Source organism: Leuresthes tenuis, unplaced genomic scaffold (assembly GCF_036924035.1).
Source record: "Leuresthes tenuis unplaced genomic scaffold, fLeuTen1.0.hap1 SCAF_5, whole genome shotgun sequence".
In the NCBI taxonomy this organism is placed as follows: domain Eukaryota; kingdom Metazoa; phylum Chordata; class Actinopteri; order Atheriniformes; family Atherinopsidae; genus Leuresthes; species Leuresthes tenuis.
In genome coordinates, this window is record NW_027325359.1 from 34,420,192 (window position 1) to 34,703,848 (window position 283,657).

At 42.7% G+C, this 283,657-nt stretch overlaps 14 protein-coding genes and 3 non-coding genes across 21 annotated transcripts; 10 read left to right on the forward strand and 7 right to left on the reverse strand.

The window, feature by feature from the left end:
- The first annotated feature begins 2,809 nt into the window (after positions 1-2,809).
- On the forward strand, positions 2,810-4,958 carry LOC140307727 (protein CEBPZOS-like). Its single transcript, XM_072386711.1, has 4 exons — positions 2,810-2,912; positions 3,795-3,912; positions 4,031-4,075; positions 4,870-4,958. Exons 2-4 carry the CDS (start codon positions 3,795-3,797, stop codon positions 4,950-4,952), a joined length of 246 nt encoding a protein of 81 aa, XP_072242812.1. The 5' UTR covers positions 2,810-2,912; the 3' UTR covers positions 4,953-4,958.
- On the reverse strand, positions 4,698-20,607 carry cebpz (CCAAT enhancer binding protein zeta). The gene is made up of 17 exons (XM_072386710.1): positions 20,309-20,607; positions 18,372-19,861; positions 12,811-13,042; positions 11,692-11,869; positions 11,482-11,570; positions 11,033-11,086; positions 10,833-10,935; positions 10,175-10,234; positions 10,027-10,093; positions 9,818-9,924; positions 8,971-9,031; positions 8,424-8,620; positions 8,287-8,322; positions 6,661-6,759; positions 6,481-6,548; positions 6,046-6,127; positions 4,698-5,142 (listed from the first exon to the last, which is right to left on the reverse strand). Exons 1-17 carry the CDS (start codon positions 20,507-20,509, stop codon positions 4,991-4,993), a joined length of 3,276 nt encoding a protein of 1,091 aa, XP_072242811.1. The 5' UTR covers positions 20,510-20,607; the 3' UTR covers positions 4,698-4,990.
- Positions 20,608-22,994: 2,387 nt separating this feature from the next.
- Positions 22,995-61,496, forward strand: fa2h (fatty acid 2-hydroxylase). Of its 2 annotated transcripts, none has more exons than XM_072386729.1 (7): positions 22,995-23,414; positions 53,204-53,314; positions 56,908-57,050; positions 57,734-57,834; positions 57,915-58,087; positions 59,124-59,376; positions 59,459-61,496. In XM_072386729.1, the coding sequence occupies exons 1-7, from the start codon at positions 23,121-23,123 to the stop codon at positions 59,524-59,526; spliced, it is 1,143 nt and encodes a 380-aa protein (XP_072242830.1). In that variant the 5' UTR covers positions 22,995-23,120; the 3' UTR covers positions 59,527-61,496. The 2 variants fall into 2 exon arrangements, with proteins under 2 accessions (XP_072242830.1, XP_072242831.1); XM_072386730.1 differs by having other exon boundaries at positions 22,995-23,402.
- A 1,996-nt stretch (positions 61,497-63,492) lies between these two features.
- ano10b (anoctamin 10b) lies at positions 63,493-73,882 on the forward strand. Of its 2 annotated transcripts, XM_072386713.1 has the most exons (16): positions 63,493-63,634; positions 63,736-63,797; positions 64,712-64,980; positions 67,556-67,729; positions 68,063-68,200; positions 69,171-69,287; positions 69,393-69,509; positions 70,015-70,353; positions 70,438-70,620; positions 70,770-70,825; positions 70,915-70,989; positions 71,347-71,511; positions 71,595-71,786; positions 71,863-72,000; positions 72,084-72,200; positions 72,291-73,882. In XM_072386713.1, exons 3-16 carry the CDS (start codon positions 64,719-64,721, stop codon positions 72,303-72,305), a joined length of 2,088 nt encoding a protein of 695 aa, XP_072242814.1. In that variant the 5' UTR covers positions 63,493-63,634; positions 63,736-63,797; positions 64,712-64,718; the 3' UTR covers positions 72,306-73,882. The 2 variants fall into 2 exon arrangements, with proteins under 2 accessions (XP_072242814.1, XP_072242813.1); XM_072386712.1 differs by lacking the exon at positions 63,493-63,634 and having other exon boundaries at positions 63,642-63,797.
- Positions 73,883-77,788: 3,906 nt separating this feature from the next.
- snrkb (SNF related kinase b) lies at positions 77,789-101,741 on the reverse strand. Its single transcript, XM_072386728.1, has 5 exons — positions 101,545-101,741; positions 96,366-96,662; positions 95,812-96,206; positions 84,422-84,563; positions 77,789-81,478 (listed from the first exon to the last, which is right to left on the reverse strand). The coding sequence occupies exons 2-5, from the start codon at positions 96,587-96,589 to the stop codon at positions 80,458-80,460; spliced, it is 1,782 nt and encodes a 593-aa protein (XP_072242829.1). The 5' UTR covers positions 96,590-96,662; positions 101,545-101,741; the 3' UTR covers positions 77,789-80,457.
- Positions 101,742-105,046: 3,305 nt separating this feature from the next.
- LOC140307730 (endophilin-A3-like) lies at positions 105,047-112,599 on the forward strand. 2 transcript variants are annotated; one of them, XM_072386716.1, is made up of 10 exons: positions 105,070-105,236; positions 106,031-106,099; positions 106,184-106,256; positions 107,591-107,734; positions 108,537-108,670; positions 108,857-109,015; positions 109,500-109,603; positions 109,737-109,855; positions 109,939-109,992; positions 110,832-112,599. In XM_072386716.1, exons 1-10 carry the CDS (start codon positions 105,192-105,194, stop codon positions 111,041-111,043), a joined length of 1,113 nt encoding a protein of 370 aa, XP_072242817.1. In that variant the 5' UTR covers positions 105,070-105,191; the 3' UTR covers positions 111,044-112,599. The 2 variants fall into 2 exon arrangements, with proteins under 2 accessions (XP_072242816.1, XP_072242817.1); XM_072386715.1 differs by lacking the exon at positions 107,591-107,734 and having other exon boundaries at positions 105,047-105,236.
- Positions 112,600-115,039: 2,440 nt separating this feature from the next.
- On the forward strand, positions 115,040-120,296 carry LOC140307729 (small ribosomal subunit protein eS17). Its single transcript, XM_072386714.1, has 5 exons — positions 115,040-115,100; positions 116,230-116,381; positions 116,633-116,738; positions 117,953-118,018; positions 120,170-120,296. The coding sequence occupies exons 1-5, from the start codon at positions 115,098-115,100 to the stop codon at positions 120,245-120,247; spliced, it is 405 nt and encodes a 134-aa protein (XP_072242815.1). The 5' UTR covers positions 115,040-115,097; the 3' UTR covers positions 120,248-120,296.
- LOC140307829 (small nucleolar RNA SNORA71) lies at positions 116,430-116,557 on the forward strand. Its single transcript, XR_011915859.1, has one exon. It is a non-coding gene; the product is annotated as a small nucleolar RNA SNORA71 (small nucleolar RNA).
- On the forward strand, positions 117,662-117,789 carry LOC140307827 (small nucleolar RNA SNORA71). The gene has a single exon (XR_011915856.1). It is a non-coding gene; the product is annotated as a small nucleolar RNA SNORA71 (small nucleolar RNA).
- LOC140307828 (small nucleolar RNA SNORA71) lies at positions 119,980-120,109 on the forward strand. The gene has a single exon (XR_011915857.1). It is a non-coding gene; the product is annotated as a small nucleolar RNA SNORA71 (small nucleolar RNA).
- A 1,306-nt stretch (positions 120,297-121,602) lies between the features above and the next one.
- LOC140306707 (niq CART3-like) lies at positions 121,603-125,211 on the reverse strand. The gene is made up of 3 exons (XM_072385301.1): positions 125,015-125,211; positions 124,066-124,149; positions 121,603-121,769 (listed from the first exon to the last, which is right to left on the reverse strand). Exons 1-3 carry the CDS (start codon positions 125,132-125,134, stop codon positions 121,662-121,664), a joined length of 312 nt encoding a protein of 103 aa, XP_072241402.1. The 5' UTR covers positions 125,135-125,211; the 3' UTR covers positions 121,603-121,661.
- Positions 125,212-132,165: 6,954 nt separating this feature from the next.
- On the reverse strand, positions 132,166-134,986 carry cunh15orf40 (chromosome unknown C15orf40 homolog). The gene is made up of 4 exons (XM_072386717.1): positions 134,754-134,986; positions 133,806-133,941; positions 133,597-133,724; positions 132,166-132,282 (listed from the first exon to the last, which is right to left on the reverse strand). Exons 1-4 carry the CDS (start codon positions 134,940-134,942, stop codon positions 132,193-132,195), a joined length of 543 nt encoding a protein of 180 aa, XP_072242818.1. The 5' UTR covers positions 134,943-134,986; the 3' UTR covers positions 132,166-132,192.
- A 4,081-nt stretch (positions 134,987-139,067) lies between these two features.
- Positions 139,068-188,787, forward strand: LOC140307737 (synaptic vesicle glycoprotein 2B-like). 2 transcript variants are annotated; one of them, XM_072386725.1, is made up of 15 exons: positions 139,068-139,087; positions 161,197-161,678; positions 164,017-164,243; positions 167,349-167,529; positions 168,159-168,310; positions 169,187-169,320; positions 169,406-169,495; positions 175,266-175,379; positions 176,570-176,658; positions 177,053-177,128; positions 178,821-178,909; positions 181,707-181,840; positions 184,297-184,497; positions 184,584-184,743; positions 186,785-188,787. In XM_072386725.1, exons 2-15 carry the CDS (start codon positions 161,443-161,445, stop codon positions 186,966-186,968), a joined length of 2,067 nt encoding a protein of 688 aa, XP_072242826.1. In that variant the 5' UTR covers positions 139,068-139,087; positions 161,197-161,442; the 3' UTR covers positions 186,969-188,787. The 2 variants fall into 2 exon arrangements, with proteins under 2 accessions (XP_072242826.1, XP_072242825.1); XM_072386724.1 differs by lacking the exon at positions 139,068-139,087 and adding an exon at positions 151,538-151,686.
- Positions 188,788-196,081: 7,294 nt separating this feature from the next.
- On the reverse strand, positions 196,082-219,058 carry LOC140306708 (aminopeptidase N). Its single transcript, XM_072385302.1, has 23 exons — positions 218,919-219,058; positions 216,483-216,580; positions 215,140-215,256; positions 212,422-212,608; positions 212,208-212,350; positions 210,333-210,469; positions 209,651-209,777; positions 207,775-207,929; positions 207,594-207,707; positions 207,357-207,500; positions 206,185-206,250; positions 206,009-206,074; positions 205,630-205,802; positions 204,234-204,313; positions 204,021-204,151; positions 203,863-203,918; positions 202,546-202,693; positions 202,360-202,451; positions 200,484-200,594; positions 200,177-200,344; positions 198,305-198,445; positions 196,570-196,651; positions 196,082-196,488 (listed from the first exon to the last, which is right to left on the reverse strand). Exons 1-23 carry the CDS (start codon positions 219,056-219,058, stop codon positions 196,324-196,326), a joined length of 2,841 nt encoding a protein of 946 aa, XP_072241403.1. The 3' UTR covers positions 196,082-196,323.
- Positions 219,059-222,570: 3,512 nt separating this feature from the next.
- On the reverse strand, positions 222,571-241,584 carry LOC140306709 (aminopeptidase N-like). Its single transcript, XM_072385303.1, has 21 exons — positions 241,266-241,584; positions 239,459-239,762; positions 237,485-237,627; positions 237,257-237,393; positions 236,126-236,252; positions 232,938-233,092; positions 232,135-232,248; positions 231,910-232,053; positions 231,674-231,739; positions 230,166-230,231; positions 229,686-229,858; positions 229,495-229,571; positions 228,198-228,331; positions 228,062-228,117; positions 227,048-227,195; positions 226,874-226,965; positions 225,749-225,856; positions 225,474-225,641; positions 225,247-225,387; positions 223,958-224,039; positions 222,571-223,222 (listed from the first exon to the last, which is right to left on the reverse strand). The coding sequence occupies exons 1-21, from the start codon at positions 241,564-241,566 to the stop codon at positions 223,067-223,069; spliced, it is 2,892 nt and encodes a 963-aa protein (XP_072241404.1). The 5' UTR covers positions 241,567-241,584; the 3' UTR covers positions 222,571-223,066.
- Positions 241,585-249,259: 7,675 nt separating this feature from the next.
- On the forward strand, positions 249,260-257,918 carry dnaaf4 (dynein axonemal assembly factor 4). The gene is made up of 9 exons (XM_072386732.1): positions 249,260-249,382; positions 251,172-251,319; positions 251,410-251,543; positions 251,647-251,857; positions 253,119-253,255; positions 253,329-253,438; positions 253,513-253,666; positions 256,492-256,597; positions 256,928-257,918. The coding sequence occupies exons 1-9, from the start codon at positions 249,260-249,262 to the stop codon at positions 257,062-257,064; spliced, it is 1,260 nt and encodes a 419-aa protein (XP_072242833.1). The 3' UTR covers positions 257,065-257,918.
- On the reverse strand, positions 257,652-267,178 carry LOC140307741 (homeobox protein DBX1-B-like). Its single transcript, XM_072386731.1, has 4 exons — positions 266,809-267,178; positions 266,280-266,363; positions 258,803-259,008; positions 257,652-258,145 (listed from the first exon to the last, which is right to left on the reverse strand). The coding sequence occupies exons 1-4, from the start codon at positions 267,176-267,178 to the stop codon at positions 257,864-257,866; spliced, it is 942 nt and encodes a 313-aa protein (XP_072242832.1). The 3' UTR covers positions 257,652-257,863.
- Positions 267,179-283,657: the final 16,479 nt, after the last annotated feature.

The window sequence follows — 283,657 nt, forward strand, 5'->3', positions numbered from 1 at the left end:
TACTGTATTGGGTTTCAGATGAATTCACAAAATACTTACTTTTACCATGTTGCAGATTGGAAACGCATGCTTCAAACTGGTGAATGAAGCTGCCCAAAGACATGTACGGTTTTATGATGTATTAAAACAGACAGTATGCCCTTGTAGAAGGCCCTTATTGTTTTGACTTTCTTTCTGTTTTTTTTTTTCCTTTCTCAAATAGTGTATTCTGAACAATGAAACATCACTGATGTGTAATCCAATTTTCCATTATGGATATGTATCTTTTAACAATGCAGGGAACAGATGTCCACGTTGTGGACATGTATGTTGTTCCAACATGGAAGACCGTGGACCCAATGGCTGCTCTTCCTGTAAGGGCTTTTTTCTTGTGACCTTGACACACTTTGACATACAGTTCTCCATATTCACTTGTTTAAAATTCCAGGGTGAACTCCTGTCCAAGGATTCCATAGTTATCCCCGCCTGGAGCCGACAGCAAGGAAAAGCTGATCACTATTTACTTTGTGTGAGTCTGTTTGAAATCCTATCGTCAGTCAAGGAAAATTTTACTCAGTTTATTCTGTACATTTGTCTAGTTTTAGGGTGTATGTAATTTTAGTTCTTTTGAACATGGTTCACAGGTACTGAAGCCAGCAAAGAAAGAGCTATTTTTGCTGGACTCGCTCAAACCAGACGGCTTTGGCGACAGTTGTTTCCATACCATCTTTAGGTTTAGTAATGTAATAATCGGCCCTGTTCTGTGGCTTTTTCAGTTTGGGAGTTCTGAAGAATTCATAGTATTCCAATAGTGCAGGTACACAACTCATTGGTCAAATCTGGCAAATAACAAAATATAATTTCTAACCTTTGCTTCATAACCATCAGGTCTGCTTGAGGATACTATGAATTGCAATATTTGGCTCATAAGAATGAGCCTAAAGCCTCGTTCTAAGGCTGATTTAAAGCAGAGCCTTGTTCAATGGCTATAAAGTGTTTTTGTTTGTCTTGTTCAAGCCCTGTTCTGTGACACCAAAACAATTATGAGGTTGATCATTTGTATTTCTAATGATTTTGACAGTGACCTCGCTCATCACATTGCTCCGGGCCAGTGGACAACTAAGTTTGGCAGAGACATTGAGGTACATCTCTCCAGTGTATTGGGATTGTATTTTGATGCAAATTTATGTTTTTAAAACTTAAAACTACATTTACTCTTAAACGTTTGCCCAATTCTTACAGGGTTTCTCTAACCAAACCACTGGAAACTGTTGTGGCATCTTCATACTGATGGTAAATTGTTTTTTAGTCTGTTTAAATGTTTTTTTTTATTATACAAACTGTCATAACTGAACAGAACTTTGCTTTTCACAGTATGCACTCAGCATGACCACGGGTGTCCCATTTTTGTTCACTGAGGTTAGTATTTTTTTCTTCTGACATGGAGCAAGTATAAAAGAGGATTATAACTGATATATAAATTATGTATAATTTTCACAAGGCTTACCATAAGTTAAAACTTGCTTTACCCTTTGAGTATTTCAAATAATTTGTTTTAGAGGGACATGGCACACATCCATAAATGGTGGTGCATTAGTCTGATGGAACGCTTCCAGATTGACAGGTAAGACAAAAATACTTCCACATTACTTTACTTCTTTTATTCTGCCACTGATATATCACTCCACAGCCACGGACAGAGGTTTGCCTACTGGACTAATGAGTCTAGAGCATTACTCCAAGGGTCACTGCAGCCGATATACAGGATTGCATTTTGATAACAATAAAATTTGAACTGAGATAAACATGATGATTAATTGATTTCTTAATGCTTTCAACATTTTAAAATAACTGGTGTAGTTACTATTGAATGGGTCATTTATTCATATAGGGTGGGGTTTGACAATAAATGTTCGAACTTTAGGGTAGGAGGCCACTGCCTTTTGATTAATATTTATATCAACAGGAAGATGTATTTTTAGATATAAATATAGGAGTTGATATTTGGTCTAAAACATAATCCCAGACTGCAAACCATAAATAAAATTATCTTTACACGGACGATGTGTTTTTTTGACACTGAAGTATTATTATTAACGAGGGTCCAAGTGAAAAAATAGTATTGAGTTCAAGGCGTAGGAGTTCATAAGTATTTTACTTCCTTTTCGAGCATTACAATGATCGCATTTGGTATTATATGTACTAATTCTCGTCTACTTTGTTTACGAAGGAACATTTATTATTTAGTGATTATTGTTCTTTTTTATTTTATTGATTTATTATTTTGCTGTTTTATTTATTTTGTGCTTAATTATAATAGTAATAAAATCAATATATCTCCTAGGTAAAAGGAAAGGAAATGTGAAATAAAGGTAAATATTTGCATTGATAAATAGACCCCGAGCACATCTGATTCTTATGAAATAGGGCGCAATGTAGTTCGTAATAAAGTTTGAGTTTCTATTAAATAACCTTATATTGGCAAAAAATACTTAATTCATAAAATGTAAATAGTGGGGTAAACGTAAACCCACTATTTTATGTTTTCTTTTCTTGGTGACTTTTATAGAAATGCTGACATGATTAACTCAGTTTCCAAATACATTTTGTATTGAAAAAAAAGTGGCAGACCTGGCTACCCGAGCACTGGTACCTACACCGGACCAATCACATTCCCTTACGTCATCATGCCAACGTCCAGCCAATCATAGAGTGTGACGTCATCAGCAGGCGCAGGGCCCCGAGCAGATCTGGCTACCCGAGCACATCTGGTACCTACACCGGAAGCAGATTTCTTCTTCCGGTTTAGATATGCGCATGCGCAGTATTGTTAGGCATCTTTGCTTGCGAACGTTTATTATTTAGGCGACCTCTACCGCTTGAATTTGCTTTTAAGGAGACATTCAGTTGCTTATTGTGCCACAAATTTAAAGGTGAGTCAAACTGATATCTGAGGACGTTAAGTTTCGGATAAAAAGAGCGTCACAGTTCAAACTGTTGAACTATTAAAGGTTGCAGACTGCCATGTTCGTCATGTCATGCTGCAGAACTGCCATGAAAAATGTGAAATTCAAACATCGTTTTAAGACCCGTTTTCTGTAAATTATTCTTCTAAATTAAATCATGTTTGATAGAGCTGCAGGTGAGTAATTTTCCACCAAATCTGTGGAGGTAAAATGTTCTAAAATATTTTCTCTTGTCAGGTCATTTCTGTCTATTTTTAGACCCAATAACTTTATTTTTCTCTATGTCCCTGTAGTTAACTTTACTTTTAAAGAACATTAAACTTCCCCAATCAAATTGAAGTCACAAGTTGTTTTCTGTGTATTATGAAAAATGAAAAATAAGCCATTTAGGGATAGAAAGTTGCTGTTGTATGACTGTTGTATAAAGTTGAATATAAAATAAGAGTTAAATATATCCAAAGTAACAGAATTAAGGTTATAAACCTGAATGCATTGGCAGTCTTTATCGTTGGGCAAAGGTTGGCTGTTAACTTGGGCCCCAAGCTGCCAAGGGCCCCCATAAAATGCCCATTCATCTTACTGCAGGGATTTTATTTACATTGTTCACCTGAAAACTAAACGAAAGAAAAATGCTGCCTTGAAATTCTTCTAAATTCCATTCACACTTTGCTGAACTCATCGCAGTATCCACAGCGATTAATCAGGTGAACCAAGATATTATTATTATTGAGGAAAAAGACATTTTGAGAAGATTAACCTCAATTTGGAAGCATCTGGCAGATCTTCGGCCATGTGTGGATGGAAGGAAAAGCACAGAGGTTATAATAAACAGTTTCCATGCGTCCTCAGATGGCGCCTAAACCACTGGAGCCTCTGGCCAAGAAGCTGATGAAGGGAGTGATTGCTCTGGAGCTGCTGGGCGTCTTCGGGGCGTACGCTTTGTTTCACAAGATGAACAACAGTCAAGGTATTCAATTCAGCTTTATTTAGAAAGCGCCAGATTACATCATCACAGACTGAGGAGCTGTTGGGTCTGTGTGGAGCGACTAAATGAAACCTTCATTACTCATTTTCTCCATCTGCAGACTTCAGGAATACCGTAAACAGGAGGTTCCCATCAATCCTGGAAGGTAAGCGAATTAAGAGCAGAAGTTCTGACTGCATTTAGGGTTAAAAGGTTGCTTTTATTCAAGCTACTATAAGCTGCTTTGAGCTAATTTAGTTGACTTTAAAAAATGAAAATCTCACAGATTAGCTTGTAAATGACTTTGGGATGTAGTCGGTACATCTCTCTCGCTTTAGCGGACGTTACAGTGAGCTGTGTTCACACACAAGGATTCCTGGAAGTGTTCCTGAGCCCATGCATTGATTTCCAGGACAGAATCAGGTCTGTTTTTAATGCAGAGCTGCCCGAGGCCTGAAGGTCACAGACAGTTCGACAGCTTTTTGCAGATGGCTGAACCTCTGCCCAGCTTTACTTCTGAGAGACTCGGCCTCTTTAAGGTGCTCTTTTTATACCAGATAACTGATTAGTTACATTTCCAGCCTTTTGTTGGCGCCAGACGAGCTCAAATTTTTCATGAAACGGTAAAAATGTTTGATTTGAGACTTTGTTTTCTGTTTAAATTCCCATTTTACACTGCGTCAGAGTGGATTTATATCTATCTCCTAATCCTACTGCCTACAAACACGGGTTATGGGTGTTCAAACATTTTTACTCCAGCAGGAAAACAAATAACTCAAATTCTGATGAATATGAACCATTTTATTCAGAAAGATGCTGGAATAATAAAATCAGCTGATCAATACACACGACTCCTTTTAATTAGAAAAAGAAGGCGGCCCCTTCTCAGATCAGAACAATTTCCTCTCATTGATGAGAGAAAAGTCATCTCTAAACACCAGTTTGTGCTTGTTCTCCCAGTTTACTACCAGTCCAACGAGTGGGCGGGAATCTACGGTATCCGGGAGAGGGACCATGAGGCCTGGTCGGCCAAACAGGACTGAACGTGTCCACCGGTTTAAAGTCCACCACACAGCAGGTCCTACTTCCTCTTGTTCCCGAACGTCCTGCTTCCTGTTCGGGGGCGGCTGAGTTTCTTCTTGTTGAACGTGGCCTTCTTCCTGCGCAGCGTCTTGGCGTCGCGGCCTTGGATCCAGTCGTCTCGCTGAGCCTCCCACCTCAGCTGCTTCACGCCTGAAGGAGACAGAAAGTTTAGGAAAAGACTCTAAAAGCCTCATCGATCTGCTAAAGAAACACAGGAAGTAGATTTAAAGTCATCCCTCCTCCTGCTCAGCTGCCTTTTTGACAGTTCATCTATAAAGTGAAGCCGACTGATCTTTGTGGTTTTCTCTGTTTGGAGAATAATTTAATGTGGCTGGTATCCAGCAAACTCAATAAAAACCTCTTTTTCTTTTCCATGTTGCTCAGAGCTTCGTTATTTCACTCAGATTTGCAGTCTCTGCGTTTTCTTTCACGACTTCACATCACTTTTGTCTGAATTGATTTCTACGCCACAAAAATAATCTTTTAAAGGTTCAGTTTAATTTATTAAAGGTTTGGACTGATAAACTGATGTACAAACAGGTTTTTAAATCGGTTAAAAATTAACATTTGTGTTCTATTTATTTTGAAGACGTCTCATAAGTATCTCATTAAAAGGTTTTTACGCCCCTCAAAGGTCTTTTTAAGGAGCTCTGATCAAGATTTTTGGGGCTTTTCACCACTTCCTGGAAGCAAGATCTTTCTTTTAGTTAAAAGTCTTAAGATTTTTACTGGACTTTAATGTCTTCGTTTCAAACTGAGACCAAACGTGTGAGCTCTGTCCTGCTGTAGGGTCAGAGCACCACTACCCATAATGCATTGTGACATAAACAACGAAGGTGGAATACGTGTGTAATGATTTTCTCTCATCTTCTAACAAATAAACACATCAGGTTACTCTAATAAGCCGTAAAAGTTGAGTTAAAACACGTCTCGGATGGATTAACTGATTAAATGAAACTCTTAATTTCTGTAGAATTCATCATCGTATTTCATGACAACTTAACTCAACACAGTGTTTTCTGTTCCAGCTCTGGGAGTTTAAAGGTTTCATACCTGCTTTGTCGGAGTTGGACATGGCGTTCAGCCCGATGTTGTCAAACTTGAAGTCTGCGTTTTCATCCAGCAGGGAGCCAAACTGAAAGGGAAAAGGTTGATTTCAACTTTTCCCATCTTCAAACAACATAATTTAATCTGTTATTGGTAAAACAGCTTAAATCACCTGCTGATGTCACAACTCTAAACATTTACATGTGATCAGAAAGTTTAATTCATGTGTGCAGAACTCGACCCTTTTGCCTGCAGCGCCCCCTGGTGTGTGGAGGCTGAGTTGCTCAGTAAGAAAAGCAGTATAGATGACTTAAAGCAATGTTTTTAGGTGGAATTTACAGCCCAATAATACACTAAATGATCTCTGTTAATCTCAGTCTGCAGGACCAGTTGTACCTTTATTTAAAAGAGAGCTGATGAAATGTAAGAAGCGTGTCTCACCTCTTCAGCAGAAGCAAACATGGCTGCACTTTTCTTTTCCTTCTTCCTGATCTTCCCTTTTTTAGAGCCTGAAAGAATCAAACAAACATAAAAATTCAGACTTTTTTTTATAAAGCTCTGCTCAACATTTACAACAAAACTACAAAAAGTCTGTCACACAGTAAAAAATTCACAGCTAACCTAAAGATCCAGAAAAATCAAGCTCCTCTGTGGATTTCCTTTTCTGCTTCTTGGTCCGAGGAGTGATATCAGGAATCTCCATCTCATTATCATCCGAATCTGCAGAAGATAAAACATTTGCAACAGTTTTCGTTATGTAACAACCAGATAAAAACTGTTTTCTGTATTTCTGTCCTTTTAATATTACAATATTTACTGTAACTTCTAGATTTTTCCTTTTTCAAAGCACTGGTCAGAGGTTAGTTTTGTGAGATAATAAACAGCAACTTCATCTGTCCAGCTGGAGTGAGACTGTTTGCTTTAACTCTGCTGCAGGTTACACTGACAAGAAATTCACATAATATTGTATTGTGCAAAAGTCCTGATTCAGCCCTCATTTCTTTCTATTTTCCTTCCCAGCAGCCAGACTTTCTTCCAATCTTTAAACTGGTCCTGATCAACAGTTCTGCAGCTTTCTGAAGCTCTTTCACAGTTTTTCTTTTTCCCTCATTTTCAGTCCTTGTACCTGAGCATTTTCAGAGGTTTTTTCTTTGTTCAGCCACTTAACTCTGAGCTATGAAGCATTCAGGCAGAAAAAAGGCTCCTAACTCAAGGGATGAACCAGTGTTGTGTCGACACAGAACAGACAACTTAGCAAAGAAGCCGTTTTAAACTGGATCTTTAGGCACTTTGTTACCAGCAGCCTGTCACAAAGACACATCATTTGTTCCCATTTCTTTAGCTGCATCTATGAAAAACAGCAAAGAAAACACAGTTTGACAGACAGAAAATAGGATTTCTGCAGCAACAAGGTGATTCCCAAAGAGCTATTAGCTGAAAACTTGGCATATCTCAGCATGGTGTGCAGTGTGTCCTTAAAACATTTGAGGAAACTGGACAAGTGGAGGACAAAAGAAGAAGTGTCAGGCCTAAAAAACTATCTCCAGCAGATGAACAGGATCTGAAAGTGATGTCCTTAAGAAAGAGGAAAAAATCCAGCTGTGACCTGACAGGACCTGAGAGATGCATCTGGACCTTCAGCTGATCCATCTACTGTTGGCCCAAGCCTCATCAGAAATGGTCTCCATGGAAGGGTGGCTGTCAAGAAGCCGTTCTTAAGGAAGGGAAACAGGGAGAAAAGGCTGAGCTGTGCCAAATGACACAAGAAGTGGACTGAAAATCAGTGGCAACAGGTCTTATGGAGGGATGAATCCTCCCCAGAGCCCGGACCTCAACATTATTGAAGCAGTGTGGGATCATCTGACAGAGAACGGAACAAAAGGCAGCCCACATCCAAAGAAGAGCTTTGGGATGTCCTTCAAGAAGCCTGGAGAACTATTCCTGAAGACTCCTTAAAGAAATGACAGAAAGCTTGTCTCAGAGGGTTCAGGCTGTGTTGGAGAATAAAGGAGCTCAGACCAGAGATTCACTTTAAAGCTGCTGAGAACTGATAAAAAAAACTCTGTTTCTGCCTCAGATTCTGGGTTTAAACACCTTGACAGCAGTCATCACCGTTGTTTCTTCACACCTGTATCCATTTAAGCCGTGAATCTTTCAGATTATGGTTAAAAAAAATATATATAAATCACATAAATCTCGTGGTCGTCTTTACATGCGATGGAGAGATTTACACAAACTCGTACTCACCATCGAATGCACCATCCTCATCCTCCAGCTCTGGAACTAAAAGAGAAAAAAAGTTCAATTTGACACAAGTTTGTGGACTGGAACACGTGAATAAATTAACTTTGATATAATCTGAACACATTTCTGATGTTCCTTACTCTCATCGTCTTCTTCTTCTTCTTCTCCTCCGCCTCCTTCAGGATCCACAAAGGTTCCTCCATCCTCCTCCAGTTCGTCTCCAAAGTCTTCCTCGTCCATGCTGCCCAGAGACACCTCCTCATCGTCCAGGTTGTCCACGTCCGAGTCGGAGTCGTCCGAGTCCTCGCCTTTCTTTCCTTTTTTACTCGTCACGTTACTGACAAACAACAAGAGAAGAAGTGGAGGAAGAGGAGAAGAACGAATGAGTCGGTGCAGAACAAAACTGCAGACAAGTGGAGATGATTTGGAGAGAAAGCTGCCACCATGACCCAAGTGGAGGAAACCTGGAGGATGGATTTTACATTCAAGTCCACTGTTATGATCTGAAATGACTGCCAGCGGATTTAAATCATTTCATTACAGATAAATAACATTTTTACACATACAAAGTAAGAATTTTATCATTTTTCTAAGAGGTAATGTGGAAAAAGTCGTCTATTTTGATGCATTGTCAGTAAATTTGATGTAGAATTGACCTGTGAGTGAGGGAAGTAGAAGTTTACTTACCCAGCAAAGTCCAGATCATCGTCGCCCAAGTCGGTGTAATAAGAGTCTCCTTCACAGGAATCTGCAAATAAATCAGCATTCTCAAACATCACTTCATGTTCCGTCAACTGTAAACCGTCATTTATGAACCCTTCAGGCTTTAAAGTGCTGATTTTCAGGCTCACACCCCTGAGGGTTCATTCACTCGCAAATGGACCCCACGGATGATCCAGCGAAGCGAACGGAGGAAGTGACGTCGTGCTGCTTTCCTTCCTGGTGGGCGCTCAGTTCGGGCGACAGCGGCCTCAACGAGCAGCTGTTGCATGTAGTCCGGCGGCTTCAACATGAACCGAACCAATCGGGCCGAGTCCCAGAGTGAAAGCGCCCTGAAGCAACACTGGAGAAGTTTGTGAAGCTAAAGCTAAAGCTTTGACTCCACGCTGTTCTTTCCTGAGACACCGCTTCACTTTATGGTGGCTTTGCATCTTTGTGACGACATATTCACGTGCATGGCTGTGCACGTGCAGGGCTCACACATTACATCAACTGTAGGTGGAGCTAAAGAGCAAAAACATCCTCCAGTGTTACTATAACAGCCTCCATGCAGCGCCCCCTGGTGTCTGGATGCTGCAATGAACGGTTCCAACCAGCAGCTTCTGAACAAAATGACTTCAGCTCTCAAAATGATCGATAAAGTGTCAGTGAACCTCTCGTCCTGCTGCATTCAGTTACAACATTTTCTCCAAGGAAATAATCAAATGACTAAATGATTATGAATTTAGTTTCTAGTTTCTATGAGGAGACGCCATCAAGCACATGTGCGCAAACCAGCTGTTTATCTGCTGATTTCTGCTTCGACTCAACTTACCGAGAAGTGTCTCAAACTCGTCATCGTCCACGTCCTCCACGCTCTCGTCGTCGCCGTCTCCTCGCGGTCGGCGACTCTGTTTCTCCTGTTGCCGTTTCTTGAAAAAGCTGAGAAAAAGAGCAGAGAAAAACGCAGCAGGGGATCAAAAAATGAGAGAAAAAGCAAGTGAAAAGCCCAATTTTATCTCCGTCAAAAGGCTGCTGACTCACCGATGGAAAAAGATTTCATCCACCGGAATCTGAGCTTCCTCTTTGGACAGAAACGCGGCGCAGTTCACTGACAAGAAAACAGCAACATGTAGTGAGAGCCGACCAACAGTACATCAGGAGGTGAAAGAGAACATGAGCCCAAACTCACCTGGTAAGGAGTTGATGGGTAATCTCTGTCTGGGCCTCAGTGCTGCAGCATCTGTGTTCTCTGAGGAACAAAAACAGAAACAGAAAGCAGAAACACTTTAACAGGCTAACCACGGATGTCAGTTTGTGTCCCTTTTAGTGACTTTGAGTCCTTGTCTGGTTAGTTCAAAGTGAACCCAGAGGCCTGTTCTATGAGGCTTAGTGAGCTAACTGGCCCTGTATTACAGAGAAGCAGGAGTGTAAGCGTATTGTTCTTGTTTTACAGATTGTTCGACAGCTTCTAAACCATGGCAACCATAGCTGTGCATGCGCAGGGTTCAGACAAATGAATGGTCAAACACTCCAGTGATGCTCTGGAGCCTGAGACCCATGTCCGGTCCTGGAGGGCCGCTGTCCTGCAGATTTGAGACGTTTCCCAGCTTCGACACAACTGATTGAGATGAAATGGATCTCTCACAAGCCTGCTGATGATGCATTGATCTGAATGAGGTGTGTTGAAGCAGGGAAACGTCTAAAAGCTGCAGGACAGCGGCCCTCGGGTCTCCCTGCTGTAGAGTCGTTCCGGTGATCCATCTTTACAGATACACGCTGCATATAAGGTGTTTAATACATCCAATACAAGCAGACAACAAAGGTGTGTGGACATTTGTGTTGATTACGTTTTTCCTTCAGCTGTTTGGGGTTTCTGAAGACGAAGCGATCCAAGAACCTGATGAGGGTGAAGTCCTGGAGAGGGTCACCCGAGTACTGGATCGAGTCCCCCTGTGGAACCAAAGAAAAGTGAACAAGCTGCTCCTGGACCTCTGAAGCAACAGAAACACGACATTAACAGAAGTCCTGAGCGGCTGGAGGGCTTTACCTGCAGGATGGTTTTAGCAAACAGCGACACAGACGGGTGGAAGTGCAGAGCCAGCTGCAGAGAGAAACAAAGTGTTGGATTTAAGCTCCGCCTACAGGTTAGGGTTCCAAAATCTGGTTCTAAAATGAGCTTTTCTCCTTTATTTCTGTTTGAAACACGTTGCTTATGAATTCTATTCTTAATAATGTACGAGTCTGACTGTTGCTGCTGTGTTCTGTTTGTACTGTACAGTAAGAGCTAAATCTACCCCACATCTGTCCTCCACATCTGCAGAGAGGAGCTCCTCCAAACTGAAGCTTATCAGAACAAATGGTGAGGTTTGAAATGAAGCTATCAGAGACTTTGGATAAGATTTGATGTTGTCTGGTCTGCACATTGTGCTTCTGTAAGGCCTGTTGTTGTATCTGTGGACCACAGCATCGTTCGTGTTGTTGAAACTTGTTTCTCACCCTCTGCAGCTCCCATAACGTGGTGTGGTCGGCGCCGCAGTACAACGGGTTTCTGTGCAGCGGGTCGTAGCTCTCCAAGCTCTTCCTTCCTAAAAGCAAACAAACAGGAGTCATGTGACATGTATCTGCCATTCCTGTGATGCGTCACCAGCTTTTCTATAATGTACTCTGCTGGAATGAACACAGCTCAGATCAGAGCAGCTCACAAACCTTCCAGGTTCTGGTGGTGTACCCATGATGCTTTGGGTTTAGCCTCCTGTGTCTCTGCACCGGCTCCTTCCTCTACTTTGTCTGCATCCACAAAGTGCTCCTCTCCATCTTCATCATCATCATCATCATCATCGTTTTTCTCCTCTGCAGCATCTTTGAACTCTTCCTCCTCCCCATCCTGAGAGAATAAAGCAGGAAAACCGGCTCGTTTAAAGAGGAAAATTTAAAAAAACACTTTCTTTGAGCAGATATTTGGGGTCTGAAGTCATCACCAAGTCAAAAACATCTCTTTGTTTACAGCCACATGGTCTGAAAAGGTCTCGTTCAATGAGCCGATCACCTCCCTAAAGCTCTACCAGTACGTTGTCAAAATGTTTGATGAGATCAAGAGCAGCAGAAAGATTTCACCTTTACTTTGTGATCAACTTTTCTCACTTAAAATGGAGAACTCTGGGCTGATGAACCTGACGCAACTCGGACATTTGACATTATGTTTCTGTTTATGCATTTAGCAGACGCTTTTATCCAAAGCGACTTACAGGTAGGCAGGTAGGGTAAGGGGGTCTTGCCTAAGGACCCCTACTGGAGGTAATACCTTTCATGCAGGGGATTCAAACCCAGGTCTCCCACATGGAAGGTGGCAATCATACCAATACACCATCCCAGTATTATCTTGATGTTTTACTTTGACTTTGGAAAAGCTGGATCAATAACCACAAACCTGCCATCACAAAAAACCCTTTTAAAGCAGCAATGAAACGTTCAAACACAGAGCGCTGACTGAAGGGTCCACCTCCCTCCAGCCGGCTGAAGCTGACCAACAGGTTGGTGTTCACATTTAAACGGTGGACTCTGGCTTTGGTTTTCCATCACACAGATTTTGGGTGGCTTGAGACTTCTCCACAGCTTTGTATTCAGGTCTAAATGAACGTTCTCGTGGCAGCTGAACGCTGTGAGGCACACAGAGGAGAAGAGACGGTGGAGTGGCGTTCAGGGGCTGAATCACTGGAATCAGCTGCTGTGAACGGAGCTGGACAGACGTGGCTGAGATGGATGCTTTGAGCAAACATCCCACAGACTTTGCTTTAAGATCTTAGGGGGTCGGATATATTTTCTCACCCCGTCTTCCTGCAGAAGCGTTTTGAGGCCTGGCTTCGCCTTCATGACCTCTGACACGAGGAAGAGCGCTCCGCAGGTGAAGCTGGCGCTCTGCTCGGCGCTGACCTGCAGCAGCCGCTTCACGAAGGCTTTGACCCGCCGCACCACGACGTCGGCCTTCAGAGATTTGTACAGCAGGTTGAGGAACATGTTCTGCCTGGAGGACGCCAACAGCCCGGGGTCCAGCAGCTTCCTGCAGAGATAAAACAGCTTTAAACACATTTGAATTTTTATCAATTATTCCTCACCCTAAAAGACGTCTAAATGAATATTTCAAATCACGGCCTAAAAACTGTTTTTGTCACATTTCAGCTCTAACATGTTAAGCTAAAGATCAGATAATGTGAGATGATGCAACAGTCGCTCTTCTTCTGTGGATATTTTAACTGTTGTTTAATGAATTTTAAGTTTCTTTTTAATACATCCCGGTAATTCAATTCAATTTTATTTATATGGCGCCAAATTACAACAAATCTCATCTCATCTCATGGCACTTAAATATTCAAGCCAATTGGATATTTTCAAAATAAAATAATCCAATTAATTCATATAGAGCCAATTAAAAAATAATATCCGAGCTAAGGAAACCAACAGATTGCACCGAAACTTGTCTTTAGTCCAATCTCCCGTCCTGAGCCTGAGGGACTGTGGAAAGGAACGACTCCCTTTAACAGGAAGAAACCTCTGGCAGAACCAGAACCAGGAAGAAACCTCTGGCAGAACCAGGAAGAAACCTCTGGCAGAACCAGAACCAGGAAGTCATAAGTCCTGTTGAGATATGAGCTATCCATCCAATGAGGTTTGAGGTAATTTTAAGCATCATGAATTTGACACGTTGGTCACACAGCGACTGAAAAAGCTACTTCATTAAACTGGCTTCATTAAACTGGCTTCATTAAACTGGCTTCATTAAACTGGCTTCATTAAACTGGCTTCATTAAACTTACTTCATTAAACTTGCTTCATTAAACTTGCTTCATTAAACTGGCTTCATTAAACTGGCTTCATTAAACTTACTTCATTAAACTTACTTCATTAAACTTGCTTCATTAAACTGGCTTCATTAAACTGGCTTCATTAAACTTGCTTCATTAAACTGGCTTCATTAAACTGGCTTCATTAAACTTACTTCATTAAACTTGCTTCATTAAACTGGCTTCATTAAACTGGCTTCATTAAACTGGCTTCATTAAACTTGCTTCATTAAACTGGCTTCATTAAACTGGCTTCATTAAACTGGCTTCATTAATCTAACTCCATTAAACTTACTTCATTAAACTTGCTTCATTAAACTGGCTTCATTAAACTGGCTTCATTAAACTGGCTTCATTAAACTGGCTTCATTAATCTAACTCCATTAAACTTACTTCATTAAACTTGCTTCATTAAACTTGCTTCATTAAACTGGCTTCATTAAACTTACTTCATTAAACTTGCTTCATTAAACTTGCTTCATTAAACTGGCTTCATTAAACTGGCTTCATTAAACTGGCTTCATTAAACTTGCTTCATTAAACTTGCTTCATTAAACTTCCTTCATTAAACTGGCTTCATTAAACTGGCTTCATTAAACTGGCTTCATTAAACTGGCTTCATTAAACTGGCTTCATTAAACTGGCTTCATTAATCTAACTCCATTAAACTTACTTCATTAAACTTGCTTCATTAAACTTGCTTCATTAAACTGGCTTCATTAAACTTGCTTCATTAAACTTGCTTCATTAAACTTACTTCATTAAACTTGCTTCATTAAACTGGCTTCATTAAACTTCCTTCATTAAACTGGCTTCATTAAACTTGCTTCATTAAACTTCCTTCATTAAACTGGCTTCATTAAACTGGCTTCATTAAACTTGCTTCATTAAACTTGCTTCATTAAACTGGCTTCATTAAACTGGCTTCATTAAACTGGCTTCATTAAACTGGCTTCATTAAACTTACTTCATTAAACTTACTTCATTAAACTTGCTTCATTAAACTGGCTTCATTAAACTGGCTTCATTAAACTCGCTTCATTAATCTAACTCCATTAAACTTGCTTCATTAAACTGGCTTCATTAAACTGGCTTCATTAATCTAACTCCATTAAACTTGCTTCATTAAACTGGCTTCATTAAACTGGCTTCATTAAACTGGCTTCATTAAACTGGCTTCATTAAACTGGCTTCATTAAACTGGCTTCATTAAACTGGCTTCATTAAACTTACTTCATTAAACTGGCTTCATTAAACTGGCTTCATTAAACTGGCTTCATTAAACTGGCTTCATTAAACTCGCTTCATTAATCTAACTCCATTAAACTTGCTTCATTAAACTGGCTTCATTAAACTGGCTTCATTAAACTGGCTTCATTAATCTAACTCCATTAAACTTACTTCATTAAACTTGCTTCATTAAACTGGCTTCATTAAACTGGCTTCATTAAACTGGCTTCATTAAACTGGCTTCATTAAACTGGCTTCATTAAACTTACTTCATTAAACTGGCTTCATTAAACTGGCTTCATTAAACTGGCTTCATTAAACTGGCTTCATTAAACTCGCTTCATTAATCTAACTCCATTAAACTTGCTTCATTAAACTGGCTTCATTAAACTGGCTTCATTAAACTGGCTTCATTAATCTAACTCCATTAAACTTACTTCATTAAACTTGCTTCATTAAACTGGCTTCATTAAACTGGCTTCATTAAACTGGCTTCATTAAACTGGCTTCATTAAACTGGCTTCATTAAACTGGCTTCATTAAACTTACTTCATTAAACTGGCTTCATTAAACTGGCTTCATTAAACTGGCTTCATTAAACTGGCTTCATTAAACTGGCTTCATTAAACTTACTTCATTAAACTGGCTTCATTAAACTGGCTTCATTAAACTGGCTTCATTAAACTTACTTCATTAAACTGGCTTCATTAAACTTACTTCATTAAACTTACTTCATTAAACTCGCTTCATTAATCTTACTTCATTAATCTTACTTCATTAAACTTGCTTCATTAAACTGGCTTCATTAAACTCGCTTCATTAAACTGGCTTCATTAAACTGGCTTCATTAAACTGGCTTCATTAAACTGGCTTCATTAAACTTACTTCATTAAACTGGCTTCATTAAACTTACTTCATTAAACTTACTTCATTAAACTCGCTTCATTAATCTTACTTCATTAAACTTGCTTCATTAAACTCGCTTCATTAAACTCGCTTCATTAAACTCGCTTCATTAAACTCGCTTCATTAAACTCGCTTCATTAATCTTACTTCATTAATCTTACTTCATTAAACTCGCTTCATTAATCTTACTTCATTAATCTTACTTCATTAAACTTGCTTCATTAAACTGGCTTCATTAAACTCGCTTCATTAAACTGGCTTCATTAAACTGGCTTCATTAAACTGGCTTCATTAAACTTACTTCATTAAACTGGCTTCATTAAACTGGCTTCATTAAACTTACTTCATTAAACTTACTTCATTAAACTCGCTTCATTAATCTTACTTCATTAATCTTACTTCATTAAACTTGCTTCATTAAACTGGCTTCATTAAACTGGCTTCATTAAACTGGCTTCATTAAACTTACTTCATTAAACTGGCTTCATTAAACTTACTTCATTAATCTTACTTCATTAAACTCGCTTCATTAAACTCGCTTCATTAAACTCGCTTCATTAAACTTGCTTCATTAAACTCGCTTCATTAATCTTACTTCATTAAACTGGCTTCATTAAACTGGCTTCATTAAACTGGCTTCATTAAACTGGCTTCATTAAACTGGCTTCATTAAACTGGCTTCATTAAACTGGCTTCATTAAACTGGCTTCATTAATCTAACTCCATTAAACTTACTTCATTAAACTTGCTTCATTAAACTGGCTTCATTAAACTGGCTTCATTAAACTGGCTTCATTAAACTGGCTTCATTAAACTGGCTTCATTAAACTTACTTCATTAAACTGGCTTCATTAAACTGGCTTCATTAAACTGGCTTCATTAAACTTACTTCATTAAACTGGCTTCATTAAACTTACTTCATTAAACTTACTTCATTAAACTCGCTTCATTAATCTTACTTCATTAATCTTACTTCATTAAACTTGCTTCATTAAACTGGCTTCATTAAACTCGCTTCATTAAACTGGCTTCATTAAACTGGCTTCATTAAACTGGCTTCATTAAACTGGCTTCATTAAACTGGCTTCATTAAACTGGCTTCATTAAACTTACTTCATTAAACTTACTTCATTAAACTCGCTTCATTAAACTCGCTTCATTAATCTTACTTCATTAATCTTACTTCATTAAACTTGCTTCATTAAACTGGCTTCATTAAACTGGCTTCATTAAACTGGCTTCATTAAACTTACTTCATTAAACTGGCTTCATTAAACTTACTTCATTAATCTTACTTCATTAAACTCGCTTCATTAAACTCGCTTCATTAAACTCGCTTCATTAAACTTGCTTCATTAAACTGGCTTCATTAATCTTACTTCATTAAACTGGCTTCATTAAACTGGCTTCATTAAACTGGCTTCATTAAACTGGCTTCATTAAACTGGCTTCATTAAACTGGCTTCATTAAACTGGCTTCATTAAACTGGCTTCATTAAACTGGCTTCATTAAACTGGCTTCATTAAACTGGCTTCATTAAACTTACTTCATTAAACTGGCTTCATTAAACTGGCTTCATTAAACTGGCTTCATTAAACTTACTTCATTAAACTGTCTTCATTAAACTTACTTCATTAAACTTACTTCATTAAACTGGCTTCATTAAACTTACTTCATTAAACTGGCTTCATTAATCTTACTTCATTAATCTTACTTCATTAAACTTACTTCATTAAACTGGCTTCATTAAACTTACTTCATTAAACTTACTTCATTAAACTGGCTTCATTAAACTTACTTCATTAAACTTACTTCATTAAACTTACTTCATTAAACTTACTTCATTAAACTTACTTCATTAAACTGGCTTCATTAATCTTACTTCATTAATCTTACTTCATTAAACTTGCTTCATTAAACTGGCTTCATTAAACTCGCTTCATTAAACTGGCTTCATTAAACTGGCTTCATTAAACTGGCTTCATTAAACTTACTTCATTAAACTGGCTTCATTAAACTTACTTCATTAAACTTACTTCATTAAACTCGCTTCATTAATCTTACTTCATTAATCTTACTTCATTAAACTTGCTTCATTAAACTGGCTTCATTAAACTCGCTTCATTAAACTTGCTTCATTAAACTGGCTTCATTAAACTCACTTCATTAAACTCGCTTCATTAAACTCGCTTCATTAACACCTGTGATAAACGTCACAGATTGGAACAATATTAAGAACATATGAGCTGATAAAATGTGCTCTGGGTCTCCCCCCAGCAGAGAGGTTCCTGAGGAGATGGAGCAGCCCATCCCTGGTCTGGGTGTTGCATCGTGGGGTTAAAAAAGTAAAATAGATCTAATGTTTGACATGTGAACAGGTGACCCGACCCGACAGCCGAGGAGGTTCCTACCTGTACAGGGTGGCGTAGTATCGGTCCGAGATGCTCTGCTGCGAGTCCATGACCTGGAACAGCAGCATGAGCGCCTGCACGGCCGTGTTGAACTTCACCAGGTGAACCACCTTGAACAGCGTGTCCAGCTGCTCCTTCACCTTCTCATCTCCGGCGCCGGCGTAAGGATACGCCCTGTTCACGCCCGACAGCAGCGCACTCAGCATCTTCGATTCGATGTCCTTCTTTTTCACGCAGGCGCGGAAGAAGGAGAAGTAGACGGTGATGAGTTTGGCGGCCAGCTCGGCCTCGTCGTGGCTCAGCATCACTTGGCTGAGGAAGCAGACGGCGTAGTACTGCGCCTTGGGGCTGATGTTGGGCCGGAACACGAGCCGCTCCACCTCGCAGCACACCACCGTCTTCATGTTGGGGTGTTTGTGCAGAAGCGTCTCCAGCAGGTACGACGCTTTGGCCGCCGTCTTGTACTCGGGGTCCCCCAGCTTGTTAACGACCTGGATGAGCAGCGCCCTCTCCTGCTCCGGGCGGCTGCACAGCAGCTCGTGGGCGGTTGACAGCGCCTTCGCCTTGGTGGCCGCCACCGTGTCGTGAGCCACTGAGTCCAGAGCGGTCACAAACTCGGCGATGTGGTGCTTGAGATGATGCTCGAAGTACCAAAGGATGAGGCGCCGGTCGCGGGCGTCACGGTTACCGCTGGCTTTCTCCTCCAGCTGGTCGAACGGGTGCTGGGCGAAGGGGCGGAGCTTCCTGTTCTCTGGCAGCAGGTTGGACAGCAGCAGCTCTCGCAGTGTGTCTATAGCCATCAAACCCATCCGCCGGCTGCCCTTCTTCTTCACCATGGCCACCAGGTTTTCCACGTGCTCCAGCATGTGTACGGGAGCGTCCTGGATCAGAACCGTCATGGCAGCCATCCTGTCAGCCAGAACACCGGAGGAGACGACCGTCTTCATCCAGGCCGAGTTAGCTCCTTTCTGCAGGCTCTTCTTGGTCTTGTAGAGCTCGACCTCTGCCTCAAACAGCTGCTGGGCGAGCGCCTTGTACTTTGTGACCAGCGCGGCGTCCTGCGGCTCCGACGTGCCCTCGGCTGTGTAATCCAGTTCGAACCACTTCCCCCCGGGTCTGATGAGCAGGACCTGCCGCCGCTGAAACTCGAACACATTCACGTTGTGCTTCGCCTTCTTGGCAGCGGTTACCTGAAGGCCTTCTGTCTTCTTCACCCCCTGTTTTACAGATTTTATCTGAGCGTTGGGTGCCTGTTCCTCTGCGGACGCCTTCTTAGCTTTCGCCTTCTTGCTTTCCTTCTCTGCAGCCTCAGCAGCAGAGTCGCCCGTCGGCTCGTCTGCGATGGTCTGCTGCCCCGCATACGCCCGGATGCCCAGTTTGGTGATGAAGCTCTCCAGCTCACCTTCCTCCAGGTCGTCTATCGCTCCTTTTTTCCCTCCATCAACAAGCTCGTTGGAGTCATCCAGACCAGCGAGGAAGATGTAGTCAGCCTACAGGAAGAGGAGCCCGTTTACAAAGTGTCACGCTGCCTCTTAGATTAGGTTTCGTCATGACTGGCATTTGTTTTTGATAAAAATGTAGATCTGACTATCAATTCAATCTTAAAACTTTACCTGCTTTCTTTAAATTTTGTTCTAAAATCTGTAAAATATCATTAGATTTTGGATTTGGCCATTTTTTTTTTTTACTATTTTATCATAAATATTTACACTTCTGGGTAAATCAGCCAATGACAACAAGAGATTTTCTCTTTATTGCTAAAATTAAAAACAGAGTAATGTCATACAAATTTAACTGTCACCGTTATGACAGAAAAAAACTGTTTACAGGAAAAACGTTCATTATTTTCAACAAAATAACTGAAAATTTACTTGTACACTACAAATAGTAACTTAAACAGCTGTTTACACATGCATGGTTTCATCTGGGTAACTCACCCGAGTTCCTCCAAGCCGTAAAACCTCCTCCATATCGAGTTCTTCTTCATCTCTCCTCGCTGTGCCATCATCCTCATCAGCTGCTGTATCTTCTTCTTCCTCTCCGACGCCGTTTTCTGCCTCTGGCTCGATGTCTTCAGACCCAAATGTCATCTTTTTCGTCGCTTTAGACCTTTTGCGGTTCTTGTTTTTCGCTGCCATGCTTGTTAAAGTGTGAGGAGGCAACGTGACCCGGAAGTGGAAGCAGACGTTTCCGTAGCAACGTTCTAGTTCAGCGGCAGGCTGAACGCAGGCAGGGTACGTTGCTGCCCCCCGCAGGGCATTTATGGAATTACACCAAAGGAGATAAACGAATTGTCGATAAATGTCTGATTATTTTTTGGTTATTTAAATATCTTCCAATAAGAAATTATACTGTTAATTGATGCTGGTTGGTCACTGCTTTGTGTTTGACTGATTTAACGAGACACAAACTGACAGAAATGCTAATAAACGGTTTATTACTACAACAATCCCACTTTTTATGCACGGAGCAACCCTGTTGGATTAATCAAGAATCAAGCGTCTTTGTTGTCATTATATGAGATAACGTTAAAGGTACACTTTGAGGTAAAACTGTACACAAAAGTAAAAAGCTGTACATTCATTAAAAAAAACTGTACACGTAAAATAGAATAGAATAAAATAAAATAAATAGTTCAGGGATGAAAAATGACAGGTAGCACTGAGGATTAAATGAGGATGAAATGATCTGACAAGAAACAACTGCTAAATATATTGAGGGAGTAAATCACAAACAAAGAGTGGGTGAAACAAGGAGTAACGCCAACCAGGTGTGAAAGTAAAAAAATACTACAAAACGAAACAGGAAGTGAACTAAGTAAGGAAAAATAAACTGATGACCTTAATGAAAAACTAAAATACACGAACCATGAGATCTTTCATTTTCCATTTTCCAAAGACGCTCAAATAACTTCTCAGCCCAAATTAAGGTTGTTAACTAAAGTTACTGCAGGTGAATTTACTCCTAATCCACAGACAGGTGGTCAGAAACATAATTTGGTTTAAAAAGTCTTTAAAAACACTGAAAAGCTTCAACGATCAACAACGATATTTTGCAAAAATCAGCAGCTATCTGATCATCCAAACAGAGAAGGATCATGTTTTTATTGTCAGATAAGCCTCAAAAATCCTGCCCCAGCTATTTTCTAATCAACATAAGAACATGATAAACATATCGGTACAATATTACTTGAACAAACGATTATATATATATATATCAAATCTTCATGAATAAGATAGCAACAGATCTTATTTCAGAGGAAGATTTCAGTGAAGCAGTTCAGCAGATGGAATTTATCTTCCTTGGTATTCATCTGGTTCCTTGGCATCACAATTCAATTTCTCTCAGCTAAATAAATTTAACGAATCTTCTCTCGTTTCAATCCTTCCCCATTCAATTAAATTTGATCACTGAGACCAACTTTTTAGATGGTATCAGTTGCAGAGGGAGTGTTCCTCACACGATGGCGCCCTGTTCCCAACACGTAGTTTCCCCTTGAAATAAAACAAGAACAAATATTAAAGTATAAGGTAAGGTTTTAATACTTTAATATAATTGTTTTCGGACAGAGTCTCAAAGATATAGAGAGAGGCAAAATGTTGTGTCTCACGCTGCCTTCAAACCTACATGGGATTTCTCTGATTTGATCACATTTAGTGCTAAATGTCTCTCGTTCTACATTCAAATGTGTTTTTCTCACGTCAGTGCTGCTTAATTTGCCCATAATTCTGAACACGCTAATACATAGTAGGAAGTTAACTTTTGTTGCTATTTTCGCGTAAAGTTTTTGAAGCAGTTTGAAGAAAAGTAGTAGTTCCGATTGCAAGTGAAGGCAGCTCAGCTCATCTGTTCGGTGAAGATAACATTTCATAAACTCATAAACTATAAAAATACGCCGTTTACTCCAAAATTAACATTTCACCGAACATCTGCGAACTTCACGTGATTTCAGTTAAAAAGATAACCCACGAAACTGTTATATAACAAGTATAAAATGTATATTTTAATTCTAAAAGTGGCTAAACGTTATCAAAAGTGGCCCATTACAGTCCGACCAAACCACTCGTGATAATTAGCATGAAATGACTTCATGTTTTTGGTGAAATGACCTCAGTGTGGCCTTATGACACGGACTCAGTTTATTTATCAGGAAGTGATGACGGACACTGTGACGCCTCTTTAATCAAACATATTATGTCACTTTTCGTTTGACACCTATACTGAGCATTAATTTGAATTCTTCACATCTATTGAATGTCTTAATATGTTGTAAACACGTGAATGTAAAGTTTGCCTTGAGTTTCGGCTTCATCTGTACTTTTGCCCCGAGCTGTTTTCAAAGCAACAGGTGCCTCTGGATGGGATGCTGCGTTTACGGAACCTGGTTATTTGTTTGCGTAGTGTAAAAATCGTGCTTTCTCCGGTTGAATCTGGGTAACATTGACGAAACGGTGCCATATTTGAGCATGTAACGATTAAATCAACCACGGCGAGGGCCGTTATTCAGATGTTTCTTGTTTTTAAACTTCAGTTCGCGTAAACTTGTTGCATTTCTGTATTTTCCGGGTTTATGAACGCTTCATAGACCCCGCCCCTTCTCATCTTGATAGTTGCAGCCTGGGTGTTAACGCTAGAAGTTGCAGATTCTGTCCAGATCAACCACAAGGTCCCCCCTGAGGAGGTGTCTGTGCTCTCCAAGTTGTGTTCAGGTTTCAGTTCCGGTGGACTCTCTACATCTCCTCTGACAGGATGTCTCCGTCCACGTCTCCCCGCTTCTTCACGGAGAGGGAGGTGGCCCGCCACCGCACCAAGGACTCCTGCTGGGTGCTGCTGGGGACCAGGGTGTACGATGTGACCGCCTTCCTGCGGATGCACCCGGGCGGGGAGGCGCTGATACGCAGCCGCTCAGGCAGGGACGTGAGCCGGGCGATGGAGGGGCCCCCACACCGGCACTCGCAGAACGCGCGGCGGTGGATGGAGCAGTACTACATCGGGGAGCTGGACAGAGAAAGCCACGCCGACGAGGCGCAGGTAAAACCCGGGGTGACATGCCTCCCACCTCCAGAGCGAACCAGGCTTACATCAGCATCATCTTTAGAGGGGGGTAATTTAGATCTGTCATGTTTAACTGAGTCTGTTTGATTGGATTGAAAACAGCTGTTTAAAATTCCTATTTTCTTAAATATCTCGCTTGATTATCTCATGTGATGAATATCAGTGTTCATGAAAGGCTGAGCCTGCTTCATTTGGTTAAAAAAACACAATTTTAAGAGCCAACTCTCTAATATTTCTTCTTGGAAGTGTCTTGTATGTTTGACACGGGGCCACGAAGGGCCCCTGTCCTCATGTCTTCCTCAGACTGGGTTTATAGGCGGGTTTATAGAGTGGAAATGGGTTTGGAGGTGTGATATGAGGAATAACAGGTGCACAACTGAGTCAGGTGTAACGCCACAGGTTGTTTTCTGTGGAGGTTCCCTCCCTCCTCCTCCTCTTGTTTGAACATATCGATCATAAGGGAAGGAATGAGGAGAAAGACTGAGTCAAAGGTTGTGTAATTCTGCAGGAACCGAGCAGGGAGGGGCTTGCAGGTGAAATGTCAGAGCTGTGGGGTGGGGTGGGGTCGGGGGGGTGTGGAGGGCCACGCTGGTAATGAGTGTTACAGCAGATGTGTGTGAGGATAACACAAAGAAACGGAGATGAAAACTGGTTTGTCTTGTCCGAATAGAGGGGAAATGAGCACAAACCTTAATTGGCTGCCTGTGTTTCTGTGTGTGTGTGTGTGTGTGGGGGGGGGGGAGTTTGCATAAATCTCTTGCTGACAGAGCACACATTTCCATACTTGCCCACTCTCAAGTCTGTCCTGTTGCGTCTCGGTGCGACAGGTTTCACCAGCAGCAGCAGCTGCTGAGGTGGAGCCGTGAAAAAGGACTTTTGGTGCTCTTGTGTTTGTCAGATTTTCACTTTGAGGCACTCATTTTCACGCCTTCCCGCTCAGGCTGCCCTCAGCTCGGGATGTTCCTGTGGTTTCTCCTTAAATTTGAAGGGTTTTCATCGAACCCGTAACGTGTTTATGACTCAGCAGTGAGGTCAGCGACCTCTCTGACTCGGGAATAAACCTCCCCCACACCAGGTCAACGCACTAATATCGTCGTTTCTGTTATTTTGCCTGTTTGTCGGAAAGATGAAGCAAAAAAAAGGCCATTTGAGCCCATTGAAACGTTTGCTGGTGGTGCAGCTCTGCACCAAGTTTCCTGAGATCTGGATAATTTCTGAGTAATCTCTTTAGCTAAAGAGCAGCGATGGTGGAGGAATAACAGCATAAGAGCGGTTTGAAGTGACATAAGAGGTCAGTCACCTCTTTTCTGTCCACGTCCAACCTCTGGTGGAGCCTTTAAAACACATCGTCCGTCCCTTTTTCAGTGAGTCTGCTCAGAAAAGTCTGATAAAGACTGACCACATGGGTTCAGACGGTGCTGGTTTTACCTCCATGTGTCTGCAGTGCACTTAGTTTAAGTTTAACTGATTATTTCCTCACATTAGGAACAGATTTATTTCACCTACAGTGGAGGTACTGACCCAGCCTGCAGCACATTCAGGCTGTAAATGAAATACTTTCTCCTCTCATTCCCTCTGATCTCTGAGGAACCTTTGGCCTCTGTAACGGTGAATGATACACCAGCCCCTCATTTTGTTCTTCAATGATTAAATATGGCTTTTAATGGCACTTTCTGCACAGTTGAGAAACTTTCAGTCGGTTTCAGCTGCGCTCGGGCTGCAGCAGGAACAGTTACGGGCAAAATGAGTTCCTTTGTTTCAGAAACGCAGCAAATATTTAGCTGTTGTGTGGTGGGAATATTGTTCTGTGTCGTTATTCAATGTCCAGCTGGTCTCATTACTCCAGAAAGTTCAGATATTTGCTGTTTTCTGGCTGTTAAACATTTAAATGACGCCACATCTGGGGTCCATCATTAACTGTTCGACTCAGCTGCCAGTTGCAGGTAAACTGAGGAAATGTGCCAGTCCACACAGTGGATAATTCACCAATATAAGCTGTGAGAATTATGAGGAAAGTTCACTCAAAATAAGAATATGCTGATATGATATTACCACGTTCAAATAAGAGTTCATAGACTGAAAACAGAATAAAATCACTCTGAGTTTAAGTTGTGGAGGTTCTGATGGAGCCCAAAGCTGTTCCTCCAGCTGCGTTTATCACCATAATAAAAGCACAGAGTAAATCCAGCGTTCCATAATAGTGGATATTAATGAATGCTTTTATTGTGGCGGGTTGGACTACTTCTTGGGATCTTAAAGATTGTCGGAGCGTAGTTTGTTTCTATTTTCTGCATCTAGAACTGTAGCTACAGCAAAAAACTATTGTACCCATAAAAAATGTTATCATGCAGTATGTTCTGGAATGATCTACAGATGTAACTAAGCAGATAACATCAGATTTATTGCTTTATTTTGAACTCGTGCAATAAAAAACGTCAGAATGACTTGCTTTGTTTAGCTTTATATCAACAGTGAAGTAGAAGGTGCCACATTAAAAACTTTCCAGCATTAGGAAGGTGTTCATTTTGGCTGATTATTCCCACAATTGATTGATTGATTGATTCTAAAGAATCAGAAAGAAACGTCCTGCTTAGATTCTTCTCTTTACTCTAAGAAATGTGACTTTATTCAGGCTGAAACAAAGATTTCCTCTGGGGTGGGATTTAAAGATGTAGAAGGAGGATTCAAACTGATATGTGGAGCGTTTCAAGTTCTTCAAGCAGAATACAGACAAGCCGGGTCAGATTTAAAGGACTAGTTCAGCATTTTGTTGCTAGGTGTAGAATGTTTTTTCTTTCTTTGAGATTTGCTGATCCTAAACAGTGCCTCAGTTTACGAGGCACTTATATTACCTGATAAGATCACTCAGAGTGAGTCAGTTAAGAAGTTATCAGCAGCTGGGATCAATCAAGATGCTCAACTCTTCCTGCGAGGCTTAAAAAAAAGCTTCTGCTCGTTTTGGAGACGAGTCGCTGCCCAGAGACTCGACCCGACTCCGCAGCCTCGGGTCAGTTTGAGCGTTTCATAGCAGAGTGGAGCTGAATTCTGCCGCTTCTGCTGTGTGTCGGAGGGCCACATGTACGTACTTATGAGGTTTACAATCAAACAGAGCTGCTGTTTACACCGACAACAGAGTAGACTGGTCAGTATTAGATGCTGAACCAACGCTGCAAAGTCCTCTTTTATTGTGAAAATTAAACCAGGAGTTGGTCCAGTTTGGTCTTTCAATCATTTATTTATAATCTTTTTATGATTCGGGGACATTTACTTACTCTGATCATATATATTTCTCAAAAAGTACCTTTTCCACCCACTAAGTGTGCCAGCCGTCAGCACCAGGACCCACTTTCTGCACTGATTGGACTGTTTCTGCTCCACTGCACGCCTCCTGTCAGGGCCACAGATTTGATTATTCGAATGCAAGAATGTTTCTTGGTAAAAAAACAAGGTGGAGAGTCTCCAGACAGAGCAAAACAAAGGCTGTGAAACTCCTAATGCACTCTCCTCACTAACTATGGAGGGTGCAGCCGTGAAAGTTATCTGAATCCAGACTCAAATCAACAGAAAGGCTATGAAAAGATGAAATAAATGAGGTGGACTTAAACTAAAGAAGCTCACTCTTAAATGAAACTTTAATCATTAACTCCAAGCCCTCCTTTAACGGAGGCCAGACAAGATCTCTAAAACAAGACATAAAATCCCTACTTAACGAAAAGGTTACAAATCCAAATCACTCCCAAGACAGAGGAACAAATCAGGCTATGAAACTTGCCGGGATTAAGCTAGAACTAAGGAATGAATTACAAACAAAGGATATGCTCTGCAGGAGGATGGAAACACTTTGGAGGAAGGGCAAGGTACCTGAAACGAGAGGAAAGTTTCAAAATAAAACAGGAAATGAGATGAGACAAGAATGAAAAGCTTTATCTTTGGTAGACCCGACTCTCCGCTGTGGAGCTTTTCCTCAGACTCGATGCCAAAGGAGACTAAACCTTTTCATTAAACTTTAAACATATTTTAAATATGTTTTATAAACAACACGATATCAGATGAGACTTGAGTGAAATATCCAGATTGAGATAAGGGACAAAAGAAGCTTTTTCTGCCTGAAAAGTGCGGCTTGATTGGTCCTAAAGTGTAAAGTTATGTGACATCTGCTGCAAAACTTGCACTTTAACAGCCTCCAGGTCCAACTAAAAGCTGAAGGTTTTATTCTTTTAACAGATTCTTCAGAGGCTGAGGAGTAAAGCTGTTGGTGGCCGACTCTGTCCAGAGGAGTGTGTTCACCGATGAGTGATATTCTGTGTTTCACTGTAAGTTAAGCAAAGGCTAAAGTGCTTATCCCTCGAATTAATGTGCCATTTAAAGGCGTGCTCGTGTTTGCTCTTCTTTTTGTCTTCAGAGAATCGCACCAGATCTCTGACTTCATGTAGGATGTCGAAACATCCGGCTCCATGAGGCATTCTCTGTGTTTTTTTGCTCAACTCGGCCCGTTTTCTTTGGACTTAGAATGCAAGCTAATTGAGCCGGGGTCAAGGACAGAGGCTGAGCAGGATAGCGTAGCTGCACCGTCAGGAGCTTGAGGGGATACTGTGGGTATTGTTAAATGAGGGGAATCACAGACGAATGCTGCAGTGAATGAATGAACAATGGAGATGGTTTGGAAGAGCTCAGCAGAATGTGAACATACGGAGGAATCAGTCCCAAGAGGAAAAGCTTTCTGCAGAGTTTATTAAGCCAGAGGCGAGCGTGAGGCTGGCGTTGATAAGGTTAGAGGAAGGAATGCTGGGGGGGGCTGGTGCTACGCAGGAATGCAGATTTTCATCAGCACCAACCGTTCTTTCCTCAGTGATGGGTTTGTCTCCTGTCAGAGGGCACAGTGATGCTAAGGAGGAAGAAACTGGAGCCATTTAATTCGATATTAGCAGCTGCTAAGTGCCAGAAGTCCTCGTCCCTGCAGGTAATGACGGGCCTGAGCCACAGCAGAGCAGGACCCTCCCAGCACGCCTGCTTTTTTGTTCGTTCAGCGGTTTCTGCGTCGTCAGCTGTGCCCAACAAGCCATTCACCACCTTTACAACTCCTGAGAGCTGCTCCGAGTTTATCACCGTGGTGACGCATTACTCAGCACTTTGTTTACCTTTGCTGCCATAGACACGCCGCAATTAGAGCTCAGGTGTGGGCCTCAGGTGGTTCCCCTCGTTGCCACGGTAACTGCTGGAGAAGAAACAGGGCAGGGTGCAGGTGGAAGGGAGCAGATTTATGGAGGAAAGGTGCTGCAGATGTGGGGAAAGGTTTCAGCTGTTAGGCTCTCCTCCCAAAGTTGGAGGATTAATGTGTTTGTTCTGTTTGTTTCATCCATCTATAACTAATCTCCCACTGGTGTGTTTCATAGTTTGAAGATTTGATTGAATATGGACATATAAGGCCTCAAGAAAAGCATATTCCCTAAATTCCCGACTATAAGGTCCGCTAAGGACGTCCGTCTTACTCAAAATCTGATAAATATCCTGCCATGTTGCACAAAACTATCAGCAGCAAACTCTGTGTGAAGTTAGCCGACTGTCACAGAGCACGGAGTGAATAAGCTGTGCTGCAGGGGGGCGTGTGGATGAAGTGGGCCCAGTAGAGTGCCTGTGTAGAAATCCCTCCGTTAGCTCTCCTTTAGCTGCAAGTAGCCACATAACAGCAGCTATGAGCTAACAGAGCTATAGCACACGTTCATTCATTCATTCTTCTTAAAGTATTGGTGAAATAAAGACAGATAATGCCTTATTTAGAGGCTGCATCCTCTAAGCCCCGTTCACTCCGTTATATGGATCTCCAGTTATCTAAATATCTTCAGAAGGACGCCGACTTTCACCAAACTGTTCTTGGTGAGTAGATGAACGTATTTCATGCCAGAAATAAGGTCCAGGTTTAAAAATACCAGAGTTCCCCTTTAAGTTAACATACGCATTTAATTAAAGGTTTAAAAACCCTCACCTGTAACATCGTTCTGTGTAAATATCTCATATTATAACGAGGACACCTGCAGCTTATATTCAGCTGCGCTCTATAGTCTGGAATATCCTTTATATCCCACATTAATATCTGTTCTGTGAGGAAGAGGTTCTCATTTTTAAGTCCTGTGCTCCTCAGATAAAGACAGAGATTTGCATTTAGTCTGCAACAACTATCTTTTTCCTGATTCCTCGGTGCATTTCCATTCCGCCGGCTTTGCATAATCATGGCCTTGGCAGGGCTTTGTGTGTTTGTCTCTTCAGTACTTTTAGATGCCACATGTTGGCTCACAGCCCACACACCTACTCACAGAGGTGTGTGGTTACAGAAAGGCCATTGGTTGGAAGGTGCTGAAGAAGCCGACTCCCCGGCACACCCAGAGAGGAACAAATGGCAGCCTGAAGGAGTTTAGGGTGCAGTGGACTGTATTATAGACAGATGTTTGGTGCAAACTGGCTGATGTTAGTGATCTTTAGACTTTTGTATGTTGGGAAACCAAACACCTTGATGTTGGCTGACTGAAGTGTGGAATCAGTTCTGTCTGGATCCCCCGCCGTTCGCTCTTTCTGCAGCATCACCCACCCACGGTCCTATCGTGTTACGCCCGAATGCATCGGACTGTATATGCAGTCAGAGTTGCTGAGTCACTATTAAAGGATTATTGGCCGTTTGCAGATTAAATCGACTCCTATGACATGGTTTTAGACATAAAAAGGTAATAAAGTGGCTCTTCTCCACAGCATAAGCCGCCGAGGCTCATGGGTATTCTTCACCAGCAGAAGATCTAATCTAAGACACGAGGGTCAGATGGTCAGATTTGGCCACATGTATGTTTGCCCAGATGACTTCTTCTTTGCTTTTCTTACTGCGTTTGTCACAGCGGGAGAATTTGTGTCTGAATTTGCCGTTTTTCCTACTTCCCACCGTGTGAATTTTACATTTTTTTTGCCTACAAATGGCACAGTTTACAGGTGCACAGTGTCTCTTTGTCCGTGTCCAGCTGATGCACCGAAGGGGCCGTGAACGAGCATTCCTTCGGTGAGGTTAATTAATCATTAGTGGTGCCTCTGCAGTGAATAATAAACTGATTGTGCCAATAAACTGATTCTCAGTGCAGTTGTTAGTGAGCTGAGTCTTTCATGTTTGGACACCAGACCAACACTTCCACTCCATCACTGACAAAATTACACATCGTTTACAATTACTATCAATCAATGAATTGCTTTAGTTTTTTCTCGATTACAGTGACGTCATTTATGGAAATATCACAGCCACTGATCTGCAGCCACTTTGTGCTGTTTGTAACAGTTTGTGCAGGTTTGTTCTGCCCTTTCAGAACCCATCTAACTGGTTCACTCCATCTCATTATTTATATTTAAATGTGTTAATCTCAGGTATCCGGATACTTAAAACAATATTTAATTCCCTTCAGTTCTTCTCACAGTTTAACCTGCAACACAAGCGTCTCGAGTCTTAAAGGAAAGATTTTCATTTAAATTTAAAGCACCTTTTGACCCGAACAATCTTCCATTTAAAAAAAGTTTTGCTCGTCATCTTCAAAATGAATGGAAGTGTTTCTGACTCCTTTCTATTATTTTTACAATGCCTGCTACAATATGGTGTTAATTTACACTTGAACACTTGTTTTATCTTCAGAGAATCTGTGTGATTGTGTGACTGGTTTGTGTGCAGGCATCCGTTTGATTGTTTTAATCTATTTTATTATTTTTTTGCATGTTTTATACAAATATTTTCAAACACATCTGTTTAGCTTTTTATTTTCATTTTCATCTAAAATCCCCTCGAAAACGGGGTTTATCCTTTAAAAAAACGGGTCAAAATAAATTGTGCAGAGGTTTAAATTGTTGCAGATGTTGCTGTTTGTCAGTTTTCATTCATGAGGAGAATAAAAAGCATAACTGCGGCGGGTCGCTGGGGGGGTTTACGTGCCGTTTAGCTCACCAGTTACCGCGCATGTGACCACATGAAACCTCGTGCAGAAGGCGGCTGCTACACAGAGCCTCTGGTTCCTGCACATGCTCACAGCAGCAGGGTGGAATCTTGAGTCCTGGTCGCGCAGGTTTGACCGGTTCCTTCAGTTGGACAGAAGGTGTTGTCGACACTCACGCTTGTGCAATAACCTCAGCCTCCCCCGCCCTGTCAGCCCTCATTTCTCTGGCTGTAGAACCGCCCAAAGAGGAACTCGCATACGCTTCATGTGTGCCGACTCCACAGATGCAGCATAGCAGCAACTTAAGTATTTACCTGTTTCCACTTGAGTAATTTAAGAAGTGTCGACAGAGGTTTACATGAGGAGGCTGATGCTCATATCTGTGAGCGGAGGATTAGCCTTTGGCTGGAAATATAAAACCAAAAGGTTTGTCTGGGCTATATATCGCTGAAGCTGTGGTTCCATTTATCCGGTGGGACGGCCCGGCGTTATTCACACGCTGAAAACTTTATATATGAGCTGGGACAGCTGGAAAGTTGCTGAAGTTGCTTTGTGCCACCTGAACATGCTGCAATTCAATTTTATTTTCAATTTCAATTTTATTTATAAAGCGCCAGATTACAATAATTACAGTCATCTCAAGGCACTTAAGTAATATAGTCCAATTCAAGCCAATTGGAATTCAATTCATTGTAATCATAATCCAATTAATTCATATAGAGCCAATTCAAAAATAATATCCGAGCTAAGGAAACCAACAGATTGGACCGAAACTTGTCTTCAGTCCAATCTCCCGTCCTGAGCCTGAGGGACTGTGGAAAGGAACGACTCCCTTTAACAGGAAGAAACCTCTGGCAGAACCAGAACCAGGAAGAAACCTCTGGCAGGACCAGAACCAGGAAGAAACCTCTGGCAGAACCAGAACCAGGAAGAAACCTCTGGCAGAACCAGAACCAGGAAGAAACCTCTGGCAGAACCAGAACCAGGAAGAAACCTCTGGCAGAACCAGAACCAGGAAGAAACCTCTGGCAGAACCAGAACCAGGAAGGGTGGCCATCCGCCTGGACCAGCTGGGGTTTGAGAAGACAGAAAAGAGGGAAAAGAGGGGGGAAAAACACCATAACACCATTCAAAGGATACCTGCTGGAACAGGGAAACACAAGTTAATAACCAAAATAATGTCACATGGACATAAAATCATTTGAGAAATTAAACAGGGGGGAAAAGAGAGCAAAGTGAGGAAAGGTGTGACAGATGAGGTCCCCCAGCAGGCTGGGCCCATAGCAGCAGAACTATGGGATGTTTCAGGATCACCTGAGCCATCCCTAACTATAAGCTTTATCAGAAAGGAAAGTTTTAAGCCTAATCTTAAAAGTGGAAAGGGTGTCTGCTTCCCGGACATTTACTGGCAGCTGGTTCCACAAGAGAGGGGCCTGATAACTGAAGGCTCTGCCTCCCATTCTGCTTTTAGGGGCCTGATAACTGAAGGCTCTGCCTCCCATTCTGCTTTTAGGGGCCTGATAACTGAAGGCTCTGCCTCCCATTCTGCTTTTAGGGGCCTGATAACTGAAGGCTCTGCCTCCCATTCTGCTTTTAGGGGCCTGATAACTGAAGGCTCTGCCTCCCATTCTGCTTTTAGGGGCCTGATAACTGAAGGCTCTGCCTCCCATTCTGCTTTTAGAAACTCTGGGAACCACAAGGAAACCTGCAGCCTGAGAGCAAAGTGCTCTGTTAGGAAAATACCTTGTGTGGCACGAAGCATGTTACAAGATAAGATGAGATAAGACTTCCTGATCGATGGGACGTTGTTTCCAGCTTGTGGCTTCACACATATTGGGGCAAAGTTATATTTTCACAGATGCTCAGGGCCGGCCATCTTGTTTTACAAGCTTGTGTTAAGTTGCACTCTAACTTCAGGTGAAATCCCAGAAGAGATGGTGGAATTGTTTATTTTGAAGCCCCATCACTCAGGATGTGGTTTAACTTTGTCCTGCTGAAATATGCAAGGTCTCTAAAACCTGTTTCTACCTTTCAGCTTTGATGGAGCCTTTCCAGATGTGCAGGTGTCCATTTTTCCTTTCCTTTGTAAAGCTTTTGTTGTCGTGTCCCACTCCTTTAAAACGAGGAGCTGATATTTTCCATGACAGTAGAAGTATAAAATTCAACATTTAACATGTTTTTCCTGTGAATAGAATGTCATTTTATGTCTGTGTCGGAAATCAGACTATTTTTATTGTTTTTTCCCATGGTCAGTGAATGCACCATTACACATCTGTGATTTGGTTTGGAAATCACAATTTTTCTTGTTTTTTCCCTTGGTCAGTGAATGCAGCATTACACACCTGTGATTTGGCTGGGAAATCAGACTATTTTTCTTGTTTTCCCCCACGGTCAGTGAATGCACCATTACACATCTGTGATTTGGCTGGGAAATCAGACTATTTTTCTTTTTTTTTTCCCATGGTCAGTGAATGCAGCATTACACACCTGTGATTTGGTTGGGAAATCAGACTGTTTCTCTTGTTTTTTCCCACGGTCAGTGAATGCAGCATTACACACCTGTGATTTGGCTGGGAAATCAGACTATTTTTCTTGTTTTCCCCCACGGTCAGTGAATGCACCATTACACATCTGTGATTTGGCTGGGAAATCAGACTATTTTTCTTGTTTTTTCCCACGGTCAGTGAATGCACCATTACACACCTGTGATTTGGCTGGGAAATCAGACTATTTTTCTTGTTTTTTCCCATGGTCAGTGAATGCAGCATTACACCTGTGATTTGGCTGGGGTTTTTTTGCTCTGTGACTTCGGTGGATGCAGAGCAGCCGAGTCTCCTCCACGTATAAATCAGTGTGCTATTAAAATCAGTTTAAGCTGAATTTCAAGCAGGATTGGATTCCAGTAAGCTGGTTATCTTACAGAAAGCAGGTTTTTTCCTCCTTCCTGAAAGAAGTTTGTGCCTCAGCAACGCTCTCTGTTGGGTGTGCTTTTCTTTAAAATAACTTATGTTGACATGTTCTGATTAAATCTGCTTTATTTTATTAAAAGTTTGCGGTGTGTGACTGACGCTGATGTCATTTTCAAAGCTTCTGGTGAGCTTAATCGATCTTTTTAAGTCTCTTCCTGCCATCGGGTGAAACGGACGTATCGTGCTGATAAGAGCTGGTTTAATACGGCAGATCGGTTCAGGATTTATTCTTAGAAATGTTCTGTGAAGCTGTGCCACATGAGAGCGTGACTCACAGAGTTTATGGCCTCCTCAGTGTTATCGAACCCTCCACAGTGTTACTGAACTTCAACCCTGTTCTTTCCACATGTGTCCGATACCAGATAACTGCTGCTGATGCACCTGAAACACACACACACTGTTGTGTGTAAGTTTTTAAACCTCTAAATAGCTTTCATCCATTTTTATGGTTTTAGAGTCATCAACAGGACACGTTTTAGGTCATTAATATTAATAATAATTAATTAATATTATCCTTTAAGCCCAACATGTTAAAATAATGAAAATCTGTGAAATGCTCAGAAAATGTGGATATTAATGGAAGTGATTCACTGAAACATGAACATAAATCCAGAATCTGAGGCAGAAACAGAGTTTTTTATCAGTTCTCAGCAGCTTTAAAGTGAATATCTGGTCTGAGCTCCTTTATTCTCCAACACAGCCTGAACCCTCTGAGACAAGCTTTCTGTCATTTCTTTAAGGAGTCTTCAGGAATAGTTCTCCAGGCTTCTTGAAGGACATCCCAAAGCTCTTCTTTGGATGTGGGCTGCCTTTTGTTCCGTTCTCTGTCAGATGATCCCACACTGCTTCAATAATGTTGAGGTCCGGGCTCTGGGGAGGATTCATCCCTCCATAAGACCTGTTGCCACTGATTTTCAGTCCACTTCTTGTGTCATTTGGCATAGCTCAGCCTTTTCTCCCTGTTTCCCTTCCTTAAGAACGGCTTCTTGACAGCCACCCTTCCATGGAGACCATTTCTGATGAGGCTTGGGCCAACAGTAGATGGATCAGCTGAAGGTCCAGATGCATCTCTCAGGTCCTGTCAGGTCACAGCTGGATTTTTTCCTCTTTCTTAAGGACATCACTTTCAGATCCTGTTCATCTGCTGGAGATAGTTTTTTAGGCCTGACACTTCTTCTTTTGTCCTCCACTTGTCCAGTTTCCTCAAATGTTTTAAGGACACACTGCACACCATGCTGAGATATGCCAAGTTTTCAGCTAATAGCTCTTTGGGAATCACCTTGTTGCTGCAGAAATGCTATTTTCTGTCTGTCAAACTGTTTTCTTTGCTGTTTTTCATAGATGCAGCTAAAGAAATGGAACAAATGATGTGTCTTTGTGACAAAGTGCCTAAAGATCCAGTTTAAAATGGCTTCTTTGCTAAGTTGTCTGTTCTGTGTCGACACAACACTGGTTCATCCCTTGAGTTAGGAGCCTTTTTTCTGCCTGAATGCTTCATAGCTCAGAGTTAAGTGGCTGAACAGAGAAAAAACATATTCCTCTGAAAATTATGAGCTGTAAATTGTGTTCAAACCATATTTAATTACACTGTAAATAGTTTAATTCTCCAAAGCTTCTGCAGTAATAAAGTTGAACCCTGACCCTCCTGATATAAATTTTTATGTCAGAACAGGAACTGCTCCTGATGCACAACTTTCACACAAATCATGCAAATGTAAAAGTAAGAGAATAAAAGCTGAAATATTTGCTGTGGTCGACAAAATGTTGAGGTCTCATTCTTACAAAACCGTCCTATCTTTATGGAAGTAATAAACCACCTCAGCCTGGCTGACTGACCCTTTCTTGTCCGTTTTGTAACAGTAAACTTCGAGCGTTATAAAAGCTTTTCTTTAGTAACAGCCTGTGGAACTGCCATCTTAGGCCTCTGGAGCTGAAGATGAGGCAGCAGAAAGCGTGAACTTCAAACTTTATACCAGCATTTAAACTGTTCATTGGCTGAGAAAAACCCGACAGGAAGAGACGCTAAAAACGGGCTGTTCGCTGTGATTTTCACAGTAAAAAACCTTTTTTCACACCTGAAATATAAAGGTAAACTCAGGCAGGGTTACTGCTTTAGTTATTACACAGGAAATAGCGAGGAGTGGAATTACTTGCTGCTGTTACCTGAAATGCAGGTTTTGTTATACAGCAGGCAGCAGCCAATCAGATTGAGAGCTCACTCTGATGTAAATATTTATGTGATGGAGATTTTTATGCCCACAGATCATATTTAAGTCTTCTGCAAACATATGTTTTGATCAGAAATCTCCACCTCGCACACCAACCCTGACCAGGTTTACAAAGCGCCAACCCAGTGGTGGCGGTCCAGCCTCCACCCAAGCACGCTGTCCAACCTCCACCCAAGCACGCTGTCCAACCTCCACCCAAGCACGCAGTCCAACCTCCACCCAAGCAGGCAGTCCAACCTCCACCCAAGGAGGCAGTCCAACCTCCACCCAAGCACGCTGTCCAACCTCCACCCAAGCACGCTGTCCAACCTCCACCCAAGCACGCAGTCCAACCTCCACCCAAGCAGGCAGTCCAACCTCCACCCAAGGAGGCAGTCCAACCTCCACCCAAGCACGCTGTCCAACCTCCACCCAAGCTCGCAGTCCAACCTCCACCCAAGCAGGCTGTCCAACCTCCACCCAAGCAGGCAGTCCAACCTCCACCCAATCACGCTGTCCAACCTCCACCCAAGCACGCAGTCCAACCTCCACCCAATCACGCTGTCCAACCTCCACCCAAGCACGCAGTCCAACCTCCACCCAAGCACGCAGTCCAACCTCCACCCAAGCAGGCAGTCCAACCTCCACCCAAGCAGGCAGTCCAACCTCCACCCAAGCAGGCAGTCCAACCTCCACCCAAGCACGCAGTCCAACCTCCACCCAAGCACGCTGTCCAACCTCCACCCAAGCACGCAGTCCAACCTCCACCCAATCACGCTGTCCAACCTCCACCCAAGCAGGCAGTCCAACCTCCACCCAAGCAGGCAGTCCAACCTCCACCCAAGCACGCTGTCCAACCTCCACCCAAGCTCGCAGTCCAACCTCCACCCAAGCACGCTGTCCAACCTCCACCCAAGCAGGCAGTCCAACCTCCACCCAAGCACGCTGTCCAACCTCCACCCAAGCAGGCAGTCCAACCTCCACCCAAGCAGGCAGTCCAACCTCCACCCAAGCAGGCAGTCCAACCTCCACCCAAGCACGCAGTCCAACCTCCACCCAAGCACGCTGTCCAACCTCCACCCAAGCAGGCAGTCCAACCTCCACCCAAGCAGGCAGTCCAACCTCCACCCAAGCAGGCAGTCCAACCTCCACCCAAGCAGGCAGTCCAACCTCCACCCAAGCAGGCTGTCCAACCTCCACCCAAGCACGCTGTCCAACCTCCACCCAAGCACGCTGTCCAACCTCCACCCAAGCACGCTGTCCAACCTCCACCCAAGCACGCAGTCCAACCTCCACCCAAGCACGCAGTCCAACCTCCACCCAAGCACGCTGTCCAACCTCCATCCAAGCACGCAGTCCAACCTCCACCCAAGCACGCAGTCCAACCTCCACCCAAGCACGCTGTCCAGCCTCCACCCAAGCACGCTGTCCAACCTCCACCCAAGCACGCTGTCCAACCTCCACCCAAGCAGGCAGTCCAACCTCCACCCTAGCACGCAGTCCAACCTCCACCCAAGCAGGCAGTCCAACCTCCACCCAAGCACGCTGTCCAACCTCCACCCAAGCACGCTGTCCAACCTCCACCCAAGCACGCTGTCCAACCTCCACCCAAGCACGCAGTCCAACCTCCACCCAAGCAGGCACTCCAACCTCCACCCAAGCAGGCAGTCCAACCTCCACCCAAGCACCCAGTCCAACCTCCACCCAAGCACGCAGTCCAACCTCCACCCAAGCACGCAGTCCAACCTCCACCCAAGCACGCAGTCCAACCTCCACCCAAGCACGCTGTCCAACCTCCACCCAAGCACGCAGTCCAACCTCCACCCAAGCACGCTGTCCAACCTCCACCCAAGCAGGCAGTCCAACCTCCACCCTAGCACGCAGTCCAACCTCCACCCAAGCAGGCAGTCCAACCTCCACCCAAGCACGCTGTCCAACCTCCACCCAAGCACGCTGTCCAACCTCCACCCAAGCACGCTGTCCAACCTCCACCCAAGCACGCAGTCCAACCTCCACCCAAGCAGGCACTCCAACCTCCACCCAAGCAGGCAGTCCAACCTCCACCCAAGCACCCAGTCCAACCTCCACCCAAGCACGCAGTCCAACCTCCACCCAAGCACGCAGTCCAACCTCCACCCAAGCACGCAGTCCAACCTCCACCCAAGCACGCTGTCCAACCTCCACCCAAGCACGCAGTCCAACCTCCACCCAAGCACGCAGTCCAACCTCCACCCAAGCACGCTGTCCAGCCTCCACCCAAGCACGCTGTCCAACCTCCACCCAAGCACGCTGTCCAACCTCCACCCAAGCACGCTGTCCAACCTCCACCCAAGCACGCTGTCCAACCTCCACTCAAGCACGCTGTCCAACTTCCACCCAAGCACGCAGTCCAACTTCCACCCAAGCACGCAGTCCAACCTCCACCCAAGCACGCAGTCCAACCTCCACCCAAGCACGCAGTCCAACCTCCACCCAAGCACGCAGTCCAACCTCCACCCAAGCACGCAGTCCAGCCTCCACCCAAGCACGCTGTCCAACCTCCACCCAAGCACGCTGTCCAACCTCCACCCAAGCAGGCAGTCCAACCTCCACCCTAGCACGCAGTCCAACCTCCACCCAAGCAGGCAGTCCAACCTCCACCCAAGCACGCTGTCCAACCTCCACCCAAGCACGCTGTCCAACCTCCACCCAAGCACGCTGTCCAACCTCCACCCAAGCACGCAGTCCAACCTCCACCCAAGCAGGCACTCCAACCTCCACCCAAGCAGGCAGTCCAACCTCCACCCAAGCACCCAGTCCAACCTCCACCCAAGCACGCAGTCCAACCTCCACCCAAGCACGCAGTCCAACCTCCACCCAAGCACGCAGTCCAACCTCCACCCAAGCACGCTGTCCAACCTCCATCCAAGCACGCAGTCCAACCTCCACCCAAGCACGCAGTCCAACCTCCACCCAAGCACGCTGTCCAGCCTCCACCCAAGCACGCTGTCCAACCTCCACCCAAGCACGCTGTCCAACCTCCACCCAAGCACGCTGTCCAACCTCCACCCAAGCACGCTGTCCAACCTCCACTCAAGCACGCTGTCCAACTTCCACCCAAGCACGCAGTCCAACTTCCACCCAAGCACGCAGTCCAACCTCCACCCAAGCACGCAGTCCAACCTCCACCCAAGCACGCAGTCCAACCTCCACCCAAGCACGCAGTCCAACCTCCACCCAAGCACGCAGTCCAACCTCCACCCAAGCAGGCAGTCCAACCTCCATCCAAGCACGCAGTCCAACCTCCACCCAAGCACGCTGTCCAACCTCCACCCAAGCACGCTGTCCAACCTCCACTCAAGCACGCTGTCCAACTTCCACCCAAGCACGCTGTCCAACCTCCACCCAAGCACGCAGTCCAACCTCCACCCAAGCACGCTGTCCAACCTCCACCCAAGCACGCTGTCCAACCTCCACCCAAGCACGCAGTCCAACCTCCACCCAAGCACGCTGTCCAACCTCCACCCAAGCACGCTGTCCAACCTCCACCCAAGCACGCAGTCCAACCTCCACCCAAGCACGCAGTCCAACCTCCACCCAAGCACGCAGTCCAACCTCCACCCAAGCACGCAGTCCAACCTCCACCCAAGCACGCAGTCCAACCTCCACCCAAGCACGCTGTCCAACCTCCACCCAAGCACGCAGTCCAACCTCCACCCAAGCACGCAGTCCAACCTCCACCCAAGCACGCAGTCCAACCTCCACCCAAGCACGCAGTCCAACCTCCACCCAAGCACGCTGTCCAACCTCCACCCAAGCAGGCAGTCCTTCCACCTTTCGCTCCAACTCCAGCCCTCATAAATGCTCAGTAATAAAGTTTCATGAGGGAAAGGAAGAGGAAAGAACAGATAATCATGGGTTCGTGGCGTGAAACGTGTTGAATTAAATCGTTGTTTCACCTCAAAATCAAACCATCGAACAGATAAAAAGATGGATCCATTAAATCTAAAGGAAGAGAAGTTAGATAAAGACATTTTAAAGACACATCGAGCTCTGACCAATGCATTTATCTGATGTTGGAAGGTTTCCGATGAGCCGATCGGTGACGATGTTATCAATAAATTCAGTGATTGCTAACAGAGGCGCTCAAAAAGCTGAGGTCAGACCAGGATAAGAAAGGTGACGGGATACCTTCTTTTTCCTCACTCAGCTGTCACTGCCTGAACAGATTCAGACAGAGTAGCCGGTGCTTAATTTCTTATTGCACCGATATGATGGTTATTACGGTAATACACTAAACCTAGTCCAACAGATCCCTTCTGCGCCGATTCATTCATTCAGAGCGGAGAGCCGACATGCTGCCTACGGATCAAACCTTTTTCACTGGTATCCCAGGAATGAATTAATCTGGAAAGATGTGTTTGATTATTACCGCTCTGAAGCCTCTTCCACATTACTGTGAGTGTAAAGCCTGAAAGCTGCAGAACAAATAGACGCTGCTTCTCAGTTGTTAAGTAAACAGAAAGCAGGAGGAGTTTGTCAGGCGACGAGTTGTGGCCTTCATTTGTGTTTATGCCAACGCAGGAGTGCCTGTGTACACTTCTCAGGCCAGAGCTGAGACAATGGGAGAAATGCCAGTGATGTTGACATTAATTTCACTCTGCGTCGGTTCATTGTCACACGAGGATGACAATTTATTAACTGCACCACAGTGATAAGGAGCAGTTTCAAAAGAGGGGCATTCAGTTAGCCGACTGTCTTACAAAATGCAGACGTTTAGAACTCTCACAGAAGCTTTTCAGATGCTGATATCAAGGTGTTCTGTATGAAATGAGCCATTCAGTGCTGCCCTGCTAACAAAAGGACTGGATGAATGAATAATCTCATTTAACAGGGGATGGAGGAAAACAGAAGAAGTGCTCTGTCATCGTTGGAGGAGGCAAAGATATAAAAGACTGAGAGACAAAACACAAAGGAGATGGTTGGAGTTGGGTGGTGATGTGGCCTGGTACCGTCACACAGAAACTCCAGTCATCCTCCGCTGGGAGGGCGGAGAGCGGGGGGGATTACATGAATACGAGGAAATGAGCAGCGGTGCAACTCCACCTCGTTATGTCGGGATCCCAAAGTAACGTTGATGGTTTAACCCTAACCCAAGAGAAAGGTGGAACTAATCAGACAAAGATAACTGGGAATGAAGAGAAGGGCGTGGTAGAGCAAAGGTGAGGGCGAGCACTGATGTAACGCTCACGATGCGTAACATTTAACCGGGTTGAGCAATGGCCCAGAACTCAGCTAATACCAGATAATACTCATTTACAGGTGTAAACGGAGCGTTTCTGCCCAGAACTCAGTTAATACCAGATAATACTCATTTACAGGTGTAAACGGAGCGTTTCTGCCCAGAACTCAGTTAATACCAGATAATACTCATTTACAGGTGTAAACTGAGCGTTTCTGCCCAGAACTCAGCTAATACCAGATAATACTCATTTACAGGTGTAAACGGAGCGTTTCTGCCCAGAACTCAGCTAATACCAGATAATACTCATTTACAGGTGTAAACGGAGCGTTTCTGCCCAGAACTCAGCTAATACCAGATAATACTCATTTACAGGTGTAAACGGAGCGTTTCTGCCCAGAACTCAGTTAATACCAGATAATACTCATTTACAGGTGTAAACGGAGCGTTTCTGCCCAGAACTCAGCTAATACCAGATAATACTCATTTACAGGTGTAAACGGAGCGTTTCTGCCCAGAACTCAGTTAATACCAGATAATACTCATTTACAGGTGTAAACGGAGCGTTTCTGCCCAGAACTCAGCTAATACCAGATAATACTCGTTTACAGGTGTAAACGGAGCGTTTCTGCCCAGAACTCAGCTAATACCAGATAATACTCATTTACAGGTGTAAACGGAGCGTTTCTGCCCAGAACTCAGTTAATACCAGATAATACTCATTTACAGGTGTAAACGGAGCGTTTCTGCCCAGAACTCAGTTAATACCAGATAATACTCATTTACAGGTGTAAACGGAGCGTTTCTGCCCAGAACTCAGCTAATACCAGATAATACTCATTTACAGGTGTAAACGGAGCGTTTCTGCCCAGAACTCAGTTAATACCAGATAATACTCATTTACAGGTGTAAACGGAGCGTTTCTGCCCAGAACTCAGTTAATACCAGATAATACTCATTTACAGGTGTAAACGGAGCGTTTCTGCCCAGAACTCAGCTAATACCAGATAATACTCATTTACAGGTGTAAACGGAGCGTTTCTGCCCAGAACTCAGTTAATACCAGATAATACTCATTTACAGGTGTAAACGGAGCGTTTCTGCCCAGAACTCAGCTAATACCAGATAATACTCATTTACAGGTGTAAACGGAGCGTTTCTGCCCAGAACTCAGTTAATACCAGATAATACTAATTTACAGGTGTAAACGGAGCGTTTCTGCCCAGAACTCAGTTAATACCAGATAATACTCATTTACAGGTGTAAACGGAGCGTTTCTGCCCAGAACTCAGTTAATACCAGATAATACTCATTTACAGGTGTAAACGGAGCGTTTCTGCCCAGAACTCAGCTAATACCAGATAATACTCATTTACAGGTGTAAACGGAGCGTTTCTGCCCAGAACTCAGTTAATACCAGATAATACTCATTTACAGGTGTAAACGGAGCGTTTCTGCCCAGAACTCAGTTAATACCAGATAATACTCATTTACAGGTGTAAACGGAGCGTTTCTGCCCAGAACTCAGTTAATACCAGATAATACTCGTTTACAGGTGTAAACGGAGCGTTTCTGCCCAGAACTCAGTTAATACCAGATAATACTCATTTACAGGTGTAAACGGAGCGTTTCTGCCCAGAACTCAGTTAATACCAGATAATACTCATTTACAGGTGTAAACGGAGCGTTTCTGCCCAGAACTCAGCTAATACCAGATAATACTCATTTACAGGTGTAAACGGAGCGTTTCTGCCCAGAACTCAGTTAATACCAGATAATACTCATTTACAGGTGTAAACAGAGCGTTTCTGCCCAGAACTCAGCTAATACCAGATAATACTCATTTACAGGTGTAAACGGAGCGTTTCTGCCCAGAACTCAGCTAATACCAGATAATACTCATTTACAGGTGTAAACGGAGCGTTTCTGCCCAGAACTCAGTTAATACCAGATAATACTCATTTACAGGTGTAAACGGAGCGTTTCTGCCCAGAACTCAGCTAATACCAGATAATACTCATTTACAGGTGTAAACGGAGCGTTTCTGCCCAGAACTCAGCTAATACCAGATAATACTCATTTACAGGTGTAAACGGAGCGTTTCTGCCCAGAACTCAGTTAATACCAGATAATACTCATTTACAGGTGTAAACGGAGCGTTTCTGCCCAGAACTCAGCTAATACCAGATAATACTCATTTACAGGCGTAAACGGAGCGTTTCTGCCCAGAACTCAGCTAATACCAGATAATACTCATTTACAGGCGTAAACGGAGCGTTTCTGCCCAGAACTCAGCTAATACCAGATAATACTCATTTACAGGCGTAAACGGAGCGTTTCTGCCCAGAACTCAGCTAATACCAGATAATACTCATTTACAGGTGTAAACGGAGCGTTTCTGCCCAGAACTCAGTTAATACCAGATAATACTCATTTACAGGTGTAAACGGAGCGTTTCTGCCCAGAACTCAGCTAATACCAGATAATACTCATTTATAGGTGTAAACGGAGCGTTTCTGCCCAGAACTCGGCTAATACCAGATAATACTCATTTACAGGTGTAAACGGAGTGTTTCTGCCCAGAACTCGGCTAATACCAGATAATACTCATTTACAGGTGTAAACGGAGCGTTTCTGCCCAGAACTCAGCTAATACCAGATAATACTCATTTACAGGTGTAAACGGAGCGTTTCTGCCCAGAACTCAGCTAATACCAGATAATACTCATTTACAGGTGTAAACGGAGCGTTTCTGCCCAGAACTCAGCTAATACCAGATAATACTCATTTACAGGTGTAAACGGAGCGTTTCTGCCCAGAACTCAGCTAATACCAGATAATACTCATTTACAGGTGTAAACGGAGCGTTTCTGCCCAGAACTCAGCTAATACCAGATAATACTCATTTACAGGTGTAAACGGAGCGTTTCTGCCCAGAACTCAGCTAATACCAGATAATACTCATTTACAGGTGTAAACGGAGCGTTTCTGCCCAGAACTCAGCTAATACCAGATAATACTCATTTACAGGTGTAAACGGAGCGTTTCTGCCCAGAACTCAGTTAATACCAGATAATACTCATTTACAGGTGTAAACGGAGCGTTTCTGCCCAGAACTCGGCTAATACCAGATAATACTCATTTACAGGTGTAAACGGAGCGTTTCTGCTTCATTAGGACTGTGATGACCTCACTTCCTTCACATCATCAGTGGCTGAAGTCGGGTCCGGTTTGTGGCGGTAACATCCTGCAGCTATGTAATGTTAAAGGAGAACTCTGGTATTTTCAAACCTTATTTCTGGCATGAAATACGTTAATCTGCTCACCGAGAACAGTTTGGTGAAAGTCAGCTTCCTTCGGAAGATATTTAGATAACTCTAGATAAATAAACTGTGCTGCAGGGGGGCGTGTGGATGAAGTGGTCCCAGTAGAGTGCCTGTGTAGAAATCCCTCCGTTAGCTCTCCTATAGCTGCAAGTAGCCACATAACAGCAGCTATGAGCTAACAGAGCTATAGCACACGTTCATTCATTCATTCTTCTTAAAGTATTGGTGAAATAAAGACAGATAATGCCTTATTTAGAGGCTGCATCCTCTAAGCCCCGTTCACTCCGTTATATGGATCTCCAGTTATCTAAATATCTTCTGAAGGACGCCGACTTTCACCAAACTGTTCTCGGTGAGTAGATGAACGTATTTCATGCCAGAAATAAGGTCCAGGTTTAAAAATACCAGAGTTCCCCTTTAAAGGCTCCACCAGTCGGTTACATAAACAGTATTATAGTCTTTAGAGACTTTCAGTTGATACGAACTTATGCATTAGGCAAACACCTTTATCCAAAGCAACTTACACTGGCTGGCAGGTAGGATAAGGGGGTCTTGCCTGAGGACCCCTACAGGAGGTAATACCTTTCATGCAGGGGATTTGAAGCCAGGTCACCCACATGAAAGGTGTGTGCTGTGCTCAGAAGCAGCTGATGATATCGCTCTTCTCAGTGTTTAAGCCTATAGTTCGGACTGATGCCATGTTTAAAGGGATTTCTGGATGTTATCTGTCATGTAACGTCATGAAAAAGCAGGTTTTTAGATTAGCATTCGGGCTGCTCACCAATGTAATTATTTCTCCTGAAGGCTGGCAGATGAAGGCTAATTAACTCAAATGTTGCCGATCGGTTTTAAACTTTCTGTCCAGTTTGTTGCTTGTAAGAAAGTAACAGGAGGAAAATGCACTTTAACCACTTCAGCCTTTTGCTTGATCCGAGCCGTTGAGAGAAACCAAGAATGTTCCTTTTTTTAGACTTGAAGATAAGAGATGAGAGGTGTGCAGTTTGGAGGAAAGAGGCGGAGCTACTGAGGCAGTCCGGCGCTCAGTTAGAAATATTATTGACTTACATTTGAGCAACCAAAGCTGCTGGAGCTCATGTCTTTGCATCCTGTCTAAAAGCACATTTTTTTTGTTTGAAACCCAAACTTTATTGGCACTGTTCAGAGTTTCTAACCCGACATTACGAGCATCTGCAGTTTGTTGACCGGTCAGTCTCAGAAACAGCAACTTCCCCATTTTTCTTGTGACTCTTCTTCCTCTTTGGTTGTAAACTTTGGCCCAGAAAGCTTTTGTGTTTTTCTCATTTCAACCTCCACGTTTGTGACTAAAGTTTAGTTTTACAACCACTTCATGTTCTCTGGAGCATTCAAATGTTGCTCCAACCGCAGTGGAAAAGGTTGGTGGTTTCAGCGTCCCACCTTTGTTCAGCATGGAGCTGAATGGAGGGAGTCGCTCTCAGTTACTCTGTGTGGCTTCTCTCTCACGTCTGCTTTCATATTTTTAGGCCCGTTTCTGATCTCGTGTGAAAGCACGAAATAATTCGCTTTGACCTTCGTCAGCCTGTCAGATTGGATCCTGGTTAATGAAGTAAAAATGACGCAACACAGCGCCGTCCTTTGCTGCTGCTGCTGGGTGAAGTTATTGGTTTATTGCAGGGAAGTATGGCGTGTTCTCCGTCATGTGATTGAAATGAAAGCCCTCAAAGGCACCGATGACCTCCACATATATTATTTCTGCGTGTTTTTACAACCTCGGAGGGGAAAAGCAGCTATATTACTAATGTGTAGTTCTTTTTTTCCCCTGTAAACCAGCTGCTCACTTTGTTTTTCTCACATAGGTGAAACTTTTATGCTGTTCAAAGGTGAGGTCGTATGATTGGACGAATGAGGGCGTTGCTGAGTGGCGTCCTGCTATGGTCGGTCCCGGCCAGGTGCTGCCGTGCTGTGGCTTTTCATTTCCCTAATGTGGTTTTTATTCATCCCTTCATGCTGCATTACAAACAGAAATGATAAAAAAAGAGTCTGGGGTCGTTTTACGCAGACTCATGTGACACCACAGCTGGATCCAAAGCCTTTGATGGCTGAACAGTTCTGTTTCTTATCTCAAAGTGTAAACATTACAGGCAGTTTGGTTAAGAATTGGCCTCATTAAAATCATTTCTGCAGCAAAGTGAAGCAGAACAAATGATCTGAAGCTGTTTCAGTCTTTTTTCAGCCAGACTTTGGCACAGCAGCAGGTGTTTATATGTCCATGTGGTGGCAGGTTTTTACATAAAGTATTTTTCCATAAAGTAGTCCCCACTCTGTACAAGTGTGTAGTTAAAGGCCCAGCCTGCAACCCTCAGAATGATCTACTTGAAGAAATTCAATGAATTATGTTTTTATTCGCGTAGAAACGACAGTAAGGGGGTGCGGGTTGCCTCCTCTGTGGAGGACAAACCAAACACTGGCTCTGAAAGTAAAAGTCCAACACAGTTCATCCAGTCCGAGTCTTTCTCTCGTTACCTGGTTGTTGGTCCCATCTAATCCGACTGCTTAGCATCTAAAATGAGCTAAAATCAGCTTATTTGACCACTTAACACTGGTTTTCACAGCGTAAGAAGTCACAAATGCTTGATTTTAACCTCTAATCTTTAATCTATAACTTAAAGATCGGTTTCTAAGTCGACGATGAAGTGTGAGGAGGCGATTTAACTCAAATAAAAAACACTGATACTGACATGAAATGGGTTTGAAATATTCCAGTTGTTGGCAATGATGAACTAAATGCGTCGTTTGAGCTTAATTTCTGTTCGACGGTAGTTTGACGCAGCAGGAAACAACAGCTTTTGAGTAATTAAAAACATTTAGCTGCATAAAACTTATATTCTAAATGACAAAAACGCTACATTATGCTTCACAAAGCAGGAAGAAGAGGAAGCTTTGCCACAGAGAGAATCTACAAAGTGTTAGTTTTGTTGTAGTTCTTGTATCAGTTGCTCTTTGGCTCCAAGATGGCCGACTTGGATATGGGCGGGGCTTGTTATCCGTCCACGTGTGACATCAGAACGTGCTCAGACGAGCTGGATGGTCCGGCCTCAGCTCACACTGAGACGTACTTATTTTTCCAGTCCCTGTAATTTGGGGGTAGATGGTGGTTTTCAGTTGGTTGCAGTTTGCAGATTTTGCCACCAGGTGTCACTGCATCCACTTAAGATCGTTAAGCCCAAAATGAAGCTAATGTTGCTTTACTTTGAGAGAGCGGGGGGTGCTTGGAGCTCCTCTTTTACCCCCCGATGTTCTCCTCTGGAGGACAGGAAGCACAACACAAAGACAGTTTTATGCTACAGCTTATTTCATCTTTTTGCAGCTTTTAGCCGAGTCGTGCTGAATTACCGAACAGAAACACAGATATCCGTAAAGTTACTTATAGAGAAAGAGCAGCTGACTGATATCTGCTTATGTGCCATGTTGGATAAAATGGAGAATTTCAAAGCTTTTAAATAGAAATTGGATTTTTTTTAAATGAGATTTGACAGTAATGTGCAGTTTGAGCAGAAGGTGGATCAGTAACTCTGAGGTGTACAACTCATCTGCAACTGTGATTATCAGCTCTGACTGAGACTTTCTGATCACTGAATCATTTCAAAGACTTAAACGTGTTCTGGTGGGTTAACGTGAGCCGTGTTCATGACCATGTTTCAGTCAAGCAGCCAGCTGTCCTGTCATTATGATCATTTCTAACACTTTTGCCACTGAATTTATCCAAAAAGCAAATGATTTTATCATTAAAGGAAGTTTTATTATTAAAAGTGTCCAGACGAGTGCAACATGTTACATATGTGACAGAAACAGAAGTGAAGAGATGAGCCGTAGAATATCAGCCACAGATAATAGATCAAGTCCAGATTAAAATGACATTAAAAAGACAGAAATATATCAGATCAAAGTAAAATCGATCAGAGATGACGAGCAGGAATAGAGTTCGATGTTAAAGTGAGTGGAGCGGCTGTATTTTTGGGATAATTAGTTAAATCTGCTTCCCTGTCTGTCATTTTGCCCATTTTCAGCTTCCTGTTGAGATTTAGTCCTGAGATTAAGTGATTAATAAAACATAATCACCATTTTTTTTGTTTTGAATTAATGATTCTTTCAATCTTTAGGGGAAAGTTTGCGCTTTGGGATGATTAGAGACAGACGTGGGCATCGCCTTCGTGTGAGGACTGAAACTAAGTTTGTGTCTTTCTGCCAGAAAGCTGTTTAAAATAATCACGTGAGACAGGAACTGAATAAATCTGAACGTTGAGAGACCAGGCGGCACCAAATAATTTCAGTTGTGCTGCATTCAGGTGCTCCAAACATGTTTATTTAATTTTTACAGCATTAAGCTTTAATTCTCTCAAAGCTGAATGATACAAGAACTGAAATAAACGCGTAAATGCATCAGTGAGGGAATCATCTAGAAGTGTCCGTAAATATGAAAACAATAACTTTAAAGCTTAATTTAACGATATCTGAAGTAAAAATGGAGTCGTTCTGACTGTGATAGTTTTAACTGAGCCGTGTGCTGCATCTTATTGGCTCTTGTTGGATTTGCAACAAACCAAACAGCCTGAACATTTGCTTAGAATCATTTTTGATGTTTTAGACCCGCCTTCGTAGACGGGGATTCCCCTGAGGCACGGCCGCCATGTTGCAGCGTCGCTTCAGCGGGCGGCAGCAGTGTCCAAGTGTGCGTCTCTATGGCAACGAGTGCTTCACAACGCCTTTATCAGTGTTCTTAACAGCCCAACAACAAACAATACGACAGGCCCAGATGTGTTCAGCTGCTTGTGTTGAGGTTTCTTTACTCAGTCATCGTACGATCTGCCTCAGGCACACTCTGGTTTCCAAACAGGATTCAGGATCACCACACTCATCACTGTCATGTGTTGCCAAATAAGAATAAACCGCTCCTCCCATTATGAGGAAAAATTTGCATCCCCGCTAGTGGTCACATCCCATGAACTCACCACAGCTGCAGAGCTCATTGGTGGCTGTTTGCCAGGCTGCTTGCATAAAGTGGCCGAGGTCATTAAACGCCACACGGCGCCCAGGCTCACGTAGGCCACGGCTGATACAGAGGGTGTGCCGGTTTATTGCTTTCACCGATGAGGTGTAACGCTGGGTCATTGCTTGTTTTGATGGGTGTGTGCGCTGGAGAAGTGACACGGAAAGGGTCGCTTTGTTTATGTGTCCCTACAGGAAACAGCTCTGCATTGGCTGCTGGCTTGTGATAGCAGTTGGGTTTGTTTTTTTGCACACAAAGACCTAAATTTGTCTTAAAAACACATTTAAACAGCCTGAATCCACAGATCGCCTCCTGATACAGTAAAAAAACGGCTGTTTCGGATTCTGTTTGTAGAATTTTTGCACATTTTTGCACTGATATACATTAATTTAATACTGAAATCACTGACAGGGGAAGTGAATAACATTCAGTCCTTTGACGTGTCCTGCAGCCCACGTCCATGTGCCACCTTTAGGGCTGATTTTCCTACTTTTTTCATGCTCATTCACTTGTATAATAAAACCCGACAGTTTCCAGCAGCCCTCAGCCGTTCCAGGAGGCCACAAAGCCACTCGGCTCCTGTCAGATCTGATCCTAAATTCATTTAAAAACCCTACATGATCTGATTGTTGCAGGTGATGAATATTCAGGCGATTTGTTCGTGGTTCAACCTGCATTTTACATGAAATCTCCTGTAAATCGGCACCATTTCAAGTTGCAGCTGTTTAAAATTCAGCTGATTAGACTTAATCAGAGTTAAAAGTTGATTTAGTTTAGTTAATTTAGCAAAAACGGAGAAAAGAAGAACAAGAGCTCGCAGAGAATACGAAGCACATAGTGTAAAAACTCTCCAGTTTGACATGGTTCAGCTGTTAGAGGAGGTGATGCAGGTGTTTCCCATCATTCCCTGAATTATGTCCCCAGCGACTGATTCTGTGACGCTCAGGTTCGGTCTAAATGAGGGTTGGACCTGATGCTATAAGATTAATTCAGTCTTTGAAGTTAAAACTGGATTAAATGAATATCTTTGCTGAGTCAGGATGAGACACTCTGTGTCCTCTGGCTTTCTTTTTGTTTCTTTCTGCACAAAGTGACGTTGTGATGTTTCCACTGTATGAGTTAAATATCGAAGGTGACGTCAGCAACAAAACCACCGGCCAGGTGATAAAAGTTTAACTCGGCTGTCGGACGTAAAGGACGTGCAGCGGCAGAGAAGTGAGTTAACCTGATGGTTTTAGGCTAAATATTAGTATTTTATCACGAATAAAAGGTAAAAAAGGCATTAGTAGAAAGGCCAAATAAACCCAAACTCTACTGCGTTGAGCCGGAAAAGGCTGGAACGCCCTCTCCGGGTCGGGAATGAGATCCTTCCCCAAGTGGAGGAGTTCAAGTATCTCGGGGTCTTGTTCACAGTGAGGGACGAATGGAGCGGGAGATTGACGGCGGATCGGTGCAGCGTCTGCAGTGTTGCTGCACCGACCCGTCGTTGTGAAGAAGGAGCTGAGCCAGAAGGCGAAGCTCTCTATTTACTGGTCAGTCTACGTTCCCATCCTCACCTATGGTCACGAGCTGTGGGTAGAGACCGAAAGAACAAGATCATGAATACAAGCGGCTGAAATGGGCTTCTGGGCCTCCCTTAGAGATAGGGTGAGAAGCTCAGTCACCCGGGAGGGGCTCGGAGTAGAACCGCTGCTCCTCCAGAGAGGAGTCAGATGAGGTGGCATCTGGTTAGGATGCCCCCTGGAGGCCTCCCTGGGGAGGTGTTCCGGGCCCGTCCCACTGGGAGGAGACCCGGGGGAGACCCAGGACACGCTGGAGAGACTATGTCTCTCAGCTGGCCTGGGAACGCCTCGGGGTCCCCCGGAAGAGCTGGAGGAAGTGGCCGGGGACAGGGAGGTCTGGGTTTCTCTGTTAAAGCTGCTGCCCCCCCGACCCCCGGATAAGCGGCAGATGATGGATGGATGGATGGATGGATGGATGGATGGACTCTACTGTGTGAAACTGTTCTTCTCATAAGATTCAAACATCTTCTTCAACTCTTTTTTTAATTGATGTCTGCATTCTTACATTTTCTCAGCTGTTTTGCAGATATTCACCAGTTCAGACACAGTATTTCCTCTAAATTCATCATTTATGTCTAATAAACTTTACTCTAATAAGACTCAAAACCTTTTTATTGAACCCTGTCCTGTGCTCTATGTAAATGAGCAGCACTCAGAGCTCCAGGCTGTGGAATAATGACTGTAGGACACTTTGTGCCTGTCAGATTATCTTTTACATCATTTTTAATCTGATTAGGAAGTCAAGAAATCCATTTATGAGTCTTTTTCTCCCTCGTTAAGTCCCACATGGGCTCTTTTGATGTGTGGATAACGTCAGCTCTGTCATTTAGGGTGTTGAAAAGGAAAGAATCCCCGGTTGTATCTGGGCTTCATGTTGTTGGCCATTATTCTGCTTCTCTCTAAGCACCAAATCCACACCGTCTGTACAGCCCTGCTCTGTGGATCTGGGGCTTGGATGTGTCCCTCTTTCATTCAGCCACCGCACCCTTCGGCAGACCTTAAAGACAGGTCTGTGCAGCAGGTTTAAAGGAGACAAACCTGAGTTTGTGTCCGATGGATCAGTGTGCAGCTTGAAATAAAGCCCCCTGCATGTAGTTGCAGGTTGTAAATGCAGAGTCCCGTCAGAAGAAGTGATGACCAGTAAATCTGGGTTTTTACATTCAGGAGAGGAGAGCAAAGGATGTGCAGTAATACTGTGACTGATCACAAACTGTGGATTCTTTTAAAGCCAATGAAACGGGTGAAAAGCAGGTTTACCTGTTTGTCTTCTCACAGATCTGATCATCTACATTTATCTACAGTTTGCATTCAAGCAGGTGTGAAATGAAGTGGAGTAATAATGAATAAGTAGTGATTAAACAGTGTGGATTATTTAATGGATGGTGTTGCTGAAACGTTTGTGTTCAGTCGTTGCTGTTAAATCCTCACAAATACGGCTAAACACGGTTATAAATCCTCACAAATACGGCTAAACACGGTTAATCACGTCCGCTTCTGTTTCCTTTTTCCTTCAGACTCTGAGAGAGAGGAGTAAAGCCAGCGAGGAGACGGCAGAAAAGACGAAGGAGAAGGTGGAGGACGAGAACTCCCCGTACAACAAATGCAGCGCTGTGGATCTGGACAAGGTGTGTGTGTGTGTGTGTTTCTACAGCCATCGTCTCTCAGAGCTGAAATATCACAGGATTAAGTTCTGTAGCAACAAAAGAAGTGTGTGTGGAGGACATGAGGGATGAAAGAGCAGTGAACGGCCATCAGGTTATTCACCCCAACTCTCCTGCAACCGGCCACATGCACGTGTGTGTGTGTGTGTGTGTGTGTGTGAGCAAACATGCAAAAACACACAGAGACAATAACATTTGGTAACCCCTTAAACCAGGTCCTGGAGTCATGTGTAAGCACAGTCAGTCCCTGTGTGCTACGTTCGTTAAACCGAGCTCCTGTCAGCGCTCAGCTCGGCTTTTTCCACGATGCTGCATACCAGCTCCATGCACAGCGTGATGATGACAGATTCAACCAGTCTGTCCTGCTGTCTGTCTCCAGGCGACATTGGACTGAATAAGATGCAGCGTTCGTGACTTTTTACACCGATAACCACACCTCAGCCGCACCCCGTCGACCTACTACCTGCCACTCAGCCGCTGATACGTTCATTATTTAAACGTTTGGTTCTCAGAGTAATAGAAAGCCTCATGTGCAGACACTCCCTTTACAAAGCATCACTGTGGTTTGATTTCAACAGCTGACAAGTGTTTGCGTACATTACTGTGCAAAGTCCTGATTCAGCCCTCATTTCTTTAGATTTTGATCCCAAGCAGCCAGACTCTCCTGTAACCTTTAAAGTGTCCTGATCAACAGTTCTGCAGCTTTCTGAAGCTCTTTCACAGTTTTTCTTTGGACATTTTCTGCTTTTTCACTCATCTTCAGTCCTTGTTCCTGAGCATTTTCAGTGTTTTTCTTTGTTCAGCCACTTAACTCTGAGCTATGAAGCATTCAGGCAGAAAAAAGGCTCCTAACTCAAGGGATGAACCAGTGTTGTGTCGACACAGAACAGACAACTTAGCAAAGAAGCCGTTTTAAACTGGATCTTTAGGCTCTTTGTCACAAAGACACATCATTTGTTCCCATTTCTTTAGCTGCATCTATGAAAAACAGCAAAGAAAACACAGTTTGACAGACAGAAAATAGGATTTCTGCAGCAACAAGGTGATTCCCAAAGAGCTATTAGCTGAAAACTTGGCATATCTCAGCATGGTGTGCAGTGTGTCCTTAAAACATTTGAGGAAACTGGACAAGTGGAGGACAAAAGAAGGAGTGTCAGGCCTAAAAAACTATCTACAGCAGATGAACAGGATCTGAAAGTGATGTCCTTAAGAAAGAGGAAAAAATCCAGCTGTGACCTGACAGGACCTGAGAGATGCATCTGGACCTTCAGCTGATCCATCTACTGTTGGCCCAAGCCTCATCAGAAATGGTCTCCATGGAAGGGTGGCTGTCAAGAAGCCGTTCTTAAGGAAGGGAAACAGGGAGAAAAGGCTGAGCTGTGCCAAATGACACAAGAAGTGGACTGAAAATCAGTGGCAACAGGTCTTATGGAGGGATGAATCCTCCCCAGAGCCGGACCTCAACATTATTGAAGCAGTGTGGGATCATCTGACAGAGAACGGAACAAAAGGCAGCCCACATCCAAAGAAGAGCTTTGGGATGTCCTTCAAGAAGCCTGGAGAACTATTCCTGAAGACTCCTTAAAGAAATGACAGAAAGCTTGTCTCAGAGGGTTCAGGCTGTGTTGGAGAATAAAGGAGCTCAGACCAGAGATTCACTTTAAAGCTGCTGAGAACTGATAAAAAACTCTGTTTCTGCCTCAGATTCTGGGTTTATGTTCATGTTTAACATGTTTCAGTAAATGACTGCAGCTGTTTCCTGTTTTTTTTTGTCAGTGTGTAAAGACATGAGGTGTGGTTGAAGACTTCAGCACCACATGTGTCATTTTCTACCCTAAGTTTGATGCAACATGTTGTGGATGAAGCGATGAAACAGGACTGGCGCTGCAGGCAGCACATTATTAAGAAACTTGCCGTCACGTGCGTGTGACTTGGCACATTTTGTCTGAGCCTCAGGAATGTGAGGCATGTCTTCATTCGTGCACGTGGTCTCTTCTTTCTCCTGCTAATTTCAGATTGTGAAACCAGGATCTTTGTGGTTGTGAAACTTCAAACATCGCGGTTACGCTGCAAATATTTAGTCCCAATGTCAGAACATTTCAATTCCATTGTTGGATGTTTGCCACCAGAAATGTCTGCAAATTCCACTGATGGTAATTACCTGAACACGTTTTAATGTTTTTATGTCCGTAAGTTGGACTGAAACAGTTTCACTTCTTTTTTGTCTTCACACTCGTGCATAAATGTCCTCCACAGATGAAGTTTTCTCTGTCTGATCTCAGGATTGACGAGCAGGTGGTTCCCAGGACTCACTTTTCTTTTAATTGCACCATGACTTGCATAGAGGCAACAAAACTGGAGTTCAGGTCACTTCAAACATCTAAAAAACATACTTAATCAGCGGTAATGTCTTATTGACTTTCCTTTTCTGTGTCTTCCATCACACTGGGTGAAAAATCTCATTTATTTGAATTGAAAGGCATCAGAACTGTCGTCATTCAGAGAAATCTCTGAACATTGTGGTGATTTAAGGCTGGAAATCACTGCAGGGCTTCAGTGACGACCTCATCCAGTAAGAAAAGCCACATTCTTTGTTTTCCAGCTGCATGGCTGAAGTAAAAGAGTCGGGCTGCTGAACCGACCCGGCTGCATTCCAGACCCTGAACACATCTGGAGCATTATGAAATGAAAGGTGTGAACATTGTTCAGCTTCCTCTCTGGCTTGATAATTTCTTTATGTAACTGAAGGGATACCTCAGGGTACTGGTTCCCCCGGGTTTCTTACTGTGTCTGAGAGGTTTTAAGCTGTCAGCGGGTCAGAGAGCTGCTGGGTGACGCTTGCTGTGGAGACGGAAACATAAAGGTAAAAGGAGTCTAAATTAGGGTGTGAAACAGCCTGTAATTACATGTAATGAGTCCTCAAAAGACTGTCAGCGCAGTCCGTGGCTTTGATGAGGAAGACGCCGTCACCTGGGCAGTGAGCATCGTTTCTAAGTGACTGGGATCATGTGATGCTTCCAAGGTGATATAGTAAAGCAGGAGATTAGAGTTTGGGTTTCCTGCTGTAATGTGATGTGGTTAAATATTAAGATCAGTTTTATGTTCCTCATAAACACCTTGTTTATGGTTCTGAATCGGGGTCGACTCCCCTGCCCTCCATTTTAGCCGGAAACATTCCTGCTGATGGATCGATGAGGAGCTTCATGGAAAAGTCTCTGCAGCTCAGCCACCTCATGCAGCCCGACTCACATGCTGCTGCCAGCACCAGCAGCTTGTAAAGAGCTCATAAAGCTGTCGCTGGTGCCCTTTGGACTCCATGAACATCATTAATTGTCACAGCAATCAACTTGGACTGAAGCGAACCTGTGAAAGCGCACGCAGGCACGCACAAATAAACTCAACATGGAGACACTTCCTGTTTTTAAAACGTTTCCCTCTGCTGCCACCTGCTGGAGAGAAAAGATGCTTCTAATTTCAGCCTGAAATATTTCTTCAGTGGTTTAATCAGCATGAACAGAACAAATTGATCTGATTTCTGCTTGGTTGTGTATCTGCAGGATTTGGTCGACTGGCGGAAGCCTCTGGCGTGGCAGGTAGGCTACCTCGGAGAGAAATACGATGCGTGGGTCCATCAACCCGTCGACAGACCCATCAGACTGTTTGGAAACCCCTTCATGGAGGCAAGCACCAAAACTTCCTGGTAAGAAAGGATGCTCCTTGTTTCATGTGTTCTAAAATATAATTAATCAGATAAGAATGATTAACGGGGATTTTTGCAGACCAAACTGAATATTAATTTCATTTTTAATCTGAACCAGATTTAAACTTTAATCTGAACCAGATTCAACTTTAATCTGAACCAGATTCAACTTTAATCTGAACCAGATTCAACTTTAATCTGAACCAGATTAAACTTTAATCTGAACCAGATTCAACTTTAATCTGAACCAGATTCAACTTTAATCTGAACCAGATTCAACTTTAATCTGAACCAGATTCAACTTTAATCTGAACCAGATTCAACTTTAATCTGAACCAGATTTAAACTTTAATCTGAACCAGATTTAAACTTTAATCTGAACCAGATTCAACTTTAATCTGAACCAGATTAAAATTTAATCTGAACCAGATTAAATTTTAATCTGAACCAGATTCAACTTTAATCTGAACCAGATGAAACGCGTTAATAAAGACGCTGTTAAATAGGAGCTCCGCCTCCTAACCCCCTTAAACATGTTTTTTTCACTTTAAGTGACCAAAAATGCAAAAGTAACATAATTTAGTGATTAAAAAAGAAACATTGAAATGTGTTTTAAGTTTTTGTTGCTGAGGAACTACGACCAAACCGCCGTGACACACTCTGCTTCCTGCTTCCTGCTGCAGGTACTGGGTACCGGTGGTGTGGCTTCCTATCGTCTTCTATCTCTGCTGGCACTGCTACACCACCCTGGCACAGGGCACCACCAGGATAGCCCTCACCTCAGGTAGCACACACTCTGAGTCACTTTCATGCTTTCATTCACAGAACCACAGTATCTGAGTGTGTGTGTGTGTGTGTTCCCAGACGTCTCCATCCCCATGCATAAGTACATGTTCCTGGTGCTCTTCTTGCTGGGCTGGTTCTTGTGGACCTTCATCGAGTACTGCATCCATCGCTTCGTCTTCCACATGAAACCACCAGCTCATAACTACTACCTCATCATGCTACACTTCCTCCTGCACGGCCAGCACCACAAGGTCCGTCACGTGTCTCAGTGTTGTCCTTTTTAACACAAGATGGCCGCCCTGCTTTCATGTGGCTGCTTACGAGCAACTTCCTCTTTCCCTCATAGTTTCAGTTAGACTTTAGCGTGAGTAGTACCTGCTATCTTTGTGTTTTCATGAGCTCTGGTTGGTTTGAATGAATTAAGCAGTCAGTGTACAGCTGGGATATAAGAGTAACTCATAAAAAGGTGTTAATTATGAGTTGTTAAGGCATCAGGAGCAGATGCTGTGCCCCGGTATAAAACCCTCAGGGACACTAACGGGGCTAATCTGTTTCATATGATCCACTTTCATTAGAATACAACACATGGAAACTGTCGCCCTGTTATTTTGATTGAGGTTTGGATCAAACCCTCCCTCTTTGCTTCACTCTTTTCATTGACAATCCATCACTTTTCCAGTCTATTCCCACAGATTTCTGCTGATCCTCATCTTTCATAATTCTGCTTTGTTTAAACATTAATGTAACGCATCATTCACATGTTAGTTAAGGGTGTTAGTTAGTTAGTTAAGTTAAGCTACCCTCAGGCACACCATGTGACCTCACACTTCCCTCCATTCCCCATGAATCAGGCGCTGGTGGGCCTTTGTGTTTCCTCCTCCCTGATTGGTCAGCTCATGTTTCTTCAGCAGATCCTGCCAACGTCAAAGAAAGAAGAATTAGTTCTCCAGAACATTACAAACTACCATTAAGAAATCCTTTCTTGTCATTTTTGGGTCCAGTACTGATGTGTAAAAGACTTATAAGATAGTATAAAACACCTCTTTATTTAATTTGCAGCCATTGTTTTCTAAATGCAGGATTTCCTGAAGCAGAACTTGATTTGCAGGCTTGTTTTTTTTCGAGTTGAATCTTAGTTTTGACTGCTGAACTTAGCCAGATGTTTTTATTGGTTATTTTTAAAAAAATCTTCGAAAACGAATGAATAAATGATAGAAAAATGGTTTGCACATGATGATTTCCTGCCTCGTGAGGTATTTAAAGCTGTTGGATCATTATTCTCTGCAGTCTCCGTTTGACGGCTCTCGGCTGGTCTTCCCTCCCGGTCTGGCCTCCATCGTCGTGGGAACTTTCTACGCAATCCTGCATCACACACTCCCAGAAATCCTCGGGGTATCTGTGTTCGTAGGAGGGCTGTGTGGCTACGTGGTGTACGATATGATCCACTACTACCTTCACTATGGTTCGCCAAAGAGGGGCTCGTACCTGTACAGCTTGAAGGCGTACCACGTCAAACACCACTTTGAGCACCAGAGATCAGGTGAGCACAGTTTGAGTCACACATCCAGAAGCTTTAGATATCCATCTTCCCTCTCTGATGCCATCTCCACCTTTCTCTGCAGGCTTTGGAATCACCTCCACCTTCTGGGACCATCCCTTCAACACCGTCATCCCTGATGAGAAATTCTAACGAATAAACGGCTCTCCTGAAGGGCCACTGGACTTGTTAGCCACCCTCTTTAGCAACCTTTTGTAACCACCCCGGCTTCTTTAGTTCTGTCTCTGCAGCCACAAACAGGGAGGACTCTGGATTCTCCTCAGCTATTTACTCACTGTGATCGTTTGCACACAGCTGTAAGGCCTCTCCGTGCCGCCTTTAATCAACACACTGATGCTTTTCTGCACTCAGCTCAGCAGCCAAACCTTTCCCCGTCAGAACTTTGCAGCTTTGAGGTGCAGAGCAGAGTTTATATGACTCAGCTGCAGCTCTCCTGGCTTGTAGAACTCATACAAAAACACGTTGAATAAAGATTCTAACAGAATAACACGAATAACCATCAGAGAGGGAAAAGGAAGTGATAGATGGTGGGTGAACGTGGAAGATGGGAGGACAGGAAAGTGTCTCCAGGTGAACCAACTTCACACTTTCTGCAGCTCTCACGCTGCCACAGGTGCCCTCTTTGGTTTGAGGTGTCTGAACGTGCTGAGATTCAGTCCCAGTCCAACTTTTAAACTGGTGCAGAAGGGAGAGTTTTGTGTAAAAAAATCCACGTTTGAAAGCAGTGTGCACAAATATTTTCACAAGTCTGTTGTAATATTGTGTTTTTCCCAGTTTTGCTTCAACAAAGATGTAAAGAATATATATATATTTTTAAGATTTTGTACAGAAAAGAAGATGCTATAATTGCACCAGCGTTACGTTGTCAGTGACGGGATGATGTTGGACGAATGAGTGGATGGATGATGTACGAGGGGTCGTGGTGACAGAGGGACGGGGCTGAAGGCATGAAGCCAGGCTGTCGCACCTCCTGCTGTGGAGCTCTCAGGGTCAAAATCCCAGGAAAATCTGTAGACTGTAAAAAGCTGATGGACGGAGCTGTCATTATGTTTGGGAACTGAAGTTTTGAAGCATTTTGCGACATCTTGGGCTTTCTGGAGCCACAAGTGACCACATTTGGACACTTTGGTTAGGATGAGGATAAATATCTTATGAAATAATAGAAAAACTCTGTGGGACCAACGCACTGATAAGCAGCGAAGAGTTCATAAAAAACAGAATTAATTGGTCCACATTTTTCTCCAGTCTATGGATTTTTTTGATCTTCACGGGTCCCACCTTTCAGAGCAGCCGGTTAATTGGACCCTGCAGAGCTCTGCAGAGGATGACGATTGATGCATCTGACTCGACAGCAGGAGGCCGTGACGGCGACTGGCGGATCCTCCGCATGTCTCCTCCAAACACCCGACGACAGCTGAAGCAAAACAAACTTAAACTCTTTAAATACCTAACAATATTCTTCTATTGCAGAAATCTGTTTCTACACTTTTATGGCTTTAAAATTTCCCCGCTGACCTCATAGGCGTCTGCATGAGTTCTTGCAGGCAGCACCTTTATGTAAAATAACATTTATATCTTTTTTCAAACAGCAATAATGAGTCTTTCTGTAAGAGGTGGTTTTCAGGGATGAGCTGGAACTGATCAGCTCCAAATGCGTCATGTCGTCTTTAGATATCAGTAAAATTCACAGTGAAGATGGTAACAAATGTCAAATGAATGAGCGAAACATAATCAATGTGATATGAGAGAAGCTTAAAGATATATTTCTAATGTTTTAATTTTTCCTTCTGGAGATGGTGACGAAACTGAAGTGTAATGATGTGACATGATTGTGATGGCTGCTCGGCACAGTGAGACGATTCCACCTGTTGGAATTTAACACTCACAGATCTTATTTATGGATATTTATGTGATAAAGATGAAAACAGCAGCTCGTAAGCTTTGATTCTCACATGTGAGCTTTCCCTCGTGCTAAATAACACGCAGCAGAGATTATATTTCCCAAATCTGTTTACTTTAATGTTCTGTAACTTTTATTATGGAATTTGACATTTCTATGCAAATGTACACCTGTTTGTAAATAAATGTCTGTATATTTCTGACCACAGCGGTCGGCTGTTTGTTTCTCTGTGGAAGGAAAAACCACTCAGGCAGATTTTTATCACATAAAAATGACACAAAGCTCATCTGAATTGTGCCGATATAATTATTTCAAAAGACGTCAGAAATGAAGGAAGTATTGATGTGTTTCTGTGAAATGAATGTGCATAAATATGAGCTTTACTGTATGTAAATATCTAAACTGAAGGATTTTCAAACATAAAGGAAACGGAATTAAATGTTCCAATGAAGTATCCTGACAAATTAGAACACATTAAATAGTTTACATCTTAAAATGTAATATCCAGAAATGTGAAGAAGTCTTGAAACACACCTAATTTCTTTATATATTGCCAGGAAATGCAGTGATTTACTGAAACATGAACATAAACCCAGAATCTGAGGCAGAAACAGAGTTTTTTTTTTTTATCAGTTCTCAGCAGCTTTAAAGTGAATATCTGGTCTGAGCTCCTTTATTCTCCAACACAGCCTGAACCCTCTGAGACAAGCTTTCTGTCATTTCTTTAAGGAGTCTTCAGGAATAGTTCTCCAGGCTTCTTGAAGGACATCCCAAAGCTCTTCTTTGGATGTGGGCTGCCTTTTGTTCCGTTCTCTGTCAGATGATCCCACACTGCTTCAATAATGTTGAGGTCCGGGCTCTGGGGAGGATTCATCCCTCCATAAGACCTGTTGCCACTGATTTTCAGTCCACTTCTTGTGTCATTTGGCACAGCTCAGCCTTTTCTCCCTGTTTCCCTTCCTTAAGAACGGCTTCTTGACAGCCACCCTTCCATGGAGACCATTTCTGATGAGGCTTGGGCCAACAGTAGATGGATCAGCTGAAGGTCCAGATGCATCTCTCAGGTCCTGTCAGGTCACAGCTGGATTGTTTCCTCTTTCTTAAGGACATCACTTTCAGATCCTGTTCATCTGCTGGAGATAGTTTTTTAGGCCTGACACTTCTTCTTTTGTCCTCCACTTGTCCAGTTTCCTCAAATGTTTTAAGGACACACTGCACACCATGCTGAGATATGCCAAGTTTTCAGCTAATAGCTCTTTGGGAATCACCTTGTTGCTGCAGAAATCCTATTTTCTGTCTGTCAAACTGTGTTTTCTTTGCTGTTTTTCATAGATGCAGCTAAAGAAATGGGAACAAATGATGTGTCTTTGTGACAAAGTGCCTAAAGATCCAGTTTAAAATGGCTTCTTTGCTAAGTTGTCTGTTCTGTGTCGACACAACACTGGTTCATCCCTTGAGTTAGGAGCTGAATAGAAAAAAAATCATTAGTAAGCAGTTAATTTCAAGTGTTTGTTCCCCTTGTTCCAGACTTATTTCTGTGTGTTGTGTGCAACTCCCCTTTGGTCTGACTTCACACAATTTGATTAACTGGAAAGTTGCAGCACAGAAAAACATGTTTTGTCCTCCAGCCTCCATCTTCTGGTCTTATGGAGTCATGCTAACCTGTTAAATCACCAGCTTTACAATAGTGCTTTTCTTCCGGAACCTCTGGTTAACCTCATAATTCCATCATCGAGGCTGAAGCTATGACATGTCAGGTGACAGGAAAATGACCTTGTTCTTATGTCTCACATTGTCAGAGTAACAATCAAAAGCCAGACATGTTTATTTGACTAAAACAGTGAAAATGACGTGTTCAGGAAAGGATTTGGCATTTACTTCATCTGTAAGTTCATTACATGGTTGTTACAGCTTGAAAGTGTTGGCAGGTGTCTGTGTGCCTGGAAATCTTTACCTCGGGGGCCATTTTGTTTCACTTTCTGCTTGAACTTCTGCGTTGTTGCTTTAAAAAATTAAATGAAAGAAAGCCTCTTGCTTGAGCCTGGTTTTAAATGTGCTGCCTGAGTTTTCCCACCACACACTTACAGATGCAGCCACTGAGCATCTGTAAGTGTGTGTTTTTAACACCGAGACAAGGCGGTGGTGCAGTAGGACCCTGGGCTGCAGCTGCATCAGCACAACAGGCAGCTGGCAGCAGGGAGGAGCCTGAATATAAACCCAACAAGCCTCCACACCACACCCTGCAGTCACTCTGAAGTTCCTCCGCATTCCTTCCCCACATACCAAACACACACATTTAAATCGGAGAGAAAGCTGGGAGGATCCCCAGACTGAGGCTGGGTAAGTGTGTGGAGGCTGTGAGAGTGCCTTGTTCCTGGTTTCTGCTCTGGGCGGCTCTTCCTTCATGTTCCTGTGTGTGTTTGTGTTGTGCACTGAAACAGGAGTTTGGGGAGGGCCTGACGAAGGACGGGAGACCAGAACCTCATCATCAGTGCTCTGCCAGGTGCTGTATTTTCTGACTCATCCTCTCTTTCACCCATTTCATTGTCGCCACCCGTTTAAACATACCTCAGTGACATTAGGAAGTGCTTCACCACTTTCAATTCAGCCTCATTCTGTCTGTCAAAAGTCAAAAGTACGTCTCTGTCTTCAAGCTCGGCTCTAAATCAGACAAAACAGAAGAAGTTTCAAGATATTCTGGCAGAGATGAAATAACTTTTTAGAGCAGCTTTCTGTCTACAGGGTGCAGCAAGTAACTCAAATAACAGCCCGAGTGTCACAAGCAGCTGCTGTATGTTCATCCTCACGAGCAGATGTTGTTACAGTGGAATAACTGAGGCAAATGCCAAAGTGAAAACTGTAAATTGGAACTGTTTTCTGACTGTATTTACATTTTATTGACTTAGAAAGGATTATTGCTGCAACTCAAAGAGGGGTTCAGAGGGTTTGAGGGAGCCTTACAGAACCTTTAAGCAGAGGAACACACAAAACAGTACGTTTTCATGGATTTAATCCGGTTTTCATCAATACTTCTAAAGTCTTTCTAGCAAATTTATGACAGCAAAGAAATCCTGCAGCATCCAGATGTGTCTGCATGCTCAGAAACTGCTCAGTAAGACATGTAGCATACAGCTGGGTTGCATTTTGTACCTGGATTTGTTAATATCAGAGTAATATCTGTAACCTTGTCCAGGACAGATGGTGCATTCTCTTTGTATGAGAGGCCGTCCCATAACTTGGTGTCAGTGCTGCTAATGTCCGAAGCAAAGTTCATGCTGACCCATCCAGTGAATAATGTGTGATGAACAGGAGCCTGAACAGAACACACTGAAAGGTTGCTCTCTGCAGTCTGGCCCAGTCACGACTCGTTATGTGAGGATGGATTTGGGATAAAGTTGTGTTGACCTCTGTCTGCAGCCTCGCCATGAGAAAGGCAGCTGATGATGCAGGTGGAGCTGGTGACCGGGGAGAACCACCCCAGCAGCCGGACGCTGGAGCTACAGAAAGAAAGGTGCTGAACAAACTGAGCGCTGCCTCTGTGGGACCAGGATGGACCAAAGTCAGGTGCCCCTGCTGCATGTCAGAGCGGGTCGAGCCGCTGGTTCTGGTGAAGCTCGGGGAGAAGGTCGGACCCGAGACCAAGCGCTGGCTCCTCAGACTGATTGCAGCTCCGCAGAAGGATGGAGGTGAGGGCTCAGTTTCAGCTGGTGACTGGGAAGAAACACAACAGAACAAATGTTCCACTCTTTTACTGCTAATCGGTTGAACAGGAAAGCCTTTTCCAGGAATAATTACCAGCATTTAAACATTTGACTGCATTTGCATGCCGCACTCCAGATAAACGCCAGACGGGGTTTACATTTAGAAGAGGAACGAACGTGTTCTGTGCAGTTATAGCCCTGAACACCTCATCGTCTGCATTTGTCCTGGTAGACCCGGGAACCTTTCTGCACAAGCAAAACCAAAACTGTCCGGCCAAAATATGCGTGCATTTGTAAAAAAATGACAAAGACAACTAAAACTTCAGGTTTATGAAATGGTTGCCGCCTTAAAAACAGACGGTAGAAGGTTTGCATGTTTATTTCAGAATGAATAAAACACAGTAGCAGACAGCGGGGTGAGATGAGCCAATGGGAGAAGTTCGCCGCTCGCTGTCATGGCAACCATGCAGTTTTTTTTGTCATGTGACCGTTCATTTATGAAAGACCTATCTTTTCTAAAAAGAAGCAGTGATAAGCACCAACTCTCTGTAAAAACTACTTTTAAAAACAGCACATTAGCTGAAACAGCTGCTACAGCAGGGCCAGTTCACACAGATATGAACACTTCCTTGTTGCACGTCAGTTATCTGTCAACATATAAAACCATTAAAGCATTTAGCTTAATGTTTACCCAGAAATGGAAAAGATGTTGGACAAAGTGAGCCCAATGCTGTGGAGGTGAGGAGGGATCTGTGAGGAAGCTGGGAGTTATTTGTAAAAGTCTGCAGGCTGCAGAAGTTGGTTTGTTTGAAAAAGGAAACATATTGTTGCTTTATTCAATTTTAGACTTTTGACTGAAATGTTCATTAGTTTCAGCGGCATCTATTTATCCATTCTATTTACTTTTTAATTTGGTTTCATTTAGCTGAGTAAACTGAACTAATATCTGAACTGTTTCTTGTATCTAAAACAAACTAAGAGCAAAGAGTCGTTTATTTATCAAAGGCTGGTGCATAATTCACCGGAAGTCTTGGATGCTTTTGTCATTTTATGACATATGATAATATTTTCTTAAATAAACACTAATTAGAAATGTCTCTGTCCTTCATCTCATGGTCAGGACATCATAAAGACCTGCAAACATTAACAGAAATATATTCTATAATGTTGTAAAGTATAAAAGTATAAAAGCCTCACACATACTGTGGCTGAAGTGTTTCAAACATCGCGTTTCTGTTTATTATAACCCTGTTTATAAAAAAGTGGGACGCTGTGTAAAATGTCAACGGATGCAAGAACATCTGGATTTAATTCAAGATAGTATTAAAGCGAAATACTGAATTCAGAAGCTGGTTTCAGAAAGGTTGCAACACGCTCATATTTACCACAATGTTGCACCACCTTTTCTTAAATCAGATGTTTCAAACACAGGACTCCAGCAGCCAGATGTTTCTCATGCATGCAGGATACAGGATACAGATAGATAGATAGGTAGGTAGGTAGGTAGGTAGGTAGGTAGATAGATAGATAGATAGCTAGATAGATAGATAGGTAGGTAGGTAGATAGATAGATAGATAGATAGATAGATAGATAGATAGATAGATAGATAGATAGATAGATAGATAGATAGATAGGTAGGTAGGTAGGTAGGTAGGTAGGTAGGTAGCTAGCTAGCTAGCTAGGTAGGTAGATGGGTGGATAGGTAGGTAGGTAGGTAGCTAGCTAGGTAGGTAGGTAGGTAGATAGATGGGTGGATAGGTAGTTAGGTAGGTAGGTAGCTAGCTAGCTAGGTAGGTAGATGGGTGGATAGATAGATAGATAGATAGATAGATAGATAGATAGATAGATAGATAGATAGATAGATAGATAGATAGATAGATAGATAGATAGATAGATAGATAGATAGATGGATGGATAGCTAGGTAGGTAGCTAGCTAGCTAGATAGCTAGCTAGGTAGGTAGGTAGGTAGGTAGGTAGGTAGGTAGGTAGGTAGGTAGGTAGGTAGGTAGGTAGGTAGGTAGGTAGGTAGGTAGGTAGGTAGGTAGGTAGATTTATTACAGACTCGAAGTCCAAATCACATAAAAAAAAACAATCAATGATCAGATTAAAAGAAAAAAGAAGAATAAAATTACATAAGAGAACATACCTAAAGACTCCTAATCTTTTAGGAGGCAGTCACATCAATGTTTCCAAATGACAAATGTATATCTCACTGCACTATATTTAATGTTAGTCAGCAGTAGCATAATTCTATTATTGGACTCATTTAGTTGGCAAATAAATTTATACATAAGATTCCTTAAAACAGCCATCAAAGAGCTGACATTAACAGACACAAACAGTTCACTGGCACTGCTCCATCTGGGCTTCTTTAACAAAAAGCATCATTATAAGCCCCCTTCGATCTCTGGAGGCTGGCTTTTCTATAATTGCACCATAAGTGTGCAGTGAGCGAGGCCTTCCCTGAAAATGTTACCCCAAATATGTATAAAAGGATTTCAAACAAGTCTTTGAGCACATTGTAAAAGCCTCACATTCGCCCCTCTGTCCTGCTGCAGGTGCTGCTTTACTGGCCCACCCCGGGGAAGACGCCTGTGGTGACATCATCGTGGTGTCGGCCCCTCGCTGCACATTACTGCGAGCCGCAGAGGAGTTGGGTCTGTGTAAGCCTTACCGCAACGGGGACATAGAGGCCTTCTCCTACAGTGACAGAGACAACTTTAAAGATTCAGGTATATGATGACAGAGGTTTCAAATAAAGATGCAAATATTCAGGATTTTACTCTCAGTGTCGTTCATGCCTCCTCCGCTCGCTTCTGCCAGTTCCTGACCTAAAAGCAGGCCGTACGTGGTTGTATAAAACAAGCTGATGCCATCTTTTGAAGGTTGCAGAAGAGCTCACTCATCATACATCTATAACTTATCTGTATTTAACCTTCAAGCTCACGTTTTCATGTGCATTTCTGTTGGATTAAAGTGCTTTCCCGTGTGTGTGTATCCGAGCATCACTGTCCATGTCTGTGTGTGTATCCGAGCATCACTGTCCATGTCTGTGTGTGTGACAGACAACATGGAGGTGTTTCTGACGCTGGCAGAGCGACAGTTCATGGTGAAGTATGAGCTGGACGGCCTCCGGGCACAGAGGGACCTCAGGATACCCGGCCTGCCCGATAGCTGCACACTGCAGAACCGAGACAACATCTGTGAGTAGATGCACTGTGTTTACAGACCTCAGATCAGTATCAAAGCCTCTAAATCATCTAAAAACTAGTCTCTAGTCTCCACATTGCACATCTTGAAGTGGGGGTGCACAGATATACCGGCCTCACATCGTATTGGCCAATATTCAGCTTGTTGGCAGCAGATGGCAGTAGCCGATGTTCATCTCGTGCTGCATTGAGCAGGATTCACACAGCAGTCACAGCACATATAGACTGTGGAACGTTGCCTTTCTGAGACTTTCAGTGGGGCTGTGCACATTCTGTTGGCTGATTTAGCTCACGACATGTCATGCAACATGAAAAAAGACTTAAAAAGGTTAAAAATGATTTTAAGAAACAGCATCCTCTGTCAAAACTCCTGCTAAGCTCGAGGCTGAGGATCCAAACGCAAGAAGTAGGCAAAGACAGGCAGCAAATGATTGTTTTATTAGAATAAATCAAAGGTGCTGCCAAGGAGGGAATAATAAAGTATAAACTAAAGTCAAAGAGAACAAATTAGGAAGACATTTACTGACCAACAGAGAAGCCAAAAGGGGGACAACAACAGTGATCTGGCAACTAACTGGAGACTGAATGGAGAGCTGTAGATGCTGGGAGGGCTGATGAGTTGAGAGACAACAGGTGAAGGATTTCCAGGAGACAGGTGTGAATGAGACCAGAGGACAAGACCAACAGAGCAACAAAGCAAGAAGACAACAGTCTAATCTAACACTGAGGGCTGGCAAATAAAACACAAGGAATAAAACAAGCTCAGGAACTGAAGCAAGGCACTAAGAAATAGCTAAACCAAGGACCATGACAACCTCACATGCTTTTGAATCATTCACCTTTGGAGCAACCTGAAAACGATCCAACAAACCAGGCCCAAACAAACTGAATATCACCATCACAGCACAATAAAACTGGTGTGGTTTTATTGCTCTTGATGAACTTAGACTCCGTGTTGCTGCAGGGCGGAAGCTGGGCTCAGCTGGCGTGATTGTGGACACGTTTCCTCTCCACAACCCGGACAAACTGAAGGCTCTCAGTGAAGCCTGGTACTCTGGCAATCAGCTGGCTCAGCCCCTGGGTGAGTGAGGAAACACTCAGACACACACTTAACCACAAAAATGTGAAGGCCGACACAATCTAACAAGCATGCGCTTACATCAGACCCTTCTTTGTGTTTCCCCAGACTCTGTGAATGAATATTTTGGAAGCTCTGTGGCTTTTTACTTCAGCTTCCTTGATTTCTACACCTGGTCTCTGCTCCCACCAGCACTAGTGGGCCTTTCCATCGCATATTTCTCAGGTACGTGCGTGCATTTATGGCCTTTATGACTATATTTGGGACTTTAAAGCATAATTCTGACTTTGAAATGGAGACCTGATACTTTATGGTCTTTGATTTCATTAAAACTCCAAATGACCTCCATTTAAAGCCGTTGTTACCTGGTTAGATTTTGATCTGTTTGGCTGAAATCTAGCAGAAAAGAGATAGAGATTGACCTTATCAGAAGTATTTGAAGCACACTTGATTAACATTTTATGCCACTTTGTGTCAGATTGTCAGCTGTTGGCCGCTCCAAAGGGATAGTTGGGGTTGTGTGAGGTACTTATGAGCCAATTTCCACCAATCAAAACAAATTGAATTCAACTGCAGCTCAGCAGAGGCCCTTTGAGTCACTGCTGCATCAGACTGTTCAGTTCAGTTTGTTCCTGTTTTCTCCACTGAACACCATCCCTGCTGCTCCGTGTCTGCGTGGCTTAAGGTGTCCTGCTGTACATTATAAAAAGGTCTTGTGTTCTGGCCACAGCTGAGGTTCAGAGGGAGATGTTGGAGTCGGTTTCGGGCTCCCCGGCGCAGGACTTCCACGATGACTCTGGGCCGGCGGTCAGCGGCCACATGCTCCAGGCTGTGTTCAGCATGCTCTGGTCCACGGTGATCATAGAGATGTGGAAACGTCGGAGCGCCTCTCTGTCGTACCGTTGGGGGACCCTGCACCTCGCTGAACGCTTCGCCGAGCCCCGGCCTGGTTTCCACGGCGACCTCGGGGTCAACCCTGTGACGGGCCGCGTGGAGCCTCTCTTCCCTGAATGGCAGCGGGACCTGCGCATGGCGCTGGTGTCCCTCCCGGTGGTGGGACTGTTTCTAGGTACGTTTGTGAGGACAGTTTGTTCAACACGGACGAGCTAACCAAAGCCAGCTGAGTGTGACGCTGTCCTGCCTCCTCCTGCAGGGCTGGTGGTCCTGGGTATGTTGGGTTTCTACTGGGTGGAGGCCCAGGCACAGCAGCTGCACAAAGACTGGGACTCCCTGCTGTCTCAGACTTTGCTCTTCCTGCCCTCGGTGCTCCACATCGTTTACACAAATATGCTGGCGACTGTTTACAAGAGAGTGGCGCAGTCTCTGACTGAATATGGTAAGTGGCTCGGGGGGGTCGCCACAAACTGAATCAGGTGGTTGAATCTGTGGTGAAGGCAGCGTCAGAGGGGAAAGACGGGGAAATAGTCACAAGACCAGCTGTACTGTGAGCAGAAAGCCAATGAACTCTTGTGATGTTTCCCTCAGAGAACCACCGAGAGGAGTCGGCCTTCCAGAACCATCTGACGGCCAAAGTCTTGGTGGTCAGTTCCTCCTCTCCTTTGCTCTGCTGGAAGCATTAACTCGTCCCTTCGACCTCTTTGACCCTCTTCTTTTGTCTGTCTTCACACAGTTCATCTTCTTCAACTACTTTGCCGTGCTCTTCCACATCGCCTTCTTTAAGCAGGATGTGATGCTGCTTCGTAAGGTACGAGCTGAGAGCTTCGGTTAGTCTGTGTCTCATTTAAGAGGCCGTTTTAAACTGAGGAGGAAGGTTTCTTCTTGAATAAGTGCAAACCAACACAGCAAAGGCTGAAATATCTGAGCTTGAGTCGTATCAAGATGTGATGTTTTGAGCCTTTCTAGTTTCAATTTCTGATAATTTCTTATGTTAGAACAGGCGCCCGACAGGCTTATTTCTTCCTTTTTCTGAAATTTTTAAGAGCAGCCAAGGTTTTTAGCTTTAAGAAACGTTTCATATTGGTAGATGATGTCAATGAGAACTTGAGGCGTGGTTTCAGGAGCTGTAAGCAGGTTTTTATTGGCCTTCTCCGTCTCTCTGAAGCGTTTAGCATCTTTGCTGATCGTGACTCAGCTGGTGAACCAGGTGACAGAGGTGGTCATACCTTTTCTGGTGGATCGATTCATCAGCGCCCCCCACAGGACAGAAAGTGAAGACGACTCACAGGAGGACAAATTCAGGAACCAAAGCACCCTGCCTACTTTCCCTGTGAGGCCATGTGATGGGAACAAGCATCGGGATCCATTACCTGCTCTCTGGCAGAGTTTGACCGTGTCCTGTTTCTGTCACAGGGGCTGTTTGCAGAATACATCGAGCTCCTGGTGCAGTTTGGGTATTTGAGCCTTTTCTCTTGCGTTTTCCCCCTGACCGCTGTTCTGCTGCTCCTCAACAACCTCACAGAGATCCGATCAGACGCCTATAAGATCTGCAGACTCTTCCGCAAACCCTTCTCCCCCCCGGTGGCGAACATGGGCGTGTGGCAGGTCAGCGGCGAGCGCGACACAAACGGGAAACAGGAAGTTTGTCGTCTTCACTTCACATCAGTGTCTTTGCTTTCAGGTTGCCTTCGAGGTCCTGAGTTTTGTCTCCGTTGTGTCCAACTGCTGGCTGCTGCTGCTGTCGCCACGGTTACAGGAGCTGCGTCAGGAGGGCAGCATGAGCGGCACCAACTTCCTGCTGATTGCGGTTGTGGTGGAGGTAAAAGCCCCCAGAAGCAGGCGCATGCAAAGATAATGAAGGCCGTGTGGTCCTGATGTGATTAGCTTGGTTTGTGATTGCAGCATGTGCTGATCGCTGTCAAGTTCGTTATGGCGGCTATGATCCCGGATGAGCCGGCCTGGATCCGAAAAAAGAGGGAGCACATTGAGTACAGATCCATGCAGGCCCTGAGACAGCAGGTCAGCCCCAACCTCATCCACCTCTTCCACATTCCAGCCTCCTCTTCATCTGAGTGACACATTATCTTTGCTGCTCTCCTCAAACTGCAGGGCGAAGAGTCCTAACTCCAAGGCGTTGAGTCGGTGCTTTCTGTCTGAGGAGCCTGAGAGGAGGGCTCCCGATGCTCAGCGCTGTGCCCCTGATCAAAGGGTTTCTGCTGCCTTCACACCATGCTTCTGCAATCTGCACACTTGATATCAAACGTCTGCTGCAAGTGCAGCTGGAACAGCAGCTGAAAAGTGTTTTTGCTTCCAAATATTAGACAGTGAAGGGATTGTATTGGTAGCATAAGAGTGGCAAAGTTATGACTGCTTTATGCATAGTCAATATTTACAAAGGGACACAGTATTGGATTCTTCGTGCAGTGCCAAAGACTGGTAACAAGGTGCTTTTAAATGCTTTTTAGATTCATAATTACAACACAGTATCATCAACGGAGTGAATGTCAAACAGCAACAAACTGTCTTTGAAGCAAATATTTGTTGCACATAAAACTGCTTTTATGATACACGGTGGTTTATGAGCTATTTACCATTTTCCTCATTTATTTATTGAATAAAACTATCCAATATTTCATGTCTGTGAGTGGGAAACGGTGTTTTAAGTCAGTGGGGTGTGAAATTAGACGGCAGCGGGCGCCCTGATTTAGTGTCATAATTTGGGCTGATTTTCCTGCTTCAGGGCCATCGGGGCTTGTTTTCAATGACAGAGCAATAAATAAGAAATGTAAAAGAAACTATGAACAGAGTGACATGAAAATATGGGCCCATGCAAGGAGGCAACAACCCAAAGCAGATAAGCAGGACCTGTGGTGAGCTCTCCATGTTGGATGAGCCACCAGCATCAGAGAGGAAGCCGCTCTGTACAGAAGAACCGGCTGAAATTCCTCAAAACTGGTGTTTAGAGTTTAAGAGAATATTTAGTTGCAGTTATTTATTACAGACGAGCACTACAGTGCTTGTACTGTGAACTTTAGACTTATGTGAGTTTAATGTTCGGTCGGTCTTGGCTTTGGAAGCAGCAAGCGACAGAACCAGGGATTTTACACTTTTACCGACTGAATTATCTGCAGATGCAGAGTTTATTATCTCTCATTGAGCTAAATAAACCTTATTTTAAAAAGGAATAAATGCTTAAATTCTTTCTTTCCTCCCTTGATGATACTGTCATCTCATAAAATAATGGTTAGAGGAACATATCTGTCACATGGATGCCAAATATCTGGGAAACCAAAGATCAGTTTGGGTTTTAGTTTGTATCTGCTTGAGCATCTGCAACTCTAAACCTTTTTACCGTCTAATGATGTGCATTCATATCAAAAGGGTTCACTGCTGGTTAATTCAACTTAATATATCTAAAGTTCAGAATCTGAAGCCAACACGGAGGTCCACCATTTCTGCCACAAGTGCTGTTTATGGTCATTTGACGGTTAAACGTCTCCGCGGCCACCAGGTGGCGCCACACACTGATATTTATTCCTCATGCAGCACATCACATGCGGGACTGATTCAGCAAAGGTGCAGATGGATGGTGATGTGTAAATAAAGAGAAATGTGGAGACAGTCTGATCCATGAGTAGGAGTTCAGGCCACTGAGTTGATGATGTTTGCTGACTGTTCTGTAATAAACTCACAGAAGCTAATTGGTTGTTCTTTTTTGAGGGTTTAATTCATCAGTCAGTGTTTTTTACCCGTTGTAAAAAATACTTTTAACGCTTTTTCAAAACTCTTCACACAGTTGCCACAACATGAGCCTGTGTGGGCTATACAATGAACACAATTCTTCTTCTTTTGACACAAAATACACACATTTTACACGTTTAAAATGAGTTTTAACACCTTTTACACACAAGCCCAATCAAGACCAAAACAGTAGATGTTAACTGGTGAATTTTCAATTGTTTTCACACGGTTTGTCACAACAGAAAACCTCCGGTTCAAAACTAATGGATTGAAGATTACATTGATTGCCAGGGCTGGATAAGGCCAGAGATAATGACGAATGATAACGCTGTGGAGGGTCACTCTAACATCTGCCTGTGAAGCCCCTGGTGATAATATTCTGATCATATTTCAAAAGGAAACAAAAATATTTATGTTAATTTACGTGGTTTCATCAAGCTGTAAAAACCATCTTACTCTGTTATAGTTTGTCTGGACTGAGCAGCTATATGTGAAGTATTTTCACATATAAAGATGGGTATTTAAGTTTGGTGGAGGCCAAAAACGATGCCGCAGCAGCTTGGGACACATTGTGTCTGTCTTTCTGTCGTTATTGGATTTTACTGTTTCTTTGCATCTTCTTCAGATTTTAAAATGAGCTTTTTTCTTGAAACATGTTTCTTGGCCGGATGCTGCTGGAATGATTTCTGCTGGTAAGCCCAAGAAATACCTGGAATAAGACCCCAAATTCACACGACTTTAAGAGGAGGATGGAGAGCAGGAATTAGATCATTATGGGAAGTGTGAGTTCACTCGACAAGGTTGGAGCCCTGATGAGGACACAGCAGGAATATCAGGCAGAGACCTGGCTACAGGAACAGCTCTAACAGCTCTCTGTTCAGCTTTAAGACTATCCGGGCAGACAGAGACTGCAGACAGAGCGCTAACAGTAAAGGAGGAGGATCACAGAGCTGGTTAACAACAGATGGTGGAATCCTGGACCTGGCTGCAGGAACAACTTTAACAGCTCTCTGCTCAGCTTTAAGACTATCCGGGCAGACAGAGACTGCAGACAGAGCGCTAACAGTAAAGGAGGAGGATCACAGAGCTGGTTAACAACAGATGGTGGAATCCTGGACCTGGCTGCAGGAACAACTTTAACAGCTCTCTGCTCAGCTTTAAGACTATCCAGGCAGACAGAGACTGCAGACAGAGCGCTAACAGTAAAGGAGGAGGATCACAGAGCTGGTTAACAGCAGATGGTGGAATCCTGGACCTGGCTGCAGGAACAACTTTAACAGCTCTCTGCTCAGCTTTAAGACTATCCGGGCAGACAGAGACTGCAGACAGAGCGCTAACAGTAAAGGAGGAGGATCACAGAGCTGGTTAACAACAGATGGTGGAATCCTGGACCTGGCTGCAGGAACAACTCTAACAGCTCTCTGCTCAGCTTTAAGTCTATCCGGGCAGACAGAGACTGCAGACAGAGCGCTAACAGTAAAGGAGGAGGATCACAGAGCTGGTTAACAACAGATGGTGGAATCCTGGACCTGGCTGCAGGAACAACTCTAACATCTCTCTGCTCAGCTTTAAGACTATCCGGGCAGACAGAGACTGCAGACAGAGCGCTAACAGTAAAGGAGGAGGATCACAGAGCTGGTTAACAACAGATGGTGGAATCCTGGACCTGGCTGCAGGAACAACTCTAACATCTCTCTGCTCAGCTTTAAGACTATCCGGGCAGACAGAGACTGCAGACAGAGCGCTAACAGTAAAGGAGGAGGATCACAGAGCTGGTTAACAGCAGATGGTGGAATCCTGGACATGTCTCTGCAGCCCAGATGTTGAACTGCTGGCTGTAAGTTTCTGTCCACGTTCACCTGAGTTACCTGCTGACGCTGTGTGTGACATCATCAGCTGAGTTGTTGCCAAGCTACAGAAACACCACCCCAATCCATTCATGATGACCTCTGAAGGTTTCTACCACATCTTCATCTCTGCTCACTTCAACTTTCGACATGTTGAGGCAACTTCAAGAAGGAACAAGCTCGAAAAACACTGAGGAAGTTAAAAGGAGCTAACGGCCAAACTGGGGGAGATCCGGGGACAAACATCAGGATCTCTGTCAGTAGGTGCAGCTAAGGGGTAACCATCCACATGGGGGCCACTGGGGAGTTTTCTGGGACTCTAATCTTTGCTGCTGTTTCTGTGAAATCTTTTTTAACTCTACGGGCCTCGAACAGTTCTTCTTATGAGCCTTAGCAGATGTGAGATACACTTCCTCCAGAGAAATGTGGCTCAAACGGTAGTGCGGGTCATAAAACTCTACAACTGCAGAGCTGGTAATTAAGCGCAGGAGAAAATGCTGCACGGTGGTGTGGTGGTTAACACCGTCGCCTCACAGCAAGGGGTTCGATCCCCACCTGGGGCCTTTCTGGGTGGAGTTTGCATGTTCTCCGGCTTCCTCCCTCTGCAACATGCATGTTAGGTTAACTCAGTGTTTCTCAATTCCGGTCCTCATGACCCACCGCCCTGCATGTTTTCGATGTTTCCCTCCTCCACCACACCTGATTCAAATGAATGGCTCCTTATCAGGCCACTGCAGAGCTTGATGACGAGCTGATCATTTGAATCAGGTTTGGTGGAGGAGGGAAACTTCAAAAACATGCAGGGCAGTGGGTCATGAGGACCGGAATTGAGAAACACTGGGTTAACTGGTGACTCTAAAACTGTCCTTAGGAGTGAGTGTGTGTGGTTATTTGTCTCTGTGTGGCCCTGTGATGGACCGGCGACCTTTCCAGGCCTCTCACCTGATGACCGCTGGGAGAGGCTCCAGCCCCCCGACCGACGGATTAAGCAGGTATAGAAAGTGGATGGATGGATGGGTTTAATGAGGTACGTTGAGCCTAAAGTCAGGGTTTTAACTAGGTCACCATGGTAACCAAGACTGAACACATAACTAGCTGAAGTTTAGCATTAAACTGTCTATAAAATTAAGCTTTATTTCCACAGTTCTTTAGCTAATGGTATCCCAGACAGCAAAAGCAGGCATTTTAATCACCAAATTGAGTCATAATTTCAGCATTAAATGTATAAAATGGGAAACCTAAACTAAAAATCTGAACATTAAAGAAACAGTAAAGTGATGCAGGCTGTGCTTCCATTCAACCATTGTAGTGTATCAGAACGGGCCGTATACATCATTACATTTAGCCAGTTTTATACTGTTGGATCTAACAGAGAATAAAAATCACTCTATATAAAAATAATATTCAAATAATAACATTAATTTAACTTGGATTTGGTCTAAGATGTAATTATGAGCTTCAGGAGGTGATATAAATGCACTGATTGGTAAATAAAATGTTTTGTGAGGGACAGAACTGGAGCTGGAGCCAGACATAAATGACTACTTTGCAAACACTGATAATTCCCTGAACCTGAACCTGTTCTTGTCTCACTTGGAGCATCACTGTTGGTGCATTTCTGTAAACTTCTTCATTTGTTCTACTTTTTAAAGTAAAGGTCAGACAATTAATGCAGTTGGTGCCCATCTCATGAGCATTTCCAGAGCCTGAAGACTCAGTCCTGGGTAAAGAAACACCACCATTGATGCTCAGAGTGTGCATGTGTGTGCATGTGTGTCCAATTCTGTTGGTAATCATAAAGGAGTACAAACCAAATGTTTGGTTTGACCTTCATTAGGTTGGATTTAAAGCTTATCTGAGACATCAGCTAGAAAAGTGATCTGATGGGAAAATTATTTAAACTCTGGTTGAGTTGAAGCTGCAATCAGCCACTTCTGTGTGTGTGTGTGTGTGTGTGTGTGTGTGTGTGTGTGTGTGTGTGTGTGAGAGAGAGAAATAAACACACTGTATGCCCCCATCTTGTTCATTTAATCCATTTTAATAAATAAATACAGAAAAATAAGTTCATGGCTCCATAGAGACGTGGTCCTAGTTAAAAAGCAGGTCAGCAGACGGGCTGCAACCACACCGGAACAAATAATCCCCCCCCCCCCCCCCCCTTTTCTGCACAGATCTTAAGCTTCCACGGCTGATGAGATATGAGTCATAATCAGATTTCACGTGACGGCCGATCCTTATTTAGGCAGGGAACAAACAAATCGCAGGCTAGTGCCCGACAGTCATAAGCTCCGTTTAATGAATTATATGAGGAGGATGTCCCCTGCTGCACAGCTCTGTCCTTCTGCTGCTCTACAAACTGTGTCTCTGCTTCACAAGAGGGAAAAACATAACAAACAGAGCCACTATACGGTGAAATAATACTACATAAACTGACTCCTCAGCTGCACAATAACAAGTCTTTGTGAGTTGGTCTGAATCTACCCATAAGTCCCCAGAGACTGTGTGTAGAAAGCTACCAGATACAGTCGTTCTACTGTGTGCAATTCATCATTCAGTGTTACCTCAAGGTACTTCTAGTTACACAAGAACAACGAATGTCCCGTCAGATCCAAGACACATGGAGGTATACGGTGATAAATAACAGTAACAACATGCAAAGTCGCACATCTCTTAAGATAATTCATATCTCTGTCACGTTATAAAAAATAAAAAATAAATCAAGGAACTTTATACCGAAATAAAAATGCTCTGATCAGATATCAAATGTTCGGCATGATCAAAAAGAACAATGGGAGACCTGCGTCCCAGTTAATGACCCCATAAACAGTTCCATACAGTATGTTAGAACAAGCTGAGCAGCAGCTCATGTACAGTGATATATCACAGCAGATCATAACCCTTTCTTTATACAGGCTTATGTTAAGAGCTTTCAAACCAGTGACAAGCAGGTTGTGCAAAGGAAAGAGGAAACGAGTGCTACTCTGTAGCAGAAGCTGGTTCAAAGAAGAGACAGATAAGACCTATTCTTATTCACCGTCTTTCAGGCAAAGCTACCAAACAGTTGATGGTCCTAAACTGTCAAAATCCAACATTTTTCAACCCCATTTGCACCTGTGTTTGTGTGTAAAACAATGAGAGACTCAGAAGTGAACAGGGACAGCGTGAGCCGGCTGTGACAGAACAAGCGCCGACTGGCTCTGAATATGTCTGGAAACATCATGGAAATGATGTCTACGGACGTCTGAAGGACAAGTGTTGCTCTGACGTCTTGTTGGAGGTGACTTTTTGCAGGAAGACGTGTGGACATTTGGTTGAGAGCAGAAGCAGCTGCCCTGAGCAGAGGAGCTTTACAGAAAATGAACAGAGGCTTGGGTTGAAGTTTTTCCAAAATGTCCAGTTTTAACAGAATATCTGCGGCTAGTTCAGCCACGAAAGTAATCAAAGTGTCCTGTTTGCAGTCAACACTTTAACCGGGACTGTAAGTTAAAAAGCAGCGTTTGAAGGGGGTGGCTTTGGCTTACAATCATTACTTTAACGTGTCTCTCTTAATGACCTGATAACATTATAAGAGACATGCTGAGCGAGACAGTTTTGATCAGATGACACAAGCGGGTCCATCAGTCTCCAACTGTCCTATGAACAATGAGTTAAGTGTGGAAAAAATGACAAATTAATAGGTTTATGTAACAAAATATTTAGCCTTTAATCTAATATAAGTGCTCTGACAGGGCTGGATATGACTCGGATACTCCAAGGTGCTGCAAACAAGTAGTTTTTATGTAGAAAACAAAGAAGTTTATGTAGAATCGAACGTGAGGAAACTGGAGCATTCAACCGTAACTCCTTAAAGTTTCCATTTAGCACCTTTTGCTCAAGACAAATGATCTTTTCAAGCCTCGTTTCAGACTGTGGAGACCATCTTATCATCTGAAATTCATCCTCTAGCTGTTGCTCCTCTGCTTCCTCAGCCCAAATATTCAAAAATGAGCTAAATGTTCAGCCCTGGCACGTGGAAATAAATTAATTCTGAAGCTGTAGCTAAAACAAATGGTCAAGCATCCCATACCGTGCAAATACCTTTAAATTATTCTGTTCAGTTACATTACAGCCGCTCAGCAGGGGTCTGATGGTAAAAGTTTTACACCCAAATACAAGAAGAAAAGTTGAAAAATGATGTAATTTTCCTTTTATTTATAGTAAATTAATTATTTATGTTTTTTTCTTTGTTTTTTTTACAGTTTTTCCGTGTAGACTTGATATAAATGATGTATTTTACTGTATCTACTCAGTGCTGGACTGCACTGAATGCTGGAACTGAAACAACACAGCAACCGTGTACAGTATGAATCCATTTTATCTTCGTAGGCACCTTCATTCAAACAAAATGGACTTTAGCTTATTCAATAAAAAAATCCTTCCTCTCTGCTGCCGCCTCTTTTTCAGTCTCCCTCGTCACTACAGGCAGGTCCAGATGTGCAGGTCTATGCTACAGATCAGAAACAGTCTGCTGCACACAGCAGAAAGTGCACGAGCTCTCGGTCAGTCCGACGGTTGTGCTGCACGCCATCTCCTTCTAAAACAACGTTTATCACAAGTGTTTGTGCGCATGAAGCTGTACATGTTCGCCTGGCTGTTCCTCGTCTTCTCTCAGCAGGGAGCTCGTGTTCGGTCGCCCGGGCCGGTGTGACTTACAGCACATGGCAGCAGTTGTACTGGGCCAGCGGCAGGATCTTGGGCTTGTTGTTTGACGGTATGTTGAAGGCCAGAGCTTTCTCGCACAGAGGGAACTGAAAGAGTCTCTCGCGCAGCTTGATGCTGTGCCGCTTCTCCGCCCTCGGTGCAGACTCATCCCGGCTCCCCAGAGGATTCTGAGGTTTCTCTGCGTGTTCCCCCGTCCTCTCCTCTGCTTCTCCTTCCCTTTCAGCTTGTTGCAGCTCCTTCCCGTTCAGGCTGGCAGAGGGCGCAGGGACACAGGAGAGGCAGGACTCAGATTTAGGGAGGAGAGGAAGGGGCTTGTTGGTGTTGTTGTTGGGTTCCATCTCCTCCTCCTCTGCTTCCTCTCGAGTGGAGAGGTGCAGCTGACCGTGGCAGCAGGACACCCCTAATGCAGGTGAGGAGGAAGGAGGGACTTCAGGAGTCTGACTGTGCAGCTCGTCTCCGTGACTGACTGGTTGATCTGAAATAACACACCCACTGTCTTCATTCTCTTTTTCGATCTCCATCTCAGCTTTGTCCTCCTCCTCCTCCTCAAAGCCTTCTAATTCTTCCTCCCCCTCCTCCTCTTGATTGTCTGATCCATTCAACATCTCCTCAGCATCTCCTTCCCGCTCTTTTACCAAACTGCCCTCCTGCTTTTCCTCCTCCTCCTCCTCCTCTTCCTCCTCCTCCTCCTCACAGATCTGCTGGAGGGCAGGAAGGTTCTTGCTGACAGGAGGCTCTTCAGCTGGAGGTGGGCGGAGGCTGAAGCTGAGGCTGGGCTGCCACGGTCCAGGAAACGCCTGATGAGACGAGGGCCTCACAGCGAGCAGATCCCCACACTCAGAGGCTCCTGAGCGGGTAGAGGTGGGGGACAGGGCCCCTGACAGCCAGTGTGGAGGAGGCTCTGGGCTGAGGAGGGGGTTATCCAGCCCCCGCAGCCAGTGATGGGCCTCGATGTCACTGAGTGAAGCCCGCTGAGCTGGATCCTTCTGAAGCATCCTGGAAATCAGACTGATGGAAAACAAACACGTTAAACTTGGAGCATTTAGGCATCTGTTATGCTGCTGCACAGGAAAATCTGACACAGAAACTGACCCAATTTTGATCTGATCTAGGCCACCGCCACACATCTGTCTTTTTGTGAAACTGCATGAATGTCCTGTTCAGCCTCTTCCCTGAATGCATATCTAACATCATGTGGATGAGGTCGAAGCCATATGACGAGTCACGTGTTCTGGGATGTGTCTGAGGATGTGTCTGACAACCTCAGCCGACTTTAAAAGAGCTGGAAATAAATGTGTAAAGGTGTTTGTTCGGGGAGCCGTGAGAAGAAGCAGAAACAGCTGCTGTGCACACAGCCTGAGGCCTGCACCACAGACCTGAGACGGCTGCCTTTAGTTTGTACTCCAGGTTTCAAGCAACACTAAAGCGGCTTATTCTTACCGGTATAACCTGCATTGCACACCTAATCTGTCCCAGAGGAGGTTATGTTTGAGATAAGAGATGAACACATAAAAGCACCACCACACCAGTCAGTTTGCTTGGAAAATGTAACAGTCTTTTCTGTCTTTTTTCTGAACATCTGAACTTTATCGGATAAGCTTTTAAAACAAAGACTGATAAAAAAAATGGAATATTACAAGATGTCCCTGTTTTATACTCTGCTATTCTGCGTCCATTCATTTTCTGAGCTAACTGGTTTAATTATGTTGCCTTCTGTATTGTTTAAAACCTGCAGGCTGAGACTAAAACTGTGGGAAGAATACACCTGCAACACATCAATGTGATGAAATGCATAAATGCACTCAGTAGCTTAATGACGGGGCAGTGAAAGTCTTGTTAAATTATACATTAAAACAGTTTTTTCCTATCATTCTTTATGTGATATGTGGCTCCAGCTAGCTATCTGACACCTTTCACATATAAAGAAGTGTGTATTTGACCTCTTCTGTCTGCAGCTCAAGTTATAAGGATAAGGCGTGATTTAATCTAAACTTTCTCACTGTCACAAAACAGTTTCTCAGTATTTTCCTAATTCCGTCCCCAGTTTTTCACACTTCCAGACTCGTTAGCTTCGTCCCAAAGAGGAACCGTTTCTGGTAATATCCTAAATGAGCTCCACAGGGTTCAGTAAACAGCAACATTCGGTCATTGTTCACTTTGGTGTTCGTGTTCCTCTCAGATTCTTTCACACAGGCCCATGAAGGTGCCAGAAAGAAAGATTCATGTGATATTTGCCATCTGTGTGAGACTGCAGAGCATATCAGAGGTACCTCACTAATGAGTCATAATGTTACGTAGGACTGCCATAAGGGCTACAATCAGCTTTCCAAGCGTGCAGCAGCGGTGGTGTAAAGCGTAGCGTGGTGTACGGACACAGGTTTGAGCTCGTTGAACAGCCAGTGTTATAATTACAGATCTTTTACTCCACCTGAGGACGGCCTCTCCACTGTTCCACTGTCACACAAAACTCTTTAAGTCCTCTTTGAGTTACAGTCAACAAAAACTCTGCATTGTGTTAAATGGAACTGAAGTGGATGGGAGCAGTAAACAGACAGTTTCACCTTGAGCTCACATGCTTTTAAACCGTTTTTTTTATCAGTAGTTTGGCTCATTTGCCGTGAAAAAAACGACTCGATGCTGCAACAAACGTGATGACACACAGCTGCTGTGCTGCCTGTGGGTTGATGTGACTGCAGCAGTTCATGCTGAACGTTACTGGTTCCAAATTAGCCAGATTTCTGTCTTAAATGCTTCAGAAAAGCACAGATGGAGTGAGGTCTTAAGTAAGCATTTTAGATTTAAATTTAGACTTAAATTCTACCATATTTTTCGGACCATAAGGCTCACTTAAAATCCTTTAATTTCCTCAAAAACCAACAGTGTGCTTTAAAATGCGCTGCACCTAATGTATGAATTAATTCTGGTTGTGCTTTCTGACCTAGAACAGATTTTATGTGGTACACGGCGCTCAAAAATCTGTCAAAAATGTTTTAGCTCGGCCTTCGTAAGCTACGAAGCTGCACTGCTTGATGGATTGAGCATTACGGGCCACCGTAGTCAGGAGCCTGGCGGAGTAGTACGATCTGTGCTTCAACATTAAGGTGTGTGCATTCATTCATTCATTTTCTATACCCGCTGCCCTAAAATGGCTCCTGTTCAGAGACGAAGCGGATCAAACTCAACGCTATCAGTCAGTGAGCTGAATAAAGTTTGAGTTTTATTTCATTTAATGCGCCTTATAACCCGAAAAATACAGATTTTATATTTCTTTTAGGACTTTTCCAATAATTTCTCATCATATAAACTGCAGAAAATGGACAGACAGCTGTACAATAAATGGTAATAAATCATTTAATTTCATTTCAGTTTTTGCTAAAATACTCACTTGAACCATTTCTTGGAGAATTTTAACTTAAATATGAATTCATTCATTTATCACAGAGAAAAACAATTAAACTGGAGGATAAATTGAATTCAGATTTGGTGCTTCTGTTCTTCCTTCAGTCAACAGTAAGGTTCTGTGTGTTTCTTTCACCCTGAACACGTGCAGCAGCAGCTTATCTGGCTGATGTTTGCCGAGCTGCGCTGTGAGGTTACGTGAGAAAACGGCGAGTTTGTGTGAGGTCACTTTTGTTCAAGTGAACGCCACATAAATGAATTCTGATTTAAGGTTAAAGCGTGTTCGAGGACGAGCCAAAACAAAAGCCAGCGTTTGAGCTGATAAAACAAGCTGAAGGTCACATTTTTAGCTCAGACTGCTGGAAGATTCTTTGTGACAACTGGGACGCTGAAATTATTCACCCAAACGTACCCTAATGAGATTATTTTAAGGTCAGCGGCTCCTTAAGAACCACATCTGAGGCAGACATACGCCTTCGCCTTTCAGTTTGTAACACAGGAGAATATCTTTGACTTTTCCCCCTCCATCTGTTGAGGTCTGATCATACTCACTCTCTGCAGTCGTCAGAAATGTGTTCGGGGACGGAGTAACGACAGTCCAGAATCATCACCAGAGTTTCGCTGTCGTTGGTTTCCTGGAAGGGAGGGACTCCACACACCAGCATGTACAGAATCACCCCCAGAGACCAGATATCTGGAACACAAAATATCCCAAAAGTTAACCTTAAACAGAAGATCAACCCTGTCCTTAAAATAACCAACAATCCCTCAGCTCACGGATCAGATTTAGAACGATGCGATGCGAGCTTCGTGGCTCAGATATCTTAAAGTAGTTCTCTCTTTTCTTTTAAATTAACTTCAGAAATCTCTCAGCAAATCTGTCCAGCAAATATTCACACAAGGATCAGATCTGGATTAAGGTTGAGATGAAGACGTCTGACCATACGCGTTCTTACCATTAAGGCAAAGGTAAGGAATTGCCTGGGGCCCCCAACCCGAGGGGGCCCCCGACCAGCTGCCCCCTCCCCGTTAAAAGCAGGGCTTGGGGCCTCTGGAGAGTAGCCCCCAACCATTGTGTTTATAAACTGTAATTGTGTGTTTAAACGGAAAACAAAGACAAGAAACAAAAAACGTGAAAATTTGTGTTAAAAGAACGGTTTTGAAGGGCCCCCAAATTGCTAAATCCGCCACTGCGTCCGTCACATCCTTCAGGTTAAACGTCAGGCTGAGCGGCCTTCCTGCTGAGTCGGGCCACCCCGGCGCGTCCCTCAATGGGAGGAAAGTGGACGAGTCCCAGCTGGACAAAGTGAGGCATAACCTGTAGACCACTGGGTTTGGCACCGGTGACCTCTGACCCAAAAACATTCACACATGCCGACCGACATTGCTGACACTGTGTTCTTTCCCGTCTCCTCCCTTTCCTTCCCCTCGTATCACCCCCCTCCCCTTCAGTCGTAATGTGCACACAGTGAAAGGACGTTCATGCGCTCCCAGGACAGCCTGAACCAGGCGAGAACACAGCGGCCGCTTCAAGGAAACACACACACACACACACACACGAGTGAGGGCAGGGAGCTGAGGGCTGAAGGCCATGACAAAAAACAGAGGGCCCGTTGTGGTGCTGTGCTATTCTGAGAACGATCTTCCTTCTGTCTCTTCTATCTCCTCTTGTTTTTCTCCCAAACACTGGAAATAGGAACACGGTACAGTCTGTTCAGGCTCAGCGTTAACCCTGAAGTGCTGCTGGCTGAACAAGGTATCGCACATGTAAAAAGTTCCTCAAACTCAGCTCTGCTGTAACCTTTAAATGAATGCAGCGAGGCTCAAAACAAATGCAACATTTTTAGGTTTCTTTCCCGGCTGCTGGAGACACATTTTTACTGCTTGACCAAACAGACACCAGCCTGGTTTTCATTTCCTATCAGTCGACGGATGAATCAGAGGCTAAAGCCAATAAACAGGCTGTGTAGTTTCAGCAGAGGGACGCAGTACTTCACTAGCGGTTGTAATTCAGTAGAAGAGGAAGTTGTCCAACACAAAACTCCAGTAAAAAAGTAATAAATAACAGTGGTGGAAGATGGAGGAAGTTCAACAGTAATTACATTAATCCCTGTGTGTAAAGTTCAGCTAATTCAGCTCTCAGTCGAAGCGTCTCTCATGCGTTAACACAAGTAAATACGGCGGCTATATGTTATATATAAATAAAACTGAACTGAACTGACTATGGAAGTTGCCTGGGTCTGATTTTAAAAAAAAAGGGTTTGTGCTGTTCAAGCTGTCATAAAAACCATCAGATTTGGGCCAGAAATGGGCCACAATTGGTCAAAAAGGTCAGATTTGGGCCAGAAATGGGAAAAAAGGTCATATTTGGGCCATAAATGTGGCAAAAAGGTCAGATATTGGCCAGAAATGGGCAAAAAGCTCAGATTTGGGCCACAAATGAGCAGAAAAGTCAGATTTGGGCCAGAAATGGGCAAAAAGGTCAGATTTGGGCCAGAAATGGGAAAAAAGGTCATATTTGGGCCATAAATGTGGCAAAAAGGTCAGATATTGGCCACAAATGGGCAAAAAGCTCTGATTTGGGCCACAAATGAGCAAAAAAGTCAGATTTGGGCCACAAATGGGCAAAAAGCTCAGATTTGGGCCACAAATGGGCCACAATTTGGGCAAAAAGGTCAGATTTGGGCCACAAATGGGAAAAAAAGTCAGATTTGGGCCAGAAATGGGAAAAAAGCTCAGGTTTGGGCCACAAATGGGCTAAAAGGTGAGATTTGGGCCACTTTTGCCTGCAGTGTGAATGTAGCCTAAAACACATTTGTAATCTCAACCAGAATACAGAGCAGCTACCTCTCCTAAACATCTGTTAGGCAGAGGCTCAGCCCATCATGGAAATCATCATAACTTAAGATTCCAACCAATCAAACAGCTTTGTTTCTTACAGACTTCTTTTGTTCATTTATGATACAAAAGACACAGTTAAGTTAAAAAGTTGGGCTCTCATAAGAAATCTCTGCGTTTCTCCTCCTATTCTTAGAGCCATCTCTGCTAATGTTTACAGGTATTTTTACACATTTATTTAGACGAACAGTAAAAAGAACAGAAGTGCTGTGAGATACCTCTAACAGGACTGTTTTCATTTTAGAGAATGAAAAATCCTGGGTCAAGATTTTGAGTTCAAATCAAAAGTTATTGTAAGTTTGAAGTTTCCAAACTTCTGGTCAAATTTGGACCCATTAAGCAGAATTTCCCTGTGATAAGGAAATACCAGGCGACAATTCAAAACATATTTCTGTTCACTGAACACTTTTAAAGTGTGAGTGGCACCTATTCGTGTCAAATAATACGAAACTTTAATATCTCATTTGTGTTTCAGCAAGATTTCTGTCAGAATTTAACAATGTTCACAACATACGGGCTGCTGTATATCTGCCATGTGCATGTTAGCAACCTGATGTTGGCCTTTGATGGGCTCAGCTGGAAAAATCTACCGCCCTCCGTGACCCTTTAATATTTAAACATCTTTAGCAGATCACAGAAAGAGGGATTTAGCAAAATCATTTTTCAGAGGATAAAGACGCACTGTTCCTGCTCTATCCAGAGTCTCACATGTCCCAGACTTGTGCACGATGAAACATTCATTACCCGCATCGTACACATGAGGGTCCAAACAGCAGCCCTCGGTTCTCACCGTCCAACGTACGCTCAAGTGCACGTTCGCTGGCACGCTCACCTCTGTCCGGAGAGGCGTTATGCAACAGGGAGGAGAAGCCACAAAGTGCTGGGAGTGTACTTTTCTCCTCTCTCTGGGGAATATCACACATTCCCACCATGCATTAGCGGCCTGCTGACAGTACAAAGATCAGCTCCCTCATAGTGTGCACAGAGTGTGTAAAGCAGATGTAAAGGGGATGACTCAGATCTGAGAAGAAGTCTGAGAGTGAAAGCTTTGAGTCGGAGTGAGCGTTCCTGGTTCTGTGGCCCGCCTCGTTCGAAGAGCACATTTCAAGACCAAATACGTCATAAAGGGTGAACAGAGCTCACGCTGTTGGAAGGGTCCTCTGAGTTCAGGCAAAAAATGCAGCCCTTTGGCCACATTTCGGCTGTTACTACACGTATCCCCTGGACTGGACTAATTGTGAGGACATATTTTTCCTGTGCCTGACAAGTCCCATTATTCTGATATGATGAAACGATACGGCAGGAAAGCAGTTCATACGCTCACATACTGCTTCTTCTTCTTCTTGAGCTACGAAAAACATTTAATTTTAGAGGGAGAATCTGGGTTTTCGTTGGTGAAAGCACTTTAAAATACTGTGGAACACACAAACAGCCACAAACAGCCAACATGGTGAGCTTCACCGGTAAAAATCTGCCATTTTTCGAAATTTCAGGCTTGAGCCTGACTTTTATTCAGGCTGCTGGGTGTTAAGGAGTTAAAAAAGCAGCGAAGATTAAGCTAAAAGCTGTTAGGAGCGCCACTGGGAATCAAGATTGTGCATTTCTCAGGGCCTGAGAGCATCTTTACAACTCGGGACATGCTGTGCTCTAAATGATACATTAACCCTCGCTGCTGCACATTATTCACTCAACAGGACGTGTCTGTTTTGGGATGTTGTTGCTAAGAGAGTTGATTGTTAGCGTCATCGTTATACTTTCCAGAATGCGGTGGTATGCTGGTTCTGTGCTTCTCAAACCTTGGAACAGAGCTTGTTGGTATAAACAGTCCAGCAGCCTTCAGGTTGATATGAAAACACTGACAAAGCGCTTTTGTCTGGAAAGGCTCTCCGGTTAGTCAGCTCTTTCCTTGATCTAAAATAGGATGTTTATAGGGGCCTTCCATTTGCTTCCAGCTGGGTAATGAGGGGCCATCAGCTTCTACCACAGAGCAGAGAACTGAGCGGCGTGGCAGCGAGCTAAAGAGGAGACATGAGCCGTTTTCACACTTGCACAAACGTTACCCCGGGAGCTGCTGTGAGCATGCAGAAGTCAGAAGAAGTTGGACAGGACGTCGTCCCGACTTTACGCTTCCAGCTTCCTGAAAGCAGCTGAGCTCCTGTGTGCACGGAGCGGGTAACTGCATGTAAAAGTCATGGTGAGCATCAATGCTGCAGCCACAGCCGGGCGAGTCTCAGCAGGAAAAAGCCAAGTCACTCTTTATCAGCTGTGAACCCAAACAGTCTTTGACTTAATTAGAAAACCGCTGTTTTCAGTTAAATGTGCTAATAATGATCAGTGAGAACAGAGCCCATGATTTAAGAAAAAAACAAGAGGCCCAAAAACCGTTAATTTTGACTTCACCAAGTCAAGCTTGACTGGATGATCTAATGATGTGGGTGTAAAGAAAAAGGACAGAAGAAAAAAAAACACATCCTTGGAACACAGAATAAAGGTGAAAGAAGAAGAAAATATACACTGGTTGCCAGGCAACAGCATAAAGAAGGAAGTTGAGATACTTTAAATCATGTGAGCAATCTGTGACACGGCACAGCGAGTAGTTCACGTGCCGCAGGGAATTTAAGTGTCGGGGTGCCCAGTGTTACACGACAGGTGTATTTACAGCATTTACAAAGTGTTGATCCACCTTTAATGTCTTTATACTTTAGAGTTTTAGTTGTCCAGGCCGTCTGAACAGCAGCTAATGCAGTGACTCTGGGTGAACGGAGCTGTGCGATGGACGGGCTTAAAATAATCTGTCCTCCTGCATAAAACACCCTCGACCATTTTAGCTCTTCCTCCTTTCTTATCTGACATTTTCCGTCACTTTGCTGCCAAGCTCAACTTCTCTCACACAACTTGGTTGAGTGTTTGACCCACACAAACAAACTCTGGCAAGTCAGCAGCAGCTGTGACAATCTCCCTGCAAGCTTTAACACCCTGAAGCCAAACAGAAAGCACTTTAGTGTGCGCAAACTGCACACACATGCATGAACACGGTCCTGGGCAGATGTTACATAACTGCAGGCAGCGTTTGTCCTCGTCCAAGGCTGGAGGCCCTTTGGAGAGTCTTGTTTTTCCTCCACATCACATGACGACCATCAAACACGCACATTTCAAGCAGAACACACACAAACAGCGAAGGAACGGAGGGAATTAAGCAGAAGCCTGTTTGTAAGCGACTGAAATATCAAAGAGACACGGGGAGCAAAGTGTGTGTGTGCAGGTTTATGAGTCATCGTGCTAAGCTGAGATCACTGAGGGACATCTCTTCCTCAGGATTACAAACACACATCCATAAATAAATGCATACATGTGTGTGAGCCACTGAAGTGTACATCTCCATCCGAGTGATGACATAATCTCCATATTGACAGTTCATGTTGGTACAAACAGAGCAGATGTTGGAGAAAATCTTTTTAAAGACCATAATAAACACATTTAAATGGTCCGAGTGGATGTTTTCAGAAACAGGAAACAAAAAAAAAGGAACTAATGCAACTCTTGAGTCATGCTGAAAGTTAAAGACTTCACAGCCGCTCCCTTATGGCAAGGTCATAATAAGAAAAAAAAACTGTTTTTTTTAAAATTACTATGTTGTTTTGACCCATTTGCAACTGATAAATGTCCTTCTACAAGAGAGGACACTAATTGCAGTTGGGCTGCGTCTGTATTCAGCACAGAAGGATTTGTAGTCACCGGGGCAAAAAGCGGCCAGATTCTGCCAATCTAAAATCCAGCCTAGTCCAGATTAGCAGATAAGACCACCGACCTCCCAGGAGCAGGCATCCAATGATGCTCCCACCCTCCCCAAACGTACAAAACCAGATGCCTCACTTTCTATCATGTTAAATTCCACAATCAGTGCATCCAAATGGGCGACAAATGGGCCAGAAATGGGCAAAAAGTCAGATTTGGGCCAGAAATGGGCAAAAAGCTCAGATTTGGGCCACAAATTTGGACCCATTAGTCCAGATTAGCAGATGAGACCACCGACCTCCCAGGAGCAGGCATCCAATGATGCTCCCACCCTCCCCAAACGTACAAAACCAGATGCCTCACTTTCTATCATGTTAAATTCCACAATCACTGCATCCAAATGGGCAACAAACGGGCCAGAAATGGGCAAAAAGTCAGATTTGGGCCAGAAATGGGCAAAAAGCTCAGATTTGGGCCACAAATTTGGACCCATTAGTCCAGATTAGCAGATAAGACCACCGACCTCCCAGAAGCAGGCATCCAATGATGCTCCCACCCTCCCCAAACGTACAAAACCAGATGCTTCACTTTCTATCATGTTAAATTCCACAATCAGTGCATCCAAATGGGCGACAAACGGGCCACAATTGGGAAAAAAAGTCAGATTTGGGCCACAAATTTGGACCCATTAGTCCAGATTAGCAGATAAGACCACCGACCTCCCAGGAGCAGGCATCCAATGATGCTCCCACCCTCCCCAAACGTACAAAACCAGATGCCTCACTTTCTATTATGTTATATTCCACAATCAGTGCATCCAAATGGGCGACAAACGGGCCACAATTGGGCAAAAAGGTCAGATTTGGGCCAGAAATGGGCAAAAAGCTCAGATTTGGGCCACAAATGTGGACCCATTAGTCCAGATTAGCAGATGAGACCACCGACCTCCCAGGAGCAGGCATCCAATGATGCTCCCACCCTCCCCAAACGTACAAAACCAGATGCCTCACTTTCTATCATGTTAAATTCCACAATCACTGCATCCAAATGGGCAACAAACGGGCCAGAAATGGGCAAAAAGTCAGATTTGGGCCAGAAATGGGCAAAAAGCTCAGATTTGGGCCACAAATTTGGACCCATTAGTCCAGATTAGCAGATAAGACCACCGACCTCCCAGAAGCAGGCATCCAATGATGCTCCCACCCTCCCCAAACGTACAAAACCAGATGCTTCACTTTCTATCATGTTAAATTCCACAATCAGTGCATCCAAATGGGCGACAAACGGGCCACAATTGGGAAAAAAAGTCAGATTTGGGCCACAAATTTGGACCCATTAGTCCAGATTAGCAGATAAGACCACCGACCTCCCAGGAGCAGGCATCCAATGATGCTCCCACCCTCCCCAAACGTACAAAACCAGATGCCTCACTTTCTATTATGTTATATTCCACAATCAGTGCATCCAAATGGGCGACAAACGGGCCACAATTGGGCAAAAAGGTCAGATTTGGGCCAGAAATGGGCAAAAAAAAAGTCAGATTTGGGCCACAAATGTGGACCCATTAGTCCAGATTAGCAGATGAGACCACCGACCTCCCAGGAGCAGGCATCCAATGATGCTCCCACCCTCCCCAAACGTACAAAACCAGATGCCTCACTTTCTATCATGTTAAATTCCACAATCAGTGCATCCAAATGGGCGACAAACGGGCCACAATTGGGCAAAAAGGTCAGATTTGGGCCAGAAATGGGAAAAAAAGTCAGATTTGGGCCACAAATTTGGACCCATTAGTCCAGATTAGCAGATAAGACCACCGACCTCCCAGGAGCAGGCATCCAATGATGCTCCCACCCTCCCCAAATGTACAAAACCAGATGCCTCACTTTCTATAATGTTAAATTCCACAATCAGTGCATCCAAATGGGCAACAATTGGGCAAAAAGGTCAGATTTGGGCCAGAAATGGGCAAAAAGGTCAGATTTGGGCCACAAATTTGAACCAATTAGTCCAGATTAGCAGATTAGACCACCGACCTCCCAGGAGCAGGCATCCAATGATGCTCCCACCCTCCCCAAACGTACAAAACCAGATGCCTCACTTTCTATTATGTTATATTCCACAATCAGTGCATCCAAATGGGCGACAAACGGGCCACAATTGGGAAAAAAAGTCAGATTTGGGCCAGAAATGGGAAAAAAAGTCAGATTTGGGCCACAAATTTGGACCCGTTAGTCCAAATTAAGACCACCGACCTCCCAGGAGCAGGCATCCAATGATGCTCCCACCCTCCCCAAACGTACAAAACCAGATGCCTCACTTTCTATAATGTTAAATTCCACAATCAGTTCATCCAAATGGGCGACAAATGGGCCAGAAATGGGCAAAAAGTCAGATTTGGGCCAGAAATGGGAAAAAAAGTCAGATTTGGGCCACAAATTTGGACCCATTAGTCCAGATTAGCAGATAAGACCACCGACCTCCCAGGAGCAGGCATCCAATGATGCTCCCACCCTCCCCAAATGTACAAAACCAGATGCCTCACTTTCTATCATGTTAAATTCCACAATCAGTTCATCCAAATGGGCGACAAACGGGCCACAATTGGGAAAAAAAGTCAGATTTGGGCCAGAAATGGGAAAAAAAGTCAGATTTGGGCCACAAATTTGGACCCATTAGTCCAAATTAAGACCACCGACCTCCCAGGAGCAGGCATCCAATGATGCTCCCACCCTCCCCAAACGTACAAAACCAGATGCCTCACTTTCTATAATGTTAAATTCCACAATCAGTTCATCCAAATGGGCGACAAATGGGCCAGAAATGGGCAAAAAGTCAGATTTGGGCCAGAAATGGGAAAAAAAGTCAGATTTGGGCCACAAATTTGGACCCATTAGTCCAGATTAGCAGATAAGACCACCGACCTCCCAGGAGCAGGCATCCAATGATGCTCCCACCCTCCCCAAATGTACAAAACCAGATGCCTCACTTTCTATCATGTTAAATTCCACAATCAGTGCATCCAAATGGGCGACAAACGGGCCAGAAATGGGGAAAAAAAAGTCAGATTTGGGCCAGAAATGGGAAAAAAAGTCAGATTTGGGCCACAAATTTGGACCCATTAGTCCAGATTAGCAGATAAGACCACCGACCTCCCAGGAGCAGGCATCCAATGATGCTCCCACCCTCCCCAAACGGGACGTACAAAACCAGAAACCTCACTTTCTATGTTAAATTCCACAATCGGTGCATCCTAAACAACACTGCGTGGCACTTCCTGTTTCTGCTAGCTGTGCTCACCTCACTCACAAACACGTTTGCTCTGCAGCGTGCTGTGAGCTGCAGTTTAGTGCCACTGCAGAACGTGTCCAGTTGGCTCACGACTGGCTGGCTGGCTCAGACTGACCCAGATATGCACGCTAATCCTTAACAGACCCGCTCACACACGGATCCATACGCAGCCGCGAGCTCACACTATGGCACGTGTAGAGCAAACAAAGACGGAAAACAAGAGCACTCACACAGGGTCAGGAGGACAGAGATGACCACACAGACTTATTCAGGGAAGTTAGTGCTCAGAGCAGCCTCAGATTAGCATATTTATCATGTTTTAGAGGCGCCAAACACAATCAGAAACCCTTGCATCCTTTCTTGACTTTGGAAGCAGGCGAAGACACAATAAAACTTAATCTCCTTTTCACTACAATCAAAAGCTCCACAACATCTTTTAAAAGCACACTGAAAGTCTTTGAATAAGAGGAAATTTTGACATCTGTAATTCTATCATTATTTGAAAAAAACGCAGCAACTGAACTGACCTTGAGGTAAAATCGCTCTTTTCAGAGTGAAAAATGATTGAATTAAATCATTTTAGCTGCTTTTCATTTAGAGTCTGAAACAATCCTTCATTTCTTCATATTTTGACAGGAAATGAGAAATGGGTGAAGCACTTTGTTGAAGCTAACATAATGCAGCTTTAAAGTGATTGAATCTCTGGTCTGAGCTCCTTTATTCTCCAACACAGCCTGAACCCTCTGAGACCAGCTTTCTGTCATTTCTTTAAGGAGTCTTCAGGAATAGTTCTCCAGGCTTCTTGAAGGACATCCCAAAGCTCTTCTTTGGATGTGGGCTGCCTTTTGTTCCGTTCTCTGTCAGATGATCCCACACTGCTTCAATAATGTTGAGGTCCGGGCTCTGGGGAGGATTCATCCCTCCATAAGACCTGTTGCCACTGATTTTCAGTCCACTTCTTGTGTCATTTGGCACAGCTCAGCCTTTTCTCCCTGTTTCCCTTCCTTAAGAACGGCTTCTTGACAGCCACCCTTCCATGGAGACCATTTCTGATGAGGCTTGGGCCAACAGTAGATGGATCAGCTGAAGGTCCAGATGCATCTCTCAGGTCCTGTCAGGTCACAGCTGGATTTTTTCCTCTTTCTTAAGGACATCACTTTCAGATCCTGTTCATCTGCTGGAGATAGTTTTTTAGGCCTGACACTTCTTCTTTTGTCCTCCACTTGTCCAGTTTCCTCAAATGTTTTAAGGACACACTGCACACCATGCTGAGATATGCCAAGTTTTCAGCTAATAGCTCTTTGGGAATCACCTTGTTGCTGCAGAAATCCTATTTTCTGTCTGTCAAACTGTGTTTTCTTTGCTGTTTTTCACAGATGCAACTAAAGAAATGGGAACAAATGATGTGTCTTTGTGACAAAGTGCCTAAAGATCCAGTTTAAAATGGCTTCTTTGCTAAGTTGTCTGTTCTGTGTCGACACAACACTGGTTCATCCCTTGAGTTAGGAGCCTTTTTTCTGCCTGAATGCTTCATAGCTCAGAGTTAAGTGGCTTAAATAAAAAAGGACTGGACTGAAAATGAGGTAAAAAGCAGAAAATATACAAAGAAAAGCTCTGAAAGACCTTCAGAAAGCTGCAGAACTGTTGGACACTTTAAAGATTAAAGGCAAATCTGGCTGCTGGATCAAGACTTTTCCACAAAACTGTATGTTTTTAATGAAGAAATTTCAGCTTTTGACTTTCTTAAAAAGATTATTCCGATACAACCTCTGATCACGCCCCAAAGATGTGCACGTTTTATGCTTGATGTGGTGTAGCTGAAAGCTTTTAAATCATATTTCTATTTTTATCTGCAGAGAATTTAAGTTAAGTTTTATTTTCTTTAACCACCTGATCCAATATCCAAGCATATAAGAAGGTCCAATGTTTGGCATCCATGCTGTAGAAATCAATGAAACCCCATATCAACCTTAGCTTTGACACTCCTGAAGGGAAAAATGATGTTTTTAACCACTCACCCACAGCTGGAGCATCATACTCTTCTCCCAGCAGGATCTCTGGAGCAGAATAAGCCAGTGACCCACAGCTGGTGGCCAACATCGTGCCGGGTTGGAATAAGTTGCTGAACCCAAAGTCAGTCAGCTTCACGGTTCCCTGCTGTGGGAAGAACACCACATTCTCAGGCTTCAGGTCCCGGTGCACCACGTGTAGCTCGTGGCAGTACGCCACGGCACGCACGATCTGGGCAAAATGGCGCTTGGCCGTCCCCTCGGCCACGCCGCCCTCGTGGCGGAGGATGTAGTCGTAGAGGTCGCCGCCCTCTGCCAGCTCCATGACTAAGTAGAGGGTTGTTGGCGTGTCGATGACCTCGTAGAGCCGAACCACGTTGGGATGCTGCACCAGCCTCATGCACCTGAAAATAAGCAGTGAGTTTACTGCATATAATAAAATAAATAATCAGTAATCAGTCCATTTCTTTCAATTCGCATCAAATCTGACCTACAAAATGGCTGCCGGCAATTTTCTAATCTTTTTGAAGCGATTCTCCTTCAGAATAAATAAAAGTTTGTACCTGACTTCCTGTAAGAGGTGGCTTGTTGCCATGACATCAAGTTTGGTCTTGTCAATCATCTTCACAGCCACCAGTTGCCCGGTGCTGACATGTCGGGCCAGTTTCACTACGGCAAAGTGGCCTCTACCCAGCGTCCGACCCATTTGGTACAGCCCGCTGAGATCGGCGCGATTGGGGCTGCTTCTGGTGTCCACGGGTCCATCCTGGGCTGAGCTCGAGTCCATGTTTGAGACAAAGGGAGGCAATCTGTGTCAAGGTTTCTGGGATGAAGGAAGTTCCTCACTGCTGGGGAGACGCCTGGCAGGACAAAGCAAGAGAAAAACAAACAATGAAACAAAATGACGGCGAGGATAATTTCAGCCTTTGGCCCAGAGGGAGAAAGGCTTTAGACGAGGTCAGCTGCTGCTAATGCCTCATCCCTGAAGGCACTGGACCAGAAGTAGGCTGATATTGCACTTCATTTAGCAAAGGCACAGACGACAGAACACGTTTAGATTAAGTAGTGACGGCTGGATAACAGAGTAGTAGAATTATCGTAGGAGCGCAGCAGAGGCTGAAATATCATTTCATCGTCTCCGATGTTAAAGGGCTGCGTTTGGCTCCATCTCAAATATCACCATCAAGCACAAATGGCACGTTAAATCAATACTGTAACAGGAAACCACAACGTATGTTTGTGTGCGTGTGCACGTGAGCGCGTGTCTGAGAGTCCTCAGCTTTGTGAGGAGGTTCAGAGGATGGCATTAGAACTGATGATGTCATCATCAGTTCTTTCTCAGGGGTAGCAAAGTCCAGCCGCCCGTCTTCATCTTCATCATCACCGGTGTTGGTCAGTGAGGCCACCTCCGAGAAAGTTATTTAACGGACCCAACGGGACCAAATGGGTCCACGGGACCCAACGGGTCAACGAGACCCAACGGGTCAATGAGACCCAACGGGTCCACGAGACAAAACGGGACCCAACGGGACCCAACGGGACCCAACGGGACCCAACGGGACCAAATGGGTCCCAACGGGTCCACGAGACAAAACGGGACCCAACAGGACACAACGGATCAAAGGGACGCAGCGAGTCAACGGGACAAAACGGGTCAACGAGACCCAACTGGTCAACGAGACACAACGGGTCCACGGGACAAAACGGGTCAAAAGGGACACAACGGGTTAAAGGGACACAACGGGTTAAAGGGACACAACGAGTCAAAGGGACACAACGGGTTAAAGGGACACAACGAGTCAAAAGGGACACAACGAGTCAAAAGGGACAAAACGGGTCAAAAGGGACACAACGGGTCAAAAGGGACAAAATGGGTCAAATGGGACAAAACGGGTTAAAGGGACACAACGAGTCAAAAGGGACACAACGAGTTAAAAGGGACAAAACGGGTCAAAAGGGACACAACGGGTCAAAAGGGACAAAATGGGTCAAATGGGACAAAACGGGTCAAAAGGGACACAACGGGTCAAAAGGGACAAAACGGGTCAAATGGGACAAAACAGGTCAAAAGGGACACAACGAGTCAAAAGGGATACAACGGGTCAATGGGACACAATGGGTTAAAGGGACAAAACGGGTCAAAAGGGACAAAACGGGTCAAAAGGGACAAAACGGGTCAAAAGGGACAGAACGAGTCAAAAGGGATACAACAGGTCAATGGGACACAATGGGTCAATGGGACACAATGGGTCAATGGGACACAATGGGTCAATGGGACACAACGAGTCAAAGGGGATACAACGGGTCAAAGGGACACAACGAGTCAAAAGGGATACAACGGGTCAATGGGACACAATGGGTTAAAGGGACAAAACGGGTCAATGGGACACAACGAGTCAAAGGGGATACAACGGGTCAAAGGGACACAACGAGTCAAAAGGGATACAACGGGTCAATGGGACACAATGGGTTAAAGGGACAAAACGGGTCTAAAGGGACAAAACGGGTCAAAAGGGACAGAACGAGTCAAAGGGGATACAACGGGTCAAAGGGACACAACGAGTCAAAGGGGACACAACGGGTCAATGGGACACAACGAGTCAAAGGGGATACAACGGGTCAAAGGGACACAACGAGTCAAAAGGGATACAACGGGTCAATGGGACACAATGGGTTAAAGGGACACAACGGGTCAAAAGGGACAAAACGGGTCAAAAGGGACAGAACGAGTCAAAAGGGATACAACAGGTCAATGGGACACAATGGGTTAAAGGGACAAAACGGGTCAATGGGACACAACGAGTCAAAGGGGATACAACGGGTCAATGGGACACAACGGGTCAATGGGACACAACGAGTCAAAGGGGATACAACGGGTCAATGGGACACAATGGGTCAGTGGGACACAATGGGTCAATGGGACACAACGAGTCAAAAGGGACACAACGGGTCAAAGGGACACAACGAGTCAAAAGGAACACAACGAGTCAAAAGGGACACAATGAGTCAAAAGGGACACAACGGGTCAGTGGGACACAAAGGGTCAAACAGGACACAACGGGTTAAATGGACACAACGACTCAAAGGGACTCAATGGGTTAAAGGGACTCAACGAGTCAAAGGGACACAACGAGTCAAAGGGACACAACGAGTCAAACAGGACACAACGAGTCAAACAGGACACAACGGGTTAAATGGACACAACGAGTCAAAGGGACACAACGGGTCAATGGGACACAACGAGTCAATGGGACACAACGAGTCAATGGGACACAACGAGTCAAACAGGACACAACGAGTCAAACAGGACACAACGAGTCAAACAGGACACAACGGGTTAAATGGACACAACGGGTCAACGGGACACAACGGGTCAATGGGACACAACGAGTCAACGGGACACAACGGGTCAATGGGACACAACGAGTCAATGGGACACAACGAGTCAAACGGGACACAACGGGTCAAAAGGGACACAACGAGTCAAAAGGGATACAACGGGTCAATGGGACACAATGGGTCAATGGGACACAATGGGTCAATGGGACACAACGAGTCAAAGGGGATACAACGGGTCAATGGGACACAACGGGTCAACGGGACACAACGAGTCAATGGGACACAACGAGTCAATGGGACACAACGAGTCAAACAGGACACAACGGGTTAAATGGACACAACGAGTCAAAGGGACTCAATGGGTTAAAGGGACTCAACGAGTCAAAGGGGACACAACGAGTCAAAAGGACACAATGGGTTAAATGGACTCAACGAGTCAAAGGGACTCAACGAGTCAAAGGGACTCAATGGGTTAAAGGGATACAACGGGTCAATGGGACACAATGGGTCAATGGGACACAATGGGTCAATGGGACACAACGAGTCAAAGGGGACACAACGGGTCAACGGGACACAACGAGTCAATGGGACACAACGAGTCAAACAGGACACAACGGGTTAAATGGACACAACGAGTCAAAGGGACTCAATGGGTTAAAGGGACTCAACGAGTCAAAGGGGACACAACGAGTCAAAAGGACACAATGGGTTAAATGGACTCAACGAGTCAAAGGGACTCAACGAGTCAAAAGGACACAACGGGTTAAATGGACACAACGAGTCAAAGGGACTCAACGGGTTAAATGGACACAACGAGTCAAAGGGACTCAATGGGTTAAATGGACTCAACGGTAACCACATACTTTGAAGTCCTTGTTTCTAACCAAAGAGCCAAAATTCCCATTTTTTCATCTGAAAATGTGGCCGGTTCTGTGCCTTTGGGCTCCGCGGGTTACGCCGGTTGTCCTACTGGTTCTGAACCCTCACTGTTGAACAAACTTTTTTAATGTCTTTGAGGTCCCGTCTGTTCTGTGGGCCTGAAGCGGCTGTTTTATATTCATCTGCAGTTATTTTGCATTTCTTTGTGCTCATTTCAGACCTTCTGATGCATTTATTTATCTCCTCGTTGCCTTCGTGTCTCCCCTTGTTGTCGTTCCTTTTCTGTTTGACTCGTTTTGCTTCCATCCGTATCGAACTATTGTTGCTGTCTTTCTGCATATCCGACATTTCTCCATATTTGCGATCGTCTTGTGGTGATTGATGGTAATTTTGAGTCTTAACAGAGCGGTTTTGCACTGCTTTTTCATATTTTATCATCTCTTTGTAGCATAATCGGGTTCCTTTGTGGTCTTTTTGTTGCCATGAAATCACTTCATGATCATTGCATCATTTTTTAAGGTTGTTTTCCTCTCTGAATGCTTGTCCTGTATCTTTTTGTGGTCATCAGACTTTGATTAGCTAATTCATTTAGCTCCATTTCAGGTTATTGGTATTATGGTCCTTTGCTGTCCTTTTGCATATCTTTGTAGCTTCTTGGTAGTTTTTACTCATATTTGTTGTTATTTGGTTGCACTTTGTAGTCATTTTCCATCCATATTCAGTTAATTTCTGCCACTTTGTTGCCTTTCTGCACCTTTTAGCCACTGGATGTGTTTTTGCAAATGTTTGGGAAACTTTGAGCTCCTTTGTGCTTGTTCTGCACCTATTTAATGTTATTTTTGTGTCTTTGTGATCATTTTGCTTCTCTATCAAGTCGTTTTTATCTATGAACACTTGTTTTCTACCTCTTGTGACTATTTTGCATGTATTTGTAGTCGTTTTGCTTCCATCTTTCACTTAAATCTTTCTTCTTTTGTGCTCATTTTGTGTCTCTAATGGTGGTTTTGAGTCGGTTTTTCCTCTCTGACGGTTATGTTGAGTATTTTTTTTACTCCTTGTTGGTTGTTTGGAGGTTTTTGGTCATTTTTCTTGTACTCTGTGGTTTTTCTGTGTCTCTGAAGTCATAATAGTAGTCATTTTGTGCCTTGTGTTTGGATTTTAAAACCCTTTAAGGGGATTTGGTTTTTTTGTTGTTGTTTTCACCATCAACACTTCATCACTTAGAGCATCAGCAGCATCCTATCTGTCATGAAATATGGCAGCAGCCTTTTCCAACACATTTAAGTCCCTTCTAACAGTGAACACAGGCGGCCTTCCTGTATTAAATATCCGCTGGTATCTCTGGCTGTGGAATAAATTCACATCCACTAGGTGACTTGAGGCCAGCTGTTCCCTACTTGGTCTCAACTGCAGTCCCAACTTGGCACATACGCATATAGTCATCCTGCCGGCCGCTGCCGGGCTGTGACAGCACCGCAGGAACATCTCTCCGCTGCAGAACACACAACACAGGCGCTAACTTACCATTAGTAGCGCAAATATCCCGCAGCTGCCGGCGGCTCCTCCGTCACTCCGCAGCCCCGCACTCGGTGTCTCCGCTGGATTCAGACGCAGGAAAGAGCAGCGCCGCCTTCTCCAGCTCTTTCATAACGCTCCATGTCCGCCGTGCGTGTGTGGACATACTTTTCTCATGACCGCCCGCCTCACTTCATTCCACTGAGCGAGCGAGCGAGCGCGCGCAAGCGCGAGACAGGCACGACGGAACATGTGCGTGCACGCGCGCGCGTGTAAATAAGCGCTTGTGAGTCCGGCTTCCTTCTGACGTCAATACATTCCAGCTCGCCCCCGCCGCTCGCCAGCAGTAGCAGCGGCCAGCGGCCGCGAGCTCCGCGTGCGCAGAGAGGAGGGGAAAATAACTGAATGAAGGCTCCAGAAGTCCAAGAAATTATGTAACTGCCTCGGTGTGTTTCTGTGGAACATGAGTCGCACACTGATGCATTTGCAACATGTTCCACACGCTCGCGCTCGGTGGCACGTTTGGTTGCGGCGGTTCTGCGCGTCTTCACACTTTGATTTGCATGTTTTATGTGGTCCTCTTTGCGGACCTTTAATCCTGCAGGCCTGGCTCATTTTGCATCAGTTTGACTTCACATCAAACCTCTGGAGTCATTTTTTTGTCTGATCCTTTTGCTCTCTGCTTGGTTTTGGTTGTTTTTGTGCTTATTCTGTGTTTCTGAGTCAGAGTTGAATCTATTAGAGGGAGCTTTGTGTCTCTTTTTGGGTGTTTTGTCTATTTGAAGTCATTTAGTATCTCTTTGAGGCAGCTTTTCATCCTGAAGACTTGGATAAATGTAGATAATCAAATCACACATTTTGCCTCCAATAATTTTACTCTTTCGTCTGTTTTGACACATGTTGGTATGTCTGAGTTGGAGTTTTTGTTCTTTTGTGTATATTTAGCCAACTCTTCTTCTTTTATTGGCCACTTTGTCTGTCTTTATGGTAGTTTTGTGTTTCTCTTTAGTCATTTTGTGTCTGTGGTTCATTTTGTTCTCTTTCATATGACTGAGCACATCTTCATAGTTTTGTCACTTTTATGCTCAAATCATGTCTTTGCGGTCAATATATGTCCAATAATTTGTCTCCTTTTTAAAAAAACAGGTGATTTTGTCTCTTTATGCAGTTAAATTACATTTCTTCCTGGTAGTTTTGTTTCTTTGTCGTAATATTTTGTCACTTGGAACATTTTATGTGCTTAAAAATGGGAATTTCCTGCAGATATTTCGAATAAAATCACTGTTGTGCATCTTTTTAGGGCATTATTGAATGACAAATATCATTTATTATGAGATATCATCGTGTAAATGTGAGTGTATTTGCGTTTGTTCTTTTATTTTCCTGAAAATCTCTGATATCCCCTCCGACGGATTTACCTTGATTTGATGCTGTTCTGGTTTTGTCTCAAGGTTTAATGTTTCAAGTGTTGTTTCTCTGTGAAGCTGCATCAGTCTGCAAGATGATCTCATCCCTGTTGCTCTTTGTTTCACTTAGTTACCCACCAACAGAATAATGGCGCCATCTAGCGGCTGACACCTTTCCGTCTCTCATTTAAAATGCACTCATTTGCACACATGCAGGCTTTGTGTTGCAGCCACATGTTTTCTACCTATGAGCCAGTCCTCTGGTGGAGCTCCATCATTCCTGCTCGGTGACTTGTCCGCGACAGAAACACAGAGTGCGTGTTTCCAGCAGCAGAAACCTGATGCTGCGCGTCACACATTTCTCCGGCGCGGTGTCACATTGTTGTCCTCCTCTGCACCAGCATTACATTTGCTTTCCAACCCACACTTGTATCTGAATTATAACAGAGCTCATGCGCCATCTGTTCCATTCAGAGTCTCTAATCTTGTCTCCACATTTGGAAATGAGTCGCGTTTCGTTTGTTTTTGTCACGCTGAAGCCGTAAAGTTCACATGATTTTAGCGCCATCTAGTGGCTAAAGGAAGGAGCTGTGTGTGTGTTTCAGTTAAACGCAGAACAATCAGCAATCCTTTTATTATAATAAGCTTAATCCTCTGTAAAATGACAGTAAGTTGCATTTAAGTGAATTTAAGTGAGTAATTCTATTGGCATCGCTTACCATCATCATATAAAGTTTAGGCTTTTTTCCCGAGAAGAGTTGTGATGGAAACATAAATATTTCAAATATTAACTTAAAAAACACAGAACTTTAAGGTTCCTTCAATCAGGGGCTGTTAGGTGGAGCTATCTCTGGCTCAGCTTTTTAAAAGGACACTCATCCAGCCGATAATCCGCCCCTGAAGCCTCTGGTGTCACAGCCAGATTCTCCTGGCTGAGCATGGAGGCAGCTCCAGAATACAGTGGAGGGCTGAGGGCTCATCATCGAACTGTCCTCCTTATCTGGCCCATGCCACGGATAGAGAGCCTCCCATAACCCGACAGGAACCCCGATTAACAGCCACGAAGTGACTGAATCCTTTGATTCCTCTGTTTGAACAACATCTGATCTGCATCTCTGCTGTAAGTAATACTGATTAATCATATCACACTTTGTTTGGACTGTCTTTTCAAGCCCAGGTAAGTAATAACAGCTATAAAAAGCAGTTTCAAGTAGAATTAAGATTCCAGTTTTCTTCAGCATAACTTTCCACACATTCCTGTTGGTGATGTATTCATTAGCATGTAGCATAGCAACACATGAGAAAGGGAAGAAGGATGTTTAAACTAAACATTCGAGTAGGTTTCAGTCTTTTTTATAAAATGTTTGATTGGGGAGGAATGCTAGAGTTAGAATGATCCATTCATGGGAAACACCATTTCTCACCTGGTTTCAGTGCAGGCCCTTTGGACTTTAACATTAACATGACATAAAATGTCTTCACTCAGCCTCTCACTTCACCTTTGGTCAGACCAACTCTGGATTTGATGAATAAAAAACATGGTTTGACGGCAAAAGTTTTGTGCCAAAAGTCATTTTCCCCGACAGAAATCTTACCCTCACTCTTACTGATGCTGCTCCATGTTGGGAAGGCGTTTCCGCCGCTACGCCTGATGGGAAATGAAGTCCAAAACGTCACAAACCTCACTTGGCTGGAAGATCTTGAGGGCATCGGATTTAATATCAAACCATTAATGAAATAATCAAAACATGACTGCAAAAATAAAAAATAATGACCTCCCAGCACGTTAAATAAAACTATATTTTTCTGATAAAACCACATTTAATAAAAAACCTAAAACTGAGAAGGAAACCCTTAAAACGGTCAGATTTACAGTTTTATGAGGCCATATCATTAATAACGACAGTGCTATCTATATATCACTATATATTCCAGTATATTTAAATGAATAAAAAAATATGTAATTTAATCTGGTTGATGCCATGATGACGGACTGATAAACCTGAGATAAAACTAAAAAACAACAGTAATAATAATAAAATGTTTGCTGCAGGTCACAATAACCGTATTTAAAAGATGACTTCATCATAAGAGAAAACAAAACTTGGAGCTGGTTCTGGTCCTGGTCCTGGTTCTGGTTCTGGTCCTGGTGCAGACGGACTCCCTGCTGGGAAGGAGCGTCTCAGACGGGATGCAGACTGTCTGCAGCCGGCGGCAGCTCCGCTAATCCCGCCGCTAGAGGCGTTAAAGATGTCCGTCTCCGGGATGAAGAAGCAGCTCCACAAAGCCAGCCAGGTAAGCGGGCCGAGCCGTGCCGAACCAGCCTGATGTTTAGCCTGATTTCTGCGGGGATCGGTCTAATATCTGGGTGAATGACAGGATGACCGTTGTTATCAGCGCGTCCTCTGAGGCTTTACTGCGACACAAGGCCTGCTGCTGCTCACCATCACTCCATCTGATCCGGACGGATTTCATGATTTCGGATGTTTCATCTGAAAAGTCTCTGATCTGGACTGAGAGATTCATCCTTTGCATATATTTGTATTTTTCTGGGGGTAAAGATTTAGTTCTGGTTACAGTCTCAACCTGGTGTTGTACTGATGTGTCGATGCAACTACATTTGCTCTGCAGCCAAAGGTATTACTTTCACTTCAGCAAAAATAAAGGCTACAGAGCTTGAATAAAGATAATAATAATAATAATAATAATAATAGCTACTCCATTACAATAAGAGGAGCAGTAATCCATCCCATTAGTAGAATACAACGTCACTCTTTGTTCACTTAAGTACAATTTTGAGTTGTTTGGTTCATCTCCTTCTTCTTCTTCTTCATATTTAAATAGTTTTTCCTCAGACGACCTCTCAGATTCAGATTTTTTAGTGCTCTGAGGAGTCTTTACCTGTTCTCGGCTCCTTTCCACCTGGATGCCTTTCATCTAACGTCCCCACATAGAAAGAATTTTAGGCCCAGCCACGGCCCACATCTGCAGGTTTCTTTTCACCACATCTGGCTGTTTATGCTGACTCTGGTTTTATCGTGCAGAAATAAGACTTTTTGGTGACTTGCCTTGTGTCTCTGCTGCTGCAGCTGCTGAATGAGAGGCTGATGGGAGCCGAGGGGACCAAGCTGGACGAAGACTTCCTAAAGATGGAAAAGGTAAAGGTTCCAACACAACACGAGCGCCTGAAGCCTTCATGAAATAAGAGCTTAAGCTGCTTTCTTTCTCTGATCGTCTGCCAGAGTGTCGCAGTGATCTATGCTCTCCTGGCTGAGCTGGTGTCCAAAACCACAGAGTTCCTCCAGCCGAACCCAGGTACCGCAGAGCGAGGGCTTGTTGCTATCAGCTGTAGGTTTTCTCCACAGTTAGTTTAGCTTCCTTTGCTTACTTGCACCACAGCTGTTTTTGTTTGTGGGGTTTGTGGATTTTTTTGGACTTCGGTTTAGTTTTCTTGTCTGTTCTTTAGTCATTTGTTGTTTTTAGGATTTAGCTGTTTGTGCTTCTATAGTGTAGATCAGTCTCTTTGTCAATAGATTCCTCTTTGAGCTCAGTTTGTTTGCCTACTTGAGTTATTGGTTATCAGGATTCTTCAGTTTGTCTCTGAGTTTTCTCTCATGTTTTTGTCTTTATTAAGTTTACTTTGATCAGTTGGTCTTCTTCCCTCTGTTTTCTGCCTGTTCCTGAACTCCTTCCCCCCCTCCCACAGTATTTAGTCCTGCAAACAAGATATTTTACTATTTCATAAAAAATTTTATCTTGAATTTGATGACGGCATAAAAGACTCAAATTTTGTGACTGGAGCAACAAAAGGCTGGAAAAGTTTGTGGATCGAAAAAGAAACAGCCGGAGGAGCATGTTGAAACTAATTAGGTTTATTGGAAACATGTGATCGGGTATAAAAAGAGCACCTTAGAGAGTAAAGATGGGCAGAAAAATGCTCCTAACAGGGGGCTCACACCAAAAGAGTCGCTGCTTCTGCTGCCGGAAGCGGCCAAAGGGGCGGGGCTTTCAGATATTTAATAATCCATCTATTCATCAGTTCCTGCAATAATAACTTTCTCCTCCATGGTTTTTACTCTCGCTCTGCCCTTTTCCGCCTTTTTTCCGCCTTCGGAATCCAGATCGGCTGTGTTGCGTCGCTGCTCATTTGCATAAAGTTGAGCCTCTCTCAACCTTTGAAGCTCACAACGCCGGCCGCTCATCGGCGCTAGCTTTCATTGAAAATTAATGGCAGCTGGCCGCTTTTGGTGTGAACCTCCGGTTAGGCTTCTGAAGAATCTGGAAACATCTCTCAGTCCTGGATGTTTGTGATCTTCAGGCTCTGCATGAAAAACTCAATAAGTCATCATGCCTCCTGCCTGTTTGCCTGCCGTTTTTCCACTTTTTCTTCATGGATCATGATGGTTTTGCTCAATTTTCCCGTTTTGCAGAGGTGAGGTGATCCAAAGAATGAAAGAGCAACCTGTCTGCAGGAATCAAAAACAGAGTTTTAGGGCTAAGGGTTAAGAATTTAGCTTTTCTATTAATTTGTTGCTGATTTCTATCTTGAAAATGTGGAAATTAAGAAAAGATTAAATCTAAACCATCACAGAAGCATTTCCACATCTAAGTGATTTGCTCATGTGGACTGAACATGTTTTTCTCTGCAGCGCACAGAGCTAAACTCAGCATGCTCAACACCATGTCCAGGATACGAGGACAGGCGAGGGCGACGGGGTACCCGCAGACAGAGGGCATGCTGGGAGACTGCATGTTGCTTTACAGCCAGGAGCTCGGAGCTGCCTCTGAATTTGGTACGACGTAGGAAGAAAAAGTCGTAAGAGTCGTGTCGTTTTTAACTGTAACAGATCAGTCTCGTTATTTAGGGATCGTATAAAACAGACTAATGGAATCTGCAGGAATCTCAGTCGGATCGGAAACTATGAAAATGAAACAGATGTAATGTTTCAGCGTGATTATCTCTGCTGTCCAACCACCATGAAGCTGTCTGAAAATCACTTTTAAATCAACTGTGTGTAACAATCACTGACATCTGGTGGTCAAGTTGGAGATGGCAACCATCTCAAAGGCCTGCTGTCCAACAATGAACTGCATCTGCAGCTCATTGTACCTGTTGGGGAGAAGTTTGCCATCAATCTGTTCTGTTTAAATGAAAGATCTGCTCACTTGGTCTCTCCTTGCTTAGAGGAAATCTTCCTAATTTCAGGGTTCTCTGGAGATGTTACGGGATGTAAGAATGCCTTTTTTTAGGCCTGGAGAGATTTAACTTTAAGTATAATGTGGTCTCTGGGTATAAATGACAATAATAAGGTTTACAGTTGGCATATTGAACCATACAGGTCTTTGAAAACAGATAATCTGTGTTGGTTTTATTTGTTTCTGAAGAGTTCTGAGAAGTTCTAGCTTGTTATAATGTGTGAAACTTTGTTTTCTGTCCTTGTGGAGGCCAAAAATAGTGGAACTAATCTGTCTTTAGTACAATGAGGAGCCTCTTTGTCTTTTATGAAGAATGTGAAACGGTTATTTCTGCTTTATTTGAACAGTTTGTAGAACTTTATGTAGACTCATTTGTCCTCTTTTTCCCCCTCGGTCCAGGTGGCGCTCTGGCTGCTGTGGGCGGAGCTCTGCAGCAGGTTGGTCAGGCCAGGGAGGCTCTGGACGTCAACGTCAAACGCACCTTCATCGACCCGCTGCAGGACCTCCATAACACAGAGCTGAAGGAGATAAAGGTGGGTCAGCATTCATGAAATATCCATTTCACATGAATTATGTGCAGATGTTTATCTTCACTCTGATCTTGCATCACCACGAGGTTCTTATTTGTTCTGTTTAAACATTCACGTCCTCTTTGTTATCAGCTGTGAAGACATTTCTGATCCTCTGACTGTTCAAATTGTTCGTAACAATCTCCTTAGTACCAGCTAAAGAAAGTGAACGGTCGTCGGCTGGATTTTGACTATAAGAGGAGACGAAGCGGGAAAGTCCCAGCAGAGGAGATGCGGCACACCTGGGACAAGTTTATGACGTCCAAAGAGCTGGCAGAGAGGAGCATGTTTGTCCTGCTGCTGAATGACGTGAGTTTAAAACAGAAAAGTGATTCCCACACTCCTTATTCAGCAGTGAAGCACATTTCTTTACACACTCAGCTGGAAAATCAGCATTTCATGGGTTAAAAATGTCACAACACGCTGTCTACGGCCACTGTCCGTGTTTCTGGGAGCTGCTTTGGTATGAAACAGATCTGCTGCTGTTGCTTAGCAGCTTGTTTCATGTGGAGTCAAAGCTGTAAACATCCGACATCACCTGGGTTCGTGCAGGACACAAGTTACAAAGCCAAAAGGTGAAGTTCTGCATCAACTTAAATTTCTAAACTGTTCTCTTTGTGCAGCCCGTTTATAACTTGTGACCTTTTGTGTTCGTGGACAGCTTCTCCGTTTTCATGACCTACATTTAAAACTGACCTGAGTGTAAATGACGCTGCAGGGATTAACATGGAAAGTGAAATGGTTGTCAGTCACTGTCTGTCCGACAGATCCACTCTGATGTTTCCTGCTGCAGGTGGATCAGATCAGTTTCCTGGCGGCTTTGGTTGCTGCGCTGCTCGACTTTCACCGCAACGCCCATCGCATCCTGCTTGGTCTCCATGGCAACCTGCAGGCCAGGTTGATCATCTCTGACACCAGTAGAGACCTCAGAATTATGACGCTGTTTAGTCATTTATTTAACAGGTGCTTTTCTTCTAAATAAGTCTGTTTTTATGTCCTTTAAGTTTCCTCTAAATGTTCTGTTCATCAGGTTGACCGCTGCCAGTAACAAACTGGAGCGACGGTTCAGATCCAAAAAGATCGGAGTCAGAGCCGACCGCAGCAGCAGCGTTGGGTTTTACCATCAGCCGTCAGTCACGCTGACTTCAGGTCATTCACTGGAGCTCCTTTTAAATCTGTTACTGGTTCATTTGAAGGATATTAAAGCCGTTTTTTCTACCGTCTGTTTGCAGGAGAGCAGCTCACAGCATTACGCTCCCGACCCGGTAGTCCTATCTCTACTTACAGTAAGAAAAACAGATGTTTTCATTCTCAGATGTGGACTTTAACGGGTTTTTTTTACTCTTCCCAATCAATCAAAGTCCATTTCAGGTCATCACGGTTTAGAAGTTCCAAAGTTTTCATGATTTATATGAAAGATCAGAGAGAAGGTCGTCATCAGGCACTGTGTGAGCACATTTCAGCAGTATGAGGAGGGAGTTAAGGTTAATTTTTGTACATGTTGATGTGTATTTGTCAAAGAAATCATGGGTGTTGAAGCTCAACATTTCCAGCATCGACGACGGGGAATACTTCAGATGTTTGGGGTAAAAAAATCTGAGGTCCCAGTAGCTTCCTTTTGAATCACTGGAAGCATCCTCAAACTGAGAAAGATGTCTGATATTCTGATGTCGATCTGCCCTCAAACGCAGCTTTCTCAGGTAATTAGACTGTCTGTCAGACAGTGAAATCAATCAGTCTTTTCTTTTTTGTCCATGAATTGTTGCTGTCAGTGTCAGCTGCTCCGTGTGAGACATTATAGTTAGTAAAAGTGTGTTTCTGTAAAGGAAAAGTGAACTGTGCCCACTCCTGCAGCCATGAGTGCAGCACCCTCAGTGAAAATGATCACTGCTAAGTTCCTTCTGTGATTGGTCAAAGTCTCCCATCACGTGGTGCTAAATGATTTAAAACAGCAATCTATTTCATCTAAGTTATTTAATGTCCTCTGGTGAAAGATTATTCTGGAATAATCATCCCAGGTGAAGTTTCTACAGAAGAAGAGATAAAAAGGATGAAGAAACTCTTTAAAATGTGTTCATCCTGTAAAATCCATGTTTTTCTCTCTGAATTTGTGTCTCCGACCCAGCTGACAGTCAGCTGGTTCTAGATCAGCCCTGCTGTCGGGCGATGTATTCCTTCCTGCCGAACCACGAGGGCGAGCTGGGCTTCAGCGAGGGTGACATCATTGTCCTCACTGGTCAGGTGGACGCCAACTGGTACGAGGGAACGGTCGGAGGCCGCTCGGGGCTCCTTCCCGTCAGCTACGTGGACGTGTTGGTGCCTCTGCCGTTACCGTGACAGATGAGCTCTGACTTCCTATATTATGCAAATTTGTAGCTTCTTTTTTGCACTTTATCACGAGCGAATCAGTCTGTTACAAAGGGAATGAAGGCCATAGCTTCTGTTGCAGAGGGTGCCTTCAGGAAAATCTTCCTTTATCTTTCTTTTTCAAAGAAAATAGAAAAAATCGCTGCATTATAAGCCTGTTTGGTGTTAAACCGGACAGCACTGGTCGTCATGCTTCTCCATCAGATTGCGAGGTCCCAAATAACTCAGGGTTTTGTCCACAGATTGTAAACTGGATCAGAGGCATGTTTCTCGCATCCAGATGTGGTTTAGCGGCATCTGTTTTGACCTACACTCAGCTGTTTGGGTATCGATTGAAAGGGCTCTTCCACAGTGACTAAAAAAGGCACCCTGATGATTCTCCTCACATTTGAGCAGACAGATACCACTTGAACTAATCACTAACCGTGTCCTGAACTACTCACAACCTTCAGAGGTTATGACGATACAAGTGTTGCTGGTATAATCATAAGCAAACACCCAGACATGAGGACACGCAGCACCTTTTGTTGCTGCTGGTTCCTGGTGTTTGTTAGTTGTTTAAGAGCCCGAATGAGCACAAAGAGCGACTGCCTTTGTCCTCTCATGAGAGCATGATAGAAATACAGTTAAGTCTCCTGCGGAATCAGACCAGAGTCCAGGGAACCAGCAATAGAAAATGAACAAGCACATTGATTTGGAAATGCAGGTGAAGTCTCTATGCATGTGACACATGCAGATAACTAATGTGGGAAGAGGCTGCAGGTTAGTCCCAAGATCAGGTGACCGTGCTGCTGGTAAAATGTTTTAATTTGGAGCTGCAGGTCTGAGATAAATGAGTTATTCAGAAATCAGACAGCTTCTCTTCACTGGGCAGAAACAAACTAATTAAACCAACTGTTCACCTGCAAAACTTCATCAGTTTCTCAGCTAATAAAAGCAAAAACAAACTCTGACAGGAGCTGAGATGATTGAAACCATGCAGTCATGCACATTCTGCCAGGAAACAACTAAGCAACAGGAAAATAGTTCAAATTTCAGCTGATAATAGTTGCAAAGAGCTCCAACAGCAGGAGACACTGTGGCAGACACAGACCAGGCATGAGCTGGAAGTTGTTGCTGAGCAGAAAACGTCAGGACAACCAGACAAACAACAATCAGAGGAAGAGACGGGAGAAGACATCCTGCAGCCTGCAGCTCTGCAACTGTCCAACAGACTTTCAAAAACAATCTCCTGAAGTGTTGCTGCGAGTTAAATGTGTTTAGGACCTGCTGCTCCAAAGCATTTTACGGTCTCTGAGCAGATATTTGTCTTATAACTAAAAAAACAGCAAAAACAGGCATAAATGTAACTTCTAGCAGGGTTTTGTGATGCAGTTTATATTTGCATCAGAGCAAATAGGAAATAGCAGCAGCTCCTGAAACATTATACTGATACAAAATGTGTTTGCAGCAAAAAAACCCAGCAAATTTGGAAAAAATGATTTAGTTTGAAACTTTATTTAACAGACACAAGTTCAAAATCCGCACTGATAGACTTCTTTGTATTTAGAAAACTGAACCAAAAGTAGAATCTGATGCAGCAACAGTCAGTAAAAGTTGTTCTGGAGCCAAAGAAAGACAGAAAGTTTATAGAATCTACAGCAACAGCTTCTGGAAGATTCTCCAATCAGCAGATTACCTGCTGACAGGTGAGGGTGTCAGGATTGGGTTTAAAAGCGGGACTTTGCCTCGGTCCATTTTAAATGAGCTTTGGTCCAGAGAAGGCAGCAGAGGTTCTTCTTCATATGGCTGCAGAGCTGCCTGAGGGCCTGAAGGTCACAGACATCCAGGACTGATGTTCAGCTGTCCCTGTTCACAGAGATGTCTCCAGATTCTCAGTCTTTTGATGGCATTGTGTTATTTATAGGATGGAATATTAAAAATCTTTCCAACTGTATGTTGAGAGAAATTATTCTGAAATTGCTTCTGAATCATAGACACACTTTTTCGCAGATTGCCTATCCTCCGTCCTTCTTTGTTTCTGAGAGACTCTGCGCCTCTAAGGTTCTCTCTTTATACCCAATCATGTCACTGACCTGTTCCCAGTTAACCTAATCAGTCACACATGTTCCTCCAGCTGTTTCTTCTTAGCGCCACTTACTTGTAAAGGCCTTTGTTTCACCTGTTTCAACTTTTTTGAGACGTTTTTGCTTTCTTTTTTTCAACATTTGGTATCTTTTCTATGTTATATTGTGAATGAAATATTGTTTCATGAGATCCTCAAATCATTGCATTCTGTTTTTAATTTATATTTTGCACAGTGTCCCAACTTTTTGGAATTGGGTAAGTTAAGGTAGAACACATGCAATAAGCCTTTATTTGCTAAATGTTTGCTAAACGCACTGTTCCTTTAATAGAAAACTAGTTACAGTACTAGCTACAGTAGCTGATAATGTCACAGTATAAAGTCCTGTATACAATAAACTGTATTGTTGTGGGTTCATTTGTTGGGATTAATCAGATGAATCTGATGACATAGCAGATTATTATGTGTCTGTGTGTGTTTTTTAGGGGATGTGTTCATGTTTCAGCTCATGTCAAAGAGACAAAAGCACTGAAGCAGAGGAGAAGAAACTCTTCTCATTCAGGGAAAAGTCAGATCAGTCTGAGTATCATCACTTCAAGCCTCCTTCTACGTGTCTCTTCCTCAAAGTCACATTCTGTCAACCTTTCCAGTGAAAAACATCCTTTTGAGCTTAATGCTGTTAGAAATAAACTCACAGACGTGTGATGATGTTCGTGGTGACGTTCAGTGTCTGAAAGTTCATTTTGCAGCCCTTTAGGAAACCACTGTAGCCTGTGATCATAACACAGACATTTGTTGTACAAACAGAATGTATTTCGGCAATAATTTCTTTGATAATAAATACTCTCCTGTTTCGTGTATTTTGTTCGATTCTCAATCAGGTATTTAAATCACAGCATTTGTAAGGGACAGCAGTTAATAACAGTTTGACAAATCTCTTCAATATTTTAATATTTTTGCCTCTCTTGAACTTCTTCAATGTTGTAGTTTGACACAGCTTCATAAATCAAAAATGATCCACTTTAGTGCTGATTTAGATTCACCATAAATGTATTTGGAACTGGCTGCTTTAGGAAATTCAGCTCAAGATCCTGAATTTGAAGTGTTCAGTTTCTGCCAGAGCAAATCAAGACAAAAAGGTTCTGAACCTAAAAACATTTGTTCCTGTTCTGAGCTCCAACATGAGAAAATAAAGGGTCATTCCAGACACTTTCGAGGACAAGTCAGGCATGAAAAAGATTTTTAAAAAAGCCCCTTTATGCTCTATTATATACATTTCTGTGATGCCTTCATGTATTTCAGAAAATCAAAGAAACCAACAGTACCACCTAAATAAATAAATCTTTGACTAATTCTGAATAATTATTCAATTTTAAATAAGACAAGACTTTTATTATTTTAAGCTACCTTCAAAATTCATGCCTAATTTTTCCTTTTAGTAAATATTATTTCAAATATTTGACTTTTTAGAGGCATGTACAAAGTCAAAGCAAAAAAATGTGAGCTTAAAATGTGTTGAAAGTTATTTAACAGTTACATCACTGTTACAAAATCAAATTTCAGGGAGAACTCAAGAGCCATTTTGAATTTTAGATAATATTTGGAACCTTTTTTTTTCAAACATGAGCGCTGGCCTGGTATTTAACTCGCTTTCACACATAGAGGAACAGATGCTGTTAGTCTTTCTCACATCATCTAGTTCTAAAGCATAAAATCTGGATTTTTTTCTTCGTTTTTTAACATTAATTAATTAAATTTAAATTATATTAATTAAAAGCTTTAATATATTCACTTAAACATAAAAAAAGTTAGTTTGTGAACGTTTCTTGTTGTTGTAGTTGCGGCATCCGGCCGTTAGGAGGCGCTGTAGCTGCAGACAGTTCCTGCCCCAGACTTCCGCCCTCGGGTTTAAACTTCCACCGGAAGTCTGCTCGTCCTCTTCTACCAGGCCGATCCAACATGGTGGGTAATTTTTCACGTCTTTCTATACTATCGAACCTAATCCTCCCGTTTTAACGGTTTATATCTCGCTCTGATCTCATTTACTGAAAGCGGCTCGTTAATATAACTGGACAGTCGCTGTATTTACTCAGATAAGGCAAGCAGAGCGGATTATTGGCAGTTTTAGAGCCGCTGCTAACGGAGCCGTCGTTCCGCTGAATGAGCTGCGGATTCCGAAAAATCTTCTAGAGATGCAGTCGGATCTGAGGCCGAATAACACGTGTTTCCTTTGTGTTTGGATATTCGGTAATAAAGTGGTTAAAATCCTTTTTTAGAAACGGTCACCGTTAGCTAGCAGTGGAAGCTACTCCGGGAGAAGCGCCGGTGCGACCCAGAGGCTGCAGCGGCGGTCGGCGTGCAGAGCAGCCGCGGGGCGCATCGTAACTGTGGGGCTGTGGGTGATGCCACACCGCAGGAAACGTGCGGAATCGATTTATTTTAACATGCTCTTATCTGCATGTAGTGATGTTACCTTAGATGAAAGCTCACGAGCATCGTGGTAAACTCTGAAGGTGTCCACCTGTGTTAACATGCTCACCTCCTTTTTATTTGATCCGTACAGTATTTATTTTGGTCTGATCTGTGATCGCAGCCGATCCCACTGTGATGTTAAGACCATTCTTAATGAAAACGGTCTGAAATTGAAGCTTATAAAAGGTTATTTATGGATAAATTGTCATAGGTTCAGTGGCCTTAATGGTGTAAAAATATTAAATGAAATCAAAACCCGGAAGTGTGCTCTGATTATACGTTTTAGATCAACATTTTCCGTGTTTTAAGCAGAACTTTGACTGTCTTAAGCAGAACTTTGACTGTCTTAAGCATGCAGACCTTCAGCATCCACCACAGCAAACCTTTAAACAGGTCGTAGCTTGTTTGGATCTGCGTTCATCTTGTTCCTCGGCTACATGATTTAGTTTCTAAGGCCTGAATCTCTTCTTTGATCTGACCAAAGGAGACTAAACCAGGTGATGGCGCTCCTGTCCCAGCATGCAATGCTTTGTGGCGTATCTTGGCGTAGAAACCCCTCGGCGTGGCGTGGCTGAGCAGCTTTCACAGATGAGATGTGCGTTTTGTTTCCTGTCTGCAGGGACGAGTCAGGACCAAGACGGTGAAGAAGGCCGCCAGGGTCATCATTGAGAAATACTACACCCGGCTGGGAAACGACTTCCACACCAACAAGAGGGTGTGCGAGGAGATCGCCATCATCCCGAGCAAGAAGCTCCGCAACAAGATCGCTGGGTGAGTCGACCGGTGCTGACAGGTGTGTGCGTGGCGCCCTGTGTGGCGCCCTGTGACGAAAGTGTGGCCGTGGCATCTGTGGCCCGGTCATTAAAACTGCAGGAAGATGAAACTGGGAGTCTTTCCCGTGTTTGAAGGATGCTCGGTTCCTCTCAGACCCCAGACGCTCTCAGACACAAATGTTCACCTGGAAGTGTCCAATGCAAGGCCTCGTTACAAAGGGAAATGCAGGATTTGTTGCTGCTCTGCAGGTATGTGACGCATCTGATGAAGAGGATCCAGAGGGGTCCAGTCAGAGGAATCTCCATCAAGCTGCAGGAGGAGGAGAGGGAGAGGAGGGACAACTACGTACCAGAGGTCAGTGAAGGCATCGCCAGGCTGGTTTTTATGCTGGTGCTGCGTCTGACTGGGATGTGGCTCATAGATCGCATTTTAAGGTCGGGCCAGATGCTGAATTACCTGGTGATGGTTGAGGCTGTAGGTTGTTATAGCAACAGAGGAACTGCAACGCTTTCTCTTTATAAATAACATCTGGTGACTTAAAGAGCCTAAATGCAGCATTTCTTTGTGTCTCGGCTCTGTTCTGAGATGTAAAAAGTCCAGTCCCCGTTAAACAGATAAAAGGGTTAAATGAGAAGCTTCTCAACGCGTTTATCTGATCTTTACTCGCCATAAAGAGAAATTAGTTTGGTTAGGCTCAGCATTTTGAGTCGGTGGATCTGTGGGACCCTTCAGGCTGATGAGCAGCTTCCTCAGCTCCAGGATTTATTTATGACATTAGGCTTGGTAGGGAAGGGCAATATGCTCTATTTTAGTGTATTATATTTAACTGATGTGTATGTTTATGTGTTAGACATATAATGCTGTAAATGTCTGGTTTATAGATTATATGTCAATGATTGTAAAACAAATTGCCTCTCGGGGACATTAAAGTTTTCTAAGTCTAAGCTCGAAGCTTTTAGCTTTTAGAAACGTCCTGAGAGGTTTTCTCTGCTTCAGACTAACAGCCAGTTAATCGGCGTGTTTGACCCGTTCCCTGGACACGGGACAGGCGCCTTTGACCCGTTCCGGGGACACGGGACAGGCGCCTTTGACCCGTTCCCGGGACACGGGACAGGCGCCTTTGACCCGTTCCCGGGACACGGGACAGGCCTCAGTGGGCTGCAGTTCGGGGTCATATCGGTCCGGTCCTTCAGCTCGATGCTGATTGGCTGAACACTTCCTGTTTTATCAGGAAATGGCTTGATTTTACCAGCTGTGTGTTTGTCTCCTCTTTCCTCTCCTGTATCGAAAGTGGTCATGGCGTGTGTGTCGCCAGGTCATTGATAGTACAGGAAGATCAACCTGCGAGCTTTTTCCCGTGTTTGAAGGATAATCTGTTCCTTTTGAACCCTGGTGCTCTCAGACATTAAAGCTCCTCTAAAAACACTGCGTTTTCAGGCTGTTTTAAAGCTGAATGTGTGCCGTGCAGCAGCCTCGCGGCTCAGGGTGGGGTTAACTTTAGCTGCTGGAGGAGGAGAAGAATGGAAAGTTGTGACGACCGTCTGACTGCTGACTTTTTACCTGTGCAGGTGTCTGCTCTGGACCAGGAGCTGATTGAAGTTGATCCTGACACCAAGGAGATGCTGAAGCTGCTGGTAAGTCTCAGCGTTTACGACACGACAAAGTGGGCTAGTCTTTGGTTGTTTTCATGCTTTAAATATTCAGCAGAGGCCCTAAAGCCACGTTTGACACAGACATCAACATATGGAGGAACTTCATCTGCTCGTTTCAACCTGTTCTGATGAAGTAACGGCGACTTTGTGGCGCCATTTCTGCGCGTGGCGCCCTCCTGCGTCACATTTCCAGCCATCGGTTCGACTTCTCCAGTAGAAAATCTCCTGCTTTGACTCAGCAGCTTATGGTTCACATGGAAGTTCTGCTTCTCGCTCGGCCACGTTTCCTTTTTTCAGCAAATAAACTTTCTGCGTTTCTGATTGGACAAACCTCAGCTGTAGGAGTTGTTCCAGTAAACCTGCCGATTAAAGCGAAGTGAGACGTGCCGAAGCCTCTCAGCGCTGAGAGAGCTTTAATGAGGAGTGTTTGATCAAGGCTGGAAACCCCCAAAGACCGGGAGTGGATCATCCTCAGAGAAGCACGGTAACAATGCGTTTGAAGAGGCTGGTGACCGGCGGTCCGACGCATCAAAGCATCAGCGGTTCATTAACGGCTGTGAGACGACAGGAATGTGGTGGCAGCTTCATTAAAGCCGTCAGAAGGATAACTCAACGTGCTTCTGTCTGTGTTTTAAGGGAAGAACCTTTTCTGGGTCCAGCTGGTTCCCAGAAAAGATTTAACCAGGTTAGAAGCACCCGATGATGACATCACTTCCTGTCTGCTTCAGTTTCAGTAGCGATGTAGATCGACACGTGCACGGATCAGGGTCGCGCTCGCCTCGGTTTGTCCTGCACGTTGTAACCCAGCGGGGGGGAATGGAGGCACTTACACGGGTAGAAATGGCGTTTCGCTCCGGCTCAGCTGTGAATGCCTCATTCTGTGCACGTATTATAACCTTTCCGTGCACTTTCTCCCGTCCTTTTCATGCACGGAGGGTGTAAACGGGCACGTGGCTGAGCTTTGCTTTAATGTGGCAGCACGTCTCGGGTCTGAACACGCGGATGTGGTCAAATAAACGGATGTTTGGGCCTAAACGGTTCAAATTGAGCATAAACACATCCGGTGGTGTAGTTCCACTGATGGCCTGAGGGGGGCGCCCTGACGGACCCTTCCCCTGAACTCTGCTGAACACATTTACTGGGACAGACAGAACTCATTTCTAATTGATTTGATGTTCAGACTGAGCATTAAATACCTTTAAAGTTGATTTTAGATGAAACCTGAAATAAATGAATTCCCATTAGAGGCGGCAGGTGGTCTCAGGAGCTCCTGGAGGAAAAATAAGCCTTTAAATGGTGACATTTAGTTTCTCAGATGGAAGCGTTCTGATATTAAATCATTTTTATTTATAAAACCTGATTAGATCAATTAAAAAAGGACCATTTGACAGAAATAAATCTTTAAAATGTGAATTTGCTGCTGTTTTACCACATTTATTCAGTTTATCAAATGAGAATCAGATTTAAAAGCTAAAGTTTGCTTCTTTGTAATTTTATCTTTCAAATGAACTCTTTAAACTCAAATCTCGTGAGATGGATGCAAATAAAAACACATTTAGTGTCAGATAAAGGTGTTTTAAATGACTTTAAACGTTAGTTTTACATCTTAATGTACACATCGATGTTCTTTACAGCCAGTAATAAGCTGTGAGGCCATGAAAATGTAACGCTGGGGATTCATGAAGCCGTTAAACCTTCCGTCAGCAGCCATAAAGTGACAGAAAAACACGGTGGATCTTACCTGTGAGCCGCCAGCAGAACCGGAGCTGCTGGGCTGAAACGTTTGAGGCTGTTTCAGACTTTTTCTGCTGATTTTAGATTAAATAAAAGGCTGTAAATGTGTCATTAGAAATGAATGTGCATGTATTTAGCCTTTGGGTTCCGGCTCATTTCTGTGATGTGGACTGGGTTATCTGGGTTCTGTGTTTGAGGCGCTGCTCCCATCCTGCATCGAAAGGTGATGGCGGCGTCCCCGTCGCCGCGGTCATTTATTAATGCAGGGAGATGAAACTGCGAGCCTTTCCCGTGTTTGCAGGACCGTCGGTTCCTGTCAGACCCTGGTGCTCTCAGACAGATTCTGTCCCAGAACCACAGCAGAACACCTCTCACGCCAGCTTGTTTGTCTCTCCGCAGGACTTCGGCAGTCTGTCCAACCTGCAGGTCACCCAGCCCACCGTCGGCATGAACTTCAAGCAGCCCCGAGGAGTCTAGGCGTCTGTAAAGTTTCTTCCTAATAAAAACCCTCTGGGACAAAAACAAACCGCTGTGCAGGACTCCTCTGTGGACCGTTCACATGTGGAAACACGAGGGTAAAAGCCCGGGTTTAAGAGCAGCTGACCAACATGTTTCTGTGCTTCTTTTAGTCGACTCGGACCTGCTGCCGGGGTCAAAGGTGATGCCAGAACACGCTTCATGCTTTACTTCCACTAAATATTTATCCACAACTAAACTTACAGATTCTCCTCATCTCTCATGTGTTCTTATTTTATTTTGTTCACATTTAGTTTGTAATCAGAGCCAAACGGAGCAGATTCTGTGATGGTTGAGGATCTGATTCAGGCTTTTCTTGTTGTTTGTGAGGCTGAAACACTTCAATCCTCCAGAAGAAAAGAGAAGAAAAGTGTTTCTCTTTGGATTTTTAATCTATACTTTCTTTAATTCTATTAATATTTAATTATATTTGAACTTAAATCAGCCGTAAACATATTTCTCCACAACTAAACGTACAGATTCTCCTCATCTCTCATAGGATCTTATTTTATTTTGTTCACATTTAGTTTGTAATCAGAGCCAAACGGAGCAGATTCTGTGATGGTTGAGGATCTGATTCAGGCTTTTCTTGTTGTTCGTGAGGCTGAAACACTTCAATCCTCCAGAAGAAAAGGGAAGAAAAGTGTTTCTCTTTGGATTTTTAATCTATACTTTCTTTAATTCTATTAATATTTAATTATATTTGAACTTAAATCAGCTGTAAACATATTTATCCACAACTAAACGTACAGATTCTCCTCATCTCTCATGTTCTTATTTTATTTTGTTCACATTTAGTTTGTAATCGGAGCCAAACGGAGCAGATTCTGTGATGGTTGAGGATCTGATTCAGGCTTTTCTTGTTGTTCGTGAGGCTGAAACACTTCAATCCTCCAGAAGAAAAGATTAAATAATCTTTAATCATCCGTCAACCCCTCAGATTTATTAGCTTTGAAACCACTTAATTCAAAGTTTATTCGCAAATATTCATAATCTTACTTTGGCTGATTGATAACTGATCATTTACTAAATGAACAAACCGCCTCAGCTCTGGATTTTAAGGAAACATTTTATTATTTTTAAGTATTTTGTTGGTTATAAAATGTCAGAAACCTAAAGTCAGACATAAGTTCCTCTAATCTTTGATTAGACGGTGCGTTCAGGGGCAAATATGGACCCCTCTGTTCCACCTTAAAGTTAAACCGTGTCCTGAGGTCCCGGTTTCCTTTAATCAAGTGAAGTTTTACCTGTAAAGTTCGTCTAATGAGACTGAAAAAAAAGCACCAAAACGCAGTCGAAGTTTAAAGCAAAACAGATTTAATGCAGAACACGACTTCTACCAGATTATTATCTGTAAAATACACTCTGGATTGGCTCATAAGCACTTGAGCAGGAAGAAGTTGCAGAAGGCTCCTCGGGGACAGTCGCACATCTTCCCGATGCGAGATCCCTTCCTGACGGCGCAGTGCTCCCCGAGGTCACACTGCACACACAACACATGCATCAGCTCGGCTTCAACCTGTCAGAGGAGCAGGGCTGAGACGGAAAGAAGCTGCACAGAGGTCAGGGCTGAGAGAAGCCGCGGCTCTGATGTGGTAAAAAACGCGTTTTTATCTGATTAAATCTCAGATGCTGACCCTCATTTCTCTGCAGTTCAACTCTCCTCACTGACAGATTCATCGTTAATCACTTTTATCTTTAATTAAGGCTCTAAATATATTTATACATGTGAATTTTGCAAAAAGAAAACCTTTTTTTCCAATAAATAATGACTTTAATGTGGAGGAAGTTCAGACTTTCTGAATCCAGCGTCTGTGGAGGAAGGAAAGAGTTTATATTCAGCTGTACTCTGAGATACTTTAGATTTGAACGTCTTAAAGTCCTGATCCAGACCTCATTTCTTTACTTATTTCCATGAAAACTGGAACCAGCTGCAGAGATTCACTGAAACATTAACATAAACCCAGAATCTGAGGCAGAAACAGAGTTTTTATCAGTTCTCAGCAGCTTTAAAGTGAATCTCTGGTCTGAGCTCCTTTATTCTCCAACACAGCCTGAACCCTCTGAGACAAGCTTTCTGTCATTTCTTTAAGGAGTCTTCAGGAATAGTTCTCCAGGCTTCTTGAAGGACATCCCAAAGCTCTTCTTTGGATGTGGGCTGCCTTTTGTTCCGTTCTCTGTCAGATGATCCCACACTGCTTCAATAATGTTGAGGTCCGGGCTCTGGGGAGGATTCATCCCTCCATAAGACCTGTTGCCACTGATTTTCAGTCCACTTCTTGTGTCATTTGGCACAGCTCAGCCTTTTCTCCCTGTTTCCCTTCCTTAAGAACGGCTTCTTGACAGCCACCCTTCCATGGAGACCATTTCTGATGAGGCTTGGGCCAACAGTAGATGGATCAGCTGAAGGTCCAGATGCATCTCTCAGGTCCTGTCAGGTCACAGCTGGATTTTTTCCTCTTTCTTAAGGACATCACTTTCAGATCCTGTTCATCTGCTGGAGATAGTTTTTTAGGCCTGACACTTCTTCTTTTGTCCTCCACTTGTCCAGTTTCCTCAAATGTTTTAAGGACACACTGCACACCATGCTGAGATATGCCAAGTTTTCAGCTAATAGCTCTTTGGGAATCACCTTGTTGCTGCAGAAATCCTATTTTCTGTCTGTCAAACTGTGTTTTCTTTGCTGTTTTTCATAGATGCAGCTAAAGAAATGGGAACAAATGATGTGTCTTTGTGACAAAGAGCCTAAAGATCCAGTTTAAAACGGCTTCTTTGCTAAGTTGTCTGTTCTGTGTCGACACAACACTGGTTCATCCCTTGAGTTAGGAGCCTTTTTCCTGCCTGAAGGGTTCATAGGTCAGAGTTAAGTGGCTTAAATAAAAAGGACTGGACTGAAAATGAGTGAAAAAGCAGAAAATGTCCAAAGAAACACTGTGAAAGAGCTTCAGAAAGCTGCAGAACTGTTGATCAGGACCAGTTTTAAAGTCTGGCTGCTGGGAAGGAAACAGGAAGAAATGAGGCTGATCAGGACTTCTGTAAAGTTCTATAATATTTCATACATGTGAAAACCTTCCTGCAACCAGCAGATAATTCTGCTTTCTAACCTCAGCTGATGAACTGTTTCTTTGCTCTTATTTTATATTTGAACTTAAATCAGCCGTAAACATATTTATCCAGAACTAAACTTACAGATTCTCCTCATCTCTCAGGTTCTTATTTTATTTTGTTCACATTTAGTTTGTAATCAGAGCCAAACGGAGCAGATTCTGTGATGGTTGAGGATCTGATTCAGGCTTTTCTTGTTGTTCGTGAGGCTGAAACACTTCAATCCTCCAGAAGAAAAGAGAAGAAAAGTGTTTCTCTTTGGATTTTTAATCCATACTTATTTATTAATAATACTGGTTTATTAGCTTTGAAACCACTTAATTTCTTTAAAGTTTATTGCAAATATTCATAATCTTCCTTTGGCTGATAGATAATTGATCATTTACTAAATGTACAAACTGCCTCAGCTCTGGATTTTAAGGAAAAATGTATTATTTTTAAGTATTTTTTGGTTATAAAATGTCAGAAACCTAAAGTCAGACAGAATTCATTAATAATCCTCCCAGGATGAGGAAACGCTGAACTTCACCGTCACATTGAGTTTTCTGGGGTTGTATAAACTATGAGTGGTACTTGTACTGAGTGGTAAAACTAATTGTACTGTAGTAAAAGTACTTGTACTGTAGTAAAAGTACTGAGTACTTCCTCGTGGGACTGAAGTGTTGGGGACTCACAGAGGGAACCTGTCCGTACTTCTTCTCCCAGGGATTGATCCTCTTTGTCTGCAGCTTCTCCAGAACTTCATGCAGCGCTCCCAGCTGTGAACGACACGAGCACACGAGGCTGACACGTGCGCACTCCGCGGGTCACAGACGGTTAAACATGCGAGGGAAGCTTGGTCCGATCGATTTAACGGGACTTTTTACACTTTTATTGGTACTTTTGGTCAAATTAGTGACCTGAAAATGGACCAGAAATGTTTAAATATATATATATATAAATCAAATAGAACTATATCCACAAATGATTAAATCATATAACAACAAATAAAAAATTTGTTTTTACAAAATGATTTGTGCAGTTTTTATAATTATCTGATTAGTTAAAATTAAAACCTAAAATTCAGTTAGATTATAAGTAATAAATGTTTATTTTCTACATATTGGGGCATTTTTTTCCTTTTTCCTTTGACATAAATGGAGGATCCTAACATTCAATCATCACATAATCCCCCAAATAAATAAATTAGACAGATAAATGAATGTAAATCTATTAAATCAGACTAAAATACATTTTTGATGGATTAAAATACATGTTCACACTAACAAAAAACAAACATTTAAACAGTTTTTGTTCAAATAAACGAACCTTCTTTATCTGGTTCGTACGTTTTCATTTACCCACCGAATTAAAAGTTAAATGTAACGAGATTAATTAATAAAGATTATTATTAGTGTGTTATTCTTCTTAATGCTCCACGAAATTCATACATTAATCAGTTAATTGATTAAATTGAACATATATTATGAAGGTGTTCATTTAGCAGAACAAAAGATAAACGGATTTTATATTAAAAATATTTTCAAACAAACTGAACATTTTCTGATTTGCAGCTTTAATCAGTTTCTTATAAAATGTGTCAGTTTGATGTCATGAAAGTGTGAATATTAATCTTTTCCTCACCAGTCTGTTGGAGTTGTAGCGGTAGTCCTGCACTTCTCGCTCGTCCCTCTCGGCTTCCGTCCTCCCAGCCGGACACAGCGCGGACAGCAGCGCCGCGCACAGCACAGCTCGCGCCCACATGCTTACAGGAACAACAACAACAAGCCGCAGTTTAACTTGTCAGAATCTGCCTTCACCTTCCTCCACCTGTGTGTTGCGCGAACTGCCGCGCGGGTCTTTGGGTGAAGAGCTCCATCACCCCACCTCTCCGTCCGTGACGTCACGAGTATGACGGCTTAGAGTGGCTCAGAGGCGTTTTAGTCTTCAACATTTCTTCATGAATGTAATTAACACAGCTTTTGTGTCCTGAAACACTTGAAGGTGACACGAGGAGCCTTTTCCTCATCATTCAGCCAGCATCTGATCAATAAATGACTGTTTTATAGCACTTTAGAACATCAACTCAGAGATAAACCATCATGTCCCAGTTTACTCAGTCAGTCCCTCATGGACGTGATTTTTTAACGCTTAAATAAGCGAAGTGATTATTTTTCTGGCTGCTGATGGAAACTGTACTGCTTCCAGTTTAATTGACTTTATTTGCATTAATTCAGCATGTTTGCAACACAAATAGTTCTCAGCTGCTGAAGCGACAACAAGCAGATGATCATGGATCAGCGAGAGAGTGACACTTTGCTGCCATGCTTCTGTGGAAGGGTGGAAGCATTGCTGTCCACAACTTAAACCCCGACAGTCAAAGAAAATCCTCTTTTTTAAGGCTGTAAACAAACGTTCACCCCCCCCCCCCCCCCCCCCCCCCCCCCCCCACTGGAAGCTGCAGACGTTTGGTTTCAGGAGCCACAAATCGATCAGAATCCTGTGTTTCTGAGCTTATCGGTTCATTTCACTGTTCCTGGGATGCTTATCTAACAGTTAACAACTAAATACAGTTTGCTGATCCAAGCTTACAGCCGAGTACGTGTTCCTGACCCCACCCCCCCCCCCCCCAACCAGCCGATCCATCACTATAGAAACAACCAAAAAAAACACAAAATATCTATAAAGTCCCGTCTTTACCATCCAGTAGTCTTACATATGATCAGACAGCACGTGATAAAACATGAGATATAATAAGAAAGTGAAAGAAAACTTACTTTAAAACAGATTTGGACCAGTTCATCTCTCTCTGCTGTGCTGCAGCTTTCCTCCTTTCAGAGGACATGAGGAGTCACACCCAGCATGTAAAGTTCGCCTCTTTTTTTAATGCAGGCATCTCAGATCATATTCTTTTACCCTGCTGGAACATACCTGGTTTTTTTACACACCTGATCGGTGATCTTCAGCCTCACAGAGCCGCTGCTGGGCTTTAAAGAGTTCTCTTCAGACCCTGATAACTCGCCAGTGACTGCTTTTCGTGATGATGCCAGACTTCTTATTTACGACCACAGACTGGGCCTGGAAACATCCGGCCTGCCGACATCAAATCCTCCTGTTGTCAGCGAGGATTTACCGTTAGAAGAAGAGTATTCTGCTGATGGGAAGCCACAGCTGGACCACAGAAGAAGAGTTTTACAGCAGCTCCCGCAGGGTGAGTCTGGCTGGAAATGAAGCTCCAGAGAGGCGATGTGAACCCTGCTCCCAGCCAGGGTTTGATCTGTAACTGTCTGTTCACAGAATCAGGATGAAGGCCCATAAACAACCGCTCCGACCACCAAACTCCTGCAGACGAGTGGTGGAAACGTGCCATTCTTCCCTCTGTTATTCTCCCATTAACACCTCGTCCTGCCTCAGACTTTTGAATAATTTTGAATCAAAGCTACATTTAGTTTTTCCTGTTTGAGCTGTTTGTCTGTGAGTGGATTATGACTGAGGTAACTGTCCCAGAACCGCACCAAACCTAAGCTGTGCTGCCATGTTCTTTAACCTTTAACATGCTAACTGAGGCCTGTAGAGTCTGAGATGTAGCTCTGGGCTTTTTCACCTTGGGGTGACCTTTAACCTTTAACATGCTAACTGAGGCCTGTAGAGTCTGAGATGTAGCTCTGGGCTTTTTCACCATGGGGTGACCTTTAACCTTTAACATGCTAACTGAGGCCTGTAGAGTCTGAGATGTAGCTCTGGGCTTTTTCACCTTGGGGTGACCTTTAACCTTTAACATGCTAACTGAGGCCTGTAGAGTCTGAGATGTAGCTCTGGGCTTTTTCACCTTGGGGTGACCTTTAACCTTTAACATGCTAACTGAGGCCTGTAGAGTCTGAGATGTAGCTCTGGGCTTTTTCACCTTGGGGTGACCTTTAACCTTTAACATGCTAACTGAGGCCTGTAGAGTCTGAGATGTAGCTCTGGGCTTTTTCACCTTGGGGTGACCTTTAACCTTTAGCATGCTAACTGAGGCCTGTAGAGTCTGAGATGTAGCTCTGGGCTTTTTCACCTTGGGGTGACCTTTAGCCTTTAACATGATAACTGAGGCCTGTAGAGTCTGAGATGTAGCTCTGGGCTTTTTCACCTTGGGGTGACCTTTAACCTTTAACATGCTAACTGAGGCCTGTAGAGTCTGAGATCTAGCTCTGGGCTTTTTCACCTTGGGGTGACCTTTAACCTTTAACATGCTAACTGAGGCCTGTAGAGTCTGAGATGTAGCTCTTGGCTTTTTCACCTTGGGGTGACCTTTAGCCTTTAACATGCTAACTGAGGCCTGTAGAGTCTGAGATGTAGCTCTGGGCTTTTTCACCTTGGGGTGACCTTTAACCTTTAGCATGCTAACTGAGGCCTGTAGAGTCTGAGATGTAGCTCTGGGCTTCTTCACCTTGGGGTGAACTTGCTGGGACGTCCACTCCTGGGAAGATTGACAGCTGTCCTGAATGTTTTCCACTTGTGAATAATCTTTCTCTCTGTAGAATGATGGACTCCAGATAGTTTGGAAACGGCCTTATAACCCTTCCCAGACTGATCTTCTCTCAGATCACTGCTGATGTCTTTCCTCCTTGGCATCGTGTGAACACACACCTGAATGCTGCAGATCCTGACACATAAAACCTTAGATCTGAGCGAGGTTTGGACCAGAGCTGGCCCCCATGTGGCCCTTTGGTGTTCAGGGTTCTGTTTCTGAGGTGTCCAACACTGCTGCTTATGGCACTTGCCTCTCTGTCCATGAAGGGATGCATTCTTCTGATTTACAACATTCTTTAATTACCATAATCCCTGTATCACACCACTATTATCACCATCCATCTTCTCAGTTTCTCTATAATCTTCTCAGGAAACATCAGGTCACCTCGTGTCTGTGTGGAAGGATGATAACCTCCTGCTATCTTTTAATTGCTGCTCCTGGCAGATGTGACCCGATCAGGGCTGACAAAGAGACTTCTGAAGCTTCTGATGATTAAACTTTAATTCAAACAAACCTGAAGAGAGGAGCCCTTCTACTGCAGAACTTACAGCCAACACTGGGTGTTAAGATGTGTAACGATGGGCAGAAAGAAGTGGAAATGCTTCCCAGGATGTTCCCTGAGAGCTGTAGAAACAGCCGAAAGAGGTTTTAACAATAAAAAACACACAGATCAGGACATATATATGAAAAGGTCAGCCAACAACATCGAATAGATGATCTTTTAAATGAAAAATGAAGGATAAGTCACAGCTTGTTGAGTTCAGTGATGGCAGCAGGAAACAAGCTGGTTTCCTCAACAAGACATCGTGTTTCTCATCCTGAGTTTATTGTTCTTTTATCCTCTTATATTCAAACACTTTCAGTTGAGGCTCAAAGCTAAGGTTAAGGCCTACCCCCCCCCCCCCACATTTATAACACCTTCCTTCCTGCTGCTCTTCCTAAACGCAGCTCCTCTTCATTTTGATTGTTAGCCTTTAAATTCATCCAACTTGACTTGCTAAACTGCTTCATTTCTACACTCCAGCAGCAGAGCAGAGGTCACTCAGCCAGTCCTGGTCCTGGATGTGTTTAAAACTGCAGCTGCCGCCAACCTCTGACACTTTAAATCACTTTAATAGACCCAATTCTTCTCTTTGGTCCTCCATTCACGCTGAGCATCTCTGCAGCTTTACTATATCTTACTGAATCATTTATATTGAAACATTTCACTTTGTGCTCACTTTGGCCAACTCGTGCTGTTTTAAATCTGCTTTCTAAGTAAAGTTGTTTCCCTTTCTTTTCACAGCTATCACTGAAAGAAACACAGATACTTGAACCTGTGGCTGATTTTAAACAAACACTCGAACCAGCAGCAGGCGCTCAGCTGCCCAGCGAGGAGCGGAGGAGGATTTAAGCTTCTGAATCCCTTAAATTTAGGAGGGAAAACGTCCGTCCAGCCAGCAGAGGCTTAACCCATCGTCTGAAGCCTCCGTCAGCCTGACAGGAGCCCCAGCAGCAGACTTAAGCTGCTGATCCTGGATCAGCACAGGAGACAGACACACCAGGAAAACAAACTCTGGAGGTAATTCTTCCACAGCGTTCTGGGTGACAGCTGCCTAACGGTCCCTGACAAGCAGAAAGTTTGTTTGCAGAGCTGGCTGTGAAATGAGCCTCTGATACGCAGTCATTATCTGTCCGGCCTTTGATGTCAGCTCAGATCCAGCAGACTCTTTGAAGCTCTTTGGTTTTAACTGAGAGAATCCGAGGCTCATTACTGCTTGCTAATTCTCTGCAGCCCTCTGATTCTGAGGCTGATGAGATGACTGATGCTAATCAGCTGGAGGCTCACGCTGTTTGGAGCCCGTTTCCTTTCTTTTGGGCTCTTATGTAAACTGAACAGCAGCACAGTTAAAGTCTTCGCCTGCAGAAGAGACTTTAATGTTTCGGTCCATTTGCGTATTTGTCTCCATGAAAACCTTTAAATTATACAATAAAAAAACTGAAGTTAAATATTTGATCGTTTTGGTCGGGGTCACGACTAACAAATATTCTTTTATTTCTTTTAGAAAACCATGTAAAACGGGTCAAATAATTAAAATGTTCAACTTTCCACAAACTAAGACAGAAAAAAGCAGCAGTCTGGATGCTCCTTCTGTTTCATTTTATATTTCATGTTTTGTTTCATTGGTTTATATTCATCCATTTCTGAATTTAGAGCCTGCAACATGTTCCAAACAGAGTTGGGACATAAATCTTTTCCCACTTTGTCATGTTGTCATTTATTCTCTCAACACTTCAGAGTTTCAGCTGTGATGTTGCCCCGTTCTCCACCAAACGCATCTCAAAGTGTCCATCAGTCATTGTTTAAACCTTCTGTACTGGGGACAGGTCAGGACTGCAGGCAGCAGTGCGGGGGGGTGGTTGTTTCTCTGCTGGGGACAGGTCAGGACTGCAGGCAGCAGTGCGGGGGGGTGGTTGTTTCTCTGCTGGGGACAGGTCAGGACTGCAGGCAGCCAGTCCAGCACCCGTACCTCTTCTTCCTCAGCCAGGCCTTTGGACTGTGGCAGAATGTGGTTTTCCATGGTCTGCTTGAACAATGCTGGGACGTCCCAGGAAAAGATGTGGCCTTGAAGGCAGCATATGTTGCTGTAAAATCTCAGTGAGCTTTTCTGCATTAATGCTGCCGTCACAGAAGTGGAAATGAGCTTTGCCCCCTGATCCAACCCCATACCATCACAGAGCCTGGCTGCAGGGACTGGCTGCTGACAGCAGGCTGGATGCTGCTTTTGCTCTTTGCTCCATTTCTTCCAGCAAAGATGTGGAATACTGATGGGTCTGACCACAGCACACGTTTCCACCGTGTGACGGTCCATCCCAGACGCCTCCGAGCCCAGAGAAGTGGACGCCGCCTCTGGACGAGGTTAACATCAGGCTTCTTTCCTGCACAGTAAAGCTTGTGAATGGAACTCTGTATTGTGGTGCTGGACAAAGGTTTCCACAGTAATCCCTTGTCCATGTGCTTCTATCAGCTGCTGATGAATGACGGTTCTTGATGCAGCGTCTGAGGGGTCAGAGGTCACGGGGTCCAGCTTAGGCTTGCTCCCTCGTCCTTTACACTGAAACTCCTCCAGGTTCCTTTAGATGCTTTAATGATATTCTGCTCTGTAGAGGCAGAAATATGCAGATCCCTTCCAGTCTTTCTCTCAGGAACATTGTTTTAAACACATTTGTGGACAAACTTGCTTGTTTTTATCTATCTATCTGCATTCTTTGCACCTTTTCGGACTGTAAAAGAAGTTTAATTCTGAGCCTTTACAAACAGAAAACCTAGTTAAAACTCAACAATCTCACAGATGTGTTTTCTGTCTAAAAACAGAAGGAAAAGTTCCACCCAGTGTTTTATGACTGATGTGAGAACAAGCACTAAAACACAGTTTATCACTACAGAGCAGATGCCTGTCATGCACTCCCATCAGAGTACAGGAAGGCCTGAAATCAGTTGTGGTTCATAGTGTCTGCGGTGAAATTAAGATCATATAAGAGCGGCTTTTTAAAAGCTTTTATTTTCATCTACAGTATGCTGCATCATTAATACATGCACAGTGGTACCACAGTCAGTTATAACAGCTGAGAGAATAAAATGTCAAATATTCCCCCTGAAATGTGATCGTGTGAAGATGCGATCCTCAGAACACAAAAGAAGCCTTTCAACATGTTCTCCTGCGTCTGCTGGACTCTCTTCCTGCTGTTCTTCAGCCCAGCAGCTCTCACAGCAACACGTAAAGCACAGATTCAGCAGACAGCGACACAGCGCCACCTACTGCCGGCTCCTGTACAGTCCTCTGTTTATCAGACACTCAACTTATCTGCATCACAACTCACTTCCTAAAAGATTTCCTCCCGTCTGCACTCAGGTTGAAGGATGTTGCAGTTCCTAAAAGTCACCAGCAGGAGGCGATATAAGGACACCGCTCAGGTGTATCCTTTGTGGAAATTATCTCACATTAAAGCATGAATTCCCTGTAAATGTGCATGTTAACATGAACTCTTTCATCTGGCAGAGATGATAAAATATAAATTGTGACTCTTTCTCACTTCTTTGGCTCTAATCACAAGTGGGAGGTACTTAAACGCAAGGAGAGGAATCAAGGAAAGGAGGCATGGATGTCTAAATGAGGACATAAAGGACTTCAGATGTCCTCATCCTGTAGCGTCCTGCAGTGTGGCTCCTCCTCCTCCTCCTCCTCCTCCTCCTCCTCCTCCTCCTCCTCCTCCTCCTCCTCCTCCTCCTCCTGCTCCTCCTCCTGCTCCTCCTCCTCCTCCTCCTCGGTCAGCCTGCAGCCTGTCGGAGCCTTTTCAACACCTCCTCCGGACTGAGAGAGGAGTCCACTCTGATGAGTTTGTCTTTGGATCTGGAGCCCTGAAGGACAGGAGATACAGGAAGTAAAGTTCACATGTTTAGCAGATAAAAAAAAAAACGGATTAAAAAAGGTAGGAAACGCAAATAATACACACAATCAGAGGGAGAAAAGGTGCACACAAACCTTTAAAGATATCTGTAATTAGGGAAGTGTGTAAAATGTATCTTTAAAGCACATTTATATCCAGTTTAAGTGCTGTAAATAGATAAAAAACATGAACACAGACACCCGCACGTCGAAGCTAAGATGCTGCAGGACAGAGAACACCTTTACTACACGATCTAAGGGAGCTGGGAGCTGTGGGGGGGTGTGATGGGGTCAGAGATGGAGGATTCAGACCATTTAGGGCTTTAAAAACTGTGCTGAAGTGGATCCTGTGATGTACTGGCAGCCAGAGGCGAGAGGCCAGAACTGGGCTAATATGCTCCTGTTGTTTGGAACCTTTGGACCGTCTCGACCATCTAAAGGCGGGACGGGGGGAGACCGCCGTGATGGTATAAAGGCGTGAATTAATGATGACACATGACAGTTAAAAACTGCTCTTGACCACAGAGGAGATTTGCTTCCTACAGCAGAGCTCAGAATAAAAAGTAATGACCAGAAGTTTTAGCCCAGGTTGGTTGTGGGGGAGTTTCTGGGTTTGGAGGATCCAAAAATAACCACAATAACCAACCAGCGAACTCACTCCGGTAAGAACGTCCATCTCACTCAAAGTCGTCGTCCACGTTGTCAAAATCTGATAAATATCCTGCCATGTTGCACAAAACTATCAGCAGCAAACTCTGTGTGAAGTTAGCCGACTGTCACAGAGCACGGAGTGAATAAACTGTGCTGCAGGGGGGCGTGTGGATGAAGTGGTCCCAGTAGAGTGCCTGTGTAGAAATCCCTCCGTTAGCTCTCCTATAGCTGCAAGTAGCCACATAACAGCAGCTATGAGCTAACAGAGCTATAGCACACGTTCATTCATTCATTCTTCTTAAAGTATTGGTGAAATAAAGACAGATAATGCCTTATTTAGAGGCTGCATCCTCTAAGCCCCGTTCACTCCGTTATATGGATCTCCAGTTATCTAAATATCTTCTGAAGGACGCCGACTTTCACCAAACTGTTCTCAGTGAGTAGATGAACGGATTTCATGCCAGAAATAAGGTTTAAAAATACCAGAGTTCCCCTTTAAGACTGGAGGGGTCCACCGTGCCAAAGGCAGCACTGAGGTCCAAAAAGACCAACATGGGGTTTTTACCACTGTGTGAGCAGCAGATTGCTACAGAGATCTGCTTTAGGAATAAAACATTCATGAGTTTTTTAGGAACCTTTTCCAGGGAGACGTGAGTCTTCTTCAGGTCCAGAACCTCTGCCAGGTAGCGGATAAGCTCAGCGTTTGCTTCTCCGTCTGCAGGCGGCGCCGCGATGGAAACACCGACCGCCTCTGAGGAAACGTCTGTAAGAGCAGCAGAAAGCCTGAGTCGTGTTTCAGTCGGTCTCTACCTCAGAACAGCCGTGCACACAACGTGACCCACACCTGTGATGCCGCTGTGCTTGGCGCCGGGCTTGGCGCGCACCGTAATGGTTACGGCTCCACTTCTGTCTTGAGCCACCGGACCAGACGTTGGCGTCTCTGCTGCTCCGCCTGCAGCCGCCACCGGCGGTCCTTTCCCCTGTTTCACAGCACAGACCGAAGTTCAGACGCACATCACCGCTCCTGTCAACCTGAAAGCTCCAGTAAAACCACTTCACAAGTCAGATAAAAGTCGCACTTCCCCTTTAATACACACTTAGTCTGTTTTTAAAAAGCCAAAGAACACCTCAGGTGGGTGCATAAACATTTGTGTGCATTGGTGAAAGTTTTAATGACTGTTTCTTGCTTTTTTTTAACATCTAAATCCTCTCAATGTGTAAAAAACAGAGATTGAACTATAATTCTATAATACACTGTATGAATCTCGCTCAAATACCGTAATTATAGTGTAACTTTGCTTTTGTAGGCCTGTTAATGGTGGATTTGACTGTTTTTACATTGTAGTGTCGCTTTAAAGAGGTTTGGGGGGATATTTTCAATCAATCAGTCATTCACTCTTTATTATTCTTCATGTCTCTGTCAGATAGAGTTTCGTAGCTTTATATATTATTATAGAATTCGGTTTTAGGTTTCTTCGCTTGTTTTGGGCTTACTTTGACTGATCTGGTTGCGTGTTTCTGACACACGATCTGGCAACCCTCACCTTCAGTGAGAGCATCACTGTCTGCTGGTTTTATTCAGATTATTTAATACGATTATCTCGTTTTCTCTTGAATCCCAAAACGTTTGTCACAATGACAGTTTGATGCTGATTGTGTTTAAATTCAAGTTAAATTCAACCTTCATCATAAATATGAACAAATGCAGTCAGATGGTGGTATTTTAAGCCATTTCATACACAAATACAATCATTCTGGGTCAAAGTTTGCTCGTAATGTTGGACAGACTGACCGCCTTCTCCTTTTTGGGCATTTGTCTGATTCTGGAGAACCGGCTGGTTCCGGGCGGAGGAGGCAGGCTGGACCGGGACAGAGCGGCTAACCGGCTGCTGGGAACCGGGACACGATGTAAAGCTGCGGCTCCAGACCTCTGAAAACACCTAAAAACACCAACTCCGGCCACACTGGACCGGCAAAACATCTGTCACCTGCCTGTTAGCATGCTAGCTGTTAGCTTGCATGTAAAGATTAAGACTTCCGCTTTTCAAAATAATAGCTTCATGTCTTCTTCATAATAAAAGCTTTATTTTGTGGCGACACTGATGAATTAGAACGCACACACAAATAACGTTCTATTTCTGGTCTCCATGACAACGGTTGTTGTCATGAAAACGAAATGTATGTTCTGTCAGTTGATGTCAGTTATTTGTCAGTTTAATAGTTTTTCTTTTAAGTGGAGTAAGGAGATGAATAAATAATAGAGACTTACCGAAACGTCGTTTCTTTCTCTTCAAACTCCACAATCTACATAAAAAACCCGAAAAGAGTCGTTCAGGTGTGTGTTAACACGATGCCAAGATTGAGATCTCAGAGAAGCAACTGTTGCTGGCCATCAATTTGGGAAGGGTTATAAGGCCATTTCCAGACTATCTGGAGTCCATCATTCTACAGAGAGAAAGATTATTCACAAGTGGAAAACATTCAGGACAGCTGTCAATCTTCCCAGGAGTGGACGTCCCAGCAAGTTCACCCCAAGGTGAAGAAGCCCAGAGCTACATCTCAGACTCTACAGGCCTCAGTTAGCATGTTAAAGGTTAAAGGTCACCCCAAGGTGAAAAAGCCCAGAGCTACATCTCAGACTCTACAGGCCTCAGTTAGCATGTTAAAGGTTAAAGGTCACCACAAGGTGAAAAAGCCCAGAGCTACATCTCAGACTCTACAGGCCTCAGTTAGCATGTTAAAGGTTAAAGGTCATGACAGCACAGTTAGAAAAAGACTGAACAAGGATGGCTTGTTTGGAAGGGCTGCAGGAGAAAGCCTCTTCTCTCTAAAAAGAACATGGCAGCACAGCTTAGGTTTGCAAAGCTGCATCTGAACAAAGCTCAAGACTTCTGGAACAATGTCCTTTGGACAGACCAGAGCAAAGTGGAGATGTTTGGTCCTAATGCACAGCAGCACGTTTGGAGGGAACCAAACACAGCATATCAGCACAAACACCTCATAGCAGCTGTCAAGCACGGTGGTGGAGGGCTGATGATCTGGGCTGGTTCTGCAGCCACAGGACCTGGGCACCTTGCAGTCATTGAGTCCACCATGAACTCCTCTGGATACCAAAGTATTCTAGAGTCAGATGTGAGGCCATCTGTCCCACAGCTAAAGCTGGGCTGAAACTGGCTCATCAACAGGACAAAGATCCCAAACACAGCAGCAGATCTACAGCAGAATGTGGGAAAAAGAACAGAATCAAGGTGTTGCAATGGTCCAGTCAGAGTCCAGACCTCAGCCTGACTGAAATGCTGTGGTGGGACCTTAAGAGAGCTGTGCAGAAACCAAAGCTGCAAACCTCAATGAGCTGAAGCAGCGCTGGAGAGAAGAGGGCCGAGATTCCTCCAGAACCATGAGAGAGACTGATAACGTCCCACAGGAAACCATCACTGCAGCTCACTGCTGCTGAAGCTGCTGGATCAGGGGTTCACTTAGTTTTTCACCCACTGCTGCTGAAGCTGCTGGATCAGGGGTTCACTTAGTTTTACACTCACTGCTGCTGAAGCTGCTGGATCAGGGGTTCACTTAGTTTTACTCACTGCTGCTGAAGCTGCTGGATCAGGGGTTCACTTAGTTTTACTCACTGCTGCTGAAGCTGCTGGATCAGGGGTTCACTTAGTTTTACACTCACTGCTGCTGAAGCTGCTGGATCAGGGGTTCACTTAGTTTTACACTCACTGCTGCTGAAGCTGCTGCATCAGGGGTTCACTTAGTTTTACACTCACTGCTGCTAAAGCTGCTGTTGCAAGCTGCTGGATCAGGGGTTCACTTACTTTTTCACTCACTGCTTCATATCACTCTTATCCTCTTTACATTAGCTGCTAATGTTTTATTGTTTCCTATAAAAATGGGAGCCAGAAGTGTTGATAACAGGCAAAATATTTCAGAATAAGGTGCTGACAATGTTCAGACTTCACCGGCTCATCTTCAGCGATAAAGAAACATGTAAATTTAAAATAAGGTGTGTAAGACTGGCTCTTAGCTGCATTTAGAGTTCATCTATCAGTTTATCCGGAGAAGAGTGAAAAATAAATGCAAAAGTGGATTTATATTAACAAATTGATTTAAGTTGAAGAGAAAATACAAAGTATATTGTGTTTATACTGTTTTCCACTGAACAAAAGTCAAAGTTAATGTTTTTTTCTGTCCCAACGTTTTCTGATTGAAGATTTAATCATTTTACAACTTCAGACTGTTGTTCCTGAAACATCCACAAGAGGGAGCTCAGTCACACTGATGTTTTAACCGACATGTAGGTGTTAAACATTAAGTGGCTGTGGGGGTGAATGCTTCTCATGCAGATATTTATACACTCTTTATTCTTTCATGTGTATCAGATGCTTCACCAGTTTGCTTTTCACCGCTCGACCTGTGAGCCTCACCGCTCCTTCAGCTCTAATCCTGCCCATGTTTTTCCAGGCTTGGCACTCCAAGCTGACTCTTTCTGTAACTGGCTGGAGTACCAGAGGTGTTTTGCACCCCCTCAGCTTTCTTAATGCACAACCACAGCCAGACCTCCATAAATCATGTCATTGAGATCCAGTTATGAATATTTATGATCTGCTGATCAGAGAAAACAGGGATTTTTCACAATCCTGCTGAAAGAGAGCAGCCTGCCACATGTCATTATGTTGTCTGACCATCGGTGAGCCTGTATCATAAAATATGAAAGACTGCAGCAGCTCTACAGAGGAATAATGGCTGTGTGTGTGTGTGTGGATTTCAAGGCTCTGCAGAAATGTGTCCTCAAATCTGATCATTTTTAACTCATTTACACCGAATTTATCACTTAAACTTGGGAGAAAATCAGTTGATTCAGAGTCTGAATGTCTGAGAACTTCTTTCAGATGCAGTTTTTCACATCAACATGTTGAAAACACACCATCACTTTGTTCAGTTGTGAGTCTAAAGAGACGCAATATAAAACATTGTTGAGATAATAGTGTAAAAACAAAATGTTTGGTAGTATATAAACAGGGAAATATGGGATTTATTTCTGTAGCCAAAGTTACAGAAAAGTCTCCTGTAAAGTAGAGAAATGGTCCTTCGGATGAATACTTTAGACTGGGGACAACTAGGTGACAGTTATTATGTTTGCAGCAGTTTAAGGACACAGGACTCACAGGCTGAAGGCAGCCGGGGGGTGCTGCAGGAATCAAATTAAAACAAATTAAACAAATTAAAACAGAATCCAAAACACGAAGAAACAGGCTGGGAGAGTCATGAAGAAGAACGTGTGAAGAACTAGCAATGAACAAAGGGAACCAAGGACCCTGAGTACTGATAGAGATGATCTATTCAAACAGATACAGCGAAATCAGGACAATAACGGGTGTAAACTGAAGGTGGGGGGGGATAAAAGCTAAATAAGTCCCAAAATGATGCAGAACATGAACATCCAGGTGGAAAAGTGAGACTGAGGGTCTTCAGATGGTATTTTGCTCTGTGGATGATGGATAATTCCGTTTTCACAGTCCTACACTAAGAAGCATTATTCCATTTATTCTTATTATTTTTGTAGACTGCAGAAACTCTGCCTCTCTAAGGTGCTTTTTTTATTCCTAGTCATGTTACCGACCTGCTGCCACTTCAGTTTATCGCTTTCTGACTGACTTTTCCAGCGCTTTGCTGCTCATGTCCAGACTTTTTCTTGAGATTCGTCGCTGCCGTCAGATTCAAAATGAGCTATTTTTCTCACTTTCAACATTTATATTCGTTCTATGGTGAATAAAGTATTGATTTATGAGATTTGCAAATGATTATTTACATTTTACATTGTCTTTTTTACTTTTTTTGTAGATGAAGATCCCGTCACAAAGAGAAACAGGTGTGTTAAAGATTTAAAGATGAGTGTGTTGTTTCTGACAGGCTGCACAGAAGGAAATCTGCAGATGAAGAAGATGTGAAACACACAGCTGATAAGTATTCAGACCTTGTCTAGACTGCATCAAGAAAGCCAACACCCCTCCTCCTCCTCCACCTCCGCCTCTCTGCATCGATGCTTTGGGATCTCCTTCATCCAGGCAGGAGCAGAAGTGGAGAGCAGAGGGAAATCCTTCCTCCCATCCAGCAGGAGAAAAGGTGAGTGAACTGTTGTTTTTCATCTATAATCATCATTCACTCAAATGGGCCTTTTAGTAAGCAATAAATGCAACCATCCTGCTGCATAATGGTGCACGTTTGGCTGTTTTAAAAACAGCTCGGCTTAGATTATAAGTCAGGATTCAAGAGTAACACCAGAATCATGAGTGAGTTTTCAACACATCTGTCAGTTATTACATAATGTGCCATTTTGTTCGGTTGGGGGTGGAATACAGAACAGCTGGACAGCAGTTATTATATCACAGTTTCTGTCTTATTAAAGTGCACATTCAGATTTAATTAAGCGTCTTCGTTTCAGCCTCACCTCAGAGAAAACTTTTTACATGACGTCCCCTGTTTTAATAATGTGTCACGTTTAAACGATCGACTGGTAAAAGTTGACATATTGTGAAAAACTCCTTCTTCCTGCTCCTGGGAGCATATATCAGGGCGTCTGAAGCCTCCAGCAGGAGTAAAACTCCCCTAAAACACAACCCTGGGATTTATTTAGTTCCCCTTTTACGATCCGTCGCTCCTTAAGTTGACCCCGCCCCCTATGCTAAGCCCCGCCTACTGACATCCACCCTGCTGGACGGATGAATCCAGCTTCTGGTGGAAATGTGCTGCTGTCAGCTGTACTGAGGAGCATGCATCTTCCATCCAGCAGCAGCCTCAGAGGATATAAGAGCCCAGTGGATAAACTATATCTGAGGCTAATGTTCCAGCAGAGTTAGCTAAAGACTGTTAAGACAGTTATTGTCACATTTATTTAGATTGTTCTTCGTTGCAGACAGTCTGAACCCAATATATTTCATGTTTAGTCTCATTTAAAGTCTTTCTAGGATGGGAATTAGAAATTAGCGGCTGCATTTCCCACAGCTGTGCCATTAAAAACAAATCTCCCTGTGAGCCCTGCACATGCACAGCCAAACGCATTCATTTGTTGACGAGGCCACAAAGACACCATCAAAAGTCCACAAAAATGTCAAGTGACCGTAAATCCAAACGGTGTGTTGCGGGGCTGGAAAACTAAGTTGTTTTCTGCGGTTTCTCAGCCTCCCAGGCGCTCCAGGGCAGTTTCCCCTGAAATGTGCATAACTTAAGTCAGTGAGCTTTAAAACAAGTCAGAAGCACATAGTTTTAAAGTCCACAAACTTCTCTCGTGTTGCTTTATGGCAGCTGTCCCTATCAATATAAATTATGTTCTTAAACACATTCAAAAACAGCCAGAACAGTGAATCTTCTCACACTTTGTAACGTTTCCTTCTGCCAACACTTAAAGACGTTCTGACTCTGAGGAAACCAGGTGATGCAGAGTTCCAGCTGTTATTTTGTCCCATTTATCCTGCAAACACGTCTTAAGGTGTGCAGCAGTACGGGGGGGGTGGTTGTTTCAAAGTTCAGGAGGTCTGAACAGGGCCCAAACCTCAGTTACCCACTCAGACTCATTTAAGCCAGTGGCGAGGGGCCCTGCTTCCCTGAAGCCTCACCCAACCGGGTGAGTTCCCCCAATGAGCTGGACACCAGTTTATAGCAGCTCTCCTGTTACTGATTTGTTTTTAGGGCTAGTTTCGTTTCGTAGCCTAGATCGAGGCTCAAAGGGTCTGTTTTAATCCTTTGGCTGGAACGACCCCTAAAAACCATTTATCAAACATTATAAACATTTATCAGCACGCCACTTTAGCCTTTGAAGCTCTGCCAGATTCAACAAGTGAAGGTCCACAATTTAGACTTTACCTGCAGGATTAATGTTAATTAAAGCACTTTATCAGGATGAAAGCATACAACTTAGTTCCTCTGATTATCTCTCTATCCCTTGTCTTTCCCTATTCATTTGATAGCTGAGGCTATTTAATCTCAGTATCCCAGTAACTCCTGGCCAAAGGGCGAATAATCCCCCCCCAGCTATTGGAATATAAATCCTCCTCATGGAAGAAGAACTCCTTATGAGGTCTTTTAAAGCCATCACAGCTTTTCCATAACTACAACAGCTAAATGGGCAGGAAAATTACAGATAAATCCAACTGCAATCTACAGTTTATTGAGAACTCGTTAATTCCTCATTTGGTCCTGGTGTAAAATGCAGAATATGGTGTCTTGTTGAAAAATGATCCAAAATCTTGGCTTGATACTGTCTGTAATCAAATATAAAGTTTTCAGTTTTTCCTCTCGCTTTTTTCTGATTTTTGGGGTTGTAATAACTTGTTTTTATCTCACAGAACTGATTTTATGTAGTGTGTGTTATATACTGGAAGAGAGCAGGACGATAAGAATAGAGCTCCTCAAAGGATTAGTCAGGCGTCTGATGGACATTCCTGTGATTTTAAAGGACTTTAAAGGCAACATAAAGTATGAAGTAGTTGAACCAGCAGCAGTAACAGCTCCAGCACTTCCACAGTGAAGCAGCTCCACATCACAGACTGAATTCCCACATCTCCACTCCCATTTTCCTCCTTTTCACTGCCACTTTATTCTCCTCCTCCTCCACCTCCATCCTCTCCATCTTTTTTCCAATTACACTCTCGCCTGCTCCCCCTCCATGCATTATAAATCAGGCCAAGCCCAAATAGCACTCTCTGCAGTCTGCCGTCCTGTCAGCTTGTTCCACGTATAACTCATGAATTAATTGGGGAGCTCTGGGACTCAGAGGCAAGCAGAAATACTCCCTGCATTCTTTGTGGAATAGGCTCAGGGTATTCCTTTAAAATGATCTATGACGTGGTAGCAGCTTGTCAAACGCCTTTTTTCCCCTTTCAGCTTGGATGCAGACGCATTCCAGCATGAAGCCAAGTTGATTTTACAAAGCTGGTCACTGTCTGAGTGATTGGAGCCAGCGTTTTAGAGAAAAACAGGAGATTTATAGCAAATAGTTGATTCTGAGCTCACAGAATACATGCAAGGAGATAAAGACAGCTGTAAAATTTAGATTAATTTTGAAAGCCATATGATTCAGTGATTCTTTGGTGGGAAAAGTTTGGACTAAACGCTAAAAAGAGGAATAAAACTGAGTAAAACTGAAACTCTTTTTATTGACCCCCAAAAAAACATTAATTAAGCACAACATCCTTCTGTACTGACCTGAACCAATAGACTTAACATGTTACCCCAAAGTACTCAATATCTCAGGAGCAGATTCTGTTCACACAGCAAATGGAATCTAAGGTGACATATTAGGCCCCAATCAATAATTCACCACAATTTCTGAGGTCTTATTGAGACGTATCAGACAGGCTTTGGTCAAATTAACGGTTGGTTTAAGCACAGCGGCTCTTATCTGACCCCCACTGAAACAGCTCCGCTGCAGCACTCTGCAGAAGGGTGGAGTCTTAACTGTCAGCTAACAAAGTGATGTGGGAACAATAATGTTCATCTTTCAGAAAGGAACAGCAGTAACTCCTTAGAAGTTGGTGTACGTCATCTTCATTAGCTAAGCTGTTAGCGTTAGCTGCTGCTAACAAAGTAATGTGGGAACAATAATGTTCATCTTTCAGAAAGGAACAGCAGTAACTCCTTAGAAGTTGGTGTACGTCATCTTCATTAGCTAAGCTGTTAGCGTTAGCTGCTGCTAACAAAGTAATGTGGGAACAATAATGTTCATCTTTCAGAAAGGAACAGCAATAACTCCTTAGAAGTTGGTGTACGTCATCTTCATTAGCTAAGCTGTTAGCGTTAGCTGCCGCTAAAGGAAGAAATAAATCAGTAAATAAACCATGAGGAGTTATTTCTCAGATGCTTCCATTTCCCTGCTCTGAAGTTCAGGCTCTGAGAGTTGGAACTGATCCTCTTTGTGGCTCAGTTCCTTCAGTCCAGCGTTGAACTGAACCAAGTTGTTAAAACAGTGGGATGAAAAGTGTTTGCTGCACATTCACAGTCTTTAGCTAACTCTGCTGGAACATTAGCCTCAGATATAGTTTATCCACTGGGCTCTTATATCCTCTGAGGCTGCTGCTGGATGGAAGATGCATGCTCCTCAGTGCAGCTGACAGCAGAACATTTCCACCAGAAGCTGGCTTCATCCGCCCAGCAGGGTGGATGCAAGTGGGCGGGGCTTAGCGGAGGAGGCGGAGCCAACTTAAGGAGTGACGTACTTTTTAAATGAACTGTCAAACAAAGGGGAACTAAAAAAAAAAGGAGCTTACACTTGGGATAAAGCTCAAACAAAATACCAGGAACACAGAACAGAGACTAAACCAAAGACCTAAGAAACAGTTAAATCAGAGCAAACACTAAGAAAAGCAATACACAAAAACCCATTCTGCTCAGGCAGAAAGTTCAGTTAAATTCAATTCACTTTTATTTATACAGCGCCGAATCACAACATCTCAAAGGAATTCAAAGATACAATTCATGATCCAATCAAAGTTAAGTCGATTCAAAACTAGTCTAATTCAAACAGAGCCAATTTAAAAAAGGTAACCAACAAGTTGCATGAAAGCATCTCTTTGATCCAATCCCCCCATCTTTTAACAAGAAGAAACCTCCACCTTCCAGGCCTGGCGTTGCCATGGAGAATTACCTGCTTCTTCACGCTTGAGTCGGTGCTGTGACCAGGATTCAAGGTTTAAGCGTGTTTTCGGGGTTTCCTTTCACCTTTTTTTAATCCACATCTTGTGGATTAAATCAGATTTGCAGTATCTGTTGTCGTTGTTCTGTTAAAATCCAGATTTAATCACTCCAGATTACAGTTTCAATTCGTGATTTTTTCAGTTTTCTTCCTAATTCAGTTAAAGAAAAGACTGAAATGTGACTATTACCACTTGTTTTGTCACAGAAAAGGCAGCTTTTGTACAAAGCTGGTGGTTTGACTTGTATTTGATCTTCATGTGCGTCAGAACACTGAGAAAAAGAATAACAGGGTTTTAGAAGAAGGTCTTAGACTGTCTTAGGCTGCTGAAGACCTGAGGTGTGGACCGAAGGGGTTAAATGAGATGCAGAAAAGCTGCCAGACCGGAAAGGAGGTCGTATTTTAATCAGCATCCTATTTAATGATTAGCATTTGCTTTAGTCTGCCCAGGCTGTAAAATGGTTTGGCACACCAGGCCACTCTAATCCAATCTAATGTGCTGAGGTATGCCAGATCAAGCAGATCAATCTCAGAAATTCTCGTCTTCTGGAACAAAGTCAGGAAGTAATTTGCACAGTCATGGAGACAGATTCCTGTTAAAATGAGGAAATACTTTTTCTTTAGTCTTCACTGATGAAAAGAAAAAGAGTGACCACAACACATTGACTCCAGCCTGTCAGTCTCAGGACTTTCTGTCGTGCTTCAGCTCATTAAAGGTGCAGCATGTGTTACAGAGGGACTGATTTTCAAGTCTTTTATAACTTGGTCATTGATTATCAATCATTCACTGAGTTCTGATCTCATTTGTGGGTCAAACATGCATGAATGAACTCTTTCGTTCTCAGTGTTTCCGCCTCTTTATTGTCGGTGCTTTCATGGCTCCTTGCAGCTCGGTGGCATGTCTGTAAAGAGTCATTCTAATGTTAGCATGCAATGTTTCTTTTTAACTTGGGTTGTATGAAGTAGGCTACTTACGAGTTGTCGGTGTCTTACCTGCAGCAGACAGTGGTCTAGCTCATGTGTGCACGAAGAAAGCAGGGTTTTGGCTTCTTGGTCTGACCTCAGAATATGCTTTAATTCCACATCTGTTGCTATGGTGATGGGAGATGCCAGCAAGATGCTGCCGGTGCTAACCTTATTAACAGCACTTTCAACATGTTTGCTCATAACTGTACAGTTGCTCTCTGACAATATGGAAGATATCAGGCAGGTTTACGTGCACAAATCTGTAATAAGGTGCTGTGCCAAATGGCGTTAGCCCTCAAAGGTCTATGCTGCAGCCCATACAGTTGAAATAGCTACTCTTCTATAATTACTCTCGTCTTTAAAGACTTAAAGGGGAACTCTGGTGTTTTTAAACCTGGACCTTATTTCTGGCATGAAATACGTTCATCTACTCACTGAGAACAGTTTGGTGAAAGTCGGCGTCCTTCGGAAGATATTTAGATAACTGGAGACCCATATAACGGAGTGAACGGGGCTTAGAGGATGCAGCCTCTAAATAAGGCATTATCTGTCTTTATTGGAGCAACAAAGGCATTCCTCCTCTGCTGGCATAGGTAAACATTGTCCACGAGAACATCACCAGTTAGCATCGACTCAAAGTCTTCGTCCACGTCGTCTAAATACAATAAATATCGTTTCTGTTTCTGTATTTATCAGACGCTTTTATCCAAAGCGACTTACCAATGAAGATATAACAGCTTTATAAAAAGCTAACAATAAGCTACATAGAAGGAACCCAGGAGTCCGACTCTGTCAGAGGGGACAGAGTAGAGATAGGGTGCAGGCATAGAAGGAAGTGCAGAAAGATAAAGTGCAGAGATAGAGGGGGGAGGGAAGTATAAGGTAAGTGCTGGGATAGGAGATGCTCTCTGAAGAGCTGGGTTTTCAGGAGCTTCTTGAAGATAGACAGGGACGCCCCTGTTCTGGTAGCGCTCAGTAGGTCATTCCACCATCGTGGGACGACACATGAACAGAGTTTGGATTGTCTTAGGCGTGGTGTAGGAGCTGCTAGACGACAATCCTGGGACCAACGGAGGGACCCAGTTGGGACAGAAGCCTTTGCAAGAGCATTCAAGTAGATGGAGCCGTTCCATTAAGCTCTTTGTAGCTAACATCAGGGACTTGAACCTGATGCAGGCGGCTAAGGGCAGCCAGAGGAGCTCAATGAACAGAGGGGGGACGTGTTCTTTTAGGCTGATCCAAGACCAGACGCACCGCCGCTTTCTGGACCATCTGCAGAGGTTTCACAGGCTGGAGACCAGTTAGGAAACCAGTTAGGAAACCAGTTAGGAGAACAGTTAGGAGAGCAGTTAGGAGACCAGTTAGGAAACCAGTTAGGAGACCAGTTAGGAGACCAGTTAGGAGACCAGTTAGGAAACCAGTTAGGAGACCAGTTAGGAGACCAGTTAGGAGACAAGTTAGGAGAGCGTTGCAGGAGTAAAGGTGGGAGATGACCATGGCCTGCACCAGGAGCTGGGGGGCATGTTGGGTTAGGTATGGTCTGATCTTTCTTATATCGAATATTCTGACATGTTGAACAAAACTAGCAGCAGCAAACTCTGTATGAAGTTAGCCGACCGTCACAGAGCACGGAGTAAACAAACGCGCGTCAATGACGTCATCCAAGTAGACGCCTATGTAGAAAGCCCCCTGAGCCCAGCTATGAGCTAACAGAGCTATGAGCTAACAGAGCTATAGCACACGTTCATTCATTCATTCTTCTTAAAGTATTGGTGAAATAAAGACAGATAATGCCTTATTTAGAGGCTGCAATAGTCAACAAAGCAGCTGGTTTGGAACTGGACTGTCTGTATGAAGTGAAGCTGGAACAGCATAATCTGGGTTCACCCTTTAATGTTTCCATAAAGCAGCTACAGACTGAGCCACTGCAGGATTTTTATGCCTTTTTTATTTTTATATTTTTATGATGTAATTAAAAAACTGCGGGTGCATGACTAACAAAGTGATACTTTCTGCATTCAGGAGAGGAAACCTGAGCATAACGGGTATAAAATAATGATTTTATCAGCTCACTTTTTGTGTTGTCACAGATTATATTAAAGCAAATATATGAGGGTTATGTAATCATTAATGATTTGAGCTTCGGTGTCACTTCCAGCTGTTTTCTCAGGTTTTATGGACCTATGAGCTCACATGGTGACATACTGTAATAATGGAAGGTCTACGCTGTCTAAGCTTCAGTTTAGAAAGGAGAGATTTAAGCCTTTTTCGATTTTATGTGCTAATACAAAAGTTCTGATCAAGAAACTTACTATTAAACTTTAATATTTTAAACTGGTCCTGAACAACAGTTCTCAAGCTTTCTGAAGGTCTTTCAGAGCTTTTCTTTGGACGTTTTCTGCTTTTTACCTCATTTTCAGTCCAGTCCTTTTTTATTTAAGCCACTTGACTCTGAGCTATGAAGCATTCAGGCAGAAAAAAGGCTCCTAACTCAAGGGAAGAACCAGTGTTGTGTCGACACAGAACAGACAACTTAGCAAAGAAGCCATTTTAAACTGGATCTTTAGGCACTTTGTCACAGAGACACATCATTTGTTCCCATTTCTTTAGCTGCATCTATGAAAAACAGCAAAGAAAACACAGTTTGACAGACAGAAAATAGGATTTCTGCAGCAACAAGGTGATTCCCAAAGAGCTATTAGCTGAAAACTTGGCATATCTCAGCATGGTGTGCAGTGTGTCCTTAAAACATTTGAGGAAACTGGACAAGTGGAGGACAAAAGAAGAAGTGTCAGGCCTAAAAAACTATCTCCAGCAGATGAACAGGATCTGAAAGTGATGTCCTTAAGAAAGAGGAAAAAATCCAGCTGTGACCTGACAGGACCTGAGAGATGCATCTGGAGCTTCAGCTGATCCATCTACTGTTGGCCCAAGCCTCATCAGAAATGGTCTCCATGGAAGGGTGGCTGTCAAGAAGCCGTTCTTAAGGAAGGGAAACAGGGAGAAAAGGCTGAGCTGTGCCAAATGACACAAGAAGTGGACTGAAAATCAGTGGCAACAGGTCTTATGGAGGGATGAATCCTCCCCAGAGCCCGGACCTCAACATTATTGAAGCAGTGTGGGATCATCTGACAGAGAACGGAACAAAAGGCAGCCCACATCCAAAGAAGAGCTTTGGGATGTCCTTCAAGAAGCCTGGAGAACTATTCCTGAAGACTCCTTAAAGAAATGACAGAAAGCTTGTCTCAGAGGGTTCAGGCTGTGTTGGAGAATAAAGGAGCTCAGACCAGAGATTCACTTTAAAGCTGCTGAGAACTGATAAAAAACTCTGCCTCAGATCCTGGGTTTATGTTCATGTTTCAGTGAATAATTGCAGCTGTTTCCTGTTTTCATGGAAATATATAAAGAAATGAGGTCTGGATCAGGACAGTTAGACTGTTTGTGGTTGGCTGGGATTTGTTGTTTGGGTCAGTGTTACTCTGTGAGTCACACATTCAGGTTTTTATTGAGGCGTTAGTTTTCTGTATCTGACTGTATGATTATGTCCATGTAATCCTCGTCCATCAGCCAAAGTGTGCCACTGGGATTATGGATGCTCCCCGTCGCCTGAATGTGTGTTTGTGTGTGAGCATCTCTTGCTCTGTGCCTGCAGATCAAACCGACTGGTGCCACTCTGGTGGAAGTGAAAGGATTAAGGGCAGCTGGTCCAAACCAAGCGCATATAAGAGGGGGTCGTCTGTGAAGAAACAGGCACGATGGACCTCAGCTGTTCTCCAGACTCTTACCGGGAAGTTTGGATTTGAGATCTGATTAACTTATTTAATGTTGAAACAACCCAACAAAATCATTTTCAGCAGACCAAATATCTAAATAAGACATAATTTCTATGCAGATATACAAATTCTGTAAGTAAATTGTAATTATTGCCCAGTTATATCGAACATTTCTGTGATTTGAGCTGATGCTCCAGCTGGAGCCATTAAACCAAAGCAAAGGAAAAGAACACCAAGTTTAAACTTCACCCTTTAAGTCATCATATGTCAGAGTTCCTGTTCAACTCATTATTTATCCGAATGAAACAAACATTGACCTAAAAGTGTTCAGTGACTGAATGAATCCATTAATGTGACACATCTCATGTTGTCAAACTGATAAAAGGCTGAAATGTGTGTTGAAGCTTCTTATAAACTGGGATCACAGGACAAATCACGTTTAAATTATACAATTCAAATCTGAATATCTGATTAAGTGAGTAAAATACACTTAAAATACTCCCTCTAAAGTTCATTGTACTCATAAATCAGAACAACTGCCTGTTAATTTGTGTCAAATCTTTCTAAAATACTGTAGTTTGCACCTTCATCTTCTCTGATAAACGATCAGCTGGGTAATTAACACCACACAGTCATTACTTCCTGACTCCCCTGTCCCTACCTGAAGGCAAACAGCAGGCCGTGCACGTGTGAGTGTGCATGCTGACTGTTCCCTCCCAGCATGAGCGTACTAATGAGCACACAATAGAGGCTCCATATGGCCTGCCTGTAGGGTGGTGGACGACTCGCAGGGTTAGACTGTAAATACATTTAAACACGACAGACTCGCTGCGTTTCAATCTGACACAACAGCATCATTTATGCTCTGTATTTTTATTTTACAGACAACATAAAACCCAGACATAAATGCAAGATAAAGCAGATGTGACAGCAGAAGCTAAAAAGCGCTGAATTACATCAAAATATTCCAAAATGATGCTGCATTCACAGGGAGAAAGATAATAAACGTGACATTAAAAATGTGTTACGTATGAATAAAATGTGCACGATGCTTTGTTTTTATATCATAAAAACACAGTGAATGTGTAGAGGAACATTCAATGTCTGCACACCACAACAACTAAGAATTAATTTGCTTTTACAGCCACAAAAAGGTTAAAACGGATCCTTATTTTCATGCCTGTTTTTAACAGGAAATGAACGAGCAAACTTGTTAGTTTGGTGGTTTGACGGTGGTGTTTTAGTGTTATATGACAACTGAGCAATGTGACGATGCTAAATGACCGGTGACAGAATATATGTATGTATCAGCTGCTTGTTATTTGAACGTTTAACAGAGGCGGGTGGTTGCACATACTGCCCCCTACAGGCTGAGGGCAGCAACAACAGCTGGTACCAGGCGATTATTCGTAGCTTTCCAAGCATCTTTGGGCTGTGCTGCAAGAACTTTTACCATCCTGAATCACAAAGAAGTGCTTATAAAGTCTGAGGGGATCAAATAAAAGGTATAAAAGGATGAAAATGGATGTCAAACTAACAAAAAAGTGTTGATAAAGTATGAAGTAAGTTGATTAATTTCAAGCTGATCCAATCCTGAGCCAAAGTTAAATTCACCGTTTATCATCTGCAACATAAAATCTGTCATTTAGCATTTCAGGAAAGCTAAAAAAAAAAAAATAAAATAAAATGAAAACTGAAGTAATGAAAATGTTTCCAAACTGAAATGATGAATAAATGGAGGTCAATCCAGTGTAGAAATATAAAGCTTGTTTATTTTCATTACTTTATAAACAAGTTTGGCCTGATGTCAGTTTAAAAACTGACTTGATTAATCCACAGACCGATAAATGGGTCGACTTTTAGTGATAAAAAGTCATTTTCATAGTTTTCTCAGGGTTCCAGTCGATATTAGGTCCCAAACGCAGGTCTGCCAGAGAAAGTCTGCTGGTGACAGTAAATGGAAGCTTTTATTAAACCGACTAAAGGTAAAGTTAAGTAAAACTGAAATAAAGGCTTTGTTGAACAAACCAACAGAACAAAGAAAGACAGACGGACAAATGACTGAGAATCACGGGAAACTAAGACATCAACACAGGAAAACCAGGAGAATAAAGCCAGAAGCAGGTGTAGAAGACCACAATAAAGTTACCAGAAATGAACCAAAATAAAACAGAAAACATCAGAACATGAACAAAAGAAAAACCGCAACATGTGACCCATCTGAGCATGACCATTTTCTAACTGATCACTCATCATTCACAGCACTTCTGATCTGAAAAACAGACTTTTACAGTCAGCTGAACGCCAACCAGCACCAAGAAGAAGGCCATTTTCTATTTAAATCGATGTTCACTTGAAAAATCCAACATCGATTAATTAATATATACCATCTGTGTCATTGTCTGTGTTAGGAATAAGTTTAGGATAAGTTTTAAAGAACCTTAATTTACTGTGAGGAAGCAGCTGAACCAGCTCACCTGAAGGCAGCGTTTTGGACCCAGAAAGTCTGGAACTGGAACAATTCAACATTTAATTTTTCAGCCTTTATGTCACAAAAGTTGCACACTTTAAATGATAAATTCTCCTAAAATAATGACACTCATCTTTAACTCTGGGCTCTTTCATTTTCTTTCTCCTTCATTATTCAGCAACGATGTCTAAATGCAAAGAGACAGTGTGGCTGCAGCAGCTGCATGGAAACAGGAGAAGGAAGGTTAAAGAAAAAGGAAAATGATACAGCAGGAAAAGTCAAAGAAGTCGCAGCAAGACAAAGAGGGAAGAAATAAAGAAAGAAAACCGATGTTTGAAGGTGATTTGAGGTGATTCAGAGTCCATAAAGCTGCAGGACTTTTACATTATTGTTGAGAAATCATCTCTGAATTCACACTAAGTCAACACATCTGTGACTCCTCTTCCTCCTCCTCTTCTTTCCATCCTTCCTTCCCTCCATCCCCCTCCCACCGGCCTCCCATCTGCCTCTTCCAATCCCCTCTCCACGCCCATCCCCACTCCCAGCCCCTGCTCTCCCCTCCCATCAGCCAGATGGCACCTTCTGGCTGGCAGCGCAGCGCACAGGTGGACCGTACCACTGTGGGTGTGTGGGGGGGTGGGGGCAGCGGGGAGGAGTGCTGCAGAGACGGAGGGGAGGAAGGGAGAAGAGGCTGACACTATCCTTCGCTGCTCTAATCTCTCAGTCCTGCCTCCGTGTGTGGATGTTCGTCACATCCACAAAGTCCACAACAGATTTTAAGGAATTTAAAAAATAGATTTCTTCAGCTTCAGTCTGATTCGTCCCGGTAAGAGAAGTCATTTCTTGTACTGGAGTAAGTTTGGGTTGAATGATGTCAGGATATGATTAATTTAACTTCTTTATTTGGTTTTGGATCAGTCATTTAAAATGAGTTTGTTTGTTGTTTAACTGCCATCCGATCAGTCATCAGAACTTTCTGCTTTTGTAGTAGATCTCCAGCTGCTTTGGACTGTAAGAAATGCAGAGAAATCAGCCTGAGTTGATGACAAAGTGCAAAGTAAAATAGGGCATCCATCTATTTACAGCGAGCAGGAAGCTGGAAAGCTTCTGTCCAGCAGGGATTGCTTGCCAACAGCATTATGTAATCAATAGACACACCAAAGCAAACACGCGTCTCATGTTACACTCTTTTTAATGCCGTATGTACTCTCCGTTTAAAAGCCTGAGCCTTGTTTCTGCTGGGCAGAATGGGACTCCAGCTGTGAGCTCGTCTAGTTTCTGTTAATCAATGCAGGCTCTCATTTATCTTTTGTTTTCATCATGAAGAGGTTTATTCTCCACACAGATAACTCTCAACTGAAGCCCAGGCGGCTCTGTAATGAAATGAGGTTAAAGGGTTAAGCCTAAAGTTCGGTGTTTTCATCAGATCACATCTTTGTAGCCGATGCTTTCATCTAAAGTGACTCGTAGGTTACCCAAGGATACTTGTACATATAGACTAGGACACGGGGAATCGAACCAGCGATCCTTGGACTGCTCTAGAGCAGTTTATGTTCAGATTACATCGTCTGATTCTGTAAAGTCAGACTGGCAGGCACAATCTAAAAGTGATTGATTGGCTGAACAAATGACAGAAAATCATCGTAACTTTATTTAAATAGGTGAGTTGGCTCTTTAATCTAACCTTAAGATAATGAGATATTTTGAGGGCTGAGATAAAAACTGATGAATTACGTTCTACATTAAAGCTGTTGTTCCTGCAGCCAGGTCTCTTCCTCATCAGGGGTCGAAGCTTGTACATTTTATCCTCGGCTGATCTCACATTTCTCATGAGGATCAAGGGAAGAAATGGTTTAAACATCCTCCTTATCCTCCATTTTGTTCCTGTTCCTGGGTCCTAGACGTCTCCTCTTCACCTCATCTTGATTTTCGGGTCTTATTCCAGACATTTCGCTGCTCCGACAGGTTAACAGTTTTCCTGTTACCATGGTTACCTGTTAATGTGTCTTTGATGGGGTCTTTTTTGAGTTGATTTCCAGGTTCTGATGGAAGAGCTAAACCCTAAACGTTGGGTATGAAGTCAAAAGTTTAAGATCCTCGTGCAGCTCGACACAAACAGCAGGCAGACATCAACTGAAGTGTCGCCTCATTGGGGTATTTGTGCAGAAGAAGCATCAAATGAAGCATAAAACGCTCCTTTTTATGTTTGCGAGCACAGAACCTGAAGAGGAAAATCTGGTCAACAAAGACAGATCAGAACCACTGTTGTGGAACATGTTCTCTCTGATGGCAGGTTCTGGTTTTGTTGAGCTGTTAACACAAAGTAAGTCAGGGTTTGTTGACCCCTCAGTTACAACAAAGGTTTATCTTAGAGAACGAGTTCCAGTAAAATCAGTCACATAAAAACAGCCCTAAAATCTCCTAAAAGAGAATTCCTTTACTCGAGGAATAAAATTAGTTGTTTAGCGTAGAATTTAGCAACCAATCAACTAAAAGTAAAAACTGCTCCTCAAACTGTTTAACAACAGCAGTTTATTTTCTCTTTATTACTCATATGAAAATATGAAAGTGCATCAGAGAACAGGAAAACCATTCAGCTTCAGATAAAGATCTGTATTTGAGAACAAATAGAAAATGTTGCAAAGGATGATATAAACAGAGCTCCATATGCCAGGTCAGCATGCCTTCCAGGGGCCTTCCTGGGGCCCTTCCGGAACCTTCTTGGGGCCTTCTTGGGACCTTCCTGGGGCCCTTCCGGAACCTTCTTGGGGCCTTCTTGGGACCTTCCTGGGGCCCTTCCGGAACCTTCTTGGGGCCTTCTTGGGGCCTTCCTGGGACCTTCTTGGGGCCTTCCTGGGACCTTCCTGGGGCCCTTCCGGGGCCTTCCTGGGGCCCTTCCGGGGCCTTCCTGGGGCCTTCTTGGGGCCCTCCTGGGACCTTCCTGGGACCTTCCTGGGGCCCTTCCGGGGCCTTCTTGGGGCCTTCCTGGGGCCCTTCCGGGACCTTCCTGGGACCTTCTTGGGGCCTTCCTGGGGTCTTCCTGGGGCCGTCCTGGGACCTTCCTGGGGCCCTCCTGGGGCCTTCCTGGGGCCTTCCTGGGACCTTCCTGGGGCCTTCCTGGGGCCTTCTTGGGACCCTACTTGGGGCCTTCTTGGGGCCTACTTGGGGCCTTCCTGGGACCTTCCTGGGGCCCTTCCGGGACCTTCCTGGAGCCTTCTTGTGGCCCTCCTGGGACCTTCCTGGGGCCCTCCTGAGACCTTCCTGGAAAAACAATGTTTCATACCCAGTATCCCACCGAGCAGATGATTCGGGAACTCAACACATCAGATATGTGAACAAACAGCAAAAGCAAAGAAAAATGGATAAAATTTAAATGAAGCAGAAGTTTCTCCCATTTAAGTTATAAGAAGTCCAACTATATCTAGTACAGATTGTTGTAAATCTTTTACTTTAACTAGCACTGGTTAACTGGTTTAGGTATCTAAGCAAATGGTGCGTTTACTGACTGGAAAAATATCAGATTTTTCACTGCCTCATTGGCCACAATCTGTCAAGCTAAAAATCATTTGACTGTCACCAGCTGATCAATCAGTGCAACTCAAATATTTTTAGATTGAAAACAGTTGAGACTTTAGAGCATCTCCATGCATACAAAAAACACTCCAACACAAAGATTTATGATTAGCAGGAGCACAAAACTGAATGCGGACAAACCTGAAGGGACAAGCAAACATCAAGGGAATATAAATGGGAGGGTTTAAGGTGTGACATGGAAGAACTCCAGAATAGTTCTTTAAAACCAGCAGAGTGCGGCTTCCTTCTGCTCCAGTTTCAAACAGTAAATGTTTCAGTGTTCACAGTGTGTGTGTCTGCTGCTGTACATAGAAACGAGATGCATTATTAATCTGGTCTAAATGATGAGGCTGATGCTGGAGATTTCTCTGCAGCTGCATTCGTGCCTCTGCTCGCTCGGTTTGCTGGATTATTTCCACCATCAGTAAACTGAAAACATGAAAACAGGCTGCAGGTGTAGCTTTTATCCCACAGACGACACGAAGTGGAGCTTTTAAAGTTTGAGTTTTCTTGGTGTTTAAGCTGGTCTGCAGTACAAATACTGAATAACTACTTTTGTTACTGTCACAAAGTGTAAATAAATGAGCTGAAATATTGGAAAAGTCTCAGTTATCATATAGGACTGAAGATTCTCATTTCTTTATCTATTACCAGAAAAAACAGGAACATAGGATGCTGATTAAAATACGACCTCCTTTCCGGTGGTAAAACCTCTGCTGGCAGCTTTTCTGCATCTCATTTAACCCCTTCGGTCCACACCTCAGGTCTTCAGCAGCCCAGGACTAAGACAGTCTAAGACCTTCTCCAAGAGGAAATAAAATTTAGGAAACCATATTATTATTTTTCTCAGTGTTCATTTTTTTTCCTTAGTAATATTCCGGAGTTATATTCTGTGGTTATATTCCCTGGTTATATTCCCTGGTGATATTCCCTGGTTATATTCCCTGGTTATATTCCCTGGTGATATTCCCTGGTTATATTCCCTGGTGATATTCCCTGGTGATATTCCCTGGTGATATTCCCTGGTGATATTCCCTGGTTATATTCCCTGGTGATATTCCCTGGTGATATTCCCTGGTGATATTCCCTGGTTATATTCCCTGGTGATATTCCCTGGTGATATTCCCTGGTTATATTCCCTGGTGATATTCCCTGGTTATATTCCGGGGTTATATTCCCTGGTTATATTCCCTGGTTATATTCCCTGGTGATATTCCCTGGTTATATTCCCTGGTTATATTCCCTGGTGATATTCCCTGGTTATATTCCCTGGTTATATTCCCTGGTGATATTCCCTGGTTATATTCCCTGGTTATATTCAGTGGTTATATTCCCTGGTGATATTCCCTGGTTATATTCCCTGGTTATATTCCCTGGTGATATTCCCTGGTTATATTCCCTGGTTATATTCCCTGGTGATATTCCCTGGTTATATTCCCTGGTTATATTCCCTGGTTATATTCCCTGGTGATATTCCCTGGTTATATTCCCTGGTTATATTCCCTGGTGATATTCCCTGGTTATATTCCCTGGTGATATTCCCTGGTGATATTCCCTGGTGATATTCCCTGGTGATATTCCCTGGTTATATTCCCTGGTGATATTCCCTGGTGATATTCCCTGGTGATATTCCCTGGTTATATTCCCTGGTGATATTCCCTGGTGATATTCCCTGGTTATATTCCCTGGTGATATTCCCTGGTTATATTCCGGGGTTATATTCCCTGGTTATATTCCCTGGTTATATTCCCTGGTGATATTCCCTGGTTATATTCCCTGGTTATATTCCCTGGTGATATTCCCTGGTTATATTCCCTGGTTATATTCAGTGGTTATATTCCCTGGTGATATTCCCTGGTTATATTCCCTGGTTATATTCCCTGGTGATATTCCCTGGTTATATTCCCTGGTGATATTCCCTGGTTATATTCCCTGGTGATATTCCCTGGTGATATTCCCTGGTTATATTCCCTGGTGATATTCCCTGGTTATATTCCGGGGTTATATTCCCTGGTTATATTCCCTGGTTATATTCCCTGGTGATATTCCCTGGTTATATTCCCTGGTTATATTCCCTGGTTATATTCCCTGGTTATATTCCCTGGTGATATTCCCTGGTTATATTCCCTGGTTATATTCAGTGGTTATATTATGTGGTTATTTTACGTGATTATATTCCGGGGTTATATTTCGTGGTTATATTCCGGAGTTATATTCCGTGCTTATATTTTGTGGTTATATTCCGTGCTTATATTACGGGGTGATATTCCGTGGTTATATTTCCGGGTTATATTCTGGGGTTATATTCCAGAGTTAATCTCTGGGGTTATATTCCGGGGTCCTATTCCAGGGATATATTACGGGATTATATTCTGTGGTTATTTTACGTGGTTATATTCCGGATTCCGGAGTTATATTCCATGCTTATATTCCAGGGATATATTCCGGAGTTTTGTTCTGTGTTTATATTCCAGGGATATATTACGGGATTATATTCTGTGGTTATTTTACGTGGTTATATTCCGGATTCCGGAGTTATATTCCATGCTTATATTCCAGGGATATATTCCGGAGTTTTGTTCTGTGTTTATATTCCAGGGATATATTCTGTGGTTATATTCTGTGGTTATATTCCAGGGATATATTACCTGGTTATGTCCTCTGGTCGGGTGATCTCTCATTGGACCAACAGCTGTGAGGGTTTAGTCGGTTTAGGGTTTATCATTGTGGAGAATTAGCTTCTGTTGTTGAATCAAATGTTTGTTGTTCAGAGTATCTAATTGAATTATATTTTCTTTCTCTTGTGCTCTGATGATCCTTTGCCACCCTGTACCTGGCGGTTTATATGACCAATCAGACGTGATTTGGATAATGATGTTAATCAGACATAATTTACCAGGTTAACATCCTTTCTTTAGCTGTTATATTCACTCTTTTGTTAGCATACAGACTGTCAACAAACCCTTTAACCAGAACAAGCGGCAGGCAGATTTTTCATGTAGATAAATGTGACAACATGAGTTATTTACCTTTCTTGATGCATATCCTGTGATGTGACTGAGCATCCTGCAAAGGGATGTTTGGAGGCTTGGAGCTGCCACAGATTATGGATCTTCTCAGTAATAATTAGATGTTTATTAACTTTTGGTTGAGTCTGTTTCTCAGCTTCTCTGCAACCGAATGATGCTGCAGAACGTTGTTGAGCTTTTTGTTTTCTTGCTCTGTAAATGAACAGAGACGACAGAGCTGACTGTCATCAGATAAATCACATTTCTTATTAGGATCGAGTTTGTCGGACCAGACTGATAAAGTTGGATTATTCCTTTGATGAGATAGATAAAAGTGGCTCATGTCTGACCACATTTTAATTTCCTGCCGGCCTGCATGCGTATCACAGCTCGTCGCTGTTTATCGCCTCTGCTGAAGCTGTCTCCATCTCTTGTTGTTGGTTTTTGACTGAATGCAGAGCAGCAGATATAAAACACATCTGAGAAAAATCAACTCTCTTTCTGCTTTGGATTTCCTCATAATTAAGTTGTTGTTGTCTGCCTCTCAGTGAAAAATGATCCAAACATCCTGAGCTAATGTGTGATTTCTTTGTAGCACTGCTGTGTCAGTTATTCAACTCCTTCATAGCTCTTTTTTAAACGATAAACTACGACGTAACTCTACAATGACACAGAATTAAGTTAATCTGGGATGCAGGAATACATTTGGCAGGTTTTTGAGTGAATAAACAGCAAATAAATGCAATATTACTTTGTCACATGTTGTTTCTGTGCTGTTGAAAGATGAATAAGCTCTGCTCTAACAGTTTACCATCAACAGCAGCTCTACAGAGATATTATAGCTCTAATTTCAGAAAAATTAGGAAGCTCTAGAAACTGTAGATAAAAACAGACATTTTACTGGGAAATATCCACAGCGTCAGTTCATTCAATAACCAGATTCTGGACAGTTAAATGGTCTAAATGAAGCTGTAACCAGAGACTAACGATGCATGAAACCGTGCTGATATGACAGAGGTATGTTTAATGGATGAGCCTCAGCGTTTGCAGCTGAAACCTCCATCTTGGTTCTTCATTGTTTATGAACCTTAATGCTTGAAGCCATTTAAAAGGGAAAAGTTCAAAACAAAACACCAACTGCATCATAAATAAACAGGTCAGACTTGAATCCAACTGTCCTCATTCAAAGCTCCGCCCCCTCTGCTGCTCACCTGATGGCAGAAGGCGGAGCTCTGAGGGGTTGAACCACAGAGTTTGCTCCACTTCTTCGTCCTACCAGAAGATGAAGTGAGGACAGGCGTAAGGAGAGAGGAGGCCAGATGTATTTAACAAAATGACGTATCCTCTATTTGATTATTTCTGCCAGGTGAGCATTAAATCATCTTGTGACCAAGCAGATATTTACTTTTAATACAGTTTGAAGTGTTGGATTCATGTTTTCTCCGTCCTCTTAAGCTGCGGGTACCAAAAACACAAAGTAAGTCATAGCTCCCCATGACAAGCCTCTTCTCTCCAAGATTCTTTCCTCTAAGTGCATTTTAGGATTTGAGACATCCTTCTTAATATTTAGTAGAAAACAGTTTCCAGGTGATGTGAGATGAGTTTTCCTCTTCCCTCCTCTCTGAGGGCTCTCTTCAGTCACATTTATCCTACTAGACCAGAGCTATTTTGACATTTTACATCACAGATAATGCACTAAAGTACATTTCAGAGGTCACATAAGATGCTGGTAAACACACTGACTTTTCCTTATTATCCTTATTCCTTATATTTATTCCTTAAAATACCATCTCCTTAGTAGAATGTGTTTTAGTTTGGGTTCACTGAGCGATCACCGTCTGAGGAAAGGAAGGAAGGATGGAGGAAAGTCACAGCTCAGCATCTTTTATAAGATGATCCAGCGAATGTGAAGCAAACCTTTGAGATGTTCATCAGGCTTGTTTCCATCAGCTGGTTTGAATAAACTTTGCCTTTAGCAAACATGGACATTCTTTATTCTTTAAAAGCAGAATCAGCTGTTCATACCCATCCTCCATGAGCATCAAGTCTTGGTGGAGAACCTAAGTCTGAGTGCAGAGAGAAGTAGAGCAAAGCTCACAGGTAAACGATGCTGAATCATGTCGAACAAAGTGGAGAAATAAATCCAGAGGTGCCTGTTAATGACGCTCTGCGGGTAGAAACCACAACTGCAGCCAGGACAGGCGAGTGTTTCTTTGTGTCATCTGTTTAAGTTGCTGTGATGGCTGATGAACAAAGTGAGAAGCTGCCCAAAGGCCCGTTTTACCTTTCAAAGAGCATGTGATTGAATTAAGTTGGCATGAGCAGCAGCAGCAGTTCATCACACGAGTTAGAAATGAGCTAATACTGCACTCAGAGAGTCAAAGCCTCATAAATCTGCAAAGTCCATTATCTGCCATGTTTGAGTGTGCTGAGGAGATATGATTCAGAGGAGCTGCAAAGCTGTGGATGTGTGTGATGAGGCAAGTTATAACTCGTAATGGTTTTATGTTCATTCCGTGACACGTAATTAAAGGAAGGAAATTACTCAGAAGGAAATAACTGGTCGTTATGTGATCTGGTCGTCTTTCCAAAGCTAAATGATAAACAAAACTGGAGAGACAAGAGAGAACAAAGAAAACAGATCAACGGATGTAGAATCGTTATGTAGCAGCTTTGATTCTGCGTTCTGAGTTTGTCTTGTTCCAGAAAAATGTGATTAATCAATCAGGTAAACACGAGTGATCAAAGTGGCCCACTCTCCTCTCCAGCGCTGCTTCAGCTCATTGAGGTTTGCAGCTTTGGTTTCTGCACAGCTCTCTTAAGGTCCCACCACAGCATTTCAGTCAGGCTGAGGTCTGGACTCTGACTGGACCATTGCAACACCTTGATTCTGTTCTTTTTCCCACATTCTGCTGTAGATCTGCTGCTGTGTTTGGGATCTTTGTCCTGTTGATGAGCCAGTTTCAGCCCAGCTTTAGCTGTGGGACAGATGGCCTCACATTTGACTCTAGAATACTTTGGTATCCAGAGGAGTTCATGGTGGACTCAATGACTGCAAGGTGCCCAGGTCCTGTGGCTGCAGAACCAGCCCAGATCATCAGCCCTCCACCACCGTGCTTGACAGCTGGTATGAGGTGTTTGTGCTGATATGCTGTGTTTGGTTTCCTCCAAACGTGCTGCTGTGCATTAGGACCAAACATCTCCACTTTGCTCTGGTCTGTCCAAAGGACATTGTTCCAGAAGTCTTGTGCTTTGTTCAGATGCAGCTTTGCAAAGCTAAGCTGTGCTGCCATGTTCTTTTTAGAGAGAAGAGGCTTTCTCCTGCAGCCCTTCCAAACAAGCCATCCTTGTTCAGTCTTTTTCTAACTGTGCTGTCATGACCTTTAACCTTTAACATGCTAACTGAGGCCTGTAGAGTCTGAGATGTAGCTCTGGGCTTTTTCACCTTGGGGTGAACTTGCTGGGACGTCCACTCCTGGGAAGAGGAGGACCAACTAACTGCAACATTTAATCTTTTTTGCACAACATCACAATGGAGAAGGTGAAAAGTGGGACTCGATTCTACTTTGTCTTTAGATGTGGGAGGCTGTCAGGCTTCTTTTTCAAAGTTGTCTTGTGTAATGAAGGCATTATGTAGAGATCTGCTGTATAGCCTTTAAAATAAAACGTATCATTATTACTCGTACTGCGTGTGTCTGTATGTATGAAGATGTTGTGCAATAAGTGTAAACTAATGACAGTTTTTCTGTTTGCAGGAAGAAGAACTCCACATCATCCTGAAACTGTGACAGACATTAAAGCAGCTCTGCTCTGCAAAGTTACCAAATGCTAGATGTAACATCTTTATTCAACACTGGTTTTAAGACAGTCGTATTTATTGGATTTCAGTCATCACGATCAATTAAAAGCTTAAATCTCACCAGGACAGACACAGCTGAGAGACCAAGTCTTTTAGTCACAGTAAAGATTAACTACTATCTGAGCAGGCCTTGTAAGCCAATATGGCCGACCCCTACCAGAACAACGTCTACCACCAGGGAGGCGGGGACAGCTACGGGACTTACGGAGAGGGCGGCGGCCATGATGGATATGGATACCAGGCGGACTATCCTCCTCAGGAAGAGGACGCAGCAAGTGACGTGACTGAAGGACACGATGAAGAAGATCAGATGTATGAAGGAGAGTATCAGGGCATCCCGCATCCTGACGAGATGAAGGCTGCTCAGAGAGCTGCACGGTGAGACGCTGCATGTGGAAATGCACCAGAAACAGCATGGTGGCTGCAGACTGTAGACACATTTTAGTAGTTTCTTCAGTCATCGACCTCGTCTAACCTCCACAGACTTCCCCACACTTGGTTCCTGTAAAGCCACTCTGCAGCACTTTGTGATATCAGATAATGTGCTGTGGTGGAAACCATTTACAGCAGCAATGTGAGGGGCTGACACTGGCATTTGGAGATTGAGTTTCTGTCTCCTTTAAGTGATTCGTAGCAGCACTTATTCAAAAGATCTGTTGACTTTACCTCATTTCAAATGTTCAAAGCGAGACATTTTACTGTAAAAATATTACATCATCTTAAGTCTGATGGCAGCAACACGTTTCAAAGAGTTGGGACAGCTCCGTGTTTCCCACTGTGTGGCATCCCCTCTTCTTTTAACAACATCTGTAAACATCTGGGACTGAGGAGACCAGCTGCTGGACCTTTGGGAGGGGAATGTTGTCCCATTCCTGTTGGATATGGAATTCCAGCTGCTCAGCAGTCCTGAGTCGGCCATCTTGGTGCATAAGAAGCCCCTCCAATGTCCAAAGATAGAGTCAAACCTGATGAGAAGTGAGAAGTTTGAAGCCAACACAGCTCACTGTGTAGATGAGTCTCCTCTGTAACCCCATTTTATCTCGCTATCAGTGTTTTTGTACATCTTAAAACCCTCAGTTAATCTAAAAATACTGCACGGTGGTGTGTTTTTATAGTCACATCACATATTTATCTCATAACAAAGTCAAATATGTTTAGTTTCAATCCTCCACAAAGTTAATAAGACTAAATTCTAATTTTAAGAACATGATTGAAGGAAGTAGCAGTTCCCTTGTGGTTCCTTTCATGTGCAGTTCAGGTTGACCATGTCAAGAGTTTACTACAAACCCACCAATGTAAAATATGTCTGTTTTCACCAAGACCCTTAAGATATAATACGATAAAATAGGGTTACAAATGACAGCTGAGCTGTCATTCTAAGCCGTCAAAGTGTTCGTAATCAGTTTTTCAACTATTAATGAGTGATTAAGATGCTGATTTGCTGTAGATTATTTTGTCTGACAGTAGGATGTTGCCACATGGACTGAACCCAGAACTTTATATGTGGAGCGCATGTAACACGGTTGCTAAGCTAAGTGGCGGTTGTGAAATATTTGTCTTTCGTACCATTCAGTAAAGTTCCAACTAATCAAGGTTTGTTAACTCTAGTGAGACTCAATGAGCTGTAATAAGTTCTGGAGGATTCTTGGATGAGATGGATGGTTGATGGAGTAGCTTTTCGGCTACAAGACGGCTAACTTGGATATGGGTGGGGTTTGTTATCCACCCACATGTGACGTTATACTGATTTTCAGCTTTGCCCCTTGTTCACAGAGACTATAAAAATGAGGCATGTTGGGTTGCTGTAAACTGTGCTGGACATTTACCACTTTTGTCACAGCTGGAAATACAGGCTGCGTGTGTCGCTGGACCAAAAACATGGTGCAGACACCCTGTTAGCATAAGCCTTAATGAAGGCAGCGACTCCTCTGTGAGGTCAGCTGATCCTCTGTGACAGCAGCAGATGATGATGGAGCTGCAGCTGCTGATTGTGGATGTTGATCTTACTAAACACAATGCAGATTTATTTAGGTGTCTCTTAAATTAGCTTAACTGTTTAAACAGAAAATAATCTTTGCTTTAGAGCAGGGATGTCAAACTCCAGTCCTCGAGGGCCGCTGTCCGGCAGGTTTTAGATGCTTCTCTGCTTCAATGCAGCTGAATAAGATCAATGCATCATTGCAGACTTGTGCTGAACTTAACAATCTTTCGAAGAGATCCATTTAATCTGAATCAGGTGTGTTGAAGCAGGGAAACATCTAAAACCTGCAGGACAGCGGCCCTCCAGGACCGGACTTTGACATATGTGCTTTAGAGGATTTGTCTCTGCTGCTTCCTGTTTCTCTTTTGGTCCCATAACTAAACTCTGATTTAAAATGAGCTGGAGTTCAGTATCTTTCAACAGCATCAGACCAGGAAAAGACACGGCGTTCAATGTAGCAGCGAAACACACCTTAACCACACAGCTGCAGGTTGGAAACACACCTTAACCACACAGCTGCAGGTTGTCTGAGTTACAGAACGGATCCGTTCAACTAGAAAGCTTCAGCTAACAAAGTAATGTGGGAACAATAATGTTCATCTTTCAGATTCATGCAGAGGATTTGTGGGGGCTGCTGTGGGGTGTTTGGCATATTTCAACCAGTTAAATCATCTTTAATCAGACAAACAGCAGTCTGAAACTAGTTAAGGACCATAAATCTGTTTTGTATTTCAGGGCTAAAGACCGAGCAGCCGGCAGCGCCGTCTCTGAGCTGGAGGAGTTATCGGAGCAGTATGAGGACATCATGGAGGACTGTGGCCATGGGAAGTTCCAGTGGACTCTCTTCGTGGTGCTGGGTTTTGCTCTGATGGCTGATAGCGTTGAATGTTTTGTGGTGGCATTCGTTCTCCCGTCCGCAGAAAAGGATCTGTGTCTGTCCAACGCAGAGAAAGGAACGCTGGGTAGGAACCTCACGCATTTTTTTGCTTTCTTATTTTCTCCGAGGTGCATCACAGTAACTCTGAAGGTTATCAAATTCTTCATCAGCAGATCTTTAACCACCACTGAATGTTTTGAGCTGCAACCAAACACATGCACCCACCCATGTTGGGAAAGGATTAAAACTCAGCCAGAACAGAGAGAGGAAAGCAAATATAAGAGCTAAGCTGCATCATCTCAGACCTGAGGTCGTTCCTCCGTCCTGCAGGTGGGATGCAGCTCAGGCTGCAGAAACAAAGGTTAGAGACCGTTTAATGCCGACAGCTGTGCAGAGACCTGGCTCTGCCGCAGTCAGATGCTTGGACCGTGTTCTGCTCTGAAGCAACAACGGACTCCAGTGGGATGAGAGCGTGACTCTGCGCTCGATTCGGTGATATTTGCTGCTCAAACACAGTCAGGTGGGCAGCACTCAGCTGGTGCTGTGTTTAAGTTCAGCTGCTGTTAATCCCTCCTCAGATGCAAACACAAAAAATGTTCCACATTTATGGGATTCGTGGGTCATCAGCAGTCAATATGACAGTATAAGCAGATCTGTTTTACCTGATTTCCACCTGCATGCTCAGCTGCAGAGGAAGCAGAGGAAGAAATGTTCCTTCCATCAGGCACACGAGAAACATTAAAGAAACTTTAGTTTAAGGCACAAGAACAAAAGCCTCTGCGGGTAAAACAGGTAATCCAAACAGGAGAAAGACGAGAACATCACAGATCTGGCAAAACAGAGCAGAAACTATGAACATTATGTACAAAAAAATGAATTCACAACCGTGGCAATGGCAGAACCCTCAGTTTCCCTGCTTCTCCCACCAGCTCACTGTCAGCTGACAAAGATTCAATTACTTTAAATATCCCCAAATCCCAACAAAGCTAATGGATTAAACTCCAAATTACTCCAATACATACAGAGCCAATTAAATTAAAGTTGCCCAGCTTTTGTTACGTGACATTTCCAGGAGCAAAACTGCTCTGGAGTGCCCAGAGACTGAGACTTTAGTTTCCAGCCCTGCACTGTTGGCTTTTATGGTCACTTGATCATTTTGTGGGCTTTTTATGGCGTCTTTGTGGCCGCTTGAACATGACAACAAATGAATGCGTATGGCTGTGCGTGTGCAGGGCTCACACTGAGATTTCCTTTTATAACAGTGCTGTTACATCCCTGCAGGAAAAAATGAGTTACTTTAAACGGGTCACAGGGAGTTTAGCTTTTTCTGACCAAATCCGGTTAATTTTTCACTCATTCACAGTTTAAGTTCTATTAATTGAACTATAAGAGGTCATTTTAGTCTATTTTCATCTTTGTGACAGGCCTACAGTTTCCTCTTGGAGGGCACTAATTCCCGTGATATTTGAGCTCTGAATCAAAGAGTCAAAGAGCAACAGACAGCAGCTGCATTAGCACCTTTAAACCTTTCTTCAGATTTTTTTTGCTGCTTTTGATGAAATAAATCTGATTCAGAATTATCTTGAAACTGCAAAATCTACCAGTTGAGCTGCTTTAATCATGTATGTTTTGGAAAACTAAAAGAATTGTTTCACTGACATGGATTCAGTGTTTGAATCGTACTTTTTAGGTCAGTAAAGGCAGGAAGTTTATGTCTGTCACCGTTTGCTTTGTGTTCAAACAACATGACAGTTTTCATCTGTCTGCCTCTTTCTTTACCAGCCACACTCTGCCTGGTGCTGTTTTCCTCCTCCAGCAGACTCTGGACACGAAGCTGAATCCTGAAAACCTGCCTCCTACTTCCTCTACCTTCCCTGTGCTGCTGTCTCACCTCACCTCGCTGTGGTCAGGTGTTTTCACCACCACTGGGTCTGGGTTCTGAGTCAGCAGCTGGAGTGATCGATGCTCTCTGCCCTGACCTTCATGCTGCTTCATCTCCCAGCTGCACATTCTTATGGAAGCAGATAGATTAGAAGGGGTTTTAAATGATGAGTCACGCAGTCGGTTCCCCCCTGTTCCGCGGCCATCTGCACGCCGCGGGGGGGCTGTTGTCAGTGAGCTGGTCTCTGGCACCTGTCGGGGTTGAAATTGGCTCAAAGGAGCTGAGTGTGCTGACGTGACTCAGGCCTGAGTGGCTGAGTCAGCTTGATTCTCCGAGAAGATGAGAAATAGTAATGAACTGGGTCTTGAAAGCTTTTGTAAGCCTTATTACTGCGTTTTGTCTTTGCAGGGGAAACTGTTTGTGTGGCTGCGAGGCAGCATGATGCAGAACAAATCCACAGCAGAGACTGTGGGTGGATCCATATTCCAGCAGAGTCAGTCTGTTTTTGAGTTGCAGGAAAAGCTTTGCAGAGCCGTGCTTTCATACATTTCATTACAAATGCACTCATCACTGTATCATTAGCACTCTGTGGGTTGGTCACTGGTCACCAGAGAGGAAAAATAAACAAGTTGCTCTTTATCACAAAGATATTTCAGGTTATCTACCTGCTTCAGCCCTGGTTCTGTGCCATTTCCACCTGCTGCATTCACTCTGCAGCCTGCAGAAGGCAGAAAGCTGCTGAACACAGAATCAGTTACACGTTTTTACGGGTTGTTGCTGTTTTTATCTGTTTTTATCTGCTCACAGTCACAATAAGAGCATGTTATCGTTCTGGTTCACTTATTTCTTGTCTTTCTCATGTTTATTAGCCTTTACGGAGCTCGGTTTGTGCTCATTAGAACAGCATGAATTACTTTTGAATGTCGTGTTTTCAACCAGCAGCAACTATTATTAAGTTATTTAGTAAGAATAGTTGTGTTTATTTTGGATATTTAATGTTTTTATGACTGAGACATGGACCATGACCCTGGAAAACCTTAAAGAACTGAGTCCAAACTGAAATAACCAAGCTCATGGTGAAAGACAGCGTCACACTTTCGTGTAGAGCTGTGGAGACAGATGTTTTTCTACCCACACTGTGTTTTCCTCACTTTAGCTCCAGCTGTGGTTGTTGGTGGAAACAGAAGAAAATCACCTTTTTAATCCTCAGTCCAGATTCTGTTTGGTATTCAGAGCTAAATGAGGTGTTTACCAGGTTGTACGGTTGATCCAGAAGCTTATCTGGACTGTCTTCCCCTCTCTGTGCAGGTCTGGTCGTCTTCATGAGCATGATGGTGGGGGCGTTCCTGTGGGGGGGTCTGGCCGACAAAGTGGGCCGTCAACGCTGTCTGATCGTGGCGTTGGAGATAAACTGCGTCTTTGCCTTCCTGTCGTCTTTCGCTCAGGGCTACGGCTTCTTCCTCTTCTTCAGGCTGCTGTCTGGCCTTGGGTAATAAGTGACAATATACAGTATATGTAACATGATTTAACCAAACCCAAAACACTCAAATAGTCAGTAAAATGTGATGTACAAAAGAGGAAAGCAACAAAAATCTTCTTTAAGAGACGTGTAGCTGAACCAGTCACTCGTTTATGGACAGTTTCAGCTTTTCTTCAGACCAGTCTGTGTAAATTTACCTTTAATATGAAGGCTGATATCATCTTTATTATCACACCTGTATGCAGTAACTGAGTAAAAAGTTTCTTTTGCCATTTGCAGACTATTTGTTAAACAATTCCTGCTGCTGTTTAGTGTTTGTTTGAAGCGATTTCAGACCCAAATGCAGCCTTTTGTTCAGGAGATGAGGCAACAAACTGCGCTCCACACAGTCCATAAGTGCGGCTGGGTGGGTGTCGGATTGCAGTGACGCAGCAGAGTTCCTCTCAGAATAACTGTGGTCTGCAGGGAGTTGCACTGACTCACAAACAAGGTCACAAGCTGATCTCAGAACAGTGAAAACTGTTTGCAGCACAACACTTCTCACCTCAGAGGGATGCACTGAGAAAAACTTGGAAATGTGCATTTTTGCTTCACTTTGGTGCATTTATTTCCTGTTTTTTTACTCTCTCTGCTCCCAGTATTGGTGGCACGGTGCCGATCGTGTACTCGTACTTCTCAGAGTTCCTTCAGATGGACAAAAGAGGGGAGCATCTGTCCTGGCTGTGCATGTTCTGGATGATCGGTGGGATCTACGCTTCTTTCACTGCCTGGGGAATCATCCCCAGATACGGTACAGCAGCCATTTCAGCCTTGTTTAGGAAACAAAGCAAAAGAAATGCTGGTCTGAAGAGAAAGTTTTAAAATATTCAGCTTATAGTCCTGATTTTCCCATTTGTTTGACACCTGTGATGAATTTTAGAAATAAGAACCAACCTGGAGTTCAAACTGAACTGCAGGAAGTGACACATGATAACAAATGGAAATACGAGTTAATATCAGGTTATTCTTTTCTCTTCGGCTTTCTTCTGGAGTCTGTTTTTTTCAGTCAGACTTTTTGCACTTTTCACCCAAACACAATTTAGCACAAATTACTTCAGATAAAGAATAGAGGAAACTATTAAATAAAGTGTTAAAAACAATGCTTTCCTACCCCCCCACCCCACTCTATCCTACCTCAGCTCCAGCTCCAAGGATTGTCTGAAGAATCAATACAAGAACAGAGGACATGCTATCATATTTAAATGCTAAACTCTCAACAAAATGAGGAAACTCTAAAGACAGATCAAAGAACTGTAAAATAGATTATTTAAAAAACCCTAAAAGACGCCACCGGACCATAAATAAAGGGAAATGAAATATATTTGATTTACGGGCAACATTGGAGAGACGATAATCAGATAATATAGAAACCAGAGTAAAAGTATGATAAAAATGGATCAAATGAAGGTAATAAATCTGATCTGAGCAGTTATTTTAGTCATTTTATGTACTTTAAATGTACTTCTACACGGCAGTCACGTCTGTGCATGAATAAAAAAACGACATCATTCAAAAATAAGAGACAGCAGTTCCAGTCCAGTGAGAGTCGAGGCCTCAGCCCGAGTCCAGCATGTTCCTGTGACCTCCTGCACTGATGAAACCTTGTAAATCCTGTGTGTGTGTGCAGGATGGGGGTTCAGCATGGGCACAGAGTTTCAGTTCCACAGCTGGCGGGTGTTTGTCCTCGTCGCAGCTCTTCCCGCCATCACCTCCCTGGTCGGCCTCACCTTCATGCCCGAGAGCCCACGCTTCCTGCTGGAGGTGAGGCGGCTCGTTCAGGGTTGTGTTAAAGTCAATGAGCTTCCTGACTCTGGTTAGTTATGACATGTTTGTGTGTTCGGAGCAGAATGGAAAACACGATGAGGCGTGGATGATCCTGAAGCACGTCCATGACACCAACTGGAGAGCCAAGGGGCAGCCGGAGAAAGTCTTCACTGTGAGTACAAGTGATAAAAACTGTCTCCCACAAGTTTAAAACGATCAGGAAACAAAGCGGGAGCAGGATGGTAGTTAGGTGCAGGAGAGGCTGAATGTTACGGTTGGTTTAAAAGATGTTTACTGCTGAAGGTTAACGTGCACAGCGTCCACACGAGGCTGTGGATGCTCTGACCCATGAGGCGAACTACAGCCGTCTTATTTCGATCTTAAACGTGACGCATTTTAACCTATTCTTTAACAGTTTGACACAGTTTTCCTGTTAGTTTTATTGAGATTTAAACACATGTTGGTTTAAGCACAGTCAGCTGTTTTCACACCTTTATGCCAGTGTCTTTGGAGACTTAGAGCGTGCTCAAACGTGCCCTTCTGGTGAGGTCAGCATCGATACTTTAGCTGTAAGTTAGCAGTTAGCTGTAAGTTAGCAGTTAGCTGTAAGTTAGCAGTTAGGTGTAAGTTAGCAGTTAGCTGTAAGTTAGCAGTTAGGTGTAAGTTAACAGTTAGCTGTAAGTTAGCAGTTAGCTGTAAGTTAGCAGTTAGGTGTAAGTTAGCAGTTAGGTGTAAGTTAGCAGTTAGCTGTAAGTTAGCAGTTAGGTGTAAGTTAGCAGTTATCTGTAAGTTAGCAGTTAGATGTAAGTTAGCAGTTAGCTGTAAGTTAGCAGTTAGGTGTAAGTTAGCAGGTAGCTGTAAGTTAGCAGTTAGGTGTAAGTTAGCAGTTATCTGTAAGTTAGCAGTTAGGTGTAAGTTAGCAGTTAGGTGTAAGTTAGCAGTTATCTGTAAGTTAGCAGTTAGCTGTAAGTTAGCAGTTAGATGTAAGTTAGCAGTTATCTGTAAGTTAGCAGTTAGGTGTGGGTTAGCAGTTAGGTGTAAGTTAGCAGTTAGCTGTAAGTTAGCAGTTAGGTGTAAGTTAGCAGTTAGCTGTAAGTTAGCAGTTAGGTGTAAGTTAGCAGATAGGTGTAAGTTAGCAGTTATCTGTAAGTTAGCAGTTAGGTGTGGGTTAGCAGTTAGGTGTAAGTTAGCAGTTAGCTGTAAGTTAGCAGTTAGGTGTAAGTTAGCAGTTATCTGTAAGTTAGCAGTTAGGTGTAAGTTAGCAGTTAGGTGTAAGTTAGCAGTTATCTGTAAGTTAGCAGTTAGCTGTAAGTTAGCAGTTAGCTGTAAGTTAGCAGTTAGGTGTAAGTTAGCAGTTAGGTGTAAGTTAGCAGTTAGCTGTAAGTTAGCAGTTAGCTGTAAGTTAGCAGTTAGGTGTGGGTTAGCAGTTAGGTGTAAGTTAGCAGTTAGCTGTAAGTTAGCAGTTAGGTGTAAGTTAGCAGTTATCTGTAAGTTAGCAGTTAGATGTAAGTTAGCAGTTAGCTGTAAGTTAGCAGCAGATGCTAGCAAACAATGCTTTCTCATCAACAGTAATGGACTGAGCCGAAGATGTACGCAGCGTAACTCGTAGTAGTGCATGTGTACCGTTAATTACTGCGTTATTAGCACATTCACAGTCTTTAGCTAACTCTGCTGGAACATTAGCCTCAGATATAGTTTATCCACTGGGCTCTTATATCCTCTGAGGCTGCTGCTGGATGGAAGATGCATGCTCCTCAGTACAGCCGACAGCAGAACATTTCCACCAGAAGCTGGCTTCATCCGTCCAGCAGGGTGCATGTGAGTGGGCGGGGCTTCGCAGAGGAGGCGGAGCCAACTTAAGGAGTTAAGTTTCAAAGGGGAACTAACACTTAATGGTGACTTCAGACACCCTGATATATGCTCCCAGGAACAGCAAGAAGGGATTTTTTACACTGTATGTTGCCTTTAAATGGTGTAATATAATTTATATATATATATATAAAGTGCTTTACAGAACAAAAGCAAAGCAGTAAGCATGGAAAACAAGACTTCATTTCATTAGTTTGAGCTTTTTAAACTCTCATTTTCACATAATTCACATATGTATCAGAAATAAGCTTTCTTTACGTGAGTGGAGTGCAGATTTGAGGGATGAGTCACTTCGGCACACCCAGTTCAACCCTGAAACCACCCCCACCCCCACCCCATCCGAGTTGTTCTTTTTAAGATGATCGACTGATAACTGAGGCCCCTGCACACATTTCCTCATCAAAGCTGGTGCTTCAATGCGGTTGACATCAGGAACATCGTATATATAAACTGAGTGCCTGTAAAAGCAGCTTGAAATAGTTTTCCGTCACTGCTGACCTAGTTTGTAACAGACAGGTGAGGTGAGGAGCTTCTGACTCTGCTTGTATCGTTTGTGAGACAAAATACAATATTTCTATCTATCAGAAGGTATCTGAATCCCTGATTCCTCTCTCTTTTCTGTTTTTTTTTGCTTGAGTTAATGACGGAAACTGGGAGGATTTCATGCACTCTGACTTGTAAACGACCACAGAACACTTTTTCTGGTGGAGGCAGGAAGTTATGGAGCTTTTCATCTCATCATTTCTTTGTGTTCAGCTTGTAGCTCATATGGTGATAAAAGCACTCTGTGTTTCAGGTGATCTCCTCCTACAGATGGGCTTTTATCTTTTGTGATCATTTCTGTGACATCCTGGATCATACAAGCACTTCTCCTCCATTTTATTCTTTACCAGGTTGCCTAAAGAGTAATTAAACCAGTTCTTTTCTGCTAAAAATATTACTAATCAAGCATTATTCACATTAGACTGTGTTACACATCCTTAACAATGTTATAAAGGGCTTTAGAAGACAACAGTGACACAGTCAGAGGATGAATGTACAACCTACAGATTGAATATGGCTGACAACGAGCTCCAAAAGATGGGGGCTCTAAAAGAAACCGCCTGATCTACCGTTGTGACAGACTGGGAATAGTTAACAAGATACTATCTCTGGATCTCAGTGGTTAGGAGGAACAAACCAGGTCACGACGTCTGAGATGGATTTTGGAGCCATTTAAGGCTTTGAAGATGAGCAGAAATATTTTATAATCACGGGAGTCGGTGCAGAGAACTCAGGGATGATGTGTTCACGTCTTTCTGTCCCGGTAATGAGTTCAACTGGAGCTGACAGGTGAGGACAGCCCCGACTGATTCCTGAGTGTAGTGAATTACAGAAGGCAGGGTGTTCACCTGAGCTGGAACAAAACAAGACTGAACAACATGTTTGACTTCAGCATCAAAACTGAGGCTATAATCAAGCATTACTCCTAGATTCCTGCAGCCTGGGTGATATTAACTAAGATTCTGCCAACACAAGAACTAACAGAGTTACATTTTAGGACATTCTGGACAAGGTCTGAGCCAAGGTTTGGTCACAGTTATCTAAAAAGGTTCTATTAAAGAGATATTAGTGTAATAAACTAAAAGCTGAATCCTTAATTCCAGCCAATGAAACAGCAGCTCCACGGTATCAATGGCAGCATTTGAATCTTAAGGAACTAAAACCCTCAGCAGTAGGTCATTGAGCTCTTTGTACCACGAAGTGCTCTGAATCCAGACTGGAAGCTGTTCAAAAACACAGGTATCTTTCATGAATGATATCAGCTGTGCAGAGATGACTTTCTCTAGAACCTCAGATAAAAAAAAGACAGCTTGGAGGTCGGTCTGTAGGAGACTCCCCTTAGATAAAGGTTCAAATAAAAGCCTTTTTTATGTTGTTTGATACCAAACTCACTCAACAAATGAGCCAAGTTAACCTCATGTTGCTTTTTAACTGATCCAGACCACAGTTAACAAATAAAAAGGAAAGGATTAATCAGCGTTTGATTCATTCAAATTCACCCAGAACTGGTGTTTCTGAGCTCCTCCACCAGATCACAAGTGTCCCTCTGATAACCAAAGTCATATTTCCACACCTTTAGGAACATATTGGGGGTTCATTTAAGGTATTTTTTGTTTTCAGTGGTCAGCTTTGCATCGACCACACAGAAGGAGGATTGTTTTAGCTGTTTTGATCAGTTAAAAGAAGCTGATAATATCTGTTTTCAAGTGTTTAAATGGAGCTGCTGGGAGGCAAAATTAAGTTTAGATCAATACAGCAATAAGTTGGGATCTTATTAAAATAAGAACATTAAATTAGATATTAGCTCCTTCGAAAAGGCCTGCTTTAAGGTTGGTTTTAAAAGCATATAACCACACAGGGAGCTGGTTTTACTGGAGAAGAGCCTGAAATCTGAGGCCTCTGCCTCCCGTATCAGTCCTAAAACTTATGGGAACAGCAAGTAGACCTGCAGTCTGAGAGCAAAGTGATCTTAGGGGACCTCTGGCAGAACAAGCCTGTAACTGCAGCCCCATAAAGGGAAGGTATTAAACTGTATCCTGCAGGCGGCACGCTGTCAGAGACAGTTTCTGAGATGATTGAAATAGAGTGAGAGTGAGCTGCCAGCTGTCCTACTAACGGTAAAATGTTTCTGACTCCAGAACCTCCATGTGAGACGTTATGCTGAGTAAATACACGTGTCAACATTACACAGGGTGCTGTGTTCCCATCAGGGCTAACCGAACCCAGCAGAAAAGTGTGACTGACGCAGGCTCATTTGATGCAGGACAGAACACAGATTAAACACTTTCTCTCTGCACTCAAGAGCCAGACGTCGGCAGGTGACTTTGGGTTCAGTGTCAGGCTGTGTCAGGTCTCACAGAGTCACTTCCTGTTTTATTTTGAAATGAACAACTCCTCTCGCTTCAGGTAACTTGCTCTTCCTCCCGTGTGTCTCATTGTCTTCCCTGATTACCAAAGTGTTTCCACCTGTTCCCCTTGGTCCCTCAGGTGTATTTAGTCTGCGTCTCGTTGCCAGTGTGTTGAATTTGTCTCTCGAGCCTCCAAAGTATAAGTATCAAAGATCTTGTTTATTAATGCTTTCCTCCTTGAGAGTGTTTTTCTGTTGTAGTCATAGATTTAGTTCAAGTGAAGTTTTGTTTTGTCTTGTCCTTATTCAGTAGTATCTCCGGTAGAGGAGTGTCTTTGATTTATAATTATAACTTTCATAGCAGCTCCATTAGAAGGAGTCTCTTTCTGTTTATTGATTTGTTAAATTTCTATAGACGGTTCGGAGAGGGATAAGTTTATTTGTAAGATTTCTATAACCTTTTGTTTTTTCCTCCTAGAGTGGAGAGAACTTTCTTTTGATAAGTTTTATAGTCTCACTCTCCTCTCCATAGGTATCGAGGAGAGTGAGTTAGGAATTTATAATCTATTATTTTGCTCTTCAGGTGACTATCATTATATAAATAAAATCTGATTATTGATTCTACCCTGCATCTGAGTCCAGTGCTTTCACGGATCGTGACAGGCTGTCAGGCATGAATCCGTCAAGTTCTGCCTCATTCAGTCCAGATTGAAGCAATAGCCTTAGAGCTTTAATGTCCCGTTCTACCATTCGGTGAAGACTGCCTATTCTGCATGTTATCCACAAGTAAAAATACCTCAAATATCTCTAAACCACCCAGTTTAACTGTGAAAATAAATTTATTATATAAATCTGGTTATTGTTGCCCTTTAAAGTCTCAGTGCAGACATTAAAGGGTTAACTGTTGATAATCAGCCACGTTCTGATCAGCGATTTGAAATGAATTGCAGAGCACGTGTGTCCCGTTACTTTTGACCCCCTGCAGTTCGGTCGCTGTTGTATTTTCAGATGAAAACAGCCTCAAGAATAACAATAAGTGTCCAAATCAGAGAAGTTCTGCATTAAAGACGAGCACAGGCAACAAATGATGGATCTGAACCCAGCTGGGGTTGAAGCAGTGAACCCAGCAGGATCTTTACAGTCTGTATGATCTGCAGCATCTTTAAAACGTTGTGTTTCTCAGGTGACTCACATCAAAGCTCCGAAGACGGCCGAGGACGAGTTCATCGAGATCCAGAGTGCGACAGGAACGCCTGTGCAGCGATGGGCCGTGCGCTCACTCACGCTCTGTAAACTGGTACGTGGAGACAGACTGAAGTGGTTTCAGGGTGTTTATCACACAAAATCACTCAGATCCACATTAACGCATGGATTTCAGCTTGGATTAAAGGCTTTATTTATTTCCAATAAGTCATCAGACCATTTATCACAGCCAGAAACAGAAAATGTATCAGATTGTTATTTTTCTGTCGATACTTTAGCAGCAACATCTGCAAACATCAGCAATGTTGCTGCCCATCAATCTGGGAACTGTTGTATGGCCATGAGTCCATCATTCTCCAGAGAGAAAGATTTTCCACAAGTGGAAAACATTCAGGACAGCTGTCAATCTTCTTAAATTTAATGCACATGTAGACAGAGATCAGAAAATTTGCTTTATTTGTTTGTCCCCCTTCTAACTTCCTGTCTTCACACAACCAGCTGATAGTGTCTCAGAAGGGGAAGCAGCGCCCCCTGCTGTTCAGACAGAGGAGCACAGCCTTGTTTCTGAATAAGGTTTAAACATAGGCAAAGTTTATTTGTATAGAATAATTCAACAACAAGGTGATTCAAAGTGCTTTACAGAGACATTAAATTTTAAACCATGCTTTTTATTTGTCCTGTTTTAAACAAAAGAAAGAAATAAGAACAATAGATAAAATCAGAAAAGATTATATCTATGAAAGATAAAATCGGGAGTTAAAACATGATTCCGTTTTGAAACTCAAGCTTATTCAAATGCAGCTGAAAATAGATGTTTCTTCAACCTGGACTTAAATCCTGAGAGTTTCAGCTGATCTGAGGCTTTCTGGGAGTTTGTTCCAGACATGTGGAGCATAGAAGCTGAATGCAGCTTCTCCAGGTCTGGTTCTGACTCTGGGAACTGATAAAGAACCGGATCCAGATGACCTGAGGGGTCTGGGAGGTTCATAGTGGGTCAGGAGGTCACTGATGTATTTTGGACCATTCAGAGCTTTATGGACCAGCATCAGAACTTTAAAGTCTATCCTCTGATGGACCAGCATCAGAACTTTAAAGTCTATCCTCTGATGGACCGGCAGCCGGTGGAAAGACCTCACAGCTGGACTGATGTGCTCCACTTCTTTGGTCTCAGTGAGGACTCGAGCAGCTGAGTTCTGGATGAGCTGCAGTTGTCTGACTGACTTTATAAAAAAAGAGGGAGTAAATCTGCTGTAACGTGGTTCTTGTGTTTGATAATTGTCGCAGGTTCTGAGGAACGTGGCGTCTCTGCTGTCTGCAGAACTGAGGTTCGCCACTCTCTTCATGGCCACCATCTGGTTCTGTTTGGCTTTCAGGTTAGTTTGTGATTTTCTCCTTCATACAGTCTGACGGTGAGCAGATTCCTGAGGTCCATAAACTACATTTATGTGTCAAAATCTGGTTTTAAAGGTGAACTTTTTGTTGGAAAGTTGCTTAAACTGTCAAAAGCTAACAAAGAAGCTTACGTTGGGTCCTGAAATCATCCATGACAGCAGAGCAGCGAGGCCTCCTCATGTCTGACGTGTTTTAATTAGTCGACTGATTGAGTTTTACCAACCGTCAGAATGCTCTCATTCACTTTCTGCCAACCTTATCAGGAGAAAACCAACCTGACGTGCATTCTGCTGCCAACACGTTGGTCAAATTCAACTCAAAACAAATGTTTGTGTTGTTTGATTGCTGCCATGTTGCTGCCTCCTGTTTTCACAGCTACTACGGTCTGTCTGTGTGGTTCCCCGACATGATCAAACACCTCCAGTATGAGGAGTATGAGTCCAAGATGAAGGTGAGGTCAACAAAACTTACTGTTCAACTCCGTAAATAGAACAAATGTGATCATCAGTGCAGCTGTTTGGTTTTAAACGGAGAATTAACGCTCAACAACCACAGCCAATTACAGTCTAATTCATTGTAATCAAATGCAGTTAATTAAATTCCTCAACATTATCAACAGCAGATTGTTGTTTCTACAGTTTTTAAAGCTCCTTACCTCCTTGTTTTGTAACTCAGCCATCAAAAAAGGAAACAAAACACGAAACAAAGTTGAATTACTCTGATAGCAAGGTCACTTACATAAACCCTCATCAGTAAAGGGCCTGTTACGGAGCCCTGGGGGACTCCGATGTTCCTCTGAATCTCCTGCTCTTTGCAGACCTTTGGGAGGAGAAGTTCATCGACTGTAGGATGGAGAACACCACATTTGAGCACACCAAACATGGCTGCCATCTCTACACATTGGGGGAGAGAGAAACACAAGTTAATGACAATGATCTGTACATGGAGGGAGGAGAGGTGCATCATGGGAGCTCCCCCAGCAGGCTGGGCCTATAACAGCAGAACTATGGGATGTTTCAGGCTCACCTGAGCCATCCCTAACTATAAGCTTTATCAGAAAGGAAAGTTTCAGCCTGATCTTAAAGGTAGAGAGGGTGTCTGCTTCCTGAAGCCAAACTGGCAGCTGGTTCCACAGAGAGGGGCCTGATAACTGAAGGCTCTGCCTCCCATTCTGCTTTTAGGGGCCTGATAACTGAAGGCTCTGCCTCCCATTCTGCTTTTAGGGGCCTGATAACTGAAGGCTCTGCCTCCCATTCTGCTTTTAGGGGCCTGATAACTGAAGGCTCTGCCTCCCATTCTGCTTTTAGGGGCCTGATAACTGAAGGCTCTGCCTCCCATTCTGCTTTTAGGGGCCTGATAACTGAAGGCTCTGCCTCCCATTCTGCTTTTAGGGGCCTGATAACTGAAGGCTCTGCCTCCCATTCTGCTTTTAGGGGCCTGATAACTGAAGGCTCTGCCTCCCATTCTGCTTTTAGGGGCCTGATAACTGAAGGCTCTGCCTCCCATTCTGCTTTTAGGGGCCTGATAACTGAAGGCTCTGCCTCCCATTCTGCTTTTAGAAACTCTGGGAACCACAAGGAAACCTGCAGCCTGAGAGCAAAGTGCTCTGTTGGGGAAATATCCAACTGTGAGATCTTTAAGATGTGATGGAGCTCGGTCATTAAGGATTTTTTTTTACCAGATCTGGTTCCACAGAGAGGGGCCTGATAACTGAAGGCTCTACCTCCCATTCTGCTTTTAGGGGCCTGATAACTGAAGGCTCTGCCTCCCATTCTGCTTTTAGGGGCCTGATAACTGAAGGCTCTGCCTCCCATTCTGCTTTTAGAAACTCTGGGAACCACAAGGAAACCTGCAGCCTGAGAGCAAAGTGCTCTGTTGGGGAAATATCCAACTGTGAGATCTTTAAGATATGATGGAGCTCGGTCATTAAGGATTTCTTTTTTACCAGATCTGGTTCTACAGAGAGGGGCCTGATAACTGAAGGCTCTGCCTCCCATTCTGCTTTTAGAAACTGTTGCAGTTCCTGTTGTTGTTATATAGTCTCGGTCGGACTCGGATGGAAACCGACTTTCACACTGAATGTTCTCTGAATGCTGCAGCAGACAGTCTCGGTTCAACTTCATGTGGGTTTGTGTTTGCTCAGACTTTCCACGGAGAACGAGTGGAGAACTTCTACTTCAACTTTTCCCTGGAGAACCAGGTCCATATCGAAGGAGAATTCATCCAAGACAAGTAAGTCAGACTAGCATCAGATGTTGTTTCTTTACGGTGTTGAAGAAGGACTGATCCTGTGATGTGATGTGAAACCACTTTTTATCTATATCTAAAGCCAAAGGTCAAACTTCTCCGAGGCAGAAGCACCAGAAAGCTTATCTTTAGACTTTTCCAGTCATCTCATTCTCAGTTGTGTTGCTATCTGAAAGAGGAATGCTGTTCTTTCTCTGGAACGCATAAACCTGAGCTGTCCAGGTTCATCCCGACATGTTTACGAAGCTTCACACTTTAATCTCATCGCTGTCTTCGGAGGCTTTAAGCTGCACAGGTTGAATATGCAAACATGCCAGAAGTTTACCGTCCGTGTGGGTAAAGCTGCTTTCAGACCAGCACTGCTCTCATTAATCTGACTGCAGCTGAAGGTGTCGGCTTCATGTCGAAATGAGCATCCTGCTGCTTTTCTGGAACAATTCGCAGCAGCAGTCTTACAGCTCGAACCTACGAACATTCACACTTTCACTGCTGCAGTCACATTAGCAGACAGTCCATAATAACCCCAGTTATTTTACACGCTTCAACGCGATGAAAAGCTGCCACATCCACCACTGCTGCGTTTTAAACGGCCTTTTAAAAGGCTTGCATTCTTCTGGAAATGGTTCTTTGATGCTGAATCAGCTTGGAGGTGAGTGAGGAGGCAAAGTACTCCCCATCCCTGAGTCCAGCACTCTGATAAGGACGGATCGACTGTAAAATGAGACGTTCACACGTTCATATGCAGCGGTAGGAGAAGGACATCTGAACTGCACGATGTTCGCTGACTGGGTCGCTGTGGTTTTAATCTAAAACACATCAGCTGCTCCTTTGAAAACTATTTTAATTCCTGCAGTTGCACATACTTGATAATCCTGCAGAAGTTTTTTAGGGCAGGGATTCAGGTTGGAAACCACTGATTCACGCTGATGTGACAATAGAAATTATTAAGGTCATATGATATGTTGTCAGGAAACTGCTTTTCTGAAACATTTTCAGTTGTCAGGTCACCTCTGCTGGACCTTATAGCATATGTGTAGCATATGTAGCATATATGCTACACATTGTAGCATATATATCACTTTCAACTCAAGTCTGAACTGTTGCATTAACATGAACACACACAGCAGTGGTGGCTTGGCTTGAAATGATGAATAAATAGATAACAGCACAGTTAGTTTCACCTACGATTCAGATGCAACACCAGGTAACCATCATTTCTCAGCGTCTGAGCCAAATGAATGAGAGAAACCTGTTTCAAAGTGTTTGAGCTGCACTGTTTTCATGATATTTTGCTGTTGATACGAACTGGGTCTCAGTCTGAGCTCAGAACACCTGTGATTACCAGTCTTTGTTGTTTCTGTTCAGTTTGTTGCCTCCTGTTTACTTTTAAACATTCATACCTCATTATGTGTTGTGATTTTAGGTTTCTGTAACTAAATGATGGCGTTCTCAGTGCAGATATACAGTTCGCTCCATGGCTGTATATTTTTAAACTTCTATGCTTTTTGCAGAATGGAACCGACAGAATGGGCTCCAACTTTCACTTCAACATGAACCGAACGATTAGAGCTAAACGCACTCGTAGAGACGATCGTTCCACCATCAGTTTCCAACGCGCTGCTCACACGTGAAGCAGCGCTCGTTGGCCTTACCACACCCGCCCAGTTCTGTCCATTCTGCAGCAGTAGAAGTGAATCCATGTTTTCTGGAGGCCTTTCTCAACCGGCACACTCCTCTGCACTCGTGTTCTTGTGTCTTCAGGTGCTACAGCTTCTGGTTGAGTACAAATTAAATCTATTTCATGCCTGCCAGCAGTGATGGCTGACGTCAGGAGGCGGGTTTGTCGGGTAAAATTAGCTGTATCATCAGACAGAGCTTTGGCTTAGATTCATTAAGTTTCCTGGTTTAGAAGTTTTAAAGAGCATCTGAAATAACAGCAGCTGAACGATGACCGACTGGTGGTTAAGTTGCATCTCAGAGCAGATCTTAAAATGGGCTTTAAAGCAGAACTTTGTACTTTGAATAAGAGTTAAGTTCTGCCATATTTGCTGATATGTCACTATGTCAGATCTTTAAAAAACTCAGCTTCCAAACTGTGCCTGTTGTGTGATTTGCAAGAATCCAAACAAGCAATCAGAGCCCGGAGGAGCGTCTAACTACGTCAGTTACTGTTTCTGCAGTTGCTGTTATCAGCCTGTGCGTACATGATAGCTTCCTTTGCAGGATGGAGCTGAAGCACAGCAGAGAGAGATGAAGAAGGGGCGGGGCATGCAAACTGTGTTTGCTCACGTTTCGAAGTCCACCTTTTTCTCAAGGTTGTTGTTTGGTGGCGTCTTAGTCTGGAACCCGTTAGTGTCTCCAGATCGTTTTGATTTACTTCGGCAACAGACCCAAAGACCTCAGAGGATCCAGACACTCGCCAAGCAAATAGACTGAAAGCACGGCAGCCACAGTATTGTTTGTTCAGAAGACAGGTCACAGATGTTGTGAAAATAAGAACCTGATTCCCATCTACAGAAAGAGAGTTTTCAGGCCACTGAAACGGTGTCCTGGAACTTTATTTAGACCCTGATTCCTCTGGTTTAAACTGATGAAGTTCCTTTTCTTATCTCTGCAAAGTTAGCTCCTTTTAAGTGTGTTGCACAGCAAGTTTCGGTCGTCTCTGCGTCCCTGAAGGTTTGAATATGTGGAGCTTAAACTCCCAAGAACACGAGTCGGAGCTCCACACTGAGAAAGGCCCTCCGTCTGTCTGTTGGTCTCTGTGTCCATCCCATCCTCATAGGTTCATCGGTATAGAGATGAAGTCAGTGAAGTTTGAGGACTCTCTGTTTGAAGACTGTCGCTTTGAGGACATCAAGTCCACATACACAGTGTTTGAGAACTGCACCATCCGCTCCACTGTCTTCTACAACACAGGTGGGTTCAGCTGGAGCAGCGATGGGAGGAGTTCCAGCTCCGCTACGCAAAATAAAATAAGAGCCACATGTTTCTGAGATAAATCCTAATGCTTTACTCAACCAGTTACTGTTCGCTGTCGCGTCAAAATGACCAAAAACCTGCTCCAGGAGGGGGCTGTCATTATCCGGCACCAGTCAGCTGATCACATCTATTTACATTATTCATACATATATATATATATATATATATATATTAATTTCAATCAACTGATAAAAAACTGTATTTAACCTCCCTGTGAGATGATTCAGTCCAACCATTTGCAGGTTTCGCAGAAGTTTTGACCTCAAAAGGCCTCACAGCCTGCAAGTTGCATTTATTTTAGCCTTCAAAACATCTCAGTACATATAATTTGCGCTATGAACTCCACTATACACCTAATTACCATTCCCGTCTCCATCCATTTACGCTGTTCTTGATGCATCTTCGGGGTTCATGGCATCATCGCTCCGAATAATCTACAAGCTCTATTTCCACAAAAGTTTGGAAGTTTTGTAAAGTGCAAGAAAAGCTTAAATCTGCAGTTTGTTAACTGGATTCAACTTTAATGTCACAGAAAAAAGTCCAAACAAATGATTTTATAGAGACCAACTTCTGCAGCATCAACACTCAGTGAAAGCTGCTCCAGACTCATGTTTCCATCGTGTTCCTTCAGCTTCCTTTAATGACTCTTTTAAAGCTTCGGGAACTGAGTTTTTCACAGGAATCTGAGTCCATTCCTGCTGAATCCCAGATTCCAGCTGCTCAGCAGTCCCTGGTTGTCTGGTTCTCCTCTTCATGATGCTCCAACATCTGCAGCAGGAGACAGATGTGGACTGCAGGCAGGCAGCCGAGCTCACACACTCTGTGTGTCTGAAGCTGCTGGAAGTCCTGCAGAATGAGGGCTGGCATCGTCCTGCTGAAATAACCACGGACCTCCCGGGAAAAGACGGCACCTTGATGGCAGCATCTGTCTCTCCAGAACTCCAACATCCAGCTGTGCATCAGTGGTACCTTCACCCAGATGAAGCCCTCCATGCCATGGACTCTGCTGCAGCCCCAGACCATCCCAGACGCTGGCTTTAAACCTTCCTCTGAGAACAGCTGGATGCTCTTTCTCAGCAGTTTTTCCCAGAAGCAGCTGAAACGTGGACTCATCTGCCCACAGAACACGTGTCCACTGTCTTTCTGTCCCTCTGAGATGAGCTGGAGTCCAGAGAACTGGGCCGTGGTTCTGCTCAGAGCTGATATATGGCTTCCTCCTGGTGTGATACAGCTTCAGCTCACATTTCTGGATGCAGCCGTGGACTGTGTTGAGTGGAAATGCTTTTCCCAGCTCCTCCTGAGCCCATGTGGCTGTATGGATCATGGTGGCCTGACGGTTTCTCCTGCAGTGCTGCCTGAGGGCTCCGAGCTCATCCAACAGGGCTTTCTGTCCTTGGCCTGAACCTTTGGTGGAAGCTGCTTTTATACCCAATCCTGACACCCTCACCTGTCAGCAGGTAACCTGCTGGTTGGAGAAGCTCCAGAAGCTGTTGCTGTAGATTATATAAACTCTGGAGTCTTTCTTTGACTCCAGAACAACTTTTACTGAGTGATGCTGCAGCAGATTCTACTTTTGGTTCAGTTTTCTAAAAACAAAGAAGTTTAAAAGTGCAAGACTCTGAAAATAACTTATTTGAACTTGTGTCTGTTAAATAAAGGTTCAAACTGATTACAAGATTTCCCAACTTTTCTGTTTATGAGGCTTGTACATCTGTATCCACATCATATCTTTAATGGGTCACAAGTTTTGACTGTAGAATTAAACCTTTGTTTTAAATCTTTCAGTCAGATCAGACTGTGTTTATTTTAAACTTCCCTTAATCATTTAAAGTATTTAAAGATTTAATATTAAAACAAAAAACGACGACATGTTCTTCCTCCAGACAAATACAAGTTGAAATACACGGATTTAAAACATCGTCTGAAGTGATCCTGATGAATAAAAACAGAGTAAAATGAAAAAAAGATGAATGAACTTTTCTTTTTATCTTGATGCTGCTTTACTTTACACTAAAAAAACCAGGAAAATTCTGAAGTTCTCAACCACATCAACAACTTTTCAGCTTGTTTCTTTCAGTTAAAGTCAAATCTAAAGCATCTCAAACTAACTGTCATGATATACAGAAATGCTGTATTGATAAAATAAATAACGTTGTGATTCAATTTCAACTGATAAAATCTGACATTATCGACAGCAGATTGTTGTTTCTACTGGTTTTAAAGCTCCTTACCTCCTTTTTTTGTAACTCAGCCATCAAAAAAGGAAACAAAACACGAAACAAAGTTGAATTACTCTGATAGCAAGGTCACTTACATAAACCCTCATCAGTAAAGGGCCTGTTACGGAGCCCTGGGGCACTCCGATGTTCCTCTGAATCTCCTGCTCTTTGCAGACCTTTGGGAGGAGAAGTTCATCGACTGTAGGATGGAGAACACCACATTTGAGCACACCAAACATGGCTGCCATCTGTACACATTGGGGGAGAACGACGCGCTCATCTACCTGGTCAGCTTCCTGGGCAGTCTGGCTGTGTTGCCGGGCAACATCATCTCAGCGCTCTTCATGGAGAAGATCGGCAGGGTCAAGATCATAGGTGACGTCTGGAAGTTTGCTGCAGCAATGATGGCCGTTTAGGTGGGATGCATTCAGGGTTTGTTACAGTCTCTTTGGTGTCCTCAGGTGGGTCCATGCTGATTTCCGCTGGCTGCACCTTCTTCCTGTTTCTGAGCTTCGGCCAATCAGCGATCATCGTTCTGCAGTGTCTCTTCTGTGGCGTCAGCGCAGCTGCGTGGAACGGCATCGAGGTTGTGACCGTGGAGCTTTACCCGACCTCAAAGAGGTGACACCATCGGCTGTTTGTTTCTTTATGATGATGCTTTGCAGCAAATGTGCATTCAGCCATCCAAACTAAATGTTGAGAACAACAACATATGACATTGTGCCATTATTTACTGAACAAAAACAGAGCCAAAACACAGAAGCAGTGTGTGAAAAACTAAGTGAACCCCCTTGAGCTTGTAGAAGCAGCTTCAGCAGCAGTAAGTTACAGAGGAGTGGACTCAATGACTGCAAGGTGCCCAGGTCCTGTGGCTGCAGAACCAGCCCAGATCATCAGCCCTCCACCACCGTGCTTGACAGCTGGTATGAGGTGTTTGTGCTGATATGCTGTGTTTGGTTTCCTCCAAACGTGCTGCTGTGCATTAGGACCAAACATCTCCACTTTGCTCTGGTCTGTCCAAAGGACATTGTTCCAGAAGTCTTGAGCTTTGTTCAGATGCAGCTTTGCAAACCTAAGCTGTGCTGCCATGTTCTTTTTAGAGAGAAGAGGCTTTCTCCTGCAGCCCTTCCAAACAAGCCATCCTTGTTCAGTCTTTTTCTAACTGTGCTGTCATGACCTTTAACCTTTAACATGCTAACTGAGGCCTGGAGAGTCTGAGATGTAGCTCTGGGCTTTTTCACCTTGGGGTGACCTTTAACCTTTAACATGCTAACTGAGGCCTGTAGAGTCTGAGATGTAGCTCTGGGCTTTTTCACCTTGGGGTGACCTTTAACCTTTAACATGCTAACTGAGGCCTGGAGAGTCTGAGATGTAGCTCTGGGCTTTTTCACCTTGGGGTGACCTTTAACCTTTAACATGCTAACTGAGGCCTGTAGAGTCTGAGATGTAGCTCTGGGCTTTTTCACCTTGGGGTGACCTTTAACCTTTAACATGCTAACTGAGGCCTGTAGAGTCTGAGATGTAGCTCTGGGCTTTTTCACCTTGGGGTGACCTTTAACCTTTAACATGCTAACTGAGGCCTGGAGAGTCTGAGATGTAGCTCTGGGCTTTTTCACCTTGGGGTGACCTTTAACCTTTAACATGCTAACTGAGGCCTGTAGAGTCTGAGATGTAGCTCTGGGCTTTTTCACCTTGGGGTGACCTTTAACCTTTAACATGCTAACTGAGGCCTGTAGAGTCTGAGATGTAGCTCTGGGCTTCTTCACCTTGGGGTGACCTTTAACCTTTAACATGCTAACTGAGGCCTGTAGAGTCTGAGATGTAGCTCTGGGCTTCTTCACCTTGGGGTGACCTTGCTGGGACGTCCACTCCTGGGAAGATTGACAGCTGTCCTGAATGTTTTCCACTTGTGAATAATCTTTCTCTCTGTAGAATGATGGACTCCAGATAGTTTGGAAACGGCCTTATAACCCTTCCCAGACTGATGGGCAGCAGCAGCTGCTTCTCTAAGATCATTGCTGATGTCTTTCCTCCTTGGCATCATGTTAACACACACCTGAAAACTGACAGAACTTCTGCTTTTATAGAGCTGTTCACACTGACTGAGGATCAGTTAATCAGAGCATTGATCAGCAGCTCCTGGCTGCTTCTTACCCTCTTAGTTCCTGTGGCAGCAGTAGGGGTTCACTTAGTTTTTAACTCACTGCTTCTGTGTTTTGTCTCAGTTTTCCTTCAATAAATAATGACAGAAACAATATGTTTATTCTGTTACTTTATGATGTAGAAGAAGTAATGAAGTAAATTCATTTTATTTGGTTAAGACAGACTAAAGGGGACATGACTTGTATAAAAATTCAACTTAAAAATGACAAAGATGCTCGTTTTGCCAACAGTGATGGAGTTCTATTTGTTTATCTATGAAACTTAAACTTAGACAGGAAAATTATGGCTGAAAAGACTAAACAATGATGGGATATTTAAGTAAAGCTAAGACATTTCAGCCACATCTTCGCTGCCTCATTTCAATGTCAAACTGTCATAAAAAATCTCTGACCAATGAAAAGGCTGCACAGCAGTAGATAGAAAAAAGAAGTTAAAATGAACTCTGCTGACATCTCAAGGCCAGTGAGGCGGTCATATGACATGTTGTTGTGTCTCTCAGGGCGACGGCGTTCGGCGTGTTGAACGCTTTGTGTAAACTGGCGGCCATCCTCGGCAGCTCCATCTTTGCCAGCTTCGTGGGCATCACCAAAGCCGTCCCCATCCTGCTGTCCTTTGCTGCACTGGTGTGCGGCGGCCTGGTGGCCTTAAAGCTGCCTGACACGCGACAGAAAATCCTCCAGTGAGGCGCTGCGAGGTCCTGAGGGGAAGGGGCTGAAACATATCCGCTTCGTGTTAGAAGCTGTTTGACTCTGACTTCACGCTGCACTCAAAAGAAGGCGAGAACGGAAACAACTCAGCTGTTCGTGTCAAGCGCTCTTTTCTTCATGTGAACCATCCTCATTTGTACAGGTTTGAGGGGAGGGAGGGAGGGAGGGGGGGTTGGGGAATTATTTGAGACTCTGGACCCATCATTCAACCATTATGACGATGAGAGTGCTGACATCACACGAGTCATCCTGTGCTTCCTGTCTGTCTGCAGCAGCTCTGTGCATGATGAGGAACGATCGTCTTCCAGCAGATTTAGGAAACATGTGATTGTGTGTTTAAATTGTGAAAGAGGCTTGTTGGAGTACTGAATTATAAGCAGCGTTCACAGCGTCACACAAAGCTTAAACACAGGATCCCCCCCAAAACTGTCCAGTGAGTCACTTAGTTTGAGTTAAAAGATCAAATCTTGTGGCTTCATATGAAGTTTTGACCAGTTCTCAATCAAAAAAGCTCTCATACACTGATCTGTCAAAGCCGTTCTTAGCTCTTAGTTCTTAGTGCTGGCAGCAGCTGTAACAAATGAAAAGGTGATACAGGTGTAAACTATCACAGAAGATGTTAGACACGAGTGAACTGCCTCCAGGTTAGTTTGTTAAGCTTGTTTTGTTGAGGAAATTAAAATGTCTGCTGCGCGACTTTGTGTGATGACGTGAACTCCTCTGCCTGCGTTCAGCTGTCTTCCTCCTCTGAGTCTCATTTTGTAAAGTGAAACTGACTAAATCCTGATGGGATTTACCTGTAGGACAGTCATAGATCATTTCCCTACCAAAACTAATGAGATTACACTCAAAAACAGCAATCTTTAGTTTGAGAGGTTCAGATCTTCCCGCCTCTGAGCACAAACCACATCTTGGGCTCTGATTGTTTCCGCTGCTTCGTGTCATTTGCAGGTTTTAACGCTGCATCGCATCAAACTAACAGAGAGGCTTCTTGTCAGTGAATACTGCAGTGGTGACGCCACAACAGCTGCTTTCTGTGTTCAGAAGTCCAACAGTGTGTCTTGTGCTTTGTGTCCTGCATGAGTTCTTCCACCTCTGTGTACTGAAGCTCATCAGTACTGCCACAGACTAAAAATATCTGAGTGAAACTGTACTTTTACTTTTCTGTCTCGCTTGAGTTTACAGAGCAGATTTTGTGGGTGTTGATGTTGTTTCTTTTTCTTCTTATTCACTCTGTTCGGTATTAGCCATGAGTTTGATTACAGCGCCTCCTGGTGGAGGATATAAACAGAAACCATCCGTTATGACTTCTGTATGTTGTTTGTGTGGTTTTACTGCAGTCTGATGATGGTATTTAAGGTTTAGGGAGCCCTGTTTCAATAAAAAGCTAATTAAACATAGACATTTTTAAATTAGAGTAAAAATTGTTCTGTAGAAGAAAAGTTTCCACAACTAAAAAGAGCATTTAGAACAGCTTCGCTCTGAAATTCAGACATCATTTGTGTATCAGTGCCTCCTGCTCACAGTAAATCAGTTTATCTGAAAATGGGATGAAATTCAGGCAGCACTCTGGTTCTTTCTCTGCGTTTCTGACTGGACTGAACCGTCTGCAGAAGAACTCACACATTCTTCTTTGTTTTTCTTGCACAGCGTGGTTGTGGTTTGATGCTGGTTGTGTAAATGACTGCATGTCTGTCTGTGTTTTCAACATAATGTGTATGTTTAACATGGTCTGAGTCTGAACTGTGTTTTTACTCAATAAAAGATAAAAGAGCAGCACTGGGATGCAAATTAATGACTGGTTGGATTTACTCTCCAAATGCAACAGGGTTTATTCCCTCATCCTTTGTCGATATTGTTGGCTGTGATACTGAAGATGAAAACGTTTTTTACTGTGATTGGCAGCTTTATTTCTTCTTTATTGGTGAGATACACGCTTGCATTTCATGTGTGAAAAGTAAATTTAAAGAAAACACAGTGATTATTGCTTTTACCTTTAACATTTATTTCAATACAGACAGTATCAACCTAAAAATTCATGTTTTTTCTCAAACTCTTTTCATATACCTGCAAAATTTCATAGACCTGCAAAACATCCTGGAAAAACTCTGTAAAAGTGAAATTTAGAAAGTTAGAAAGTCAATTTTAACAGGCGATATGATCAGCAATAGCTGATAGAAGCACATGGACAAGGGATTACTGTGGAAACCTTTGTCCAGCACCACAATACAGAGTTCCATTCACAGGCTTTACTGTGCAGAAAAGAAGCCTGATGTTAACCTCGTCCACTTCTCTGGGCTCGGAGGCGTCTGGGATGGACCGTCACACGGTGGAAACGTGTGCTGTGGTCAGACCCATCAGTATTCCACATCTTTGTTGGAAGAAATGGAGCAAAGAGCAAAAGCAGCATCCAGCCTGCTGTCAGCAACCAGTCCCTGCAGCCAGGCTCTGTGATGGTATGGGGTTGGATCAGGGGGCAAAGCTCATTTCCACTTCTGTGATGGCAGCATTAATGCAGAAAAATAAGTATTTATAGACATACAGACGTGTTTTACATATGCATACTATCTTCTTGATGAGGTGCTGATGCTGACGCTTAAGGTTCTGTGTAATGGTGGCAGCTCACAGGGCAGCTGTGAGTCACACAGACTGATGGTGACATGTGAGGCTGAGCTTTTCCTGAACTCCACCACTGAAGGCACCAGATGGTTGATGTCCCACCACATCCCCATCAGAGATGAGGCTGATGAGGGTGTCACACACACACACACACACACATATATATACATGCAAATATACTTATTTTGGGCCTTCTGGAGTGACTGTTTGTATTTATCAGAGACAATAGACTAATCTGAGGTAGAGATGTATATTTTCATTTAAATGTGAACAGGAGAATTATCATTGAATTGTGATACCAGAAAATATTCACACCTTTAATAAAAGAAGAGTTTTATTCAGAAGGCGATGAGGAAGAAGGAAGTTGAGGTATTTGTGGTTGCAAATGCTGTTTTCTGAGATGTTCGAGGCTATACAATTTAGAAGTAGAGGATCATCCCTGATATGTACTGAAAGAACAGATAATGGAGTAAAATAAGTGAAGTGACCTCATCTAAGAAAAGAAAACATGAAGAGGAGCACATTCAGGATAAGAGATATGAGTCTTCTTAGATGGGAGAGATTTTTGAAGAAATACAGGCTTCAAAGGATTCTAATAATAATACATGTTACTGTATGTTACTGTATGTTACTGTATGTTACAGTATGTTACAGTATGTTACAGTATGTTACTGTATGTTGCTGTATGTTGCTGTATATTACAGTATGTTACTGTATGTTGCTGTATGTTACAGTATGTTGCTGTATGTTGCTGTATGTTACTGTATGTTGCTGTATGTTGCAGTATGTTACAGTATGTTACTGTATGTTGCTGTATGTTACATTATGTTACAGTATGTTGTTGTATGTTACAGTATGTTGCTGTATGTTACTGTATGTTACTGTATGTTGCTGTATATTACAGTATGTTACTGTATGTTGCTGTATGTTACAGTATGTTGCTGTATGTTGCTGTATGTTACTGTATGTTGCTGTATGTTGCAGTATGTTACAGTATGTTACTGTATGTTGCTGTATGTTACTGTATGTTACTGTATGTTACAGTATGTTGCTGTATGTTACTGTATGTTGCTGTATGTTGCTGTATGTTACTGTATGTTGCTGTATGTTGCAGTATGTTGCTGTATGTTACTGTATGTTGCTGTATGTTGCTGTATGTTACTGTATGTTGCTGTATGTTGCTGTATGTTGCTGTATGTTGCTGTATGTTACTGTATGTTACTGTATGTTGCTGTATGTTACTGTATGTTGCTGTATGTTACTGTATGTTGCTGTATGTTGCTGTATGTTGCAGTATGTTACAGTATGTTGCTGTATGTTACTGTATGTTGCTGTATGTTGCTGTATGTTACGGTATGTTACGGTATGTTACTGTATGTTACAGTATGTTACGGTATGTTACTGTATGTTACAGTATGTTACTGTATGTTGCTGTATGTTGCTGTATGTTGCTGTATGTTGCTGTATGTTACTGTATGTTACAGTATGTTACTGTATGTTGCTGTATGTTGCTGTATGTTGCTGTATGTTACTGTATGTTACAGTATGTTGCTGTATGTTACAGTATGTTACTGTATGTTGCTGTATGTTACAGTATGTTGCTGTATGTTGCTGTATGTTACTGTATGTTGCTGTATGTTGCAGTATGTTACAGTATGTTACTGTATGTTGCTGTATGTTACATTATGTTACAGTATGTTGCTGTATGTTACTGTATGTTACTGTATGTTGCTGTATATTACAGTATGTTACTGTATGTTGCTGTATGTTACAGTATGTTGCTGTATGTTGCTGTATGTTACTGTATGTTGCTGTATGTTGCAGTATGTTACTGTATGTTGCTGTATGTTGCTGTATGTTGCAGTATGTTACTGTATGTTGCTGTATGTTGCTGTATGTTACTGTATGTTACTGTATGTTACAGTATGTTGCTGTATGTTACTGTATGTTGCTGTATGTTACTGTATGTTGCTGTATGTTGCTGTATGTTACTGTATGTTGCTGTATGTTGCAGTATGTTGCTGTATGTTACTGTATGTTGCTGTATGTTGCTGTATGTTACTGTATGTTGCTGTATGTTACTGTATGTTGCTGTATGTTGCTGTATGTTACTGTATGTTACTGTATGTTGCTGTATGTTACTGTATGTTGCTGTATGTTACTGTATGTTGCTGTATGTTGCTGTATGTTGCAGTATGTTACAGTATGTTGCTGTATGTTACTGTATGTTGCTGTATGTTGCTGTATGTTACGGTATGTTACGGTATGTTACTGTATGTTACAGTATGTTACGGTATGTTACTGTATGTTACAGTATGTTACTGTATGTTGCTGTATGTTGCTGTATGTTGCTGTATGTTACTGTATGTTACAGTATGTTGCTGTATGTTACAGTATGTTACTGTATGTTGCTGTATGTTACAGTATGTTACTGTATGTTGCTGTATGTTACTGTATGTTGCTGTATGTTACTGTATGTTGCTGTATGTTACAGTATGTTACAGTATGTTGCTGTATGTTGCTGTATGTTACAGTATGTTGCTGTATGTTGCTGTATGTTACAGTATGTTACAGTATGTTGCTGTATGTTGCTGTATGTTACTGTATGTTGCTGTATGTTACAGTATGTTACAGTATGTTGCTGTATGTTACAGTATGTTACTGTATGTTGCTGTATGTTGCTGTATGTTGCTGTATGTTACAGTATGTTACAGTATGTTGCTGTATGTTGCTGTATGTTACAGTATGTTGCTGTATGTTGCTGTATGTTGCTGTATGTTACAGCATGTTGCTGTATGTTACAGTATGTTGCAGTATGTTACTGTATGTTGCTGTATGTTACAGTATGTTACAGTATGTTGCTGTATGTTACAGTATGTTGCTGTATGTTGCTGTATGTTGCTGTATGTTACTGTATGTTACAGTATGTTGCTGTATGTTACAGTATGTTACTGTATGTTGCTGTATGTTACTGTATGTTGCTGTATGTTACAGTATGTTACTGTATGTTGCTGTATGTTACTGTATGTTACTGTATGTTACTGTATGTTGCTGTATATTACTGTATGTTACAGTATGTTGCTGTATGTTACAGTATGTTACTGTATGTTGCAGTATGTTGCTGTATGTTGCTGTATATTACTGTATGTTACAGTATGTTGCTGTATGTTACTGTATGTTGCTGTATGTTGCTGTATGTTACTGTATGTTGCTGTATATTACTGTATGTTACAGTATGTTGCTGTATGTTACAGTATGTTACTGTATGTTGCTGTATATTACTGTATGTTACGGTATGTTACTGTATGTTACAGTATGTTGCTGTATGTTACAGTATGTTACTGTATGTTGCTGTATGTTGCTGTATGTTGCTGTATGTTACAGTATGTTGCTGTATGTTACTGTATGTTGCTGTATGTTGCTGTATGTTGCTGTATGTTACAGTATGTTATAGTATGTTACTGTATGTTACAGTATGTTACAGTATGTTGCTGTATGTTACAGTATGTTACTGTATGTTGCTGTATGTTGCTGTATGTTACAGTATGTTGCTGTATGTTACAGTATGTTGCTGTATGTTGCTGTATGTTGCTGTATGTTGCTGTATGTTACTGTATGTTGCTGTATGTTACTGTATGTTACAGTATGTTACAGTATGTTGCTGTATGTTACAGTATGTTACTGTATGTTACAGTATGTTGCTGTATGTTGCTGTATGTTACTGTATGTTACTGTATGTTGCTGTATGTTGCTGTATGTTGCTGTATGTTACAGTATGTTACAGTATGTTGTTGTATGTTGCTGTATGTTACAGTATGTTGCTGTATGTTACAGTATGTTGCTGTATGTTGCTGTATGTTGCTGTATGTTACTGTATGTTACTGTATGTTGCTGTATGTTGCTGTATGTTGCTGTATGTTACAGTATGTTACAGTATGTTGTTGTATGTTGCTGTATGTTACAGTATGTTGCTGTATGTTACAGTATGTTGCAGTATGTTACTGTATGTTGCTGTATGTTACAGTATGTTACTGTATGTTGCTGTATGTTGCTGTATGTTACAGTATGTTACTGTATGTTGCTGTATGTTGCTGTATGTTGCTGTATGTTGCAGTATGTTACTGTATGTTGCTGTATGTTACAGTATGTTACAGTATGTTGCTGTATGTTACAGTATGTTACTGTATGTTGCTGTATGTTGCTGTATGTTGCTGTATGTTACTGTATGTTGCTGTATGTTGCTGTATGTTACTGTATGTTACTGTATGTTGCTGTATGTTGCTGTATGTTACAGTATGTTGCTGTATGTTGCTGTATGTTGCTGTATGTTACAGTATGTTGCTGTATGTTGCTGTATGTTACAGTATGTTGCTGTATGTTACAGTATGTTACTGTATGTTGCTGTATGTTGCAGTATGTTACTGTATGTTGCTGTATGTTACAGTATGTTGCTGTATGTTACAGTATGTTACTGTATGTTGCTGTATGTTGCAGTATGTTGCAGTATATTACTGTATGTTGCTGTATGTTGCTGTATGTTGCAGTATGTTGCTGTATGTTACAGTATGTTGCTGTATGTTGCTGTATGTTACAGTATGTTGCTGTATGTTACAGTATGTTACTGTATGTTGCTGTATGTTGCTGTATGTTGCAGTATGTTACTGTATGTTACTGTATGTTGCTGTATGTTGCTGTATGTTACAGTATGTTGCTGTATGTTACAGTATGTTACTGTATGTTGCTGTATGTTGCAGTATGTTACTGTATGTTGCTGTATGTTACAGTATGTTGCTCTATGTTACAGTATGTTACTGTATGTTGCTGTATGTTGCAGTATGTTGCAGTATGTTACAGTATGTTACTGTATGTTGCTGTATGTTACAGTATGTTGCTGTATGTTACAGTATGTTACTGTATGTTGCTGTATGTTGCAGTATGTTGCAGTATGTTACTGTATGTTACTGTATGTTGCTGTATGTTGCTGTATGTTGCTGTATGTTACAGTATGTTACTGTATGTTACAGTATGTTACTGTATGTTGCTGTATGTTACAGTATGTTACTGTATGTTGCTGTATGTTGCTGTATGTTGCTGTATGTTACTGTATGTTGCTGTATGTTACAGTATGTTACTGTATGTTGCTGTATGTTACTGTATGTTGCTGTATGTTACAGTATGTTACTGTATGTTGCTGTATGTTGCTGTATGTTGCAGTATGTTACTGTATGTTGCTGTATGTTGCAGTATGTTACTGTATGTTGCTGTATGTTGCTGTATGTTGCAGTATGTTACTGTATGTTGCTGTATGTTACTGTATGTTACAGTATGTTGCTGTATGTTACTGTATGTTGCTGTATGTTACTGTATGTTGCTGTATGTTGCTGTATGTTGCTGTATGTTACAGTATGTTACTGTATGTTGCTGTATGTTGCTGTATGTTGCAGTATGTTACTGTATGTTGCTGTATGTTGCAGTATGTTGCAGTATGTTACTGTATGTTGCTGTATGTTGCAGTATGTTACTGTATGTTGCTGTATGTTGCTGTATGTTACTGTATGTTACAGTATGTTGCTGTATGTTACTGTATGTTGCTGTATGTTACAGTATGTTACTGTATGTTGCTGTATGTTGCTGTATGTTGCAGTATGTTACTGTATGTTGCTGTATGTTGCAGTATGTTACTGTATGTTGCTGTATGTTGCTGTATGTTGCAGTATGTTACTGTATGTTGCTGTATGTTACTGTATGTTACAGTATGTTGCTGTATGTTACTGTATGTTGCTGTATGTTACTGTATGTTGCTGTATGTTACAGTATGTTACAGTATGTTGCTGTATGTTACAGTATGTTACTGTATGTTGCTGTATGTTGCAGTATGTTACTGTATGTTGCTGTATGTTACAGTATGTTACAGTATGTTACTGTATGTTGCTGTATGTTACTGTATGTTGCTGTATGTTACAGTATGTTACTGTATGTTGCTGTATGTTGCTGTATGTTGCAGTATGTTACTGTATGTTGCTGTATGTTGCAGTATGTTACTGTATGTTGCTGTATGTTGCTGTATGTTGCAGTATGTTACTGTATGTTACTGTATGTTGCTGTATGTTACTGTATGTTACAGTATGTTGCTGTATGTTCCTGTATGTTACAGTATGTTACTGTATGTTACTGTATGTTGCTGTATGTTACTGTATGTTACAGTATGTTGCTGTATGTTGCTGTATGTTACTGTATGTTGCAGTATGTTACTGTATGTTACTGTATGTTGCTGTATGTTACTGTATGTTGCTGTATGTTACTGTATGTTACAGTATGTTGCTGTATGTTACTGAATGTTGCTGTATGTTACTGTATGTTGCTGTATGTATGGATCCACAGATGGATGTCAGCGCGTTCAAATTCTGACTTCAACAACAACAAGAGTGAAACAGCTTTCATGGATTCTTATTCATATTCATTTGCACCTGTTTTATTTTTATGACGTCACTACAGCAGACAGGAGATGCCATCTTTTCTTAGCTGAATATTAGAGTTATTGTCTTTCTTTGGTGCATGAGGATTCCTGCTTGTTTAACTTTGGTTCTGTGGGTATTTGGCAGTGCACCAACAGTCATGGAGAATCTAATCGGATCCAGATCCAGTTGAAGCTGCTCTTCACCACTGGTTTACATCAGGTTCTCATTCGAGTATTAACTCCCAGCTGACTCTGTTAGCTCCTCTGAAGTTCAGTCTGGCTGCTGAACCAGTCCAGAACCTCCTGCTTGTTCCGCTGCACCCACTTGATGTTTGCTTCGGTCCGCTCCAGGGCCTGGTCCACGGCCAGCGACGCAGAGCCGAACCCCGTTGTTTTGTGCTCCTCAACAAAGTCCTCCAGCTGTCGAAGAAGCGACAGAACAGCTCAGCCTGCAGCTCAATATCTATCAGTTGCCTTTGGAAGAAAATCATGGACTCTTACCTGCTGCAGTTCAGCAGGTGTGGAGAACCTAGCTGTGACCCCAGTGATCAAAGAGGCGAAGGAGAAAGAGCCCACACCATATCTGAAAAAAAGAAAAGTAGCTCTTTATCTCCTAGAAGCTTTATGCAGCTTTACTTTCAGCACCTCAATGACTACCAGGGGTGTAACAACACTGGTACAAAATGATGAGAGAACTTCGAAATGTTGGGCGGTTCTGGAGATTCAGGACAATAAGAGCAACATGTGAAGCTCCAGGAATAAAACACAACAACACTCATGTTGAAGAGCTGAATATCCATACATCCATCCATCCATCCATCCATTATCCATTATATTCCGCTTATACAAAGGTCAGGTCGCCAAAGCAACAGGTTTCGGAGGGAAATCCCTCTCCAGCTCCTCCTGGGGGATCCCGAGGCGTTCCCAGGCCAGATGGGATATATAATCCCTCCAGTGAGTTCTGGTTCTGACCTGGGGCCTCCTCCCAGGAGGCATCCTAACTGACTCCTTTCTATGTGGAGGAGCAGCAGCTCTACTCCGAGCTCCCTCCAGATGGTGGAGCTCCTCTCCCCTATCTCTAAAGCTTGATTTATACTCTTCCAGAACGTCGATGACGTCAATGTGACGTCGTCATCGAGCATTCGAAGTTCTGCATCGAGGGAACATGTTGCTCTGCAGTTCATCATGCCGGTAGGGGGGTGTGGCTGTATGTTTGAGTGGTTTCAGGTTATAGCCGAATCCTTGCTTTTTCTTCCGATCACAGTTAACACCAGTAACCAATGGCAACTGAGGTGGAGCAGCTGTATTTGCAGTTGGAGCTCATCAATATTGAATAACAAATGCTTAAATTGTAAATGTTGAAGCGCAGGCGACAGAGACCGGCCGAGGCTGGGAACGGGTGAATTTACAACCTGGATGAACAAATGCACTTTGGATCATTTCGAATGTCAACGAGCTTCTTCGGCCTGTACAGCCATAAAGACCAGAAAAGGCAACTGCTGCAAATTACGTTCTGAGCCGACCAATCACAGCCCTTACGACCCGTGTCTACGCGATGTATAATTAGAATTTTTTGGAGGTGCACGTTCGACGTCGAAATGACGGAGAAGTATAAACTACGACTAAGGCTGAGCCCAGCCCCCCTCTGAAGGAAACTCATTGATGCTGCTCCAACTTGCCATCACCTCCTCAAATACATGTTTGCAGAGTTCCTGTAAAAACAGAAGTTAGAATGCTGCCACTTACAAAAAGCCAAGTCTGCTCTGAGTGCTTCTGTGGCGTGATCAGCCTCCCGTCTGACTGACTGATTTGACTCGGGGACATTGGATTCTCCAGGAGGAAGCTCCATGAGGATTCTCCAGGAGGAAGCTCCAGGAGGAAGTTCCAGGAGGAAGCTCCAGGAGGAAGCTCCATGAGGATTCTCCAGGAGGATTCTCCAGGAGGAAGCTCCAGGAGGATTCTCCAGGAGGATTCTCCAGGAGAAAGCTCTAGGAGAAAGCTCCAGGAGGTTTCTCCAGGAGGAAGCCCCAGGAGGATTCTTCAGGAGGAAGCTCCAGGAGGTTTCTCCAGGAGGATTCCCCAGGAGGAAGCAGATCTTACAGACAGAAAGTTGTTTTTGCTCACAGGGTTCTGCCTTTACTATGTTCAGGTCGCAGTTTCAGATTTTCTGACGTGGAATCAGTTTTTGGTTCCCTTGGTTTATGTGTGTGTGTGTTAGTGTGTGCGTGATGCTCACTGTGTGAACATGTATTCCCACTGGTTTCTGACAAAGTCCCAGGCCAGACTCTGCCCCGCTCTGTTAGCGGCGACAGATGTGATGACGGAGGTGGCGTCCTGCTTACGGATCATGCTGGAGTTTAAGGTGAACGACAGATACCTGCGGAATCAGAAGAAACAGGAAGTGACTCTCACAATTCAACCCAGCATTGTTTTTAAACAACCTTCAGCCTGGTTCTGCTCCTTTAATAGAACTGATGCACTTTGGGTTTAATCCTGAAATATTTCATGTTCTGAACTTATCTTATGGTCAAACAGATCAATGCTGAGAACAAAGTTCTTTGTGGGTAGAGCTCAAAAGTAGATAAATATGTTTTACTATGAAAGAAGTTTGAAGGACGCCTAACAGAGCACTTCGCTCTCAGGCTGCAGGTTTCCTTGTGGTTCCCAGAGTTTCTAAAAGCAGAATGGGAGGCAGAGCCTTCAGTTATCAGGCCCCTAAAAGCAGAATGGGAGGCAGAGCCTTCAGTTATCAGGCCCCTAAAAGCAGAATGGGAGGCAGAGCCTTCAGTTATCAGGCCCCTAAAAGCAGAATGGGAGGCAGAGCCTTCAGTTATCAGGCCCCTAAAAGCAGAATGGGAGGCAGAGCCTTCAGTTATCAGGCCCCTAAAAGCAGAATGGGAGGCAGAGCCTTCAGTTATCAGGCCCCTAAAAGCAGAATGGGAGGCAGAGCCTTCAGTTATCAGGCCCCTAAAAGCAGAATGGGAGGCAGAGCCTTCAGTTATCAGGCCCCTAAAAGCAGAATGGGAGGCAGAGCCTTCAGTTATCAGGCCCCTAAAAGCAGAATGGGAGGCAGAGCCTTCAGTTATCAGGCCCCTAAAAGCAGAATGGGAGGCAGAGCCTTCAGTTATCAGGCCCCTAAAAGCAGAATGGGAGGCAGAGCCTTCAGTTATCAGGCCCCTAAAAGCAGAATGGGAGGCAGAGCCTTCAGTTATCAGGCCCCTAAAAGCAGAATGGGAGGCAGAGCCTTCAGTTATCAGGCCCCTCTCTGTGGAACCAGCTGCCAGTTTGGCTTCAGGAAGCAGACACCCTCTCTACCTTTAAGATCAGGCTGAAACTTTCCTTTCTGATAAAGCTTATAGTTAGGGATGGCTCAGGTGAGCCTGAAACATCCCATAGTTCTGCTGCTATAGGTCCAGCCTGCTGGGGGAGCTCATCTGTCACATCTTTCCTCACTTTGCTCTCTTTTCCCCCTGTTTAATTTCTCAAATGATTTTATGTCCATGTGACATTATTGTGGTTATTATCTTGTGTTTCCCTGTTCCAGCAGGTATCCTTTGAATGGCGTTATGGTGTTTTTCCCCCCTCTTTTCCCTCTTTTCTGTCTTCTCAAACCCCAGCTGGTCGAGGCGGATGGCCACCCTTCCTGGTTCTGGTTCTGCCAGAGGTTTCTTCCTGGTTCTGGTTCTGCCAGAGGTTTCTTCCTGGTTCTGGTTCTGCCAGAGGTTTTTTCCTGGTTCTGCCAGAGGTTTCCTCCTGGTTCTGGTTCTGCCAGAGGTTTCTTCCTGGTTCTGTTTCTGCCAGAGGTTTCTTCCTGGTTCTGGTTCTGCCAGAGGTTTCTTCCTGTTAAAGGGAGTCGTTCCTTTCCACAGTCCCTCAGGCTCAGGACGGGAGATTGGACTGAAGACAAGTTTCGGTCCAATCTGTTGGTTTCCTTAGCTAGGATATTATTTTTGAATTGGCTCCATATGAATTAATTGGATTATGATTACAATGAATTTAATTCCAATTGGCTTGAATTGGACTATATTACTTAAGTGCCTTGAGATGACAATTGTTGTAATCTGGCGCTTTATAAATAAAACTGAATTGAATTGAAGGACGCTCGCACCTGTTCAGCAGCTCTGTGTTTCTGGTACAGGCCAGTGCAGACATCAGTTTACTGGCCTCGCTGGCGACAGAAGCGCTCTTGTACTGCGACCATCCGAACTCCCACTCGGCCTCATCGCCTGCAGCCACGGCGCTGCAGTACACCACTGAGCGCAGGTTGGGGTGGATGCTGAGGAGAGACCTGCACTTACTTCTCAGATTTGTTTTAGACTGCCTACAAAAACACTTTTAAGTCCCCGTTGTGCCAGATGAAGATGGTGACCAGGACAGTTATATAAACACTGATCAGATGATTCATAAAGACCCACGGATTGTGTTGAGGACTGTCCATCCAGTGTTTGAACCAGGTGGTGGTCAGGTCCTGGCACTCTGGTAGTTCAGTCCTGCAGGCCGTATGAAGCGCATTCATCTGGTTGTACCTGCAGAAGGAGACACACCTGTTACAGCATGATGAGCCGACACAAAGCTGTGGCCAAAGGTCAAACAGCTCTGGTGTGTTCATTTGTTTTCTCATCAGCTGTTTAGCACCAAGTTGTTTTGTCAGACAGACACCCTTAGCCTTAGCCACACCTTTAAGATCAGAGATTAGAATGAGAGGCAGAGCCTTCAGTTATCAGGCCCCTCTCTGTGGAACCAGATCTGGTAAAAAAAAAATCCTTAATGACCGAGCTCCATCATATCTTAAAGATCTCACAGTTGGATATTTCCCCAACAGAGCACTTTGCTCTCAGGCTGCAGGTTTCCTTGTGGTTCCCAGAGTTTCTAAAAGCAGAATGGGAGGCAGAGCCTTCAGTTATCAGGCCCCTAAAAGCAGAATGGGAGGCAGAGCCTTCAGTTATCAGGCCCCTAAAAGCAGAATGGGAGGCAGAGCCTTCAGTTATCAGGCCCCTAAAAGCAGAATGGGAGGCAGAGCCTTCAGTTATCAGGCCCCTAAAAGCAGAATGGGAGGCAGAGCCTTCAGTTATCAGGCCCCTAAAAGCAGAACGGGAGGCAGAGCCTTCAGTTATCAGGCCCCTAAAAGCAGAATGGGAGGCAGAGCCTTCAGTTATCAGGCCCCTCTCTGTGGAACCAGATCTGGTAAAAAAAAATCCTTCATGACCGAGCTCCATCATATCTTAAAGATCTCACAGTTGGATATTTCCCCAACAGAGCACTTTGCTCTCAGGCTGCAGGTTTCCTTGTGGTTCCCAGAGTTTCTAAAAGCAGAATGGGAGGTAGAGCCTTCAGTTATCAGGCCCCTAAAAGCAGAATGGGAGGCAGAGCCTTCAGTTATCAGGCCCCTAAAAGCAGAATGGGAGGCAGAGCCTTCAGTTATCAGGCCCCTAAAAGCAGAATGGGAGGCAGAGCCTTCAGTTATCAGGCCCCTAAAAGCAGAATGGGAGGCAGAGCCTTCAGTTATCAGGCCCCTAAAAGCAGAATGGGAGGCAGAGCCTTCAGTTATCAGGCCCCTAAAAGCAGAATGGGAGGCAGAGCCTTCAGTTATCAGGCCCCTCTCTGTGGAACCAGCTGCCAGTTTGGCTTCAGGAAGCAGACACCCTCTCTACCTTTAAGATCAGGCTGAAACTTTCCTTTCTGATAAAGCTTATAGTTAGGGATGGCTCAGGTGAGCCTGAAACATCCCATAGTTCTGCTGCTATAGGCCCAGCCTGCTGGGGGAGCTCCCATGATGCACCTCTCCTCCCTCCATGTACATATGACATCATTGCTGTCATTAACTTGTGTTTCTCTCTCTCAGCAGGTATCTCTGGCCTGGTGTTACGCTGCTTGTTGTCCCCTCTTTCCTGTCCTCTCAGCCCCAGCTGGTCCAGGCAGATGGACCCTTCCTGGTTCTGGTTCTGATGGAGGTTTCTTCCTGTTAAAAGGGAGTTTTTTCTCTCCACAGTCACCTTGTGAAGCTCAGGACGGAGGATTGGGTCAGAGAGAAGCTTACATCAGTACTTGTTTCTGGCCTCAACAGTCTCACTTCTCTTTTTACATTTATTGGGGTGACTTCTTACATCGATGTATTGAGTTCTGAGTCCTTTGCTTTGCCTACAGTAGGAGCCAAAGCCTGCACATTTACAGCCATACACATGAATTTGTTGTCACTTTAAAAGCCCACAGAAATGTCAAAAGTGATGCAGGGCATCCCTGATCTCAGCTCACAGTTGTGTGTTACTGAATGTCCATGTTGGCTGTACTCACTGGTCAGTGTGTCTCTCAGGAACATGGGTCCAGTCTGACGTCATGTTCTTGAAGTACAGAAAGAGGGGTGTCACCTGCTTCCTGATGTATTCCTGAGGTACCACAAAAAGGTGAAGAGAGGTTATCTGTTCAAATGATGTAACAACTGTGCTTCCTGTTTACGACTAAACTTTGTTGACCCTGCACCTGCATGGGCTTATAGACTTCAGTTCGGTCCAGCATGAGGTCGTAATAGCGCAGGTTGTCCAGTGCAGACTGCCAGGGCATGTACTCGGTCTCCTGCGAGAGGTAGGAGGTGGTCCTAAGAGCGAGACTCGTGGAGACCAGTTCAGCTCTGCAGAGACGAGACAAAAACATGTGCTGAAGATTTTCAGGAAGATCTCTAAAAACTTTAAGCCATATTCAGAAAACCAGCCAGAAAACTTTGCATTTGCTTTAAAGTCCACTCATGCAAGCTGAGGTGTACCGTTACTGTATGAGGTGTAACTGCTGTTTTGCACAAATTAAACTTTTTTTGCAGCAGAAATAGCAGGCAGTGCTCAACAACGATCAGGACAAGGAGGCAGCCGCAGTTCAACTTATGGCGAGACGACACAGGTGAGGGGAAGTTTAGCAGGAAAAGAAAATGCAGAATCTGTCGGATATGGTTGGTTTCAGCACACAGAAGGGGACCTTTTCAATAGTTACAAGCTTGTTCTGATTGATTGGCTACGTTCTTTTTGCCACAATCATTCAGTAGAAATGATAACTACGCCCCTGCACAGAGGTGCGTTTTTGGGATGTTTGGGTTCAATAAAACACTCAATAAAAAGGCGTGAAAAGAAGTGTGTCTACAGCTAGATCTGAAGATATTTAGGCACTGAGGCAATTTTACTTTTATTTTCTGGTCACCAGAAACATGTTTTAGCTACTGTTACGTTTAACATCGATGAACAACGACTGAGGGTTCTGTGGGAAACAGCAACCGGGGTTTCGTTGCCATTTTTGGAACAAATTTAGCCTAAAGATGAAAGATTCCTGAAGAAGAGCTCCGTCCAGTTTCCTCTTGTGGATGTCCACCACAGTTGTTGTTGTTTCCTTCTCAAGATTTATTTCCGGCATACACGTACATCTGCTGATATAATTCAGAACTAATTATGTTGAATTTCTGTTTCTTCTATCTTATTATTGTAATTATGAGGATTATCGATAGATTCACATTTCTTTTTTTGTGGCTTTTCAAATGAGTTCCTCAGGTTTGTTTCACTAGGATATAAATTCTTATACTTGCTTGAACACTTTCTCTTGTTGTCTTTCAACTGAAAACTTCCACCAAAAGCAGCCCCATGTGGCACTGATCTGTCAAGCTTGGCCAAATGATTCATCAACTCACAATACGTTGTGCATAGAGATGTAGAGGAGTGAGAACAAAATAAAGACCTTCCTACTTTCCACCCCTGAGTTATGACTTAGAGACATTAACGAGATCAGAACCAACAAATTAGAAGCTAAGTAATGACTGACCGGGCCAGATTGAAAGCGTCGTCCACCATCTGCGCTCTGTTGATCACCGGTATCGCCTGAATCCAAACACAAACCATCATTCCACCTCCTGTGGAGACTGAAAACATCTCAGGAGACACCTGAGGAGTTTAAATGGAGACAGCAGCGGTAAAGTTTACCTGATGGTCTCTGCTGAGCTGAACGAACAGCCGCTCCCAGTTTCCCAGGTCGTAGTTCACCCTGTAATACCCAGTTACGTTGATGTTGGCCAGAACCCACGACGGGCCGCTCCTCATGTCCAGGTTCACAGCTGAAGCAGGAAAGCAGTGACAGAGCACGTCAGAAACGTTCAGTAAATCCTGTCCGGCTTTTATCAGCATGGGAGAACACACCTTCTTTCTGCATCAGCCACCAGATGTCTTTGTGCACGTCACCATCCTTCATCCAGCGCACAGGAACCACCCACTCGTATCTGAAGGAGGCGACATGTTCGGCTTTAAACGTGTCACAGCTTATATGGAGTCCCTGCTGTGGTGTTTGAGGTGGAAGGACGGCTGGGGATGTGTTTTTAAAGCTTTTACTTTGTACATGCTTCCTTTAGGTAAGATTATTATACATCATGTCATACATATGCTGATGATACTCAGCTGTACTGAAACCAGATGAACCCAATAGGTTGGTCAGACTACAAATATGTCATAAAGACATAAAGACAATGATGACTTCTGCTTCTAAATTCAGACAAACTGGACCAGGACTGCTTTCTTTCACCTTCGTAATAAAATCAGGAACATCCTGTCTCAGGGTGATGCAGAGAAACTGCTCCATGCATCTGTTCCTTCAGGACTGAACTACTGTAATTCTTTATTATTGGGCTGTCCCACAGATTCTCTGAAAAGCCTCCAGCTGATCCAAAATGCTGCAGCCAGAGTTCTGATGAGATCTAACAGCAGAGATCATGTTCTCATGTTCTCATCCAGTTATAGCTTCTCTTCATTGGCTTCCTGTTAGATTCAGAATAGAATTTAAGATTCTTCTCCTCACATATAAAGCTCTTAATGACCGAGCTCCATCACATCTTAAAGATCTCACAGTTGGATATTTCCCCAACAGAGCACTTTGCTCTCAGGCTGCAGGTTTCCTTGTGGTTCCCAGAGTTTCTAAAAGCAGAATGGGAGGCAGAGCCTTCAGTTATCAGGCCCCTAAAAGCAGAATGGGAGGCAGAGCCTTCAGTTATCAGGCCCCTAAAAGCAGAATGGGAGGCAGAGCCTTCAGTTATCAGGCCCCTAAAAGCAGAATGGGAGGCAGAGCCTTCAGTTATCAGGCCCCTCTCTGTGGAACCAGCTGCCAGTTTGGCTTCAGGAAGCAGACACCCTCTCTACCTTTAAGATCAGGCTGAAACTTTCCTTTCTGATACAGCTTATAGTTAGGGATGGCTCAGGTGAGCCTGAAACATCCCATAGTTCTGCTGCTATAGGCCCAGCCTGCTGGGGGAGCTCCCATGATGCACCTCTCCTCCCTCCATGTACATATGACATCATTGCTGTCATTAACTTGTGTTTCTCTCTCTCAGCAGGTGTCTCTGGCCTGGTGTTACGCTGCTTGTTGTCCCCTCTTTCCTGTCCTCTCAGCCCCAGCTGGTCCAGGCAGATGGACCCTTCCTGGTTCTGGTTCTGATGGAGGTTTCTTCCTGTTAAAAGGGAGTTTTTTCTCTCCACAGTCGATGCAATCTGTTGGTTTCCTTGACTAAATTTTCCAATATAAAGTGAATGCTGCAGTGTTGCGTACTTGTAAGGTGATTCGACTGTGACGTTGGACTCTGGATCCAGTAGGAAGTGCTCCTGGGAAACCGTGCCTGTGCTCGTATCTATGGTGACCACAGGGAATCCCATCTGAAGCACCCACGGGTTCATGATGGAATCAACTGGACGAGGAAGTGAAACGTTGTTGTCTTTCACCGCCTGCAGAAATCAGATGAAAAGTGTTGCTTTTTCCCCACCAGTAAAATCTTTGGCTTTGTTCAATGCTAACACCTGATGCGTGTATTCATCTGCTTAAAGAGCAGGGACGTCCCACCTGATGTGAAGAAGACCTGTGTTGCATCTGCTGCTAAAAGTAATGAAGTCATAAAAAAAATCTGACGACATCTCGGTAATTTTGATCTTACCATTTGTAGATGTTTCCACAAGTCGCTCCCAACTGTGTTACTGTAAGCAAAGTGGCTAAGGTAAGCCTGCAGATGGATAGAAAATGAACACTTTCAGCAACTTCCTTGTAAGAAGTGTTTCTTTGAGACTAAATGGTTTGTGATGCAATGATTTATCTGAACCAAAACAAACATACACTGAGTCCCTGCTTGAAGACCGGCTCTGACAGGAAGTCAGACAGCATCCTCAACACTGCAGCACCCTGAGAAAAACATCAGAAAAACACGTATAAATGTTCACTGACACACAAAAAGGGATTTTCGGCTGTAATTAACATGTTCCTCACGTAGTTTCTGCCTCTCAAGAATAAACATGAGCAGCACTGAGAGCCTTAGAGATAGGGGGAGGAGCTCCACCCTCCAGAGGGTAGAGCCGCTGCTCCTCCACATAGAAAGGAATCAGCTGAGGTGGTTCATCTGGTTAGGATGCCTCCTGGTCGCCTCCTTTTAGAGGTTTTTTAGGCACATCCAACTGGGAGTAGCACCTGGGGCAGACCCTGAACTCTCTGGAGGGATTCCATATCCCATTTGGCCTGGGAACGCCTCAGGATCCCCCAGGAGGAGCTGGAGTGTTGCTGGGGAGAGGGAGGTTTGGGTTTCCTTCCTGGACCTGTTGCCTCGGCGACCCAACTTCAGATAAGTGGAACATATTAGATGGATGTTCAATATGTCGGAACATATTTGCAGAAGCCGTCTTTTGCACTATAAACTAGCTCAACTTCGTGGTAAGGAAGCTTTAGGGAGTGAATAGCCAACAACAGCAACTCTAGTAACCTGTACATGTACAGAAACCCCTCGGGGAACACTGCCATAAGCCTTCTCCTTGACTAGATAACCCTAAGGTAATGTGACGGTCCATCCCAGACGCCTCCGAGCCCAGAGAAGTGGACGCCGCCTCTGGACGAGGTTAACATCAGGCTTCTTTCCTGCACAGTAAAGCTTGTGAATGGAACTCTGTATTGTAGTGCTTGACAAAGGTTTCCACAGTAATCCCTTGTCCATGTGCTTCTATCAGCTGGTTCTTGATGCAGCGCCATCTGAGGGGTCAGAGGTCACGGTACACTGAAACTACTCCAGATTCCTTGAATGCTTTCATGATATTCTGCTCTGTAGAGGCAGAAATATGCAGATCCCTTCCAGTCTTTCTCTGAGGAACATTATTTAGATATCGTGGGAACTTCACTACTTTGACTTTTCTATGTAATGGGCAGATAAACAACAGATTGAACTCTTATGCTCTATTTTCTCAATAAAAATCTTGATAAATTGATACTTATGTGCTGGTATTGTAGGCAGAGCTGCTGTGTACCTTGCTGTAGGAGATGGTGTCAAACTGCTCGGTGATCTGTCCAGGAAGGACGATGCTGTCTTCTTTAGAGGTCAGAGGATGAGAGGATATCAAGGCATCGACTGCAAACACTTTATGCACGTCGTCCAGAACTATCAAGTCTTTCTGGAGCAAACAGGCAGACGGTCGTGTCTTCAGATGGGAGAACATGACAGAGCGTTTGTGCTGTGAAATCCAAAATTATCGGTGAATTCTTACCACGTTCCAGTCGGGCTCTGCGTGGTCGGCTCCCAGGTAGGACACATATGAAGCAAAGCCCTCATTAAGCCAGACCTCGTTCCACCAGTGCAGCGTCACCAGGTTTCCAAACCACTGAAGCACACCAGGTGAGTCTGTTAACTCATCAAAGAGCAAATCAATTTAAAAAGGGAAAACTTACCATGTGTGCCAGCTCATGAGCAATGATGGTGGCAGTTCTTTCTTTGTTCCCATTGGAGGAAGTCTCGGGGTCATAGAGAAGGTTGGTTTCTCTGTATGTCACCAGACCCCAGTTCTCCATCGCACCAAAATAAAAGTCTGGCAGAGCGATCTGATCTGTGAGGCAGAGTTAGAGGAGCCAATGCAACATTTAAGAGCCTTGACTGTTTTCTGTACGTGTTCATAATGAGTTCATAATAAGTTGCCAAATACAATGTTTCAAAGTTAAAAAAAAAAGAGTATTTTTCACATCTTTTACATTCCTGCACCAATCACCTTGTGTCTGAGACGTTCACACACTTATAGAGCACCTCTTCACATGTTTCTTATCAACAGAGACATTCATACGACACTTATTACAGCATGTTTACATGTCTGTATATAGTATGCTGTTAGAAAACATCATGAAGTTATACTGCAAGCAGCATGCATGAGAATGCTGGAAGATTAAGAGGCGCCGTGTGCTGGGGAGGCCTCCTGCTATCTTATTAGTTTAACCTTGGATGCTGAAGAATGCCTCCTATTGTTGCTAGTTTTATCTTCTGTGAACAAAGAAGTCTTGTTGTCCTCATCTAACATAGATAGTGACAGGAGGGAACTACAGGAATGTCTCATAATCTTGTGTGATTTTGTAGTTGAAAGCATAAGTGGGAGAAGCATAATTTTTAAACCCTTCTGTCAGTCTTGTGATATGTTGTCTCCTTGCTGCAAGATTAAACCTTTGTGCTAACTGACTCCACCGACTCTGAGCCTCATTGAGAGAATTTTCCTGACATATGCAGCACTTTTTCTAACCCCACACACTGATGAGTAAGGTCAATTGTTAAGATTCAGTGTCTTCCAGCTGAAAAGTGACCTCTGCACCAGCTGAGCCAAGGCAGCTGCTCAATCTTTAAAGTGTGCTGAGCTAACCACAAGAGGGGTGTTAATAACGGGGATAAACACGTTAATAACGTGGATAAACACGTTAATAACGAGGATAAACACGTTAATAACGTGGATAAACACGTTAATGACGAGGATAAACACGTTAATAACGAGGATAAACACGTTAATAACGTGGATAAACACGTCAATGACGAGGATAAACACATTAATAACGTGGATAAACACGTTAATAACGAGGATAAACACGTTAATAACGAGGATAAACACGTTAATAACGTGGATAAACACGTTAATGACGAGGATAAACACGTAAATAACGTGGATAAACACGTTAATAACGAGGATAAACACGTTAATAACGTGGATAAACACGTTAATGACGAGGATAAACACGTCAATAACGTGGATAAACACGTTAATAACGAGGATAAACACGTTAATAACGTGGATAAACACGTTAATGACGAGGATAAACACGTAAATAACGTGGATAAACACGTTAATGACGAGGATAAACACGTTAATAACAAGGATAAACACGTAAATAACAAGGATAAACACGTTAATAACGAGGATAAACACGTAAATAACAAGGATAAACACGTTAATGACGAGGATAAACACGTCAATAACGTGGATAAACACGTTAATAACGAGGATAAACACGTTAATAACGTGGATAAACACGTTAATGACGAGGATAAACACGTAAATAACGTGGATAAACACGTTAATAACGTGGATAAACACGTTAATAACGAGGATAAACACGTTAATAACGTGGATAAACACGTTAATAACGAGGATAAACACGTTAATAACGAGGATAAACACGTTAATAACGAGGATAAACACGTTAATAACGAGGATAAACACGTTAATAACGAGGATAAACACGTTAATAACGTGGATAAACACGTTAATAACGTGGATAAACACAGCCAGCTCACCTGACTTGCTCAGAGGATACTTGATGTTATAATAGGACTGAAAGAAGTCCAGTATGGGTCCGGTCACGTTGAGGGCGTAGTTTCCCTGTCCCTGCTCCACGGCCTTCCTTCGCGCCCAGATACGGACCTGAACACATCAGGCATGAAAAACACAGGCAGGACATTTCCAAACAGTTTATACGTGGAACAGAAACCTTCTGGTGTCTCAGATCACGTGACTTCCACCACTTTTTCCTTGTTCCTCACATTCATACCTCAGTTCTTCATATATCAGCGGTTCTGTCAGAGTGGATCGACACTCTGCTTATTGTGAATATTCTGATTATCAAATGAAGCCTCAACAAATAACAATTGTTTGTGGTGACAGTTTAGATTAGTTTTAGTTTGATTTTTAACCAGTGATGTGCACCAGAACCAACCCTCATGACTGAATTTACACATGATCCATGAAAGACTGAAATACCATGATTTAATCTGAAATCATGGTTTCAGTGAGGGTGGAATGTGTTGTTGGGGTGAAAGGCTGACTGCGTGTTTTCTCTCATTTTATGCTCACGTGGAAACAGTTAATTAAATGCTCAGTGTGGTTAAACATGGCCTCAGAATCATATATTTCCCTTCTACAGCCACTTTACAGATGGCAGCCATGCAGCGATGAATAAGTATGGAATCAGACAGTCACCAGAGTGCCTCCTTGTGTGGCGTTCAGGTGTGCGTAGTGGGAGACAACGATGGCCAGCAGGTAGGTGGACATCTTCGGGGTGGGTTCAAACTTTGTCTTCATCACAGCTTCTCCATCAAGGGTGATGCTAACGACATCTGAAGAGCACAGACAGAGTGTAAGAGTCAGCTGGTGGTCGCTGCTCGTCATCTTATGTCTGGATAAAGGTGAGGCCACAAACCAAGTTCCAAGTTTACATTTAAACCCTACCCTAGAAAAAAGCTGTTCCTGCGAAACCGCCTATTCGCTGAATGGGGACAGCTGACCATGCTAAAAAAGTTGAAAATAGTGAAAATTTAGCAGAAAACAGTTGCTGAAGTCTGGGTTGAAAGAATTTCAACATTTGAACATTGGAATGACTTGAACTTACTGGAAAAAGGCAAAATTGATTAAATGTCTTAAAAAAAGTTACAAGTCCTGGCAGAAAAAAATGAAGGTTTAAAGAAGGACATTTAAGATGAATTCTGTTCATAATGCAGAGAAATATGAATATTTTAATCACCTGAAGCCAGATGAAGGCAGAAAAGTACAGGAAAGAGAAGAAAAATGCTAAACTAAAAGGCAAAAAGATCAGAAAGATGACAAACAATGCAGGAAAATGTGAATATTTAGCAGAAAATGATTTGCTGGAGTTTCAAAAGTTGCAGAAGTCTTAGTTTTGACTTTTGATGGTTCTAACTTTTATACTTTTAAAATTATTTAAAATAACTAACCGCACATTTGTCCACAAAAATTTTAAATCTTTTAAATTTTTCTGATGTTTTTAACCTCTCAACTTCTTCAACTAAGACTTCTGCATTTTTTTCCAAAAGGTTTAAATTATTCCACTATTTCAAGCAGATAATAAGTGAAAAGTCTTAACATTTCTAAAGTGTGACATTTCTAAAACTAAAAATAGTGAAAGTTTAGCAGAAAGCAAGTTGCTGAAATCCTGGTTGAAGCAGTGAAGGTGAAAATAAAATAGTGGACATCTATTTACAAATGTAAATACAGACAAAGTGCAATGATTTGTAAATCTAATAGAACTATATTTTATTCATAATAGAACATAGAAAACGTGTCAAATGTTGAAAGTGAGACATTTTACTATTTAATGAAACATATCAGCTCATCTTGAATTTGATGGCATCAACCCGTCTATATTAGTAATTTGTAAATTATATGTATTATAATCTAACCTCACATATATGATTTATATAATTTACAAAAAAAACATCTATGGGCCCAGAACTGAGCCCTGAGGAGTCTCGTAATGAATCTTTAATACTTGTTCAACATCACAAAAGGGTTCTTTTAAGGTCCAAGATTACCATCCATCCATTTTCTATACCTGCTTAATACAATTTAGGCTGGTGGGGGGGCATCCGAGCTGGGGGAGAGGCAGGATAAACCTTGGACAGGTTGCCAGTCCATCGAAGGGATCCAAGACCACCCCCACTGCATATTCCTTATTAACCTTTTCCACAAATCTTTGTTTTCTTTACAAATTCCACTAATGAAGCGAGATGTTTTGAGGCTGTATGTTTTGTATGACTTTGACTTTTGTTGTCCTAAACTCACCCTTTTGACTCAAAATAATAACTGTAAATTGTAATCTATACTATAGTTTGCTCTGTTACACACCACTCCACCCTGAAAGAAAGCTCCTTTGTGCTTTGTGCTTCATCAGGCTTCTTCCTCTTAATTGAACAAACTGGCTCAATGGCCTCGTGGCCAAAATATTTGGTAATTTTGTCGAATCCACTTGATGTGGAACATAAGTGATGCAGTCATGTAAGATAATGATGAACGGTGATGAAAGCTGTGGGTTTGTGCTGTTACGACACTTTTTGATACCTGTTTCCATGCCGTTGGACAGGGCTACAGTTCCAGGTGGGTGGATGAGCTCTATATGAAAAACAGCTTTCATGGCTGGTTCATCAAAACAAGGGAAGGTCTTCCTGGCATGAGTCGGGTGCATCTGAGAGGTGGCAACAATCCTGTGAAAGACCCAAACTTTGAACTCGGCTAATAAAAACAGGTAGAAACAGAAACAGAATAGAGAGCTTACTGTCTGACTCCGTCTTCTTCATATTCGCTCCTATAAAATCCTGCCAAGTCATCAGCTAGCTCTCCAGTGAACTCAGTGTACAGCTGATACTTCTGTCCCGGAGTTAGTTTATCATTCAGCTGGATGACCAGATACTGTGTCTTCAGCTGCAGCCAAGTGGACTTTATGTCGGGGGCATATGCACCTTCTGGAAAAGAAAGAAGAAAGTGAAAATGCAGCTTTCACAGCATTGAAGGACGACCTCTCCGAACAAATGAACATCATCTGCAAACAGTCGCACTTGATGATCCAAACTGCTGTTTTACAGCTCACAAAAAAAGCCAAACCTTCTTTCAAAGAGCTGACGGGGATTCCCTCAAAAGCCGACAATTGAATTGTTAATGTAAGTGCACTTATTTTAACTATAATACTGTCACCCGAGACGGATTCTGTCACGGTTTATTTTCCGTTCCATGTGTTGTCATTTCCTGTTTTATTTTGAAAGATCACCAATCTTGTCCTCTCGTTTCAGGTAACTTGCCCTTCCTCCCGTGTCAAGCGTCTAATTGTCTTCCCTGATTCCCAAGTGTTTCCACCTGTTCCCCTTGGTCCCTCGAGTGTTCAAATAGTCTACCTTTCCCTTGTCTCGTCGCCAGTATTTTGTCTCCTTTTGAGCTTCATTACCAGCCACTTACCTTGGTCTTGAACCCACAGATTCATCGAGCCTGCAGCGAGCGACTCTCCTGCAGTGCTGTCTTGTTTTGTAATTTATTCTTGTTCCATAGCCTTAGTTATTTATTGTTACGGTAAGTTTCATAGCTTTGTTTTTCCTCCGTTTTCAAGGAGCGATTTCTGTTGTAACCGTTCCTAGTCGCCTCCGTTAAAGGAGAGCTTTTAGTTAAAGTTAAAGTTTCATAGAACCTCTGTTTTGTAAAGAGTGCGCCTTTGTTTTATTCCGCCTCACTTTGAGAGCGAGTCTTTGTTTTGTTAAGAGTTCATAGCTTTTGGTTTTCCTCCCGTTGTGGAGAGATTTTACGTTTGTTCATTTTCATAGCTGCGCTCCTCCTCCACCTTAGGTACGGAGGAGAGCGCTTAGGAGTTTCACAGCTTTTCTTTTGCGCTGCGGGAGATCGCCCTGCAGTGCCGTGATCTGTTGTCTTGTGTTTATAATAAAAACCGTCTTGAACCATAAGACCCTGCATCTGCGTCCTGAATCCCTCTCTGGTACTGACAGATTCATGTCGATGGTCCAACAAGCGTCCACCCCTTTAAATTCTAGATTTGGAGGAATCATACCATATAAACCCTAAAGTTAAAGGTTTTTACAATCCAACTGTCGCTTCTCCTTATTTGTGTTTTCAAAAGCTTTTTTTGTTGAGCGTAAAATAAGCTAAAGTAATGTTTTACAGGCCTGACGGGCTGTGATGATAGCCTTAGCGAGCTGAGCTTTCCGTGGTTAAACCATGATCCTGGCTGGGACTATTCACCAGACGGCCACACATAACAGACTTAAAAGGCGTCAGGATGCTTTTTAAGACTCAGTGCAGTGTCCTTCTCACATAACTCCCAGTCCTAATCCACTCTTGGAACGTTAACCTCGATGTGTGCAGTGCTGTCTGTCCCAGACAAGTTTTTATCCAAATCTTCTCCTTTCTCCAATGATGCAAACATGCTGGTCCTCATAATAAAAATCAGACTTAATTGTCCAATCAACTCTCTTTCTTATTATGTGCAATAATAAGAAAATTTATTGCACAGTTTTATCCTTAAAAGGAACATTTAGGGCCTCCAGAGAGTTGGTTAAAGGAGGTCTATGACAGAAACCATCACAACGGTCTGAGACTGGGGCAGGAAGCCAGGTCCAGCGAGGCTCACAGCAGACCCACAGGAGAAGTCCTCCACAGGATAGTGAGGCTTCGGAGGGTAGTTTGACTGCAGGGAGCCTATCACATGATGGCAATCTGCTGAGGGGGATGTGGAAGATGAAAAGAAACCCAAGTGGTGGATGCTTGTTGAAAACTCTGTTTAAGAAGTGTTGTCGTTAGTCTTCTGATGAGCATAAATATCCCATTTCTGCATCTATTATTCATCAAGAAATCTGGATTTTGAGTTTGTTTAAACAGCTGATGATGCAACTCAAAATATCAAATCAAGGTGTGGCAGCAGTGATGAATGTAGAACTGAGTAAATATCTTAATATCTCTTTATGAGAGCCTAACAAAACGAGGATCTGTGCTTAAAGATAGACAGCTACAGCAGTGCAGTCCAGCCTTTCTCATAACCCACGCTCAGATGGATTACTGCAGTGCACTTTATTTTGGAGTCAGCCAGTCTTTCTTCCCACATCTGCAGCTGGTTCAAAACGCAGCGGCTCGTCTTTTAACTGGAGCACGTAAGAAAAATCACGTTACACCAATTCTGGCTTTGCTTCACTGGCTGCCTGAGTACTTCAGTTCATTTTAAACTTCTTTTATTGGTTTTTAAATCCTTAAATGGTGTCGCCCTGCCTTACCTTTCTGAGCTGTCTCACAGGTCAGCTGATCAGCTGCTCCCAGCTGTACCAAAATCATCAGATATTGATTTTATTTGTTTTATTGTTGGACTTCTTGTCTTTTATTTCCGTGTATTCTATTCTTTTCATTCTTGATGTGCAGCACTTTGTTTCAGCTATGGCTGTGTGAATGAATGGTTGAATGGGAAGGATCAGACGCAGGTTTACCTTAAATGAACATTTTGTACCTTCAGCTGTGAGCCTGGCGACGTGTGTTTTGTCCATCGTTGTATAGTTGAGTTTGTTGGAGTGAATCAGGATGAGATCTGTTGGTTCAAAGCACTCGAACTGCACGGTGGAAACACCTGAAGAATGCATGGAGAAAAAGCAGAGGTTTGATAAAAGTAAAATAATAAAAATATCATTAAACTGTGCTTTAACATCTTACTGCAGCAGCTGTTTTATTGTACTATCAAACATGATAATTGAACTATCATGGAAACGTCACAACAATCACTTTTATCAACCACCTAAATGTTTTTTATGTATTTTACTAATAGTCCTTATCCAGCTGTTTATGATGATAGGCGGTAAGAACGTCCATCTTACTCAAAGTCGTCGTCCATGACGTCAAAATCTGATAAATATCCTGCCATGTTGCACAAAACTATCAGCAGCAAACTCTGTGTGAAGTTAGCCGACTGTCACAGAGCACGGAGTGAATAAGCTGTGCTGCAGGGGGGCGTGTGGATGAAGTGGGCCCAGTAGAGTGCCTGTGTAGAAATCCCTCCGTTAGCTCTCCTATAGCTGCAAGTAGCCACATAACAGAGCTATGAGCTAACAGAGCTATGAGCTAACAGCAGCTATAGCACACGTTCATTCATTCATTCTTCTTAAAGTATTGGTGAAATAAAGACAGATAATGCCTTATTTAGAGGCTGCATCCTCTAAGCCCCGTTCACTCCGTTATATGGATCTCCAGTTATCTAAATATCTTCCAAAGGACGCCGACTTTCACCAAACTGTTCTCAGTGAGTAGATGAACGTATTTCATGCCAGAAATAAGGATTAAAAACACCGGAGTTCCTCTTTAAGGGCTGGTCAAAGGGTTTAGGTGGCCGACTCCAATGCCACAGAGCAAAGGTGTTGTTCCATTTCATGGTGCAGTATACTTTGGTAATTTGGGCACAAACTGCATAAAATGAAAGCTTCCTCATGAGGTCTGAGCTGAAATAAAGTTATTTATCTTCCCCCTGGGAACAGCTTAGTCTACATAGTGCATCTTTAAGGTTTTGTTTGGTTGAGACCAGTGAGGAGGATTTACAACATCTTAAGAATGATGTTTCTGAATTGATTCTCTATTCGATATTCAAAATTAGCGCAAAGGTTTCAAACGAGAGTTTTAACATTTGATATAACACATTGTAATAGTTTGGTTCGATAACAAGGTTGAAAAATGTTAACAGATTTAATCATACTGTCTCTTTTTTCATGAGCAGGGCTTTTAAAGTGAGCAGGTTTGATGAGAGTCTTCCTACAGTTTGGAGTACTGTGCCTCTGCTGTATGAAGCAGCTGTAAAAAATGACTCACCTCTGAAAATGTAGAGGCCAGAGTTTGGGTCGGGCGTGAGACGAGGCCACAGAGAGATGTTGTAGTACTCAGGGACCAAAGCTGTGGGCAGACGGTACCTGAGGGGAATAATCAGAAAGGTTCCTCTGAGTGGAGGCTTTCACAGAGACTGCCTGAGAGCAGGATAAGTGCTGCAGATATTGTTGTGGATTTTATGGATTTATATAAGTGATGCTGCAGAGTAGAGGCTGAGTCATTTAAGATTAGACACACATTTGAAAATGGTTTAATTCAGGAAATGATGCAGATCCAGAATCTTACTGGTGGTATTGCAGATTTTTGTCCATAATTTTAACACTTGTTTGTATAGACGGCTGCACGGTGGTGAGTGGTGAGGGTTCGAATCCCAGCTGGAGCCTTTCTGTGTGGAGTTTGCATCTTCTCCCCATTTATGTGTATAATAATCTTACTACTTCACTACACGGGACACTTAAAGTTGAGATTTGAGTCGAGCATTATGTGATACCCACAAAATAAGTGTTTTTGTTGAGATATTATTATTGTTTCATTTCCTCCGAGCGTCACTTTTTAGTTTATTGCTATTGTATTATTTTATTATAGTCTGTCCAATTCAGAATAAGAAGTCACAGAGAAACACACAATAACATGCTGTTGCATTAAATGGACACTAGTTGGCAGCACTTACCGGCAGCGTCACCTGGGCTCCTAATCCAGATGAATGGAGAATGTGCAACAGCTGTCCTGCTTCGCTGATTTTTGCCTGATATTTACAGAAAACTCCTATAAGAGGGTTTTCTATATATCTGTCAGTGGGGACCAAGCCGGGACCATTACCCTAAGATATTTAAAGTCACTAATTATTTTGATGTTCTCATCCTTAATGAAAGTTGCAGCACTGGCTGACTGTTTGGTTTTGGAGACAATCTCACCTTTTGTCCTGCTTACGTTAACGTTAAAGCATGGCCTATGATCCCATAGAAAGTTTTAGTCTCTGAGCATGACGTGTTTTCATGTGTTTATCTGAATCTGTCATCCAGGGAGAAGTCCAGATGCTCAGAATTATATCACAGTATCAGCTCAGAGCAGAATTATCCAGCCTCCTCACCTTCATCTATACCCACAACTTTAAACCATGATGCATTCAATGACCATCAGTTTCCTTTTGTTTTGCTACTTATAACAAGTTTATCACCCGAATAAAAGAAATCTATTGTAATATATGAGCTAATATAGCTTCATTCTTTCTTTGTTTAAAGTTTTATACCCTGGCCAGGAAATCGTACTTCTTGTTTAATTTATTTTCATTTATTTCATTTATTTTTTCCCCAGAAAGAAGTTGGAAGAGTTTCTACAACATCAGGGCCAGAAACTCCCAGCACCAGACCCCATCTTTGACAAACATTTATGTAAGTTTAGCCTCTAAAGCTTAAGCGACAGAGGACCGGAGAGACAGCAAAATCCCGGGTACATGGGGTCCATATGTGATGGAGGAATGAAGACATTATTTTGACTCATCTACTGGCTTTTCTGTTACTTCAGCTGTAATTTCTGTGGTGTTTTAACAACCTGTACCAAATCTATGCATGACTCATGATGAGGCTGTTAGAAAAAGATGGATAATGACTGCAGACAAAGGTAATGTATTTGAGAATAAAAGTTATCTGGTGTTAGGTACTGTGTGCTCCCTCATATGGTAATAACAAACTTTATGGGTTATTGAGTGTAATTTACACATAAAGCTGTTCCATCGATCTCAAAAGAGGAACACTGCTGCAGAGAGGAGGGAAGTGGACAGATTAAGGACAACCCCTGAAACCAGCTGTGATGAGCAGAGCTGTAAACACATGACAAATGGAGCTCTGAGACCCAAAAAAAGGACAGAATATTTCGCCTTTCACTGAAAACTGTCTTTTAGATTAAGCATCTTCTGTTCTCTTTCGAACTGAATGAAGAATATAATCATCAGAGACATTTTAAAGAGGAGAGGTTGTTAACTTTTAACTTATGAGAAGTTCACGCTCGCTGCCATTGAGCTTGACTGGTGTCACGTGGTGTGGCTTCGGCTGGTCGTGCATATTCTGATTCTTCTTACAGGAGACTACAAAAACTGTTGTGCACGTGAAGAACTGGTACAAAAGCTCGCACAACAACCAATGCAGCAAGGATAATAGATTCTCCTTCATCCAGGTCAGGATAATCCTGAATCCTGAGAAGGCATCTGGACTTCTGTCCTTGTCCGCTTCTATTTCTATTCAAACATAAAGAGTCTCTTGGTATATGTATATATATATATATATTTCTACTTTTCAGCGTGATTATTTCTTCCTTCTCTCCCCGTGAGAGGCTGGATGAGTGTATCTGTTGCACCTTCACCTCTATCTTCATGACACTTTGCGTAACTTTCCGTTGTCGTTTATGGTGTTTTTCATGTCCTACCTGTCCCAAGGGGCTGTGACGTCATCAGAACTATCTTCTGTGAGAGCAATAGTCCACAATGTGACGATGGTTGCCACGGAAACCAGGCCCAGGACCACGCACAGAACCAGCAGCTTGCTGATTTTACAGCTTTTTACCATCTTGCCCTGAATCTTCGAGATGAACGCCTGATGTTTGCAGCTCCCTCACTGCTGTAATAGGAAAGGTAACGAGCCTAAAGAGTAAAACTGAGCAAGTCTGGTTTGCTGAGCCTCTGAAGGAATGAAAGAGAGGAGTGGCTGTCAACATTTAACTGCCCCGCCACCCCCACTAAATAATAAATGTTCTGATGGGAACGGATGCTGTCGATAAGCATCTGCCCCGGAGAGATAAACTATGTGTTTTAATGCTTGTTCTCACATCAGTCATAAAACACTGCATGTCCGCTGCAGACAGACACTTTTTATTGTTTTTGTCTCTCAGTGATCAAGGGTCGAACTTTTCCTTCTGTTTTCAGACAAAAAACAACTCAACTCCTGGCAAATCTGTTAGATAGTTGAGTTTAACACACACACACACACTATGAGGTGATATCGATGTCAAAACAACCTTAGAGATACGCAGCAATGTGTGTGTGCGCGTGATTATTTTGCCACACGTGACGATGGGGCATTTTATGCCAGCGCACTATTCTAAAAGCCTTAAACGCGTCGCCTGTGCCTGCGTAAAGACTTAAAAACACGCGTGCGCACAGACACGCGTACCGAGTGTACACCAAATAACAACAAGCGCTCCAACTGAACTCATACGACCACATTAGCCGTTTGTACATGCATGGGACGCATGTTTCCTACAACAGCGCCACCTACCGATGACTTATCTGCACCATCGATTTTCCATGTTCGTAGTCGGAGTGATAAAGGTAAGAACTGTGCAGTAAATAGTGTTTAATAAGAATAAGATGTTATCAGTATAGTATCTAGAATTACTACTGGGGATAATGTTAACCTTATAAGATGAATTCAAGTTCAATTCAATTCAATTTTATTTATAAAGCGCCAGATTACAACAATTGTCATCTCAAGGCACTTAAGTAATATAGTCCAATTCAAGCCAATTGGAATTCAATTCATTGTAATCATAATCCAATTAATTCATATGGAGCCAATTCAAAGAATAATATCCTAGCTAAGGAAACCACCAGATTGGACCGAAACTTGTCTTCAGTCCAATCTCCCGTCCTGAGCCTGAGGGACTGTGGAAAGGAACGACTCCCTTTAACAGGAAGAAACCTCTGGCAGAACCAGAACCAGGAAGGGTGGCCATCCGCCTGGACCAGCTGGGGTTTGAGAAGACAGAAAAGAGGGAAAAGAGGGGGGAAAACACCATAACACCATTCAAAGGATACCTGCTGGAACAGGGAAACACAAGTTAATAACCACAATAATGTCACATGGACATAAAATCATTTGAGAAATTAAACAGGAGGAAAAGAGAGCAAAGTGAGGAAAGGTGTTACAGATGAGCTCCCCCAGCAGTCTGGGCCTATAGCAGCAGAACTATGGGATGTTTCTGGCTCACCTGAGCCATCCCTAACTATAAGCTTTATCAGAAAGGAAAGTTTCAGCCTGATCTTAAAGGTAGAGAGGGTGTCTGCTTCCTGAAGCCAAACTGGCAGCTGGTTCCACAGAGAGGGGCCTGATAACTGAAGGCTCTGCCTCCCATTCTGCTTTTAGGGGCCTGATAACTGAAGGCTCTGCCTCCCATTCTGCTTTTAGGGGCCTGATAACTGAAGGCTCTGCCTCCCATTCTGCTTTTAGGGGCCTGATAACTGAAGGCTCTGCCTCCCATTCTGCTTTTAGGGGCCTGATAACCGAAGGCTCTGCCTCCCATTCTGCTTTTAGGGGCCTGATAACTGAAGGCTCTGCCTCCCATTCTGCTTTTAGGGGCCTGATAACTGAAGGCTCTGCCTCCCATTCTGCTTTTAGGGGCCTGATAACTGAAGGCTCTGCCCCCCATTCTGCTTTTAGGGGCCTGATAACTGAAGGCTCTGCCTCCCATTCTGCTTTTAGGGGCCTGATAACTGAAGGCTCTGCCTCCCATTCTGCTTTTAGGGGCCTGATAACTGAAGGCTCTGCCTCCCATTCTGCTTTTAGAAACTCTGGGAACCACAAGGAAACCTGCAGCCTGAGAGCAAAGTGCTCTGTTGGGGAAATATCCAGCTGTGAGATCTTTAAGATATGATGGAGCTCGGTCATTAAGAGCTGAGGAATTTAAAATGACTCCAACATTCTTTTGTGGGGATGGTCAGTGTGGAAATACCAGATGGGGGATTCCTACATCAAAGAAGAGAAATTTACACCAACCTGGCCTATGAAAGCATTTTGGGGGAGTTTCTCAGCCCCTCTTTCCACAGACCTGTCCCATAAATTTAGGTGAATGCATTAATAGCTTAGTGCTAACTGAGCTGAACAAACAACGGATCCTCTCAGGAGAGTATTGGGGAAAACCAGAACAGGACCCTTCTGACCCTATATGGGTCAAAGTAAACAATGGTGACAGTTTGCCCCGACTCTGATCCAAGCCAGAGACAGTCAGCTGCTGCATGGACCTGAAAAGGATCTCACCCAGAATCACTTTCAGCTGAATCTGGAAACTGTATTAAATGTGCTTTATATCTTTGTACAGTTCTTTCATGTTCTCAGTGATATCACAAGCTGCATTTTAAGGCCTTTTTCATGACTTTTTCGTATGTGGAAGGACACAAAAGAAGTAATTATTTTGGAAAATGACTTATGGAGCCACATTTACCCCGAGTGGTTCATAATACTGAATAATTACACCCAAAATGAAGTCAACAACTTGCATATGACTTGTGACATTTATATGAAATAATGCAACTGGTGGATGAAGTGGTCCCAGTAGAGTGCCTGTGTAGAAATCCCTCCGTTAGCTCTCCTATAGCTGCAAGTAGCCACATAACAGCAGCTATGAGCTAACAGAGCTATAGCACACGTTCATTCATTCATTCTTCTTAAAGTATTGGTGAAATAAAGACAGATAATGCCTTATTTAGAGGCTGCATCCTCTAAGCCCCGTTCACTCCGTTATATGGATCTCCAATTATCTAAATATCTTCCGAAGGACGCCGACTTTCACCAAACTGTTCTCAGTGAGGAGATGAACGTATTTCATGCCAGAAATAAGGTTTAGGTTTAAAAATACTGGAGTTCCCCTTTAAGGTGTCTACAAGAACTAAATAACTCAATCTTATTGTAATTTAGCCATTAATCCGATCCGATAGCATTCATGTAACCGCACTGAATGTTATGTTACTTTTTGCTACTGGATGCTTGAATTTCCTTCGGGATCAATAAAGAATCTATCTATCTATGCAGTGCTAAAACTACTTGTGATTCCCGGGTCTTATCTTTCTGAAGGCAGCTAACCAGCTCAACACATGCAGTAGATATGACAAAATGTTAAGAACTGTATTGCACTCTATTGCAATCGATTGTTTGGTATAAAATGTTTTGTTTCTGAACTGCATTTTACCTGATGCATCCATGTTGGATTCATATTGGTTAATCTTATAAGGAAGACTTTGAAGTAAAGCTGGATTAAGACACAACTGCACATCTTATAGCAGAAATAATGGAGACACAACAGCAACTCATAAGAAATACTTTTAATGTCTTTTACAAAGTGGAGTCAAGTTGATGCTTTTGAAAAGAGTGTCTAAATATATCCAGTTTCAGCAGGTTTTCAACTAGTTTTACTTAAACAGTACCGAAGCCTTTAAGCTGAAAATATGAGCGTGATATGTGTGGAAAGACGACATTTTTACTCTGATGGATTCAAAGGCAGCAAAAAGCAGAATAACTGTTGGTTCAGGCTGACGTGATGTTCAGAGAAGACAGCTGTCATAACCAGAACAAAACTAATCAATACAGTCCAGTTTTTATCAAAAATCGGTTTGTTTTTAAACACAAACATGTAGGAAGTATTAGAAAAAAATATTTTTTAAGAATTCACTGACTTACATTTTATCAACATTTGAATATACAAAAAAATTACCATAAACATGTAATTCTTCAAACTCCAAAACTTCTCCAAAGAATATGTGTTTCAGTGAAAAAAGGACATTTTAAAATACATTAGGTTGAATTTTAGAGTTTAGCCTCAGCTTTGAACCAATCCAGAACCGTCTGCTTGTTCTCTGCGATCCATTTCATGTTGCCTAAGGTTCTCTCGATGGACTGATCCACTGCCAGCGTCCCGGAGCCAAAACCAACGTCAGAGTTATCGGCCTTGAACTGCCTCAGCTGAGACGACACAAAGTACAAATAGGTCAGAAAAGGTCGGAGGTCATAACTGCTTCTCAGATTCAGCACACGCCAAAATCAAGTTGCTTTTCAAGCCTTGTCGACAGCTGTCTTATGGAGCATAAATGTTCTGATTTAACTGCTGATTTAAGATCTTTTGAAAGAAAATCAGTAAAATGTCGTTCAGTCAGACCCTGATTCTGGCTTCAGTGGCCAAGAACTGGTGTTCATATCTGAGTTTCATTTGTTCTCAGAGTCCAGAAATCATCAGTTAGCATCTGTTCCTTATTACTGCTGACACACTGGTTTCCAGCCACAAGCTACATGTGTGCTTTGTAGCCACAGGGCAAAGAATCTAAGGGAACATTAGATTTATCTGTAGTTTTAAGTTTGACTTCTGAATCATGGTCTGCTGGTTGGACGGGAAAACATTAGAGTCATCTGCAAAAAATCGGAAGCAGAGGTCCTCATACAGAGCCTTGTGGTGCTCCATAAGAACAGAAAATGTTTATGAATCACTGAAGAAAGACAAATCTTTCTTTATTATTATCTGACTGACGAAGAGCAGTTTAGTTTTGGGTTCAGTTCAAACTACTTTGAATTAGATGCAAATAAAAGGGGAAAAAATGCTGAACTCTTAAAGCTTGAGTTTAAACTGATCCTAAAGTCAGCATAAAATAGTTACCAGAGGCTAGTCCCCAACCTGGAAAAGTAATTTAAAGAAAGATATCTAACCTGCTGAAGCTCGAAATCAGTGGAAAAACGCTTCGTGACGCCGTTGATGAGGTTTGAGAAGGAAAATGAGCCGCCACCGTACCTGTGAGAAGAAACCAAGTTGCATTTAGTCATCACATGCTTCACTTCTCTATCACGCAAACATTGTATTTGTTCACGGCTCATGGGTCTCATTCACTGGAAGAAACAACCCTAATTACAAAAAGAAGTTGTGATGCTGCGTAAAATGTTAAAAATCTGTTGAAAATTGAGACATTTTACTATTTCATGAAAGATATCAGCTTGTCTTCAATCTGAGGGCAGCAGCACATCTCTAAAAAGTAGGTGTCCCACTGTGTAGCATCCCCATTTCCCAGTGAAAATATGCACGAGTTAAGGAACACTATGACATTAACTCTCAGACAAAACTACTTTATCTCAGCCTGTTCGACGCTGGCTATGAGTTTGAGTGCAGTTAAATTGAATTCTGACATCGTAACGTCACACAGAAACATTCTTATCATTATATAAACCCCTGTCAAACGTTAATGGCTGAGCTGGAGGATCCCATCCTGCCACAAGTCTCACCAACATCACTTTGTCACATTCATTTCAAAGTTTCACTTATGATAAATGGTGGTTGCATTAGATAAATTACGGATTTACGAGGACCGAATATCACCTGAAGGCAGAGTCTTTGTCACTCTGAGCAGCCTGATCAATAAACCTGTCACTGATGATAAGAGTTTACTGCCTCAGTTTACAGAGCTGCGGCAGCTGCACTTACAGCCTCTGACTCAGAGCTTTATTTCAGCTCCTTTAAAGATTTAAATCACCAGTTTTAAAGACTTGTTAGAAAAATTATATAGTTATACTGTGAGAAAAGCTGCAAGAATAAGAGTTTCTGTGATGGGGGGAGGCCTCCTCCTGTCTTTTGGTTTTCAAAATATTATGTAGCAAGCAAAAGTGTTTTGACTGTCTGAACTCGTGTTTCCATAACATTAAATGGCTAGTAATGTCTTTTCCCATAACATTGAATGTTCCTTTTCCCATAACATTAAATGGCTAGTAACGTCTTTTCCCATAACATTGAATGTTCCTTTTCCCATAACATTGTGTGGCCAGCAAGCATAAACAATATAAATAGGAAGAGCACCATTTAGTTATCCAGACAACTCTGAGCAGCTTCCTGACAGGTTGTGCAGACTTGTCTCTTTCTTGCAAGACATAAATGTTTTGTGTGAATCGTATCCAGCGACTCTGAGCCTAATTTTGAGAGAATTTTTCTGACAAGACTGAATTGTACTCACTCTGCGAAGATGAACGACCATCGAGCTCTGACAAAGTCCCACGCCAGAGACTGACCAACCACGTTGTTGGCAATGTAGACGATGGTGGAGGTGGCATCCTGCTTCCGGATCAAGTTTGGATCCAGAGTGAACTCCAGGAACCTGAGCAGGTGGAAGCAGGTGGAAGCAGGGTGAGTACTGTGCTGGTCAGCCGGTTACAGCCGTGCAGTGAGTATTAAAAGGCAGACCTGTTCAGCAGCCAGGGTTGTTTGGTGCAGGCCAGCGCAGCACGGATTTTCTCAGCTTCACTCGCAATGGTGGCGTTCCTAAACTGCGACCAGGCGAACTCCCACTCCGCTGCGCCTCCTGCTGCGATGGCGTTGCAGTACACAGTGGAGCGCAGGTTGGGTCTGATGCTGGATGGAGAAGATCAGAACCCCAGAGATGATGTACGGTTCGTCTAAATGTGCTTTCAGACTGGTTTAAAGGGGATTCATTACCATCAGATGCTGTGCACACTCACTTGTTGGTGCCGGTGGTCATCCACTCTCCAAACCATGTCTTGACCAGAGTCTGACATTCCTCCAGGCCTGTCGTGCACGCCAGGCTGATGGCATTCACCTGGTTATACCTGCAGGAAGCAGAGGGAGAAACAGAAGAAGGAAACAAGCTGCGTTCAGACAACATTCTGTCATTTTTTTCTTACAATTTCTGACCCAAATGCTCTGAAACGGGAACGTTAGATAGCTGAATGATCCAGTAAATCCTGGATTCTGTGGCTCTAAAGTGTAGTGCAGCTATATTTAGCTTTAAACATCAGTCAAATAAACACATTTTCTTATAAGACATATGCGTCAGACCAATAAAGGTAGTTTGCCTTCAGATCCAGCAGAGGGCACTCTACTATCAATTGATCTCTCAGTAAAATAAGATAATGTTGCTACAAAAATGGAGGAAACCTGTGAGCAAAGCTGTCCTAAAAGGTCAATCATACTATTTCCTGTAGCATTATCATTATTTAGTGAAAGTATTTTGGTTTTACATCATAAATGGTGACATAAGAGACAAAGAAAATACTTTTATTACACTTCAAACCAGGCAGTTGTGTTAGGGCCTGTTTATACTTGCGCTGAGATATCCATCTGCATCTTAACCCCTGCAGACGAGTTCAAAGCCAACAAGACTAAGATCCTAAACTAAACTAAAGGATAAGACTTCTGCTTTAATTACAGACAGACTGTGAAAGTCACAGCTCGCTGCATTTCAGAGTCCTGGGAACCTGAGGCTTGTGTCCTGTGTAGCGAGGAGCTGAGAGGAAACCACACAGCTGTCCAAGTTGTGGGAAGCATCAACAACAGACGGGTGAATTTAACACCTCCTGTGAAGCGGATGTTGCTATTTCCAGGCCAGATAGGCCCTGGGCCTCCTCCCAGTTGGACTGGAGGCTTCCTAACCAGATGAACCACCACAGCTGACTCCTCTCTACTCCGAGCTCCTCCTCTTATCTCCAAGCTGAGCCCAGCCACACTTCAGTCTCTTGTATTCACACCCTCATTCTTTGGGTCACTCCCCAGATCTGTGAGCATTGGTAAGGGTTTAAACAAAGATGGAACGATGCCATCCTCCAGCTCTTTGGTTTTTTACTCACTGGTCCATGTGTCCCTCAGGCAAGTTTGTCCAGTTGTTTGTCAGGTTCTTGAAGTACTGGAACAGAGGGGTGACCTGCTTCCTCATGTAATCCTAAAGAACAAACACAGTTTAAAGGAGCCGGATGGTGACAGGGACCGGTTGGTTGTGCAGATTCATGGTGGCGGGGCCGTACCTGCATGGGTCCGTACACTTCGCTGCGGTCGAACATGAGGTAGAAGAAGTTCAGGTTGTCTATGGCCGACTCCCACGGCATGAACTCCCGCTCGTTGTTGAGGTACTTGGTGGTTTTTAGGGCCATCACTGTTGGGATGATCCTCGCTCTTTGGGAAAAAAGGGATGTGAGAAGGAATCATTTCATTTCAGAGTTTCTACAATGGATAGAAAACGGAAATATTCAGAAACATGAGAAAAAAATAAAGGAATTTCACTCATTTTTCATCCAATTTCAAAAATATTCGTTGATTTATTCATTTAGCTTGGTAGGTATCTGTTTATTTCTATCCTTCTGTTAATTCTTACAGCTTTCCAGGCAACAACAACAAAGATCTATGGGGGAAAAAATCATAGGAAAAATGATTTCTCCTTTTTTGATTGTGATGTAATTACCAAGAGAAAAGGTAGAAATTCATTTGAATTTGTAATATCGTTATTAAGAATGCTTTTGGGAACAATAATCATGATAGTGTGAGAGCCTTAGTTAGGAGGGTGATGAAGAGGAGGGAAATGGAGGAATCGGCTGCTGAGGATGCTGTTTCATGAGAAGTTTTAGGGTAAACATCACTTATTACATGATGCAAGAACAGACAACAGCACATGAAGAGGAGAAAACAAGAGTTTCAGGATAGATGAAGGAAGAAAACAAGAATAAACGGTGGTGTGGGTTCAGAGTGACGCCGACTCTGATGTTTTCTCCTCAACGGGTCATTTAGTTTACAGGTAAAGATGCAGTTTGTTGTTAATTAGTTGGTGGACATCATCTGAAATTGCTGTAATCCCCAACTTGACCACTAGATGTCAGTAACCTTTGCAAACTGTAACTTTATCCCCTAAATATTTTATAATTTTAATTAATTCTGCAGAAATTAAGACCTTGAGTTGGGAAGCAAACCTCTGATGTCCCTGAATGCAACACGTCAGCATCTCTGAAGCTTTCTTCCATCTCCTCTGCCCCACCAGAAGGACTTACCTGGCCAGATTGAAGGCGTCATCCACCAGCTGAGCTCTGTTGATCACTGGGATGGCCTTAAACAGAAACAGCAACATGTCAGATGAAGAATTTCTGGTTGGAGTCACATCAGCGGGCATCAGTGGACGGGTCCTACCGAGTGGTTGCTGCTCAGAGCTGTGAGCAGTTTGTCCCAGTTGGCCTGGTCGTAGTTGACTCGGTAGTAACCAACAACGTTGAGGTTGGCCAGAACCCAGTCGGCCCCCTGAGCCCTCATCTCATTAATTGTAGCTACGGAAGAAACTCAGAGTTGGTCATTTACGTCGTGCACAAGACCAGAAAATAAGCATTCATTCCTGTTCAGCAGCGTCTGCTAAATGTTTTTATCTTTTAGGGTTGATTTTCTGCAACCAGAACAGTAACAAATCTGGAAAAATGTGCGGAGACAACAGTTCTCAGCAGCTTTAAAGTGAATCTCTGGTCTGAGCTCCTTTATTCTCCAACACAGCCTGAACCCTCTGAGACAAGCTTTCTGTCATTTCTTTAAGGAGTCTTCAGGAATAGTTCTCCAGGCTTCTTGAAGGACATCCCAAAGCTCTTCTTTGGATGTGGGCTGCCTTTTGTTCCGTTCTCTGTCAGATGATCCCACACTGCTTCAATAATGTTGAGGTCCGGGCTCTGGGGAGGATTCATCCCTCCATAAGACCTGTTGCCACTGATTTTCAGTCCACTTCTTGTGTCATTTGGCACAGCTCAGCCTTTTCTCCCTGTTTCCCTTCCTTAAGAACGGCTTCTTGACAGCCACCCTTCCATGGAGACCATTTCTGATGAGGCTTGGGCCAACAGTAGATGGATCAGCTGAAGGTCCAGATGCATCTCTCAGGTCCTGTCAGGTCACAGCTGGATTTTTTCCTCTTTCTTAAGGACATCACTTTCAGATCCTGTTCATCTGCTGGAGATAGTTTTTTAGGCCTGACACTTCTTCTTTTGTCCTCCACTTGTCCAGTTTCCTCAAATGTTTTAAGGACACACTGCACACCATGCTGAGATATGCCAAGTTTTCAGCTAATAGCTCTTTGGGAATCACCTTGTTGCTGCAGAAATCCTATTTTCTGTCTGTCAAACTGTGTTTTCTTTGCTGTTTTTCATAGATGCAGCTAAAGAAATGGGAACAAATGATGTGTCTTTGTGACAGGCTGCTGGTAACAAAGTGCCTAAAGATCCAGTTTAAAATGGCTTCTTTGCTAAGTTGTCTGTTCTGTGTCGACACAACACTGGTTCATCCCTTGAGTTAGGAGACTTTTTTCTGCCTGAATGCTTCATAGATTATCTCCAATAATGTTTGATTGCTGATTATTCAAAGCCCAAATATGGGCTATAATTCCTTTAAGATGACTGAATTAACCTGTTTCATGTCTTAAGAAGTTTCTTCTTCTCGGGTCTGTATTGTTTACCTGATTTTTGCTGCAGCCACCTGGCGTCCTGGATCGTTCCCGTCTTCATCCACTTGATTGGAACAATCCACTCATAGCTGCAGCAGAAACATCTGGGTCATTACCTTGCATCTATTTACACTTCAACTGCTTTCTATGAACTGGAAAACAGAGCCTGTATCAGCTGACAATGTTAAAAAGGAGTTAAATACTTGAAGGGGGACGGAGCAGTGACTTCAGAGTCTGGATCCAGGAGGAAGTGCTGCTGGGAAACAACACCGGTGGAAGTGTCGATGGTGACCACAGGGAAACCCATCTGCAGCACCCAAGTGTTCATGATGATAGTGACGCTGTCGGGAAGCTCGGTGCCGCTGGCCGTGACCGCCTGTGGAAGAACAAAAACAATATAACTAAATACTCATTACCTCCTCACATGAAGCGCAGAAATGTGACGTTTTGTGGTTCAAATGGAACAAAAACAGGATGTGAAACAGCAGCTGGAGAGCCTGAGCTACACATGGATTTACTTTAACTGGTCAAACTGTGTTAAACTTAATAAGGAAAAGAGAGAGAAAGGAACGGATTTGGGCTGTAGTTGTGTTCAGACTGTCCAAACAGGTCCGACTGTAGCTGTAAGCGGATTGGACTCGGGCTTCTTTTAAAACGTGGAGAGTGTGCAGAGGACAACGTGCCATTTCCAGATGGTTCCACAGGTCGGTGTAGACGGTGTTTCCGAAAGCGAACTCTTTCAGGTAGGTCTGCAGGATGGACAGAAGACGTTTAATATGTTGCATTAAATGACACACATCTGCATTTTCTGTTAAACAGCTGTCAGATGAACTCGTTTGGAGCCTGAAGTAAGAGGTCAGATCTTTATCTGATCAGGTCTGTTGCTTTTCCAGTTTATTTCTGCTTCGTGAACAGAAGGTTAAGAGTTCAGCCTGTTATCTAAGACTCAGTATGAAAGAATGATGAATAACGATCTGTTCTGTTTAAAAACCCACAGATAAACTCAGCTGTGGTTGATAAATGACTCATTATATTCATATAATATCATTTTATTTCAGCTGACCTGTGTATCTACGAGGATTTTAATTATTTCCCTCTTTACATATTTTCCTGGTCAGTGGCTTTGTGGTTGTTTTTTTAAACAGTTATTCCCATGAAAGTAAGAGTTTTTATTCAGTAAATAATGACACAGTGTTCATCTGAGGCTGGATTCTAAGATTCTTGCAGTTTATGTCTGATTAATCAGGCTTTAAGAGGTTTTGTTGGGAAAGTTTTGCTCCTAAACGTTCATTTCTGGGATGATTTCAGGCATGAGTTTCCAACTCATTGAATTATCAGCTTCTGTTGAATTTGAATTTGAGTGGATTTATGCAAAGAATGATGTTTACCTGCAGACATCTGAGATCTGAGGCACTTTGCTGACTGTGATGAAAAAAAAAAGATGATCTGTTGAAGCTAACACGTCGGGTTGTTGTTCACCCACCAGTTAGAGGGAAATGAGCTTGGTGACAGTTCTGATATTAAAGTTTGAACTGAGGTAACCTCAGATGGGCCGATGAGGTTTGTTATGAACAACTTATCGGCACAAAAATGGCATTACTTTCATTTAACATTGTTTTATCAACACTGGGGGTAATTTAGGGGTTCTTTAAGGGGAAGATGAAACTGAAACTTCCAAATTAATGAGGACGTCTCTTCAAATTTCACCAGAGGTGGTTTGAGGCACAGCTCAGAGCTCTTATTATCAGTTTTCTTCCTCAGAGGGCGCCTGGTCTCTTTTTTAAGCTGCTCACTCTGTTTCATTCTTATTTTGGATGTTTGTAATTGCTAGAAATGGACTTCTGAACAGAATATGACCACAGGCGTCTGCCGGGGGTGTTTAACCCAGTCGGATACCTGTATATTCTGAATTCTGCCAGTAAGAAGTGACTTTTTACAAAATGTGAAACATCTGCAGTTCAGTGACACTCAACATGATGTAAACTTTCTGTTTGAAGTCATTACAAATGTTAATTTCTCTTAATGCTCCGTAATGATAAGTTAACTAAGTTATAAACACAATTAAGAGCAGCAAAAGGTTGAAACAGTCGGGATAATGTGCCATCCTGAAGGCTTTTGTAAGGAAGGAGGGATGGTGTCTGTGGGCTCAGCTTCACATGAGAAAACACTGCATTTTGTGGTCAGTCCTCACCTGGAGGCCCTTCTGGAAGACGGTCTCTGTCAGGAAGTCTGACAGCATCCTGAGGACAGAAGCTCCCTGAGGATGAGGAGAAAACACATTCAGTAAATCAATAAGCTGTTGTTCAGAAAGCTGTGAATCAGCTGTTGTTCAGAAAGCTGTAAGCTAGACCCAAACAGCTACAGATGGTTCTAATCAAAGTGTTTCAAAGGAAGAATTTTAAAATGGAGAATCAGTTTCTCCCTTACTTTGCTGTAGGAGATGGCGTCAAACAGCTCACTGATCTGCGCCGGTCTCTGGATGTCTTCTTCTTTAGAGGACAGAGGATGAGAGGAGGCCAGGGCGTCCACGGCGAACACTCTGTGGACGTCATTGAGCACGATGAGGTCTTTCTGCCGCGACACAAAGAGACGGAGGGTTCAGAGCTCCCTCAATCACCTGCACTGATGACTGAGGCTTGAGAAGATCCTTACCACGTTCCATTCGGGTTCAGCCTTGTCCGCTCCCAGGTACTCCACATATGAAGCAAAGCCTTCGTTCAGCCACAGGTCGTTCCACCACCGCAGAGTCACCAGATTACCAAACCACTGAAGGGGCAGCAGAGAAAACGTGTGAAACATGGACTGAAAACAACTTAATAACATGAGAAACAAACAGTGACAGCTTTAAAACCAGGCTGCAGGCCTCCAGAACAGCAAATTCAACATCCTACAAGCTAAACTTTGGTGTTTTCTGATCTAAAAGTGAAGTCAAATCCATTAAAATAAAGTTTTAAGCTCATAATAACCAAAAAGGATCTAATGAGGTGTCAAATAGCCAAGAATAACTAACTGATGAGCACCCAGTCAGACATTATTTCACTTATTTTTTCCACTCAGTGCTTCTTCATGAGCTGCATCTTGGTGTCTCTGACACCTGAGCATTAGACTGGGGAACATTTAATGCCATATTTTAAGGTTCTCATGTAATGGAGATGCTACTCCAGTAAATAAGGATTCATATGGTTAATGAATAAACTGCCAGCACATTTATAAATACCCTGTGACCTTGGGCAGGTGTGCAAAAACAGATCAACTAAGGTCAACTAACTATTTAAGGAAAAATAGTGGAATAAACTGACAAATTCTCCAGGGACAGCAGTTACTGAGCTGAAGCTTAACTTCTCAAAGGCTTCACAGTACAAAGAGATTTTATTAATGGCGCCAATGCAAACCCGTAGAGAAAACTTCAAAATGTGTTAAACTCTGCGATCCAGGCTGCTGAGCTCAGAACTCACCATGTGAGCCAGCTCGTGAGCGATGATGGTTGCAATCCTCTCCTTGTTGGAGTTGGAGGAGAACGCCTCGTCGTAGAGCAGCGCCGTCTCTCTGTACGTAATCAGACCCCAGTTCTCCATGGCTCCAGCATTAAAGTCCGGCAGAGCGATCTGATCTGCAGCAGGACAGAGGATCATTTCAGTTTTTAGTTACCTGCAGAGCATCCCAACCATGTACCAGGAGTTAGTGGCAGACTGAGTCCCAAAAAGAGCCCCCGCATGACCAGCTGGATGTACAGCGAGACCCACCGGAGGGGCATCATAATCAGCTCCACACCAGGTTATTCTGGCTCCTGAAGCTAATGGTGATAGCGATGTTTCCGCATCGCATTACACTGACATTAAAATAGGTGCTCTGGGGCGAAAAACACCCTGAATGTTCCCAAATTACTGACATACCAAAGCTGCTACTGCCATCTGCTGGCAAAGACAAACCTCTGCTTTTATAGAGCTGCTCACACTGACTGATGATCAGTTAATCAGAGCATTGATCAGCAGCTCCTGGCTGCTACTTACCCTCTTAGTTCCTGTGGGAGCAGTAGGGGTTCACTTAGTTTTTAACTCACTGCATCTGTGTTTTGTCTCAGTTTTCCTTCAATAAATAATGACAGAAACAATATGTTTATTCTGTTACTTTGTGATGTAGAAGAAGTAATGAAGTAAATTCATTTTATTTGGTTAAGACAGACTAAAGGGGACATGACTTGTATAAAAATTCAACTTAAAAATGACAAAGATGCTCGGTTTGCCAACAGTGATGGAGTTCTATTTGTTTATCTATGAAACTTAAACTTAGACAGGAAAATGATGGCTGAAAAGACTAAACAATGATGGGAAATTTGTTGCCATCGTTGGGGGTGTCATAAAAAAGCTCTGACCAATGAAAGCAGCTCCATCTTTGCCAGCTTCGTGGGCATCACCAAAGCCGTCAGTTTTTTGTTCAATAAACAAAGACATGTGATGTCGCGTGTTGTTGCTCATCTGAGGTTGTTTTTACCTCATTTTATGATCTGCTACGAGCCGGATGACCTTTTATGTCCTGATATATAAAACTTCAGCACCGAAAGAGGCTCTGCTTCCTTTTCACATGACAGTAGTGGGACCTAAGTGCAACACCAGCTTCCTTTATGGGCTCTGTTGCAGTTGTTTTTCGTGGTTTAGCCACATTTAGGCCCTTTGCACATCTGTACTTTGATAACCTCAGGTTTATGGTTAATGTGTGGACTGGAAAACAAGCTTTCTTTGCTTGTCAGATTGTGGAACAGCCTCCTTGGTACAATCTCCCCTTAAAAGTCACAGCCAAGATAACACAAGGCTGACGAAACAGGCCCCTAAACCGGGGTCGAAGGTTTCGGGCCGACGTGGTGGGACAGTTTTTGTATGTCTAAGACATATTTGTTGGATTTAACTGAGCTGTTTGCCTGCAAAGCAAACTGTTTTGAGATCAGATATCCGCAGTGTAACACCACCTGTATCTTTATGGGCAGTGGAAGCGTTTCTGAAAAGTTAAAGTGGCTGCAGAGCTCCTGCCCATCTTGGACAGGACGCTCCTGGAAAATAGATTTCACACCTCAAGAGTCTTTATTTCCTGGTTAAATGAAGCTTGAATAAAACTGAATAAATTCCATGAGAGAAAATCTGTTTAGAAACCATCCTTTAGATAGAAATACAGTAGAAATACTGCTTATATATCAATGTAAGCAGTGTTTCACTGTTGGTTCAGCTTCACACGGAGCTGATTCTAGTGGTTCCAAAACAGGTCATCCAATGAGACGTTGGCATTATCAGAGGAGCAAATAAAAAATGTATTATTATTTTAATGCATCGATAAGTTCTGATGCTCTAATCTGTGTAATGTTTATCTAAATGAAATCATCAGACGTGTTTTAAGGTGGAATGTGAAGCCAAAGTGGTTGTAAACACCAGTTTAATCAAATTTTAATTGTTATATGTTAACGTTTAATCTGAAAATGAAGCAGTAACTGCATCTGTTAAAATGTGTTAAGTTATATAACAGAGAATTACTTAAAGAACCGGTCCTGTAAAAGACTGTAAAAGTGCAAAACAATCAGATAATCTCAGTTTATCTGATCGTGACTGATGCAGTCTGAGATCTTCTCAGCTCGGCCTGACATCCATAAACCATAAAAACACAAAGGTGATGAGGCTTTTATTGTGTTTGGAAAGGCTGACACGGCTGCTTTACTGGGGGCCGCAGCCAATGTCTAAACTATAAAGGTAAATCATTTCAGAGGTTACACGTGCACCAGACATGCACAGCAAACATTTAACACAACTCAGCACAAACAGAAGGGCAGAAAAACCATAAAGTTGAGGCGAATTCCACCATTTTCTCGCATTCTCTCACCTGCAGCCCCTCAGGTGACCTGCAGGCCTCATTCAGGCCCGATATCTGCCTGGATGGTGGTTATTTTCTCCCTTTCTGTCATGTTGTGCCCTGTTCTAGTCACGCTGTCTCATTCTGGTTGTTTAGTGCATCTCTTTACAGTCATTTAGTGTCCTTGTATTGTCGATATATTTCTAATTTTGGTTACATTTGGTCTATTTGTGGCCATTCTGTGTCTCATTTCCACAAATTCTCTGTGAAGTTGATTTGGTTTCAGACAGGAAACATAAAGAATCACTTCATCCAGAAGCTTCAGGGCTTCAGGGTCTCTGCGTAACGGCTTTAGTAAACCTCAACTGAACTGATATTACTATAAATTATTATGAAATAATGTTATATTAAGTTAAGAAGAACTGACTAAAACATCATGACTTTGAATTGTCCTAAAAAGTCTTAAAACCTGGCTGAACGAGAAAGTTCTGGATGGTTATAAATTCAACTAAAAAGATGAGCAGAATTAGAAATGTAAAGGCTGTGAACAGCAGTCTTTAACAGTGCTTTCAGCAGCTGGTAACCGTAATGTGCAGCTCAAGGCCCCATCCTAACTCCGGTTGTTGGCTCCAATCCTCTATGCCCATAAGATGGGGTAAGATGCCCATTTTCTTTATGGACCTTAAGGAACGGGTCACCTGGACGCTCATCCATTGGACCATTAACCACCTTAACCCTTGAAGAACGTCCAGAGGGGAGGAACTGAGATTGGGCCCAAAGCCTGTAAGCAAAATGTTGACTTCTGACTCACCAGACTTGGGCAGTGGGTAGCTAGAGTTGTAGTAGTCCTCAAAGAATTCAAGGATGGGTCCAGTTTTGTTGAGGGCATAGGCTCCTTGGCCAGCAGCAATAGCAGGCCGGCGGGCAAAGATGCGGATCTGAACACACGAGATACACAAGATAGTGATATATTTGTTTCTGATCATGGCCTCAGGCCTTGATTCAGATCAAATGTGGGAAGTTTGAGCAGGACAGGACAATGTGTGAGTCAAAGCAACTTCCTCTTTATGGTAAAATGCACCTCAACAGCACCTTAAAGGCTTAACATCAGCAAAGATTTACCAAACACAGATCTGATAAATCCTCTGCAAAGAGTTAAATACAAATAAAAGTGTGCCAAAGTTCCAGGGTGAGTTCAAAATGTCTGACTTCCTGTTGTGTAGGATGTGGGAGACCTTTGTGGAACTCTTGGGATTTTGTACAGCAGTGAAATTCAGAGAAATGTGGCGAAGGAGCTCAAAGTATTCAGTTGAATTGGATCGATGTCTTTCTGCCATCGCAGACATGACATTTAGGCCTGACTGCACTATGTTTCATGGTGAAATTCTCCATGGAGGGGCCGGTTTCTCAGGATGTTATGGACCCAAATGGACCGACAGCAACGGGCCGTGCGTTTCCATCGCAAATATGCAGATGCAACACAAAGCAGGCTGCCCAGAGTGCTATCCGTGGAGAAAAAGGGAGCCCATGTATAGATGGATTATTATATGCCTGCTGCTTGAAAAAAAGGTCGCTTTGGTCGCTTCAGACGCTGCCTGCCAGGCGACTACAGGCGATTTAGTCACTTTTGGTGTAAGCGCCCAGCTAGGAGTGTGCCTAACTGGGACTGGGATAGTATAGTCATATATATATATATAATCCCCTGCATAAAAGGTACTACCTCCAGTAGGGGTTCTTAGGCAAGACCCCCTTACCCTACCTGCCTATGCTGAATGCATAAATATAAAAACATAACTGAGCTGAAACAAACTGCTTTTAAGCTGTTGGCATGATCATTTTGGGTCCATTACATCCATGATGTTCAGCAGTAACCCGACTGAGGAAGTAAACTGCCTGAAAATACAAACTGGATTCACCATAACCTTTGTGAGGGATCGATTACCATAATTCCATCATTGGTGTTACTGATGAAGCCGAAGTCGCTGACGATGAACGCCAGCAGGTAGGTCGACATCTTCTCGGTTCGCTCAAAAACTGTTTTCTGCACCAGAACGCCGCCAACGGTGACATTGGTGGTTTCTACAGACCAAAAAACAACGTCGTCATACTAAAATGAAACATCCTGCTACTATAAAATGTGCTGTCAGGTGCTGGCTGCTGCCAAACTGACCGATATCCCTGCCATTGGAAAGAGCCACAGTTCCCTGGTCATGGATCAGAGTGATGTAGAAAAAAGCCTTCATCGCCGGCTCATCGAAGCAGGGGAAGGCCTTCCTGGCATCTGTTGGCTGCATCTGAGTGGTAGCAACAACCCTAACAGGAAACAGACCAAGAAGGCTTTATTTTCAGGACAACAATCCAAAATGTTCAACCTTTTACCGATGAGCCAAATTTGAATCAATACAAAAGGTTTGATAGACTTGGGGTTTATTTAGATGAGCAAACAGACTGTTACAGCAATGTTACTGCCATCAAAAGTGGAAAATCCACTTTCTGAAGGCAACAGAAGCGTGTTACTTAGACATTTTTAGCTGCTTTTAACCTGCAGCTGTGCAGGTGTGTGTGCATCGGCCGCCTCAGGAATAACCAGGTCACTCCTCTAAGTGGAATACAGCCTCATCAACACACTCTTGCTTGTCCTATTTCAAGTCAAAATGTCTCTGTAATATCAGTATTGCGCAAATTGATATGGAAATAATCAGTTTTCAATATTTTGTGTAGCACGAGTTTACTTTTAAGGGACTTGACTTGAAACACCACCCTTTAGACCCCTTTAGACCCCTTTAGACCCCTTCAGACCCCTTTAGACCCCTTTAGACCCATTTAGACCCCTTTAGACCCCTTTAGACCCCTTTAGACACATTTAGACCCCTTTAGACCTATTTAGACCCATTTAGACCCCTTCAGACCCCTTTAGACCCCTTTAGACCCATTTAGAGCCCTTTAGACCTATTTAGATCCCTTCAGATCCCTTCAGACCCATTTAGACCCCTTTAGACCCATTTAGACCCCTCTAGACCCATTTAGACCCCTTCAGAACCCTTTAGACCCCTTCAGACCCCTTTAGACCCATTTAGACCCCTTCAGACCCCTTTAGAGCCCTTCAGACCCCTTTAGACCCATTTAGACCCATTTAGACACCTTCAGACCCCTTCAGACCCATTTAGACCCATTTAGACCCCTTTAGACCTTTAGACCCCTTTAGACCCATTTAGAGCCCTTTAGACCCATTTAGACCCATTTAGACCCCTTTAGACCCCTTTAGACCCCTTTAGACCCCACTAGATGTTGGCTCCATTTAAAAAGCATCAGCTTCTGTCATGAATTACTAAGTCTAAACGTTTTTCTTGAGTCATCACAGCCTCTTCGGCTACATTTCCTCCTTCTGGTCAGTTTGCAGACGCCCTTTTTGTTAATAATTCTATAATTTGACCAAAATTAGAGCCAAAAATGCTTTGTCCAATCAGATTTCAGGTATCACTTGACAGCTTTTTTATATTGTCTATGACTATAATTGCTTCTGGCCCCTAAAACATTAAGATGAAATCAACTGAATGTAAACTTAAAGCTTCAAAATGACAGTTCACAAACCAGTGGGTGACATCATGATGTTTATGCCCACTTCTTCTACACAGTCTGTGCAACAAAACAGATATTTAAAGGAGCAAAACTAGATTAGGCTGGGTTTATTAATAGTTTAACAGGCTTCTTCTTTACAGCAACAGCAGCTGAGGCTCATGGGTATTGTAGGATTTAGACAAAAATCACAACTTCTCAGAGGTTAGGCTGAAATGACTGAAGCAAGCGATGACTATTAACCTGCGAGGATCCTGCTCAACTGCACAACATTTACAAGCATTTATTACGAGTTTATATATGTTTGAAGCCTTATGAAAATACCCTCCATCCATCCCAACTTCCCTCTGCTGACTTTGAAATAGCTCATTATCAATAGAAAACTATACAAGTGTTGGAAATGGGGATTTAGGGCAGATGTTTCCTGTACTGGGATGGACTGGAATGGCAAAACACCGCCCTCTAGTGGTGATAGTTATAGTTAATTTCTGTGCACAGTGCTCCTTGAAATTAGAAAATAAACATTTTATAATGAAGGAACTCATCGATAAACACTAGATGCACATACTTTTTGATTCCGTTCTCAATGTACTCGCTCCGGTAGAAGCCTCCCAGGTCGTCAGCCAACTCTCCGGTGAAGTCAGTGTGCAGCTGGTACCGGTGGTCCTTCATCAGGTTCCCATTCAGCTGCAGAACCAGGTACTGAGTGACCGGGTTGAGCCAGGAAGCGGTGATGGGGGGCGCAGCGCCTCCACTGACGGATGTGAGTCTTGCCAAATGCCCATTCTCTTGATTGGTGTAGTTCAGCTTGTTGGAGTGGATAAGAATCAGGTTGGTGTCCTCCACACACTGAAACTCTACAGTTGACATACCTGCAACACCATGAAATGACACACACTGGGATCAGCTGACCTGTTTGTATGGATCTGCTGATCTCAGGACCAGCTGCACATGTGAAAAGTTTGACCAAACGCAGAATTTTACTTTAAAAGAGTCTGCATCACAGGTTAGAGCTGCACAATTATTAATATTTAACAGAGAGACAGAAACATCATTCAGACTCATTGATTCTGGTTCAGTTTCAGGAAGTCAGTTAAAGCTGAACACACCCGTCTGGTGTTGACTCTAGAATAATATCAACTGTATTATTTATAGAATTATTACTGTTTTATAGGATTATTACTGAGACCCATATTCAGTTTGGGTAAATAAGCCAAAACAACCAGTTATTCAGGTTTCTGTTGTTGAATTTTCATCAGTAAAACAGAAAATGGACACAAGGAAAAGTCTCTCAGACTCAAAGGCCTAAGAGTTGAAGAGCTGTAACGCCCTTTTTAGATATGAGAGAAGTAACATTAATGTATTCGTCCATCTGTTAGAACAAAGACATTAAGTCCTTCAGACTTCAGTTCCTCACAGATCATTTGAACAGGCCTGTAATCACAGATATTTGCTATTAACGAATGATTCTACAGTACTTACAGTGCGATATATACAACTAAAATCCTCATAAAGTCTGATTTATCGCTGTAAAAATGCATGTGTGCCGACTGGTTGTGTAAAACATGGAAAAAGCAGCTGAAAATCTCATTTTTCCACATGTTGAAGCTCATCGAACAGTCATTTGGACGTTGTGATGGTTTCGTTTATCATTAAAACAGCTGGATTAGAGAAACAGAAATATAATTTATCTGTGTTTTTACTTTGTTTTCCACTGTTTTGATGCGTTTCTCTGCATCAATGACACAACAGAGGAGAATTACTGCTGTAATGCTCCTCAACTGAAGGTTTGAACACATTTAGGTGACCCTCTCTGGCATGAATTTTATGCTTTAAGATGCAATGGAGCCAAATGTTGAGTACAGTCACTTGGAGGAGGGATTTTTTTGTCAGATTTGCTGCTCAATGTGGAGGCTTATTCAATAATAGTGGCCAAAAATGAACAAAAAAGACCAAAAGTCATACTTTGTCTTACAATCATCAACTAAAAACTTGAGATTCGTGCCATTTTGAGGCATTTCGACATGTTTTAGGCTGCTGTGCCTCTGATTCTGTACTGAGAAAACAGGTTAATTTTCTGGTAATAACCTCTCTGGATAGCAAATTATCATTGTTGGTTATGTCTGCCATGTTTGAGCTTTGCCCCCCACATCTAAACCTAAACTGGCATCTGTTTACAGACGGCCTTGTGATAAAAGTGTGAACAGCTGCTCAGGATGGTTTCATCCTAATTGTTGGCATTAAGATCTCCTTCTGTCCTCGGAGAGAAACTCCTGCTGGTTTTAGCTCTTTAAAGAAAGATTCAGACCCTGCAGGTGAGTCGATGGGAAAACATCTGGCCCCAGAGAGGGATGCTTAAACCCAAAAAGTCTTACCAGTAAAGATGTAAAGTCCAGCTGTTGGATGTGGTGTCAGGCGGGGGTGCAGGGTCACATTATAGTGGTCCGGCACCAGACTCTTGGGCAGCCGATACTGGTCCCAGGGCTCGTTAGACGGGGCAGGTGTGGTGACGCTGGGCTCGGGGGTTGTTGCCCCCCCTCCATTATTATCATTAATGTTTTTGGCTCTTTCCTGAGAGTAAACGACAGACAGAGCGATGATGGTGGAGAGCGCCGCCGCGCCCACGAAGATCCCCACGATGGCGATAGTTTTACTGACGAAGAAACCTTTCCCCATGATGTCCGGCTGCTGTGACACTGCATGCACGGCTGCACACTGAACTTGTATTTGTAGGCGTGTAGCATCTCGCCTCCCAGTCACAGGTAACTCATTAACCTGAACCGGTGAAGTTAAAACCGACTGTCGCTGCCAGAAAGGAAAAAAAAACAAGTATCTGACTCTGATCTGGTTGAATTTCTTTTTCCCTTTTACTCGATCCTCAGACGAATATTAAAGGAAAAGCACAACTATTTTAACTTCTCTGTTGAGTTGTTTCTATCTGAAGCATTAACTCGATTCCTCTAAATAAAACTTTATAATCTTCTGTCAGAACTTTATGAATTATATAAGTACATAAGTTCTGTTCAAACGTGTTGAAAGTGCTTAACTCTGAGCTATGAAGCATTCAGGCAGAAAAAAGGCTCCTAACTCAAGGGATGAACCAGTGTTGTGTCGACACAGAACAGACAAGTTAGATCTTTAGGCTCTTTGTTACCAGCAGCCTGTCACAAAGACACATCATTTGTTCCCATTTCTTTAGCTGCATCTATGAAAAACAGCAAAGAAAACACAGTTTGACAGACAGAAAATAGGATTTCTGCAGCAACAAGGTGATTCCCAAAGAGCTATTAGCTGAAAACTTGGCATATCTCAGCATGGTGTGCAGTGTGTCCTTAAAACATTTGAGGAAACTGGACAAGTGGAGGACAAAAGAAGAAGTGTCAGGCCTAAAAAACTATCTCCAGCAGATGAACAGGATCTGAAAGTGATGTCCTTAAGAAAGAGGAAAAAATCCAGCTGTGACCTGACAGGACCTGAGAGATGCATCTGGACCTTCAGCTGATCCATCTACTGTTGGCCCAAGCCTCATCAGAAATGGTCTCCATGGAAGGGTGGCTGTCAAGAAGCCGTTCTTAAGGAAGGGAAACAGGGAGAAAAGGCTGAGCTGTGCCAAATGACACAAGAAGTGGACTGAAAATCAGTGGCAACAGGTCTTATGGAGGGATGAATCCTCCCCAGAGCCCGGACCTCAACATTATTGAAGCAGTGTGGGATCATCTGACAGAGAACGGAACAAAAGGCAGCCCACATCCAAAGAAGAGCTTTGGGATGTCCTTCAAGAAGCCTGGAGAACTATTCCTGAAGACTCCTTAAAGAAATGACAGAAAGCTTGTCTCAGAGGGTTCAGGCTGTGTTGGAGAATAAAGGAGCTCAGACCAGAGATTCACTTTAAAGCTGCTGAGAACTGAGAAAAAACTCTGTTTCTGCCTCAGATTCTGGGTTTATGTTCATGTTTCAGTGAATCTCTGCAGCTGTTTCCTGGAAATGGATAAAAAAAAATCTTGCACATTTCTATAGAACACATGACTTTGATTTCGCTGGGCGTTGTCTCAAAGGGAGTAATGAATATTATATTATAAATTAATATTTACTATGTAGCAACTGCATTAAACTCCCACAGTGTGATACTTCCACCGCCGTGCTTCACTGACGGATGGCGTTAAAGAACAAAGGAGTTCAACACTAAATGATGTGTTAAAAGCTGCACTAATGTTTCAGAGTCTGTTTCACAATGTATCATCGTACTTTTCAATGATAAATTCACATTTTGCTCAATCTAACAGACAAGTTGATCCGATTCACGGGTTTGAAAATGTGTGAGAATGTTCAGAAAACGTACATGTTGGTTAAAATGGGTTCAATATCAATTTTAGACACTGCAGGGCGAAATAATCAGTCAGAATCTGTGTTCACATTCATGTCTCCTTCTCAAATAAACGACCTTTGAACCTGCTGCTGAAGGGGAGGAGTCAGAGGAGAAAACCACGTGACACAGATACAGGAAATAATTATTTTCAATGGGCTGTTGAATGATAAATAAATCCTGTACCAGCAGTCACAAAACCAAAGGTCGGGCTTTAGACTCAGATCTGATGGGACAAATTCAAACTTAGTGTGTTTAAATGACAACAACCAAAGGTGATTTGACCTTAGCTTTAGTTTATGTATTGTATAAGGTAAGTTTCATAGCTTTAGTTTATTTATTGTATAAGGTAAGTTTCATAGCTTTAGTTTATTTATTGTATAAGGTAAGTTCCATAGCTTTAGTTTATTTATTGTATAAGGTAAGTTTCATAGCTTTAGTTTATGTATTGTATAAGGTAAGTTTCATAGCTTTAGTTTATGTATTGTATAAGGTAAGGTCCATAGCTTTAGTTTATGTATTGTATAAGGTAAGTTTCATAGCTTTAGTTTATTTATTGTATAAGGTAAGTTTCATAGCTTTAGTTTATGTATTGTATAAGGTAAGTTTCATAGCTTTAGTTTATGTATTGTATAAGGTAAGTTCCATAGCTTTAGTTTATGTATTGTATAAGGTAAGTTTCATAGCTTTAGTTTATGTATTGTATAAGGTAAGTTCCATAGCTTTAGTTTATGTATTGTATAAGGTAAGTTTCATAGCTTTAGTTTATGTATTGTATAAGGTAAGTTCCATAGCCATAGTTTATGTATTGTATAAGGTAAGTTTCATAGCCTTGTTTGTTCCTCCATTTTCAAGGAGAGATTTTTGTTCTAACCTGTCATAATCTCCGTTAAAGGAGAGCTTTAAGTTAAAGTTACATTTTCATAGAGCCTCTGTTTTGGAAGAGCGCGTCTTTTGTTTTGTTAACTATTCATAGCTTCTGTTTTCCTCCCAGCGTGGAGACTTTTATGATTTTGTAACTTCCATAGCTGCGCTCCTCCTCTGCCACAGTTACCGAGGAGAGTGCTTAGGTTTTTTTATAGTAATTTATTTTTGCGCTGCCGGGAGATCGCCCTGTATTACCCTGTGTGTGTTGATAAAATAAAAGCCTTTTGGAATCCAAAGACCCTGCATCTGTGTCCTAAGTCCTCGAGGTTCCTGACACAAGTCATCTGTGACAGAGAGGCGGTGAAACTCATCTCATCGTTCAAGTTTGATAAAAGAAACAGAAAAATATGTGAATGAAAGCAGCTTCATTGGGAATCCAACTCTACATGTAAAGAGCAGCTGAGCACATCCGAACTGTGTTATCTGGGTGTGTTAAGCCATTTTAGTTAGTAATTACACCATTTTAGTTGTGTAAATAGTAAAGCTCAGTGATATTGTCCTTAGATGTGTGAGGTGTTAGTCTCAAAGTTATCTGATGTCTGGGAAGCCACGTTTACAAGTATTTAAAAGTCAGGTTTTACTGTAATTGAACTGTTTTTAAAGCCATGAAAATGTACCGGCTGAGGTCAGCAGCATTTCGGTGGCCTTCGCATTCCTGACGTCACGATAACCTACTGTAACACATGCTGTCGGCTCAGCGTTCAAACAGTCGTGTCACGTGACTTTAACTCGAGTTCAGAGAACAACTTGTTCAGCCTCACAGGGGGAAAACAATTATAGAATTTAAGAAACAGAATGCAGTTGGCTATTATCTTTATTATCACCAGGACTTGATAATTTTCACGGTTTATGATAAATATCGAGTTTAGATAGTTTACTGTTTAACAATTAAAGGTCTATAAAATGCGATAATGTTGTTTTTTTATCTCTGCAGGACTGTAAAAGTACTGTCGACTCTGATAATCTGATTATGGGAAGAATTTAAAGGTCCAGGGCAGTGTCCTTGTCAGGAAGGTTGTTTTGGAACAAAAGGTCCTGCAGCAGCATTTAAACGCACCGACGGATGATTTATGGCTCATTTTGAAGGATAAGGCTGGAAATGTGAAGAGGAAAACATGTTTAAATAATAACTAAAGCTTCCGATTATTCACTGTTGCTGCATAATGTTAAAGATATCAGAGACTTGGCAGTTATTTACTGCGTTTTCCATGTTTTTAAAAAGCTGTTTTTGTGGTTTATATTCTGAATTATATCAGTTTTAATGCTCCAGTATTTCAGGAAACAGCAACAAAGGACACAACAAATATTTCCAGGCTCTTGTTTAATACATTTTTCGACCTATGATTATGAATTACATTTGTCCTGTTTGGTTTGGTTTAGGTTAGTTTTGCATTAGTCTGTCCGGCCTTGCGTGGTCTGTGGATGAAAACCTCATATAGATGGTTTAACTCCTTTTCTTTAGGATTTGTTTATGTGGTTTGTCTGTTGGGCCGCTGTTATGTCTGACCATCATGGCAGTTTAAAGCCTTAATTCCAACTTGATCATCACACTTTAAGAGGGAACACAAATATGTCACAAAGATACATCATTTGTTCCCATTTCTTTTACTTTAGCTGCATCTATGAAAAACAGCAAAGAAAACACAGTTTGACAGACAGAAAATAGGATTTCTGCAGCAACAAGGTGATTCCCAAAGAGCTATTAGCTGAAAACTTGGCATATCTCAGCATGGTGTGCAGTGTGTCCTTAAAACATTTGAGGAAACTGGACAAGTGGAGGACAAAAGAAGAAGTGTCAGGCCTAAAAAACTATCTCCAGCAGATGAACAGGATCTGAAAGTGATGTCCTTAAGAAAGAGGAAAAAATCCAGCTGTGACCTGACAGGACCTGAGAGATGCATCTGGACCTTCAGCTGATCCATCTACTGTTGGCCCAAGCCTCATCAGAAATGGGCTCCATGGAAGGGTGGCTGTCAAGAAGCCGTTCTTAAGGAAGGGAAACAGGGAGAAAAGGCTGAGCTGTGCCAAAGGACACAAGAAGTGGACTGAAAATCAGTGGCAACAGGTCTTATGGAGGGATGAATCCTCCCCAGAGCCCGGACCTCAACATTATTGAAGCAGTGTGGGATCATCTGACAGAGAACGGAACAAAAGGCAGCCCACATCCAAAGAAGAGCTTTGGGATGTCCTTCAAGAAGCCTGGAGAACTATTCCTGAAGACTCCTTAAAGAAATGACAGAAAGCTTGTCTCAGAGGGTTCAGGCTGTGTTGGAGAATAAAGGAGCTCAAACCAGAGATTCACTTTAAAGCTGCTCAGAACTGATAAAAAACTCTGTTTCTGCCTCAGATTGTAACACCTTCTGTGGTGAATGATCCGAGTGCAGAAAGCAGCGGTCCGTAGGCAACGGCTGAAACCAAAAACTGAACCTGGAACACAAAAGAGTAAATAATAAAACATCTTAGGGGGTAAAACCAGAGGAACCGGAAAACAGAGATTATAGAAGACGAAGAAACGGCACAAAGGAAAATAAATACTGAGGGGAACGAATGAGGAAGTGACTGAATGAGTGGAGACAACGAGGAAGAAGATACTGAGGATAGAAACTAAAACACAATAAAAGGTATAAGCTCAAAGAGTTAATTCAACCATAGAAAAGACCAGAAACCCAAAGGACAGGGAATCAAAACACAGGAAGGATCGGGACAGTTTTACTGTATTTACATTGATGTTGTGGGCAAATATCTTTATTAAAAATAATCATTCTGCTGATTCTGATCATTTTTTGACATTTCTTCTTCTTTTAATGAGCACAAACCTACTCAATGACAGAAAACAACTGACTGCTGTGGAAGATAAACAGGTTAAAATGGAGTTAAGATGCCGCCTGCTGGATATTTGCTGAACCTGCAGCTGCAGGCTAATCCTGACGGTTTCAGGGCAAAGTTAAAGAAACATCACCGGTTACTGGCAATAAATAGGTACTGATGTTTGGCTGATATATTGGTGCATCTCCTTGTTTCACAGCTCAGTAAATCACTGCATCCATTTCCTTTTTACTGGGAATATCTAAGGAAATGAGCCTCTGTTACATATCAGGAATTGTTGTGAACTGTTGCTTTAATCAAAGTGAAGGAGGGGAGTCCAGTAAGAGTAAGTTTGTATCTTACATTTCTGTTTCCTTCCACAGGAGGAAGCACAGCTGTTACATGGATCTAAGAGGAGAAACCTTTCCAGATTTGGTTTATTTACCACAAACTGTGTAAAAAACAGGAATATTAAAAAAACAAAGACAGTTAAACACACTGTTTTCAACATTTTCCAGGCTTCGGTTCACATTTCTGAATCAGTACTTTGCTGCCAGGGAACTATGACAGCTTCAATTAAATCAGATAACAGTCTGATAAAAATACACAAACATCCCATCTGAGGTCAATGTCCTCACATATTTAACTCCACCCTTTTATTTCCAACCCATCGATAAAGGCAACGAGTGTTCGGTCTGTGTCGGAGGAGTGCATGTGGATGATGTGAATAATGGGGATCATTCAGGTTCTGAGTTTAATTTCAACTCATTCGTCTACGTGAAACAATTAATCCACACTGGCCAGCACAAGTCATTGAGTCCTGAGTCGATGGTTTTAAATGCTGTATCAGATCCAGCAGCACAAACAGAGTATACACCCACCTCGATCAGAAGGTTGATACAAACACAACGAGGATCCAAACAACAGGGCAGCAATAAGTGGATGAAGAAAGTCAATGACTCGGCTGAACACGTTTAATTCCAGGTTGTAAAGCCAATCACAGCGGGTTAGTGATTGCTTTTCAGTGGCACATTTATCTCATCAGCGATTAATGGCATCATAAACCTCGCTCAGTCTGACAGATCATGGCCAGAGTTGCCAAGTCCGCTTATTTTAAGCGACTTTGGGCTTTTTGCTCGTAAATCTCATCAGTCGCGGGTTTTTGGGCTTGTTTTCTAAAGTGTGGTCGCTTATTTTGTCCTTTTCCATGACCCGTCCACACTCTCTAATTGGATCTACCTCGACTGACAAAGAAATCAAAATACACCGCATTAATAAATCATGCAGTTGCCCCATGCAGGTCATTTTATTGTCAATTTGTCTTTATTTATGCCGAATACATATGTACTTTTCTTTTTTTTATAGAAGTTTAAAACAATAAGTGTTTGTGAGGACTGTGTTTACTTTTAATTTACTGAAAACAGAAATAAATGTTTGTATTTATATAGTTATCAAGAGACCTCTCTTTACAGGATGTGGGAGGTCACCTGTTGGCTTGTTTTCTTGGAGCTGGTTGCTTGTTTTTATCTCCAGATCTGGCAACACTGACTGTGGCTGTTTTAAAGAGATTATAAAACATGTTTCCTTTCCGTTTAAGAGAAAAACTCCTCCCTTGCTGGTCGTCATCACTTCCACCCGGCGGTAAAGGGAAAAGAAGCAGACCCACTGAACAAGAAAAGGTCCCACCACAGCATTTCAGTCAGGCTGAGGTCTGGACTCTGACTGGACCATTGCAACACCTTGATTCTGTTCTTTTTCCCACATTCTGCTGTAGATCTGCTGCTGTGTTTGGGATCTTTGTCCTGTTGATGAGCCAGTTTCAGCCCAGCTTTAGCTGTGGGACAGATGGCCTCACATTTGACTCTAGAATACTTTGGTATCCAGAGGAGTTCATGGTGGACTCAATGACTGCAAGGTGCCCAGGTCCTGTGGAAGACTTAATAAATACCCACTTACAGGAAGGTGTTAAAATATTTTGACACATTTAAACCTTTAAAAAGAGAGTTTAACAGTTAAAAAAAAGCTTCAAATACGTCTAAGCAAGAACATAATATCCACATTTAACTCACGTCTGCAGCATGTACTTTAGAAAAGAAAAAACAATTTTCCAACAAACCTGAAGGCAGCACAGTGCCCAGATCACCATAGCAACATGACGCATAACGGTGGGAGACGGTGTTAGAGTTCAGGACTCGCAGAAGTTTTTAACCTGAAATCAAGTAGGTTTTATTACGACATAATTTACTGGAACGTGCACATAAAACTGAGCCCGACATGCCACTGCACGTGACGGACCACACGTGGACCCAGACGGACTCCACGGTCTATATCAGCGTGCCGTTAAAAGGGGCGACATCCGGGAAAGTGGACATAGTGTCAACAGACGACTACCTGAAGGTGAAGTGAGCAAATAGTCAGTCAGTGTGCGTTATTTCATATTATATATATGTCTATGGTTTCACTCATAGATATATGTATGTCTCACACACGCACGGCACGCACACGAGACATTGATGCCAGTTCCGTGGCAGATTTGGCGTTACATCCGGCCAAAAAACTAATAATAATAAATAATAAAACTAATATAACATCGAATTGATCTATTTTAACACAACTTACCGTCTTCGGTACAGAATTATAGAATATTTAAAGGCTCAATAAACAAAATAAAAGTAAGAAATATATCTTGTGTTCACGAAAAACACGTTAACGATCCCGCTGTTTTACTTCCGTTAGCCGCCATCTTTGTTTTCCCGGAAGTAGATTTTAAAGAAAAGGCGGCTTCAGTTCAACACATTAGATACGTCAAGATCAAAAACTTTAGAAAACAAGAGAGAAAGTGGAACTTCTGCAGGTTTATACTGATATTAAGACCATATTTTTTTAGTGTTACATTTTGTTGTAATATGTAAATATTGCCTCAACCTCTGAAACTTTGCATTAGTTTCCAAAACAGAAATATAGAAAAAACAGAATAAACTATCAAAAAATAGGTTTTTACTGCTAGGATAATCAAATTATCAATGGAGCAAGCAATAAATTATTCTGAACGTGAAATGTCAGAAAGAAATTAGATATTAAACATTCTTAAATATACAAACAGCAGCTAAATGAGGCAGAAACAGAGTTTTTTATCAGTTCTCAGCAGCTTTAAAGTGAATCTCTGGTCTGAGCTCCTTTATTCTCCAACACAGCCGGAACCCTCTGAGACCAGCTTTCTGTCATTTCTTTAAGGAGTCTTCAGGAATAGTTCTCCAGGCTTCTTGAAGGACATCCCAAAGCTCTTCTTTGGATGTGGGCTGCCTTTTGTTCCGTTCTCTGTCAGATGATCCCACACTGCTTCAATAATGTTGAGGTCCGGGCTCTGGGGAGGATTCATCCCTCCATAAGACCTGTTGCCACTGATTTTCAGTCCACTTCTTGTGTCATTTGGCACAGCTCAGCCTTTTCTCCCTGTTTCCCTTCCTTAAGAATGGCTTCTTGACAGCCACCCTTCCATGGAGCCCATTTCTGATGAGGCTTGGGCCAACAGTAGATGGATCAGCTGAAGGTCCAGATGCATCTCTCAGGTCCTGTCAGGTCACAGCTGGATTTTTTCCTCTTTCTTAAGGACATCACTTTCAGATCCTGTTCATCTGCTGTAGATAGTTTTTTAGGCCTGACACTTCTTCTTTTGTCCTCCACTTGTCCAGTTTCCTCAAATGTTTTAAGGACACACTGCACACCATGCTGAGATATGCCAAGTTATCAGCTAATAGCTCTTTGGGAATCACCTTGTTGCTGCAGAAATCCTATTTTCTGTCTGTCAAACTGTGTTTTCTTTGCTGTTTTTCATAGATGCAGCTAAAGAAATGGGAGGACACACCAAATGAATATCACCCACTATCATTGGCTGATGTTGTTTCTTTTGCTGATGAGAGACGTGTCGTCAAGTAGCTGAATATAATGCGAATAAATCTCTGTATCCCTTGTTTTTACACAAGAATTCAGAAAGATTCTCTGGTAGCAGCTGTACAAAAGTGAATCTTCAGTCATTTTTCTGGTTCTATATAAGAGAAAAAACACAGATTGGTTCCAGATTCACGCTTCCTCTGTGATGAAACAGATTTTCTGAATATTCAGAAATTTGTTAAGGTATTTGGTGCTTTCCTTCTAACAGTTTTCGCCTTTTTTTTCATCCACACAGGTGCATTTCCCTCCATTTCTGTTTGAGGCCTTCCTGTTTGAACCCGTCGATGATGATAAAAGCACAGCAAAGGTTGGAAATGGAGTCGCAGTTTTCAGTTTGTCAAAGAAAACCAGCGGACTCTGGGACAGCCTGATGATAACTACAAGTAAGGACTCTGCTGGGTGTCCTCGCATCACCTTTGCATGTGATCTGAGCCTTAAATATTCTGATGAAGTAAAGTTTGATTTGTGTTTAGATGATAAAGAAACCAAGAGGGAGATCAGAGAAAGAGCTCTGGAGAAACACCAGCAGAAGCTTTCCTCAGAGTCCAAACGAAAAGCAGAGAAACAGCAAGCAGAGAAAAAATATGCTCTGGAGACGACGATGAAGGTAACACCACAGCTCACATCAATCAGAAAGTGTTTCACCACCAGAAATCTGTTAAATAAGCTACTGCAGCAGGACTGAACCCAAGTGTTTGACTTTTAATCAGCTTGAAAACGATGAGAGAGACAGAATTAAACAGATGAAGGATGCAGAGCGAGAGAAAACCACCAGCGAGCTGGTGGCATGGCAGCTGAGGCAGAAACAGAAAGCTGAGGAAGACCAGCTGAAGCTCCGCCGGAGGGAAAGTCTGAACCACCAGGCAGGCAGCACAGAGAGACAAGAAGATGGAGCGGCAACCTTCAGAGGGGACAAACTGGGTGAGTATTTTCATGTTAAAGGGGAACTCCAGTGTTTTTAAACCTTATTTCTGGCATGAAATACCTTCATCTGCTCACTGAGAACAGTTTGGTGAAAGTCGGCATCCTTCTGAAGATATTTAGATAACTGGAGATCCATATAACGGAGTGAACGGCGCTTAGAGCCTCTAAATAAGGCATTATCTGTCTTTATTTCACCAATACTTTAAGAAGAATGAATGAATGAACGTGTGCTATAGCCCTGTTAGCTCATAGCTGCTGTTATGTGGCTACTTGCAGCTATAGGAGAGCTAACGGAGGGATTTCTACACAGGCACTCTACTGGGACCACTTCATCCACACGCCCCCCTGCAGCACAGTTTATTCACTCCGTGCTCTGTGACAGTCGGCTAACTTCACACAGAGTTTGCTGCTGATAGTTTTGTGCAACATGGCAGGATATTTATCAGATTTTGACGACTTTGAGTACGATGGACGTTCTTACCGGAGTGAATAAACTGTGCTGCAGGGGGGCGTGTGGATGAAGTGGGCCCAGTAGAGTGCCTGTGTAGAAATCCCTCTGTTAGCTCTCCTATAGCTGCAAGTAGCCACATAACAGAGCTATGAGCTAACAGAGCTATTAGAAAAAGTGCGACCCGGCGACAGGGACGTGGGTACCCGGAGTCTGGTACAGCCAGCAGCAACCATCGGTAGGAGTAATCCATGGAGCCTCGGATGTCGTAGCCGGCGTAATCACTGGAGAGACCAAACAACATTTGGCGAGCGTTGTACGTGGAGGACGAAGCCAATTGAGCTTTCAGCCGGCATATTACTCCACCTCTCTTTCCTTGTCTTCTGCGACGGCTGTTGCGTGGTAACCAACAAGGTAGACGCCATAGGTGAGAGAGTACAGACGCCATAACAGGAGGCGGTGGTCTTGCCCTATCGGCAAATTGTCCACAAAATCGCGGATCCCCAAGAGCCTCAGGCAATCATACACCAGTAAAGATGCCACTTCACGAGATAAAAGCGATAAAAACAGGACAATACACAGAAAAGGTAGCAGAGGTAGACGGCCAGCCACAAACAACGGTGCCATCTTCGTTCCAGAATCTATATGTGGATCTCCAGTTATCTAAATATCTTCCGAAGGACGCCGACTTTCACCAAACTGTTCTCAGTGAGTAGATGAACGTATTTCAGGTTTAAAAATATCCCTTTAAGTTCCCCTTTAATCTGCTCAGACACTGGTGGATTCTAATGAACATGCTCCTGCGTTTAGGTCAGAGTGACACCAAGAGCAAGAAGAAACAAGCCAACCGACCCCCCCCGAGAGTCAGTGGAAGCATCCAGATCACATTCACCCCACGAGTTTTCCCCACAGCCCTGAGAGAGTCCCGCGTGCCAGAGGAGGAAGAGGTGAGTTTATTCATTTCAAACATTTGGAATTACTCTTTAACACTATCAAAAACCTTATATTTTTTCCAACCAGTGGCTCAAAAAACAAGCTGAAGCGAGACGAGCCGTCAGTGCAGCTGCTGAAGAGCTGAAGGACCTGACAGAGGAGGAGAGGAACCCCGACTGGCTGAAGGACAAAGGAAAGTGAGTGAAATCACATCTTTACCAGCACCAACTCTTCCCGGCATCAGAATCACTGAACCGACCGTTTCCTTCAGCAAGTGCTTTGCGGCGGGGGATTACCTGGGAGCGGTGAACGCCTACAGCTTGGCCATCAGGCTCAACAGACAGATCCCTGCGCTGTATTCAAACAGGGCTGCTTGCCACCTGAAGTTAAGAAACCTTCACAAGGCCATCGAGGACGCCTCTCGGGTCTGTAAAATCTTTTTATCCACACAGCTGCAGGTTGTCCGAGTCACAGAACAGAACCGTTCAACCAGAAAGCTTCAGCTAACAAAGTAATGTGGGAACAATAATGTTCATCTTTCAGAAAGGAACAGCAGTAACTCCTTAGAAGTTACGTCATCTTCATTAGCTAAGCTGTTAGCGTTAGCTGCTGCTAACAAAGTAATGTGGGGACAATAATGTTTATCTTTTAGAAAGGAACAGCAGTAACTCCTTAGAAGTTACACCATCTTCATCAGCTAAGCTGTTAGCGTTAGCTGCTGCTAACAAAGTAATGTGGGAACAATAATGTTCATCTTTCAGAAAGGAACAGCAGTAACTCCTTAGAAGTTACGCCATCTTCATTAGCTAAGCTGTTAGCGTTAGCTGCTGCTAACAAAGTAATGTGGGGACAATAATGTTTATCTTTTAGAAAGGAACAGCAGTAACTCCTTAGAAGTTACACCATCTTCATCAGCTAAGCTGTTAGCGTTAGCTGCTGCTAACAAAGTAATGTGGGAACAATAATGTTCATCTTTCAGAAAGGAACAGCAGTAACTCCTTAGAAGTTACGCCATCTTCATTAGCTAAGCTGTTAGCGTTAGCTGCTGCTAACAAAGTAATGTGGGGACAATAATGTTCATCTTTCAGAAAGGAACAGCAGTAACTCCTTAGAAGTTACGTCATCTTCATTAGCTAAGCTGTTAGCGTTAGCTGCTGCTAACAAAGTAATGTGGGGACAATAATGTTTATCTTTTAGAAAGGAACAGCAGTAACTCCTTAGAAGTTACACCATCTTCATCAGCTAAGCTGTTAGCGTTAGCTGCTGCTAACAAAGTAATGTGGGAACAATAATGTTCATCTTTCAGAAAGGAACAGCAGTAACTCCTTAGAAGTTACGCCATCTTCATTAGCTAAGCTGTTAGCGTTAGCTTCAGCTAACAAAGTAATGTGGGAACAATAATGTTCATCTTTCAGAAAGGAACAGCAGTAACTCCTTAGAAGTTACACCATCTTCATCAGCTAAGCTGTTAGCGTTAGCTGCTGCTAACAAAGTAATGTGGGAACAATAATGTTCATCTTTCAGAAAGGAACAGCAGTAACTCCTTAGAAGTTACGCCATCTTCATTAGCTAAGCTGTTAGCGTTAGCTTCACTTAATAAAGTAATGTGGGAACAATAATGTTCATCTTTCAGAAAGGAACAGCAATAACTCCTTAGAAGTTACGCCATCTTCATTAGCTAAGCTGTTAGCGTTAGCTTCACTTAATAAAGTAATGTGGGAACAATAATGTTCATCTTTCAGAAAGGAACAGCAGTAACTCCTTAGAAGTTACGCCATCTTCATTAGCTAAGCTGTTAGCGTTAGCTTCAGCTAACAAAGTAATGTGGGAACAATAATGTTCATCTTTCAGAAAGGAACAGCAATAACTCCTTAGAAGTTACGCCATCTTCATTAGCTAAGCTGTTAGCGTTAGCTTCAGCTAACAAAGTAATGTGGGAACAATAATGTTCATCTTTCAGAAAGGAACAGCAATAACTCCTTAGAAGTTACGCCATCTTCATTAGCTAAGCTGTTAGCGTTAGCTTCAGCTAACAAAGTAATGTGGGAACAATAATGTTCATCTTTCAGAAAGGAACAGCAATAACTCCTTAGAAGTTACGCCATCTTCATTAGCTAAGCTGTTAGCGTTAGCTTCAGCTAACAAAGTAATGTGGGAACAATAATGTTCATCTTTCAGAAAGGAACAGCAGTAACTCCTTAGAAGTTGGTGTACGTCATCTTCATTAGCTAAGCTGTTAGCGTTAGCTGCTGCTAACAAAGTAATGTGGGAACAATAATGTTCATCTTTCAGAAAGGAGCAGCAGTAACTCCTTAGAAGTTGGTGTACGTCATCTTCATTAGCTAAGCTGTTAGCGTTAGCTGCTGCTAACAAAGTAATGTGGAAACAATAATGTTCATCTTTCAGAAAGGAACAGCAGTAACTCCTTAGAAGTTACGTCATCTTCATTAGCTAAGCTGTTAGCGTTAGCTTCACTTAATAAAGTAATGTGGGAACAATAATGTTCATCTTTCAGAAAGGAACAGCAGGAACTCCTTAGAAGTTACGCCATCTTCATTAGCTAAGCTGTTAGCGTTAGCTGCTGCTAATAAAGTAATGTGGGAACAATAATGTTCATCTTTCAGGAAGGAACAGCAGTAACTCCTTAGAAGTTGGTGTACGTCATCTTCAATAGCTAAGCTGTTAGCGTTAGCTGCTGCTAACAAAGTAATGTGGGAACAATAATGTTCATCTTTCAGGAAGGAACAGCAGTAACTCCTTAGAAGTTGGTGTACGTCATCTTCATCAGCTAAGTTGTTAGCGTTAGCTGCTGCTAATAAAGTAATGTGGGAACAATAATGTTCATCTTTCAGGAAGGAACAGCAGTAACTCCTTAGAAGTTGGTGTACGTCATCTTCATTAGCTAAGTTGTTAGCGTTAGCTTCAGCTAACAAAGTAATGTGGGAACAATAATGTTCATCTTTCAGAAAGGAACAGCAGTAACTCCTTAGAAGTTACGCCATCTTCATTAGCTAAGCTGTTAGCGTTAGCTGCTGCTAAAGGGTTTTATTTCATGATGTGTCACCTGTAGAATACTTTCAGTCTTTGCTGTGGATGAGGGCATCAGTCCCTCATCAGAGACCCTGATCCAGTCTAACAGACAGTAAATCCTGCTGCTACTCCGCCACACTTCTGCTCTGAATACACGTTTACTTTATTTGAACTTCACCCAGGTTCATGTTTCAAAATCAGACCTGGTGTTTGTCTGCAGGCACTCGACCTGCTGACTCCGGCGGTCGCCGCCAACGCTGCCGCCAGGGCCCGAGCCAGCGTGCGCCGAGGATCTGCTTTCTGCCAGCTGCAGCTCTATGCTGAAGGTTTGGTGTTTCTTTTAGACCCAAATGTATTTTGTTCTGAAGGATTTAAACCAACTTTTCTGTTCTAATAAGCTTTTGATTAGAACTAAATCTACAATTCTCAGAAGTCTTTTAACCCTGTTCCACAAAGTTGGGAAAGGTCCATGTTTCCCACCTTGTAGCATCACTTCTTCACATAATATTTGTATTTCTCTGCTTCTTTTGGACTTGGCAGTGTACAGATTTCATTGGTTTAACTTTTATTCTTACGTACTTTGGCTTTGATCAGAGCAGCGCGCTTTTTCTTTTCTTTTTTTTCTGTCAGCTGATCCACCTGTGACTTGTTTTCAGGACTCCAGGACTACGAAGCTGCTCTGAAGCTCGAGCCTCACAATGAAGCGCTGCAGGCTGACGCACAGAGAATCAGAGACACCATCCAGGGCACTGCAGCCAATCCCGACTCAGAGAAACACGGAGGAACGCGGTGACCGTCACGGACTCACAGGTGCAGGTACGACCAGCTCATCTGCAGGTTTTCAAAAGAAGTGGTTTCATCTCACTGAAACAGGAGACTGCAAAGTGCCAGAAATGATTAGATTTGACCTGCTGGAACCTTCTGTAAACACTGCAGGAAAACGTTGCTGTCTGACACAGAGCGCCCCCCTGTGGTTGAACGCTGCACCTGCAAACATCTCTTCTCTGTCACTGATATTAACGCACGTTTACATCAGGATCTGTGTGCATCTCTGCTGACTGTTTGAAGCTCACAGCATAGATTCAGCTGCAAGTGGAAGGTGTAAAGCTCACCATCAAAGCCAAAAGATTTATAGTTCTGATTTTAACACATTTCTCCCATCCACGATGAGCTCTTTCTCTTTCAGTTTAATCATCTTTGTCACTGGTTCTGGGGAACTATTGGGAACTATTTCCACTTTCCACCGTGGATTTATGTAGAAAATGACTTAGATCGAGCAGTTTTCAGATGTTTAAATCTGTGGTGTGAAAAGAAAAAAAGCAAATGAGACTTTTAAGTTTTATTTAAGAAAATAAGCAAAATGTCAAATATGTACGGAAAGAACATTTTGAATATTTTAGCATCATTTCAGTCTACAAATATTAAATCTAGATCGGCTCGGTATGGCCTGCTTATTGTGTTAAGACATACGGAGCTCCATATAAACACTGTACAGAAACACGGGGGTAAATACATCTATGTACAGAGCAGATTCAGGCACTTTGGATCGACTTCCATCCGCTCTCTGGGATGAATCCTTCCTCGTGGACCTCTTATGACACTGTGATTTCTTCACTGTCAGACTCTGACTGTTTGCTGGACTCTGATGGAGAGGAGAGGTGGTGGTGGAGGTGGTGGAGGTGGTGGAGGTGTGACTCCTGGCTGTCGGCCGCAGTCCTCAGCTGCTGGCAGAAGGTGCTGCCCACGTCGGTCAGGTCCGGGTGGGGGTTGGTTTTGGTAGGAAGGGTCTGCTGGCGACAGCCGCCCGTTGACAGCAGCTCCCTTTCTTTGGAGTTCCTCCACTTCATCCTGCGGTTCTGAAACCAGATCTTCACCTGCTCAGGATGCAGAAACAGCAAGGTGTCACGGACAGATAATGAGCTCGATTTGAATCTGCAGAGGTTTGTTCCTCCACCGCTGAAGCTTAGCAGGATTATACAGAAAGTACAGAGCTGAATTTCATGAAAGCTGGTGGAGAGCTTGACCTCTGAACTTAAGATGTGTTAAAACTGGAGCACTGAAGCTGACATAAAACATGTAACAGGCTCATGTTTTAGCCTCTCAACACTGGCACCCGTCTGATGACCATCCATCCATGTATTCATGCACATACTGAAGCTTTTCTTCAATAAAATCTAAATTCTAATCATCCATTTTGCTCTGGTTGCTCTAAACTACAGAAAAGCACAATTCTTTTTGTCCTACGAGGGGCCAGCATCGACTCTAAATGTCCAAAGTAGGTTAAATGTTACCTACCGATATTTAGCCTTATTTTACAGAATGTAAAATCATAAAAGTGATGATTTAAATTCTAAAAAATGGGAAACTTCTGCATTGCACATGTGATCCAGTAGGGGGCAGCCAACCTGAGCTTGTACAATAAGTTCTTCGTATAAAGTCCGTTAATCTGCACATGTTGGGGCTGATCCCACACCAGTCTTTGGATAAAATGATTCACTGTAAGTCTTATAAGAGGATTCTCTGTCGCGTACCTGTGAGTCCTTCAGGCCCAGTTTGCCGGCCAGTTTCTTCCTGTCCGGTTTGCTGATGTACTTCTGCTTCTGGAAGGTTCTCTCCAGGGCCTTCCTCTGGAGGTCCGAGAACACCGCCCGCCGCAGCATGCCCCTCCTGGGCTTCCCCCGGGGGGCGAGCGGCCAAGAAAAGGTTCCCGGGACAGGAACCACGGAGGAGGAGGAGGCTGGGGGACGAAGCAAAAGAGATATCTGATCAGATGTTTGATTTGTTCGGTGCTGTTTTCTGCAGGTGTGACTCTCTGCTGGCCTCAGAGCTGCGTTTAAAGACGCAGGAACAGCTCTGTGTTTCAGAGCCACCGCTCTGTATCTGCGGTTATATGTGAGAAACTTGGACGCTGGTTTAGCGTGAGGTCTTGTGAACTTTGTCATGTGATTATCCTCCACGTTTGTCGGCGTTTTGAGTCCCTCCTTGTCTCTGTAATGAGCACACAGGCTCCCCGATGCTCCTCATAATATCCCCGTTCTGCCTCAAATCTGATGCTGAAGAGCCCAATTTGTCCAGCAGTGGAAACAGAGGCTATGCTAATGAGACGGGCTCTCCAAAGAGCGGCTCACACTGCCTCTAATGAAGCATGAAGGGGGGATTGTATAGGCTGCAAATGCATAAAGAAAGGTGATTGTGTTGTAATGAATTGAGTGGAAAAGGCTGTCGACAGGCCAGTATATTACAGGCCCATTAAAGGCAGGTCAGGACTGTTTGAGAACATTCACTCAAGCTTTAGTTTTCACAGCCTCACAGACGTGGATGTGTGAGTGATTGCAGATGTTGAGAGCAAATATGTTGGAAATAAACCAGTTATTACATAATTCAGAGGTCGTTTTATAGTTAAATATGTGAATTTATCAGATATAATATGTGTGAAACAGTTTCTACGAGATTTCCTGCAGAACTCTGGAGTTCTGGTTAAATATTCTTTTCTAATCTGCTGTTTAATTCAAAATTATTTCTCAGAAAAATTATTCTTATATTTTAAAAAAATGTGATGAAAATATCCAGACATCATCTGGAAAATACAAAACCATTAAAAGACTGCACATATTTACAGGCTCAGTGTCTGAGAAGAAAAGAATCGGCCATAAAAACACTTCCATGCATGAATAAAAAGATATGGATAAATCAAAGGGCTGAATTAGATTAATGACAACCTTCAATACTTCAGAGAAACGGCAGTTTGAACCTATTCGCAGCTTTAAAAGCACCGAATAGGGACAAAAAATGTAAGTATTAGAAGAAAAACATCCTTTAACCAACTTTCTGACCATATATTATAGCTTAAAAATGAAAAAAACATCCTTTAACCAACTTTCTGATCATATATTATAGCTTAAAAATAAAAAAAACATCCTTTAACCAACTTTCTGATAATATATTATAGCTTAAAAATAAAAAAAAACATCCTTTAACCAACTTTCTGATCATATATTATATCTTGAAAATAAAAAAACATAATTTAACCAACTTTCTGATCATATATTATAGCTTAAAAATAAAAAAACATCCTTTAACCAACTTTCTGATCATATATTATAGCTTAAAAATAAAAAAAACATCCTTTAACCAACTTTCTGATCATATATTATAGCTTAAAAATAAAAAAAACATCCTTTAACCAACTTTCTGATCATATATTATAGCTTAAAAATAAAAAAAACATCCTTTAACCAACTTTCTGATCATATATTATAGCTTAAAAATAAAAAAAACATAATTTAACCAACTTTCTGATCATATATTATAGCTTAAAAATAAAAAAACATCCTTTACCCAACTTTCTGATCATATATTATAGCTTAAAAATGAAAAAAACATCCATTAACCAACTTTCTGATCATATATTATAGCTTAAAAATAAAAAAACATCCTTTAACCAACTTTCTGATCATATATTATAGCTTAAAAATAAAAAAAACATCCTTTAACCAACTTTCTGATCATATATTATAGCTTAAAAATAAAAAAACATCCTTTAACCAACTTTCTGATAATATATTATAGCTTAAAAATAAAAAACATCCTTTAACCAACTTTCTGATAATATATTATAGCTTAAAAATAAAAAAACATCCTTTAACCAACTTTCTGATCATATATTATAGCTTAAAAATAAAAAACATCCTTTAACCAACTTTCTGATCATATATTATAGCTTAAAAATAAAAAAACATCCTTTAACCAACTTTCTGATCATATATTATAGCTTAAAAATAAAAAACATCCTTTAACCAACTTTCTGATCATATATTATAGCTTAAAAATGAAAAAACATCCTTTAACCAACTTTCTGATAATATATTATAGCTTAAAAATAAAAAAACATCCTTTAACCAACTTTCTGATCATATATTATAGCTTAAAAATAAAAAAACATCCTTTAACCAACTTACTGATCATATATTATAGCTTAAAAATAAAAAAACATCCTTTAACCAACTTTCTGATCATATATTATAGCTTAAAAATAAAAAAACATCCTTTAACCAACTTTCTGATCATATATTATAGCTTAAAAATGAAAAAACATCCTTTAACCAACTTTCTGATCATATATTATGGCTTAAAAATGAAAAAAACATCCTTTAACCAACTTTCTGATCATATATTATAGCTTAAAAATAAAAAAAACATCCTTTAACCAACTTATTGATCATATATTATAGCTTAAAAATGAAAAAAACATCCTTTAACCAACTTTCTGATCATATATTATAGCTTAAAAATAAAAAAACATCCTTTAACCAACTTTCTGATCATATATTATAGCTTAAAAATGAAAAAAACATCCTTTAACCAACTTTCTGATCATATATTATAGCTTAAAAATGAAAAAAACATCCTTTAACCAACTTACTGATCATATATTATAGCTTAAAAATTAAAAGAAACATCCTTTAACCAACTTTCTGATCATATATTATAGCTTAAAAATAAAAAAACATCCTTTAACCAACTTTCTGATCATATATTATAGCTTAAAAATAAAAAAACATCCTTTAACCAACTTTCTGATCATATATTATAGCTTAAAAATAAAAAAAACATCCATTAACCAACTTTCTGATCATATATTATAGCTTAAAAATAAAAAAAACATCCTTTAACCAACTTTCTGATCATATATTATAGCTTAAAAATAAAAAAAACATCCTTTAACCAACTTTCTGATCATATATTATAGCTTAAAAATAAAAAAACATCCTTTAACCAACTTTCTGATCATATATTATAGCTTAAAAATAAAAAAACATCCTTTAACCAACTTTCTGATCATATATTATAGCTTAAAAATAAAAAAACATCCTTTAACCAACTTTCTGATCATATATTATAGCTTAAAAATAAAAAAACATCCTTTAACCAACTTTCTGATCATATATTATAGCTTAAAAATAAAAAAACATCCTTTAACCAACTTTCTGATCATATATTATAGCTTAAAAATAAAAAAACATCCTTTAACCAACTTTCTGATCATATATTATAGCTTAAAAATAAAAAAACATCCTTTAACCAACTTTCTGATCATATATTATAGCTTAAAAATAAAAAAACATCCTTTAACCAACTTTCTGATCATATATTATAGCTTAAAAATAAAAAAACATCCTTTAACCAACTTTCTGATCATATATTATAGCTTAAAAATAAAAAAAACATCCTTTAACCAACTTTCTGATCATATATTATAGCTTAAAAATAAAAAACATCCTTTAACCAACTTTCTGATCATATATTATAGCTTAAAAATAAAAAAAACATCCTTTAACCAACTTTCTGATCATATATTATAGCTTAAAAATAAAAAAAACATCCTTTAACCAACTTTCTGATCATATATTATAGCTTAAAAATAAAAATAAAATTCATTTAAACAAAGAATATTGAAGGCAGGTTTGGAAACAAAAGAACAAACAAAATATTGGAGAATTTTCGTGGAAAGTACGTGAGATTATTTAACTTTAACGTTTAGTCAAGGACGACCAAATGAAATGGATGTATATATATTATATTATTCTATTTAATGTAAATCACCACAGTTTATTTATTTATAATTATTATAAATGCAGACGTGAAAAAGTAAAGTAGAAACTGGTTAAAACTTTAAAGAAAAGAAGATGTTTCAGATTAAAATAAGTGTCCGTGTGGAAATATGAGACCTTGAAATAAAAAAAATGAGGTATTTTAAGTCAAATAACTTTAAAAAGCGAAAATAAAGACACAGGATTTTTAGAAAAAAAACATTTATGAGTGAATAAGATGAAAAGAAGTATGAAAACGCAGAGAAATGAACCTGCACTGTGAGGGTTAACAGAGACCTTGTGAAAAACGTACCTAACTGAGGTGTGTGTGTGCGTGCACGTGCGCGTGCACGTGGCTTTGGCTCCAATTGGTCACGGTGTTGGTCGCTTTGTGGGCCGGCGGAGGGGGTTTGGTGGGAAAACGATGGCGCGTGAAGAGGCGCCGAGTTCCTGAGCTGGGAAGATACCCGCCTCACATTTAGACCGTGACAAACGGCGCTAATTTATTTAGAGCGGAACAAACTGGACTAATTTGTAGATTAGGACAACTGGTGATAATGTCAGCAGTCAGTGCGCCCGCTAAATAGGCCTTCAAATTGGCGGAGCTGATTCTAGGGATTCCCATCGCACACACCAAGGTTTCTTTGAATGTAAAGTCGCAGAAGAGTCATCAGAAGGCAGAGAAACTGCAGAGAAACTCACAGGTGAAGATAAAGGTTAGACAGAACAACTGGACTTTGGTTTCAGCTCCAGGAAGAGCTAATGAAGCTTATTAAGAACTTATCTGCTGCGAATATAAGCGGAATTAAAAGACATAAAAATGTCAGTAAATCATTTTGTTCTGGGTTTGGAGAGAAATAAGATTAAAAAAAAAAACTGTTTATCAGTTTGAAACTGAACCAAAAGTAGAATCTGCTGCAGCATCACTCAGTAAAAGTTGTTCTGGAGCCAAAGAAAGACAGAAAGTTTATAGAATCTACAGCAGCAGCTTCTGGAGCTTCTCCAACCAGCAGGTTACCTGCAAAAAACTAAATATGTCATTAGTTTATCAGTTTGAACCTTTATTTAACAGACACAAGACCAAAAAAATGGCCAAAATGTTCAGTTTCTTTACTGATAAACTGCTTTCTTTTTAGAAAATCAGTCAGTAAAAGTTGTTCTGGAGCCAAAGAAAGACAGAAAGTTTATAGAATCTACAGCAACAGCTTCTGGAGCTTCTCCAAGCAGCAGGTTACCTGCAAAAAACTAAATATGTCATTAGTTTATCAGTTTGAACCTTTATTTAACAGACACAAGACCAAAAAAATGGCCAAAATGTTCAGTTTCTTTACTGATAAACTTCTTTCTGTTTAGAAAATCACTCAGTGAAAGTTGTTCCAGAGCCAAAGAAAGACAGAAAGTTTATAGAATCTACAGCAACAGCTTCTGGAGCTTCTCCAACCAGCAGGTTACCTGCTGACAGGTGAGGGTGTCAGGATTGGGTATAAAAGCAGCTTCCACCAAAGGTTCAGCCTCTCCAACAAGGACGGGTCGTGGCTCACCGCTTTGGGCCAAACTCCATCAGAGAATCATCAATAAGTTCAGGAAATGTTCCTCAGAGTCAGACTGGAAAGAACTTTGGTCTTTCAGCATCTACAGAGCAGAATATTGGGAACAGATTCAGGGAGTCTGGGGAAGTCTCAGTGTGGAAAGGCCAAGGACAGAAAGCCCTGCTGGATGAGCTCGGAGCCCTCAGGCAGCACTGCAGGAGAAACCGTCAGGCCACCATGATCCATACAGCCACATGGGCTCAGGAGGAGCTGGGAAAAGCATTTCCACTCAACACAGTCCACGGCTGCATCCAGAAATGTGAGCTGAAGCTGCATCACACCAGGAGGAAGCCATATATCAGCTCTGAGCAGAACCACGGCCCAGTTCTCCGGACTCCAGCTCATCTCAGAGGGACAGAAAGACAGTGGACACGTGTTCTGTGGGCAGATGAGTCCACGTTTCAGCTGCTTCTGGGGAAAACTGCTGAGAAAGAGCATCCAGCTGTTCTCAGAGGAAGGTTTAAAGCCAGCGTCTGTGATGGTCTGGGGCTGCAGCAGAGTCCATGGCATGGAGGGCTTCATCTGGGTGAAGGTACCACTGATGCACAGCTGGATGTTGGAGTTCTGCAGAGACAGATGCTGCCATCAAGGTGACTTCTGTGGTTCTTTCAGCAGGACGATGCCAGACCTCATTCTGCAGGACTTCCAGCAGCTTCAGACACACAGAGTGTGTGAGCTCGGCTGCCTGCCTGCAGTCCACATCTGTCTCCTGCTGCAGATGTTGGAGCATCATGAAGAGGAGAACCAGACAACAGCAACCAGGGACTGCTGAGCAGCTGGAATCTGGGATTCAGCAGGAATGGACTCAGATTCCTGTGAAAAACTCAGTTCCCGAAGCTTTAAAAAGAGTCATTAAAGGAAGCTGAAGGATGGAAACATGAGTCTGGAGCAGCTTTTACTGAGTGTTTCTGCTGCAGATTCTGCGTTTGGTTCAGTTTTATAAAGACAATCGAGTTGGTTAGTGAAGAAAATGAGAAAAAACACCATCAGTTCTTTCAGTATCCAGCTGATGGATTCATAATTATTAACATTTCAGGAAAAAAAAGACTTAAATGAACTGCAGTTCAGATTTTTAGGAGTCATGTTACTCCACCTTTTCTCTTCAGGTGAATATCTGGACACCTGCAGGACCAAGATTATGTCGTTTAATCCCAGACACACTCAGAAAGTGAGCCAACAGAACCACGCTAAACAAAACGGGTTAAAAACATATATATGTGTGTGTAAATCATCATAAATATAAATGTGTAAATACTCTGATCTGTTCAGAGTCCAGAGACACGCACACCTGAACCCCGACCAGGTGAAACAACTCCACTGAACGACCCGGTTCACCCTGTTCAGGCTCAGATCCAAACCCGTTTCAAACCTTTCAGCACCAGAACATTTCACAGAAGCACGAATAAAAGCAAAACTCAGCTGCAGAAAGTAACTTATTGATGACTGCAGATGTTTTTTAGTGTTCAAATGGACCATTTGCTGCCATTTTTAATCATTTGACTCCATTTATTAAGTTGTTCTTGGGGTTTGACTGTGAACGCACCACAATTACATCCTAATCAGTTTAATTCCTGATCAATCTGCTGATTATTTTCATTAAAAACATGGAAAAATGTGCGTTTCCTCAGCCCAAAGTTTAAACCGCAAATTTGTCCCATTTTTTTGTAGAAATACAACGATTGAAAGATGAAATGATTCAGTTTTTTGTCGATTGAGCTGATCAGAGATCAGACCCTGGAGGAGGAAGAACTTCACACAGAAACAGGTCTATTTGTGTATCACAAGAAGAATATTTCAAGGATTAAAGGAGGACGGCGAGCATCACCTACCGGAGAAATACGAGGCTCTGATGAATGGATGGAAGCTTCCATCAAAGAAAGGCAGCGGCAGCGACTTCGCCTGCAGACTCTGGACTGTTGGAGAAAAACGGGCTCACATCATTTCAGCTTCTGGTGCATTTATTTAACTCGTTAAATGAGTTTTAACTTGAAGAAAACATGCAATCGGCTCATAAAATGTGAGATTAAATCAGTGCTTTCTGTGCCAGATTAAAAAAAAAACAATAATTAAACATTAAATTCTCACATCTCCTTTATTTCACCTTTAAATAATGATAAATATTCTGACCAGTTTAAACTAACAGAACATCCTTTTATCAGATATATTTCACTGATCTTTGTCCTGAACCTTTATTTATACTTTTAAACTAAACCGCATTTATTAGATTTTTCTAATGATAATTATCACATAAAACACAAGTTTGATGATGAAACACTATGATGGATTATGGACCAAATTACAGGTTAATTTAAACTATTTTTTATGCAAATAAAAGACAAGCATCAGTCAGTGACTCACCGGTCCGTGTGGACGGGGCCAGGATCGCGCTGACTCCGAACTTAAGGTAGCCGGCGTCCGCGCAGACCGTGTGCGGAGACCCGGTGCTGCTCCGATTCGGCTCCCCGGAGTTCTGGAGGGCGGACCGTTCGGTGCCGGGACCCAACAGCCGAGGAGAGGAGCCGGGCCCCGGGTTGAGCGGCAGCATGTCCCCGGAACCTCTGTGGGAGAAAGTCCGGTGGATGAAGCCCACAGGCTGGCTTAACCGGAGGAGGTCCTCCACCAAGAAGCCGGAGGGCAGTGATCGGTTCAGGGGCGAGGAGATCCCCGCGGGAGGATGCAGGAAGCCGGGGTAGAGAGGCGGCGGCACAGCGCTGCAGGGGAACATCATGGTGGTCCGGCTGGAGGCGTTTTTCAGATTTCTTTAGGAAACACAGACTGTCCACACAACTTCTCTGGGCCCTGCGGCTCAGGTTTTATATCAGGGAGTCACTCCCACACCCGAACACACGCGTATGCGCGTGCTTGTGCGCGCTCAGAAGTTCAACTCTCATCTCCGCATGACGCCCTGAAAGCAAAGGTAAGAATAACGATTAAAAAAAAGGGGTTTATGCGTTTAGAAAGAAACTTTTAAGTCATTCTGGAAAATTTTATAAAATAAAACAACAAAAAAGAACAACTTAAATCTATAATTTGTTAATTTTTTTCAAGCTTAATTTACAAAAATGAGTCCAAAGAAATTATTTTCACTGACCAACTTAATTAATCTAATAAAACAGGAACAAATGTAGACTCTGAAGCATCAACACACTCAGTTAATGTGGCTCCAGAGTCGTGTTTCCCTTCAGCTTCCTTTAATGACTCTTTTTAACGCTTTAAGACACTGATTTTTGCAGTTTTTCACAGGAATCTGTCTCCATTCCTGCTGAATCCCAGATTTCAGCTGCTTATAAATACAAAGAAGTTGGTCTGTGAAGATCCTGAAATTCATTTTGTACTTTTAAACTTTTATCTTTTTTAAACTGACCACAGGGATTTTAAACCCACTTTTTAAAGGAACAGCAGGAGCTTAATTTCAGATTTCTGATTAAAATCCAAAGCACTGAACTGTTCTCAGATAGTATAAATAGATATTTGACTTCTGATAGCACAGATTTAACATTTTACATCAGTAGTTTCTGTCATAATTTACACGTTGCTTTGAATTATTTTCTGTTTTCTGTTTCTTGGACAAAAACAAGCATCAAAGGTCTATTTTTGATCATTTATGTAAGTTATCAAGAAAATAATCTTCAAATTGAACCAAAAAGGAAACCAATCACTCATTATTGTCGCGTATAAAATACCAAAACAAGCTAAACCTCAACCAGTGTTGATGATCCAACTGTTCTGAAGTACTTTTAGCTCTAATGGAGTGTTCTTAGTGGCTCTTTTGTTCAGTCAAACCTCTGAAAACATCTGACCATCATCATCATCATCCTGTGGTGTGATGTCAGCAGCGACCTGTCATTCAGCTTTAAGGCAGCTTTGTCCCGCTCGCCTTTGATCACTCTGATCTCATCTGAACGTCCTGTGTGGACTTCAGTGAGAGTAAAATGAGTTTAAGCTCAGAAACACAGAACACCCACGGCCCCTGAATGCCTCGTGTGCACTTGCAGGCCCATAGTTCAGGGAAACCAGAGCTGCAGTGAGGATGAAGAGCACAACAAGCTCAACTGTTTGACTCAGTTTCCTCGACCCGGTCTGTCGGAGCACTTTGTGTTAATAAAGTTATCATTACTTTATTATTATGTTACGGTTTCATAACGCGGCACCGTTACAGTCTGCAGCAACATTCAGATGAGGCTGAAAGAAACAATCTGGCAGCATTTCTGGTTCCTTTTTAACTCTTTTTCCTCAGGCTTGTGTCTCATTTTAAGGCTGTTTGGCGTCTCTCTGTAGCTCCTTTCTGTCTGTTTTCTGTGTGTTTATGATCTTTAAAACTATTCAATTCAATTCAGTTTTATTTATAAAGCGCCAGATTACAACAATTACAGTCATCTCAAGGCACTTAAGTAATAAAGTCCAATTCAAGCCAATTGGAATTCAATTCATTGTAATCATAATCCAGTTAATTCATATGGAGCCAATTCAAAAAATAATATCCGAGCTAAGGAAACCAACAGATTGGACCGAAACTGGTCTTCAGTCCAATCTCCCGTCCTGAGCCTGAGGGACTGTGGAAAGGAACGACTCCCTTTAACAGGAAGAAACCTCTGGCAGAACCAGAACCAGGAAGAAACCTCTGGCAGAACCAGAACCAGGAAGAAACCTCTGGCAGAACCAGGAAGAAACCTCTGGCAGAACCAGAACCAGGAAGAAACCTCTGGCAGAACCAGGAAGAAACCTCTGGCAGAACCAGAACCAGAACCAGGAAGAAACCTCTGGCAGAACCAGAACCAGGAAGAAACCTCTGGCAGAACCAGAACCAGGAAGAAACCTCTGGCAGAACCAGAACCAGGAAGGGTGTCCATCCGCCTGGACCAGCTGGGGTTTGAGAAGACAGAAAAGAGGGAAAAGAGGGGGGAAAAACACCATAACACCATTCAAAGGATACCTGCTGGAACAGGGAAACACAAGTTAATAACCACAATAATGTCACATGGACATAAAATCATTTGAGAAATTAAACAGGGGGAAAAGAGAGCAAAGTGAGGAAAGGTGTGACAGATGAGGGCCCCCAGCAGGCTGGGCCTATAGCAGCAGAACTATGGGATGTTTCAGGACTAAAATAACTAAAAACTAAAATATTAACCGTCAGAATCGTAAGCTTCAGAGGCTCCTGGATCCCCTGAACTTCTGGGCTCGTTTCATCCTTCACATTACAAAGAAAAGTCTGACTTTGCTGAAGTTTAGAGTCTAAAACAGCCTTCTGTTTGCATGTAGCGCTGAGCTTTTGTTGCCTGACAGCAGCAGTTAATCTTCTGTTTCTACGCAGTTCAAACGTAAAGCAGCTCGCAGTATTCAGGAAGCTGATTCCACTGAACATCTCCGTTCCGACTGCGTTTCTTTCCTCATATTTGGCCTGTTTAACAGAAGTTTGCAGTCCTGTGCTGCTCTGACCTCAGAGGACGCTGGAACCCAGTCTGACGGACTTCAGAAGAAGGTCAGAGTCACACAAAGAAGCTTTTAAAGAAGATTTGCTCTGAGACTTGAGTGGCGTGATAAGACCTGTGACTAATGGTATTTGAGCACGAGCTGCTTCGCCCTCCGTGTTCATCTTCCAGTTATTTCTCTCAGATAAGTGACAAATAAACTCTTGGTTCCCTCAACAGTAAATTTATTTCAAATCCAACAAACCAAGGACTGAAAATATTAATAATCTCACTGATTATCAATCATTTTAGATTCTCTGCCACTAATTTATTCCATTTTTCTGTTACAGTAAGTTGAGCATCTTAAAATAAGTCTGTATTAGAATGAGATGCTTTTAAAGGGACATTTCATCCAAATAAACACATTCTCGACATCCATCATCACAGTTTTGGGATCAGTGAGTAACACGGACCTCTTTCAGCTGATCAGGGATCAGTTATCAACAGTTTGCTCATAATCACTCGCAGACCTGAACCTTGGAGTTATTTCTGACCAGAACCTGTCCTCTGATGCTTATATAAAGCTGGTTTCTGCCTTCCTTCACCTTCATAATCCTGCTCCATGCATCTGTTCCTTCAGGACTGAACTACTGTAATTCCTTATTATTGTTCTGTCCCACAGATTCTCTGAAAAGCCTCCAGCTGATCCAAAACCCTGCAGCCAGAGTTCTGATGAGATCTAACAGCAGAGATCATGTTTCTCCAGTTTTAGCTTCTCTTCATTGGCTCCCTGTTAGATTCAGAATAGAATTTAAGATTCTTCTCCTCTCATATAAAGCTCTTAATGACCGAGCTCCATCACATCTTAAAGATCTCACAGTTGGATATTTCCCCAACAGAGCACTTTGCTCTCAGGCTGCAGGTTTCCTTGTGGTTCCCAGAGTTTCTAAAAGCAGAATGGGAGGCAGAGCCTTCAGTTATCAGGCCCCTAAAAGCAGAATGGGAGGCAGAGCCTTCAGTTATCAGGCCCCTAAAAGCAGAATGGGAGGCAGAGCCTTCAGTTATCAGGCCCCTAAAAGCAGAATGGGAGGCAGAGCCTTCAGTTATCAGGCCCCTAAAAGCAGAATGGGAGGCAGAGCCTTCAGTTATCAGGCCCCTAAAAGCAGAATGGGAGGCAGAGCCTTCAGTTATCAGGCCCCTAAAAGCAGAATGGGAGGCAGAGCCTTCAGTTATCAGGCCCCTAAAAGCAGAATGGGAGGCAGAGCCTTCAGTTATCAGGCCCCTCTCTGTGGAACCAGCTGCCAGTTTGGCTTCAGGAAGCAGACACCCTCTCTACCTTTAAGATCAGGCTGAAACTTTCCTTTCTGATAAAGCTTATAGTTAGGGATGGCTCAGGTGAGCCTGAAACATCCCATAGTTCTGCTGCTATAGGCCCAGCCTGCTGGGGGAGCTCCCATGATGCACCTCTCCTCCCTCTGACATCATTGCTGTCATTAACTTGTGTTTCTCTCTCTCAGCAGGTGTCTCTGGCCTGGTGTTACGCTGCTTGTTGTCCCCTCTTTCCTGTCCTCTCAGCCCCAGCTGGTCCAGGCAGATGGACCCTTCCTGGTTCTGGTTCTGATGGAGGTTTCTTCCTGTTAAAAGGGAGTTTTTTCCCTCCACAGTCGCCTCGTGCAGCTCAGGACGGAGGATTGGATCAGAGAGAAGCTTCAGTGCTAAATAAATAGGTTTTTATGATGACAAATGCTACTAGAATTAAATGAAAAATTCATTTATCATCACGTAAACTTATTTATTTATTTATTTTTGACGGTTTCAGTCCATCAAAGACTCTTCTACCACTCACTGTAAGTTACCCAGAAGCCATTTTATTTTCCAGTTTGCTTAACTCAAACTGAACAGCAGCTTTCATCAAACATCGGCCCAACTTAACGTGCACTTGAATGCATCTAGCAGCGGCGTAATATCGTGAACTTCTGAAGCATCAGCACGAAACGATCCAGTCCTCCACAAAAGGAAGAGATCATTAAATCTGAGCAGATCTGCTGAGCAGCAGCCCTGCCGGGAAACTCGACACCTTAACCGAAACCCCTCTGAAAGAGAGAAAGTGTTGCATTCAGAGCATTTTATTCCTTCGGAAAATCCCTCCATTGTATTGAAGTGGAGCAGATGGTTCTCTGGGAGGGAACATGGGCATCAGCAGAACTAATTTCTCCTCCCGGTCCGACAGAGTCTCCGGCCTGCTGCTCGATTCTTAACCAGCACAACAGCTGTTGGTGAATTAAACACCAGTTAAGACTCATTTTAAAGCCATTAGCCTCCACGTCTTACAATGTGAACCCTCCCACATTATTGCACTGATTACACATGCAAAGAGGGGAAAACAACTGGGGTCGAGTCTCTGCTGATAACTAGTTAAGACTCGTGTTAAAGCCTGCAAGTCTGAACAAAGGGAAACAACAAAATGATGAAAGTGACGACTGAAACGAACTGGAAAACACTCAAAAATGTAACTGATTAACCTTTAAATGATGGTTCCCTTCGTTTGTCCTCCTTTAAATACTTAATAATAAAAACTGAATGTTTTTATGTTTTTAATTAGAGCTGAAATAATCAGGGATGCATGTAAAAAAGTACTTTTTTACTTTTATTTTGCGCTTTTTAAAAATTATTTCAAATAGCCTCAGTTAGAAAGTAGAAATAACCAGAAAATAACAAACCAAATACCAGCTGCTTGAAGTCCAGCCAAGAAAATGGACTCACAGCTGAAAGCGAAGAATCTGAATCTCAGACTCTCAGACACAGTTTTTATGTTTAAACTTGAAGTTTTCCTCTTCAGTCACCTAAAAATGCATTTATGGGAATATAAATTATTCCAAAACCTGCAGTTTAACGAGTGTTTCCTCAGACTGACTCATCTGAGGCTGAACATGGAGACAATGGACCGTCCTGGCTTCATGTTCAGGTCCAGTTCAAGACAACAGCCTCATTATGTAGCATCAGACGGCCTTTAAAGAGGCGATAATTAAGTTAATTTCAGTCTGTCTTTGGCTCTTATTGCAGTTTACAGTTGATGCAGTTTTACTGCTGCCTGCAAATCAAACTAAATGCAACCTGCATGTGTTGTAATTGTTTTTAACCATATAAAGAGAACCAAAAGAAAAACTAAATCCAACTAAAACACAGGTGGAAAATGTCATGAAGCTAATTCAGTTCATATGTGGAATCCATATTTCTCTCTGTTGTCAAAAAGTTAAACTGAAGCACCAGACGATTCCTAATCATGTGGAAACATTTAGAAAAATAGAAATATTGATATTCAGAAATGTGATTTTCACGTTTAAAAACAACAAGGTCGACCAAAGCGCTTTACAAGTTCATTTAAAAAACAGACAACCATCAATCAATGAAGAAAATACAATAAAAAGAAGCAAACAAGCACAATAAAACTGACTAAAAACAGGTTCAATCGAAGAGACCTGATGGGACGAAAAAAGTGAGTTTTTAAAGACTGTTGAACCCTTTAAAATGAGTCAAAGTCTGTCTTTAATCAGACAAACGAAACACAAACCAACTGATGAATAACAGAAGCTGACTGTCGTCTCAGCTAAACCTGGAGTACAGGACTCTGATTGGTCAAAGATGCTCTGATTTAGCCTCAAAAGTACAGCTGGCGAGATGTAAAATGATTTCAAATCTCCTGAGAATCCAGCAATCGAAAAGGTGATCAAAGGTCCCGAAAGGCTCCGACACATCAAGAAGAACATTTAAAAAGAACTTCAGCCAGTTCATCACATTTAATGGATGTGGGTGAGATCTCTGACCAACAGTTCAGAGCAAAAAACAGGAGAAAACACTCGACTGAGCCAAAGAAATCAACATTTTTCACATGAACATGGCGAAAAAACAGGAGAAAACACTCGACTGAGCCAAAGAAATCAACATTTTTCACATGAACATGGCGAAAAAACAGGAGAAAACACTCGACTGAGCCAAAGAAATCAACATTTTTCACATGAACATGGCGAAAAAACAGGAGAAAACACTCGACTGAGCCAAAGAAATCAACATTTTTCACATGAACATGGCGAAAAAACAGGAGAAAACACTCGACTGAGCCAAAGAAATCAACATTTTTCACATGAACATGGCGAAAAAACAGGAGAAAACACTCGACTGAGCCAAAGAAATCAACATTTTTCACATGAACATGGCGAAAAAACAGGAGAAAACACTCGACTGAGCCAAAGAAATCAACATTTTTCACATGAACATGACGAAGAAACAGGAGAAAACACTCGACTGAGCCAAAGAAATCAACATTTTCCACATGAACATGTCGAAAGAACAGGAGAAAACACTCGACTGAGCCAAAGAAATCAACATTTTTCACATGAACATGGCGAAAAAACAGGAGAAAACACTCGACTGAGCCAAAGAAATCAACATTTTTCACATGAACATGACGAAGAAACAGGAGAAAACACTCGACTGAGCCAAAGAAATCAACATTTTCCACATGAACATGTCGAAAGAACAGGAGAAAACACTCGACTGAGCCAAAGAAATCAACATTTTCCACATGAACATGTCGAAAGAACAGGAGAAAACACTCGACTGAGCCAAAGAAATCAACATTTTTCACATGAACATGGCGAAAAAACAGGAGAAAACACACGACTGAGCCAAAGAAATCAACATTTTTCACATGAACATGGCGAAAAAACAGGAGAAAACACTCGACTGAGCCAAAGAAATCAACATTTTTCACATGAACATGACGAAAAAACAGGAGAAAACACTCGACTGAGCCAAAGAAATCAACATTTTCCACATGAACATGTCGAAAGAACAGGAGAAAACACTTGACTGAGCCAAAGAAATCAACATTTTTCACACGAACATGGCGAAAAAACAGGAGAAAACACTCGACTGAGCCAAAGAAATCAACATTTTTCACACGAACATGGCGAAAAAACAGGAGAAAACACTCGACTGAGCCAAAGAAATCAACATTTTTCACACGAACATGGCGAAAAAACAGGAGAAAACACTCGACTGAGCCAAAGAAATCAACATTTTTCACATGAACATGGCGAAAAAACAGGAGAAAACACTCGACTGAGCCAAAGAAATCAACATTTTTCACATGAACATGGCGAAAAAACAGGAGAAAACACTCGACTGAGCCAAAGAAATCAACATTTTTCACACGAACATGGCGAAAAAACAGGAGAAAACACACGACTGAGCCAAAGAAATCAACATTTTTCACATGAACATGGCGAAAAAACAGGAGAAAACACACGACTGAGCCAAAGAAATCAACATTTTTCACATGAACATGGCGAAAAAACAAGAGAAAACACTCGACTGAGCCAAAGAAATCAACATTTTTCACATTAACATGGCGAAAAAACAGGAGAAAACACTCGACTGAGCCAAAGAAATCAACATTTTTCACACCAACATGGCGTCTGGAGATGAAACTGCAGATCCACTGAGAATCAGAGACCAGCTCAATGACAACATGAAGCCTTATTAATCTACACAGTTACCCTTACTGGAGAGTTCTTTGGGTTGGAGATGCCTTTTGTGGTGTGTCGAGATGAGGATTTGAGTCCTCAAATCGCCAATAAATAAGCTTTCATAAAGATAAGCTTTTCTTCACTGCTGGTTCTTGATGTCAGTTTGAAATGTTAGAGCATTAAAGGTGCTATTACTTACCAAAACATTTTAAACTGAATTGTAACAAGCAATTCATATGACATTACATGTGTTTTTACTGTAATACCACTTTGAACCACTAGATGGGACGTGAGTCACTGTAGTTTCTATGCTGTCAACAGGAGAAGAAGAGGAAGCAGAAGATGAACAAATGGGCGGCAAACGCAGCGTAGAAAGAGTAGAAGCTAACATTATGTTCACCACCTTCCCCTCCAACAAAGAAACTTCACCCAGCATCGAAGATATGAGAAAAAAAGCCTGAATTAGAGTAAATGTTGGTGTTTTCTTTGCTGGAAGATCCTGATGCACTGGATGCATCCAAGGCTGCAAGATCCAAGGCCAAAATAATAATAATAATCATGATTATTTTGATCAATATTGAGATCACAATAATTTCCCACGATTATTCCCTGATTTCTGTTAAGAAATAAGGTTTTTTTGCACTTTTCTACAAACATAACTGCTTTGATCTATATTGTGCTAAATTCCTGCTAATGTACAAATCTTTTCTTATCAAAATAAAAGTGCTGATCATCATTCAACTAAATGTATCTCTTAGAAGAAACAGAATAAACCAACAGGGCCCTGCTTCCTCTTCCGGGTTGAGTTTAAATCATTCGAGCGTTTGGTTTCTGGTTCCACGCTCTGCTCTCTGAATTTAATCTGTCCTCATGTCGCTTCTTGTCCAAACTCCAGGAAACTTCCTGCTCCAGTGTGCCGGGAACAGCTGTGATTGGTACACTGACGGAGCCCACGTTTTAATGCGTCTTTCCACTCAAAATGTTTGATTTAACTGATGACGAAGTGAATGAAACAAAGCGCCGTATGGGTGGCAGCCATTAGCTCATGCAGCCATGTGGAAATGTTCAAACCGAAGATATTTGAGAAAATAAGATAAAAATTTAGCAAGAGAAGATGTTTTGGTTCAAATCTTGGATGAAGATTAGATGGAGGTAGATGGAGCACAGGGGGTCTGAATGGAAACCAGTGTGTCAGCAGCAATGAGGACTGGGTTTCTCTGAATACTGATGAAGTGAACCGGGGGGGTCGGACACTTTGATGAGCCTGTTAGCTCATCAGAGATGTGACAGATGCTGAGCCCACTGAGCTGTTCTTCTTCCTCTGGGAACAGATGAAACTAACAGATATGAACACCAGTTCCAGGCCACTCAAACACTGAAGAATCAGGATCTGATTAAAGACTTTTTACTGATTTTCTGTTGTTTTTATGTGGAGAAAATGACAGAAAAACATGAAAAAGATCAGAAGTTGGAGCAGCTTTGTTCATAGTTGTGTTCATGAACTCAAAAAAGGATAAAAAAGGGAAAAATTAAAGAAAAACGTGGAAATGTGTTCAGAATCCAATGTTCATGAATTCAGACTACAGGTGAATCCATGCCACACAGTGATGTCATCGGTGATGTCACTACATGCCACTGAGATGATTAAGTTACTCCTTTCGTAAACTTTGGGTCCCTCTCAGTATTTTTCCCTTTTTATCTCTGACCGTTTTTAAACTGCAGCCTGTTGAAATGTGTTTTTGTGCTAAAAGGGTCAACAGAACAGTTAGATTAACTGATAGAAAACTATCAATAAGTAGTTATTAGGCCTGCTGATCTGATTGGTTGTTCTCAGGTTTTATCTATTTGTTGCTTTGATGCTTCACAGACTGGGATTAAACATTTTATTCTCTGTTATCTTTAAGTTTTTACTTTTTTTTTTCTCCCATATTTTGTCTTTGAATGTAAAAAGTTTTGTTTTCAAACACATTGTTGTAAAAACCATCCAGATGATCTAATAAAAGACACATCTGTTAAACCGATGATACGAAACGTGTTTTTTGTTGGCATCATTGGACCAGGAGTGCATATAAATAAAAATTAAGACAAGTCTTTTCATCAAAATATGCTAATTATACAGTTAATTAACTAATTGGTAGTTTTTAAAGTCAGACAGTTGATAATTGAATTGTTTTAATTGATTTTAAATCAACTTGGTGTTTCTCACGCTTTCTTTGATCAGTTGTTTATCTGATAAAATAATCAACAGGCTGATCGATTATAATAAATAATCTAATATAATAATAATAATTCTCTGATGTACATAAACGAAATGCTTTTAGAATAATGAAATAAAACACTTCCGAGTACCTAAATATTTCTTATACATTGAAAGTGGTATTTTTTTTAGTATTTTACTTCCTGTGGAAGACGTGTTCTGGTTCTGATCCAGAACCAGCGGTACCGCCTCAGTACCTCCTCTGCTGGCCGTGGTGTCGGTGGAACGGAGCGGATTAACGAGGCCTTCAGTGTCGGAGTGCGGCGACAAGCATTAAAGCCACATTAACTTTCCATTAAACATCACCTCTCTGTGTGGAGGCCGACAGCAGAGCTGGGATAAAGCTGCTTATACAGGCAGTGTGCGTGTGCGTGCGCGCGCGCGTGTGCACGTGCACCTGTCCCTTTAATTTCCAAATCTGAGAAGAAAACGGAAGAATACTTTCTGAGTGACACGCTGTAAAATCTTACATTTGGACTCCCTGTCCTTGTGTCATGTTTAGTAAAGTATGTGAACCATGAGAAGGTTTATTGTGTTGATCAAAAATATCAAACACGTGCTTCACGTGCAAGTTACTGTTTCCAAAAGGTTCAGACATTAAAAAACATCAAAAACACTCAAGTCCTGGTTTGATCCTGATCTTAGTTCAGTTTTCAGTTTATTCTGTCTTAGTTTCATATTCTCACTGGTATTTATCCGGTTTTATTCTGGTTTTATTCTGGTTTTATTCAGGTTTTATTCAGGTTTTATTCTGTTTTTATGCAGGTTTTATTCAGGTTTTATTCTGGTTTTCGTTATTAGAGTTTGTGTTCAGTTCAGGGCTTTGTTTAGTTTCCTCTCGTATTTTGAAGGTCAGTTTCCTGTTACTCCATGTTTATTATGTCCTTTCACTATTTAGCCTCCTGAGTTTTTGTTGTTCAGTCTGATTCTGTCTTCCGTTTTATTTTGTACTTTTGGATTTTTCTTTGATGCTTTTATTTTGTTAATTAAATCAAACTTTTGGTGAACTGAGTTCTGCCTCCGGTTTATCTGCTTTTGAATCCAAACCTCTCGACTTTAATCATGGATTACAACAAAAACAAACTGAAAAACACGTAAATAAAGTAGGAATTTATAAAATGAGTCGTTGTACTGAAGAATGAATTATGATGTAACACAAGTTAAACATCTGGAAGATTCTGTCTGTTGCCCAAAGGTGGCTGGGACAGGCCTGAATTAGATAAAGATGTACATTTATATGTTCCTCCTCTTATTGGAACATCTTATTGGCCGCAGCCTGCACAGAAATGACTGTCGTGAAGCTTAGAACAATAAAAACATCTTCATATTACCGTCATTTCTCTTTCAACTAACAGCTAAACAAAGCGACTGTGGGACTGAAAATGAGCAGAGAAAGTTTGATTTTTGTATTTTGTTGCATTTTATCGTAGTTTATGCTTCAACGTCATCTCCACGGCACCTCCAAAAAATTCTACCTACACGTCCGTGGACACGGGCCGTAAGGGCTGTGATTGGTCGCCTCAGAACGTCATTTCCGGCAGTTTCCTTTTCCGGTTTTAATGGCTGAACACGGCGAAGAAGCTCGTTGACATTCGAAATTTGTTCATCCAGGTTGTAAATTCACCCGTTCCCAGTAATATTGATGAGCTCCAGCTGCAAATACAGCTGCTCCACCTCAGTTGCCATTGGTTACTGTTGTTAACTGTGACCGGAAGAAAAAGCAAGGATTCGGCTATAACCTGAAACCACTCAAACATACAGCCACACCCCCCTAGTGGCATGGCGGTGAACTGCAGAGCAACGTGTTCCCTCGACGCAGAACTGCTAAATGCTAAATGACGACGTTCTAGAAGAGTATAAATCTGGCTTTATTAGAGGCTATGAAGCTGTTGTTCAGAGGCTAACGTTACAGGTTAAATTTACAATATGTTCATTTCAGAGGGAGAACTTGTTGGTCGTCATCCCTTAAGAGTAAACGGCTAATTTTAGAAAAAACGTGGCTTTAAAATACACAATACTGAAAAATGACTCTGCAAGTAGCCATGTTGATGCATCTGTGACACATCTGCACATCTAAAAGTGACACTTTGTTCTGAATACGCATCCTGTAGCCAGAACTGACCAAGTGTGGCGTGTGGAGACGTAGGACATTGACCTAAAGATCGTTCTTTTCGGAGTCAAGGAATTGTTCTTAACCTGGTGTGTTTGGGGACATTTGGGTGGTTAGATGATCAATACTTCTTGATCTCTAAATGAAAAGAGGCACCTGTCCTACATGTGAGAATGAAGAAGAGAGTGATAACAGCTTCAGTGGAGGGAACTCAACTTTAAGTGTAACCCACAACGGTTTACAAAGCAAAATGTAGACAAATGATTTCATGTAGAATCATTTTGAAGGACCTGAAAAATCTTCAGGGAATTACTTGGACATCTAGCCAAAAACCAATGTGTGGACCAATTTTTCAGTGCCACTTTGGAACAAGATGCTCCTTATTTTTGTGTGAAGTGGCTCTATAAACTTGCTTAATGTGGGAGTTAAAAGGTAAATCCTGGTCAAACTAGTAGAACTCGGCGTTAAGGCAATACCATGAAGAGTCAGTCACTCTCTGAGGTTTTTAGGGGTAAAAACAATGTTTACAGCCCACCCAGGTCTTTACGTCTGAAAGTCAAGCCTGTAACTTTAGTAACTGGTTAACTGACACATAGAGCTGGCTGTCATCAGCATAGCATTGAACATTTATATTGTTTCCTGACGATGGTGCCCAATGGCAGCATGCATAGGGAGAACCGCATTGATCCGAGTTCAGAACCTTGTGGAACACCATAATAAAGTCTAGTACGGGTAGAGAAAATCTGTCAAATGACTTAAACCAGTGTTAGAACTGACCTGTGATCGAAGTCTTTGTTGTGGTCAATGGTATCAGAAGTTGTACTGAGATCTAAGAGGACAAAACGAAGGAGACAAAACAATTATCAGAGGCCATCAGGAGGTAGTTTGTAACTTTAATTTATGCAGTTTCAGTGCAGTAATGGACTATAAAAGCTCTTCAACTAAGACATAGTTCTGCAAACCTGTGATAAGTTGTTTAAGGACTATTTTTCAAGAATTTTAGAAATAAAATTAATGTTAGATATAGATCTGCAATCGGGTATTAAGTCAGGAACAAGAGTAGTTTTTTTTAACAGTGGTCTAATTACAACAAGCTTAAAGGCCTGTGGCTCATTAAAGGAATCAAACTGGTTTGATCAAGAAAAAATGAGATTATCAGAGGTGGAACATCCTTAAACTGGCGAGAAGTGTGAGAATCTCTGTTAACATCAACTCAGGCAGATCAATGAAGAAAAGCAGTTTTAAAAAAGTATAATTTACATCTTTGTAATTTACAATTCATGCGTCTTTATAGTGAAACTTGAATTCTTTGTGCAGTGGGCCGACGTCGCTCATGAGGTCGGGATGTTCCATGTTGAAAAACCTTAAAGTTGGTGGTAACTGACACATAGAGCTGGCTGTCATCAGCATAGCATTGAACATTTATATCATGTTTCCTGACGATAGTGCCCAATGGCAGCATGCATAGGGAGAACAGCATTGATCCAAGTTCAGAACCTTGTGGAACACCTTCTTTGTGCAGTGGGTCGCTCATGAGGTCGGGATGTTCCATGTTGAAAAACCATAAAGTTGGTGGTTTGACTCCAGAGATGCTGCAGGTCGCCCTCTGCTGGACTTTAAGGGAAGCAGCTGTCAAACAAAAAGTTTGAGTGGAGCGTTCTTACTCTTCAGATGAAACAGATCACATTCAAACACATTCTTTATAGACTGATATATGAGAGTAAACCTCGGGCCCTTCTGCCCTGTGGGCTCCTGGGTCTCCAGGCTGCTTCAAATCAAATTATTAAAAAGTGACAAATCAAATTCCAGAGCAGCTCCTTGAATTCATTGTGATCATTTGAGGCGCAGCGTGTGAAGCGAGTGGCAGCATCTCTGCCCACTGAGATGAACATCTCAGGGTGAAATTCTCTGCTGGCAGCGAGCGGCCCCATGAATTTTCATCAAGCAGCGCGAGAGTGTGAGAACGTCTTCGGCATTTTGAATCTGTACAATAAAAGTAAAACTTGACCGAAGCGATTAGCCCGTGTCGCTGACAAATATGAGAAATGGCCCGCCTCAGTGTCCCCATCGCAGGCTCGGGACACTTGTGACATAGAGCACGCTCATTGAATGCTCATTAGCTGGAGATTGGTCATGGGAGCTCAGAGCAGCACATCGCTGTGCTAACAATCTTTCCCTTTATAAGAGCTTCCATTCTTCCATTCACAGCCCATTCTGCTCTAATCGTATTGGAGTCTCATAACGTTCTGCAGCCCTTCAGCGGGAGCCTTAAAGCACCTGGCAGGTTGTTTAGAGGGGAGCTTGTAAATGCCTGTGGTTAAAATGGGCTTCGGGGCCCAAACACAAGCCAAGCACTGCCGGGGCAACGGGGAGGGGGAGCGATGTGGTTGTCAAGTCGAGTTTACATTCAGAGGAGTGGAGAAACAGAAAGTGACCCAGCGGTTACACCGACCTCTTCCTTCGGCGCTCTGGACCTCAGAACCAGAAGAAACTGGAGAAAGGTAGTCAGAACTCTTTGAATTAATAAGAGAAGGAGAGATGAATGTAACCAGTCCACAAATGTCCTGGTTTCAGATCATTTCTTTCCAGAAAAGTTTTATAAAATGCAACAAAAACTTGTATCTTGTAAATCTGTATTTATAGTCCAAAGAATTTATGATTATTATTATTTTTCTTCACTAACCAACTTGATTGTCTTTATAAAACTGAAGCAAACGTAGAATCTGCAGCAGCAACACTCAGTAAAAGCTGCTCCAGACTCATGTTTCCATCCTTCAGCTTCCTTTAATGACTCTTTTAAAGCTTCGGGAACTGAGTTTTTCACAGGAATCTGAGTCCATTCCTGCTGAATCCCAGATTCCAGCTGCTCAGCAGTCCCTGGTTGTCTGGTTCTCCTCTTCATGATGCTCCAACATCTGCAGCAGGAGACAGATGTGGACTGCAGGCAGGCAGCCGAGCTCACACACTCTGTGTGTCTGAAGCTGCTGGAAGTCCTGCAGAATGAGGCCTGGCATCGTCCTGCTGAAATAACCACGGACCTCCCGGGAAAAGACGGCACCTTGATGGCAGCATCTGTCTCTCCAGAACTCCAACATCCAGCTGTGCATCAGTGGTACCTTCACCCAGATGAAGCCCTCCATGCCCTGGACTCTGCTGCAGCCCCAGACCATCACAGACGCTGGCTTTAAACCTTCCTCTGAGAACAGCCTGGATGCTCTTTCTCATCTCTGGAGAAGCAGACGTCAGTTTGAAGACGTTCCAACAGGAGGCGGAATACAGACCAGGAACCAGCTCTCATCAGTGTGAGACCGGCAAAGGTCCCATCTTGTTCATCCAAGAACTTCGAACCATACCTGACCCAACATGCCCCCCAGCTCCTGCTGCAGGCCATGGTCATCTCCCGCCTTGACTACTACAACGCTCTCCTAACTGGTCTCCTAACTGGTCTCCTAACTGGTCTCCTAACTGGTCTCCTAACTGCTCTCCTAACTGGTTTCCTAACTGGTCTCCTAACTGGTCTCCAGCCTGTGAAACCTCTGCAGATGGTCCAGAACGCGGCGGTGCGTCTGGTCTTGGATCAGCCTAAAAGAACACGTCCCCCCTCTGTTCATTGAGCTCCTCTGGCTGCCCTTAGCATCAGGTTCAAGTCCCTGATGTTAGCTACAAAGAGCTTAATGGAACGGCTCCATCTACTTGAATGCTCTTGCAAAGGCTTCTGTCCCAACTGGGTCCCTCCGTTGGTCCCAGGATTGTCGTCTAGCAGCTCCTACACCACGCCTAAGACAATCCAAACTCTGTTCATGTGTCGTCCCACGATGGTGGAATGAGCTACCGAGCGCTACCAGAACAGGGGCGTCCCTGTCTATCTTCAAGAAGCTCCTGAAAACCCAGCTCTTCAGAG

Coding starts and splice junctions, on each gene's coding strand:
- dnaaf4 (XM_072386732.1), top strand. CDS start 249,260: ATGCCACTGCACGTGACGGACCACACGTGGACCCAGACGGACTCCACG. Junction 249,383..251,171: donor CAACAGACGACTACCTGAAG/GTGAAGTGAGCA, acceptor TCATCCACACAG/GTGCATTTCCCTCCATTTCT. Junction 253,439..253,512: donor TGGCTGAAGGACAAAGGAAA/GTGAGTGAAATC, acceptor CGTTTCCTTCAG/CAAGTGCTTTGCGGCGGGGG.
- LOC140307727 (XM_072386711.1), top strand. CDS start 3,795: ATGGCGCCTAAACCACTGGAGCCTCTGGCCAAGAAGCTGATGAAGGGA. Junction 3,913..4,030: donor CAAGATGAACAACAGTCAAG/GTATTCAATTCA, acceptor CTCCATCTGCAG/ACTTCAGGAATACCGTAAAC. Junction 4,076..4,869: donor GTTCCCATCAATCCTGGAAG/GTAAGCGAATTA, acceptor TTGTTCTCCCAG/TTTACTACCAGTCCAACGAG.
- ano10b (XM_072386713.1), top strand. CDS start 64,719: ATGAGAAAGGCAGCTGATGATGCAGGTGGAGCTGGTGACCGGGGAGAA. Junction 67,730..68,062: donor AGACAACTTTAAAGATTCAG/GTATATGATGAC, acceptor TGTGTGTGACAG/ACAACATGGAGGTGTTTCTG. Junction 69,510..70,014: donor TTCCATCGCATATTTCTCAG/GTACGTGCGTGC, acceptor TTCTGGCCACAG/CTGAGGTTCAGAGGGAGATG.
- LOC140306707 (XM_072385301.1), bottom strand. CDS start 125,134: ATGTGGGCGCGAGCTGTGCTGTGCGCGGCGCTGCTGTCCGCGCTGTGT. Junction 124,150..125,014: donor GCTACAACTCCAACAGACTG/GTGAGGAAAAGA, acceptor TGTCGTTCACAG/CTGGGAGCGCTGCATGAAGT. Junction 121,770..124,065: donor AGTACGGACAGGTTCCCTCT/GTGAGTCCCCAA, acceptor TTGTGTGTGCAG/TGTGACCTCGGGGAGCACTG.
- fa2h (XM_072386729.1), top strand. CDS start 23,121: ATGTCTCCGTCCACGTCTCCCCGCTTCTTCACGGAGAGGGAGGTGGCC. Junction 57,835..57,914: donor CAGGATAGCCCTCACCTCAG/GTAGCACACACT, acceptor GTGTGTTCCCAG/ACGTCTCCATCCCCATGCAT. Junction 58,088..59,123: donor TGCACGGCCAGCACCACAAG/GTCCGTCACGTG, acceptor TATTCTCTGCAG/TCTCCGTTTGACGGCTCTCG.
- LOC140307729 (XM_072386714.1), top strand. Junction 116,739..117,952: donor GGGACAACTACGTACCAGAG/GTCAGTGAAGGC, acceptor TTACCTGTGCAG/GTGTCTGCTCTGGACCAGGA. Junction 118,019..120,169: donor AGGAGATGCTGAAGCTGCTG/GTAAGTCTCAGC, acceptor GTCTCTCCGCAG/GACTTCGGCAGTCTGTCCAA.
- cebpz (XM_072386710.1), bottom strand. CDS start 20,509: ATGGCAGCGAAAAACAAGAACCGCAAAAGGTCTAAAGCGACGAAAAAG. Junction 11,087..11,481: donor CGTTATGGGAGCTGCAGAGG/GTGAGAAACAAG, acceptor TTCTCTCTGCAG/CTGGCTCTGCACTTCCACCC. Junction 6,760..8,286: donor TGAGGATGGTGCATTCGATG/GTGAGTACGAGT, acceptor TATCTTCTGCAG/ATTCGGATGATAATGAGATG.
- LOC140307730 (XM_072386716.1), top strand. CDS start 105,192: ATGTCCGTCTCCGGGATGAAGAAGCAGCTCCACAAAGCCAGCCAG. Junction 107,735..108,536: donor CGGAGCTGCCTCTGAATTTG/GTACGACGTAGG, acceptor CCCTCGGTCCAG/GTGGCGCTCTGGCTGCTGTG. Junction 109,993..110,831: donor TAGTCCTATCTCTACTTACA/GTAAGAAAAACA, acceptor TCTCCGACCCAG/CTGACAGTCAGCTGGTTCTA.
- LOC140306708 (XM_072385302.1), bottom strand. CDS start 219,058: ATGGTAAAAAGCTGTAAAATCAGCAAGCTGCTGGTTCTGTGCGTGGTC. Junction 216,581..218,918: donor GTCACAGCCCCTTGGGACAG/GTAGGACATGAA, acceptor TATTCCCCTCAG/GTACCGTCTGCCCACAGCTT. Junction 205,803..206,008: donor TGTGGAAACATCTACAAATG/GTAAGATCAAAA, acceptor TGATTTCTGCAG/GCGGTGAAAGACAACAACGT.
- LOC140306709 (XM_072385303.1), bottom strand. CDS start 241,566: ATGGGGAAAGGTTTCTTCGTCAGTAAAACTATCGCCATCGTGGGGATC. Junction 231,740..231,909: donor ACGCCATCTCCTACAGCAAA/GTAAGGGAGAAA, acceptor CCTCATCCTCAG/GGAGCTTCTGTCCTCAGGAT. Junction 223,223..223,957: donor CTGATTTCGAGCTTCAGCAG/GTTAGATATCTT, acceptor GTGTCGTCTCAG/CTGAGGCAGTTCAAGGCCGA.
- snrkb (XM_072386728.1), bottom strand. CDS start 96,589: ATGGACTCGAGCTCAGCCCAGGATGGACCCGTGGACACCAGAAGCAGC. Junction 96,207..96,365: donor CACCTCTTACAGGAAGTCAG/GTACAAACTTTT, acceptor GCTTATTTTCAG/GTGCATGAGGCTGGTGCAGC. Junction 81,479..84,421: donor ATTTCTGACGACTGCAGAGA/GTGAGTATGATC, acceptor GTTTTCCATCAG/TCTGATTTCCAGGATGCTTC.
- LOC140307741 (XM_072386731.1), bottom strand. CDS start 267,178: ATGATGTTCCCCTGCAGCGCTGTGCCGCCGCCTCTCTACCCCGGCTTC. Junction 266,364..266,808: donor GGCCCCGTCCACACGGACCG/GTGAGTCACTGA, acceptor TTTCTCCAACAG/TCCAGAGTCTGCAGGCGAAG. Junction 258,146..258,802: donor TGGGCCTGAAGGACTCACAG/GTACGCGACAGA, acceptor CATCCTGAGCAG/GTGAAGATCTGGTTTCAGAA.
- cunh15orf40 (XM_072386717.1), bottom strand. CDS start 134,942: ATGTTTTGCCGGTCCAGTGTGGCCGGAGTTGGTGTTTTTAGGTGTTTT. Junction 133,725..133,805: donor CAAGCACAGCGGCATCACAG/GTGTGGGTCACG, acceptor CTGCTCTTACAG/ACGTTTCCTCAGAGGCGGTC. Junction 132,283..133,596: donor CTCACGTCTCCCTGGAAAAG/GTTCCTAAAAAA, acceptor CCTGTCCTTCAG/GGCTCCAGATCCAAAGACAA.
- LOC140307737 (XM_072386725.1), top strand. CDS start 161,443: ATGGCCGACCCCTACCAGAACAACGTCTACCACCAGGGAGGCGGGGAC. Junction 184,498..184,583: donor CGGCAGGGTCAAGATCATAG/GTGACGTCTGGA, acceptor TGGTGTCCTCAG/GTGGGTCCATGCTGATTTCC. Junction 184,744..186,784: donor CTTTACCCGACCTCAAAGAG/GTGACACCATCG, acceptor TGTGTCTCTCAG/GGCGACGGCGTTCGGCGTGT.